At 38.4% G+C, this 280125-nt stretch overlaps 163 non-coding genes across 163 annotated transcripts; all 163 read right to left on the bottom strand.

Annotated features, from left to right (window-relative positions):
- Positions 1-135060: 135060 nt before the first annotated feature.
- On the bottom strand, positions 135061-135132 carry TRNAE-CUC (transfer RNA glutamic acid (anticodon CUC)). The gene has a single exon. It is a non-coding gene; the product is annotated as a tRNA-Glu (tRNA).
- A 379-nt stretch (positions 135133-135511) lies between these two features.
- On the bottom strand, positions 135512-135583 carry TRNAE-UUC (transfer RNA glutamic acid (anticodon UUC)). Its single transcript has one exon. It is a non-coding gene; the product is annotated as a tRNA-Glu (tRNA).
- A 1425-nt stretch (positions 135584-137008) lies between these two features.
- On the bottom strand, positions 137009-137080 carry TRNAE-CUC (transfer RNA glutamic acid (anticodon CUC)). The gene has a single exon. It is a non-coding gene; the product is annotated as a tRNA-Glu (tRNA).
- A 231-nt stretch (positions 137081-137311) lies between these two features.
- TRNAE-CUC (transfer RNA glutamic acid (anticodon CUC)) lies at positions 137312-137383 on the bottom strand. The gene has a single exon. It is a non-coding gene; the product is annotated as a tRNA-Glu (tRNA).
- Positions 137384-138669: 1286 nt separating this feature from the next.
- TRNAE-UUC (transfer RNA glutamic acid (anticodon UUC)) lies at positions 138670-138741 on the bottom strand. The gene has a single exon. It is a non-coding gene; the product is annotated as a tRNA-Glu (tRNA).
- An 800-nt stretch (positions 138742-139541) lies between these two features.
- On the bottom strand, positions 139542-139613 carry TRNAE-UUC (transfer RNA glutamic acid (anticodon UUC)). Its single transcript has one exon. It is a non-coding gene; the product is annotated as a tRNA-Glu (tRNA).
- Positions 139614-139983: 370 nt separating this feature from the next.
- On the bottom strand, positions 139984-140055 carry TRNAE-UUC (transfer RNA glutamic acid (anticodon UUC)). Its single transcript has one exon. It is a non-coding gene; the product is annotated as a tRNA-Glu (tRNA).
- Positions 140056-140274: 219 nt separating this feature from the next.
- On the bottom strand, positions 140275-140346 carry TRNAA-CGC (transfer RNA alanine (anticodon CGC)). Its single transcript has one exon. It is a non-coding gene; the product is annotated as a tRNA-Ala (tRNA).
- A 2284-nt stretch (positions 140347-142630) lies between these two features.
- Positions 142631-142702, bottom strand: TRNAE-CUC (transfer RNA glutamic acid (anticodon CUC)). The gene has a single exon. It is a non-coding gene; the product is annotated as a tRNA-Glu (tRNA).
- Positions 142703-143081: 379 nt separating this feature from the next.
- TRNAE-CUC (transfer RNA glutamic acid (anticodon CUC)) lies at positions 143082-143153 on the bottom strand. The gene has a single exon. It is a non-coding gene; the product is annotated as a tRNA-Glu (tRNA).
- Positions 143154-143383: 230 nt separating this feature from the next.
- On the bottom strand, positions 143384-143455 carry TRNAE-CUC (transfer RNA glutamic acid (anticodon CUC)). The gene has a single exon. It is a non-coding gene; the product is annotated as a tRNA-Glu (tRNA).
- A 79-nt stretch (positions 143456-143534) lies between these two features.
- On the bottom strand, positions 143535-143606 carry TRNAE-UUC (transfer RNA glutamic acid (anticodon UUC)). Its single transcript has one exon. It is a non-coding gene; the product is annotated as a tRNA-Glu (tRNA).
- Positions 143607-143685: 79 nt separating this feature from the next.
- On the bottom strand, positions 143686-143757 carry TRNAE-UUC (transfer RNA glutamic acid (anticodon UUC)). The gene has a single exon. It is a non-coding gene; the product is annotated as a tRNA-Glu (tRNA).
- Positions 143758-143974: 217 nt separating this feature from the next.
- TRNAE-UUC (transfer RNA glutamic acid (anticodon UUC)) lies at positions 143975-144046 on the bottom strand. Its single transcript has one exon. It is a non-coding gene; the product is annotated as a tRNA-Glu (tRNA).
- Positions 144047-145472: 1426 nt separating this feature from the next.
- On the bottom strand, positions 145473-145544 carry TRNAE-UUC (transfer RNA glutamic acid (anticodon UUC)). Its single transcript has one exon. It is a non-coding gene; the product is annotated as a tRNA-Glu (tRNA).
- A 219-nt stretch (positions 145545-145763) lies between these two features.
- TRNAE-UUC (transfer RNA glutamic acid (anticodon UUC)) lies at positions 145764-145835 on the bottom strand. Its single transcript has one exon. It is a non-coding gene; the product is annotated as a tRNA-Glu (tRNA).
- A 2593-nt stretch (positions 145836-148428) lies between these two features.
- TRNAE-CUC (transfer RNA glutamic acid (anticodon CUC)) lies at positions 148429-148500 on the bottom strand. The gene has a single exon. It is a non-coding gene; the product is annotated as a tRNA-Glu (tRNA).
- A 2601-nt stretch (positions 148501-151101) lies between these two features.
- TRNAE-CUC (transfer RNA glutamic acid (anticodon CUC)) lies at positions 151102-151173 on the bottom strand. The gene has a single exon. It is a non-coding gene; the product is annotated as a tRNA-Glu (tRNA).
- A 204-nt stretch (positions 151174-151377) lies between these two features.
- On the bottom strand, positions 151378-151449 carry TRNAE-CUC (transfer RNA glutamic acid (anticodon CUC)). Its single transcript has one exon. It is a non-coding gene; the product is annotated as a tRNA-Glu (tRNA).
- A 230-nt stretch (positions 151450-151679) lies between these two features.
- On the bottom strand, positions 151680-151751 carry TRNAE-UUC (transfer RNA glutamic acid (anticodon UUC)). Its single transcript has one exon. It is a non-coding gene; the product is annotated as a tRNA-Glu (tRNA).
- A 1536-nt stretch (positions 151752-153287) lies between these two features.
- Positions 153288-153359, bottom strand: TRNAE-UUC (transfer RNA glutamic acid (anticodon UUC)). The gene has a single exon. It is a non-coding gene; the product is annotated as a tRNA-Glu (tRNA).
- A 219-nt stretch (positions 153360-153578) lies between these two features.
- Positions 153579-153650, bottom strand: TRNAE-UUC (transfer RNA glutamic acid (anticodon UUC)). Its single transcript has one exon. It is a non-coding gene; the product is annotated as a tRNA-Glu (tRNA).
- Positions 153651-167282: 13632 nt separating this feature from the next.
- Positions 167283-167354, bottom strand: TRNAE-CUC (transfer RNA glutamic acid (anticodon CUC)). Its single transcript has one exon. It is a non-coding gene; the product is annotated as a tRNA-Glu (tRNA).
- A 379-nt stretch (positions 167355-167733) lies between these two features.
- TRNAE-UUC (transfer RNA glutamic acid (anticodon UUC)) lies at positions 167734-167805 on the bottom strand. The gene has a single exon. It is a non-coding gene; the product is annotated as a tRNA-Glu (tRNA).
- A 1577-nt stretch (positions 167806-169382) lies between these two features.
- TRNAE-CUC (transfer RNA glutamic acid (anticodon CUC)) lies at positions 169383-169454 on the bottom strand. The gene has a single exon. It is a non-coding gene; the product is annotated as a tRNA-Glu (tRNA).
- A 79-nt stretch (positions 169455-169533) lies between these two features.
- TRNAE-UUC (transfer RNA glutamic acid (anticodon UUC)) lies at positions 169534-169605 on the bottom strand. The gene has a single exon. It is a non-coding gene; the product is annotated as a tRNA-Glu (tRNA).
- A 79-nt stretch (positions 169606-169684) lies between these two features.
- On the bottom strand, positions 169685-169756 carry TRNAE-CUC (transfer RNA glutamic acid (anticodon CUC)). Its single transcript has one exon. It is a non-coding gene; the product is annotated as a tRNA-Glu (tRNA).
- A 370-nt stretch (positions 169757-170126) lies between these two features.
- On the bottom strand, positions 170127-170198 carry TRNAA-CGC (transfer RNA alanine (anticodon CGC)). Its single transcript has one exon. It is a non-coding gene; the product is annotated as a tRNA-Ala (tRNA).
- Positions 170199-170818: 620 nt separating this feature from the next.
- On the bottom strand, positions 170819-170890 carry TRNAE-UUC (transfer RNA glutamic acid (anticodon UUC)). The gene has a single exon. It is a non-coding gene; the product is annotated as a tRNA-Glu (tRNA).
- A 79-nt stretch (positions 170891-170969) lies between these two features.
- Positions 170970-171041, bottom strand: TRNAE-CUC (transfer RNA glutamic acid (anticodon CUC)). The gene has a single exon. It is a non-coding gene; the product is annotated as a tRNA-Glu (tRNA).
- Positions 171042-171420: 379 nt separating this feature from the next.
- Positions 171421-171492, bottom strand: TRNAE-CUC (transfer RNA glutamic acid (anticodon CUC)). The gene has a single exon. It is a non-coding gene; the product is annotated as a tRNA-Glu (tRNA).
- A 231-nt stretch (positions 171493-171723) lies between these two features.
- TRNAE-CUC (transfer RNA glutamic acid (anticodon CUC)) lies at positions 171724-171795 on the bottom strand. Its single transcript has one exon. It is a non-coding gene; the product is annotated as a tRNA-Glu (tRNA).
- A 1286-nt stretch (positions 171796-173081) lies between these two features.
- TRNAE-UUC (transfer RNA glutamic acid (anticodon UUC)) lies at positions 173082-173153 on the bottom strand. Its single transcript has one exon. It is a non-coding gene; the product is annotated as a tRNA-Glu (tRNA).
- Positions 173154-173953: 800 nt separating this feature from the next.
- Positions 173954-174025, bottom strand: TRNAE-UUC (transfer RNA glutamic acid (anticodon UUC)). The gene has a single exon. It is a non-coding gene; the product is annotated as a tRNA-Glu (tRNA).
- A 370-nt stretch (positions 174026-174395) lies between these two features.
- Positions 174396-174467, bottom strand: TRNAE-UUC (transfer RNA glutamic acid (anticodon UUC)). Its single transcript has one exon. It is a non-coding gene; the product is annotated as a tRNA-Glu (tRNA).
- Positions 174468-174686: 219 nt separating this feature from the next.
- Positions 174687-174758, bottom strand: TRNAA-CGC (transfer RNA alanine (anticodon CGC)). The gene has a single exon. It is a non-coding gene; the product is annotated as a tRNA-Ala (tRNA).
- A 2284-nt stretch (positions 174759-177042) lies between these two features.
- TRNAE-CUC (transfer RNA glutamic acid (anticodon CUC)) lies at positions 177043-177114 on the bottom strand. The gene has a single exon. It is a non-coding gene; the product is annotated as a tRNA-Glu (tRNA).
- Positions 177115-177493: 379 nt separating this feature from the next.
- Positions 177494-177565, bottom strand: TRNAE-CUC (transfer RNA glutamic acid (anticodon CUC)). Its single transcript has one exon. It is a non-coding gene; the product is annotated as a tRNA-Glu (tRNA).
- Positions 177566-177795: 230 nt separating this feature from the next.
- TRNAE-CUC (transfer RNA glutamic acid (anticodon CUC)) lies at positions 177796-177867 on the bottom strand. Its single transcript has one exon. It is a non-coding gene; the product is annotated as a tRNA-Glu (tRNA).
- A 79-nt stretch (positions 177868-177946) lies between these two features.
- On the bottom strand, positions 177947-178018 carry TRNAE-UUC (transfer RNA glutamic acid (anticodon UUC)). The gene has a single exon. It is a non-coding gene; the product is annotated as a tRNA-Glu (tRNA).
- Positions 178019-178097: 79 nt separating this feature from the next.
- On the bottom strand, positions 178098-178169 carry TRNAE-UUC (transfer RNA glutamic acid (anticodon UUC)). Its single transcript has one exon. It is a non-coding gene; the product is annotated as a tRNA-Glu (tRNA).
- A 217-nt stretch (positions 178170-178386) lies between these two features.
- On the bottom strand, positions 178387-178458 carry TRNAE-UUC (transfer RNA glutamic acid (anticodon UUC)). Its single transcript has one exon. It is a non-coding gene; the product is annotated as a tRNA-Glu (tRNA).
- A 1426-nt stretch (positions 178459-179884) lies between these two features.
- TRNAE-UUC (transfer RNA glutamic acid (anticodon UUC)) lies at positions 179885-179956 on the bottom strand. Its single transcript has one exon. It is a non-coding gene; the product is annotated as a tRNA-Glu (tRNA).
- Positions 179957-180175: 219 nt separating this feature from the next.
- Positions 180176-180247, bottom strand: TRNAE-UUC (transfer RNA glutamic acid (anticodon UUC)). The gene has a single exon. It is a non-coding gene; the product is annotated as a tRNA-Glu (tRNA).
- Positions 180248-183279: 3032 nt separating this feature from the next.
- On the bottom strand, positions 183280-183351 carry TRNAE-CUC (transfer RNA glutamic acid (anticodon CUC)). Its single transcript has one exon. It is a non-coding gene; the product is annotated as a tRNA-Glu (tRNA).
- A 2601-nt stretch (positions 183352-185952) lies between these two features.
- TRNAE-CUC (transfer RNA glutamic acid (anticodon CUC)) lies at positions 185953-186024 on the bottom strand. Its single transcript has one exon. It is a non-coding gene; the product is annotated as a tRNA-Glu (tRNA).
- Positions 186025-186228: 204 nt separating this feature from the next.
- TRNAE-CUC (transfer RNA glutamic acid (anticodon CUC)) lies at positions 186229-186300 on the bottom strand. The gene has a single exon. It is a non-coding gene; the product is annotated as a tRNA-Glu (tRNA).
- A 230-nt stretch (positions 186301-186530) lies between these two features.
- TRNAE-UUC (transfer RNA glutamic acid (anticodon UUC)) lies at positions 186531-186602 on the bottom strand. The gene has a single exon. It is a non-coding gene; the product is annotated as a tRNA-Glu (tRNA).
- Positions 186603-188138: 1536 nt separating this feature from the next.
- On the bottom strand, positions 188139-188210 carry TRNAE-UUC (transfer RNA glutamic acid (anticodon UUC)). Its single transcript has one exon. It is a non-coding gene; the product is annotated as a tRNA-Glu (tRNA).
- A 219-nt stretch (positions 188211-188429) lies between these two features.
- On the bottom strand, positions 188430-188501 carry TRNAE-UUC (transfer RNA glutamic acid (anticodon UUC)). The gene has a single exon. It is a non-coding gene; the product is annotated as a tRNA-Glu (tRNA).
- Positions 188502-191533: 3032 nt separating this feature from the next.
- Positions 191534-191605, bottom strand: TRNAE-CUC (transfer RNA glutamic acid (anticodon CUC)). Its single transcript has one exon. It is a non-coding gene; the product is annotated as a tRNA-Glu (tRNA).
- A 2752-nt stretch (positions 191606-194357) lies between these two features.
- On the bottom strand, positions 194358-194429 carry TRNAE-UUC (transfer RNA glutamic acid (anticodon UUC)). Its single transcript has one exon. It is a non-coding gene; the product is annotated as a tRNA-Glu (tRNA).
- A 230-nt stretch (positions 194430-194659) lies between these two features.
- Positions 194660-194731, bottom strand: TRNAE-UUC (transfer RNA glutamic acid (anticodon UUC)). The gene has a single exon. It is a non-coding gene; the product is annotated as a tRNA-Glu (tRNA).
- A 3482-nt stretch (positions 194732-198213) lies between these two features.
- On the bottom strand, positions 198214-198285 carry TRNAE-CUC (transfer RNA glutamic acid (anticodon CUC)). Its single transcript has one exon. It is a non-coding gene; the product is annotated as a tRNA-Glu (tRNA).
- A 344-nt stretch (positions 198286-198629) lies between these two features.
- Positions 198630-198701, bottom strand: TRNAE-CUC (transfer RNA glutamic acid (anticodon CUC)). Its single transcript has one exon. It is a non-coding gene; the product is annotated as a tRNA-Glu (tRNA).
- A 230-nt stretch (positions 198702-198931) lies between these two features.
- TRNAE-UUC (transfer RNA glutamic acid (anticodon UUC)) lies at positions 198932-199003 on the bottom strand. Its single transcript has one exon. It is a non-coding gene; the product is annotated as a tRNA-Glu (tRNA).
- Positions 199004-199381: 378 nt separating this feature from the next.
- On the bottom strand, positions 199382-199453 carry TRNAE-UUC (transfer RNA glutamic acid (anticodon UUC)). Its single transcript has one exon. It is a non-coding gene; the product is annotated as a tRNA-Glu (tRNA).
- Positions 199454-199682: 229 nt separating this feature from the next.
- On the bottom strand, positions 199683-199754 carry TRNAE-UUC (transfer RNA glutamic acid (anticodon UUC)). The gene has a single exon. It is a non-coding gene; the product is annotated as a tRNA-Glu (tRNA).
- A 381-nt stretch (positions 199755-200135) lies between these two features.
- Positions 200136-200207, bottom strand: TRNAE-UUC (transfer RNA glutamic acid (anticodon UUC)). Its single transcript has one exon. It is a non-coding gene; the product is annotated as a tRNA-Glu (tRNA).
- Positions 200208-200846: 639 nt separating this feature from the next.
- Positions 200847-200918, bottom strand: TRNAE-UUC (transfer RNA glutamic acid (anticodon UUC)). Its single transcript has one exon. It is a non-coding gene; the product is annotated as a tRNA-Glu (tRNA).
- Positions 200919-201288: 370 nt separating this feature from the next.
- Positions 201289-201360, bottom strand: TRNAE-UUC (transfer RNA glutamic acid (anticodon UUC)). Its single transcript has one exon. It is a non-coding gene; the product is annotated as a tRNA-Glu (tRNA).
- Positions 201361-201738: 378 nt separating this feature from the next.
- Positions 201739-201810, bottom strand: TRNAE-CUC (transfer RNA glutamic acid (anticodon CUC)). Its single transcript has one exon. It is a non-coding gene; the product is annotated as a tRNA-Glu (tRNA).
- Positions 201811-202169: 359 nt separating this feature from the next.
- On the bottom strand, positions 202170-202241 carry TRNAE-CUC (transfer RNA glutamic acid (anticodon CUC)). The gene has a single exon. It is a non-coding gene; the product is annotated as a tRNA-Glu (tRNA).
- A 79-nt stretch (positions 202242-202320) lies between these two features.
- TRNAE-UUC (transfer RNA glutamic acid (anticodon UUC)) lies at positions 202321-202392 on the bottom strand. The gene has a single exon. It is a non-coding gene; the product is annotated as a tRNA-Glu (tRNA).
- Positions 202393-202611: 219 nt separating this feature from the next.
- TRNAE-UUC (transfer RNA glutamic acid (anticodon UUC)) lies at positions 202612-202683 on the bottom strand. Its single transcript has one exon. It is a non-coding gene; the product is annotated as a tRNA-Glu (tRNA).
- Positions 202684-203053: 370 nt separating this feature from the next.
- TRNAE-UUC (transfer RNA glutamic acid (anticodon UUC)) lies at positions 203054-203125 on the bottom strand. Its single transcript has one exon. It is a non-coding gene; the product is annotated as a tRNA-Glu (tRNA).
- A 378-nt stretch (positions 203126-203503) lies between these two features.
- TRNAE-UUC (transfer RNA glutamic acid (anticodon UUC)) lies at positions 203504-203575 on the bottom strand. Its single transcript has one exon. It is a non-coding gene; the product is annotated as a tRNA-Glu (tRNA).
- An 813-nt stretch (positions 203576-204388) lies between these two features.
- On the bottom strand, positions 204389-204460 carry TRNAE-UUC (transfer RNA glutamic acid (anticodon UUC)). The gene has a single exon. It is a non-coding gene; the product is annotated as a tRNA-Glu (tRNA).
- A 521-nt stretch (positions 204461-204981) lies between these two features.
- TRNAE-UUC (transfer RNA glutamic acid (anticodon UUC)) lies at positions 204982-205053 on the bottom strand. The gene has a single exon. It is a non-coding gene; the product is annotated as a tRNA-Glu (tRNA).
- A 230-nt stretch (positions 205054-205283) lies between these two features.
- Positions 205284-205355, bottom strand: TRNAE-UUC (transfer RNA glutamic acid (anticodon UUC)). The gene has a single exon. It is a non-coding gene; the product is annotated as a tRNA-Glu (tRNA).
- Positions 205356-206738: 1383 nt separating this feature from the next.
- Positions 206739-206810, bottom strand: TRNAV-UAC (transfer RNA valine (anticodon UAC)). The gene has a single exon. It is a non-coding gene; the product is annotated as a tRNA-Val (tRNA).
- A 1227-nt stretch (positions 206811-208037) lies between these two features.
- TRNAE-UUC (transfer RNA glutamic acid (anticodon UUC)) lies at positions 208038-208109 on the bottom strand. The gene has a single exon. It is a non-coding gene; the product is annotated as a tRNA-Glu (tRNA).
- A 646-nt stretch (positions 208110-208755) lies between these two features.
- Positions 208756-208827, bottom strand: TRNAE-UUC (transfer RNA glutamic acid (anticodon UUC)). Its single transcript has one exon. It is a non-coding gene; the product is annotated as a tRNA-Glu (tRNA).
- A 1420-nt stretch (positions 208828-210247) lies between these two features.
- TRNAE-UUC (transfer RNA glutamic acid (anticodon UUC)) lies at positions 210248-210319 on the bottom strand. Its single transcript has one exon. It is a non-coding gene; the product is annotated as a tRNA-Glu (tRNA).
- A 359-nt stretch (positions 210320-210678) lies between these two features.
- Positions 210679-210750, bottom strand: TRNAE-UUC (transfer RNA glutamic acid (anticodon UUC)). Its single transcript has one exon. It is a non-coding gene; the product is annotated as a tRNA-Glu (tRNA).
- A 499-nt stretch (positions 210751-211249) lies between these two features.
- On the bottom strand, positions 211250-211321 carry TRNAE-UUC (transfer RNA glutamic acid (anticodon UUC)). The gene has a single exon. It is a non-coding gene; the product is annotated as a tRNA-Glu (tRNA).
- Positions 211322-212123: 802 nt separating this feature from the next.
- On the bottom strand, positions 212124-212195 carry TRNAE-UUC (transfer RNA glutamic acid (anticodon UUC)). Its single transcript has one exon. It is a non-coding gene; the product is annotated as a tRNA-Glu (tRNA).
- Positions 212196-212565: 370 nt separating this feature from the next.
- Positions 212566-212637, bottom strand: TRNAE-UUC (transfer RNA glutamic acid (anticodon UUC)). The gene has a single exon. It is a non-coding gene; the product is annotated as a tRNA-Glu (tRNA).
- A 367-nt stretch (positions 212638-213004) lies between these two features.
- TRNAE-UUC (transfer RNA glutamic acid (anticodon UUC)) lies at positions 213005-213076 on the bottom strand. Its single transcript has one exon. It is a non-coding gene; the product is annotated as a tRNA-Glu (tRNA).
- Positions 213077-213734: 658 nt separating this feature from the next.
- On the bottom strand, positions 213735-213806 carry TRNAE-UUC (transfer RNA glutamic acid (anticodon UUC)). Its single transcript has one exon. It is a non-coding gene; the product is annotated as a tRNA-Glu (tRNA).
- Positions 213807-214176: 370 nt separating this feature from the next.
- On the bottom strand, positions 214177-214248 carry TRNAE-UUC (transfer RNA glutamic acid (anticodon UUC)). The gene has a single exon. It is a non-coding gene; the product is annotated as a tRNA-Glu (tRNA).
- Positions 214249-214618: 370 nt separating this feature from the next.
- TRNAE-UUC (transfer RNA glutamic acid (anticodon UUC)) lies at positions 214619-214690 on the bottom strand. The gene has a single exon. It is a non-coding gene; the product is annotated as a tRNA-Glu (tRNA).
- A 367-nt stretch (positions 214691-215057) lies between these two features.
- TRNAE-UUC (transfer RNA glutamic acid (anticodon UUC)) lies at positions 215058-215129 on the bottom strand. Its single transcript has one exon. It is a non-coding gene; the product is annotated as a tRNA-Glu (tRNA).
- A 366-nt stretch (positions 215130-215495) lies between these two features.
- On the bottom strand, positions 215496-215567 carry TRNAE-UUC (transfer RNA glutamic acid (anticodon UUC)). The gene has a single exon. It is a non-coding gene; the product is annotated as a tRNA-Glu (tRNA).
- A 381-nt stretch (positions 215568-215948) lies between these two features.
- TRNAE-UUC (transfer RNA glutamic acid (anticodon UUC)) lies at positions 215949-216020 on the bottom strand. Its single transcript has one exon. It is a non-coding gene; the product is annotated as a tRNA-Glu (tRNA).
- A 654-nt stretch (positions 216021-216674) lies between these two features.
- Positions 216675-216746, bottom strand: TRNAE-UUC (transfer RNA glutamic acid (anticodon UUC)). Its single transcript has one exon. It is a non-coding gene; the product is annotated as a tRNA-Glu (tRNA).
- A 366-nt stretch (positions 216747-217112) lies between these two features.
- On the bottom strand, positions 217113-217184 carry TRNAE-UUC (transfer RNA glutamic acid (anticodon UUC)). The gene has a single exon. It is a non-coding gene; the product is annotated as a tRNA-Glu (tRNA).
- Positions 217185-217565: 381 nt separating this feature from the next.
- On the bottom strand, positions 217566-217637 carry TRNAE-UUC (transfer RNA glutamic acid (anticodon UUC)). The gene has a single exon. It is a non-coding gene; the product is annotated as a tRNA-Glu (tRNA).
- Positions 217638-219032: 1395 nt separating this feature from the next.
- TRNAE-UUC (transfer RNA glutamic acid (anticodon UUC)) lies at positions 219033-219104 on the bottom strand. Its single transcript has one exon. It is a non-coding gene; the product is annotated as a tRNA-Glu (tRNA).
- Positions 219105-219183: 79 nt separating this feature from the next.
- TRNAE-UUC (transfer RNA glutamic acid (anticodon UUC)) lies at positions 219184-219255 on the bottom strand. The gene has a single exon. It is a non-coding gene; the product is annotated as a tRNA-Glu (tRNA).
- A 1111-nt stretch (positions 219256-220366) lies between these two features.
- Positions 220367-220438, bottom strand: TRNAE-UUC (transfer RNA glutamic acid (anticodon UUC)). The gene has a single exon. It is a non-coding gene; the product is annotated as a tRNA-Glu (tRNA).
- A 518-nt stretch (positions 220439-220956) lies between these two features.
- Positions 220957-221028, bottom strand: TRNAE-UUC (transfer RNA glutamic acid (anticodon UUC)). The gene has a single exon. It is a non-coding gene; the product is annotated as a tRNA-Glu (tRNA).
- Positions 221029-221700: 672 nt separating this feature from the next.
- On the bottom strand, positions 221701-221772 carry TRNAE-CUC (transfer RNA glutamic acid (anticodon CUC)). Its single transcript has one exon. It is a non-coding gene; the product is annotated as a tRNA-Glu (tRNA).
- An 820-nt stretch (positions 221773-222592) lies between these two features.
- On the bottom strand, positions 222593-222664 carry TRNAE-UUC (transfer RNA glutamic acid (anticodon UUC)). Its single transcript has one exon. It is a non-coding gene; the product is annotated as a tRNA-Glu (tRNA).
- A 661-nt stretch (positions 222665-223325) lies between these two features.
- TRNAE-UUC (transfer RNA glutamic acid (anticodon UUC)) lies at positions 223326-223397 on the bottom strand. The gene has a single exon. It is a non-coding gene; the product is annotated as a tRNA-Glu (tRNA).
- A 367-nt stretch (positions 223398-223764) lies between these two features.
- Positions 223765-223836, bottom strand: TRNAE-UUC (transfer RNA glutamic acid (anticodon UUC)). The gene has a single exon. It is a non-coding gene; the product is annotated as a tRNA-Glu (tRNA).
- A 367-nt stretch (positions 223837-224203) lies between these two features.
- On the bottom strand, positions 224204-224275 carry TRNAE-UUC (transfer RNA glutamic acid (anticodon UUC)). The gene has a single exon. It is a non-coding gene; the product is annotated as a tRNA-Glu (tRNA).
- A 79-nt stretch (positions 224276-224354) lies between these two features.
- TRNAE-UUC (transfer RNA glutamic acid (anticodon UUC)) lies at positions 224355-224426 on the bottom strand. Its single transcript has one exon. It is a non-coding gene; the product is annotated as a tRNA-Glu (tRNA).
- A 521-nt stretch (positions 224427-224947) lies between these two features.
- Positions 224948-225019, bottom strand: TRNAE-UUC (transfer RNA glutamic acid (anticodon UUC)). The gene has a single exon. It is a non-coding gene; the product is annotated as a tRNA-Glu (tRNA).
- A 219-nt stretch (positions 225020-225238) lies between these two features.
- On the bottom strand, positions 225239-225310 carry TRNAE-UUC (transfer RNA glutamic acid (anticodon UUC)). Its single transcript has one exon. It is a non-coding gene; the product is annotated as a tRNA-Glu (tRNA).
- Positions 225311-226122: 812 nt separating this feature from the next.
- On the bottom strand, positions 226123-226194 carry TRNAE-UUC (transfer RNA glutamic acid (anticodon UUC)). Its single transcript has one exon. It is a non-coding gene; the product is annotated as a tRNA-Glu (tRNA).
- Positions 226195-227003: 809 nt separating this feature from the next.
- Positions 227004-227075, bottom strand: TRNAE-UUC (transfer RNA glutamic acid (anticodon UUC)). The gene has a single exon. It is a non-coding gene; the product is annotated as a tRNA-Glu (tRNA).
- A 79-nt stretch (positions 227076-227154) lies between these two features.
- On the bottom strand, positions 227155-227226 carry TRNAE-UUC (transfer RNA glutamic acid (anticodon UUC)). The gene has a single exon. It is a non-coding gene; the product is annotated as a tRNA-Glu (tRNA).
- Positions 227227-227747: 521 nt separating this feature from the next.
- On the bottom strand, positions 227748-227819 carry TRNAE-UUC (transfer RNA glutamic acid (anticodon UUC)). The gene has a single exon. It is a non-coding gene; the product is annotated as a tRNA-Glu (tRNA).
- Positions 227820-228477: 658 nt separating this feature from the next.
- Positions 228478-228549, bottom strand: TRNAE-UUC (transfer RNA glutamic acid (anticodon UUC)). Its single transcript has one exon. It is a non-coding gene; the product is annotated as a tRNA-Glu (tRNA).
- An 812-nt stretch (positions 228550-229361) lies between these two features.
- TRNAE-UUC (transfer RNA glutamic acid (anticodon UUC)) lies at positions 229362-229433 on the bottom strand. The gene has a single exon. It is a non-coding gene; the product is annotated as a tRNA-Glu (tRNA).
- A 79-nt stretch (positions 229434-229512) lies between these two features.
- TRNAE-UUC (transfer RNA glutamic acid (anticodon UUC)) lies at positions 229513-229584 on the bottom strand. The gene has a single exon. It is a non-coding gene; the product is annotated as a tRNA-Glu (tRNA).
- Positions 229585-230253: 669 nt separating this feature from the next.
- On the bottom strand, positions 230254-230325 carry TRNAE-UUC (transfer RNA glutamic acid (anticodon UUC)). Its single transcript has one exon. It is a non-coding gene; the product is annotated as a tRNA-Glu (tRNA).
- Positions 230326-230544: 219 nt separating this feature from the next.
- Positions 230545-230616, bottom strand: TRNAE-CUC (transfer RNA glutamic acid (anticodon CUC)). Its single transcript has one exon. It is a non-coding gene; the product is annotated as a tRNA-Glu (tRNA).
- A 960-nt stretch (positions 230617-231576) lies between these two features.
- On the bottom strand, positions 231577-231648 carry TRNAE-UUC (transfer RNA glutamic acid (anticodon UUC)). Its single transcript has one exon. It is a non-coding gene; the product is annotated as a tRNA-Glu (tRNA).
- Positions 231649-231727: 79 nt separating this feature from the next.
- Positions 231728-231799, bottom strand: TRNAE-UUC (transfer RNA glutamic acid (anticodon UUC)). Its single transcript has one exon. It is a non-coding gene; the product is annotated as a tRNA-Glu (tRNA).
- Positions 231800-232759: 960 nt separating this feature from the next.
- TRNAE-UUC (transfer RNA glutamic acid (anticodon UUC)) lies at positions 232760-232831 on the bottom strand. Its single transcript has one exon. It is a non-coding gene; the product is annotated as a tRNA-Glu (tRNA).
- Positions 232832-233643: 812 nt separating this feature from the next.
- Positions 233644-233715, bottom strand: TRNAE-UUC (transfer RNA glutamic acid (anticodon UUC)). Its single transcript has one exon. It is a non-coding gene; the product is annotated as a tRNA-Glu (tRNA).
- A 1108-nt stretch (positions 233716-234823) lies between these two features.
- On the bottom strand, positions 234824-234895 carry TRNAE-UUC (transfer RNA glutamic acid (anticodon UUC)). The gene has a single exon. It is a non-coding gene; the product is annotated as a tRNA-Glu (tRNA).
- A 230-nt stretch (positions 234896-235125) lies between these two features.
- TRNAE-UUC (transfer RNA glutamic acid (anticodon UUC)) lies at positions 235126-235197 on the bottom strand. The gene has a single exon. It is a non-coding gene; the product is annotated as a tRNA-Glu (tRNA).
- Positions 235198-236017: 820 nt separating this feature from the next.
- Positions 236018-236089, bottom strand: TRNAE-UUC (transfer RNA glutamic acid (anticodon UUC)). Its single transcript has one exon. It is a non-coding gene; the product is annotated as a tRNA-Glu (tRNA).
- A 230-nt stretch (positions 236090-236319) lies between these two features.
- Positions 236320-236391, bottom strand: TRNAE-UUC (transfer RNA glutamic acid (anticodon UUC)). Its single transcript has one exon. It is a non-coding gene; the product is annotated as a tRNA-Glu (tRNA).
- Positions 236392-237211: 820 nt separating this feature from the next.
- Positions 237212-237283, bottom strand: TRNAE-UUC (transfer RNA glutamic acid (anticodon UUC)). The gene has a single exon. It is a non-coding gene; the product is annotated as a tRNA-Glu (tRNA).
- Positions 237284-237362: 79 nt separating this feature from the next.
- TRNAE-UUC (transfer RNA glutamic acid (anticodon UUC)) lies at positions 237363-237434 on the bottom strand. Its single transcript has one exon. It is a non-coding gene; the product is annotated as a tRNA-Glu (tRNA).
- Positions 237435-238527: 1093 nt separating this feature from the next.
- On the bottom strand, positions 238528-238599 carry TRNAE-UUC (transfer RNA glutamic acid (anticodon UUC)). The gene has a single exon. It is a non-coding gene; the product is annotated as a tRNA-Glu (tRNA).
- A 230-nt stretch (positions 238600-238829) lies between these two features.
- On the bottom strand, positions 238830-238901 carry TRNAE-UUC (transfer RNA glutamic acid (anticodon UUC)). The gene has a single exon. It is a non-coding gene; the product is annotated as a tRNA-Glu (tRNA).
- A 1819-nt stretch (positions 238902-240720) lies between these two features.
- On the bottom strand, positions 240721-240792 carry TRNAE-UUC (transfer RNA glutamic acid (anticodon UUC)). The gene has a single exon. It is a non-coding gene; the product is annotated as a tRNA-Glu (tRNA).
- Positions 240793-241022: 230 nt separating this feature from the next.
- On the bottom strand, positions 241023-241094 carry TRNAE-UUC (transfer RNA glutamic acid (anticodon UUC)). The gene has a single exon. It is a non-coding gene; the product is annotated as a tRNA-Glu (tRNA).
- Positions 241095-242489: 1395 nt separating this feature from the next.
- On the bottom strand, positions 242490-242561 carry TRNAE-UUC (transfer RNA glutamic acid (anticodon UUC)). Its single transcript has one exon. It is a non-coding gene; the product is annotated as a tRNA-Glu (tRNA).
- A 669-nt stretch (positions 242562-243230) lies between these two features.
- On the bottom strand, positions 243231-243302 carry TRNAE-UUC (transfer RNA glutamic acid (anticodon UUC)). Its single transcript has one exon. It is a non-coding gene; the product is annotated as a tRNA-Glu (tRNA).
- A 230-nt stretch (positions 243303-243532) lies between these two features.
- TRNAE-UUC (transfer RNA glutamic acid (anticodon UUC)) lies at positions 243533-243604 on the bottom strand. The gene has a single exon. It is a non-coding gene; the product is annotated as a tRNA-Glu (tRNA).
- Positions 243605-244424: 820 nt separating this feature from the next.
- Positions 244425-244496, bottom strand: TRNAE-UUC (transfer RNA glutamic acid (anticodon UUC)). The gene has a single exon. It is a non-coding gene; the product is annotated as a tRNA-Glu (tRNA).
- A 230-nt stretch (positions 244497-244726) lies between these two features.
- On the bottom strand, positions 244727-244798 carry TRNAE-UUC (transfer RNA glutamic acid (anticodon UUC)). Its single transcript has one exon. It is a non-coding gene; the product is annotated as a tRNA-Glu (tRNA).
- A 669-nt stretch (positions 244799-245467) lies between these two features.
- TRNAE-UUC (transfer RNA glutamic acid (anticodon UUC)) lies at positions 245468-245539 on the bottom strand. The gene has a single exon. It is a non-coding gene; the product is annotated as a tRNA-Glu (tRNA).
- A 230-nt stretch (positions 245540-245769) lies between these two features.
- On the bottom strand, positions 245770-245841 carry TRNAE-UUC (transfer RNA glutamic acid (anticodon UUC)). Its single transcript has one exon. It is a non-coding gene; the product is annotated as a tRNA-Glu (tRNA).
- Positions 245842-245920: 79 nt separating this feature from the next.
- TRNAE-UUC (transfer RNA glutamic acid (anticodon UUC)) lies at positions 245921-245992 on the bottom strand. Its single transcript has one exon. It is a non-coding gene; the product is annotated as a tRNA-Glu (tRNA).
- Positions 245993-247085: 1093 nt separating this feature from the next.
- On the bottom strand, positions 247086-247157 carry TRNAE-UUC (transfer RNA glutamic acid (anticodon UUC)). Its single transcript has one exon. It is a non-coding gene; the product is annotated as a tRNA-Glu (tRNA).
- A 230-nt stretch (positions 247158-247387) lies between these two features.
- On the bottom strand, positions 247388-247459 carry TRNAE-UUC (transfer RNA glutamic acid (anticodon UUC)). Its single transcript has one exon. It is a non-coding gene; the product is annotated as a tRNA-Glu (tRNA).
- Positions 247460-247538: 79 nt separating this feature from the next.
- Positions 247539-247610, bottom strand: TRNAE-UUC (transfer RNA glutamic acid (anticodon UUC)). The gene has a single exon. It is a non-coding gene; the product is annotated as a tRNA-Glu (tRNA).
- Positions 247611-249005: 1395 nt separating this feature from the next.
- TRNAE-UUC (transfer RNA glutamic acid (anticodon UUC)) lies at positions 249006-249077 on the bottom strand. The gene has a single exon. It is a non-coding gene; the product is annotated as a tRNA-Glu (tRNA).
- Positions 249078-249746: 669 nt separating this feature from the next.
- On the bottom strand, positions 249747-249818 carry TRNAE-UUC (transfer RNA glutamic acid (anticodon UUC)). The gene has a single exon. It is a non-coding gene; the product is annotated as a tRNA-Glu (tRNA).
- A 230-nt stretch (positions 249819-250048) lies between these two features.
- On the bottom strand, positions 250049-250120 carry TRNAE-UUC (transfer RNA glutamic acid (anticodon UUC)). Its single transcript has one exon. It is a non-coding gene; the product is annotated as a tRNA-Glu (tRNA).
- A 1107-nt stretch (positions 250121-251227) lies between these two features.
- TRNAE-UUC (transfer RNA glutamic acid (anticodon UUC)) lies at positions 251228-251299 on the bottom strand. The gene has a single exon. It is a non-coding gene; the product is annotated as a tRNA-Glu (tRNA).
- Positions 251300-251968: 669 nt separating this feature from the next.
- Positions 251969-252040, bottom strand: TRNAE-UUC (transfer RNA glutamic acid (anticodon UUC)). Its single transcript has one exon. It is a non-coding gene; the product is annotated as a tRNA-Glu (tRNA).
- Positions 252041-252270: 230 nt separating this feature from the next.
- On the bottom strand, positions 252271-252342 carry TRNAE-UUC (transfer RNA glutamic acid (anticodon UUC)). The gene has a single exon. It is a non-coding gene; the product is annotated as a tRNA-Glu (tRNA).
- Positions 252343-253737: 1395 nt separating this feature from the next.
- On the bottom strand, positions 253738-253809 carry TRNAE-UUC (transfer RNA glutamic acid (anticodon UUC)). The gene has a single exon. It is a non-coding gene; the product is annotated as a tRNA-Glu (tRNA).
- Positions 253810-254915: 1106 nt separating this feature from the next.
- TRNAE-UUC (transfer RNA glutamic acid (anticodon UUC)) lies at positions 254916-254987 on the bottom strand. The gene has a single exon. It is a non-coding gene; the product is annotated as a tRNA-Glu (tRNA).
- Positions 254988-255807: 820 nt separating this feature from the next.
- TRNAE-UUC (transfer RNA glutamic acid (anticodon UUC)) lies at positions 255808-255879 on the bottom strand. The gene has a single exon. It is a non-coding gene; the product is annotated as a tRNA-Glu (tRNA).
- A 518-nt stretch (positions 255880-256397) lies between these two features.
- Positions 256398-256469, bottom strand: TRNAE-UUC (transfer RNA glutamic acid (anticodon UUC)). Its single transcript has one exon. It is a non-coding gene; the product is annotated as a tRNA-Glu (tRNA).
- A 518-nt stretch (positions 256470-256987) lies between these two features.
- Positions 256988-257059, bottom strand: TRNAE-UUC (transfer RNA glutamic acid (anticodon UUC)). Its single transcript has one exon. It is a non-coding gene; the product is annotated as a tRNA-Glu (tRNA).
- Positions 257060-258907: 1848 nt separating this feature from the next.
- TRNAE-UUC (transfer RNA glutamic acid (anticodon UUC)) lies at positions 258908-258979 on the bottom strand. Its single transcript has one exon. It is a non-coding gene; the product is annotated as a tRNA-Glu (tRNA).
- A 669-nt stretch (positions 258980-259648) lies between these two features.
- On the bottom strand, positions 259649-259720 carry TRNAE-UUC (transfer RNA glutamic acid (anticodon UUC)). Its single transcript has one exon. It is a non-coding gene; the product is annotated as a tRNA-Glu (tRNA).
- Positions 259721-260238: 518 nt separating this feature from the next.
- On the bottom strand, positions 260239-260310 carry TRNAE-UUC (transfer RNA glutamic acid (anticodon UUC)). The gene has a single exon. It is a non-coding gene; the product is annotated as a tRNA-Glu (tRNA).
- A 3847-nt stretch (positions 260311-264157) lies between these two features.
- On the bottom strand, positions 264158-264229 carry TRNAE-UUC (transfer RNA glutamic acid (anticodon UUC)). The gene has a single exon. It is a non-coding gene; the product is annotated as a tRNA-Glu (tRNA).
- A 1815-nt stretch (positions 264230-266044) lies between these two features.
- TRNAV-UAC (transfer RNA valine (anticodon UAC)) lies at positions 266045-266117 on the bottom strand. The gene has a single exon. It is a non-coding gene; the product is annotated as a tRNA-Val (tRNA).
- Positions 266118-266845: 728 nt separating this feature from the next.
- On the bottom strand, positions 266846-266917 carry TRNAE-UUC (transfer RNA glutamic acid (anticodon UUC)). Its single transcript has one exon. It is a non-coding gene; the product is annotated as a tRNA-Glu (tRNA).
- A 1423-nt stretch (positions 266918-268340) lies between these two features.
- Positions 268341-268412, bottom strand: TRNAE-UUC (transfer RNA glutamic acid (anticodon UUC)). The gene has a single exon. It is a non-coding gene; the product is annotated as a tRNA-Glu (tRNA).
- A 518-nt stretch (positions 268413-268930) lies between these two features.
- On the bottom strand, positions 268931-269002 carry TRNAE-UUC (transfer RNA glutamic acid (anticodon UUC)). The gene has a single exon. It is a non-coding gene; the product is annotated as a tRNA-Glu (tRNA).
- Positions 269003-269081: 79 nt separating this feature from the next.
- On the bottom strand, positions 269082-269153 carry TRNAE-UUC (transfer RNA glutamic acid (anticodon UUC)). Its single transcript has one exon. It is a non-coding gene; the product is annotated as a tRNA-Glu (tRNA).
- A 79-nt stretch (positions 269154-269232) lies between these two features.
- TRNAE-UUC (transfer RNA glutamic acid (anticodon UUC)) lies at positions 269233-269304 on the bottom strand. The gene has a single exon. It is a non-coding gene; the product is annotated as a tRNA-Glu (tRNA).
- Positions 269305-269383: 79 nt separating this feature from the next.
- TRNAE-UUC (transfer RNA glutamic acid (anticodon UUC)) lies at positions 269384-269455 on the bottom strand. Its single transcript has one exon. It is a non-coding gene; the product is annotated as a tRNA-Glu (tRNA).
- Positions 269456-269534: 79 nt separating this feature from the next.
- Positions 269535-269606, bottom strand: TRNAE-UUC (transfer RNA glutamic acid (anticodon UUC)). The gene has a single exon. It is a non-coding gene; the product is annotated as a tRNA-Glu (tRNA).
- Positions 269607-269684: 78 nt separating this feature from the next.
- TRNAE-UUC (transfer RNA glutamic acid (anticodon UUC)) lies at positions 269685-269756 on the bottom strand. Its single transcript has one exon. It is a non-coding gene; the product is annotated as a tRNA-Glu (tRNA).
- Positions 269757-270274: 518 nt separating this feature from the next.
- On the bottom strand, positions 270275-270346 carry TRNAE-UUC (transfer RNA glutamic acid (anticodon UUC)). Its single transcript has one exon. It is a non-coding gene; the product is annotated as a tRNA-Glu (tRNA).
- Positions 270347-270425: 79 nt separating this feature from the next.
- TRNAE-UUC (transfer RNA glutamic acid (anticodon UUC)) lies at positions 270426-270497 on the bottom strand. Its single transcript has one exon. It is a non-coding gene; the product is annotated as a tRNA-Glu (tRNA).
- Positions 270498-270576: 79 nt separating this feature from the next.
- On the bottom strand, positions 270577-270648 carry TRNAE-UUC (transfer RNA glutamic acid (anticodon UUC)). Its single transcript has one exon. It is a non-coding gene; the product is annotated as a tRNA-Glu (tRNA).
- A 518-nt stretch (positions 270649-271166) lies between these two features.
- On the bottom strand, positions 271167-271238 carry TRNAE-UUC (transfer RNA glutamic acid (anticodon UUC)). The gene has a single exon. It is a non-coding gene; the product is annotated as a tRNA-Glu (tRNA).
- Positions 271239-271317: 79 nt separating this feature from the next.
- On the bottom strand, positions 271318-271389 carry TRNAE-UUC (transfer RNA glutamic acid (anticodon UUC)). The gene has a single exon. It is a non-coding gene; the product is annotated as a tRNA-Glu (tRNA).
- Positions 271390-280125: the final 8736 nt, after the last annotated feature.

Below are 280125 nucleotides of genomic sequence, written 5' to 3'. Positions count from 1 at the left end.
AATAGTTTGATAATGTAATTTATTGCTACAAGGTTATAATCGGAAAGAACTTGATAATGAACACTTTCCTTAAGTTCAGACTTTCTTCATATTTCTGAATTACTATTTAGCACAACGGTTATGGTTTATGTGTTTCAAATTTACCTGCCCTCAGAAGATGTAAAAGCTTTAAGCACAATATATATCTTCCTTATCAGTGCGTATATTTAATATAGTATGCCTTACCATAACGCATTCAGCGATGAAATTTGAAATCAAATTTCTCTATTCAAAATTCAACGCTATAACTAAAAATGAATGCATAAAAATTCACTATTGAACATTTAATTTTCCAATTAAATTTGAGCGGTTTTCTGCTTAAATTTACACGATATACTAACCTCTTACGCGCCGTTCAAATATGAATGCGTGAGCGTTTAATTTTGAACAATAGTGCTCTGTTCAAATTTTAACGCCACGAAATTATTCAAATTTTAACGTTAAAGCGTACCACCACAGTGTTGGGGCTATGCACGCCTAAGCATTCAAAGATGAACCTCACTTTTTTACAGTGTAGTAATATATACCCTTACTACTTTTACCACTGAGCTTTTCTGCAAGAAATTTGTACTTCAGTATGTTGTATTCTAACCCTTTATTCATGATTTACACTGAGATTTCAAGAAATGTCAAGTTCTTTAAAGAAGAAGGTACCATTTTCGCAAGACGAAATTGAAACGTTTGTGACCCAGCTGGAGGCCGTGCCATCACTGGTCTTAAACGAGTATGGCTGTACCCCAGAGCAGCGAAAAAAGATGTGGAGTCGCATCACTGAGCGCGTCAACGCTGTGCAACAACAGCAGCACACGGACGCGGAGGTGAAGAAGAAGTGGGCCAACCTGAAAGGAGTTGTACGTAAGAAGGCGGCAACCAATGCTCAGGAGAGACGTAAAACTGGTGGTGGTACCAATGCATCAGAACCGCTGACACCAATTGAGGCGAGGATTTCCGCATTGATTCCGAAAGTTTCAATGCAAGGGATCTCTCGAGCCTATGATTTTGGTCGTAAGTGGATTGCACAGTCTGATGCAGGTCCATCGTCAGCTCCTCAATATGACCCGTACGTGCTTTATCTCAGAACATTGTTTATATTATCAAGAGAGAAACAGTTAAAACATTGTTTACACAGGTCTTCTTGCATTGCACCATCAACTCCGGACCCATTGGCGCAAAGGTTTGTGGAACTAAACTTACGATTTGCTTGTAATTTTGTTAACCATATTAAAATGGCGGGATTCCTATTCAATTAGTAATGAGGATTTGGATGCCATTTTGCAACCTTTTCTGGACGACCGCACAAATTTACCATCCTTTTCGTCCATCTTTGGTACGATGAAAATTATCTTTCTATTCCTTTAATGAAGAGGAATGGTTATTAATAGTAGGCATGTATGTTCTTAGATGCTAACGTTACTGATCCCGAGGATAGCTGCTCCGGTAGTGGCCCTCCAAAATCGGGTATTGCTGCACCAGAGGCAGAAGCAAGCTGCTCCACCAGTGAAGCACCAGAAACTTGTAAGTTTAATTGTAGCCTGTTCTGTACATTGGTGTTATTATCCCCGAACACAATGAACGCAGTTACAGACATTGGAAATGTTCCTACTCTTTTCTGAAACATATCCAATACCAATGGCTTCTTTTGTTGAAACACTGGTTGTATTGGCTATTATGCACTCCGACCTATTAATAAAATAGGTGCGAGAAAGACAAACCCCAGTTACTTAGAATTGCTTACACGTGACAAGACAGATCGCTATTACCCTATGACTTCATGGTTGCTTTGTTTATAAACTGACTGTACGTATCTTATAGCTGAATCGCGAGCCAGAAAAAGGCCTCTCACGCACAAGGAGGAGATGGCAGCTTCAGCCAAAGGGTGCGCCGAGGCGGCCAAAGGTCAGAGGTTGGCAGCGGAACGTTTAACCGAAGAGACCAAACGTCAGAGGGTTGCGATCGAAGCGTCCAATGACACCCAGCGCCAAATCCATCATGTACTTGAAGGTATAAACGAAAATTTAGCCTTTAGGCGTGAAACCGATCGGATGAATGCTGAGGCTAGGCTCATAGAAGCCGAAAACATTAGAACATTGCTGAGCCGATATCCAAATCCATCCAACCCTAATAAGGAGTCGTAGTTATTTCCTAAGTTTAATTTTTTATAATTTGCATGTTAAAGCCACATGCGTACCTTATTATTTTCCTGTATATAGTTTTTCCGTTGCCTTTCTCTGCTTCATGTACATTATTTATTGCCTTATTTAATTATTTTGTTACTGCATGGTAAGTGCACTTTGGCCTTTAAATTGTTTCATTTCTTTATTTCTTGCATGCCAAATTCCCCGTGCACTTTGGCCTTTAAATTGTTTAATATGTTTATTGAATGAATTTGCTTTATTTATTGCATGCAAAAAACCCCATGCACTTTGGCCTTTAAATTGTTTAATGTGTTTATTTGCTTTATTTATTGCATTCTATTTTCCCCGTGCACTTTGGCCTTTAAATTGTTTAATTTGTTTATTTGCTTTATTTGTTGCATGCAAAAAACCCCGTGCACTTTGGCCTTTAAATTGTTTCATATGTTTATTCAATGAATTTGCTTTATTTATTGCATTCTAAATTCCCCGTGCACTTTGGCCTTTCAATTGTTTCATGCCTTTACAGAACGTATTTGCTTTATTTATGTATTGCATGCTGAATTAGGCATGTTGCAACGGTTTAGACGTAAACTCCGTTGCAATGTGAATTTACTTTCTTGCCTTAGTGTAAATAGCTTGAGTATTATTGGTACGATATATCCAGCTAAGATGCTACTGATTGGCTTCTTCAGAATATACATTATTGAATATCATTATTGGTTGCATAATTATTGTCCTGGCTTTTCACAGCGTTTGCCCTATTTGCGACAAATTCATTATTTAATTAAACCTTCATTTATTACTTGCTCTATTTGGTATGAATTTATTAAGTATTCTTATTTTATTTCAAGTCGTGCATAACATGCGTGGCATTTAACGTTTCTTAATATTTAATTTATTGAGCTTCTGTCCTTTGCGCTAATTAAGGTCATTGTTCACATTTAATTTGCATGGTAATATACTGTTTATTTGCTTTAAATTTTTGGGTTGTTGCCAAAGCTTGCTTTTTATTTGTTGGCGTGTGTTCTATATTTTCATTGCATTTAATGCTGATTGTTATTTACTTTATGGCATACACTATTTGCAGTACCTTTACGAGTAAGAACAAGGCGATAGATAATATATTGCGTGCACTCTTTACACGCTCACCACCGTTTACACATCACTAACTGTTAATTTATTGATAGCTCTTATTCTCCAATACAAGGAGCAAGTTATTAATTATGTCTTATCTAAGCGTTTACTTTAAAGGTGAGCTGCCTACACTGCAGTCTAATCGGTACAAACTCATCAATCCTTTCCTAAGTATCTTTGTCGACCCGTATAGTTATGTGAGACTACATGGGTTTATTGTACCCATTGTGGAATGAAGGTGTAACACGTTGCAGGTGAACTGCAACGCAACGGGCACTTAAAAGACAGCAAGGGGAGTTTCACGTGCGTGCGATATTACTTCTTATGTAGGTCCAAATTGAGAATAAAACTGATTTGTGCATGTTACAGGTCCAGACAGACAAGACTGTAAACCATGGAAACTGTGCCTAGGCAGATTCTTTTTTCATGGAGATCGACTCAAATCTTGTCATGGGTTGAAGGATGCAATGGTTCATCTAGTAGTTGGTTCCCATCGTCAGTGGTCTTCGAATGACGTAGTTGTATAGGTGTGGTGTCTGGTTGACCTTGCAGCCGCGGTACCCAAAAGGCATGAGTGAAATGTAGTGTCGAATTAGATAAGACGCATTCTAGATGAGCGCAAGTTGTGGGCTGTGCTAAGGTCCTAACTCGACCGACTGTTATACGTGCTGATTGTTGAAGACGAAAGTCTAATGACCTTGTTTTTCTATGGCTCAGCCTCTTTTCAGCAGTCTTGTCATAAGCGGAGGTGTTATGCCATGATACAAGACAAAAAGAGTGCTAGTTGTGTGCTGTGATAAGGTCCTAACTCCAACGACTGTTATACGTGCTGATTGTTGAAGACGAAAGTCTAATGACCTTGTTTTTCTATGGCTCAGCCTCTTTTCAGCACAGACTTGTCTGGTTCGTCAATCCTACACAAAAATCAGAAAGTTACACTTTTTTACATCCCAATATTATGTACATGTGTCACATGTGCATGGTAATCGGTTAGAATATGTCGTTCTGTCGATGATCATCAAGAGAACCCGCAATATATCATTACTTTGTATATTTCACATTTATCAGTATCTTTATAATCTAGGCTATAGGTTCTACGCTGTTATTTATCGTCCTTTGTGACACGTCTGAGCAGGGAAATTCACCACCGGAGTCAAAGGGGTTTCGTTAAATGTAACGTGCTTTTGGATAGGATTAGGACATACATTTTCCAGTGTTAAGCTCACAACAAAAGAGGTTGTAAAGTTTTATTCCAGTAAACGTGTACCTGGAACCATTAATGGTCTTCTGCAGTAGGGTTTTTAAGGCCATCTTCAATCAACAGACAATTAGCTTTTCTAAGCATCTACTATTATTGATTTATGCACGAGTTATTACTAACATGTGTATTCAGTTCGAGCTAGTTATATTGTTGCAAGACCAAGTAAACGGTGGATTACAGTTATTGTCAAATTTCCCCCTCCCCCCTGCGACCTCTGTGTGGGCTCCAGGGGATGGTGTCAGAGGCCTTGTCGTGGCGAGGGGGCCCGAGACTTGGCGCCTTATGCCAGGCCGCGAACTGTCTGACGCCAACGCGTGACTAATAGCTGGCATACTACAGCTCAGGGGCCGTGGTCGACGTAGGTCAACGTATAGTTTGGAGTACAACATATGAATGTCCCAAGTGTTTTAGTAAATCCAGGCAACGAATAGTTCCAGGTATCTTTTATATATTCCAAATTATTCAATATATCTAGTGCAATGCTTATTATACATATGTTTCGTAATCCTATCCTGTCACAAAAAGCATATACCCGAATGGGGACATCCTGAGACTTTCGAAAACCCTTCAATTAATGATTTAGATGGGTTGTTACACTTCAAAGGCAATGTCTCGCTATGGTACGTAACATGTCTGGCAGAATTGACACGCTGTTGGTTTAACACGATACTAATGAAAAATAAATCAAAGCCATTACATTCCAGATCAATCAAGGCTTGTCTTGTTCTCCTGCCTGCTTGTAGCAGCTCGTTATCATCATCAGCATCATCATCATCGTCGTCGTCATCATCAACAGGGTTTCTTGCAACGTTTGGATTTGGTACAACTGCAATGGAATAGTTTTCTTTAAATCGCATTTTCCATAAAATAATTAAAAATTTGTCTATTGATGGGATCTTCCTGCAGGATGACCATTGCGAAGCCTTGGAATTATTATCAGACAATAGGGCACGTATAATTGAATGATAGGAAATTAAAAAAACTAAGTGTTTGAAACCTAGGTGTATGAAGGACATTGCTAGTGAATTTATTGGAAAATTGAAGACTAAAACAAACACTGTCACTCAGTTGAGCATATGGCAACTAAAATAAACGCGATAATTAAACGTCATTTACCGTTTTCTGCAGGCATTGCTTCACCCAACAAGAAGTTGTGAAGGAGGCAGCAAGCACTGATTATGTCATTGACTTTCTCAGGCTTGTAGTACAACACACCTCCAGACGAATCCAAACATCGAAATCGCATTTTCAAAATGCCATTTACCCTTCCTATAACATTGCGACCTAGGTGACAAAAATGTTTACATCAATGTGTGTGCTCTATATAGCTCCTGCTTTAAAGAAAAAGACTTAACAACAAATTGGTGCAATATTGAAGCCTTATATTATAGCCCTATATTATTGATGTAACAATATGTAGATTAATAAACATAAGTTACCTGACATGTGACGTTGGTTGTACCGTTGCTCATTCGGCGTTCTAGCTTGAAGAAGGGGAGTCATTAAAAATGGCTGAAAAGGATAGCCACTGTCTCCAAGAAGATATCCTTCAGGCATTTCATGATTCTAAAATCTCTCCAGCACGCCACAGAATCGCCAAATGAAAGCATCATGAGTGCTACCACCCCATTGAGCCACAACATCCGTGATACGGGTTTCGTTGTCACATATCTATAGCATGATAAAGGACTGTTAGTTGTCAGTTTGTCTATTGTTAGATAGAATATCATTTACCAATTGCACATTAATGGAATAATTTCCATGCCTATCAAGATAGCCATTGGGTTCCTCAGCTGGTTTTTTATTTAGGATGTGGGTGCAGTCAATAGCTCCAAGAACATCAGGAAAAACGCACCTGGCTCTGAATGACGCCTGCAACAGTCGTATTAAATTTTAGAATTCTATTACACAATCTATCGTCTCAAAATAAATACCAACCTTGATAGCTTCCACTGGGGCATTTCCAGTGGGAAAGCGTATATAATGCCTCATCGTTTCATTAATAGCATCAGTCACTCGACCAATAGATCTACTCACGGATGGTTGGCTCATTCCATGTTCGTAATTGCTTGCAAGGCTGTGTTGGAAAGAGCCAGAGCCATAGAACAGCAAGGTAACTAAGACTTCGTCTTGAACATTAAGCATGTATAAGCCTTGGGGGCGCTCTTTCAGTAGATTCGGCGTTAAAATTTTGACAAGTGCCTCTACTTTAACCTTTATCATTCGATACTGGCGCAAAAATTCAGCATCCGGCAAAACAAATCCATCTCCTCTAATTCTTCGATAAATTACACGTTCCTCTTCGTCTAAAGCAGCATCAGCCATCAATACACCACCGATCGCGGCCATTGTAGGAAAGAGAATAAATTCTGTCGTCTGCTTTCGGTGCGTTCAGCAATGAAATGTAACCGAAATCCCAAACTGGTTAACCGGGTTTTAAGGTTGAACGACATCTCTTTCCATGTAGAATTGTTTAAAATTCCCGCCCAGCATCTGCCTGTTTTCGGTCTATCACGTCACAGAATCCAAAATAGTGACGAAAGCGTTTCCGCCACTCAGAAGAGAGAATCTGATTTCGCTCCGGACCAATGAGCGAGGAGAATCCAAGTGGGCGCGGAAGGCTAAGCCTGCAGAATACGGCGGCGGAAGTGAAATGACTCTATAGTTTACAGAATTTCCTTTTGGCCACCCAGGTGTGTGTTATATGACATTAAGGGGGAGGAGGGGGTGGAACATGGTTCATAACAAAAGAATTTATCCTAATCTGTTTTTTTACTAATAGGTAAACAAGTTCAGACGTGTCGTAATGGCTTTTGGGGGCGTGGTCGAACCAGTTGTATTGTTATCAATGGAATTTATTTTGTCCTTTCTTTAATTGGAACACAGACCAGGTTTTTATCCCCATCTGTTTTTTTATTTATAAGTAAACACGTTCAGACGTATCTTAAGGGCTTTGGGGTGGTGGTCGTACCATATGTATTGCTATGAATGGAATTTGTATTTAGAGTGTTTTCTTGCTTTGTTAATTGGTGGCCCATCCTACCACTAAACATTTAATTGATTCCAGGTGGTTGCCCCGAGGGCATTATCCGGACAAGTCTCAACAAGTCATGTTTTTGTAGCGTTAGCAGAGATACAACATATCATTAGACCGAAGCATTAACCTAATACGTATTATATTTATCAAAATTATCAACCTCTTAATCAAAAATTTGTGGAAAACGTAAAACGGTATTGAAAGAAGCATCTCTCACAGCGCATTTCGTGTTAGAAGTAAAAAACAATCGAAACGTTTTTGATCAATTGGGTTACAATTCACCGACACGAAAACGATAATTTAAAATTCCTAAAACCCCATAGGAATACATGGGAAAATGAATAGACCACCGAAACGAAATCAGTCGTTTAGCATACATTCTACCGACACGAAACAGGTCATTTGAAAAACATTTCAAATTGTTAAAAACGTTGAGTTAAAGTTTAGCTAAATTTATCAAAATTACCCTGTTTCACCAAAAAAACTTTTAATTTAGCACCGATTAAGAATTTGGGATGCATTCCTTAACGGTATATACTCCACCAAAGGGGGGTGGGCGGGGAATGAGATCAACAAAGATCTTAAGGGCATAATAAAATGATTGAAAAAATAACTCACTCTGACACGCTGAAGGGTCCGTTACCATTAGGTGCGGGAGGTTGCTACGTTCTCCCCAGCCCCCTTGTATGTTGTGAGTTGTTATGGAGTCAAGTACACAAAGGTTGACAAGAATACGCCAGATCTTGGAGTACAACCCCCTAAAAACTACTTATTGTACTATTTATTTCATTGAATGCTGGAATTCCTTAATCTCTGGTTTCAGAGTTTGGACGCGATTGTTTGAAGAATGACGTCATCTTACAAACATGTTGAAACGCGCCCGTAAAGAATAACTTAATTCTTTTGTTAAGAAATACTCTTTGAAATCACTTTTGTACTTTTAAAAAATAAATGTCACCTTTTTAATACTGTTTTCTTTTATTTCATATATTAAGTAATGGGGGGGGTAAAAGAGGGGGGATAGGAACTATTGGTGATAAATAAATCGAATATTTCTGTCATCATATTCATTCATAATCATGAACTCGGAGCTGCAGAGATATACTTTTTACTCCTGGCCACAAGATGGAAAATATAAAAAAGCTTTAAGCAGAGCGGAGTTTTATTCGTTACAAACCGATGATCTAGTACAGTACTTCGAATGCAACGGCATTTTATTAGCCTGGAAACCCACCGATAATCCTTACGAAGAACATTTGAAACATTTCCCTAAGTGCAACTTTATCAGAGGTAGGCACACAAAACACATACCCTTTAGCATAGATGAAACAGAGACGTGCACCAAGTCAATAAATAACAAAATCAAGACCGAGGAAAAAACACCTGAAAAACCCCAACAAAACACGGAAGAAATTTATCATACCTTTAAAGTTAAAACTACAGATCTCGAAAGATTAGTCTTGGAACTTTACATTGGAAAACAACTAAACGCTTTGTATATCAAAGAAAAACTTAATGACTTACGTAAGATTTTAAAATAATATTAAAATTTATCATCTTCCTTACGAAGATAGAAGAAATTACTATAGGGTAAATCAAATGCAATTTAAAATGAAAAATTGAAAAAATATCCTTATTATTAGAACCTATAGTTTTAAAGAAAATAAATAACTTTTTACTTTATATCATAGTCTTTATAAATTTATTCCTACAAAAGTATCCTTTGTTATATGCTTACAAAACTATAAGCCTATACAATCAATCAAATATTGATAGGTTGAGAAAAAAAGAGGAGATTACGTAAAACCCGGTCCACGCCTCAACAGTGGCCGGCATCTTGTTTCCCATGCATATTTATGAAATTACAGAAGATGTAAAATATTATTTTCACTTTGGTCGGTGGCAAAGCAATTGATTCAAAAAAAAATGTTGACAATGATATACAGATGGTGTACAGAACTAGGCATTATCTTCTATAAGTTCCGAATTGAAAAAGGGGGAGGGGGTTGCAAGAGCTTAAGAAACTCACTATCGACCAAACATCAAAGGTAAACCAAATTTAAGAGTGGAACCTTGCGTTGACAAAGCATCCATTTACCGCCAAGGAAGCTAAAATATGCCGTACAGAAATCCACCACCGATTCAAATTTCCCGCCAAGATCATCACGACGTGACGACATCAACTCCCCCCCCCATCCCCCAACCCATTCCTATTTCTAATTTGGTCTATGAGAGTTCCACAAAGTGATTTATGGCCTTTTGGGTGGGCACAGCAGAAATTACACTACTTCAGAAGAAGTTTAAATATTATATTAAAAAACCCTTAAGGCATGACTCAAGCAAAAATATATTAGCACGGTAGGATTTCATTAAGAAAATACACTATTATAGGTACTATTTTAGACAAAATTTATATACAGGGTGTTTCTGATAAGTCTGCCATAAATCAAGGGGCGTGTTCTTTGGGTCAAACTGAGTGGAAAGTGTCAAAGAACATGGGGTGTACAAGAATTTGCATCGAAGATATGGCCCCCCAAACATTGGCCCCTAAAACAAGAAAATATTCGAATATGTTGACTAAAACAAATTCAGCCTTATCAACTTGTTTAGAAATAATGAGACAATTTCAATAGTTTCCCTCTAACATCGTTATTGAACTTTCACCTGGTAGAAGTGTATTAAATGAGTAGAAGTATGCCTACTCTAGTAAAGTAAATTCAAAGTATCATGGTACCTTTCGGTTGGTATTACTTTTGTTCTTAACAAGTTAACATGGACGTTACAGGTATTGTTCAAAATGTCCACCAACGGCGTTAAGACAAACATGAACCCGTCTTTCGAAAGATTCTTGGACATGTTGGAAGATTCCTGGCATGTTCCTGATTGTTTGACAACCTTCAATAATTTGTCTTTGCAAGTCTTCCTCATCACGGACTTCATTCTTGTACACGATGTCTTTGAGATGACCCCAAAGATAGAAATCGCACGGATTTAAATCCGGAGATCTGGCTGGCCACGCAACTGGTCCTCCACGCCCAATCCACCTCAAATTAAACGTAGCATTAAGATGTTCTCTAACTGCACGGCTGAAATGTGGGGGTGCCCCGTCGTGCATAAACCACATGTCACGAAGTAATGCTAACGGTATGTCCTCGAGTAGTTCTGGTAAAGTGTCTCTTAAGAACGTGAGATATGCTTCACCATTTAGTCTGGGTGGAAGAAAATGCGGACCTAGTAAATGATTACCGACAATGCCGCACCATACGTTTAAAGAAAATTGCTGTTGGTGACTTCTAACACTAGTTGCGTGTGGGTTTAATTGGCGCCATTCGTGGTGGTTGTGATAGTTCAGAATTCCATCCCGGGAAAAATGTGCCTCGTCGGTTACTAAAAGGACCCGTGGAAATTGATTGTCCTCTACTCTGGCCAAAAACCACTCGCAAAAGTCGATGCGTCTTGGATAATCTGCCGGGTTAAGAGCTTGCACCTTTTGAATATGATACGGGTGAAACTGATGTCCGCGGAGAATTCGCCAGACCAAAACGTGATTAACATGTAATTGTCGTCCAACTTGTCTGGTACTTGTCGAGGGGTCCTCATCGAACATGGCAAGGACGTCTTCCTCGATTTCCTCCATGTCTTCTGGAATGTCTCGCTCTCGAACGTTGTTGGGTTGTACTTGTCCGATGTCCCTCAAGCGCCTGTCAACAGCCTCGAGCGTACGACGATTTGGTATGCGTCGTTGCGGAAATTGTTCCTGGTATCGCCGCTGTGCTTCCACTGAATTGCCCTGCGCCAGTCCATACATGAGATGCATGTCTGCATATTCTGCATTGGTATACGCCATACTGTACTACCACACGTTCGTTCGAAGTGATACTGTGACGTTATCAACAACATCGCGTTACTTTATAGCAAACCACCGTTTAGTTTTTACGTTTGCGTCATGACTGTCAGCATTGTTTTTTATTCACAAACGTAAACAATAAACGGTGGTTTGCTAAAAAGTCTTTGGGGTCATCTCAAAGATTTTTTTGACATCGTGTACAAGAATGAAGTCCGTGAATAAAATTTGATTTATTTAGAAAGAAGTTGAACTCTTGAGTTTCGCTTTATTCAACGCAATTGCGTGATTTAAGTCATTCCTGGAAACCTTTCCCAAAAGTTAATATTACAATTATAACTCCATAAAGAGCAATTTCGAAAAAACTTTTTTTAGTCAAGGGAGCAGCGAGCGAGGTTTTATACGCGAAAAATGAGTTTGATTTTTTCACGCAAATAATTACAGTCCGTTGTTTTGGTCCAAATTCATTTCAATCCAATTTACAAATAATTTGATATCGTATTGTGTCGGGGTATTTTCTATACTCTGAAGACACTCCCTCGAAATCATCTAATCTGACACCAGAAATATGTAATCCGGAATTCGAAATATCAAATAAACTAGAAATGAGGCGAAATATCATAAACAAGATGGCCCAAGGGCTGGGCCTTAATAGTAGCCACATCGTTATGTATTTAATTAGCATATAAAAAGAAAATAAATATAAAGACTAAAAGACACAAATTCAACAACACAAATAGGATCCTCCCTCATTTCCGACCCTTTAGAGATCAATTAAACGAAGAAAACTCGCTATTTCTGTCAAGCCCTTATGGTACAGTGGTAGATGCTGCGCGAGGGACCCGGGTGCGATTCCCGGCTCGGACTAAGAAAAATTTTATCTAAAATAAAATCTCTCACCGAGCTCAGTTCCACCTCAAACTAAGAGCCTATCGTATACTACGATGTGGCTAACAAGATAGGGTACGCAGTTGTCTTTAGGGCTGAACCTTGAATTAACTTCAATTTGCTTAACTTAACTAAAGAGTTTCAATAAAGAGGTTCGATTAATAGTGATAATAGCTTAAATGATCATCCACACTGGCAGATTTAAAATATTGTGGAAGCCGGTGTCGTAATGAAGCTCAATCTGTGGGCCGAGATATGTGAAGTCAAAGGTTATATACAAACAAAATATCAAAAATCAGAGCCACACACTTTTAATGATATTAAAACAGTTACTGACGTCCATCCTAATAGCCTATGATCTACAATGATTCATCTAGTTCGGCCTATTTTGTTAAACAATTATTAATCTAGTTTGGCCTATTATTGATCTACAATGATTCGTCTATTTTGGCCTACTATTGGTCTATAATATATCAATATGAATAAAATGAAAAAACAGGGATATATTGGAGAAAATCTCGAATTCTAGGAATTAATAATAAGGCACTGAAAAAGAGGAACTTAGGTCATGCCATTTACTCACCGTGCATCCCTGATGTCGATTCGACACCAAAAATTGGCCTATTATTGATCCACAACTACAATGATTCGTCTAGTTTGGCCTATTATTGATCCACAATGACAATGATTCATCTAGCAGGGTTCGGACGAAATTGAAAATCCCTAACTGTACCCAATTTTTCAAATATCCCTGACCACATCAAGGTGTTTATCCCAGAGTCCACTTCATCACACCTGACCTATATTTAGAATTGCTTGAAGCATGGTTTGATACAGCAAACGAAGTCCCTGACATTTTAGGAAAAAACTAATTCAGACCACTGACTCACCGTGCATCCCTGATGTCGATTCGACGCAAAATTAAAGTAATAACAGAATATTTAAAGAAACCTTTACGAGCTGCTTATTTCGGACACTCGAAGCTACACCGTGTATCATATTTTAAAATTAAATTAAACCACATGATTTTACCGATTAGTTTCCCCTAGATTCTCAATCAGACAAATTTGGTTAACCCGACTCCCTTGAACCAAGCAGTCTTGGAAAATAAGGAACTTTTTTTTTCTAAACGAGACCTTGAAACTGTTGACCCTCTAGCGTCCATAATTGTAAACTGTTAAGTTTTCCTATAGAATTCGCAATTAATAAATTGGTTTTTGACCTGTGGACCTTTCCTACTTCCAAGAATATCACCCCCCCCCCACCGTAAAAAATATCAATCTCGCGCCAAGTTTGAACTCTTCCCTTAATACGTTTACGTATAGTTCATTAAAATGTTTTAAACAAATATGTTTTATGTTCAGTTTTCATCCCAAAAGGCCACCTAAAATCGTTTACAATAAAGGCTTTTAGTTAATCCAACAACAATTTAGTTTATTTAATAGTGGTTGAACAGAAATGAGGGAAGAGTTACAAGTTTGATTACAATAACGCATTTGAAAAGAGTACATGTACATGAATATGATTTATTTAAGGAAGATTATTATTTTTTAGCGTTTTCAATATAAGAACTCGAGCTCAAAGTTATTGCCTAAAATAGATGGCCAAAATTGGGGAAACCCACAATGAAACACAGAACTAAATTAAAACAGTGGGCTGTGTTCAATTTACATGGTCTAAAGTTACAATAGTTATCAAATATATTCAAAATATAGAATAGAATAGAATAGTTTTTTTTTATTGTGAAGAATTGCATAAGATTCATGAGATTATACACAGAAAAATTTTATATACTTATATTCGTAATATTAATACTAAACTCGAGGCAATACTTATGTCTAAATTAAATAGTTGTACAATTTAGTGTCACTTAAGTAAAACCTTATTTAAAAAAGGGGGTATTAAACTGCAGTGAAATTTCGCCTTAACATAGGAAACCTCACTTCCACTAATACCATAAGTTAATTATGCCTCTAAGTACACAAATCGCTTCCACTTCTATGGCAATAGTGTTTGTCTGGCTCCCTTTAATGAAACCCTATACTCTCTCCGTATCATTTATCACCTCAACTTCAATACAAAATTGTACCGCCTAGCCTAGCGTTTCTTTTATCCCTTTTAGAATGTTTCAGGACTGAAACCGCCTCTATCTCACGAGAGAGAGAGGGATTTGGGGTTGCTCAAGTAAAATTCGTTCCCCCCCAGTGCCTGCCTATACGAAACGTAAAAATCTCCTTTATTCCAATGGAAGATTTTTTTTCGTCTCGACCGCTTGGTGGCGGCACCGCGACAGAAATTTAAAAATTTTCTCTCTTCGGATCTTAGCGCTATACGAGTTCTGACGTCACAGAAGCCTGCAGAAGATGCCCAGTTTTAACCCGTATTTGTGTACTTAGAGGTATTATTAACTTATGCTAATACTAGTGAGAACATATACCTTACTTCCTGTGTGCTATTAGCATGGAAAACGAGCCCGCAAGAGAGAGAGAGAGAGAGGATGAAACCGAATTTCCGGCGTGGCAAGTGTTGGTCTTAAATAGTCCAAATTTTTTCCCTCTTTACCGGAATGAAACGCGCAAGCGCGAGGAGAAACTACGGCGCGCTTCATAGTACAAAATATGAAAAACGTTTAGGTAATCATGAGAGACCGGCGCGGGCTTCTCTACGAAGGCTTTTCATTCCTGCTCCTTGGCTTCGAATGACGGTATAAACACGGAGAGATACACTCTAAAAACACTATATTAACGGTGACGCAATAATAATTAAGGAATGACGACACAAAAACAATTAAAGAATAGTGTCTTGAGAGGCACTAGGTTAGTGTCCAGAAATATACAAGGTTAGTGTCCTGAGAGGTTCAAGGTAAGTGTCTAGAGACACAAGGCTAGTGTCCAGAGATATACAAGGTTAGTGTCTAGAAAGACACAAGGTGTGTGAAAAGGAAATTCGATATTCATTGCCCACTAAAGCCACGGGAATTTACCTTCTTATATAAATTCTCCTTATCTTGTTAAGATCAGGACGACAAGATCGTCTAAACCCATATTAAAGCCAAGTCAATTAATTAAAACAAGTGGCCGTGAGCAAGCGGTTTTTAGATGAATGATAACAATTGGTGGCTCTAGAATGTCCGAGCACCCAATAGGCTTGTAAGCTATCTTGGACTCTATCGCGAAGAGATTTAAAACACTGCTCGGCGCTTTCGCAATTTGGATCAATATGCCCAATGTCTACGAAAAATAAGTACTTTCGTTATACTGTTGCATGTATTATATATATTAAAACTTTTGATGTCCATGGTGTTTTAAACAATAAGACTAATTTTAAAAATAAAGAGAATCAACATGGATATGGATTTATTTGGGTGTAAATAATCCCAGAACAAAGATAATCTGACGTTTCCTAGAAACGGCGGGATTCAACTGTATTTCGCGCAAGTGAGAGGCCGCTGCATAAGATATAACAATGATACGATTGTAAAAAAAGCACATTTTTCTCACTACGGGACGCTAAAGTTTTTATTTTCACCTCTCTGCCTCGCTGTTCGGGAGGAACGGTACCGTTTCTAGCCTGTAAAAATACTTCATAGATGATGGCCGGCGCGATGTAGGGAGAAGTGAACATCGTGTAAAGTAATATATTTCTGATAGGATACATAAAAACATGCACCACACCAAACTAAAGTGTTGGCTATCATTTGTTATTGTCGAATTATTCACACAAAAGATGTTATCATGATTTTTAATTTCTTAAAATTACATACATATGTTTTATTATAATATAAATATAGTGCTATAGTTATGGCTAAATAAATTTACAATGGTATAACCATTAGTTGACTTGGTTCAACCCAAGGTTTATTGTTAATATTTGAGGTGTACCATGGCACCCAAATGCAATAGAGTGGCGTAGCTATTTGAAGAGGACAAGTAGCGACCATAATCATGAATCTATTCATTTTCTATCCTTCGCAAAATCGTAAGCCCTGGCTCTAAACAGCCAGCAGTGACTGCTTCTTGTTTAAGCCAAAGGAAAGAAATTTCACCACGTGACTGATATCGTCAATGACTGAGTCTCACCCAAATCGTACCCAGAGATTAGACGGCTGTAAACCATTCCTGTAATTACTTGTAGAGAAACCAACGCACAAAGGCGGAGGAGCTCCTTCTGACTCGCCGAAGGCTAGCCAACTCGCACTGCCTCTTGACGAACCCCTACGCCCTGTAAAGTTCCCTTCACTCATGTCAATAATGGAATGGTTTATTGCCAATATAAATTCGTATATATAACGACATCAATCACGTGGTGAAATCTCTCTCCCTAAACTTGAAGAAGAAGCAGACTAAGACTTAAGGTTGCGTAAACGATAAATTCGTGATTATAGACGCTATTGGTCTTCCGCGAATAGCTAAGCCACTCTCCAGTATTTGAGTACCGTAGTTCACCCCAATATTAACAATGAAAATCCACCAATATTTAGGCATGAACCAAGTCAATCAATATTTATACAATTGTAAAATTATTTTTGATCGCCTCCAAGATCTATCTTCTTAAAGACCTTAATTTTGTGTTCTGCATCCACCCGTTTATCTTGAGTCTCCTTTTCGCAGGGAGAAAGTCAATAGAGTTATATCGGTTACGGGGAGGGTGACATTAAACTCCGCCCATTCGCCATTTAGGCGGCAGAATTTAACATGAGCTCTATAGCCACCAGAAGAAGACTCCATCTGTTGGCTTGTTAATTTCATTGACTGAAAAACCAATGACGTCTCACCCCCCTCAGCAAATATTACTCTATAGGGGCCAGGTTTATTTTTAAACTAGTTTTCTATGGCGTGCTGGTTTTTTTGGTGAAGTAATGGGTTTTTGGTCTTTAAGGCTCGATAAGATAGAACTTTGGGGTTTACATATTACGCTTTAAAATTAGAATAATAGTTTAGAATAATATCGATTTCAAAGGTGGAGAGGTATTATAAAGAGGTGAAAGTTCATGACAATGATTTCTAGAGCTAGGACTACTTTGTTTTAAGTTATTTTTAGAGTTTTCTTGAAGTTTAAAGTGTTTAGTGTTCTGTTTCTTAGCACTGTGGCCGGTTTTATTTTCGGAGTATTCCGAGGTATTACCTTATTTTACATTTTTAGTTATATTTTCCAACAATATCTTTTTCAATTTGGTTTTTCTTTTAATAATATATCTAGTTAGGCACTTTTAATGACTAATTTCTAACCCATAATGTGGCTTCACTACCATCATTATGGGACAATCCCATTGCACTGAAAAACCCGCACTTCAAATAAAATTTAAACAATTTAAGGGCTACGTAAAATGAACAAAAGTTCCTAAAATTTTCGAAATTATTATTTTAAAACTAAGGATTATAAGACCAAAAAGGTAATAAATCAGCAAAATATGACATAATAAAACCAATTGCTAATATTGATTTATTATTATATGTTATATTTATCATGAAAATACTTTAAGCCAGCTGTTTTACTGTACTTGAAGTGTATAACCGCTCCTAAGAGGAAGAGACGTCCTCCTAAACAAACCAAACCTAACCCTATCCTAACAGTAATTGTTTGGAAAAGGCATTTTATTTGAGAAGTCAATGAAGATGAACATCAATATTTTGGAAAAGGCGTAGCATTGTTAAATGATTTATAAATATTGCTATCCTAATTTAAAGGGATAGAATCAATCTTTTGACTAATAATGAAAAGCTTTCATATTTTTAAATCAGATAGAACCTAAAATTACGTTTTCAAAAATATATAGATATTGATAGTTTTAATAACTTAACTAGTTTTAATTAATTTTTAAAAGTATTAGTTTTCGGCGCCGCTCCGATCACTGCCCCCTCTACAGGCGTTTGCAAAAACACGAGCGAAAAAACTAAATTACTCCCGCGACTTTCCTCTCGCTCGGAGGTACAGTAGATTTACTCCTAAAAGTAGTTTTCATACTATTCTGCATTTTCGCCAAATTAATTTAATTCATTTCGATACGGGGATGCTTTGAAAGTTATAAAGGAAGGTAAATCGAGGGGGCCGTCATTACTCATGAGAGCGTACGAGATTTGAAATCTTTCTCGATTTTCATGATTTCAAAGATTTAAGAATGATTTGACTGATTTGCTGATTTGGAGCCGATTTGAATGATTTGGGAGTGATTTTCACGATTTTACGATGATTTCGATTCGATTTATGTGATTTGAAGGATTTGGAAATGATTTGAACGATTTGTACGATTTGAATGATTTGAATGACTGGTGACTTAACGAGGATTTGAGTGATTTGGTGCGAACCGTCCGATTTGCATGATTTGGTAGTGATTTGAATGATTTGTCGAGGATTTGAATGATTTGTCGAGGATTTCAATGATTTGATGCGATTTGAATGATTTGCTAGTGTTTCGAATGATTTGGTAGTGATTCGAGTGATTTGGTGTTGATTTCATAGTGATTCTAATGATTTGATTGATTTGATGATTTCTTGATTTGACTGCTTTTTATAGGGATTTGACTGATTTACGATTGATTTCACTGATTTCAATGATTTACTAGCGATTTCACTGATTTGTGCAGCGATTTGAAGGATTTGATTGATTTCATGGCGATTTTAGTGATTTATTTTCTAGATTTGGAAAGTGATTTATGTGATTTGAATGATTTAAAAAACCAGGTGTACGAGATTTGAAGGAGCGACGGCCCCCTAAAGGTAAATAGTTTCACTGTAATTTTGGTGTTCAAAGTAATAGTTTTACTATGTTTAATTACAATTAAAAATATGTTAAAGCTTAGATTAGGGCCATTATTCTAAAATATGGCCATACCATTATTATACATGGAAGCTAAGCCTTTGCCAAAATAGCGCAAAAATGTGGTGTTTTGGACATTACCTGTAACAATTTTGACAAATCTCTATCATCCTTACTCTACAACGTAACCGAGAGTTAAGAGAACAAAGGATAATAAAAATGAAAAATCAGAATTATGTTTACAAAGATAAACATCAATATTTTGGAAAAGGCGTAACATTGTTAAATGATTTATAAAATATTACTAACCTAACCTAACCCTAACCTAACAATACTTTTTTGGAAAAGGCATGTTATTTGAAAAGTCAATGAAGATATTGCTTACCTAACCTAACCTGGTTTTGAACAAGAACGTTTTATTGGATGAAAGCGTTTTAGATTAATCCTTAACCCATGCCCAAATAGTCAAGTGCTATTTTCACTTTTTCTGTATACTATAATATTATACTTTTAGAACACACGGTAATGAAAACTCCCAAAGGTCGTTTTTAATTATCATCTTGTTGTATAGTCGTCAAATAATGGCGTTTCCTAGGCAATAAAAATGTATTTAAAACGCTTTCATTAATAAACGACATAAATAGAAATTAAACTACATAACATTTTTGGGGTCGCTTAATTCGACAAATAGCGTCGTTTGAATTGTAAATACCAAATCCGCGTTTGAGCTAAATTCATTAAAAACATTGGCGGGATTCGGTCTTATGGATTTCTGCGCAATGGGAAGATACCCATAATGTGCAGTGCTATTAAGTATTTGTTGTGAAAAAATTCTCAAGTCTACTTGCTATATTTTATAAATGTTGGAGAATTTTGTTTTATTCTAATCTTGGCCTAGTTGCTTATTTTCAATTTGAAATGGGGGCAAAGAAGTTAGTCTTGTGCTGTCAGAAAGTCAGCGGCTGATCCTTATACCTATAACTTACGGGACGAGAATTCAACGTGACTTCCCTGTTAATTCTGTCTACATTTAGACTTAAAGTGTTAGTGCCATAATTTTCTTCATCCACAAACTTAAAATGCGAAAAATCCTTGAAAAATCTAGTTTATTATGATATGTTTACTTTTCTATTTGGTTTCGTAGCAATTTATAAAATTGCAATCAAAGTTTGATGACGTAGTAAGGAGAAATTTTCACTCTAGATGTCGCTCACGTGATGCCTGTTCGTGTCTCAGCGCCGCGTTAAGCTTATTTTATTAAGATTCGCGTGGCATTAGTAGGCTCGGGCGCTCGCGCTTGGCTTTTCCGCGAGATGCCGTGAGTGACGTAGCAAGGAGAAAATCCCGCCGAAAATCTTCTGCGCAAATTTGCTTTTGACCCCAAATTTCAAGTTTTCGAAGTGTTTTTCTGTGTTTTCCCTCATATTTAAATATTTATCAAGCATATTTTTGGAATCAGAAGAGTTTAAACTCTCAAAAAAGTAAGGTGTTCTTTAGATTTGAGATAATTTTTTAATCAGGTCGCTATTTCTTTAAGTTGAAAACTCTTTTCCTACGTTATTTTAAGTGCTATTTGTTTTTTGTTTTTAAGGGGCCAGGGGTCTTCCGGTTGTCTCTTTTTGTTACGGGGGGGGGGTAATAGTGCAGGTATGGTTATTGACAGGGGTGTGCGATTATTTTTGTATTTGGAATCGGGTTCAGGAAATGAAAGATTTGCTTGTCGGGTATCGGGTAACTAGGCTTAGCCGAAAAATGGTTGTCTGGTCCCAGTCGGGTATTAAATGTAACTGACAACAAATACCTATCGATATTAAAACTGACAACGAATACCTATCGGGTAAAATCATTACAATTGGCATTTTGTCAAGCGAAGAAAATTACACAAGGCTATCTAAATAGTTCAAAATAGTCAATAAAATTTAATACATATTTCTAACTTGGAAATTTGTCCATTAGTAATATTTACTGAAATATTGAAAAGTGCCACCTCATTCTAATCGGTTACGTAATTTTATGTGTAGAATCTCTGGGCCTTAATAGTAGCCACATTGTTATCTATTTAATTAGCAATTAAATAGGAAGAAAAAAATCAAAGACCCTAAAAAAAGAAAGTTCAGAAGTGTCCGACCCCACAGATAGAGAGGTACCCCCTCCCATCCCCGACACTTTAGAGATAAACTAAAGGATGAAAACTCGAACTTTCTATCGAGTCTCCATGGCACAGTGGCAGAGTGTCATAGTGCTGCGCGAGCGACACGGGTTCGACTCCAGGGTGTGGCCACTACTACTACGGCTCGGGTCAAACTAAGAGCCTATCGTATACTACGATGTGGCTAAAAAGAGATATATTTGATAACTTAATCACAATTTCTTTTCTTCCATTCCTGCATGGCATCTGAACGACGACGAATATCTCTTAATATCCTTTATATATTTCAAATACAAGAGCCACTGTCGCCAATGCGAGTCCAATAAAGTACAGCTTAGACGCCTCAAAAATTATTTGAATTCCAAGTGGTCTCCAAGAATCACTTCGTGATGGCTGCTCAAATAACTCTCTTGTAGTATAATCCATTTCACGTGCTACACGTATATCCTGAGCAGTTTCATGAAACATTAGAGCTCTGAAAGACAAATTAAGATTTTTATTTTGGTTTGTTTGAAGAAAGTAGTAAGTTCAACCCTTTTTCCCAGGTGCAAGGGAAAATTCCATCTTCCATTGTTCGAAAAAATATTTTTGTGGAATATTTCTGCGCCCCATATGTTCGTTTTACTAAATTTTCCGACACAGTCACACATTAATCTTTAGCTACATCGACAACAATTATAAACTTAGGTAACCAAGAAGTCATATAATCTCGTTGAATCTGGCCCTCTTGATGAGTTCTTGTCTACCCGCATGTGTATTTAGATTTAATTTAACCATAAGCAATAACCAATTTTGGACTTCTACTTAATTATAGTTTTTAAACAATTTTTTACCACAAAAGCTATTGAAGAACATTAATTCGTTTGGACCAGATAGCCAGATACATGGAAATTAAGGGGAACTTTATCGCAATGAAAACATATATTTTCGGGACTCGTTATATTAGAAGATTTTGGGCTTCATAAACCAGAAAATAGGGTCCGATCTACTATTATTGACGATTGTCCTCAAACCTTGAAAATATATTTTTGTTGAAATATTTCTATATAAAATATTTACGTACACTTGATTTAATTCTTCTATCATCTTCATGCTAAAAATCTTTTTACGTTTTAGCAAAATTCCCATTGGCACATATTGTGAAGGTTTTCCAGAATAAAGGTAATAATGGTCTTTGTAGGCAAAAAGCTTTCCTTTATTATTATCAAGCAATTCCAAAATATTTTCATGATATCCCGCAAAAATACTTTGTTCCACGAAGAAAAATTGAATAAATGATTGGAACTCTTCAGGCCTGTCGTAGAAATCACTCTCCAAGAATTTCGTATCCATACCGCTTAAAACTTTGCACTCGTCCGTCTAAAAAAAATAATACTGTATATTTAATAAATTCACAAGTATATATTTATAGAAGCTCCAAATTATCATAACTGGTCTTCTTAAGAAAGTTGGCTACAATAAACCGATTACCCTTTAGAGGGAGCATGAATCCAGCGAACAAGTTATGAAGTTATATTGAAAATCATCGACGTCATGAAAACGTATTTTAAATGAGCCAAAATTAAACTTTTAGTTACGTGTTGGAGGGATGGTCTCTACTAGGCTATGAGTCGGACTGAAGTAAATACTAACCGTTCTCCATTCCTACTTCTAAAATTAAATCTATCCCTGCTATTATACAACAAGTTGGGGAACCAAAATAAACCGGGTGGACCTCGAAATAGCAACCGCGATTCCAAAAAAACAGCGGTGTTTTTCAAAACTGCTGTTTTAGAAATAGCGGCTGCTATTTTGGGAAATAGCAGTGTTTGTGTTGAGTTCTGCGCATTTCTTAACAATACAGTTGCATTCGTTGGTTTCAAAAACTACCTTTTTCTGTGATCATTTAATTAGTAATGTGACCTACTAACGGATCGTGTTTATGATTTTTTTTAAAGTACATTTAAATATTGTACTATTCTTCAGGCTGTTATCAGTTTAAAATTCTCATACCAGGATAGAAAAATAATTCGCGAAAGGTTATTTTATTTCGGAAATAGATAATTGTAAACAGTAATATTTTGGAAAAGGCGTAACATTGTTACACAACTTTTAACCAAACGAAACAAAACCTAACCTGACCTGACCTAATACTATTTAGTTGAAATAATCAACTTTAAGCTAACCAAATTATCCAAATCTGACCTATATCTTTTTAAGTTCATATAACCCAGCTGAGCCAGCTTACACCATAATAAACAACTATCGTTTTTCGCATATCTGTTTTTCCTCTCTTTAGAGAACTGCTGTAACGGTACAGGTCAGGTTAGGTTTTGTTTCCTTTGGTTAAAAATAGTGTAACAATGTTACGCCTTTTCCAAAAAATTACTGTTTAAAATTATCTACTTCCGAAATAAAATAACCTTTCACGAATTATTTTTCTATCCTGGTATGAGAATTGTAAACTGATGCAGCCTGAAGAATAGTACAATATTTAAGAGTACTTTTAAGAAAAATTCATAAACGCGATCCGTTAGTAGGTCAAATTACTGATTCAATGATCACAGAAAAAGGTAGTTTTTGAAACCAACGAATACAACTGTATTTTTAAGAAATGCGCAGAACTCAACACAAACACTGCTATTTCCCAAAATAGCAACCGCTATTTCTAAAACAGCAGTTTTGAGAAACACCGCTGTTTTTTTGGAATCGCGGTTGCTATTTCGAGAACTGCTCATACGAGGTACACCCATTTTACTCGAAATAAGTGTTCTTCTTATCTGTTCCACCCTGAATAAAAGCAAACGCTCATTTTGTACTTTATATGTTTGTACAAGAATAGATTCTATAGAGCTATTTCAGTGGGGGAAAAATTTCGTCTGCTACGAAAATTGGGCCTGCCTTTGAGTGTAGGGCGGACATTTTATGAGGGTTTTCTCTATGGGCAAATAGCATTGGTGACGTAACCATTACCCTCTCTGAAATAGCTCTATACGATTTCATATGTGAAAATCTGAGCTCACTTTATCACGGAAACGCTGCATTTATACCAGTTTTTGTTGTAAAATTTCGAATCATAACAAATGTTTCAACTACGCAATTAAAACCATATTTCACATATCGATTAAACTTCAAATTTCAAATTTCTGGCCCTTTGTGGGTTTGAAAAAGTGTCGCCAAGGATTGTGTCTAAATGCAGTTTTTTAAAGGGTATGGGAATTTACAATTTCATATCATATTTTAGCACGAAAGTGGTATTATGTTACACTTTCAAGTCTCTACTTTGAAAATATCAAGTTTTTAATATAGTTGAACCAAAGTTTATATTTTTAAAATCCATTGAAAAATCACGAAAACTCAGTTTCGATATATCAACAATGTTGTCTTGTCGAGCTTGTTCGCCTGCTTGATGACATCACTATGACGTGAGGAAAAAAAGCGAGGGAATCCTATACGCGCGAGGTATAGTCTGCTACCACGAATTTTCTCGTGACGTCACACCCTCCTATCTCTTACCTCGGTTTTGGCGACCATATTGGAAGTCGTCAGCTTAAGCAATACATTTTAGACCCCCAATATTGACGTCACGTTCCCATAGCTCCTCCCTTCTCAGTACCACTCTTTACGCGGTTCGAGCTTTGTCTATGCTTCTCCCCTGTCTAAAATCTGGGTCTGATAGCGGAGAGAGTGGCACCATCTCGCTTGAAAACTATATATATGTGACGTCAAACAACAGGGAAACGTTTTAGCCTTTCTTAAAAAAGAGATTTCAAATAATTTCATATGAAGCATTTTCGAATGCATATTGCCAAATAGCCAGAAATCGGAGGATTAAAAGCCTGATATTTTTAAATCACAGTAATTAATTCAATTTTTGTTATATAAATCAGAGGTTTTTCAAAGGAAGCTTCTCATACCCTTTAAGGACTGCGAAGCAAAACTCGTTTTTGTATAATTATATTGCATAAGTAAATCATTATACAAAAACTTGTCTAACGAGTTATAGCAAGTGATAATTGATGGACTCCTGGTTAAAGGGTTAGTGTCAATCTCGGGAGTCACGAGCAAAGGCAAAAAGGTACCGCTTTCGTTCGAAAAAGCTTGATTGAGAACGAGTCTTAAAGCATATTAAATTTTCTCAAGCAAGCAGAATTTGTTTCAACTTTACTATAGTGCTTACTCGCTGACACAATGATCCGAAGCCATCTTCCAACCACAACAGTATTTTGGAGTTCGGGTAAGATTCTAGGTCCGAAAATTCGTTGATCAAATACTTCTTTACAGGCATGAAGTTGGTTTTGACACCACAGATAAACATAGTTGACAATAAGAAGCAAGACCCGCAAATATAAAATATCGTAAAACAAGTCGACATTTTGAACTTTGTAGTGTTGCACTTAGGAGCATCTAAATAGCAATGGATAAGATATTACTGATATACACGAGTTTACTCATAGTATACCTAAGATGTAGGAGAATATTTAGTCATACCAACCATTAGACGTAGGAGAATATTTAGCCATACCAACCATTAGATGTAGGAGAATATTTAGTCATACCAACCATTAGATGTAGGAGAATATTTAGCCATACCAACCATTAGACGTAGGAGAATATTTAGTCTTACCAACCATAAGACGTAGGAGAATATTTAGCCATACCAACTATTAGACGTAGGAAAATGTTTAGCCAAACAAACCATTAGACGTAGGAGAATATTTAGTCATACCAACCATTAGACGTAGGAGAATATCTAGTCATACCACAATAGGAGAATATTTAATCATACCACGATAGGAGAATATTTAATCATACCACAATAGGAGAATATTTAGTCATACCACAAAAGGAGAATATTTAGTCATACCACAATAAAAGAATATTTAGTCGCATACCACAATAGGAGAATATTTAGTCGCATACCACAATAGGAGAATATTTAGTCGCATACCACAATAGGAGAGTATTTAGTCACATACCACAATTATATAAATCGTCTTGGTTTGGACCAAGGCCGAAAAAACAAACGATATGTGTGAGGTTTATCAATTGACTCAAGTTTCAGATATTGAAATTTTTTTCTAGTTATTTTTATCCACTCAATCCTTAATCAATATTTAATTCAATCAGGGATAGATAGACTTTTTTAAGACGGAATGGGTAACAGGATTATTCGGGTGCGCGTCCAAGTCCACGACCCCCTTACCCGTGACGGAGGGATATAAAAGAAGAGGCGGGTCTTATTTTCGTTATGGCGTTGTATGTATATCCGGGTCAAATAAACGTCGTCTGCCCCTTCGTCTGCCAAGTTGGAATGGGCTCGGATTGTAATTTTAGAAAGAACATTGTTGAAAAATGGAAGTTACGCAAGACATAGGGCTTGCAAGTGAAAAAAAAAACGGGGAAGACCCAAGAAAATTAAAAGTGAGTTAGAATTGAGTAAAAGTCCTCATAGATATTACAGCACGAACAGGTTTTAACCAAACACTTAGCTCACAAAACTCCTGCCCATTCACTAAGCCTTGGTTAACCTCATCAAATTCGTTTACAAAATCATGAGGATATTAGACATGATTGGCTTAAGAAAGAATTAGCGAACACTTTTCACCCTTACAGATGTACTCCAAATCCAAAACACCGGCACCAAATTCACTAACTACCTTCTTAATTGCTATTAAAAACAATTCCCGAATAATTACCGGACCCTCGCATTTAGACGGCTCCATTTTGAGCCCCTGTGAAGACGCTTATCTGTACAACCATAGTTCACTCGATTCGCGCTCTATAGCTATAGCGCGAGCAGCTTGCGTCGTGACGCGCGTGATCGAGTGGGCTATGGTACAACGCAAGAGGGGTCGTAGTCATAGCGACAGAGGTAAACAGGAATTACGTATTTTTGGCCCTCCTTGTCAGCAACGTCACCAATACGTATGTTTAGTGAGCCAATAAGATAATTTAATTTTTTGGTTACGTGTTGAAGGAAGGGGCTATATACTCGTCTATGAGTCGGACTGAAGTAAAGGCTAAACATTGTTTATTCCGTCTTAAAAAAGTCTATCTATCCCTGATTCAATCAACTGATTTTACTGTTAATCGATCTAGTCCCTCTAAATTAATTTAAAAAATTACATATCTACGCTTTTTTCCAGAACAATTACATTTTCCGAAAACATTTTATCATGAAATTAATTATTTTGAAGTGAGTACGTGTTGAGGGTACAGTATTGAATATTTGAAATGTTCTACTGAATGTCTAAAAAGAGCAAGCGAACTTTGGCATAAATCGAATGGAAAATGTAAATATTTATTCGTGGATGCCAAATAAGGGTGTTGCGCTAATTTATACATTTAATTTCGTATATCGAAATGCTACATTTCTATTGTCGACTCTATGATGGCAAAGTTGCACTGGAACTTTCATTTCCGTACTTAAGAATTTCTTGGTCATAACTCAGTCTATGGTAATATTGGCTGAGTGTGTTGCGACGGCTCAGATGACCCATACACTGAAACCACTGGTGATTAGAAAATGCCATATATTGGGAAAACAGAGGAAGGGAGGGGGTGTCGGAGTTAAATGTCACCTTCTTGGCATAACTAGGAATGAATGATGTGTTTAACCATATTATTTTCGCGGGAAATGAAGATAACAAGTACTGAGAAGTATTTCTGTTTATGTGATCTTTACCCTTTACAACACAGGATAAACTTTGTTGCTTTGTCTTAAGTAGACGACATTCACTGTAAACGACAGTCTTATCAACAACTTAAAACAGATTTAAACTTCTTTTGGTGCAAACTTGAAAATTTGTCAAGCCAGCAACAATTAAAGCTATGTCGGTCAATGTGCTTACAAGTTAGTGAGCATCGACACGAAATCCCTCCAAAATAATTAATTTCATGATAAAATGTTTTCGGAAAATGTAATTGTTCTTGAAAAAGCGTAGATATGTAATTTTTTCAATTAATTTAGAGGGACTAGATCGATTAACAGTAAAATTAGTTGATTGAATTAAATAGTGATTAAGGATTAAACTACTAAAAATACTTAAATTTCAATATCTGAACTTCAATCAATTGATAAACCTCACTCATATCGTTGGTTTTTACGGTCTTGGTCCAAACAAAGACGTTTTTGTATAATATCATTCACTTCAGTCTTAAGGCGGTAGTCAATTCTTAACAGGCTGAAAAAGGTCATTTCCCGTCCCTATTATCTAAGGAACCAAAAATGCTATTAGTTAGCGGTTTTGAATAAAATATAAATCGAAATCATCTTTGGTTTGTGATACATTATTGGTAATGATGGAACGAGATATTAGTGAATATTAATTAAAATAAACAGCTTTTCAAAATCGTAAAATTATTAACTATTTAATTTCGTAGAACTGTGTACTTCTTAAATAAGTGTGTTGAGAAAGTTACGTGTGTTAAACTTTACAAAAAAAAGGAATGTGCTATAATATATTTAAGAAGCTGTCTGTAAAACCATGCTTGCAATCAGCCTATGTAAATTCCCTCTAAGAAGATCATGGATGCATTGATTATGGCTAAAAGAAAGGCAACCTACAAATGGCTAAAAGTGGGCCTCTTTTTAGGGTAGAAAGAAACTAAAATACCATTTTTTTTAAACAAAATTTGTGGCAATAAACAAGATAGTTAGCAATAATCAGGGGTAAAAACAAATCCAATTTAGTAAAATTTTGGAAAAGGGGAAATATATTCAGTTGATAAAACTTGATAATTCCAGAAAACAGGTGAACATTTAGCCGCTCATAACAACCTAGCCTAACATAAGCTTAACCCTGTATCTAAACCTAACATGATCTATCACATCAAAAATCAAATGGGTCTTAGGTTGCCTATTTATACCCTTAATGATCTATGAATATTCTTATTATTATAATAATTTGCCCTTAAATGTTAAAGTTCCAGTTTTGGAGACTTGGGTGACCACAAAAATCGGAAATTGCGTTCTAACATATGAATGCTCACTGAGAATAGCCAAAATAAAATTAATATATAATTTAAAAATAATGAAACCCTGTATACCTCATATAGAAGTGTTGAATTAACTGCGCCTACGTAAACACCACTGTCTTAACTGCCAAAGCGAAAACACATTATACTTTTTGTCATCTTTCCAGTAGTATTTTAAAGTGTAAAACCTAGGGTTAGGAACTTAGGATATGTTTCTAGCATGAAACGAAGCAGACTATATCAAATTCCAAAACGGAGCTGGAAATCAGCTTTTTTTATAATCTTAAAGGACGAAAGACGCTATAAAGAGTATATATTACCACTGCCTCCTTTACTAAGACTTACCAAAATTCAACTTAAGCCTTGGCCAAAACGAACTTCGAAAAATTGCTTCAAACGATACTAAAACCTCTATTAACTGTAATTATTTACCTGAATTACTTTTTTAGACGAAAATTGGACCTGATAACAAAGTATTGGTTATAAAGGGCGTTAGAGTTCATTATAAAATCCAAATGAAGGTATTCAAGCTCGGGTGGAACATCAAAAAATTAATTAGCGATGCCTTACTGTCGTCTGCTATGAAATAAACTTTCTTACTGTCGTCTGCTATGAAATAGGGAATTCAAGGCATAATTAATTACTTAAATTACAAAAATTAGACTTCATTTATTTAAAAACTAAACAGGTAAGTTTCTCATTTAGTAAATGCTTGTTAATTTGAAAGTATTCCGAAAACTAACTTCGCTGTAGTGTTTCCGTATCGCCTATGACAATTTCCCTAAAAAACCGGGTAAAATGTAATGCTTTTTCCATGGGAAGCTAACCCTAAAAAGGTGATTTTTCGTTTAGCATTACAAACGGGTATCAAGTCATATCTACAAGGGCCTACCGGCCCTGTAGAAATCTCGGTTTGTAAAAAAAAAATAAAATTCTTATGCCATGAAATATTTTTAAATAAGCCATAATTGAAAGCATGTATCTTTTAAACAAGTTGGGAAAACCAAAATATTACCTCTCCGAGTCAAGAGGTCTACTACTACAAACTTATTTACCTAGATATGGAACTATTTCTCTTTTTTGAAGTAAAAATTTACGAAATATTGAAGCAGTATTCCAAGCATAGCGAATAATACAGTATAGCAGACGACATTTTACATCCAATAAGGATAAATCTTTCACACATGGAAATCAGTCAATGGGGAAAACATCAGGAAATGAAGTCTACGCTTCAGCTGTTTACCGTATATTCTGATAGCTACATTCACAACTGGTTTGCAGTGTAAACACTATCGTCTCGTCTCACCCAAAGAAAATATACGCTCCGGGAATGGAAGCTATGTCTCGGGGTTGGGTTGACCAAGGAACTTCCGGTCTATGCAATTTCAATGTAGCCGGAAATACCTCGGTCAACCGAGCCTGCCTTTGGAGCGTACTAGGAGGGGAGAGACAAAACTTTACACTAGAGGAAGCTACACTTTCCATTCCTGGGGCGTGTATCTTCTTTGTCTCACCTCAACAATATTCTTAGTTTGCCAACATGAATGTTAACGTTAAATAACACCAAAGCTAAATTGTAGCTAGACGCACTGATAGCCAATGCGCACCATAAAGAGAATAAAAGGTCTGTAGCTACTACCCGTTTACCATTAGCCCTTTTACTATTCTAATTGCCACCATGATCTTTTCTTCTGTTATAAAATCTTAACCTGATTATTTAATAGTGTATTTAACTTTCGGCTCACTCTGAACCGTTGATGTCTCTTCATTTCAGACACGAAAATCAAAGCCCAAAGTTTACTTCACCACAGGCCTCAATTATTTACTCTTTGTTTCACTAAGCCTATTGCGGATGATACTTAATATACCCGCCGGAGTCTAGGTCTTAGTTTTCTTCATGAAATCACTCAACCAAGGATTATTGTATATACAGATGTAGTATAGCTTAAGTAATATATAAACAGCCATTTCAAATAACAATATTAATAAAAAAATCTTTGGAATATCAAAATGAAACAGAGCTTTAAAGCTACAAAAGTACTAAATGCATCATAATTACGAAAAATACTTCCACATATTCACTTTATATTATAGAAAAAGGGAATATTAAGGTTCTGTATGATTTCTTAACACATCAACACAAGGCTAACTGCTAACGCGACGCACTAGTGTAACAATGGACGGACACACACAGACAAAAACATAGACTGCTTTTTAACTCTTTCCGTATTAATTTTGAGTTGAGAAACAAGATTATCTTTAATATTTAAATAAATATAATTATTTTAAATTATTTTAATCTTCAATAATTAACATTAATAATAGTTAAATCGTTTAAAATAAAGTTTTACCTATTATCATCTCAAACATTGCTAATATTGACGTTTAAATGAAGGGTACCCCTCTTGCCCGCTTTCTTCAAATTTTGGGGTATATATACGATTCGTTTCCATTATAATAGTAAGGAAAAAGCGCAATTGCGAAAACCTTTGGTGGCGATCCCACCTTAGGGAGGCTAGACGTTTCTCGTAACCCTAGCTGATCGCCGCGTATATCCTAAAATCAAACGATGATAATGGAGTAGAAGCCAATGAGACAGATTGGTGTCTATGTGGAATAGACGGAAGACCAGTAGATGGTGGTGTTTAGAAGCCAGAATGTACAGATTGGTGTCCAAGTGGGATGGACAAAGACCAGAAGATGGTGGTGATTAGAAGCCAGTATGTACAGACTGGTGTCCAAGTGGAATGGACGAAGACCAGAAGATGGTGGTGATTAGAAGCCAGTATGGACAGACTGGTGTCCATGTGGGATGGACGTAGATCAAAAGATGATGGTGATTAGAAGCCGGTAAGTACAGACTGGTGTCCGTGTGGGATGGACAAAGACCAGAAGATCGTGGTGTGAGAACTCAAGTAGAGGAGCCATTTCCGTGACTGTGAAAGCAGTTCGGAAATGGCGAACACGTTTGCTCCGATTTGTAAACTGCGAACGCGGTCACGTGGGGTCTGACAGACAGAATGACAGACAGACAGACAGACAGACAGACACACACACACAGACACGGTCAGTGCATTACCTCTCCGTGACGTCATCGTCACTCGGAGAGGTAAAAATTGTGCATACAGACCTCAGAAAGGTTTCTAAGTGATGTTTTAAAAAGTAAAACATGCTCATTATTAAAACAAAACTGAATCCATTAGTTGTTGCCCAAAAGAGTTCATTTGGATAATTTTAACGGCATTAACTTATAATCGTGTTCATTCAGGATTGATATAATAAGAAAGCCTTCAACGTGTACATACACAATAGGAAAGGTAGTGAATTCCCAATGAACACGACTATAAATATTCCTGTAAATCAGGCGTATGGTCCCGGGGGGGGTTTGATATGAGATTAATAGGGGTTTTAAATTGGGACAAGAACTATGGGTAAATATTGACTTGAAATGGGTGTAAATATGAACTTGAAATGGGTGTAAATATGAACTTGAAATGGGTGTAAATATGGACTTGAAATGGGTGTAACAATGTTACGCCTTTTCCAAAAAATTGTTGTTTGTCACCTTTCACTTCCCAAATAATAATATGCCTTTTCCAAAAAATTACTCTTTACAATTATCTACTTCCGAAATAAAATAAGCTTTCTTGAAATATTTTCTATTCTGTTATTAGAATAGTAAACTGATACAGCCTGAAGAATAGTGTAATATTTAAGTGTACTTTAAAAACACGATCCATTAGTAGGTCATATTACTGACTAAATGATCACAGAAAAAGGTAGGTTTCGAAAACAACGAATATAACTGTATTGTTAAGAAATACTCGAAACTGAAGACAAACACTGCTATTTCTCAAAATAGCAGCCGCTATTTCTAAAACAGCGGCCGCTATTTCTAAAACAGCAGCCGCTATTTCTAAAACAGCAGTTTTGAAGAACGCCGCTGTTTTTTTGGAATCGCGGCTGCTATTTCGAGAACTGCTCTACCGGGAACTGCTCATACGAGGTACACCCCAAAGCTAGGCCCTCCCTTGTTCTCGTTCTGATTGAAAATTGAAGAAATGGTTATCAGCGTGCTAACAGGTTAACCTGACGTTTGGCTCAAGAGCCGTACTTCTATAATTAACAAAAATTAACATACTTATACTTAGTTGTTTTAATCAAATTGGCCGATAGCACACCCTGAATACTTAATTGTTAATTTAAGATAATTCCGAAAAGTATCTTCGCTGTAGTTTTTAAGTTAGCGTTGGGGAAAAATCACGAACAACCCCATGTTAGTCTCCATAGGAAATTTAGCAAAAGCATGTGAATTTTACTTTAACGTTACAAAACGGTATCAAGTCTTATCTACAAGGGCCTACCGGCCCTTAAGAATAGGAGAATATTTAGTCATACCACAATAGGAGAATATTTAGTCATACCACAATAGGAGAATATTTAGTCATACCACAATAGGAGAATATTTAGTCATACCACAATAGGAGAATATTTAGTCATACCACAATAGGAGAATATTTAGTCATACCACAATAGGAGAATATTTAGTCATACCACAATAGGAGAATATTTAGTCATACCACAATAGGAGAATATTTAGTCATACCACAATAGGTGAATATTTAGTCATACCACATTAGGAGAATATTTAGTCATACCACATTAGGAGAATATTTAGTCATAGCACATTAGGAGAATATTTAGTCATACCACATTAGGAGAATATTTAGTCATACCACAATAGGAGAATATTTAGTCATACCACATTAGGAGAATATTTAGTCATACCACATTAGGAGAATATTTAGTCATACCACATTAGGAGAATATTTAGTCATACCACATTAGGAGACTATTTAGTCATACCACAATGGGAGAATATTTAGTGATACCACAATGGGAGAATATTTATTCATACCACAATAGGAGAATATTTAGTTATACCACATTAGGAGAATATTTAGTCATACCACATTAGGAGAATATTTAGTCATACCACAATAGGAGAATATTTAGTCATACCACAATAGGAGAATATTTAGTCATAACACATTAGGAGAATATTTAGTCATACCACATTAGGAGAATATTTAGTCATACCACAATGGGAGAATATTTAGTCATACCACAATGGGAGAATATTTATTCATACCACAATAGGAGAATATTTAGTTATACCACATTAGGAGAATATTTAGTCATACCACAATAGGAGAATATTTAGTCATACCACAATAGGAGAATATTTAGTCATACCACAATAGGAGAATATTTAGTCATACCACAATAGGTGAATATTTAGTCATACCACATTAGGAGAATATTTAGTCATACCACATTAGGAGAATATTTAGTCATAGCACATTAGGAGAATATTTAGTCATACCACATTAGGAGAATATTTAGTCATACCACAATAGGAGAATATTTAGTCATACCACATTAGGAGAATATTTAGTCATACCACATTAGGAGAATATTTAGTCATACCACATTAGGAGAATATTTAGTCATACCACATTAGGAGACTATTTAGTCATACCACAATGGGAGAATATTTAGTGATACCACAATGGGAGAATATTTATTCATACCACAATAGGAGAATATTTAGTTATACCACATTAGGAGAATATTTAGTCATACCACATTAGGAGAATATTTAGTCATACCACAATAGGAGAATATTTAGTCATACCACAATAGGAGAATATTTAGTCATAACACATTAGGAGAATATTTAGTCATACCACATTAGGAGAATATTTAGTCATACCACAATGGGAGAATATTTAGTCATACCACAATGGGAGAATATTTATTCATACCACAATAGGAGAATATTTAGTTATACCACATTAGGAGAATATTTAGTCATACCACATTAGGAGAATATTTAGTCATACCACATTAGGAGAATATTTAGTCATACCACAATAGGAGAATATTTAGTCATACCACAATAGGAGAATATTTAGTCATACCACATTAGGAGAATATTTAGTCATACCACAATAGGAGAATATTTAGTCATACCACAATAGGAGAATATTTAGTCATAACACATTAGGAGAATATTTAGTCATACCACAATAGGAGAATATTTAGTCATACCACAATAGGAGAATATTTAGTCATACCACATTAGGAGAATATTTAGTCATACCACATTAGGAGAATATTTAGTCATACCACATTAGGAGAATATTTAGTCATAACACATTAGGAGAATATTTAGTCATACCACAATAGGAGAATATTTAGTCATACCACATTAGGAGAATATTTAGTCATACCACAATAGGAGAGTATTTAGTGATACCACAATGGGAGAATATTTAGTCATACCACAATAGGAGAATATTTAGTCATACCACATTACAATGGGAGAATATTTAGTGATACCACAATAGGAGAATATTTATTCATACCACAATAGGAGAATATTTAGTCATACCACATTAGGAGAATATTTAGTCATACCACATTAGGAGAATATTTATTCATACCACAATAGGAGAATATTTAGTCATACCACAATAGGAGAATATTTAGTCATACCACATTACAATGGGAGAATATTTAGTGATACCACAATAGGAGAATATTTATTCATACCACAATAGGAGAATATTTAGTCATACCACATTAGGAGAATATTTAGTCATACCACATTAGGAGAATATTTATTCATACCACAATAAGAGAATATTTAGTCATACCACAATAGGAGAATATTTAGTCATACCACAATAGGAGAATATTTAGTCATACCACAATAGGAGAATATTTAGTCATACCACAATAGGAGAATATTTAGTCATACCACAATAGGAGAATATTTAGTCATACCACATTAGGAGAATATTTAGTCATACCACAATAGGAGATTATTTAGTCATACCACATTAGGAGAATATTTAGTCATACCACAATAGGAGAATATTTAGTGATACCACAATGGGAGAATATTTAGTCATACCACAATAGGAGAATATTTAGTCATACCACATTACAATGGGAGAATATTTAGTGATACCACAATAGGAGAATATTTATTCATACCACAATAGGAGAATATTTAGTCATACCATAATAGGAGAATATTTAGTCATACCACATTAGGAGAATATTTAGTCATACCACATTAGGAGAATATTTAGTCATACCACATTAGGAGAATATTTAGTCATACCACATTAGGAGAATATTTAGTCATACCACAATAGGAGAATATTTAGTCATACCACATTAGGAGAATATTTAGTCATACCACAATAGGAGAATATTTAGTCATACCACATTAGGAGAATATTTAGTCATACCACATTAGGAGAATATTTAGTCATACCACAATAGGAGAATATTTAGTCATACCACAATAGGAGAATATTTAGTCATACCAACCATTAGACGTAGGAGTATTTTTAGCCACATCGTATAGAATAGAATAGAAAATATTTATTGTGTTCGTCAACAGAATCATATCTCACAAAAGAGTCCCGCATGGGCAAAAACAGTCATGGGTTTTAAATTATTGGGGATTGTATTAATTGGGAGCTAAAAATTTAAAGATTTAGCTCGAGGTCTGGAAATGTAACTTTAAAATCTATTTTGTTAAAATTGTCTAGAATTGGAATTGTCGGGGAATTACTATTCCTTACTTAAAAAGTACGGGTTTTTACCTCTACGAGCGACGTATGTCACGGAGATGTTCTAATTTCGACGTATCTGCCTGCCTGTCTCGTTTTCACAGGCGCGAGTTGCGTGAAAATTGCGCATTCGCTGTTTGCAAATCGGAGAAAATGTGTTCTCGATTTCCCGGAAATTTGGAAAATTGTATTCCTCTTACACTGGCTATTATACTCCATTGTCTCTCCAACACCACCATCTTCTGGTCTTCTGTCAATCTCACATGTACACCAGTCTGTACTTACAGGCTTCTAAACACCACATTTATCAGGTTTTTGGCCATCCCACTTGGACACTAGTATGTTCTTACTGGCTTCTATACACCAACTATTATTGAATGTTTGTAACTAAACACGAACTTTACTTTTTGTACATCCTTACAGTACTGTGGCAAAAATAGAATATAGCTCGCATAAAACATTAGGTACGATTAAAACAAAGTTTATGCAAGGTTAAAGACTATAATAAATTAAATCTAATGGATTACATGATTATTCAAATTAAAATTCTTAGGCTACTTAAGTTTGATTTCTAGTCATCTTGACCCCTCAAAAAGGTAACATAGCCAATAGTTTAATTCATGTGTGCTTTGTTCTCTTTGTTTCAACATTATGATGAAATAACTAAACTACCCTGCGTTGCTCTGGCACCGAAAACCAGGAAGTTTTTTATTTACAACTTCTAAATACAGCGAACCCAACCTTGAGCAACTAAACTAAACCAGCTCTAAAACATAGTCCATAGGTGTGCAGTGGCGTAGGAACTACAGGGCGCCTAAATAGGCCAGAAAGGGCGCCAAATTTATAATCAAAGGCGCCAAAATGATACTGAAGTAAAAAAGGTGCAGCGCTGCTTTTCGTGGTAGTGGCGGAGCGGAGCCTCCGGCGGAGCTAAGAGCCTTCTTTTGGTAAGCCATAAAAAGGTAGAGAGCTTATTCAGCTTATCAAAGACAGCTTCGCATATTTGAGGCGCTGAAGACCGTTTACGCCTGCGCAGAGATGAATACCAAAATGATCTATTGTGAAAATAAAGGCAATGGTAGCAATAAAGTTTGCACGACGAAACCCTGTCTTTCTCCAAAAGTTGCAACTTAATTCGTGTGCATCTTGTTGTGCGTGCCACTTCCGCTTCAGCAGAAAGAAGAGTCTCTATATTGAAGCGTTTAAAAACGTACTTACGGCAGAGGTCTTATAAATTCTATAAAATCCTATATTTTAGAAAGTATCCTTTAATTTCACAAATCGTCCTATAAAGTCCTATATTTTTGGGATTTTGAAGTAATTATTTAAAATACCAGCTGTATGACGTTTTAAACGCAGAATTAGCGAGATCTCATTTGGTCAGATCAAAAAATCGAGGGCCTCGCTTCGCTCGCTCGGGAGATTTGTATCTCAATTTTAACATAATTGAATTTAAATAGTTTTTTGGGGAATGGGGTTAATTGAAATTATAGCTGTGCTCCTATTGAATTTCACCTAAGACCTTACATATGAAATGTCTAAGCTCACAGATTAAGCTCAATTATAGCGCAGACCTTTAAAAAAATCTTTAATTATAAAGTATAATTAATAAAGTAAGTAAGAGGAACTTTTTAACTCCGTCGTCACCTTTCATTTTTTAACCTTAGCTTTTTATCCTTTATTTCTTTTGGCATGGCTTCTTTACAGGTGGGTCCCTTTACAATGCATAGAGGTGTGGTGGATAGCCCCTATGCCACAGCTAACCTACAGCGCCCTATACTATTACCGTTAACCTCTGCAAGTTTTGATGGAAAGAAACCGGGCTAAACCGTGGAGGAAAACTCCTTTTAACAAGCGGGGAGAGAACTTGCAAACTCTACGCATAAGGATTTGTTCCGAGATTCTCACCACAGTCCGGGATCGAACCCGGGATCCTCTTGCTGTGCGGCAAAAGCGCTAACCGCTACGCCACCCCACCTATTAAGTTTCTTTAATTATTAATTTCCTCTATGAAACTGGATATTTACCCACATAAAAATCGACACGCACGGGTCTAGATATCTCGGAGGCTCCGATTAAATATATACATTAAAATTGTTGCAGTTTTTTATCTACGTTTTGAAACTGGCTTTACGATTATGATCTATGAGTGTGTATGTTTCTGGTTTGTCTGTGGAGGCTGGATATACGAAAAGACCTTTTTAGCTAGGTGTGGTAAGAGCTTGGGCGTTCTCGAATATTACTTTAGCGAGTTAGAAATCTTGAATGCTGTACTACATTAGTACATACGAAACTAACACGCCCTACCCACCCCAACCGCGGTTAAGTGGGGGATGGAAATCTTTCGAATAAATGGATCGTAGTATTTCGAACAGCAAAAATTAGATATGAAGATAACCCCAAACACTTTTCAAGGTTTCATTACAAGAGGGGGCCGGTCACTCGGCGTAATAGGTATACCTTTGACAGTACTAAATTGATTCAGGGGTCCTTGATTTGTGTTTGCGGACAAATTAAGCCGGTAATGATAGGGCTTGATTGTATAGGTTAAATATGGGTGAATTCAACTTACATTTTAGTGCGAATATGCCAAGAACGTCCAAGAATTTCATTAAGAACAGGATTTTGACGTTGTTAATGGAGTATTGAACCCCGGTAAGTCGGGCCAACACACATAATAGTAATGCGAAAATCAAAAATGTAATTAATATCAACAGGTAAATCTGTAAAGAAAAACAAACACAATTTTATTAGTGTCTCCTATAACGTTTTAGCCCGCTAAAAATAGGATTTCTTGGAACTACTGAAGGTAAAACTCTGTGCTTCATCTAAATTGATCACAAACCCAAAATCCCACTATTTCAAAATGTTTGATTAGAATTATAATATTTGATAATTATGGCACTACCAGTAGCGTCGCTAGGGTTTTGAAATTTGGGGGGCTAAATCTGGGCAAACTAGTTATTATAAGAACTTAATAAAAAAATTGCATAATGGGTTCATTGGAAAATGTGTAGGCCTTTAAAACTATCCGTAAATTTGTGTCAACGTGAAATTATTCGTATTTTAAAGATATACAACCTTTTATTGATAAAGTGTACGGAACCGATTATGAAGGATTATCACTCGTTTTAAGTTTATTTTTAGTTTTGGTTAGCTTTTAGTCCACACTATTGGGACTCCCTTCGAAAGAACATGAAACATTTTACTTGTCTCCACCTGTTCTTTTCTTCAAAGTTGTCCTGTTTGATATTGAAATTCATCTCTGCAGAGATGAAACTTAACGAATCTGTCATTATAATTTTTTATATATTGCTAGAGAATTTTAGGTTGCTAACAGCAATTTTTTGGTAGGGTTTACGGATTATTTTGGGGGGGGGGGGCTAAGTTTGGAATTTGGGGGGCTATAGCCCCCAAAAAAGGCCTAGCGACGCCACTGGGCACTACAAGGTGGAAACGGGGAAAAAGTGATACAGGGTTCGTACAAAATTTTTGGAATGAAATTCCCTGACTTTTCCAGGTTTCCCTGACTAACTTGAACAAATTTCCCTGACCATATGCAATAACGTACATGCAAACATATATAAAAACAAATCTAAATTCACTCGAATCATTTTTGCACGAGTTATTGTTATAAAAATTAGCCAATTAATTCGTTTATATTTAACTTCAATTAAATCATAAATAACAGGAGGAGGGGGGATGCCACAAGGTCGCGACACCTGCAAAGACCAACAAACAAACAATCTTCAAAACTGGGAGGATCGTCTACCTACTGTTGAAGGTAATATCCAAAATGCAATATTAGAAGCGATAACTTCTACGGGTTTGTTTTCTATTAAATTTCATAACACTACATCATGAGTGAATCATGTACTCAGTCACACTGAACTAATGTAACCAGCATTTTCTTCCGAATAGTCGAGAGGAGGGGAGGCGGGTGAAAGTGATAGTAGACGGCGCCCTCTCTTAGGGCTTTGAAATTAATATATGGAGAACTTGAAGGTGACGATAGTTCCAAATGGTATTAACGGTTTTGGGGGTTTGGTTTCTTTTGCTTATTTAAAAATAATTTGGGTTTCACAACAGGCTTCGTTAAAAATGGGTTGGGCCTTTCTTTAAGTTTTTCTATTAGTTCTTTAGATGCATTATTAAAATGTTTAGTAAGGTTTTCGAGATGACTATTAATTTGTTGTTTATCTCCTATTTTTGATAAAGTTTGGTTGTCTCACCATAAATAGTTCCCGCCTCTGGACGTAGCCTACGGAAGAAAAATTTAGCAGCTTTAATTTGGGCTTTGTCAAAAATTATCCAAAATTCTGCCGTTTTAATGCGAAAAAATAAAACTTCCTATTGCGCCAACCTTAACCCATTAAAATAATTTCAAAGATAAAATACGACTGTGAACAGTCCGCAAACAATCACAACATTTCTAAAACGTCGTCTGCTTATACTAACTACCTTTCAGTTCGAAGTTTCATTGGTTGATCCCCTTTTCCGGTTTTTTACCGGAAATACGTAAGCGCCGAGAGTAGTGTTATTTTCTCTCACTGGGGGTCGCATATAGGTAACACTTTTTTTGGCGGGAAGAAAATGCTGGATACATTAGCCAGTCTGGCTGAGTAACTTATAGGGAGCTAGTATATGATTCACTCATGACTACAGTTTAGTTTTTTTAAGTTTGGATTCTACTATGGAAGCGATGGTCGTTAGGTAAACCTGTGGTATTTCGTTACCAGACCCAAGTTACTTTTTGCATAATGGCAATTCGGGAAATACCTAATACCATGGCGCCACCATAGCTCGGAATATTGCGCCCATGGATATATACTAGTAACAAAAGTCCATAGATACGTCATTTAAGCTTGTGCTCGCGTCGTGTAATAATATAAGAAACGCCCTCTCTTTAACCTAAGAATAATATGATTGCCATCACGACCGTACCACAGGGAACTTCCGTGAATAGGCTCGGTATATTACGGAGAATTAACGTTTGGATCGCCAGCATCATGTACTATTTTCTATAAACCTATGACCCCCATAAAGCTCTTCTCTGATTGGTTGGTTGGTTCGTGTTGGGGTTGAGAGGAGGTCATTTACTTCTAATTTTACATGGCGTCTACAGTCAAAGGCTGGGAACGGTCAAAAAGTGTACTTTTGGTTTTTTATCTGTGAGCTAAGCTAATAACTAGAATTCCTGGACTGGCCGCTCGTACTTTCCACCATGCATAAAGGCACGACGGAAAAGACTACAGTTAGTCTCGAAACAGTACCTCCCGTTCCAAGTTCTGCCTCCGCTCACTAGTCAAAATTATAAAGTTTAAACCATTCCCAGATATAAATTGAATGTTCTGCTATAAACTGACTTGAAATTCAAAAATTGAATGCATAAAACTATGCCAAAACGATAAAAAACATACAGTAGGCCTATAGTTTAGTTTTAGGTACACCTTAGCTTATGCGCATGACAATGAGCAGGTCAAAGTAAGAAATCCAAAGGTCATCAGGTTGAACGCTAGAGAGTAACGATGACGGTATAAAGCCAAAAATTTTACCACCCTTCTTTCCCCCTTTCAGGGGGGGGAAATTTTTTGGTTTATACCGACATCCTTGGGATGGGGGGGGAGATGGGGGAATTGATGACGTCACGTGATGTGTTGCAAGGGAGGAGAGGGTGGGAATTGATGACGTCACGTGACGTTGTTGGCGGGAAATTTGAACTGTTGAGCCACCTGGTGGTGGTTTTCTTGATGACGTCACGTGGCTGATACCTGTAGGGATAGGCTTATGCTATTGTAGGCTTATGCTATGGTAGATCCTGGTAGGCTTATGCTATGGTAGATCCTGGTAGGCTTATGCTATGGTAGATCCTGGTAGGCTTATGCTATGGTAGATCCTGGTAGGCTTATGCTATGGTAGATCCTGGTAGGCTTATGCTATGGTAGATCCTGGTAGGCTTATGCTATGGTAGATCCTGGTAGGCTTATGCTATTGTAGGCTTATGCTATGGTAGATCCTGGTAGGCTTATGCTATTGTAGGCTTATGCTATGGTAGATCCTGGTAGGCTTATGCTATTGTAGGCTTATGCTATGGTAGATCCTGGTAGGCTTATGCTATGGTAGATTCTGAAAGGTAGGCTTATGCTAGGTTATTCTAGGCTTATTATTATTCCAATCAGATTTTAAATCAAAAGACATTTAATTAGCGTGATAATAACATACATAATTAAGTTAAATTAATAATAAATTAGTTAAATATTTAAAAAAACCTCCTCCTTAAACTTGATTCAAGCCGTATCTGAAGATGTTTTTTTTTCTATACCGGACTAATAAAGCGCCGTTGGTAGGAAGTCAAACCCTGGAATGGAAACTCAAATGTTGTTGAAACAACACAGAGCTGGACGCATTACCACCAGGCAACCACACGGTTTGTTAATAAGCTCCTTTTACACTTTTTTAGTCGCCGTATATGATTTTGAAATTGTTTAGCAATTTTCAGATCGTTAATTTTTCGATTTGCGGTAAAAGCTTTTAGGAAAGCTTTCGTACTTTTCTTCTTACTTCTATGAATAAGATAGAGGGCGCTATATTGCCCGCATACGCCACTTTCTAACCTCTGAAGTTGTCGCTTACCAAAAGTCCATTTTCTGCAGTTTAAAGATAAAAATCTTCTTATACTAGGCAGAAATGGTGGTAAACCGTAGCTATCGAAATAATACCCTACACGAGCTCCATCTATGAAGGCCGATACCCAGTGAGACCCCTTTTCATAGTGCTGATCTAAATTTATAATTAACGATGCGGGATATCTGGTAACCTTAGGTAACCTATTTGACGCGAAAACACCTAAAAAGTTGGGCGTATTTGATAAAGCGAGAATCAAGTCTACGGTGGTGGTTGCTGACATTTTAATAATCTACAATTACGTTTCTATTTTTATCGATTTGAATCATGCTTTGAAATTCGGCGTATACAATGCAGACTGCGGCTTCCGACAAAGGTTTAGCGAATCCCATGTCCAATCTTAATTGTCCTTGCTTAACGGGGTTCCAGTGGTTTGTTTCGCTAGCCGATAGGTCCGGTGTCAGATCAAAAGCGTAGAGGGTTAACCCGTTGGCAAACTCGTTGGGAGTAATATCGTTACCGTCGTCTTTATAATGAATACCGGTACCCGCGAACAATGTTTGATATGCTTGTATATACAAGTTTTTACCGAAATCAGGAGTCAACGGTTTCGAGGGTATTTGTTCGTTATCGAGGTACAGAGACAAAAAATTTAAATCCCAAGTTTTAAAGTTAAAGGGATTCAGAGTTTAACTGCCCTTGAACGCCGCGTTGCATACTATTCCAATAATGACGCGATTAGGCTGAGGGCCTAGATATATATTGTTAAAACTCTCGGTGCTACTTCCGGTAGAGATAGTTTTAGTTTTAAGTTCGGTGCGCGTAAAATTATATTTGGCAGTACCGTTATTAAGCGCTGCTTCATGCGCTAACAATATTTTAGGACTGAGTTTAACTTTACGTACCGCGAGTGCAGCGTCTAGTATCTTGACTTTACAGTTTTTGAGAGTGGCTGTTTCTTCATACATTAAGGCAAACTCGTCCTTGTTGCGAGTAAACACGACTTTAAGGTCCACCCCGTTTAAGAGATATTCGGGAATATTAAACACGTCACTAAACACGGGTGTAAAAAATTCAATCACGGCCGATTTAGCAGTTTTAGCCATTCGAGCGACGAAACCTTTATTTGAAAAGTCGTCGAACTTTCCGGCTTCGTCCTTTTCCCATCCGGCCATCATGAGGTGAGATTTTTTGGCCGCGGGTCCGTAATTTGAGACAGTTTCGATAAAAGAAGTGAAGGCGTAGTTTTGAAGAAACTCGGGTATTGTTCAAGAAAACATCGCAAGTTCTCCACAATGCATGGTCAGCGTTGTTCACGAAAGCTACCACGGCGGCATCAGGAAGATCACTTCCATCTTCTTTGGTGATTTTGACTTTGTTGTAATGCATGGTGTTGGCTACATCGATGTAGCTATCTCCATTGCCCGAGATGAGGTATTCGAGGGTAGAGCTACCACCAATGGCCGCCAAGAGTTTGGCCCATACACCTTGAGCATGTTCGACACTAGTTTGAATCGGCACAGGGGCAAAAATGACCAATTCACTCTTAAGAGCTTGGAGAGAAAACATGATATTTTTTCAGGAGCTAAATATATCGCGTGGCGTCTGCTTTGAATGACGGTGATAAACTGACAGGCGTTTAACTTTGCGCCTCTTTATCTTTAATCCTGAACCTTGCTGAGGAGCAGTCATGTTCTCATAAGTTTCCTGCAATCTCTTTTTCGCGGCACTTTTCACATTCTGACCTTGCATTACGTCACCAAGAATCTTTTGTCCCGTACTAATGGCTCTAGGTGCCAAATTCTTTGCACCTCTAATTAATAAGGGTCGTGCCCGTCTAAATAACCCTTTCAGGGCGCTCCCTATCCCGTGACCTTTTTGGTGGGGGGTCCCGAGAAATACTTTTGACAACCCTCCGACCCCTACCTGATCTAAATAATACCTCCTATACTCGCAACAAGACTCTAATGTTTGGGGTTTTGGCATGGTCTAAAGTGTAGTTTACAGGTCGACGTTCCAAACTCGAATGACGCGGCTTGGCCTAAACTATTCCTTATATCAATGTCTATAGTATCAAAGTAACGTTTAGCAACTTTAACGTAATGAGGATAGTTAAATGATTTAGTTTTAGTCGAACCGTGAGGTTTTTCGCTGTCTACGCCTACTATACGAAGTAGCGGGGCTACCGTATCGCCTATAAATTCATTAGCTACTATATCGGAATAAATAAACAATTGGTCGGGAACATAATAATTTAAATTAGCGGAAACAGAGCTTCTATACGATTGGCCGGTTTTATCCTAAGGGCAAGAGAAAGACGTACTTTGGCCTTTTGGGGTTTTAAATCCTAATATCCTTTTCAAAGTGGGGGAAAGAGCCGAGATACCGTTATGTTGAATAGTTAAAGAAATGTAATCAGAGAGGGATCCGAATCAAATTTAAACTTTGAACCGTATTGAAAGCCGCTTAATCCGGAAGCTATTTGTTTAAGGAGGGCTTCTAATGATTTGTAATAACCCCCGGGAACTATAAAGGCCTCGGCTTTAACAATAGGCTGTGATTTTCCGTCCCGACCTTTTTTTATTTCATGCGAGACCACCTGCACGTGACCTTCCTCACTGGGTATGTTAAAAAAGGACATTGGGTACAAAACTTCTACAAGAGCTACCTCCCAGTCATACCCGATCAGCTCTATAGCCTGGGGCAACTTGGTAGTGTAAGAGGAGGTCTTGTTGTTGTCATAAATTTTCATGCTAGCGTTGCTCGGTAGCGTTAGGTAAAAGGGAGACTGCATCTTTAGCCGGAATCCAACAATTTATAGAAGGGGGATAGCCTAACCACTTTACAAAGAACTCCTTTTGTCCTCTCCTAGTCCGCTTACGAGTTACTTTCTCGATCTTGTACGTCTCGGGTCTAGCTACCGACTGAAGTTCCATCCCGTAAAACACTCCCTTTATTGGTTCCCCGTTAAAATCTTCTAGTTTGAATACCGGAGGGCGTCTCTCTATTTTTCCCACTATTTTAAAAACCTCTAGTGTGTAAGTTCGCTCGTACCCTTTTTCAAAAATCATCTTATTCCTACTTACTCGGACTTATTCGCCCACCTTTAATTTTTTCCCGTAAACTTTCTTTTCGCTAAAGTACTTTCCGTAAACATTTTTAAAAACCTGAAGGACATTGGTGCCAGTAACTTCCAAAGGAGTCATTTTTATCGCAGAATGCACCGAGTTATTGTAAGCATTTACCAGGTCATCTAAAACATCTATATATCAATTGCTATTCTTTTCTGTAAAATACCTGTACATGCGTGACTTTAAAGTTTGACTTAATCTTTCTACCATACTCGCTTTTATATCGTCATTCTCAGTTGTAAAAAATATAACCCCTTTCTCCTTCAAGTATCCTTGTAATTGGGAATTTCTAAATTCGTTACCTTTATCCGTCTGTAGCTTCCTAGGAACCCTTTCTCTAAAGACAGACTTAAAAGCCTCAACCGTTTCAACACCGCTTTTTGATTATAAAGGTACGGCCCAAGCTCTTCTACTAAAGCAATCTATTACGGTTAAAATGTATTTGTACCCGTCGTTGTACTGACTCAAAGAACGCATGTCGTTCAAATCCGCCTGATATTGATCCCCTATGTTAGTTACAACCACCTTGTTTCTTTTAAACTTTCTAAAATCTCTCTTATGTAAAGTGTACGCGTCTTTTCCCTTTAACCAATCTAGTACTTGTTTCTTACTAATCCCCTTTAATTTTACTGCTAAATATAATTTTTCAGCACCCCCGAAACTGGCGGGGTGGGAAGGGTTAAAGTAGATACCTTCTAAAATCTTGGAGATTTTACGTACGCTGCCCATTTCGGAGACTCGGTTTTAAGTTTTTTAGCTGCTACCTTGACACTAACTTTAGGAGCTCTAATTCTTTTGATTTTAATTTGTTGGGGTATTGTATACGAGGCTAGAGGGGAAAAACTAGAAAGTAGGTTTGAAAATGCGTAAAAACCTCTAGGTTTTGGGTCTTTGTTAGAGGAAGGCTTGACAAATTCTAAAGCTATATCTCTAATATTCGAGCCGGGTATTATTGCATCATTAACTATAACTTCCCCGCTATCAGTCCACCTAAGCTTTTCAGGGGTAGTGGACAACTGATCAACGATACTTTGTACATGCCCCATATATTTAAGGGGGATATCGTCTAACCAAGCCAAGTTATAATAGTTGGATGTCGGTTGGGGGACCGTGGGTATAGGTTGCCTAGCGATAATATGTAAATTATTATATCTTTGTAGAGTCTGTTCGTATAAGCGCCATTTTGAAGCCTCGTCTAAATCTTTACGAGCTAAAATAACATTCATTTCATTGTCCAATTCCGAAACTACCTGTTGTTGGGGGTGGGGAAAGGGGTCGTTTTTAAAGGTAGAGCTAGGGACAAGGACCATTTTCTGAGCGTACTGCATTTTTTACTGACTACCTCCTGTTATGGCGCCGATAATAGAGGAAACGAGAGGGAAAAGGAAAGAAAAGAAACTACCACCCTCCTGAACTAATATATCACGTTTTGTTTTCCAAGATATTCTCTTATTAGCAATTTTTCTAAGTTTTGCGGAATGCCTAGCTAATCTAGCTTTTTGACTTTTATTTAATTTAACGTTACCGTGTAAAGTATTTTCAACACACTCTGAGATTGCGTCAATTAAGGGTTTCTTGGCGTTACGTAATATGATCCTACGTTGTTTTCGAGGGGAATTGGCAATAACGGAGAGTAAATTTCTTTGCGACCGAACGGCATAAGGCATAGTGACTAAATGAAGAGATGGCTATACACCCGTCTATTATTATAATTATTTGGGAATGTAAACTTCGCAAGGGTTGTCGGGAAATATTCCAGTCCTAAGTCTATGATTCTCGGGACATCTTTGGTGTAGATCGAATAATAAATATCCGAAAGGTAAACTAGTAGCGTCACGGTAGGCGTCGACAGCGAAACGCCATTTATCGGCAAACATTTGTCTAGCTATTATTGAACTTTGCAATTTGTCTCTAGGAGATTTCATAAGAATAAGATAATGAGCGTTCAAAGAAACATCTCTAGAGTCTTTGGATCGATGGAATACGTTTTGGAGGATATAAATTACACTCAAGTTGCGATGATGCGTTCCCTTGGTAAAAAGAGACCCAACTTCTCCTTTGTTCTCGGTCATCAAGTCATCAATGATTAAAAGGCAAGGCTAACCGCCTGTATATTCTGATAAATCTGGAATACCTTGTTTGAAAACCACAAATTTTCTCAAACTTTCGAAAAAAGGTTGCCATTCACCGTAGAATCAATGTATTTCGCTTACGTAAGGGGGAAAACATGGCTTCCCTGTTCTCTAATATTTTTAAAACTAATTGAGTTTTCCCGCTTTGAGACGGCCCTGCTATCACCATGTTAAAAGGATGGTAGAAAGGATACATGACCTTACCCTATGACTTTCAACGAACGAATGAGATAAAGATTGTAAAGTGTTTGTATATATATATAGATGAGATCGACACGTAAAATGAACAATTGCAATTTCGAAAAAACATGGGGTATTTAAGGAAGCATTGACGAAAAAATAGTTAATCACAGGACATTTCACCGAGACGAAAATGACTAATTGATAATATTGATCAAAAAACAATATGACTAGACTTTATATAATGACTAAATACATGCTGACTAGATAAATAAATAAATAAATAAATAAATAAATAAATAAATAAAAAAGAAGAGACCCCTCACAGAAATAGATACTGTCGAATGTGCTCAAACTCGGTAACCGTAAGGTAGCGTGCGGAAATCTTCAATTAACCTAACCTAACCTTATCCACCACAGTTCTATAAACCTTGGACTGGTCGACACTTATAACAGTGTGATCAGCCTTTCGGCGTATTTGCTTGGGGATTGGTACTTGGATTGGTTCCGCCGGCGGCTCTAAAATGCCTATAAGCCTCATTAACCTATCCATGTTAACCAAATCTCTGGTGGTATGGTTAAGTCGGAACCCCTTAACCTTCATCTCGACGGCTGTTGATCCAGTATCAGGGTTCACAACTCGGTATGCGTAGTTCTTACATCCACCACTCGCATATTCTTCGATGTAGGCCTTGGGTCCGTACTTTTCAAGCTCATTGGTCATTTCACCGAGGAAATTCCCAGTTTCGATTTCGACGCCCCCTGGTGTGTAAACGTACAGTATCGAATCAGTGTCTGTATATAAAACAGACTCACCCAAGCGTTCTAAGTAGGAATAAAGCTTAATCCTAGCCATGGCAGTGATATATGCTGCGATCGGAACACTGACGTTTTTATTAATTGGGTCAATCTCGATGATATAACACCACTTAGCAACGCAAATGTCGTCGCTAACTGGTATCAACGTCTTGACCGCAATTGCTGGTCACAAGTTAAAGAACTTCTGTGGATCATCAAAGACTTCAACCTTGTCAAGCCAAGTCCTTTGACTAAATTTGCCCCAAAACGAATTCAAACACAGTTTGGCGATGGTACGCTTGCCAGCGTTCTTCTCGATACAGTTAGGATCAAGTTTTACCCCTTCCTTTTCGTAGTACTCGGCTACGTATTGATCTTTCTGCGCTTGGGTTACTACGTCAGAAGGCCAGCCTCTACTTTCCTGTTTTAGCTTCAGAAACCACTTGACGTAATTGTTAAAAAGCCCGCCACTTTTTGTTAAGGGGTCGTACTGAGATATTTTGTACGACCAGGCTTCGTGGATTTTAACAACCACGTAACCCTTTCTAACCGGTAAATGGACTTCATCCGCCAAAAACGTCCCCCTAATAACTCTTTCCTCGTCGGAATGTGTGCAATCCCCCTGATATTTGTTTTCAGCGCCCAGCTGACACAAGGCAAAGCACAATTTCCCCCCGATCTTTTGGGGTAAAACGGGGTGGAAGAGGTTACGAGGGGAGAGGATATCCAGTTTAATAAAACCTTCAATCTCGTTAATGGGTGGAAAGTTGTCTGTCAAGATCGTAGGGTGGCCGTAAGGTAGTTTACCGTATTTGTTACACCATGGATATAGACTAGTGACGTCGACATATCGAATCTCCTCTCCCGGCTTAACCTTGTGATGAAGACACAGAGTGGAAGTACGTCCCCCGAAAAATGCGTTACGGGGATTAAGCGGTTCCCATGCATCGATTTGGACATGGATGGAAGAGAGAAAGGTGTTAATTTCGGGCTTTTGCTTCCTCAATTTGTGGAATTCACATTCCCACATTTCGATTACCTTATACCCCAGCTACCTAAGCCTCTTATTACAGTTCAAAGTATCAGTATAGCGGGAGTGTAAAGTTTGGGTGACGTCACCGTGCAAAACCAGGTCTCTGTTTACCGGGAAACCGGTTCTACACCCGTGCGAAAAACAACCTTGAAATTGATAAACGACCTTTTGATCTGCGCCAAGATCGTCTACTAGAAGCCCGTCGACTTTAATGTTCAAAATTTTAGGTTCGGAACCGTTAAAAGCCGACTTAATAATGACCCCGCGCTTATGTGCTTCCCACCTCAGCCACTCGATGGCTACTTTAGACTGAGGGTCTTTCATTCTATAGCCGTGAGGTGGAACAATTCCAATTGAATTTGGCGCTAGGTGGTCCTTCCTGAAAACGGCGTTGCAGAGCCCGGCAATTGTCACGGCAGTGTTAAAAGGGTTAACGTCCGCAATCTTCTCAAAAATCTCCCTGTACTTTAAGCACCCCTCTCTTAAAATCCTAACGTCCAAACGACAATAATGTATCAACTCTCCAACATAGTTGAAACCTTTTTTGGCTTCAACTTGTTCGTTGTACCATGAAATTAAAACCGAACGTTGTTTTTCGGTTAGACTGTCTGGCGCGTAAGATTCTAAAAGACGCATGCTTTCCCTCAAGACATAATTTGTACTCGTAGGATCTTTTGGATCAAACACGTGTTCGGGAACAAAGTTGAAGGGCAAGTGCGGGAAATGTCCCTTATTTAAATTAGGGTCTAAGCCAAAAGTGGAAACAAAGCTAGATAAGGGGGATGGGATGAAATTTATACTATCTATAAATGTCAAATTTTCATATCGAATTTGCATAATCTTCGTTCCCGTCATTATCACTTGAGGGCGCCACGTTTTGATGGCTAACATGGCTTTGTACAGAAATTGCAAATCATAGCCCTTCGCATTATGGGCGATAACTGTTATTTTGGGAGAATTGTGGAATTCTTGAAGATAATTTAAAAAATCCAGAACAGGATCATTCCCGAGAAACACCCGTTCTCGAGGGCCGCACGTGGAGCAAGTAAATTGATCAGATTTCTCGAGAATGCATTGATCACAGATTTTTTGAGAAATACATAAGTTAGGAGTGTGTAGGAAAGCATTAGGGTTTGAAGGGTCTGGGGTATTTTGAACACACTCGAGATCATAAAAGATAGTAACCGAAGGATGGGTCTTAGCTTTTTTAGCCGCAGGGTGGGCTTTAGAGTCGGTAACCTGCATGAAACAATAATGGGGTGTGGGTTGAATTTAAAACAGATGACGCAATAGACTTCCCCGCAGTTGTGAGGTGACTTGCGTTTTCTCATATCTATTGTTTTTGCGCAACTACAAACCCTTTGACAGACTGATAGGGTTTTGCTTCCGCTAGCCTTATGGGTCAAGGTCATAAACCATCTTGTGGGGTGTCACAATTAAAGAAAAATAAATTCCAATGCATCTCAGGGACCCGAGGTCATTCACCCCGCCCTAAAGCCATAAATCATTTTGAGGAACCAAATTGAAAATAAGAATGATTTTGATAAATTTAGATAGACTTTATTTCAACGCTTTAAACATTTGAAATGTTTTTTTCAAATGACGCGTTTCGTGTTGATAAAATGTAATGTATACGACTGTTTTCGTTCCGATGGTCTATTCAATTTCACATGTACTCCTATGGGATTTTAGAAATTTTAAATGACGCGTTTCGTGTGGGTACAATGCAATGTAAATGTTCAAAAAACGTTTTACTTTTAACACGAAATGTGTTAATAAAAGCTAGATAACACCCTACATTATCAGCACTGAAAACGTTTTGTCAAGACTGAAGTAGGTATAATAGCATTACAAAGAACAAATTAAGGAAAAAATTATATTTATTTCAAGTTACATTTCAAGTTTTTTTGACTGGTTCTTTTATAATTTAGAAACATAATAAGGTATGGAATATATTACAACAATTGGATCTAACTTTCATGTCGCAAAAGTTCTTGAATAAACATTTCAATTATAGCTTTCTCGAGATTAACGCGTTTAATTCTTAGTACAGTCGCCGCAATTAAAAACTTTCTCTCTCGCGACGTCTTGTTTCAATCATAAGCCGCAAATTATTGATCTGATACAATGGGTATAAAAAAACGTATCTTATATTGTTGTTTCAATAAATTTTTTACTAAGCGTTTTTTTTACACTCTCCACTTTCCATTTCCAACTGCTAAATAGGGGGTTTTGAATGATTGGGATGATTTTAAAGAGAAGGTGAACAGTTGCGCATAGCTCGTCCGAATTACCGAATGACATTCCAGTAAAGGGAGAGTGATGTTAATTGCAATTTTCTGAATACACGTCCCCCACGGAATCAAGGCCTTGAGCCATATTCTTATGGATAGAGATACACAAAAATATAATCAACAATTGTGGAATCTAGGGTGAAGATATGGCCACGGGTGCGACATTCTGTTCCACTATGGTTCGCAAATGTCAGGGGGTGGAGAAAGATTTCTATCTAGATTAGTGGGCGATTCTTGATGTCAGATTCAACATAAGTCAGCACAAACGTTTGGTTGAAAACGACGCATTTCGGAGAGAACCATCTAGAAATTCAATGGCCAACAAATTCCCTCAATATGTCACCCATTGAAAACCGCTTGGTGGAGGAAATTAAGGTTCACTGAAAACGAGAATACCCACATTCAAAGTATTGCATGGGTCACAAAGTGGTGCCTACATTTGAGAAAGTGGTTGTATTCATTGTCTTCAACTAATTGGGATTCGCCATAATCATGATGACGAACCTTTCTCAAGAAACCCTTTATTTACAATGCGAAATTAGTATTATACTAAAGTTCCACTAGTCTTAGCAGTGTATCCGATGGCAAATTATGGTCTTTTTGACAATCAATGGAATCTGCTGAGCTGCACGAAGTATTAAATCCTTGAAGGTTAAGTAAGGACGCAATTAATGCAGAGTGTGTATATATTTTATTGAGAACAACCCAACCAACATAACAAGTTAAATAAAGGATAAAGACACTTTGCTAATTACTATCCAACATTTATTCTTAATTATGAAAACGGTAAAGATAAATACATTTATACGTTTTCATTTTTAATTTTATTATGCGATTAATATTTGATCATTTTCCCGTTGGCGTTTACAACCTGTTGCATTCTCTGCGGCATTGATGAACACAGATTGCTTATATACTCGGGCCGCTCACCAACCTCTTCCCACGCGGCTTGGATGATGGTGAATAGTTCGTCCTTATCATTGGTAATTATATTGTTCTGGGATACAATCCTTTTCATAATCGCCCAGACGTTTTCGATTGGAGATAAGTCGGGTGAATTTCTTGGCCAGTTCATTAGATCTATTTCCGGATGATTCTCATTCAAATACGCCATGGTTGCACGTGACTTATAAATACTCGAATTATCTTGTTGAAATATAAATTTACCGTCCGGAAAATGATTGTCTACGACATGAGGGAAAAACGTATGTTCCAATACATCAATATATTTATCGGAATTAAGGTGCCCTTCTATTCGCGCTAAGGTGCAAATTCCATGTTTTGAAATATAACCCCACACTGGCACAGAAAACCGTCCGCTCTTCTGGATTAAATGAATGTTAGCCGCATCATATCGGGTCCCTTTCTCTCTCCACACTCTTACGTGATGGTCCGTAGATGAACAAAATGTTGATTCGTCGCTGATGACAACTTCATTCCATTCGTTCCTCCAGTGAAGGTGAGCGCGCGCAAATGCTAAGCGTTCTTGTTCGTGCTCTGGTTTGAGATATGGCTTCTCCGCGGCGATACGACTGTGTAGCCCAACGTCACGTAATCGGTTTCTAATCGTTGTTTCCGACGCTTCTAATTCCATGATGGATTTTACAGATCGAACAATGGTGGTAGGATTATTCACAACAAGAGCATCAATAACGTCATCTTCTTCTGCAGTGGTAACGCGTGGAGTTCCAGGTCTTGGTTTGTCTGTCAATCGTCCGTTTTCACCATAAGCGGCTAGCCATGACCTCACGGTTGGCTTTGAACAGCCCAGTTGCTGCGCAATAAAAGGAACACCCCGACCAGCCTCATGTAACGCAACGAGCCTATTGCGTTCTTCCTGTGATAATTTTGGCATACTGACTGGTGAGAGAGTGAGACAAACTGATAGTCTTTATATAACAATTTAAGTTAAAAATATATTCTAAAATATATTTGTTCTATTTTAAAAATGCCACGAAAAACCCCAAATTGGGTTTTTTCGTGGCATTTTTAAAATATATGTTGCCTGAATAAAATAGAATAAATATGTGTTAGAATACATTTTTTACCTTAAATTGTTATATAAAGACTATCAGTTTGTCTCACTCTCTCACCAGTCAGTATAAGTTTGTCTCACTCTCTCACCAGTCAGTATGCCAAGATTATCACAGGAAGAACGCAATAGGCTCGTTGCGTTACATGAGGCTGGTCGGGGTGTTCCTTTTATTGCGCAGCAACTGGGCTGTTCAAATCCAACCGTGAGGTCATGGCTAGCCGCTTATGGTGAAAACGGGCGATTGACAGACAAACCAAGACCTGGAACTCCACGCGTTACCACTGCAGAAGAAGATGACGTTATTGATGCTCTTGTTGTGAATAATCCTACCACCACTGTTCGATCTGTAAAATCCATCATGGAATTAGAAGCGTCGGAAACAACGATTAGAAACCGATTACGTGACGTTGGGCTACACAGTCGTATCGCCGCGGAGAAGCCATATCTCAAACCAGAGCACGAACAAGAACGCTTAGCATTTGCGCGCGCTCACCTTCACTGGAGAAACGAATGGAATGAAGTTGTCATCAGCGACGAATCAACATTTTGTTCATCTACAGACCATCACGTAAGAGTGTGGAGAGAGAAAGGGACCCGATATGATGCGGCTAACATTCATTCAATCCAGAAGAGCGGACGGTTTTCTGTGCCAGTGTGGGGTTATATTTCAAAACATGGAATTCGCACCTTAGCGCGAATAGAAGGGCACCTTAATTCCGATAAATATATTGATGTATTGGAACATACGTTTTTCCCTCATGTCGTAGACAATCATTTTCCGGACGGTAAATTTATATTTCAACAAGATAATTCGAGTATACACAAGTCACGTGCAACCATGGCGTATTTGAATGAGAATCATCCGGAAATAGATCTAATGAACTGGCCAAGAAATTCACCCGACTTATCTCCAATCGAAAACGTCTGGGCGATTATGAAAAGGATTGTATCCCAGAACAATATAATTCCCAATGATAAGGACGAACTATTCACCATCATCCAGGCCGCTTGGAAAGAGGTTGGTGAGCGGCCCGATTATATAAGCAATCTGTTTTCATCAATGCCGCAGAGAATGCAACAGGTTGTAAACGCCAACGGGAAAATGATCAAATATTAATCGCATAATAAAATTAAAAATGAAAACGTATAAATGTATTTATCCTTACCATTTTCATAATTAAGAATAAATGTTGGATAGTAATTAGCAAAGTGTCTTTATTCTTTATTTAACTTGTTATGTTGGTTGGGTTGTTCTCAATAAAATATATACACAATCTGCATTAATTGCGTCCTTACTTAACCTTCAAGGATTTAATACTTCGTGCAGCTCAGCAGATTCCATTGATTGTCAAAAAGACCATAATTTGCCATCGGATACACTGCTAAGACTAGTGGAACTTTAGTATAATACTAATTTCGCATTGTAAATAAAGGGTTTCTTGAGAAAGGTTCGTCATCATGATTATGGCGAATCCCAATTAGTTGAAGACAATGAATACAACCACTTTCTCAAATGTAGGCACCACTTTGTGACCCATGCAATACTTTGAATGTGGGTATTCTCGTTTTCAGTGAACCTTAATTTCCTCCACCAAGCGGTTTTCAATGGGTGACATATTGAGGGAATTTGTTGGCCATTGAATTTCAAGATGGTTCTCTCCGAAATGCGTCGTTTTCAACCAAACGTTTGTGCTGACTTATGTTGAATCTGACATCAAGAATCGCCCACTAATCTAGATAGAAATCTTTCTCCACCCCTGACATTTGCGAACCATAGTGGAACAGAATGTCGCACCCGTGGCCATATCTTCACCCTAGGAAGATTTGAAGTTTCATACCACAATTGTTGATTATATCTTTGTGCAACATTAAAGGGTATCTCTATCCATAAGAATATGGCTCAAGGCATTGATTCCGTGGGGGACGTGTATTCAGAAAATTGCAATTAACATCACTCTCCCTTTACTGGAATGTCATTCGGTAATTCGGACAAGCTATGCTCAACTGTTCACCTTCTCTTTAAAATCATCCCAATCATTCAAAACCCCCTATTTAGCAGTTGGAAATGGAAAGTGGAGAGTGTAAAAAAAAACGCTTAGTAAAAAATTTATTGAAACAACAATATAAGATACGTTTTTTTATACCCATTGTATCAGATCAATAATTTGCGGCTTATGATTGAAACAAGACGTCGCGAGAGAGAAAGTTTTTAATTGCGGCGACTGTACAATATCGTCATTCGGAGTAAGTGTTCCCCAGTAGCACTGCCGACGTAGGGCCTACATGGTCGGCTTTGTGTGTTACCGACGAGTTGGTAAAAAGTCACTAATAAGTCGGGAGAGTAATGGTTTGAAAGTCGAAATGTCCGCCTGGAGGGACGATGGCCCGCCGGTTTTCCTATTGTTTTGAGGCTACTATAAAACGACTGTTGGCCGACTATATGTCGGCGTCATTATGCCTACCTAAAGCCGCGCTCAATCCGACGATTTCGCGGCTTTTTGGTATAGGAACGGTAAATCGTCGGTAAAGGGCTGGTAGAATAAGGGTTTGAGAGTCGAAATGTCCGCCCGGCGGGACGACGGCCCGCCGGTTTTCAGACTGTTATGAGGCGACTATAAAACGACTGTTGGCCGACTATAGGTAGGCGTCATTATGCCTACCTAAAGCCGCGCTCAATCCGACGATTTCGCGGCTTTTTAGTATAGGAACGGTAAATCGTCGGTAAAGGGCTGGTAGAGTAAGGGTTTGAGAATCGAAATGTCCGCCCGGTGGGACGACGGCCCACTGGTTTACCGACTGTTACGACACGAATGAAATACGACCCTCATCCAACACGTTTGAGAGTCGACTTAACCTCCTGTCAGCAAGAGGTCCGACGCTTTTGCGACGATCAAGCCTTAACTCGAGGCTTCATTCGCTTATAGTAAAGGATACTGATACCTAGTATTGAAATTTCTTTTATACATTTTCAATGAAAATCACTTTAGAATTTGTACTTTGGTTATTTCAAGTAACATACAGGTTGAGCATCAATTATAACAATTTCAAATATTAAACAATGTATTCGATATTACACGACTAGTCGAATGGAAATATTAGCTGCCTAGCTAATTGGTTTTAACCAAAAGTAAAATTTTTCAGGGAGAGTATAATATTTAAATCAATTAAAGCATTTATTAATATTCATTGTTAATATCTTCGATGTGGCCAGTTACTATCTCTTAAATTACAAAAATCTTTATGAAAAATATACAGGGTTGCTTTTCAGAACAAAATTCCCGGACTTTTCCAGGTTTTCCCTGACCTTTTTCTCAGATTTTCCCAGACCTTTTTAGGCCGAAAGTGTAAATGTTTACTGCACGTTTTAAGTGCTTATAATTAAATAAACTCTCTACATTAAGTTTTCCAATGTATTTGTTGCACCAAAATGAATAAGAATCATTTTAACTATAAATAACAGTCTTAAGAGCTTTTTTGAAGGCATTTACTTTATAAAAACAATTCTAGACATTTTTAAGGATTGCTCTAGAGTTTTCTGTGTTAAGAGAGGATAAGGAGAAACTTTCATTACTCTTTCAATAAATACTTTTACCCACTAAAATCAAGTTCCCAGAATTTGCTAAAATTTTTGAAATTTCCCGACTTTTCCCTGACCTTTTGGCCCATTTTTAAATTCCCAGACTTTTCCTGGATATCCAGGTACTGTGGCAACCCTGATATACACTTACAGATTTTTTTTAAGGAAAAAGAAAAACATACAATTTTAAAGGGTATTATTTCACACATTTTTCTCTTAAAATGTTTGAAACCGCAAAACAATTCTGTAACTAAAATAAATTGAGATCTATTTTGGAATTCAGTATTATTTTCACAACCAAAAATCTTTAATATATAAGGTTTTTGATTTCCAAGCGCCCCAAAGCACTTGCTTCTTTTCTATTCAAACAAATAAACTGAAGGTATACATAAACGTTTAAGTTTTGGTTTCACTTTATAGGGGTGTGGTTCCCAGCAGATGAGAAGCTAGGTAAAAAGCAAAGGCTTATGCATAAAACTGGCTCTAAAAGGTAGATAAATTGATAATTCAATAACAAAATTCAAAACTTACGTTTTAGTTTATATAGTGTGACAAAGAACCTTAGCGATGAAATTAAAAGTTAGCAAGCCTAGAACTAATCATTTTCGACCACAAAAATCTCCTTTAAACATTCTAACGACCCAGCCGCGTCAGAGATACTGGAAAGGCTGACTTGCTTTCGCACTAGCAGCGCCCTCTTCGATGATGACGTGCATGGCGTTACCTTAGTTACGCCAATAGAACAGAGGTGTGTCACCTGACCCGAGAAATTACAGGAATAAAAATTCGAACTAGAAAATAAGATGTGTTTTCTTGCTTTGCAGTTTTTTGTAACGTTATGTTTCTAGTGTTGCCAAAAATATAGTATTATCAACTTCTGCTTGTGGGTCGAAATATAGTATAAGTTAAATATATAACAAAAAAATTTTGGTGGCATATGCGGAATAGTAAAAGTCAAAAAAACCGTCCCACGCAATAATAAGGCCTACCAACAACTTCGTTTTTCATTTTACTCTTTTTAAACGTGACAATACTGAATCAATTGGCAAAAATGGGTTACATGTTTAGGATGGTAGGCAAGCCTACTTCAAATCACCACAGTTCCAACTGTCGGATAGATGTCGGTTACTAAACGGCCTAAAAACAACTTTGCTTTTAATTTTACTCTTCATAAACGTCACAATACCGACTAGCGCAAGGGAGTTGGTAATTAATTGGCAAAAAATGTGTTGCAATTTTCTAGACGGTAGGCAAGCCTACTTTAAACCATCTCAGTTCCAACTGTCGGATAAATGTCGGTTACTAAACGGCCGAAGCATAACTTTGCTTTTAATTTTACTCTTCTTAAACGTCACAATACCGACTAACGCGAGAGAGTCGGTAATGAATTGGCAAAAAATAAGTTGGAATTTTCTAGACGGTAGGCAAGCCTACTTTAAACCATCTCTGTTCCAACTGTCAGATAGATGTCGGCATTGCCAACTAAAAGAAGTAGTCGGCTTCATAAGTCGGAAAAGTGTCGGAATAAGCATGGTACAGCCGACTGGACCGTAAACCGACTATTCGACCTTTAACCGACTGCTATTCGGAAGGCTTGTGCTACTGGGGTTGTTGGTATGGGTTGGGTTGGCGGAATGACTTTTTCTTTCCCCCACTCTTCTTGAGGGACATCTCTGTACTTTCTGTTTGGTGGTATGTCTTTAGTCAATGGGTTTTGGATGAATATAGGCATGTTATTTGTTGGTAATCCTTGAAGTAAAGGACAGTCTGCTTTGAATTTCTGATGCTCTTCGAAAACATTATCGTTAGGTTCCCATCCTCGTAGCGTTAAGTCACAAAAATGGCATTTAACAGCGTCGGTCCCCGAACTTAAATAGTAAAACCCATGACGGGCTAGTTCTGACGGTTTTACAAACGTACTCGCAAATGCACCAAACGTTTCTAGACGGGTAATTTCTCGATTCATCTAATCCTGGCGGTGTCTAACAATCTAATGAGGTCCGTACCAAATCAGACGCTATTTATACCCCAAATAAGGGGATGAAAGGTTAGATTGTAATGGATGCTGTTACTAAGCAGACGTTAATTCGCGAAGCTCTTTCAAAGCCAGGGGAAATAGTGGCCGTTACTTTCATCCTAGTAACTGTATTTTTAGTTGAATTTGCATTTTGGTATTTTAAAAATATTACTTTAATTTCGGGTAACGCAACAAAGACATAACATGTTGAGACTTGTCAGGATAATGCCTTCGGGGCAAACACCTGGAAACAATTAAATGTTTCGTGGTAGGAAGAGTCACCAACTAACAAAGCAATAAATCCGAAAATAGATTCCATTAGTAACAATACAACTGATTCGACCATGCCCCTTAACCCATTATGACACGTCTATATAGTAAAAATAAAAACGGATGGGGATAAATTCTTTTGTTCAAGTTCTGTCCCTATTTATGGCCATAGACCCGTCTGCGCGTGGTTACGTATAAATAAAAAAGCCGATGGAATGTCTTAACACGTTGGTGGTGCGTCATAAATCACTCTAAATACAGATTCTATTGATAACAATACAAATGGTTTAGCCACGCCCCCCTTTAAGGTCCTAAACCACCTGGCCAATAAAGGACAATAAAAAAAAGCAGTTAATATACCCTCAGGCTAATTACCAACCCCGCACTCAAAAAAATCACGCAATAAAGATCATTCAGCCCTCAGCTTTTAACCCGTAAAGACCTGTCGTAAGAATGTCCACCAAAGTAGGAGTTTACCGCGTGAACGCCTGTGTTAGACTAAGTAATGAATGCTATGCCGTTTTCGGGGTAAATGGATTCGAGCCAAGCCTACTTTTGACAAAGAAGGACGGAACAATTCTCACCATCTCGGAAAACGTTTTGAAGGAATTTATGGAGGAGTGGACGGAGATCTATTCAGCTATGGAAAATGGCGACTGGGGTAATTATCGTTACTTGATCTTGAAAATAAAAATAACCGTTATGGAGGGGAATATAGTATTCGACGATGGCAGCGTATTCACTCTAACAATGGCCGAGGCAGGGAAACTGAACGAGAAATTTAGTTTTGTGAGATTTCACTTCAACCTTTTGAATGATCAAGCCGAAGTTATTAAATGCATGTACGAAGCTATTGTACAACGCATGAATGATATATATCAAAAATATTATGTAAGTCGCGGTACTATGTCTTACAATGATTACGACCGTGTAAAAAATTTCTTAGCAGTGTGTATAGTTCCTTCGAGCATTTTCGAAGATTTTTGTAACTTGGTTCGTGACAAAAACTTGACGCGTAAACTACAATTATATAATTTATTCTACATTTGCTTAAATAACGACGCGTACATTCGCGAATTAATTGGAATTGATTGTGTTCATTAAACGTTTTTGACTAAAATTCGATTCGTAATAATAATAAGCCTAGAATAACCTAGCTTAAGCCTATCCTTTTCAGGATCTACATTAGCATAAGCCTAGCATAAGCCTATCCCTACAGGTACCAGCCACGTGACGTCATCAAAATTAACCGTGACGTCATACCAATACACTAAAAATAAATTCAAATTTCCCGCCAACACCATCACGTGACGTCATAAATTCCCCCCCATATCCCCCCAACCCAGGAATGTCGGTATAAACCCAAAAATTTTACCCCCTCCTGAAAGGGGGGAAGGAAGGAGGGTAAAATTTTTGGGTTTATACCGTCATCCTTACTCTCTAACGCTTCTCGAAATAACGTGTCCGAAATAAAGGTAACGTTAACAGTGAGACTTTAATTAACAAAACACAGTTTATATACAAAGTAAACGTTAAAAATCTCTAAAAAAACGTACTTCCTTTTGGAAACTGGATTTATAGGTCAAATTCTGTTTAGAGTATCTAAAGAGTGACCGAGTTTCGTCAATAGGCCAAAAATGACGTCAAATTATAACTTTTAGGAAAAAGATGGGGAGCGCATCGTGCTTGTTAAAGAAGTTTGGCTTAATCGTTGTTTATATGATAATAATGAAAGTTTTTACAAGGACAATAAATTCTAAGAAAATAGATTGGTTGCTATTGGTGCATTTTCAACATAACTTGGTCTCAACGAGCTCGCACTCTTTCATGATATTTCATGATATTACAAGTTTTAGTGAAAACGTTTTGCCGCCGTTTTTGCAAAATTTTGAGGATTTTTTTACTGTTCAGTGAAAACCAGGCTTAAAAAAGGCGCGGAACGCGGTTTTTCCTGCGTTTTAGGCTAGTGAAAACCAGGCTTTTAAGCTGGGAGCTGAAACTGAATTTCTACAGTTTCTATGAAAACGGGTTTGGAGGCTAGTTTCAGTCACTTCACCTGTTGGTCTGAACTTCTGAAGGGTATTTACACTTTCCTTAGCAGACAACACCAAAGGAAATTCTATCAGAGAGAACTAATAAAACATTCCATTAATTAGCAGAAACATGATGCGCTTCCACATTTCTTTTCTCAGAAATATTACTTTGACGTAATTTGTGGCCCATTGACGCTACTTGATCTATAGATAAGATCAAGCCACTATAAACTTAATTTATATTGTACTACCATGGAATCTTACCTGTAGGGTAAATGCCCCGTATATATCAGAACTAACATCTGTTATGTAAGGATGTGCTGTTAACGTTGCTATATGTTCGTATTTATGCGGCATCGATGAATGGTTCAAGTTCTCCAAGTCATAGCTTACAGAAGTAATGCACTTCTAAAATAAGAAATTGGTTTTTCCAATTCACCGGCAAAATTTAAATATAAATTTTGAAACAAGAATTTTGTGGTTTAAGTTTAATTATGGTTAAAGCCAAAAAAATTCTTACCCTAAATAAAACTTCACTCTTGAATTGGTGAAATCTACAAAAAAAATTTGATTATGATAATAGCTCCTCTTTCACTAGTACATTATTGTTTAGTGATTCGTAGAAAAGCCCGTTGCTGGTAACATGGACGAACCAATACTGAAGGACGGATGGTCGAGGGGTCGAACGTTTTGGAAAAAGTGTACGGAATCTCGAAATCCAATTTGATTTCATCGGATTTCGTTTGATTACATCGGATTTAGTTTGATTTCGTCGGATTTTGTTTGATTTTTCCCGTGATTCCGTCAGTTTTTGCTATTTTAACCGTCATTTCGACGGATTTTGCGATATTTCCCTTGATTTTGTTGGATTTTGAGGTTTTTCCCTTGATTTCCCCGGTGTTTTCGTCGGATTTTGTGATTCCCCCCGTGATTTCGTCGGATTTTGTGATTTCTTTTAATTTTGGATTTCATGAATTTTGTAATGGATTTTACGAATTCTTTACTGATTTTGTGATTTCGCTTCTGATTTCGGAATTTCTTTGTTGATTTCGTGATTTATTTGTTGATTTTGTGATTTTTTTACTGATTTTATGATTTCTTTACTGATTTTGTGATTTCGTTACTAATTTCGGATTTTTTATGGGATTTCGAAATCAGCATTGATTTCGGATTTCTTAAGTTAGATTTCGCGGCTAGCGTACGGGATTTCACGAATGACCGACCCCTTGCGAATGGCAGAGGGGAAAAGTTGAAAATACTTGTTAATTCGCCTTCTAGCGGCAGATAGTAGCAAACCGGACAGCGGGAGGCTTATGGGGGAATCAACGTTCTAAAGAGGGAAGAATATAACGTCTTATTTTGTCTAGATGGCGCTAGCTTTTTCCGGGAATTGACTCAGTATTTTTCATAACCCCTCCATTTTGGGGCTGAAAAGGGGAGCAAAGTATGCTTAACATTGGTTGTTTAATCCCTTAGTATGGGGCTCTATGGGCTGCCGTCGGTCCTTCAGTATTGGTTCGTCCATGCTGGTAATACAACAGACGCTAGCATTATCCATGTGCGCAAAAAATGCTTTTTCGGGGTTATCTTTATTTAGCATCAGAATTAGAAAATCAATGTATTAACTATTGAAAATTTAAAGCATATTACTAGCTCTTAACCCGCAACCTCGTTCGAGTAGAGCTAGGCCTAGTACCTTTGTTATGATGAGTAATTTAAGTAAGCTAGCTCTATTGGCAAATTATGTATAAGAATATGTGTGTATTGTAAGGATATAGTGTATAAGTAAATTTATGTCTCTTGTTTTGCTGTATTGCGAAATGTAGTTAAAGTGTATGGGAGTTTACAATTTCATATCATATTTTAGCACGAAAGTGGTATTATGTTACACTTTCAAGTCTCTACTTTCAAAATATCAAGTTTTTAATATAATTGAACCAAAGTTTCTATTTTTAAAATCCATTGGAAAATCACGAAAACTCAGTTTCGATATCAACAATGTTGTCTTGTCGAGCTTGTTCGCCTGCTTGATGACATCACTATGACGTGAGGAAAAAAAGCGAGGGAATCCTATACGCGCGAGGTATAGTCTGCTACCACGAACTTTCTCGTGACGTCACACCCTCCTATCTCTTACCTCGGTTTTGGCGACCATATTGGAAGTCGTCAGCTTAAGCAATACATTTTAGACCCCCAATATTGACGTCACGTTCCCATAACCTTCCCTTCGCAGTACCACTCTATACGCGGTTCGAGCTTTGTACATGATTCTCCCCGTCTAAACTCTGGGTCTGATAGCGGAGAGAGTGGCACCATCTCGCGTGAAAACTATATATATGTGACGTCAAACAACAGGGAAACGTTTTCGCCTTTCATAAATAGTGGATTTCAAATAATTTCATATGAAGCATTTTCAAATGCATATTGCCAAATAACCAGAAATCGGAGAATTAAAAGCTTGATATTTTTGAATTCACAGAAATTAATTCTATCTTTTGTTATATAAATCAGAGGTTTTTCAAACGAAGCTTCTCATACCCTTTAAAAAAATATTAAAAAGTACAGCCATACAGCAATTGTCCTTTTTTATCAACGTGATAGCCGGTATCATTTTTGTCGGAAAACCTAGCAATTACCCGCCATTTACATTTATAGAAAGATGATTTTGTTTTGACATTTTAACTCGAAAACGTTTGAAAAGACATGTTCACACCTACTCGCGTAACCGGTTCGAAGCGATTTAAAACGCTGCCAAAATTAAGTGTGAACAAAAGCGCTAGTGCAGAAACCAGTTACAAACGCGGTTTCTCAAAGTTGCATCGTGAACCACGGAGCTTCTATTTACAGGGAGAGGAAACTCGGACTTTCCCCCCTAGCCTTAGCGTACCTCGGTTCTGCGCAACGCTTTCGCTCCTCGCGTGCACCCCAACCCCATGTAAACAAAGTCTGACGTAATTTTCTTGGTGGAACTTCAATTCCTTGCCATTAAATGATGATTTGTACCGTGAATCGCTTCTCCTCCTTCCCCCTTGTACTAACTATTAGACTGGAATCGCAGTCCATTCAAAATTTAAAAATTAAACCTATATAACACCAAGGCGTATGCCTTTCAACGAACGAGTGAAGGCGGCCATCTTTGTTGTTTACATAGGCTCCCTTTTTTGCCAGCAAAAACCGAGGTTGTGTAACTCAAAGTTACTGGGTGTTCAGTCATTAGTTTAAATGAAATATATAACAAAATAAAATAAAGACAATTCTGTTGTTAAATGAAGCAAAAATTTGGAATAAAATCAACGCTGTCTTGCATTAAGTTTATTCGCTCAGAAATAAATATAATTTATTACTTTTAATTATCATTTTAGAATAATAATTAATAAACTGTTTCTATACAGTATACGTGGTATTTTATATTTCGTTTAAAGTTACAAAAGCCTTTGTCTAATCCATCAAATCTGATTCTATCATTGCGTTCCCGTGATTTAAAATAATTTTGGAGTCAATCGGGTATATTTAAGCAATGTGAAATTCTTGTTGAGCGCATGTACTCGTCGGAGAATGGAATTTCAGCACCATTGCATACGTTGTATTGTAAAGGTTGTAGCTAAGATTAATAATCTGAGGTTGTAGCTACCTTCAACAGAGAATTAGGCTATGCGCTTTAAAAACAAACCACAAACGGGAAATAATATTATCATTACGAAAGGCCTATCACATTCTATTTATTATGAAGTCAGTGAAAGATTTGGCTGCATTTCGAATGTTGTTTATTTAATAAGAACTGCTACTTCATGGAGTAAATTTTTATAAGTTTTTTTGAAGTTTAAAATTTGAAGTGGTAAAATTTTAAACTTCAAATAAACTTATAAAAATTTACTCCATGAAGTAGCTGTTCTTATTAAATAAACAACATTCGAAATATTAAAATACCATGGATCAGAAATTCAATATCTACGATTTGGCTGCATGCTGTAATTTGAGTCGGTAAACAGTATTTTGGAAAGTGATAAATAAAATTTTTATTAAAAATCGGTGAAGTAGCAGTCCTTTTATAAAATAAAACAACGAAGTTTAGATCAACCATGGAACGAAAATTTAACATATACGGAAAAAAGTTTGCTTAAATTGATTTTATAACGGCATTTAAGCGACGGCCAACAGTTGGCAGCCCTAAAAAACTAGTCGGCCAATAAAACCTTTTGCTTGAATATATGGATTATGGAATCGGTTAACTAATTCAATTCCCATCGGTCAGCATGACAGTTAAGAGAAGGCCAAAGGCCTGTTTTCGCTCAACGAAAAGTAATCGGCCGACTGTTTGGCGGGTAGGACATTTCGACGTCGCACTGGCTAGCCACAAAACTAAATTTGTACCAGCAGGAGCAGATGACAAAGGAGTCTCGGACGCTAGCTTCCATAATGTAGAGGGCAATGTGATCCGCGAACGTCTCGGTTATCAAAAGTAAAATTCAAAAGTATCCGACCCCACAGATAAAAATTCAAAAGTATACGACCCCACAGATTAAGAGGTACCCCACCCCAAATCACCTCGACAATTTAGAGATAAAACTAAACGATAAAAAATTCACAGATTCTATCATGGCACTATGGCTCAGTGGTAGAATGTCTGTCTACTGCGTGAGCGACCCGGGTTCGATTCCCGGCTACAATTTTAATTAAAATTAAACCTCTAATCAAGCCCAGTGACCCCTATTGGTGGGTTGTGGCAGAGGTTGTGGTAATATAAAGTTCCTTTTAAGCTAAAAAATAACGATAACGAAAGCGAAAACTCCGGCTACATCTACTATTACTACTGCTACTACTACTACTTCTATTACTACTACGGCTCGCGTCAGTCTTAGAGCCTCATCGTATACTACGATGTGGCTAAAAAATTACGTTAGTGCATAAATCGGTTTTTGCTAAAACGCATATATAACATTGTGTTTTGGCATCTTTTACAACCTTGCTTTAATCTTTTAAAAAATCGAGTCCAATCACTCCAGTAGGCACAATTGTTAATTAAGTCTTGGCTTACCTGCCTATTGATGTGTTTCTGTGCTAGTTTGGACGTACTTTTCTTATTTTTTTTCTTAACACCATGCACCGGTTACAGTTGTTTGAACAAAGTATTTTTACTGTGTATATTTAGGTCGCGAACGGATATCAACCTCAGTCAGTAGCCAACTAGCCACCGTTATCACAAAAAGATTTTTCCAGCACCCTTTGGTGCCAGATATAATCTACCAAAAGCATCATCTGCTATTCTGTCTGAAGCGTCTCTATGGCAAACGATACCACTACATTTTTGCCCGACATGTGACGTACGTGGATCCCATTGTACTCTACATTGTGGAAGCTAGCGTTCGAGACTCCTTCATTATCTGCTCCTGTTAAGTTTAATGACTAGAGGCTGCGCAAAACTAATATGGCCGGAGCCATCTTGTGCTACCGAAACGTCGAGGATTCTGGGAGGACTTCATTGACGTTGATGGGGGTACAGGCTACTTTATAGGTATAGACATTCTACTCTATAACACTGCATAAGCTAATTACCCTATTTTATCACATTTTAAGCTTTATGAAAGGTTAGCACGTTGAGAGAATACGTTCCTTGTGCATTAAAAAAGGTTTCATATATACTCCCTAAACAAATTAGGGCCTATATGCAACTTAAGTGTTTTAAATAGAACAGATTCGAAACTTCAGTGTGTCTGGTTTTAAATTCTTCCTCTTGTCAAAACTACTTACTTTGAATGCATTTTCAGATGGTCATAAATCAGGGTGTCATTCATGTCTGATTACCTTTAAAAAATTAAAAATTTCCAATTAAATGCAAATTTATACTTGATACAAAAAGCGTCATAAAGCGGATAAACCCGATACGATTATTATAGGGAGCATAAACCAGGGGCCATTCGCACTATACTATCCTGTGAACCAATTGCATTCATTCCGTTCTATCTGTTCGTACTGGACCGAAAAGTAATCACTATAGAAGCCGGAGAAGATATGAATTAAAATGTGTTTAGTTATTCGTGTCTCCTAATGGTTCAGAGTAATCTGAGCCCACATTGGACAAATTTCTAACCGATATTGGACAAATTTCTAACCGATATTGGACTAAAATCAAACCCACCCAAAAACAAGAGACATTATTCATACATTATTCATGCACTATTCATTTTGAAGTCGTTTAGTTAATATCGGCTCGCGTTTTAACTAATCAAACAAGATGGTCTAGCCCATAATTAAGCCACATCGTTTACGAACTCTCGCTATCCCTACTACAAATATATATTTCTGGTGAAATATCCCGTAATATACCGGTCAGAGGGAATAATTTTTCAAAATATCAATTATTTCGGAAAAATTCTATAAAACCGCACAGTTATGACGTTGCTTTGTTGCTTTAGTAAGACAATCGCACTCTACATGCTCTATGGAGGCTAACAACAGAAGTGTCACGTTATCAAGTATTTAAAACTATCAAAACCTCACTTAAGTCCCAATACGGATAGCAATACGTTTAGCAATTTAGCATTTCTGATAAATAAGTAATAGTCATATTATAAGTTTAGAACACTATATATGCTTCGAAATGGTTGAGACTTACTGAGAGCTAGTTCGAGAACGACGCGAGAATTGACTACACGTGGTTTTGCAGCCCATCTTCCTATTTAGACTGTACTAAGCCTTTGACAGCGCTTCACCAGGCGTCGCTTTACGAGAATCTCTGACGTTTCACCTACGTCTCTTCATGACAAGCTCTCACAACCAGTGACAAACTTATGGAACATATCTTATGAACTAATGGTCATACCCACCACGAACTCAATGAAAACAATTAACATTAACACACAAAACATTCCAGGGGTGTACAATAACTGGCCCAATAGACCATTCCCATAGGGTTTTTTTGGAAATTCTATTAGCACGTCTATTCTATACTCACATCGAATGTGGTTTCAGGTGGTCAAAAATCATACTCTTTGTCATTAAAAAATGAAAATTTTCTCCTTACGTACGTTTCGTATGCTAAACGACGCTGCTTTCGGGAATTAAACACAAAATATACGGATAGATGACAGGCCACGAATGAGCTTCACCATTCATTCGTGATATATTTCAGCGCGCTAAGTCGAAAACCGTGGGACAGAAAAAGTGCAGTATTCGATTAATGTTTCTATACTTGAAAGCTTTTTTCAATAATTTCGCGTGACGCAAATACGTTTCTTTGTCAGCTTTTACGCCTCGCAATTAAGAACAAAAATTTAGCTGTTGTGGTTGGACGCGATTTATTTAGAAAGAAGTTGAACTCTCGAGTTTCGCTTTATTCAACGCAATTGCGTGATTTAAATCATTCCTGGGAACTTTTCCCAAAAGTTAATATTTCAATTATAACGCCATAAAGAGCAATTTCGAAAGAACTTTATTTAGTCAAGCGAGCATCGAGCGAGTTTTTATACGCGAGAAAAGAGTTTCTTTTTTCACGCCAACAACTTATTGAGTCCGTTGTTTTGGTCCAAATTCATTTTCAATCTCAATATTAGAAATAATTTGATATCGTATTGTGTCTGGGTATTTTCTATACTCTGAAGACACTCCCTCGAAATCATCCAATCTGACACCAGAAATATGTAATCCGGAATTCGAAATATCAAATAAAATAGAGATAAGGCGAAACATCAAAAACAAGATGGCTCAAGGGCTGGGACTTAATAGCAGCCACATCGTTATATATTTAATAAGCACATAAATAAAAATAAATAAATATAAAGACCAAAAGACACAAATTCAGAAGTTTCCGACCCCACAAATATGGTCCTCCCTCATTCCCGACCATAGAGATACAAGAGGAACAGTTGAATTTTCAGCTTTGATTCGGGTTCAATGGAAGCGCCCCTTCGCGTGTGTGATAGGGTGAGTTGCTTGTAGCGCCATCTACATGCGGTGAGGTAAATTAAAATATTACTAACCCCATGTTAACACTCGAAGTTAAGCAGCTTCGAGCGCGGTCAGTACTTGGGAGGGAGACAACGCGGGTTCGAATCCCGCCGGGGACGTTTTATATTTAATTAATTTTTATTAATTTTTATTAATTTCCGTAATAATTAATGGAAGGAAAAGTGTTTGTAAAAAAAGAGAGGTTTATTAACAGAGAATTAAAACATTTGCAAGATGAAACATTACGGCATTTATTTTTTGTTCAAATTGAATAGCTCCTTCGTTCGCCGATAGGGGCGCCACGTATCAAAAACCCTATCACACACGCGAAAAGGTGGGATAGAAATTTTCGTAACAGAATGTCGCGAAACCCCCCTCGCAATAGTTTGTCTAGGTTCTAAATAGTGTTCTAATGTCTATGTTCCCGACCTTTTAGAGATAAATTAAACGAAGAAAACTCGCCATTTCTGTCACGCCCTCGTGGTACAGTGGTAGAGCGTCTCACTCCTTTGCGCGTGCAACCCGGGTTCGATTCCCGGCTGGAACTAAGATACATTTTAACTAATATAAATTCTCTAACCGAGCTCAGTTCCTCCTATGGGTGGGTTGAGGTACTAAAGCGAAAACTGCGGCCACAACAACAACTACAACTAGGCTAGGCCTACTACAATTATTACGGTTCGGGTCAAACTAAGAGCCTATCATATACTACGATGTGGCTAAAATGATTGGGTACGCAGTTATCTTTAGGGTTGAAGCTTGAATTAACTTCAATTTGCTTAACTTAACTAAAAGGTTTCAATAAAGAGCTTAAAATATGCTTCGATTAATAGTGATAATAGTTTAAATGATCATCCACGCTAGCAGATTTAAGGAGTACTACTTGCTGCATTAAAAACATTGTAGAAGTCTGTGTCGTAATGAAGCCCAATCTGTGGGCTGAGCTATTTGAGGTCAAGGGTCTATACATCCAAAATATCAAATATCAGAGCCACACTTTTAATAATATTAAAACAGTTATTGTAGTTCATCCTAATAGCCTATGATCTACAACGATTCATCTAGTCTGGACCTTTATTGATCTACAATTATTCATCTAGTGTGGCCTATTATTGATCTACAATGATTCATCTAGTTCGGCCTATTTTGATAAACAATTTATCATCTAGTTTGGCTTATTATTGATCTACAATGATTCATCTAGTTCGGCCTAGTTTGATAAACAATTATTCATCTAGTTTGACCTATTATTAATCTACAATGATTCATCAAGTTCGGCCTATTTTGATAAACAATTATTCATCTAGTTTAACCTATTATTGATCTACAATGATTCGTTTATTTTGGCCTCCTATTGATCTACAATGATTTGTCTATTTTGGCCTACTATTGATCTACAATGATTCGTCTATTTTGTCCTACTACTGATCTACAATGATTCGTCTATTTTGGCCTACTATTGGTCTATAATATATCAATATGAATAAAATGAAAAAACAGGGATATATTAATAATAAGGCACTGAAAAAGAGGAGGTAGGATTGCACTTTATCTAACTAACTCAACTAACAGCGGTTTCTGACTAATTAGACCACGGGGAGTTCGGAAAAAAATAGTAAAAAATTTCTAAACCCGCCGCAAGTTGGTCAAAAATATTTTTGAAAATTTTAAAATTGCATGTATTTACCATAACCCCGGGCCCCGAGAATTCCAGAAAAACCAAACTCCGTCGTCTGCAGCCGAGCTCGATCTTACCAAATGGACTCGCGACGAAAATAGTGTTATAGCTTATACTGGATCTTACTAAGAAAAGGAAAATATACAAAAATTATGACATTTATGCTAATAATATTTGAAAAGGTGGATTTTAATTGAGAAAAAAATTAGGAAATGGTCTCATTTTATTTGAGTTGTAAAAGAAGTAAGCCTCAAAATTTTGGAAAAGGCGGATTTTAGTTGAGAAATATTTCAGAAAAGGTTGCAATGTATTTGGGTTGTAAATGAAGTAATCATCTAGTTTTTGCAAGAGGCTTCAAATAATTTGGGAAGCAAATGAACGTAAAGGCAAAATTATGGAATATTACGCGAATTATTTGGAAATTAATCGTAATATTTGGAAAAGGCGTCATATTTTACAGCAATATTTTGGAAAAGGCGTCATATATTACAGCAATATTTTGGAAAAGGCGTCATGTTTTACAGCAATATTTTGGAAAAGGCGTCATATTTTACGGCAATATTTTGGAAAAGGCGTCATATTTTACGGCAATATTTTGGAAAAGGCGTCATATTTTACGGCAATATTTTGGAAAAGGCGTCATATTTTACGGCAATATTTTGGAAAAGGCGTCATATTTTACGGCAATATTTTGGAAAAGGCGTCATATTTTACGGCAATATTTTGGAAAAGGCGTCATATTTTACGGCAATATTTTCGAAAAGGCGTCAAATTTTACGGCAATATTTTGAAAAAGGCGTCATATTTTAACGCAATATTTTCGAAAAGGCGTCAAATTTTACAGCAATATTTTGGAAAAGGCGTCATGTTTTACAGCAATATTTTGGAAAAGGCGTCATATTTTACGGCAATATTTTGGAAAAGGCGTCATATTTTACGGCAATATTTTGGAAAAGGCGTCATATTTTACGGCAATATTTTGGAAAAGGCGTCATATTTTACGGCAATATTTTGGAAAAAGGCGTCAAATTTTACGGCAATATTTTGAAAAAGACGTCATATTTTAACGCAACATTTTCGAAAAGGCGTCAAATTTTACAGCAATATTTTGGAAAAGGCGTCATATATTACGGCAATATTTTGGAAAAGGCGTCAAATTTTATATCAATATTTTGGAAAAGGCGTCAAATTTTAGAGCAATATTTTAAAAAAGGAGTCAAATTTTACAGCAATATTTTAAAAAAGGCGTCATATTTTAACGCAATATTTTGGAAAAGGCGTCAAATTTTACAGCAATATTTTGGACAATACGTCAAATTTTACAGCAATATTTTGAAAAAGGCTTCATATTTTAACGCAATATTTTGGAAAAGGCGTCAAATTTTACAGCAATATTTTGAAAAAGGCTTCATATTTTAACGCAATATTTTGGAAAAGGCGTCAAATTCGCAGTTTGCAAATCGGAGCAAACGTGTTCTCAATTTCCGGAAATTTCGAAAATTGTATTACACTTACAGGCTATTACTCCAATGCCTGTCTAACACCAACAGCCTCTGGTCTATGCCCATCCCACATGGACACCAGTCTGTACACACTGGCTTCTAATCACCACCCTCTTATGGTCTTTGTCCATCCTACATGGACACCAGTCTGTACACACTGGCTTCTAATCACCACCGTCATCTGCTCTATGTCCATCCCACATGGACACCAGTCTGTACTTACTGGCTTCTAACACCACCATCTTCTGGTCTTTGTTTTTGTCCATCCCACATGGACACCAGTCTGTACACCTGGCTTCTACTCCATCATCATTCTTAAGGTTAAGACATACGCGGCGATCGGCCAGGGTTACGAGAAACGTCTGGCCTCCCAATGGTGGGGCTTCCACCAAAGGTTCACGCAATTGCGCTGTTCTTATCCATAGCTGCGATTCGAAACCCTTATATACTACCTATTTGAGTAAAGCGAAGAAACCGGCGTATGCTTCATTTCAAACGCCAATATTAGTCAAGTCTCTCAAGAATGTTTAATTGTTCTTTATCAAAACGATGTAGCGCTCAATAAGGCGAACAACTAACGAAGAAAATAATTAATATTAATTATATTTAAGATAATCTTGTTTCTCAACTCAAAATTAATACGGAAAGAGTTAAAAAGCAGTCTATGCTTTTGTCTGTGTGTGTCCGTCCAATGTTACACTAGTGCGTCGCGTTAGCAGTTAGTCTTGTGTTGATGTGTTAAGAAATCATACAGAACCTTAATATTCCCATTTTCCATAATATAAAGTGAATATGTGGAAGTATTTTTCGTAATTATGATGCATTTAGTACTTTTGTAGCTTTAAAGCTCTCTTTCATTTTGATATTCCAAAGATTTTTTTAATATTGTTATTTGAAATGGCTGTTTATATATTACTTAAGCTATACTACATCTGTATATAGAATAATCCTTGGTTTAGTGATTTTATGAAGAAAATTAAGACTGAGACTCCGGCGGATATATCAAGTATTATCCGCAATAGGCTTAGTGAAACAAAGAGTAAATAATTGAGGCCTGAGGTGAAGTAAACTTTGGGCTTTGATTTTCGTGTCTGAAATGAAGAGACATCAACGGTTCAGAGTGAGCCGAAAGTTAAATACACTCTTAAATAATCAGGTTAATATTTTATAATAGAAGAAAAGGTGATGGTGGCAATTAGAATAGTAGGGCTAAGCTACAGAGTTACGGGTTGGTAAACGGGTAGTAGCAACAGACTTTATATTCTCTTCATGGTGCGCATTGACTGTTAGTGCGTCTAGTTACAATTTAGCTTTGGTGTTATTTAACGTTAACATTCATGTTGGCAAACTAAGAATATTGTTGACGTGAGACGAGACGATAGTGTTTACACTGCAAACCAGTTGTGAATGTAGCTATCAGAATATACGGTAAACAGCTGAAGCGTAGACTTCATTTCCTGATCTTTTCCCCATTGAGTGATTTCCATGTGTCCAAGATTTATCCTTATTGGATGTAAAATGTCGTCTGCTTTACTGTATATTCGCTATGCTTGGAATACTGCTTCAATATTTCGTAAATTTTTACTTCAAAAAAGAGAAATAATTCCATATCTAGGTAAATAAGTTTGTAGTAGTAGACCTCTAGACTCGGAGAGGTAATATTTTGGTTTTCCCAACTTGTTATTTCCTAGACTTAAAAAACAGCCGCATGTTAATTTCTCTATAAAGAAATGTGTTTCTCTTTAAAAATATAAGAAGTTATAAAGCTGAAAGCCTAAGAAATATGTACAGTCCCGGAAAAAAGTTTCTGGACATTTTCATTTGGCTGCCATTTTGTTCCTATTTGAGCTAGAGTAACAAAGTAGGACTTTCCAAATAGGTTTACTTCTCAAAATTATACTAAAATTACAAATGACACTTTGGCGCTAATAGGGCGTTAGCCATAGCGGAAATAGTAAAGCCCCCCGATAATGACGCTCCGAAATAATGCTTCAAATGGATCAACAATGATATCGTTGCACGCGTCTTGTCACGTAGAATCCGAAACTGTTTTCAAATTGTAAATCGGTTCAGAAAATCAAAAGTTATGACAAAAATATGACGATCAAAACATTGGCAAATAAGCCTAACGATTATTTATTTTATCTATATCAACTTAGCTCAGTAGTAAAACATTACGATCAGAAAAACAAGATGTTCCAATTCGAGAATTTTTAGTTCCACGCTGACATATGAGAAATGAGAACTTATGAATTAGACTCAGTCTTCAGAAATGGAGAGTTGTTGGTGGCGGTTTGTAAACGTCTAAATATTTAGAGATTTGGATATGTTTAATGATTTTTATAATTTACTAGTTGCTTACACAGTGGGTGGATATTTGGGGATAATTCTTTTGACAGATATTTTACGGCAGACGGCGTTATCTGTTGAATTGGTATTAAAAGTTGGACGAGTCGCGGTATTGGATGATGGACAGTGTTTCAAGAATATACTTTGAGAAAGTTTGAGGAGCAAAATAGGTGGCATGATAAAATAGAGGCGTAACAGAGATAGTTTATGGAGCAAAATAGGTGGCATGACTAAAATACAGGTGTAACAGAACTTATTTGACGTTCGGTAAATAATGTTTGGACGCTTGAGAATTGGATGTTGAGAAATGCTCTGAAAATAATATTGTGGGAATAATATTTCGACGGCAAATTCATGAGGATGGTTGAGAAGACATATTGTTCAATTCAAAGTGGATGAGAATGGTTTGAATTATAATAATAATATATATGCAGGTTAAATTATTCGCAAGTTCTTATGACATGAAAATATATTACGACGTGGATAGTTTTAACGTATTTCCCGCTTTCTCGGCTTTACTCTGCAAGTTTTCTTATTCCCAGCACATTTTAAACGTGATAACCATCCCTTTAAACTTTACTTAAGAATTTGGTTTTTTGAAAACCATGCTGTTTTTGGAACATAGAGCAAAAAAGAGAGAGAGCCCTACAAACGATAAAAAGCAGTGTTTGCAATTGTGTCGTGTTTCAGCGTATGAAGGTTGCTCTATATATTTTTTAGCTTAGAGTAGAGCAGTTTCAATGATCATCGGAAAACAATCACACTCATACTTTTCCTGCTATAATATAGTCGGTAATCGCCATGGTTCGTGACATTGAGAATTTAATATCGTTAAATTGGCAAAAAACTAAATTGAGTCTGCTTCCATTATTAACCTTGACTATTTCCCCTAAAATAATTTGATATTATTCTTTTGTAGTTTAAAGTTTACGTTTCATAATCTATATGGATAGAGGGACACTTAGATTTACACAATAATCTAAGACGCCTTGGATTTTTTACTTGAAATGTGAAATTTAACGGGCGCCCGTTATAGAGTTAAAAACCATTTTTTGCCCTGTCAAAGGTTAAAGCTTCTCCAAGGTTGTTCGGATAGAAATTTTATTTTAGTTATGTATTTTTTCGCAGATGAAGTTTTACTGAAATTATTCAATTCAATTTCAAAATGTTTATTTTTTACTTTTCACTACATATACATTATATCATGAATATTTAGAAAAGAATTCATCTTGAATATTTAGAATTAAAAATCCATCTTCAATCTTAAGTATTTACAGAGTAGCAAAAAAAAACAACCGGCGTTGCCCATCGAGATATAATATTACATTTCAGGCCGCCATTTTTAACGAAGGTGGAAAATCGAGCTTCAAAAGACACGAAGTCAGTCTTACGGAAATTGGGAACCAGTGTTTTAAATGTTATAGATTCGGTTGAAATACGTAGACGCCGCCATTTTTCAAGATGATGAGGAATTGAAAAAATCTAGGAGCCCGCCTACTGCCTTTGAGTACCGACCCTGCAAAATTTCATACCTCTAGGTAAAGCTGTTTGGACTCGGAGTAGATTATCAGTCAAATTGTACCTATAGATGTTAAGCATACAAGTTACTGAGGTTTAAATAGGCGTCCTTGTGATTTAAATTAAAATTTCAAGTTTAAAATTAAACTTGTTGTCTTAGATTAGTAGTGTCTTTCAACTTTGAGTAATAAATGGTTTAGAGAACACTTTAGGACACGGGTTTGATTTGTTGGTTTTCGAGTATTGTTTCCAGTTGTAGTATACTTTTGACGGTTTATTTACTTTTGCTAAAAACGCAATAGAGGTTTGCGTGCAGTTCAATGTCGCCATTTCGGTTATTGGAAGTATTTAGGTTTTAAATAAGATCACGGGACAACTTTTGTAATGAATTTTAAAAGAACAATACGATCATATTTAATGCTTTTTAAATTAAAACTTGATCAGTTGACATCGCCAGTTATTATTTCAGTTCTGGGAAAAACTTAAACTGAAATATAACAACACTATGATTGTTTTTAATTATAGGTCTTTTCTAGTTAAGTTTCTTCTCGAGTTTCTTAACCTACTTCTTGGAATCTCAGAAAACATTTTTTAAAAATAAAAATATATTCTTGATTTTAATCAAATGATTTTTTTAAAAAAATCGCTTGATTAAAATGAAACAACCCTGGAACAGAGCACACAAATTAGACACTCGAGCAGTTAGAATGTGTAGTCTTTACGAATGGTAAACGTTTCGTCGTCGGACACGATGGCCAGGTAATTTTTTAGAGGATGGATGTGCACTAACTTATTCCCATCCACTCGAGCACTCGAAAGGCTTAATGTGGTTTAGTAGGGTAAAAGTCTTAAAACGGAAGTTAAAGAATGCCATTTTTTACAACTCAAATAATAGAATTTATATGTTGCCTTTCATAATTTCTCTTTAGGTGATGAAATGATCTTCAAAAAGCTGCGATATCAAATTATGAATGGTTTTAGCATTTTTCAAATATTATAATTTTTAATAAGCGCTATTATTGCTCTTTAAGAGGAATCCTTTTCGTATATTTCTATGTAAATATTGTAAAATATGTTTACCAAAGGTTCTACCGCTAAAAATTTTAAAAATCAATTTCTATTTATGTAAAAAGGCGGATCTCAGTCTGTTTTTCCTTCCAAGGGTTTTTATCCTACAGGGTACCATAGGAGCATGAATAAAAAAATCCGCGTGAGGAAATTTGTTTTCACGCTATAGGATAGGCAACTCCCCTATTTCTGACGACAGCTTATTCTGTATAATCTGATTCAGCTTGGGTTGTCAGCACGCGCAAAGCTGGGTCTCAATGTAACGTAGCTTTGTGCGTGATGACAAGAGACGAAGAAAATAATGATTCTCTGGAGTTAAAATATCCGCGAGTTTTAGCTCAAATGTATGGGCGGAAATTCTAGTAGTCTTCGAAAAAGGTTGAAGTGCCTCGACTGTCGAGTGTCGACTTCATAGTCGAGCCAGTGACTTTTAAAATTTCAAGTAATACTAATTTAGACTATTAGAGAAGGATGTTAGAGTTAGTATTATAAATATTTATTACGTTTCTAAATCTTTTGGGAGTCTCAAGAAATAATTTTCGCTATTTTTAATAGCAAACGTTCCTTGATAATGTTTGAAGGACCCACCAATTGAATACATACGACTATGCACGTTTTTGAAACTAAAGCCTACAGTTCCTTGCATTTGAGGTAAAAATCTCGCGGATATTTATAATCCTTTTTTTTTCTTCGTCTCTTGTCAGCACGCACAAAGCTACATAACATAGACACCTAGCTTTGCGCGTGCTAACAACCGAAGCTGAAAATAGAGTATATACAGAATAAGCTGCTGTCGGAGAACGGGGAGTTGCCTATCCTATAGCGTGGAAACAAATTTCCTCGCGCGCATTCTTTATCCAAAACAGAAGGTTGAAATTTAGCAAAGAGTTTCCTGAGACCCCGTGAATGGTATGAGTAATTCAAAAACTCCCACAAGTGTTCTTTCAGTGGTTAAACTTATTTTTCCCTTGAAATGAATGAAAGTCAACGAATTAATAAGAAATAGTCCAACACCTGATCTATTGCACTACCGGATTGCTGAAGTGTTTCGGATTATATTGATATTGTATTTTTTCTATGATGGGGATAATTATCGGGGGGTTTTTCATTTTCTCGGATAGGGTTAACAACCGAGGATTTTGTCTGGGGATGGCGGATTTTGTACAATTTCAGTAATGGGAGATTATGCCTGGGGTTCTTTGTCTTGGAAGTGTATGTATACTAACTTAGAAATTAGTACTGGACGACCAATAAATCAAACCCATGTTCTACAATGTCCTATATACCATTTGTTACTCAAAATTCAAAGACACCACTAATCTAAGACATCGAGTTTTTTTACATTGGGAATTTCAATTTAAATCTTAAGGACGTCTAGGAAAGGTCAGACACTTTTAGGCTTAACATCTATAAAACCATTCGTTATAATTTGAAAATATTCAAGATGTATTTTTTCCAAGTATTCATGATGCATTTTTTCTCTATATATTCATGAAGAATTTGTTTTCAAATATTCAAGATGGATTTTTCTAAATATTCATGATAGATTTTTTCTTAGTTATCATGATTGATTTTTCTAAAATTTTCATGATTAATTTTTCTAATTTTTCATGATTAAATTCTTGAAAATATTCATGATGAGATTCTTAAAAATGTTCATGATCAAATTTTCAAAAATGTTCATGATTAAATTTTTCCAAACATTCATGATAAAATTCCTGAATATTTTCATTAGTGAATAAATGTAAATCGTAACATCATCTCCAACGTAGGCAGGCACTTGTTTACCGTGATTATACACTTTGGCGTGGTTGATGAATTAAGTGATTGCCATGCTGCAAGCTTAAAAAACAAGGCAGCCTACCTACTCGGAAATAAAATACAAAAGGTATTTATTTCTCGTTTCATGGAGCCCAGCCCCTATTATTATTATTATTATTATTATGATGTTGATGACTGTGTAATTTCCAGTGAACTACTTATATAGTTTTTTATATACACATTAAAAATCCATTTCATTCATTGTTTGAAGACTACTTTTTTAAATACAACGTTCTCTAATTAACCTTAGATTTAACAAAAAATATATGGCATTCTAAAATTTAAAGAGATAGTTGTCTAATTTCAAAAGTGGTGGAAAAATTAAACTTCCAGACAAAAGGAGAAGTATTCGAATATCAATATTTTCATGTCATTAGGACAAGTGAGTCTTTTTAATTTAAAAAATATAATAATTCGAACCATTATCTTCGGAGATTACCATCCATTTCACAATGAGGATTAATATTGGCATCCTTCTTCAAGAATTTGTCGTTGTTACATTCTTCTCTAATTCATGTCATCGTGAATCTTCTCCGCTACATTTCCATGGTAGACACGTCACCTATTCTGCAAACTGGAGTTCTGCCACGATATTTATTCTCCAAGCACTCAAAACATTTCTTAAGAAAATCCAAACCAAACATTTTTATACCGAAAAGACACCCAATCATTATTTATGAAGACGGTTTAGGTCCCCACTTGTAAACCTGAAATTAGCTCAAAACTTAAGTGTTAAGCTAGAAATACGACTGATTACAAAAATTTCATTCTGATAATCAATATTTTAACTATAAAATTATAATATACATGAAATTTGAAAATGTGTGTTTAAAAGACCCCACTTGTCTGTTGAAATGACTGTCAATTTAACGAGTGTGAAAAGTGAAATTGAAATACTTGATGGAACCATAAAGGCTTTGACACTAATTCAAAATCTAATCATTTATACACAAATGTCCCCAGATATAAGGTAGGAAGACGGTTTAGGTCCCCGTTCGTAAACCTGAAATTAGCTCAAAACTTAAGTGTTAAGCTAGAAATAGGACTGATTACTTAAATTTCATTCTGATAATCATTATTTAAACTATAAAATTATAATATACATGAAATTTGAAAATGTGTGTTTAAAAGACCCCATTTGTCTGTTGAAATGACTGTGAAGTACCCCACTTGTAAATTCATCGAGTTTGAAAAATGAAATTGAAATACTTGATGGAACCCTTTAGGCTATGACACTAATACAAAATGTAATAATTTATACACTAATGTCCCGAGATGTAAGGTAGGAAGACGGTTTAGGTCCCCACTTGTAAACCTGAAATTAGCTCAAAATTTAAGTGTTAAGCTAGAAATAGGACTGATTACTTAAATTTCATTCTGATAATCAATATTTTAAATATAAAATTATAATATACATGAATTTGATAATGTGTGCTTAAAAGACCCCACTTGTCTGTTGAAATTACTGTGAAGGTCCCCACTTGAAAATTTATCGCGTGTGAAAAATGAAATTGAAATACTTGATGGAACCATATAGGCTTTGACACTAATTCAAAATCTAATAATTTATACACAAATGTCCCCAGATATAAGGTAGGAAGACGGTTTAGGTCCCCGTTCGTAAACCTGAAATTAGCTCAAAACTTAAGTGTTAAGCTAGAAATAGGACTGATTACTTAAATTTCATTCTGATAATCATTATTTAAACTATAAAATTATAATATACATGAAATTTGAAAATGAGTGTTTAAAAGACCCCACTTGCCTGTTGAAATGACTGTGAAGGTCCCCACTTGTAAATTCATCGAGTTTGAAAAATGAAATTGAAATACTTGATGGAACCATATAGGCTATGACACTAATACAAAATGTAATAATTCATACACAAATGTCCCCAGATGTAAGGTAGGAAGACGGTTTAGGTCCCCACTTGTAAACCTGAAATTAGCTCAAAATTTAAGTGTTAAGCTAGAAATAGGACTGATTACTTAAATTTCATTCTGATAATCATTATTTAAACTATAAAATTATAATATACATGAAATTAGAAAATGTGTGTTTAAAAGACCCCACTTGTCTGTTGAAATGACTGTGAAGGTCCCCACTTGTAAATTTGTCGAGTGTGAAAAATGAAATTGAAATACTTCATGGAACCATATAGGCTTTGACACTAAATCAAAATCTAATAATTTATACACAAATGTCCCCAGATATAAGGTAGGAAGACGGTTTAGGTCCCCACTTGTAAACCTGAAATTAGCTCAAAACTTAAGTGTTAAGCTAGAAATACGACTGATTACTTAAATTTCATTCTGATAATCAATATTTTAACTATAAAATTATAATATACATGAAATTTGAAAATGTGTGTTTAAAAGACCCCACTTGTCTGTTGAAATGACTGTGAAGGTCCCCACTTGTAAATTCATCGAGTTTGAAAAATGAAATTGAAATACTTGATGGAACCATATAGGCTATGACACTAATACAAAATGTAATAATTTATACACAAATGTCCCCAGATGTAAGGTAGGAAGACGGTTTAGGTCCCCACTTATAAACCTGAAATTAGCTCAAAATTTAAGTGTTAAGCTAGAAATAGGACTGATTAATTAAATTTCATTCTGATAATCATTATTTAAACTATAAAATTATAATATACATGAAATTAGAAAATGTGTGTTTAAAAGACCCCACTTGTCTGTTGAAATGACTGTGAAGGTCCCCACTTGTAAATTTATCGAGTTTGAAAAATGAAATTGAAATACTTGATGGAACCATATAGGCTATGACACTAATACAAAATGTAATAATTTATACACAAATGTCCCCAGATGTAAGGTAGGAAGACGGTTTAGGTCCCCACTTGTAAACCTGAAATTAGCTCAAAATTTAAGTGTTAAGCTAGAAATACGACTGATTACTTAAATTTCATTCTGATAATCAATATTTTAACTATAAAATTATAATATACATGAAATTTGAAAATGTGTGTTTAAAAGACCCCACTTGTCTGTTGAAATGACTGTGAAGGTCCCCACTTGTAAATTCATCGAGTTTGAAAAATGAAATTGAAATACTTGATGGAACCATATAGGCTATGACACTAATACAAAATGTAATAATTTATACACAAATGTCCCCAGATGTAAGGTAGGAAGACGGTTTAGGTCCCCACTCGTAAACCTGAAATTAGCTCAAAACTTAAGTGTTAAGCTAGAAATAGGACTGATTACTTAAATTTTATTCTGATAATCAATATTTTAACTATAAAATTATAATATACATGAAATTTGAAAATGTGTGTTTAAAAGACCCCACTTGTCTGTTGAAATGACTGTGAAGGTCCCCACTTGTAAATTCATCGAGTTTGAAAAATGAAATTGAAATACTTGATGGAACCATATAGGCTATGACACTAATACAAAATGTAATAATTTATACACAAATGTCCCCAGATGTAAGGTAGGAAGACGGTTTAGGTCCCCACTCGTAAACCTGAAATTAGCTCAAAACTTAAGTGTTAAGCTAGAAATAGGACTGATTACTTAAATTTCATTCTGATAATCAATATTTTAACTATAAAATTATAATATACATGAAATTAGAAAATGTGTGTTTAAAAGACACCACTTCTCTGTTGAAATGACTGTGAAGGTCCCCACTTGTAAATTTTTCGAGTGTGAAAAATGAAATTGAAATACTTCATGGAACCATATAGGCTTTGACACTAAATCAAAATCTAATAATTTATACACAAATGTCCCCAGATATAAGGTAGGAAGACGGTTTAGGTCCCCACTTGTAAACCTGAAATTAGCTCAAAACTTAAGTGTTAAGCTAGAAATACGACTGATTACTTAAATTTCATTCTGATAATCAATATTTTAACTATAAAATTATAATATACATGAAATTTGAAAATGTGTGTTTAAAAGACCCCACTTGTCTGTTGAAATGACTGTGAAGGTCCCCACTTGTAAATTCATCGAGTTTGAAAAATGAAATTGAAATACTTGATGGAACCATATAGGCTATGACACTAATACAAAATGTAATAATTTATACACAAATGTCCCCAGATGTAAGGTAGGAAGACGGTTTAGGTCCCCACTTATAAACCTGAAATTAGCTCAAAATTTAAGTGTTAAGCTAGAAATAGGACTGATTAATTAAATTTCATTCTGATAATCATTATTTAAACTATAAAATTATAATATACATGAAATTAGAAAATGTGTGTTTAAAAGACCCCACTTGTCTGTTGAAATGACTGTGAATGTCCCCACTTGTAAATTTATCGAGTTTGAAAAATGAAATTGAAATACTTGATGGAACCATATAGGCTATGACACTAATACAAAATGTAATAATTTATACACAAATGTCCCCAGATGTAAGGTAGGAAGACGGTTTAGGTCCCCACTTGTAAACCTGAAATTAGCTCAAAATTTAAGTGTTAAGCTAGAAATACGACTGATTACTTAAATTTCATTCTGATAATCAATATTTTAACTATAAAATTATAATATACATGAAATTTGAAAATGTGTGTTTAAAAGACCCCACTTGTCTGTTGAAATGACTGTGAAGGTCCCCACTTGTAAATTCATCGAGTTTGAAAAATGAAATTGAAATACTTGATGGAACCATATAGGCTATGACACTAATACAAAATGTAATAATTTATACACAAATGTCCCCAGATGTAAGGTAGGAAGACGGTTTAGGTCCCCACTCGTAAACCTGAAATTAGCTCAAAACTTAAGTGTTAAGCTAGAAATAGGACTGATTACTTAAATTTCATTCTGATAATCATTATTTAAACTATAAAATTATAATATACATGAAATTAGAAAATGTGTGTTTAAAAGACCCCACTTGTCTGTTGAAATGACTGTGAAGGTCCCCACTTGTAAATTTGTCGAGTGTGAAAAATGAAATTGAAATACTTCATGGAACCATATAGGCTTTGACACTAAATCAAAATCTAATAATTTATACACAAATGTCCCCAGATATAAGGTAGGAAGACGGTTTAGGTCCCCACTTGTAAACCTGAAATTAGCTCAAAACTTAAGTGTTAAGCTAGAAATACGACTGATTACTTAAATTTCATTCTGATAATCAATATTTTAACTATAAAATTATAATATACATGAAATTTGAAAATGTGTGTTTAAAAGACCCCACTTGTCTGTTGAAATGACTGTGAAGGTCCCCACTTGTAAATTCATCGAGTTTGAAAAATGAAATTGAAATACTTGATGGAACCATATAGGCTATGACACTAATACAAAATGTAATAATTTATACACAAATGTCCCCAGATGTAAGGTAGGAAGACGGTTTAGGTCCCCACTTATAAACCTGAAATTAGCTCAAAATTTAAGTGTTAAGCTAGAAATAGGACTGATTAATTAAATTTCATTCTGATAATCATTATTTAAACTATAAAATTATAATATACATGAAATTAGAAAATGTGTGTTTAAAAGACCCCACTTGTCTGTTGAAATGACTGTGAAGGTCCCCACTTGTAAATTTATCGAGTTTGAAAAATGAAATTGAAATACTTGATGGAACCATATAGGCTATGACACTAATACAAAATGTAATAATTTATACACAAATGTCCCCAGATGTAAGGTAGGAAGACGGTTTAGGTCCCCACTTGTAAACCTGAAATTAGCTCAAAATTTAAGTGTTAAGCTAGAAATACGACTGATTACTTAAATTTCATTCTGATAATCAATATTTTAACTATAAAATTATAATATACATGAAATTTGAAAATGTGTGTTTAAAAGACCCCACTTGTCTGTTGAAATGACTGTGAAGGTCCCCACTTGTAAATTCATCGAGTTTGAAAAATGAAATTGAAATACTTGATGGAACCATATAGGCTATGACACTAATACAAAATGTAATAATTTATACACAAATGTCCCCAGATGTAAGGTAGGAAGACGGTTTAGGTCCCCACTCGTAAACCTGAAATTAGCTCAAAACTTAAGTGTTAAGCTAGAAATAGGACTGATTACTTAAATTTTATTCTGATAATCAATATTTTAACTATAAAATTATAATATACATGAAATTTGAAAATGTGTGTTTAAAAGACCCCACTTGTCTGTTGAAATGACTGTGAAGGTCCCCACTTGTAAATTCATCGAGTTTGAAAAATGAAATTGAAATACTTGATGGAACCATATAGGCTATGACACTAATACAAAATGTAATAATTTATACACAAATGTCCCCAGATGTAAGGTAGGAAGACGGTTTAGGTCCCCACTCGTAAACCTGAAATTAGCTCAAAACTTAAGTGTTAAGCTAGAAATAGGACTGATTACTTAAATTTCATTCTGATAATCAATATTTTAACTATAAAATTATAATATACATGAAATTAGAAAATGTGTGTTTAAAAGACACCACTTCTCTGTTGAAATGACTGTGAAGGTCCCCACTTGTAAATTTTTCGAGTGTGAAAATTGAAATTGAAATACTTGATGGAGCCATATAGGCTTTGACACTAATTCAAAATCTAATAATTTATACACAAATGTCCCCAGATATAAGGTAGGAAGACGGTTTAGGTCCCCACTTGTAAACCTGAAATTAGCTCAAAACTTAAGTGTTAAGCTAGAAATACGACTGATTACTTAAATTTCATTCTGATAATCAATATTTTAACTATAAAATTATAATATACATGAAATTTGAAAATGTGTGTTTAAAAGACCCCACTTGTCTGTTGAAATGACTGTCAATTTAACGAGTGTGAAAAGTGAAATTGAAATACTTGATGGAACCATAAAGGCTTTGACACTAATTCAAAATCTAATCATTTATACACAAATGTCCCCAGATATAAGGTAGGAAGACGGTTTAGGTCCCCGTTCGTAAACCTGAAATTAGCTCAAAACTTAAGTGTTAAGCTAGAAATAGGACTGATTACTTAAATTTCATTCTGATAATCATTATTTAAACTATAAAATTATAATATACATGAAATTTGAAAATGTGTGTTTAAAAGACCCCATTTGTCTGTTGAAATGACTGTGAAGTACCCCACTTGTAAATTCATCGAGTTTGAAAAATGAAATTGAAATACTTGATGGAACCCTTTAGGCTATGACACTAATAAAAAATGTAATAATTTATACACTAATGTCCCGAGATGTAAGGTAGGAAGACGGTTTAGGTCCCCACTTGTAAACCTGAAATTAGCTCAAAATTTAAGTGTTAAGCTAGAAATAGGACTGATTACTTAAATTTCATTCTGATAATCAATATTTTAACTATAAAATTATAATATACATGAATTTGATAATGTGTGCTTAAAAGACCCCACTTGTCTGTTGAAATTACTGTGAAGGTCCCCACTTGAAAATTTATCGCGTGTGAAAAGTGAAATTGAAATACTTGATGGAACCATAAAGGCTTTGACACTAATTCAAAATCTAATCATTTATACACAAATGTCCCCAGATATAAGGTAGGAAGACGGTTTAGGTCCCCGTTCGTAAACCTGAAATTAGCTCAAAACTTAAGTGTTAAGCTAGAAATAGGACTGATTACTTAAATTTCATTCTGATAATCATTATTTAAACTATAAAATTATAATATACATGAAATTTGAAAATGTGTGTTTAAAAGACCCCATTTGTCTGTTGAAATGACTGTGAAGTACCCCACTTGTAAATTCATCGAGTTTGAAAAATGAAATTGAAATACTTGATGGAACCCTTTAGGCTATGACACTAATAAAAAATGTAATAATTTATACACTAATGTCCCGAGATGTAAGGTAGGAAGACGGTTTAGGTCCCCACTTGTAAACCTGAAATTAGCTCAAAATTTAAGTGTTAAGCTAGAAATAGGACTGATTACTTAAATTTCATTCTGATAATCAATATTTTAACTATAAAATTATAATATACATGAATTTGATAATGTGTGCTTAAAAGACCCCACTTGTCTGTTGAAATTACTGTGAAGGTCCCCACTTGAAAATTTATCGCGTGTGAAAAATGAAATTGAAATACTTGATGGAACCATATAGGCTTTGACACTAATTCAAAATCTAATAATTTATACACAAATGTCCCCAGATATAAGGTAGGAAGACGGTTTAGGTCCCCGTTCGTAAACCTGAAATTAGCTCAAAACTTAAGTGTTAAGCTAGAAATAGGACTGATTACTTAAATTTCATTCTGATAATCATTATTTAAACTATAAAATTATAATATACATGAAATTTGAAAATGAGTGTTTAAAAGACCCCACTTGCCTGTTGAAATGACTGTGAAGGTCCCCACTTGTAAATTCATCGAGTTTGAAAAATGAAATTGAAATACTTGATGGAACCATATAGGCTATGACACTAATACAAAATGTAATAATTCATACACAAATGTCCCCAGATGTAAGGTAGGAAGACGGTTTAGGTCCCCACTTGTAAACCTGAAATTAGCTCAAAATTTAAGTGTTAAGCTAGAAATAGGACTGATTACTTAAATTTCATTCTGATAATCATTATTTAAACTATAAAATTATAATATACATGAAATTAGAAAATGTGTGTTTAAAAGACCCCACTTGTCTGTTGAAATGACTGTGAAGGTCCCCACTTGTAAATTTGTCGAGTGTGAAAAATGAAATTGAAATACTTCATGGAACCATATAGGCTTTGACACTAAATCAAAATCTAATAATTTATACACAAATGTCCCCAGATATAAGGTAGGAAGACGGTTTAGGTCCCCACTTGTAAACCTGAAATTAGCTCAAAACTTAAGTGTTAAGCTAGAAATACGACTGATTACTTAAATTTCATTCTGATAATCAATATTTTAACTATAAAATTATAATATACATGAAATTTGAAAATGTGTGTTTAAAAGACCCCACTTGTCTGTTGAAATGACTGTGAAGGTCCCCACTTGTAAATTCATCGAGTTTGAAAAATGAAATTGAAATACTTGATGGAACCATATAGGCTATGACACTAATACAAAATGTAATAATTTATACACAAATGTCCCCAGATGTAAGGTAGGAAGACGGTTTAGGTCCCCACTTATAAACCTGAAATTAGCTCAAAATTTAAGTGTTAAGCTAGAAATAGGACTGATTAATTAAATTTCATTCTGATAATCATTATTTAAACTATAAAATTATAATATACATGAAATTAGAAAATGTGTGTTTAAAAGACCCCACTTGTCTGTTGAAATGACTGTGAAGGTCCCCACTTGTAAATTTATCGAGTTTGAAAAATGAAATTGAAATACTTGATGGAACCATATAGGCTATGACACTAATACAAAATGTAATAATTTATACACAAATGTCCCCAGATGTAAGGTAGGAAGACGGTTTAGGTCCCCACTTGTAAACCTGAAATTAGCTCAAAATTTAAGTGTTAAGCTAGAAATACGACTGATTACTTAAATTTCATTCTGATAATCAATATTTTAACTATAAAATTATAATATACATGAAATTTGAAAATGTGTGTTTAAAAGACCCCACTTGTCTGTTGAAATGACTGTGAAGGTCCCCACTTGTAAATTCATCGAGTTTGAAAAATGAAATTGAAATACTTGATGGAACCATATAGGCTATGACACTAATACAAAATGTAATAATTTATACACAAATGTCCCCAGATGTAAGGTAGGAAGACGGTTTAGGTCCCCACTCGTAAACCTGAAATTAGCTCAAAACTTAAGTGTTAAGCTAGAAATAGGACTGATTACTTAAATTTTATTCTGATAATCAATATTTTAACTATAAAATTATAATATACATGAAATTTGAAAATGTGTGTTTAAAAGACCCCACTTGTCTGTTGAAATGACTGTGAAGGTCCCCACTTGTAAATTCATCGAGTTTGAAAAATGAAATTGAAATACTTGATGGAACCATATAGGCTATGACACTAATACAAAATGTAATAATTTATACACAAATGTCCCCAGATGTAAGGTAGGAAGACGGTTTAGGTCCCCACTCGTAAACCTGAAATTAGCTCAAAACTTAAGTGTTAAGCTAGAAATAGGACTGATTACTTAAATTTCATTCTGATAATCAATATTTTAACTATAAAATTATAATATACATGAAATTAGAAAATGTGTGTTTAAAAGACACCACTTGTCTGTTGAAATGACTGTGAAGGTCCCCACTTGTAAATTTTTCGAGTGTGAAAATTGAAATTGAAATACTTGATGGAGCCATATAGGCTTTGACACTAATTCAAAATCTAATAATTTATACACAAATGTCCCCAGATATAAGGTAGGAAGACGGTTTAGGTCCCCACTTGTAAACCTGAAATTAGCTCAAAACTTAAGTGTTAAGCTAGAAATACGACTGATTACTTAAATTTCATTCTGATAATCAATATTTTAACTATAAAATTATAATATACATGAAATTTGAAAATGTGTGCTTAAAAGACCCCACTTGTCTGTTGAAATGACTGTGAAGGTCCCCACTTGTAAATTCATCGAGTTTGAAAAATGAAATTGAAATACTTGATGGAACCATATAGGCTATGACACTAATACAAAATGTAATAATTCATACACAAATGTCCCCAGATGTAAGGTAGGAAGACGGTTTAGGTCCCCACTCGTAAACCTGAAATTAGCTCAAAACTTAAGTGTTAAGCTAGAAATAGGACTGATTACTTAAATTTCATTCTGATAATCAATATTTTAACTATAAAATTATAATATACATGAAATTAGAAAATGTGTGTTTAAAAGACACCACTTGTCTGTTGAAATGACTGTGAAGGTCCCCACTTGTAAATTTTTCGAGTGTGAAAATTGAAATTGAAATACTTGATGGAGCCATATAGGCTTTGACACTAATTCAAAATCTAATAATTTATACACAAATGTCCCCAGATATAAGGTAGGAAGACGGTTTAGGTCCCCACTTGTAAACCTGAAATTAGCTCAAAACTTAAGTGTTAAGCTAGAAATACGACTGATTACTTAAATTTCATTCTGATAATCAATATTTTAACTATAAAATTATAATATACATGAAATTTGAAAATGTGTGCTTAAAAGACCCCACTTGTCTGTTGAAATGACTGTGAAGGTCCCCACTTGTAAATTCATCGAGTTTGAAAAATGAAATTGAAATACTTGATGGAACCATATAGGCTATGACACTAATACAAAATGTAATAATTCATACACAAATGTCCCCAGATGTAAGGTAGGAAGACGGTTTAGGTTCCCACTTGTAAACCTGAAATTAGCTCAAAATTTAAGTGTTAAGCTAGAAATAGGACTGATTACTTAAATTTCATTCTGATAATCATTATTTAAACTATAAAATTATAATATACATGAAATTAGAAAATGTGTGTTTAAAAGACCCCACTTGTCTGTTGAAATGACTGTGAAGGTCCCCACTTGTAAATTTATCGAGTGTGAAAAATGAAATTGAAATACTTGATGGAACCATATAGGCTTTGACACTAAATCAAAATCTAATAATTTATACACAAATGTCCCCAGATATAAGGTAGGAAGACGGTTTAGGTCCCCACTTGTAAACCTGAAATTAGCTCAAAACTTAAGTGTTAAGCTAGAAGTACGACTGATTACTTAAATTTCATTCTGATAATCAATATTTTAACTATAAAATTATAATATACATGAAATTTGAAAATGTGTGTTTAAAAGACCCCACTTGTCTGTTGAAATGACTGTGAAGGTCCCCACTTGTAAATTCATCGAGTTTGAAAAATGAAATTGAAATACTTGATGGAACCATATAGGCTATGACACTAATACAAAATGTAATAATTTATACACAAATGTCCCCAGATGTAAGGTAGGAAGACGGTTTAGGTCCCCACTTGTAAACCTGAAATTAGCTCAAAATTTAAGTGTTAAGCTAGAAATAGGACTGATTAATTAAATTTCATTCTGATAATCATTATTTAAACTATAAAATTATAATATACGTGAAATTAGAAAATGTGTGTTTAAAAGACCCCACTTGTCTGTTGAAATGACTGTGAAGGTCCCCACTTGTAAATTTATCGAGTTTGAAAAATGAAATTGAAATACTTGATGGAACCATATAGGCTATGACACTAATACAAAATGTAATAATTTATACACAAATGTCCCCAGATGTAAGGTAGGAAGACGGTTTAGGTCCCCACTTGTAAACCTGAAATTAGCTCAAAATTTAAGTGTTAAGCTAGAAATACGACTGATTACTTAAATTTCATTCTGATAATCAATATTTTAACTATAAAATTATAATATACATGAAATTTGAAAATGTGTGTTTAAAAGACCCCACTTGTCTGTTGAAATGACTGTGAAGGTCCCCACTTGTAAATTCATCGAGTTTGAAAAATGAAATTGAAATACTTGATGGAACCATATAGGCTATGACACTAATACAAAATGTAATAATTTATACACAAATGTCCCCAGATGTAAGGTAGGAAGACGGTTTAGGTCCCCACTTATAAACCTGAAATTAGCTCAAAATTTAAGTGTTAAGCTAGAAATAGGACTGATTAATTAAATTTCATTCTGATAATCAATATTTTAACTATAAAATTATAATATACATGAAATTAGAAAATGTGTGTTTAAAAGACACCACTTGTCTGTTGAAATGACTGTGAAGGTCCCCACTTGTAAATTTTTCGAGTGTGAAAAATGAAATTGAAATACTTGATGGAGCCATATAGGCTTTGACACTAATTCAAAATCTAATAATTTATACACAAATGTCCCAAGATATAAGGTAGGAAGACGGTTTAGGTCCCCACTTGTAAACCTGAAATTAGCTCAAAACTTAAGTGTTAAGCTAGAAATACGACTGATTACTTAAATTTCATTCTGATAATCAATATTTTAACTATAAAATTATAATATACATGAAATTTGAAAATGTGTGTTTAAAAGACCCCACTTGTCTGTTGAAATGACTGTGAAGGTCCCCACTTGTAAATTCATCGAGTTTGAAAAATGAAATTGAAATACTTGATGGAACCATATAGGCTATGACACTAATACAAAATGTAATAATTCATACACAAATGTCCCCAGATGTAAGGTAGGAAGACGGTTTAGGTCCCCACTTGTAAACCTGAAATTAGCTCAAAATTTAAGTGTTAAGCTAGAAATAGGACTGATTACTTAAATTTCATTCTGATAATCATTATTTAAACTATAAAATTATAATATACATGAAATTAGAAAATGTGTGTTTAAAAGACCCCACTTGTCTGTTGAAATGACTGTGAAGGTCCCCACTTGTAAATTTATCGAGTGTGAAAAATGAAATTGAAATACTTGATGGAACCATATAGGCTTTGACACTAAATCAAAATCTAATAATTTATACACAAATGTCCCCAGATATAAGGTAGGAAGACGGTTTAGGTCCCCACTTGTAAACCTGAAATTAGCTCAAAACTTAAGTGTTAAGCTAGAAGTACGACTGATTACTTAAATTTCATTCTGATAATCAATATTTTAACTATAAAATTATAATATACATGAAATTTGAAAATGTGTGTTTAAAAGACCCCACTTGTCTGTTGAAATGACTGTGAAGGTCCCCACTTGTAAATTCATCGAGTTTGAAAAATGAAATTGAAATACTTGATGGAACCATATAGGCTATGACACTAATACAAAATGTAATAATTTATACACAAATGTCCCCAGATGTAAGGTAGGAAGACGGTTTAGGTCCCCACTTATAAACCTGAAATTAGCTCAAAATTTAAGTGTTAAGCTAGAAATAGGACTGATTAATTAAATTTCATTCTGATAATCAATATTTTAACTATAAAATTATAATATACATGAAATTAGAAAATGTGTGTTTAAAAGACACCACTTGTCTGTTGAAATGACTGTGAAGGTCCCCACTTGTAAATTTTTCGAGTGTGAAAAATGAAATTGAAATACTTGATGGAGCCATATAGGCTTTGACACTAATTCAAAATCTAATAATTTATACACAAATGTCCCAAGATATAAGGTAGGAAGACGGTTTAGGTCCCCACTTGTAAACCTGAAATTAGCTCAAAACTTAAGTGTTAAGCTAGAAATACGACTGATTACTTAAATTTCATTCTGATAATCAATATTTTAACTATAAAATTATAATATACATGAAATTTGAAAATGTGTGTTTAAAAGACCCCACTTGTCTGTTGAAATGACTGTGAAGGTCCCCACTTGTAAATTCATCGAGTTTGAAAAATGAAATTGAAATACTTGATGGAACCATATAGGCTATGACACTAATACAAAATGTAATAATTCATACACAAATGTCCCCAGATGTAAGGTAGGAAGACGGTTTAGGTCCCCACTTGTAAACCTGAAATTAGCTCAAAATTTAAGTGTTAAGCTAGAAATAGGACTGATTACTTAAATTTCATTCTGATAATCATTATTTAAACTATAAAATTATAATATACATGAAATTAGAAAATGTGTGTTTAAAAGACCCCACTTGTCTGTTGAAATGACTGTGAAGGTCCCCACTTGTAAATTCATCGAGTTTGAAAAATGAAATTGAAATACTTGATGGAACCATATAGGCTATGACACTAATACAAACTGTAATAATTCATACACAAATGTCCCCAGATGTAAGGTAGGAAGACGGTTTAGGTCCCCACTTGTAAACCTGAAATTAGCTCAAAATTTAAGTGTTAAGCTAGAAATAGGACTGATTACATAAATTTCATTCTGATAATCATTATTTAAACTATAAAATTATAATATACATGAAATTAGAAAATGTGTGTTTAAAAGACCCCACTTGTCTGTTGAAATGACTGTGAAGGTCCCCACTTGTAAATTTATCGAGTTTGAAAAATGAAATTGAAATACTTGATGGAACCATATAGGCTATGACACTAATACAAAATGTAATAATTTATACACAAATGTCCCCAGATGTAAGGTAGGAAGACGGTTTAGGTCCCCACTTGTAAACCTGAAATTAGCTCAAAATTTAAGTGTTAAGCTAGAAATACGACTGATTACTTAAATTTCATTCTGATAATCAATATTTTAACTATAAAATTATAATATACATGAAATTTGAAAATGTGTGTTTAAAAGACCCCACTTGTCTGTTGAAATGACTGTGAAGGTCCCCACTTATAAATTCATCGAGTTTGAAAAATGAAATTGAAATACTTGATGGAACCATATAGGCTATGACACTAATACAAAATGTAATAATTTATACACAAATGTCCCCAGATGTAAGGTAGGAAGACGGTTTAGGTCCCCACTTATAAACCTGAAATTAGCTCAAAATTTAAGTGTTAAGCTAGAAATAGGACTGATTAATTAAATTTCATTCTGATAATCAATATTTTAACTATAAAATTATAATATACATGAAATTAGAAAATGTGTGTTTAAAAGACACCACTTGTCTGTTGAAATGACTGTGAAGGTCCCCACTTGTAAATTTTTCGAGTGTGAAAAATGAAATTGAAATACTTGATGGAGCCATATAGGCTTTGACACTAATTCAAAATCTAATAATTTATACACAAATGTCCCAAGATATAAGGTAGGAAGACGGTTTAGGTCCCCACTTGTAAACCTGAAATTAGCTCAAAACTTAAGTGTTAAGCTAGAAATACGACTGATTACTTAAATTTCATTCTGATAATCAATATTTTAACTATAAAATTATAATATACATGAAATTTGAAAATGTGTGTTTAAAAGACCCCACTTGTCTGTTGAAATGACTGTGAAGGTCCCCACTTGTAAATTCATCGAGTTTGAAAAATGAAATTGAAATACTTGATGGAACCATATAGGCTATGACACTAATACAAAATGTAATAATTCATACACAAATGTCCCCAGATGTAAGGTAGGAAGACGGTTTAGGTCCCCACTTGTAAACCTGAAATTAGCTCAAAATTTAAGTGTTAAGCTAGAAATAGGACTGATTACTTAAATTTCATTCTGATAATCATTATTTAAACTATAAAATTATAATATACATGAAATTAGAAAATGTGTGTTTAAAAGACCCCACTTGTCTGTTGAAATGACTGTGAAGGTCCCCACTTGTAAATTCATCGAGTTTGAAAAATGAAATTGAAATACTTGATGGAACCATATAGGCTATGACACTAATACAAAATGTAATAATTCATACACAAATGTCCCCAGATGTAAGGTAGGAAGACGGTTTAGGTCCCCACTTGTAAACCTGAAATTAGCTCAAAATTTAAGTGTTAAGCTAGAAATAGGACTGATTACTTAAATTTCATTCTGATAATCATTATTTAAACTATAAAATTATAATATACATGAAATTAGAAAATGTGTGTTTAAAAGACCCCACTTGTCTGTTGAAATGACTGTGAAGGTTCCCACTTGTAAATTTATCGAGTGTGAAAAATGAAATTGAAATACTTGATGGAACCATATAGGCTTTGACACTAAATCAAAATCTAATAATTTATACACAAATGTCCCCAGATATAAGGTAGGAAGACGGTTTAGGTCCCCACTTGTAAACCTGAAATTAGCTCAAAACTTAAGTGTTAAGCTAGAAATACGACTGATTACTTAAATTTCATTCTGATAATCAATATTTTAACTATAAAATTATAATATACATGAAATTTGAAAATGTGTGTTTAAAAGACCCCACTTGTCTGTTGAAATGACTGTGAAGGTCCCCACTTGTAAATTCATCGAGTTTGAAAAATGAAATTGAAATACTTGATGGAACCATATAGGCTATGACACTAATACAAAATGTAATAATTCATACACAAATGTCCCCAGATGTAAGGTAGGAAGACGGTTTAGGTCCCCACTTGTAAACCTGAAATTAGCTCAAAATTTAAGTGTTAAGCTAGAAATAGGACTGATTAATTAAATTTCATTCTGATAATCATTATTTAAACTATAAAATTATAATATACATGAAATTAGAAAATGTGTGTTTAAAAGACCCCACTTGTCTGTTGAAATGACTGTGAAGGTCCCCACTTGTAAATTTATCGAGTTTGAAAAAAGAAATTGAAATACTTGATGGAACCATATAGGCTATGACACTAATACAAAATGTAATAATTTATACACAAATGTCCCCAGATGTAAGGTAGGAAGACGGTTTAGGTCCCCACTTGTAAACCTGAAATTAGCTCAAAATTTAAGTGTTAAGCTAGAAATACGACTGATTACTTAAATTTCATTCTGATAATCAATATTTTAACTATAAAATTATAATATACATGAAATTTGAAAATGTGTGTTTAAAAGACCCCACTTGTCTGTTGAAATGACTGTGAAGGTCCCCACTTGTAAATTCATCGAGTTTGAAAAATGAAATTGAAATACTTGATGGAACCATATAGGCTATGACACTAATACAAAATGTAATAATTTATACACAAATGTCCCCAGATGTAAGGTAGGAAGACGGTTTAGGTCCCCACTTATAAACCTGAAATTAGCTCAAAATTTAAGTGTTAAGCTAGAAATAGGACTGATTAATTAAATTTCATTCTGATAATCAATATTTTAACTATAAAATTATAATATACATGAAATTAGAAAATGTGTGTTTAAAAGACACCACTTGTCTGTTGAAATGACTGTGAAGGTCCCCACTTGTAAATTTTTCGAGTGTGAAAAATGAAATTGAAATACTTGATGGAGCCATATAGGCTTTGACACTAATTCAAAATCTAATAATTTATACACAAATGTCCCAAGATATAAGGTAGGAAGACGGTTTAGGTCCCCACTTGTAAACCTGAAATTAGCTCAAAACTTAAGTGTTAAGCTAGAAATACGACTGATTACTTAAATTTCATTCTGATAATCAATATTTTAACTATAAAATTATAATATACATGAAATTTGAAAATGTGTGTTTAAAAGACCCCACTTGTCTGTTGAAATGACTGTGAAGGTCCCCACTTGTAAATTCATCGAGTTTGAAAAATGAAATTGAAATACTTGATGGAACCATATAGGCTATGACACTAATACAAAATGTAATAATTCATACACAAATGTCCCCAGATGTAAGGTAGGAAGACGGTTTAGGTCCCCACTTGTAAACCTGAAATTAGCTCAAAATTTAAGTGTTAAGCTAGAAATAGGACTGATTACTTAAATTTCATTCTGATAATCATTATTTAAACTATAAAATTATAATATACATGAAATTAGAAAATGTGTGTTTAAAAGACCCCACTTGTCTGTTGAAATGACTGTGAAGGTCCCCACTTGTAAATTCATCGAGTTTGAAAAATGAAATTGAAATACTTGATGGAACCATATAGGCTATGACACTAATACAAAATGTAATAATTCATACACAAATGTCCCCAGATGTAAGGTAGGAAGACGGTTTAGGTCCCCACTTGTAAACCTGAAATTAGCTCAAAATTTAAGTGTTAAGCTAGAAATAGGACTGATTACTTAAATTTCATTCTGATAATCATTATTTAAACTATAAAATTATAATATACATGAAATTAGAAAATGTGTGTTTAAAAGACCCCACTTGTCTGTTGAAATGACTGTGAAGGTTCCCACTTGTAAATTTATCGAGTGTGAAAAATGAAATTGAAATACTTGATGGAACCATATAGGCTTTGACACTAAATCAAAATCTAATAATTTATACACAAATGTCCCCAGATATAAGGTAGGAAGACGGTTTAGGTCCCCACTTGTAAACCTGAAATTAGCTCAAAACTTAAGTGTTAAGCTAGAAATACGACTGATTACTTAAATTTCATTCTGATAATCAATATTTTAACTATAAAATTATAATATACATGAAATTTGAAAATGTGTGTTTAAAAGACCCCACTTGTCTGTTGAAATGACTGTGAAGGTCCCCACTTGTAAATTCATCGAGTTTGAAAAATGAAATTGAAATACTTGATGGAACCATATAGGCTATGACACTAATACAAAATGTAATAATTCATACACAAATGTCCCCAGATGTAAGGTAGGAAGACGGTTTAGGTCCCCACTTGTAAACCTGAAATTAGCTCAAAATTTAAGTGTTAAGCTAGAAATAGGACTGATTACTTAAATTTCATTCTGATAATCATTATTTAAACTATAAAATTATAATATACATGAAATTAGAAAATGTGTGTTTAAAAGACCCCACTTGTCTGTTGAAATGACTGTGAAGGTTCCCACTTGTAAATTTATCGAGTGTGAAAAATGAAATTGAAATACTTGATGGAACCATATAGGCTTTGACACTAAATCAAAATCTAATAATTTATACACAAATGTCCCCAGATATAAGGTAGGAAGACGGTTTAGGTCCCCACTTGTAAACCTGAAATTAGCTCAAAACTTAAGTGTTAAGCTAGAAATACGACTGATTACTTAAATTTCATTCTGATAATCAATATTTTAACTATAAAATTATAATATACATGAAATTTGAAAATGTGTGTTTAAAAGACCCCACTTGTCTGTTGAAATGACTGTGAAGGTCCCCACTTGAAAATTCATCGAGTTTGAAAAATGAAATTGAAATACTTGATGGAACCATATAGGCTATGACACTAATACAAAATGTAATAATTTATACACAAATGTCCCCAGATGTAAGGTAGGAAGACGGTTTAGGTCCCCACTTGTAAACCTGAAATTAGCTCAAAATTTAAGTGTTAAGCTAGAAATAGGACTGATTAATTAAATTTCATTCTGATAATCATTATTTAAACTATAAAATTATAATATACATGAAATTAGAAAATGTGTGTTTAAAAGACCCCACTTGTCTGTTGAAATGACTGTGAAGGTCCCCACTTGTAAATTTATCGAGTGTGAAAAATGAAATTGAAATACTTGATGGAACCATATAGGCTTTGACACTAATTCAAAATCTAATAATTTATACACAAATGTCCCCAGATATAAGGTAGGAAGACGGTTTAGGTCCCCACTCGTAAACCTGAAATTAGCTCAAAACTTAAGTGTTAAGCTAGAAATACGACTGATTACTTAAATTTCATTCTGATAATCAATATTTTAACTATAAAATTATAATATACATGAAATTTGAAAATGTGTGTTTAAAAGACCCCACTTGTCTGTTGAAATGACTGTGAAGGTCCCCACTTGTAAATTCATCGAGTTTGAAAAATGAAATTGAAATACTAGATGGAACCATATAGGCTATGACACTAATACAAAATGTAATAATTTATACACAAATGTCCCCAGATGTAAGGTAGGAAGACGGTTTAGGTCCCCACTTGTAAACCTGAAATTAGCTAAAAACTTAAGTGTTAAGCTAGAAATAGGACTGATTACTTAAATTTCATTCTGATAATCAATATTTTAACTATAAAATTATAATATACATGAAATTTGAAAATGTGTGTTTAAAAGACCCCACTTGTCTGTTGAAATGACTGTGAAGGTCTCCACTTGTAAATTCATCGAGTTTGAAAAATGAAATTGAAATACTTGATGGAACCGTAAATTCATCGAGTTTGAAAAATGAAATTGAAATACTTGATGGAACCATATAGGCTATGACACAAATACAAAATGTAATAATTTATACACAAATGTCCCCAGATGTAAGGTAGGAAGACGGTTTAGGTCCCCACTTGTAAACCTGAAATTAGCTCAAAATTTAAGTGTTAAGCTAGAAATAGGACTGATTACTTAAATTTCATTCTGATAATCATTATTTAAACTATAAAATTATAATATACATGAAATTAGAAAATGTGTGTTTAAAAGACCCCACTTGTCTGTTGAAATGACTGTGAAGGTCCCCACTTGTAAATTTATCGAATGTGAAAAATGAAATTGAAATACTTGATGGAACCATATAGGCTTTGACACTAAATCAAAATCTAATAATTTATACACAAATGTCCCCAGATATAAGGTAGGAAGACAGTTTAGGTCCCCACTTGTAAACCTGAAATTAGCTCAAAACTTAAGTGTTAAGCTAGAAATACGACTGATTACTTAAATTTCATTCTGATAATCAATATTTTAACTATAAAATTATAATATACATGAAATTTGAAAATGTGTGTTTAAAAGACCCCACTTGTCTGTTGAAATGACTGTGAAGGTCCCCACTTGTAAATTCATCGAGTTTGAAAAATGAAATTGAAATACTTGATGGAACCATATAGGCTATGACACTAATACAAAATGTAATAATTTATACACAAATGTCCCCAGATGTAAGGTAGGAAGACGGTTTAGGTCCCCACTTGTAAACCTGAAATTAGCTCAAAACTTAAGTGTTAAGCTAGAAATAGGACTGATTACTTAAATTTCATTCTGATAATCAATATTTTAACTATAAAATTATAATATACATGAAATTTGAAAATGTGTGTTTAAAAGACCCCACTTGTCTGTTGAAATGACTGTGAAGGTCTCCACTTGTAAATTCATCGAGTTTGAAAAATGAAATTGAAATACTTGATGGAACCGTAAATTCATCGAGTTTGAAAAATGAAATTGAAATACTTGATGGAACCATATAGGCTATGACACAAATACAAAATGTAATAATTTATACACAAATGTCCCCAGATGTAAGGTAGGAAGACGGTTTAGGTCCCCACTTGTAAACCTGAAATTAGCTCAAAATTTAAGTGTTAAGCTAGAAATAGGACTGATTACTTAAATTTCATTCTGATAATCATTATTTAAACTATAAAATTATAATATACATGAAATTAGAAAATGTGTGTTTAAAAGACCCCACTTGTCTGTTGAAATGACTGTGAAGGTCCCCACTTGTAAATTTATCGAATGTGAAAAATGAAATTGAAATACTTGATGGAACCATATAGGCTTTGACACTAAATCAAAATCTAATAATTTATACACAAATGTCCCCAGATATAAGGTAGGAAGACAGTTTAGGTCCCCACTTGTAAACCTGAAATTAGCTCAAAACTTAAGTGTTAAGCTAGAAATACGACTGATTACTTAAATTTCATTCTGATAATCAATATTTTAACTATAAAATTATAATATACATGAAATTTGAAAATGTGTGTTTAAAAGACCCCACTTGTCTGTTGAAATGACTGTGAAGGTCCCCACTTGTAAATTCATCGAGTTTGAAAAATGAAATTGAAATACTTGATGGAACCATATAGGCTATGACACTAATACAAAATGTAATAATTTATACACAAATGTCCCCAGATGTAAGGTAGGAAGACGGTTTAGGTCCCCACTTGTAAACCTGAAATTAGCTCAAAATTTAAGTGTTAAGCTAGAAATAGGACTGATTAATTAAATTTCATTCTGATAATCATTATTTAAACTATAAAATTATAATATACATGAAATTAGAAAATGTGTGTTTAAAAGACCCCACTTGTCTGTTGAAATGACTGTGAAGGTCCCCACTTGTAAATTTATCGAGTGTGAAAAATGAAATTGAAATACTTGATGGAACCATATAGGCTTTGACACTAATTCAAAATCTAATAATTTATACACAAATGTCCCCAGATATAAGGTAGGAAGACGGTTTAGGTCCCCACTCGTAAACCTGAAATTACCTCAAAACTTAAGTGTTAAGCTAGAAATACGACTGATTACTTAAATTTCATTCTGATAATCAATATTTTAACTATAAAATTATAATATACATGAAATTTGAAAATGTGTGTTTAAAAGACCCCACTTGTCTGTTGAAATGACTGTGAAGGTCCGCACTTGTAAATTCATCGAGTTTGAAAAATGAAATTGAAATACTTGATGGAACCATATAGGCTATGACACTAATACAAAATGTAATAATTTATACACAAATGTCCCCAGATGTAAGGTAGGAAGACGGTTTAGGTCCCCACTTGTAAACCTGAAATTAGCTCAAAACTTAAGTGTTAAGCTAGAAATAGGACTCATTACTTAAATTTCATTCTGATAATCAATATTTTAACTATAAAATTATAATATACATGAAATTTGAAAATGTGTGTTTAAAAGACCCCACTTGTCTGTTGAAATGACTGTGAAGGTCCCCACTTGTAAATTCATCGAGTTTGAAAAATGAAATTGAAATACTTGATGGAACCATATAGGCTATGACACTAATACAAAATGTAATAATTTATACACAAATGTCCCCAGATGTAAGGTAGGAAGACGGTTTAGGTCCCCACTTGTAAACCTGAAATTAGCTCAAAATTTAAGTGTTAAGCTAGAAATACGACTGATTACTTAAATTTCATTCTGATAATCAATATTTTAACTATAAAATTATAATATACATGAAATTTGAAAATGTGTGTTTAAAAGACCCCACTTGTCTGTTGAAATGACTGTGAAGGTCCCCACTTGTAAATTCATCGAGTTTGAAAAATGAAATTGAAATACTTGATGGAACCATATAGGCTATGACACTAATACAAAATGTAATAATTTATACACAAATGTCCCCAGATGTAAGGTAGGAAGACGGTTTAGGTCCCCACTCGTAAACCTGAAATTAGCTCAAAACTTAAGTGTTAAGCTAGAAATAGGACTGATTACTTAAATTTCATTCTGATAATCAATATTTTAACTATAAAATTATAATATACATGAAATTAGAAAATGTGTGTTTAAAAGACACCACTTGTCTGTTGAAATGACTGTGAAGGTCCCCACTTGTAAATTCATCGAGTTTGAAAAATGAAATTGAAATACTTGATGGAACCATATAGGCTATGACACTAATACAAAATGTAATAATTTATACACAAATGTCCCCAGATGTAAGGTAGGAAGACGGTTTAGGTCCCCACTCGTAAACCTGAAATTAGCTCAAAACTTAAGTGTTAAGCTAGAAATATGACTGATTACTTAAATTTCATTCTGATAATCAATATTTTAACTATAAAATTATAATATACATGAAATTTGAAAATGTGTGTTTAAAAGACCCCACTTGTCTGTTGAAATGACTGTGAAGGTCCCCACTTGTAAATTCATCGAGTTTGAAAAATGAAATTGAAATACTTGATGGAACCATATAGGCTATGACACTAATACAAAATGTAATAATTTATACACAAATGTCCCCAGATGTAAGGTAGGAAGACGGTTTAGGTCCCCACTCGTAAACCTGAAATTAGCTCAAAACTTAAGTGTTAAGCTAGAAATAGGACTGATTACTTAAATTTCATTCTGATAATCAATATTTTAACTATAAAATTATAATATACATGAAATTTGAAAATGTGTGTTTAAAAGACCCCACTTGTCTGTTGAAATGACTGTGAAGGTCCCCACTTGTAAATTCATCGAGTTTGAAAAATGAAATTGAAATACTTGATGGAACCATATAGGCTATGACACTAATACAAAATGTAATAATTTATACACAAATGTCCCCAGATGTAAGGTAGGAAGACGGTTTAGGTCCCCACTCGTAAACCTGAAATTAGCTCAAAACTTAAGTGTTGAGCTAGAAATAGGACTGATTACTTAAATTTCATTCTGATAATCAATATTTTAACTATAAAATTATAATATACATGAAATTAGAAAATGTGTGTTTAAAAGACGCCACTTGTCTGTTGAAATGACTGTGAAGGTCCCCACTTGTAAATTTTTGGGGTGTGAAAAATGAAATTGAAATACTTGATGGAGCCATATAGGCTTTGACACTAATTCAAAATCTAATAATTTATACACAAATGTCCCCAGATGTAAGGTAGGAAGACGGTTTAGGTCCCCACTTGTAAACCTGAAATTAGCTCAAAATTTAAGTGTTAAGCTAGAAATAGGACTGATTCCTTAAATTTCATTCTGATAATCATTATTTAAACTATAAAATTATAATATACATGAAATTAGAAAATGTGTGTTTAAAAGACACCACTTGTCTGTTGAAATGACTGTGAAGGTCCCCACTTGTAAATTTTTCGAGTGTGAAAAATGAAATTGAAATACTTGATGGAGCCATATAGGCTTTGACACTAATTCAAAATCTAATAATTTATACACAAATGTCCCCAGATATTAGGTAGGAAGACGGTTTAGGTCCCCACTTGTAAACCTTAAATTAGCTCAAAACTTAAGTGTTAAGCTAGAAATACGACTGATTACTTAAATTTCATTCTGATAATCAATATTTTAACTATAAAATTATAATATTCATGAAATTTGAAAATGTGTGTTTAAAAGACCCCACTTGTCTGTTGAAATGACTGTGAAGGTCCCCACTTGTAAATTCATCGAGTTTGAAAAATGAAATTGAAATACTTGATGGAACCATATAGGCTATGACACTAATACAAAATGTAATAATTTATACACAAATGTCCCCAGATGTAAGGTAGGAAGACGGTTTAGGTCCCCATTTGTAAACCTGAAATTAGCTCAAATTTTAAGTGTTAAGCGAGAGATAGGACTGATTACTTAAATTTCATTCTGATAATCATTATTTAAACTATAAAATTATAATATACATGAAATTAGAAAATGTGTGTTTAAAGGACCCCACTTGTCTGTTGAAATGACTGTGAAGGTCCCCACTTGTAAATTCATCGAGTGTGAAAAATGAAATTGAAATACTTGATGGAGCCATATAGGCTTTGACACTAATTCAAAATCTAATAATTTATACACAAATGTCCCCAGATATAAGGTAGGAAGACGGTTTAGGTCCCCACTTGTAAACCTGAAATTAGCTCAAAACTTAAGTGTTAAGCTAGAAATACGACTGATTACTTAAATTTCATTCTGATAATCAATATTTTAACTATAAAATTATAATATACATGAAATTTGAAAATGTGTGTTTAAAAGACCCTACTTGTCTGTTGAAATGACTGTGAAGGTCCCCACTTGTAAATTCATCGAATTTGAAAAATGAAATTGAAATACTTGATGGAACCATATAGGCTATGACACTAATACAAAATGTAATAATTTATACACAAATGTCCCCAGATGTAAGGTAGGAAGACGGTTTAGGTCCCCACTTGTAAACCTGAAATTAGCTCAAAATTTAAGTGTTAAGCTAGAAATAGGACTGATTACTTAAATTTCATTCTGATAATCATTATTTAAACTATAAAATTATAATATACATGAAATTAGAAAATGTGTGTTTAAAAGACCCCACTTGTCTGTTGAAATGACTGTGAAGGTCCCCACTTGTAAATTTATCGAGTGTGAAAAATGAAATTGAAATACTTGATGGAACCATATAGGCTTTGACACTAATTCAAAATCTAATAATTTATACACAAATGTCCCCAGATATAAGGTAGGAAGACTGTTAAGGTCCCCACTTGTAAACCTGAAATAGGCTCGAAACTTAAGTGTTAAGCTTTTAATAGGTCCGATTACCTAAATTTCATTATAATAATCATTATTTAAACTATAAAATTATAATATACATGAAATTAGAAAATGTGTGTTTAAAAGACCCCACTTGTCTGTTGAAATGACTGTGAAGGTCCCCACTTGTAAATTCATCGAGTTTGAAGAATGAAATTGAAATACTTGATGGAACCATATAGGCTATGACACTAATACAAAATGTAATAATTTATACACAAATGTCCCCAGATGTAAGGTAGGAAGACGGTTTAGGTCCCCATTTGTAAACCTGAAATTAGCTCAAATTTTAAGTGTTAAGCGAGAAATAGGACTGATTACTTAAATTTCATTCTGATAATCATTATTTAAACTATAAAATTATAATATACATGAAATTAGAAAATGTGTGTTTAAGGGACCCCACTTGTCTGTTGAAATGACTGTGAAGGTCCCCTCTTGTAAATTCATCGAGTGTGATTAATGAAATTGAAATACTTGATGGAGCCATATAGGCTTTGACACTAATTCAAAATCTAATAATTTATACACAAATGTCCCCAGATATAAGGTAGGAAGACGGTTTAGGTCCCCACTTGTAAACCTGAAATTAGCTCAAAACTTAAGTGTTAAGCTAGAAATAGGACTGATTACTTAAATTTCATTCTGATAATCAATATTTTAACTATAAAATTATAATATACATGAAATTTGATAATGTGTGTTTAAAAGACCCCACTTGTCTGTTGAAATGACTGTGAAGGTCCCCACTTGTAAATTCATCGAGTTTGAAGAATGAAATTGAAATACTTGATGGAACCATATAGGCTATGACACTAATACAAAATGTAATAATTTATACACAAATGTCCCCAGATGTAAGGTAGGAAGACGGTTTAGGTCCCCATTTGTAAACCTGAAATTAGCTCAAATTTTAAGTGTTAAGCGAGAAATAGGACTGATTACTTAAATTTCATTCTGATAATCATTATTTAAACTATAAAATTATAATATACATGAAATTAGAAAATGTGTGTTTAAAAGACCCCACTTGTCTGTTGAAATGACTGTGAAGGTCCCCACTTGTAAATTCATCGAGTTTGAAGAATGAAATTGAAATACTTGATGGAACCATATAGGCTATGACACTAATACAAAATGTAATAATTTATACACAAATGTCCCCAGATGTAAGGTAGGAAGACGGTTTAGGTCCCCATTTGTAAACCTGAAATTAGCTCAAATTTTAAGTGTTAAGCGAGAAATAGGACTGATTACTTAAATTTCATTCTGATAATCATTATTTAAACTATAAAATTATAATATACATGAAATTAGAAAATGTGTGTTTAAGGGACCCCACTTGTCTGTTGAAATGACTGTGAAGGTCCCCTCTTGTAAATTCATCGAGTGTGATTAATGAAATTGAAATACTTGATGGAGCCATATAGGCTTTGACACTAATTCAAAATCTAATAATTTATACACAAATGTCCCCAGATATAAGGTAGGAAGACGGTTTAGGTCCCCACTTGTAAACCTGAAATTAGCTCAAAACTTAAGTGTTAAGCTAGAAATAGGACTGATTACTTAAATTTCATTCTGATAATCAATATTTTAACTATAAAATTATAATATACATGAAATTTGATAATGTGTGTTTAAAAGACCCCACTTGTCTGTTGAAATGACTGTGAAGGTCCCCACTTGTAAATTCATCGAGTTTGAAGAATGAAATTGAAATACTTGATGGAACCATATAGGCTATGACACTAATACAAAATGTAATAATTTATACACAAATGTCCCCAGATGTAAGGTAGGAAGACGGTTTAGGTCCCCACTTGTAAACCTGAAATTAGCTCAAAATTTAAGTGTTAAGCTAGAAATACGACTGATTACTTAAATTTCATTCTGATAATCAATATTTTAACTATAAAATTATAATATACATGAAATTTGAAAATGTGTGTTTAAAAGACCCAACTTGTCTGTTGAAATGACTGTGAAGGTCCCCACTTGTAAATTCATCGAGTTTGAAAAATGAAATTGAAATACTTGATGGAACCATATAGGCTATGACACTAATACAAAATGTAATAATTTATACACAAATGTCCCCAGATGTAAGGTAGGAAGACGGTTTAGGTCCCCTGGCACTTGTAAACCTGAAATTAGCTCAAAATTTAAGTGTTAAGCTAGAAATAGGACTGATTACTTAAATTTCATTCTGATAATCATTATTTAAACTATAAAATTATAATATACATGAAATTAGAAAATGTGTGTTTAAAAGACCCCACTTGTCTGTTGAAATGACTGTGAAGGTCCCCACTTGTAAATTTATCGAGTGTGAAAAATGAAATTGAAATACTTGATGGAACCATATAGGCTTTGACACTAATTCAAAATCTAATAATTTTTACACAAATGTCCCCAGATATAAGGAAGGAAGACTTTTTAGGTCCCCACTTGTAAACCTGAAATAGGCTCGAAACTTAAGTGTTAAGCTTTTAATAGGTCCGATTACCTAAATTTCATTATAATAATCATTATTTAAACTATAAAATTATAATATACATGAAATTAGAAAATGTGTGTTTAAAAGACCCCACTTGTCTGTTGAAATGACTGTGAAGGTCCCCACTTGTAAATTTTTCGAGTGTGAAAAATGAAATTGAAATACTTGATGGAGCCATATAGGCTTTGACACTAATTCAAAATCTAATAATTTATACACAAATGTCCCCAGATATAAGGTAGGAAGACGGTTTAGGTCCCCACTTGTAAACCTGAAATTAGCTCAAAACTTAAGTGTTAAGCTAGAAATAGGACTGATTACTTAAATTTCATTCTGATAATCAATATTTTAACTATAAAATTATAATATACATGAAATTTGATAATGTGTGTTTAAAAGACCCCACTTGTCTGTTGAAATGACTGTGAAGGTCCCCACTTGTAAATTCATCGAGTTTGAAGAATGAAATTGAAATACTTGATGGAACCATATAGGCTATGACACTAATACAAAATGTAATAATTTATACACAAATGTCCCCAGATGTTAGGTAGGAAGACGGTTTAGGTCCCCACTCGTAAACCTGAAATTAGCTCAAAACTTAAGTGTTAAGCTAGAAATAGGACTGATTACATAAATTTCATTCTGATAATCATTATTTAAACTATAAAATTATAATATACATGAAATTAGAAAATGTGTGTTTAAAAGACCTCACTTGTCTGTTGAAATGACTGTGAAGGTCCCCACTTGTAAATTTATCGAGTGTGAAAAATGAAATTGAAATACTTGATGGAGCCTTATAGGCTTTGACACTAATTCAAAATCTAATAATTTTTACACAAATGTCCCCAGATATAAGGTAGGAAGACTTTTTAGGTCCCCACTTGTAAACCTGAAATAGGCTCGAAACTTAAGTGTTAAGCTTTTAATAGGTCCGATTACCTAAATTTCATTATAATAATCATTATTTAAACTATAAAATTATAATATACATGAAATTAGAAAATGTGTGTTTAAAAGACACCACTTGTCTGTTGAAATGACTGTGAAGGTCCCCACTTGTAAATTTTTCGAGTGTGAAAAATGAAATTGAAATACTTGATGGAGCCATATAGGCTTTGACACTAATTCAAAATCTAATAATTTATACACAAATGTCCCCAGATATAAGGTAGGAAGACGGTTTAGGTCCCCACTTGTAAACCTGAAATTAGCTCAAAACTTAAGTGTTAAGCTAGAAATACGACTGATTACTTAAATTTCATTCTGATAATCAATATTTTAACTATAAAATTATAATATACATGAAATTTGAAAATCTGTGTTTAAAAGACCCCACTTGTCTGTTGAAATGACTGTGAAGGTCCCCACTTGTAAATTCATCGAGTTTGAAAAATGAAATTGAAATACTTGATGGAGCCATATAGGCTTTGACACTAATTCAAAATCTAATAATTTATACACAAATGTCCCCAGATATAAGGTAGGAAGACGGTTTAGGTCCCCACTTGTAAACCTGAAATTAGCTCAAAACTTAAGTGTTAAGCTAGAAATAGGACTGATTACATAAATTTCATTCTGATAATCATTATTTAAACTATAAAATTATAATATACATGAAATTAGAAAATGTGTGTTTAAAAGACCCCACTTGTCTGTTGAAATGACTGTGAAGGTCCCCACTTGTAAATTCATCGAGTTTGAAAAATTAAATTGAAATACTTGATGGAACCATATAGGCTTTGACACTAATTCAAAATCTAATAATTTTTACACAAATGTCCCCAGATATAAGGTAGGAAGACTGTTTAGGTCCCCACTTGTAAACCTGAAATAGGCTCGAAACTTAAGTGTTAAGCTTTTAATAGGTCCGATTACCTAAATTTCATTATAATAATCATTATTTAAACTATAAAATTATAATATACATGAAATTAGAAAATGTGTGTTTAAAAGACACCACTTGTCTGTTGAAATGACTGTGAAGGTCCCCACTTGTAAATTTTTCGAGTGTGAAAAATGAAATTGAAATACTTGATGGAGCCATATAGGCTTTGACACTAATTCAAAATCTAATAATTTATACACAAATGTCCCCAGATATAAGGTAGAAAGACGGTTTAGGTCCCCACTTGTAAACCTGAAATTAGCTCAAAACTTAAGTGTTAAGCTAGAAATACGACTGATTATTTAAATTTCATTCTGATAATCAATATTTTAACTATAAAATTATAATATACATGAAATTAGAAAATGTGTGTTTAAAAGACCCCACTTGTCTGTTGAAATGACTGTGAAGGTCCCCACTTGTAAATTCATCGAGTTTGAAAAATGAAATTGAAATACTTGATGGAACCATATAGGCTATGACACTAATACAAAATGTAATAATTTATACACAAATGTCCCCAGATGTAAGGTAGGAAGACGGTTTAGGTCCCCACTCGTAAACCTGAAATTAGCTCAAAACTTAAGTGTTGAGCTAGAAATAGGACTGATTACTTAAATTTCATTCTGATAATCAATATTTTAACTATAAAATTATAATATACATGAAATTAGAAAATGTGTGTTTAAAAGACACCACTTGTCTGTTGAAATGACTGTGAAGGTCCCCACTTGTAAATTTTTGGGGTGTGAAAAATGAAATTGAAATACTTGATGGAACCATATAGGCTATGACACTAATACAAAATGTAATAATTTATACACAAATGTCCCCAGATGTAAGGTAGGAAGACGGTTTAGGTCCCCACTCGTAAACCTGAAATTAGCTCAAAACTTAAGTGTTAAGCTAGAAATAGGACTGATTACTTAAATTTCATTCTGATAATCAATATTTTAACTATAAAATTATAATATACATGAAATTAGAAAATGTGTGTTTAAAAGACACCACTTGTCTGTTGAAATGACTGTGAAGGTCCCCACTTGTAAATTCATCGAGTTTGAAAAATGAAATTGAAATACTTGATGGAACCATATAGGCTATGACACTAATACAAAATGTAATAATTTATACACAAATGTCCCCAGATGTAAGGTAGGAAGACGGTTTAGGTCCCCACTCGTAAACCTGAAATTAGCTCAAAACTTAAGTGTTAAGCTAGAAATATGACTGATTACTTAAATTTCATTCTGATAATCAATATTTTAACTATAAAATTATAATATACATGAAATTTGAAAATGTGTGTTTAAAAGACCCCACTTGTCTGTTGAAATGACTGTGAAGGTCCCCACTTGTAAATTCATCGAGTTTGAAAAATGAAATTGAAATACTTGATGGAACCATATAGGCTATGACACTAATACAAAATGTAATAATTTATACACAAATGTCCCCAGATGTAAGGTAGGAAGACGGTTTAGGTCCCCACTCGTAAACCTGAAATTAGCTCAAAACTTAAGTGTTAAGCTAGAAATAGGACTGATTACTTAAATTTCATTCTGATAATCAATATTTTAACTATAAAATTATAATATACATGAAATTTGAAAATGTGTGTTTAAAAGACCCCACTTGTCTGTTGAAATGACTGTGAAGGTCCCCACTTGTAAATTCATCGAGTTTGAAAAATGAAATTGAAATACTTGATGGAACCATATAGGCTATGACACTAATACAAAATGTAATAATTTATACACAAATGTCCCCAGATGTAAGGTAGGAAGACGGTTTAGGTCCCCACTCGTAAACCTGAAATTAGCTCAAAACTTAAGTGTTGAGCTAGAAATAGGACTGATTACTTAAATTTCATTCTGATAATCAATATTTTAACTATAAAATTATAATATACATGAAATTAGAAAATGTGTGTTTAAAAGACACCACTTGTCTGTTGAAATGACTGTGAAGGTCCCCACTTGTAAATTTTTGGGGTGTGAAAAATGAAATTGAAATACTTGATGGAGCCATATAGGCTTTGACACTAATTCAAAATCTAATAATTTATACACAAATGTCCCCAGATGTAAGGTAGGAAGACGGTTTAGGTCCCCACTTGTAAACCTGAAATTAGCTCAAAATTTAAGTGTTAAGCTAGAAATAGGACTGATTCCTTAAATTTCATTCTGATAATCATTATTTAAACTATAAAATTATAATATACATGAAATTAGAAAATGTGTGTTTAAAAGACACCACTTGTCTGTTGAAATGACTGTGAAGGTCCCCACTTGTAAATTTTTCGAGTGTGAAAAATGAAATTGAAATACTTGATGGAGCCATATAGGCTTTGACACTAATTCAAAATCTAATAATTTATACACAAATGTCCCCAGATATTAGGTAGGAAGACGGTTTAGGTCCCCACTTGTAAACCTTAAATTAGCTCAAAACTTAAGTGTTAAGCTAGAAATACGACTGATTACTTAAATTTCATTCTGATAATCAATATTTTAACTATAAAATTATAATATTCATGAAATTTGAAAATGTGTGTTTAAAAGACCCCACTTGTCTGTTGAAATGACTGTGAAGGTCCCCACTTGTAAATTCATCGAGTTTGAAAAATGAAATTGAAATACTTGATGGAACCATATAGGCTATGACACTAATACAAAATGTAATAATTTATACACAAATGTCCCCAGATGTAAGGTAGGAAGACGGTTTAGGTCCCCATTTGTAAACCTGAAATTAGCTCAAATTTTAAGTGTTAAGCGAGAGATAGGACTGATTACTTAAATTTCATTCTGATAATCATTATTTAAACTATAAAATTATAATATACATGAAATTAGAAAATGTGTGTTTAAAGGACCCCACTTGTCTGTTGAAATGACTGTGAAGGTCCCCACTTGTAAATTCATCGAGTGTGAAAAATGAAATTGAAATACTTGATGGAGCCATATAGGCTTTGACACTAATTCAAAATCTAATAATTTATACACAAATGTCCCCAGATATAAGGTAGGAAGACGGTTTAGGTCCCCACTTGTAAACCTGAAATTAGCTCAAAACTTAAGTGTTAAGCTAGAAATACGACTGATTACTTAAATTTCATTCTGATAATCAATATTTTAACTATAAAATTATAATATACATGAAATTTGAAAATGTGTGTTTAAAAGACCCTACTTGTCTGTTGAAATGACTGTGAAGGTCCCCACTTGTAAATTCATCGAATTTGAAAAATGAAATTGAAATACTTGATGGAACCATATAGGCTATGACACTAATACAAAATGTAATAATTTATACACAAATGTCCCCAGATGTAAGGTAGGAAGACGGTTTAGGTCCCCACTTGTAAACCTGAAATTAGCTCAAAATTTAAGTGTTAAGCTAGAAATAGGACTGATTACTTAAATTTCATTCTGATAATCATTATTTAAACTATAAAATTATAATATACATGAAATTAGAAAATGTGTGTTTAAAAGACCCCACTTGTCTGTTGAAATGACTGTGAAGGTCCCCACTTGTAAATTTATCGAGTGTGAAAAATGAAATTGAAATACTTGATGGAACCATATAGGCTTTGACACTAATTCAAAATCTAATAATTTATACACAAATGTCCCCAGATATAAGGTAGGAAGACTGTTAAGGTCCCCACTTGTAAACCTGAAATAGGCTCGAAACTTAAGTGTTAAGCTTTTAATAGGTCCGATTACCTAAATTTCATTATAATAATCATTATTTAAACTATAAAATTATAATATACATGAAATTAGAAAATGTGTGTTTAAAAGACCCCACTTGTCTGTTGAAATGACTGTGAAGGTCCCCACTTGTAAATTCATCGAGTTTGAAGAATGAAATTGAAATACTTGATGGAACCATATAGGCTATGACACTAATACAAAATGTAATAATTTATACACAAATGTCCCCAGATGTAAGGTAGGAAGACGGTTTAGGTCCCCATTTGTAAACCTGAAATTAGCTCAAATTTTAAGTGTTAAGCGAGAAATAGGACTGATTACTTAAATTTCATTCTGATAATCATTATTTAAACTATAAAATTATAATATACATGAAATTAGAAAATGTGTGTTTAAGGGACCCCACTTGTCTGTTGAAATGACTGTGAAGGTCCCCTCTTGTAAATTCATCGAGTGTGATTAATGAAATTGAAATACTTGATGGAGCCATATAGGCTTTGACACTAATTCAAAATCTAATAATTTATACACAAATGTCCCCAGATATAAGGTAGGAAGACGGTTTAGGTCCCCACTTGTAAACCTGAAATTAGCTCAAAACTTAAGTGTTAAGCTAGAAATAGGACTGATTACTTAAATTTCATTCTGATAATCAATATTTTAACTATAAAATTATAATATACATGAAATTTGATAATGTGTGTTTAAAAGACCCCACTTGTCTGTTGAAATGACTGTGAAGGTCCCCACTTGTAAATTCATCGAGTTTGAAGAATGAAATTGAAATACTTGATGGAACCATATAGGCTATGACACTAATACAAAATGTAATAATTTATACACAAATGTCCCCAGATGTAAGGTAGGAAGACGGTTTAGGTCCCCACTTGTAAACCTGAAATTAGCTCAAAATTTAAGTGTTAAGCTAGAAATACGACTGATTACTTAAATTTCATTCTGATAATCAATATTTTAACTATAAAATTATAATATACATGAAATTTGAAAATGTGTGTTTAAAAGACCCCACTTGTCTGTTGAAATGACTGTGAAGGTCCCCACTTGTAAATTTATCGAGTTTGAAAAATGAAATTGAAATACTTGATGGAACCATATAGGCTATGACACTAATACAAAATGTAATAATTTATACACAAATGTCCCCAGATGTAAGGTAGGAAGACGGTTTAGGTCCCCACTTGTAAACCTGAAATTAGCTCAAAATTTAAGTGTTAAGCTAGAAATACGACTGATTACTTAAATTTCATTCTGATAATCAATATTTTAACTATAAAATTATAATATACATGAAATTTGAAAATGTGTGTTTAAAAGACCCCACTTGTCTGTTGAAATGACTGTGAAGGTCCCCACTTGTAAATTCATCGAGTTTGAAAAATGAAATTGAAATACTTGATGGAACCATATAGGCTATGACACTAATACAAAATGTAATAATTTATACACAAATGTCCCCAGATGTAAGGTAGGAAGACGGTTTAGGTCCCCACTTGTAAACCTGAAATTAGCTCAAAATTTAAGTGTTAAGCTAGAAATACGACTGATTACTTAAATTTCATTCTGATAATCAATATTTTAACTATAAAATTATAATATACATGAAATTTGAAAATGTGTGTTTAAAAGACCCCACTTGTCTGTTGAAATGACTGTGAAGGTCCCCACTTGTAAATTCATCGAGTTTGAAAAATGAAATTGAAATACTTGATGGAACCATATAGGCTATGACACTAATACAAAATGTAATAATTTATACACAAATGTCCCCAGATGTAAGGTAGGAAGACGGTTTAGGTCCCCACTCGTAAACCTGAAATTAGCTCAAAACTTAAGTGTTAAGCTAGAAATAGGACTGATTACTTAAATTTCATTCTGATAATCAATATTTTAACTATAAAATTATAATATACATGAAATTAGAAAATGTGTGTTTAAAAGACACCACTTGTCTGTTGAAATGACTGTGAAGGTCCCCACTTGTAAATTCATCGAGTTTGAAAAATGAAATTGAAATACTTGATGGAACCATATAGGCTATGACACTAATACAAAATGTAATAATTTATACACAAATGTCCCCAGATGTAAGGTAGGAAGACGGTTTAGGTCCCCTGGCACTTGTAAACCTGAAATTAGCTCAAAATTTAAGTGTTAAGCTAGAAATAGGACTGATTACTTAAATTTCATTCTGATAATCATTATTTAAACTATAAAATTATAATATACATGAAATTAGAAAATGTGTGTTTAAAAGACCCCACTTGTCTGTTGAAATGACTGTGAAGGTCCCCACTTGTAAATTTATCGAGTGTGAAAAATGAAATTGAAATACTTGATGGAGCCTTATAGGCTTTGACACTAATTCAAAATCTAATAATTTTTACACAAATGTCCCCAGATATAAGGTAGGAAGACTTTTTAGGTCCCCACTTGTAAACCTGAAATAGGCTCGAAACTTAAGTGTTAAGCTTTTAATAGGTCCGATTACCTAAATTTCATTATAATAATCATTATTTAAACTATAAAATTATAATATACATGAAATTAGAAAATGTGTGTTTAAAAGACACCACTTGTCTGTTGAAATGACTGTGAAGGTCCCCACTTGTAAATTTTTCGAGTGTGAAAAATGAAATTGAAATACTTGATGGAGCCATATAGGCTTTGACACTAATTCAAAATCTAATAATTTATACACAAATGTCCCCAGATATAAGGTAGGAAGACGGTTTAGGTCCCCACTTGTAAACCTGAAATTAGCTCAAAACTTAAGTGTTAAGCTAGAAATACGACTGATTACTTAAATTTCATTCTGATAATCAATATTTTAACTATAAAATTATAATATACATGAAATTTGAAAATCTGTGTTTAAAAGACCCCACTTGTCTGTTGAAATGACTGTGAAGGTCCCCACTTGTAAATTCATCGAGTTTGAAAAATGAAATTGAAATACTTGATGGAGCCATATAGGCTTTGACACTAATTCAAAATCTAATAATTTATACACAAATGTCCCCAGATATAAGGTAGGAAGACGGTTTAGGTCCCCACTTGTAAACCTGAAATTAGCTCAAAACTTAAGTGTTAAGCTAGAAATAGGACTGATTACATAAATTTCATTCTGATAATCATTATTTAAACTATAAAATTATAATATACATGAAATTAGAAAATGTGTGTTTAAAAGACCCCACTTGTCTGTTGAAATGACTGTGAAGGTCCCCACTTGTAAATTCATCGAGTTTGAAAAATTAAATTGAAATACTTGATGGAACCATATAGGCTTTGACACTAATTCAAAATCTAATAATTTTTACACAAATGTCCCCAGATATAAGGTAGGAAGACTGTTTAGGTCCCCACTTGTAAACCTGAAATAGGCTCGAAACTTAAGTGTTAAGCTTTTAATAGGTCCGATTACCTAAATTTCATTATAATAATCATTATTTAAACTATAAAATTATAATATACATGAAATTAGAAAATGTGTGTTTAAAAGACACCACTTGTCTGTTGAAATGACTGTGAAGGTCCCCACTTGTAAATTTTTCGAGTGTGAAAAATGAAATTGAAATACTTGATGGAGCCATATAGGCTTTGACACTAATTCAAAATCTAATAATTTATACACAAATGTCCCCAGATATAAGGTAGAAAGACGGTTTAGGTCCCCACTTGTAAACCTGAAATTAGCTCAAAACTTAAGTGTTAAGCTAGAAATACGACTGATTATTTAAATTTCATTCTGATAATCAATATTTTAACTATAAAATTATAATATACATGAAATTAGAAAATGTGTGTTTAAAAGACCCCACTTGTCTGTTGAAATGACTGTGAAGGTCCCCACTTGTAAATTCATCGAGTTTGAAAAATGAAATTGAAATACTTGATGGAACCATATAGGCTATGACATTAATACAAAATGTAATAATTTATACACAAATTTCCCCAGATGTAAGGTAGGAAGACGGTTTAGGTCCCCACTTGTAAACCTGAAATTAGCTCAAAATGTAAGTGTTAAGCTAGAAATAGGACTGATTACTTAAATTTCATTCTGATAATCATTATTTAAACTATAAAATTATAATATACATGAAATTAGAAAATGTGTGTTTAAAAGACCCCACTTGTCTGTTGAAATGACTGTGAAGGTCCCACTTGTAAATTTATCGAGTGTGAAAAATGAAATTGAAATACTTGATGGAACCATATAGGCTTTGACACTAATTCAAAATCTAATAATTTTTACACAAATGTCCCCAGATATAAGGAAGGAAGACTTTTTAGGTCCCCACTTGTAAACCTGAAATAGGCTCGAAACTTAAGTGTTAAGCTTTTAATAGGTCCGATTACCTAAATTTCATTATAATAATCATTATTTAAACTATAAAATTATAATATACATGAAATTAGAAAATGTGTGTTTAAAAGACACCACTTGTCTGTTGAAATGACTGTGAAGGTCCCCACTTGTAAATTTTTCGAGTGTGAAAAATGAAATTGAAATACTAGATGGAGCCATATAGGCTTTGACACTAATTCAAAATCCAATAATTTATACACAAATGTCCCCAGATATAAGGTAGGAAGACGGTTTAGGTCCCCACTTGTAAACCTGAAATTAGCTCAAAACTTAAGTGTTAAGCTAGAAATACGACTGATTATTTAAATTTCATTCTGATAATCAATATTTTAACTATAAAATTATAATATTCATGAAATTAGAAAATGTGTGTTTAAAAGACCCCACTTGTCTGTTGAAATGACTGTGAAGGTCCCCACTTGTAAATTCATCGAGTTTGAAAAATGAAATTGAAATACTTGATGGAACCATATAGGCTATGACACTAATACAAAATGTAATAATTTATACACAAATGTCCCCAGATATAAGGTAGGAAGACTGTTTAGGTCCCCACTTGTAAATCTGAAATAGGCTCGAAACTTAAGTGTTAAGCTTTTAATAGGTCCGATTACCTAAATTTCATAATAATAATTATTATTTAAACTATAAAATTATAATATACATGAAATTAGAAAATGTGTGTCTAAAAGACCCCACTTGTCTGTTGAAATGACTGTCAATTTAACGAGTGTGAAAAATGAAATTGAAATACTTGATGGAACCATATAGGCTTTGACACTAATTCAAAATCTAATCATTTATACACAAATGTCCCCAGATATAAGGTAGGAAGACGGTTTAGGTCCCCACTTGTAAACCTGAAATTAGCTCAAAACTTAAGTGTTAAGCTAGAAATAGGACTGATTACTTAAATTTCATTCTGATAATCAATATTTTAACTATAAAATTATAATATACATGAAATTAGAAAATGTGTGTTTAAGGGACCCCACTTGTCTGTTGAAATGACTGTGAAGGTCCCCACTTGTAAATTCATCGAGTGTGAAAAATGAAATTGAAATACTTGATGGAGCCATATAGGCTTTGACACTAATTCAAAATCTAATAATTTATACACAAATGTCCCCAGATATAAGGTAGGAAGACGGTTTAGGTCCCCACTTGTAAACCTGAAATTAGCTCAAAACTTAAGTGTTAAGCTAGAAATACGACTGATTACTTAAATTTCATTCTGATAATCAATATTTTAACTATAAAATTATAATATACATGAAATTTGAAAATGTGTGTTTAAAAGACCCCACTTGTCTGTTGAAATGACTGTGAAGGTCCCCACTTGTAAATTCATCGAGTTTGAAAAATGAAATTGAAATACTTGATGGAACCATATAGGCTATGACACTAATACAAAATGTAATAATTTATACACAAATGTCCCCAGATGTAAGGTAGGAAGACGGTTTAGGTCCCCACTTGTAAACCTGAAATTAGCTCAAAATTTAAGTGTTAAGCTAGAAATAGGACTGATTACTTAAATTTCATTCTGATAATCATTATTTAAACTATAAAATTATAATATACATGAAATTAGAAAATGCGTGTTTAAAAGACCCCACTTGTCTGTTGAAATGACTGTGAAGGTCCCCACTTGTAAATTTATCGAGTGTGAAAAATGAAATTGAAATAATTGATGGAACCATATAGGCTTTGACACTAATTCAAAATCTAATAATTTATACACAAATGTCCCCAGATATATGGTAGGAAGACGGTTTAGGTCCCCACTCGTAAACCTGAAATTAGCTCAAAACTTAAGTGTTAAGCTAGAAATAGGACTGATTACATAAATTTCATTCTGATAATCATTATTTAAACTATAAAATTATAATATACATGAAATTAGAAAATGTGTGTTTAAAAGACCCCACTTGTCTGTTGAAATGACTGTGAAGGTCCCCACTTGTAAATTCATCGAGTTTGAAAAATTAAATTGAAATACTTGATGGAACCATATAGGCTTTGACACTAATTCAAAATCTAATAATTTTTACACAAATGTCCCCAGATATAAGGTAGGAACACTGTTAAGGTCCCCACTTGTAAACCTGAAATAGGCTCGAAACTTAAGTGTTAAGCTTTTAATAGGTCCGATTACCTAAATTTCATTATAATAATCATTATTTAAACTATAAAATTATAATATACATGAAATTAGAAAATGTGTGTTTAAAAGACCCCACTTGTCTGTTGAAATGACTGTGAAGGTCCCCACTTGTAAATTTTTCGAGTGTGAAAAATGAAATTGAAATACTTGATGGAGCCATATAGGCTTTGACACTAATTCAAAATCTAATAATTTATACACAAATGTCCCCAGATATAAGGTAGGAAGACGGTTTAGGTCCCCACTTGTAAACCTGAAATTAGCTCAAAACTTAAGTGTTAAGCTAGAAATAGGACTGATTACATAAATTTCATTCTGATAATCATTATTTAAACTATAAAATTATAATATACATGAAATTAGAAAATGTGTGTTTAAAAGACCCCACTTGTCTGTTGAAATGACTGTGAAGGTCCCCACTTGTAAATTCATCGAGTTTGAAAAATTAAATTGAAATACTTGATGGAACCATATAGGCTTTGACACTAATTCAAAATCTAATAATTTTTACACAAATGTCCCCAGATATAAGGTAGGAACACTGTTAAGGTCCCCACTTGTAAACCTGAAATAGGCTCGAAACTTAAGTGTTAAGCTTTTAATAGGTCCGATTACCTAAATTTCATTATAATAATCATTATTTAAACTATAAAATTATAATATACATGAAATTAGAAAATGTGTGTTTAAAAGACCCCACTTTTCTGTTGAAATGACTGTGAAGGTCCCCACTTGTAAATTTTTCGAGTGTGAAAAATGAAATTGAAATACTTGATGGAGCCATATAGGCTTTGACACTAATTCAAAATCTAATAATTTATACACAAATGTCCCCAGATATAAGGTAGGAAGACGGTTTAGGTCCCCACTTGTAAACCTGAAATTAGCTCAAAACTTAAGTGTTAAGCTAGAAATACGACTGATTACTTAAATTTCATTCTGATAATCAATATTTTAACTATAAAATTATAATATACATGAAATTTGAAAATGTGTGTTTAAAAGACCCCACTTGTCTGTTGAAATGACTGTGAAGGTCCCCACTTGTAAATTCATCGAGTTTGAAAAATGAAATTGAAATACTTGATGGAACCATATAGGCTATGACACTAATACAAAATGTAATAATTTATACACAAATGTCCCCAGATGTTAGGTAGGAAGACGGTTTAGGTCCCCACTCGTAAACCTGAAATTAGCTCAAAACTTAAGTGTTAAGCTAGAAATAGGACTGAATACATAAATTTCATTCTGATAATCATTATTTAAACTATAAAATTATAATATACATGAAATTAGAAAATGTGTGTTTAAAAGACCTCACTTGTCTGTTGAAATGACTGTGAAGGTCCCCACTTGTAAATTTATCGAGTGTGAAAAATGAAATTGAAATACTTGATGGAGCCTTATAGGCTTTGACACTAATTCAAAATCTAATAATTTTTACACAAATGTCCCCAGATATAAGGTAGGAAGACTTTTTAGGTCCCCACTTGTAAACCTGAAATAGGCTCGAAACTTAAGTGTTAAGCTTTTAATAGGTCCGATTACCTAAATTTCATTATAATAATCATTATTTAAACTATAAAATTATAATATACATGAAATTAGAAAATGTGTGTTTAAAAGACACCACTTGTCTGTTGAAATGACTGTGAAGGTCCCCACTTGTAAATTTTTCGAGTGTGAAAAATGAAATTGAAATACTTGATGGAGCCATATAGGCTTTGACACTAATTCAAAATCTAATAATTTATACACAAATGTCCCCAGATATAAGGTAGGAAGACGGTTTAGGTCCCCACTTGTAAACCTGAAATTAGCTCAAAACTTAAGTGTTAAGCTAGAAATACGACTGATTACTTAAATTTCATTCTGATAATCAATATTTTAACTATAAAATTATAATATACATGAAATTTGAAAATCTGTGTTTAAAAGACCCCACTTGTCTGTTGAAATGACTGTGAAGGTCCCCACTTGTAAATTCATCGAGTTTGAAAAATGAAATTGAAATACTTGATGGAGCCATATAGGCTTTGACACTAATTCAAAATCTAATAATTTATACACAAATGTCCCCAGATATAAGGTAGGAAGACGGTTTAGGTCCCCACTTGTAAACCTGAAATTAGCTCAAAACTTAAGTGTTAAGCTAGAAATAGGACTGATTACATAAATTTCATTCTGATAATCATTATTTAAACTATAAAATTATAATATACATGAAATTAGAAAATGTGTGTTTAAAAGACCCCACTTGTCTGTTGAAATGACTGTGAAGGTCCCCACTTGTAAATTCATCGAGTTTGAAAAATTAAATTGAAATACTTGATGGAACCATATAGGCTTTGACACTAATTCAAAATCTAATAATTTTTACACAAATGTCCCCAGATATAAGGTAGGAAGACTGTTTAGGTCCCCACTTGTAAACCTGAAATAGGCTCGAAACTTAAGTGTTAAGCTTTTAATAGGTCCGATTACCTAAATTTCATTATAATAATCATTATTTAAACTATAAAATTATAATATACATGAAATTAGAAAATGTGTGTTTAAAAGACACCACTTGTCTGTTGAAATGACTGTGAAGGTCCCCACTTGTAAATTTTTCGAGTGTGAAAAATGAAATTGAAATACTTGATGGAGCCATATAGGCTTTGACACTAATTCAAAATCTAATAATTTATACACAAATGTCCCCAGATATAAGGTAGAAAGACGGTTTAGGTCCCCACTTGTAAACCTGAAATTAGCTCAAAACTTAAGTGTTAAGCTAGAAATACGACTGATTATTTAAATTTCATTCTGATAATCAATATTTTAACTATAAAATTATAATATACATGAAATTAGAAAATGTGTGTTTAAAAGACCCCACTTGTCTGTTGAAATGACTGTGAAGGTCCCCACTTGTAAATTCATCGAGTTTGAAAAATGAAATTGAAATACTTGATGGAACCATATAGGCTATGACATTAATACAAAATGTAATAATTTATACACAAATTTCCCCAGATGTAAGGTAGGAAGACGGTTTAGGTCCCCACTTGTAAACCTGAAATTAGCTCAAAATTTAAGTGTTAAGCTAGAAATAGGACTGATTACTTAAATTTCATTCTGATAATCATTATTTAAACTATAAAATTATAATATACATGAAATTAGAAAATGTGTGTTTAAAAGACCCCACTTGTCTGTTGAAATGACTGTGAAGGTCCCACTTGTAAATTTATCGAGTGTGAAAAATGAAATTGAAATACTTGATGGAACCATATAGGCTTTGACACTAATTCAAAATCTAATAATTTTTACACAAATGTCCCCAGATATAAGGAAGGAAGACTTTTTAGGTCCCCACTTGTAAACCTGAAATAGGCTCGAAACTTAAGTGTTAAGCTTTTAATAGGTCCGATTACCTAAATTTCATTATAATAATCATTATTTAAACTATAAAATTATAATATACATGAAATTAGAAAATGTGTGTTTAAAAGACACCACTTGTCTGTTGAAATGACTGTGAAGGTCCCCACTTGTAAATTTTTCGAGTGTGAAAAATGAAATTGAAATACTAGATGGAGCCATATAGGCTTTGACACTAATTCAAAATCCAATAATTTATACACAAATGTCCCCAGATATAAGGTAGGAAGACGGTTTAGGTCCCCACTTGTAAACCTGAAATTAGCTCAAAACTTAAGTGTTAAGCTAGAAATACGACTGATTATTTAATTTTCATTCTGATAATCAATATTTTAACTATAAAATTATAATATTCATGAAATTAGAAAATGTGTGTTTAAAAGACCCCACTTGTCTGTTGAAATGACTGTGAAGGTCCCCACTTGTAAATTCATCGAGTTTGAAAAATGAAATTGAAATACTTGATGGAACCATATAGGCTATGACACTAATACAAAATGTAATAATTTATACACAAATGTCCCCAGATGTAAGGTAGGAAGACGGTTTAGGTCCCCACTTGTAAACCTGAAATTAGCTCAAAATTTAAGTGTTAAGCTAGAAATAGGACTGATTACTTAAATTTCATTCTGATAATCATTATTTAAACTATAAAATTATAATATACATGAAATTAGAAAATGTGTGTTTAAAAGACCCCACTTGTCTGTTGAAATGACTGTGAAGGTCCCCACTTGTAAATTTATCGAGTGTGAAAAATGAAATTGAAATACTTGATGGAACCATATAGGCTTTGACACTAATTCAAAATCTAATAATTTTTACACAAATGTCCCCAGATATAAGGTAGGAAGACTGTTTAGGTCCCCACTTGTAAATCTGAAATAGGCTCGAAACTTAAGTGTTAAGCTTTTAATAGGTCCGATTACCTAAATTTCATTATAATAATCATTATTTAAACTATAAAATTATAATATACATGAAATTAAAAAATGTGTGTTTAAAAGACCCCACTTGTCTGTTGAAATGACTGTGAAGGTCCCCACTTGTAAATTCATCGAGTTTGAAAAATGAAATTGAAATACTTGATGGAACCATATAGGCTATGACATTAATACAAAATGTAATAATTTATACACAAATTTCCCCAGATGTAAGGTAGGAAGACGGTTTAGGTCCCCACTTGTAAACCTGAAATTAGCTCAAAATTTAAGTGTTAAGCTAGAAATAGGACTGATTACTTAAATTTCATTCTGATAATCATTATTTAAACTATAAAATTATAATATACATGAAATTAGAAAATGTGTGTTTAAAAGACCCCACTTGTCTGTTGAAATGACTGTGAAGGTCCCACTTGTAAATTTATCGAGTGTGAAAAATGAAATTGAAATACTTGATGGAACCATATAGGCTTTGACACTAATTCAAAATCTAATAATTTTTACACAAATGTCCCCAGATATAAGGAAGGAAGACTTTTTAGGTCCCCACTTGTAAACCTGAAATAGGCTCGAAACTTAAGTGTTAAGCTTTTAATAGGTCCGATTACCTAAATTTCATTATAATAATCATTATTTAAACTATAAAATTATAATATACATGAAATTAGAAAATGTGTGTCTAAAAGACCCCACTTGTCTGTTGAAATGACTGTGAAGGTCCCCACTTGTCAATTTAACGAGTGTGAAAAATGAAATTGAATTACTTGATGGAACCATATAGGCTTTGACACTAATTCAAAATCTAATCATTTATACACAAATGTCCCCAGATATAAGGTAGGAAGACGGTTTAGGTCCCCACTTGTAAACCTGAAATTAGCTCAAAACTTAAGTGTTAAGCTAGAAATAGGACTGATTACTTAAATTTCATTCTGATAATCAATATTTTAACTATAAAATTATAATATACATGAAATTTGAAAATGTGTGTTTAAAAGACCCCACTTGTCTGTTGAAATGACTGTGAAGGTCCCCACTTGTAAATTCATCGAGTTTGAAAAATGAAATTGAAATACTTGATGGGACCATATAGGCTATGACACTAATACAAAATGTAATAATTTATACACAAATGTCCCCAGATGTAAGGTAGGAAGACGGTTTAGGTCCCCACTTGTAAACCTGAAATTAGCTCAAAATTTAAGTGTTAAGCTAGAAATAGGACTGATTACTTAAATTTCATTCTGATAATCATTATTTAAACTATAAAATTATAATATACATGAAATTAGAAAATGTGTGTTTAAAAGACCCCACTTGTCTGTTGAAATGACTGTGAAGGTCCCCACTTGTAAATTTATCGAGTGTGAAAAATGAAATTGAAATACTTGATGGAACCATATAGGCTTTGACACTAATTCAAAATCTAATAATTTATACACAAATGTCCCCAGATATAAGGTAGGAAGACGGTTTAGGTCCCCGTTCGTAAACCTGAAATTAGCTCAAAACTTAAGTGTTAAGCTAGAAATAGGACTGATTACTTAAATTTCATTCTGATAATCATTATTTAAACTATAAAATTATATTATACATGAAATTAGAAAATGTGTGTTTAAAAGACCCCATTTGTCTGTTGAAATGACTGTGAAGGTCCCCACTTGTAAATTCATCGAGTTTGAAAAATTAAATTGAAATACTTGATGGAACCATATAGGCTTTGACACTAATTCTAAATCTAATAATTTTTACACAAATGTCCCCAGATATAAGGTAGGAAGACTGTTTAGGTCCCCACTTGTAAACCTGAAATAGGCTCGAAACTTAAGTGTTAAGCTTTTAATAGGTCCGATTACATAAATTTCATTATAATAATCATTATTTAAACTATAAAATTATAATATACATGGAATTAGAAAATGTGTGTTTAAAAGACCCCACTTGTCTGTTGAAATGACTGTCAATTTAACGAGTGTGAAAAATGAAATTGAAATACTTGATGGAACCATATAGGCTTTGACACTAATTCAAAATCTAATCATTTATACACAAATGTCCCCAGATATAAGGTAGGAAGACGGTTTAGGTCCCCGTTCGTAAACCTGAAATTAGCTCAAAACTTAAGTGTTAAGCTAGAAATAGGACTGATTACTTAAATTTCATTCTGATAACCATTATTTAAACTATAAAATTATAATATACATGAAATTTGAAAATGTGTGTTTAAAAGACCCCATTTGTCTGTTGAAATGACTGTGAAGGTCCCCACTTGTAAATTCATCGAGTTTGAAAAATTAAATTGAAATACTTGATGGAACCATATAGTCTTTGACACTAATTCAAAATCTAATAATTTTTACACAAATGTCCCCAGATATAAGGTAGGAAGACTGTTTAGGTCTCCACTTGTAAACCTGAAATAGGCTCGAAACTTAAGTGTTAAGCTTTTAATAGGTCCGATTACCTAAATTTCATTATAATAATCATTATTTAAACTAAAATTATAATATACATGGAATTAGAAAATGTGTGTTTAAAAGACCCCACTTGTCTGTTGAAATGACTGTCAATTTAACGAGTGTGAAAAATGAAATTGAAATACTTGATGGAACCATATAGGCTTTGACACTAATTCAAAATCTAATCATTTATACACAAATGTCCCCAGATATAAGGTAGGAAGACGGTTTAGGTCCCCACTTGTAAACCTGAAATTAGCTCAAAACTTAAGTGTTAAGCTAGAAATAGGACTGATTACTTAAATTTCATTCTGATAATCAATATTTTAACTATAAAATTATAATATACATGAAATTTGAAAATGTGTGTTTAAAAGACCCCACTTGTCTGTTGAAATGACTGTGAAGGTCCCCACTTGTAAATTCATCGAGTTTGAAAAATGAAATTGAAATACTTGATGGGACCATATAGGCTATGACACTAATACAAAATGTAATAATTTATACACAAATGTCCCCAGATGTAAGGTAGGAAGACGGTTTAGGTCCCCACTTGTAAACCTGAAATTAGCTCAAAATTTAGGTGTTAAGCTAGAAATAGGACTGATTACTTAAATTTCATTCTGATAATCATTATTTAAACTATAAAATTATAATATACATGAAATTAGAAAATGTGTGTTTAAAAGACCCCATTTGTCTGTTGAAATGACTGTGAAGGTCCCCACTTGTAAATTCATCGAGTTTGAAAAATTAAATTGAAATACTTGATGGAACCATATAGGCTTTGACACTAATTCAAAATCTAATAATTTTTACACAAATGTCCCCAGATATAAGGTAGGAAGACTGTTTAGGTCCCCACTTGTAAACCTGAAATAGGCTCGAAACTTAAGTGTTAAGCTTTTAATAGGTCCGATTACATAAATTTCATTATAATAATCACTATTTAAACTATAAAATTATAATATACATGGAATTAGAAAATGTGTGTTTAAAAGACCCCACTTGTCTGTTGAAATGACTGTCAATTTAACGAGTGTGAAAAATGAAATTGAAATACTTGATGGAACCATATAGGCTTTGACACTAATTCAAAATCTAATCATTTATACACAAATGTCCCCAGATATAAGGTAGGAAGACGGTTTAGGTCCCCGTTCGTAAACCTGAAATTAGCTCAAAACTTAAGTGTTAAGCTAGAAATAGGACTGATTACTTAAATTTCATTCTGATAACCATTATTTAAACTATAAAATTATAATATACATGAAATTTGAAAATGTGTGTTTAAAAGACCCCATTTGTCTGTTGAAATGACTGTGAAGGTCCCCACTTGTAAATTCATCGAGTTTGAAAAATTAAATTGAAATACTTGATGGAACCATATAGTCTTTGACACTAATTCAAAATCTAATAATTTTTACACAAATGTCCCCAGATATAAGGTAGGAAGACTGTTTAGGTCTCCACTTGTAAACCTGAAATAGGCTCGAAACTTAAGTGTTAAGCTTTTAATAGGTCCGATTACCTAAATTTCATTATAATAATCATTATTTAAACTAAAATTATAATATACATGGAATTAGAAAATGTGTGTTTAAAAGACCCCACTTGTCTGTTGAAATGACTGTCAATTTAACGAGTGTGAAAAATGAAATTGAAATACTTGATGGAACCATATAGGCTTTGACACTAATTCAAAATCTAATCATTTATACACAAATGTCCCCAGATATAAGGTAGGAAGACGGTTTAGGTCCCCACTTGTAAACCTGAAATTAGCTCAAAACTTAAGTGTTAAGCTAGAAATAGGACTGATTACTTAAATTTCATTCTGATAATCAATATTTTAACTATAAAATTATAATATACATGAAATTTGAAAATGTGTGTTTAAAAGACCCCACTTGTCTGTTGAAATGACTGTGAAGGTCCCCACTTGTAAATTCATCGAGTTTGAAAAATGAAATTGAAATACTTGATGGGACCATATAGGCTATGACACTAATACAAAATGTAATAATTTATACACAAATGTCCCCAGATGTAAGGTAGGAAGACGGTTTAGGTCCCCACTTGTAAACCTGAAATTAGCTCAAAATTTAGGTGTTAAGCTAGAAATAGGACTGATTACTTAAATTTCATTCTGATAATCATTATTTAAACTATAAAATTATAATATACATGAAATTAGAAAATGTGTGTTTAAAAGACCCCATTTGTCTGTTGAAATGACTGTGAAGGTCCCCACTTGTAAATTCATCGAGTTTGAAAAATTAAATTGAAATACTTGATGGAACCATATAGGCTTTGACACTAATTCAAAATCTAATAATTTTTACACAAATGTCCCCAGATATAAGGTAGGAAGACTGTTTAGGTCCCCACTTGTAAACCTGAAATAGGCTCGAAACTTAAGTGTTAAGCTTTTAATAGGTCCGATTACATAAATTTCATTATAATAATCACTATTTAAACTATAAAATTATAATATACATGGAATTAGAAAATGTGTGTTTAAAAGACCCCACTTGTCTGTTGAAATGACTGTCAATTTAACGAGTGTGAAAAATGAAATTGAAATACTTGATGGAACCATATAGGCTTTGACACTAATTCAAAATCTAATCATTTATACACAAATGTCCCCAGATATAAGGTAGGAAGACGGTTTAGGTCCCCACTTGTAAACCTGAAATTAGCTCAAAACTTAAGTGTTAAGCTAGAAATAGGACTGATTACTTAAATTTCATTCTGATAATCAATATTTTAACTATAAAATTATAATATACATGAAATTTGAAAATGTGTGTTTAAAAGACCCCACTTGTCTGTTGAAATGACTGTGAAGGTCCCCACTTGTAAATTCATCGAGTTTGAAAAATGAAATTGAAATACTTGATGGAACCATATAGGCTATGACACTAATACAAAATGTAATAATTTATACACAAATGTCTCCAGATGTAAGGTAGGAAGACGGTTTAGGTCCCCACTTGTAAACCTGAAATTAGCTCAAAATTTAAGTGTTAAGCTAGAAATAGGACTGATTACTTAAATTTCATTCTAATAATCATTATTTAAACTATAAAATTATAATATACATGAAATTAGAAAATGTGTGTTTAAAAGACCCCACTTGTCTGTTGAAATGACTGTGAAGGTCCCCACTTGTAAATTTATCGAGTGTGAAAAATGAAATTGAAATACTAGATGGAACCATATAGGCTTTGACACTAATTCAAAATCTAATAATTTTTACACAAATGTCCCCAGATATAAGGTAGGAAGACGGTTTAGGTCCCCGTTCGTAAACCTGAAATTAGCTCAAAACTTAAGTGTTAAGCTAGAAATAGGACTGATTACTTAAATTTCATTCTGATAATCATTATTTAAACTATAAAATTATAATATACATGAAATTAGAAAATGTGTGTTTAAAAGACCCCATTTGTCTGTTGAAATGACTGTGAAGGTCCCCACTTGTAAATTCATCGAGTTTGAAAAATTAAATTGAAATACTTGATGGAACCATATAGGCTTTGACACTAATTCAAAATCTAATAATTTTTACACAAATGTCCCCAGATATAAGGTAGGAAGACTGTTTAGGTCCCCACTTGTAAACCTGAAATAGGCTCGAAACTTAAGTGTTAAGCTTTTAATAGGTCCGATTACCTAAATTTCATTATAATAATCATTATTTAAACTATAAAATTATAATATACATGAAATTAGAAAATGTGTGTTTAAAAGACCCCACTTGTCTGTTGAAATGACTGTCAATTTAACGAGTGTGAAAAATGAAATTGAAATACTTGATGGAACCATATAGGCTTTGACACTAATTCAAAATCTAATCATTTATACACAAATGTCCCCAGATATAAGGTAGGAAGACGGTTTAGGTCCCCGTTCGTAAACCTGAAATTAGCTCAAAACTTAAGTGTTAAGCTAGAAATAGGACTGATTACTTAAATTTCATTCTGATAACCATTATTTAAACTATAAAATTATAATATACATGAAATTTGAAAATGTGTGTTTAAAAGACCCCATTTGTCTGTTGAAATGACTGTGAAGGTCCCCACTTGTAAATTCATCGAGTTTGAAAAATTAAATTAAAATACTTGATGGAACCATATAGGCTTTGACACTAATTCAAAATCTAATAATTTTTACACAAATGTCCCCAGATATAAGGTAGGAAGACTGTTTAGGTCCCCACTTGTAAACCTGAAATAGGCTCGAAACTTAAGTGTTAAGCTTTTAATAGGTCCGATTACCTAAATTTCATTATAATAATCATTATTTAAACTATAAAATTATAATATACATGGAATTAGAAAATGTGTGTTTAAAAGACCCCACTTGTCTGTTGAAATGACTGTGAAGGTCCCCACTTGTAAATTTATCGAGTGTGAAAAATGAAATTGAAATACTTGATGGAACCATATAGGCTTTGACACTAATTCAAAATCTAATAATTTATACACAAATGTCCCCAGATATAAGGTAGGAAGACGGTTTAGGTCCCCGTTCGTAAACCTGAAATTAGCTCAAAACTTAAGTGTTAAGCTAGAAATAGGACTGATTACTTAAATTTCATTCTGATAATCATTATTTAAACTATAAAATTATAATATACATGAAATTAGAAAATGTGTGTTTAAAAGACCCCACTTGTCTGTTGAAATGACTGTCAATTTAACGAGTGTGAAAAATGAAATTGAAATACTTGATGGAACCATATAGGCTTTGACACTAATTCAAAATCTAATCATTTATACACAAATGTCCCCAGATATAAGGTAGGAAGACGGTTTAGGTCCCCACTCGTAAACCTGAAATTAGCTCAAAACTTAAGTGTTAAGCTAGAAATAGGACTGATTACTTAAATTTCATTCTGATAATCAATATTTTAACTATAAAATTATAATATACATGAAATTTGAAAATGTGTGTTTAAAAGACCCCACTTGTCTGCTGAAATGACTGTGAAGGTCCCCACTTGTAAATTCATCGAGTTTGAAAAATTAAATTGAAATACTTGATGGAACCATATAGGCTTTGACACTAATTCAAAATCTAATAATTTTTACACAAATGTCCCCAGATATAAGGTAGGAAGACTGTTTAGGTCCCCACTTGTAAACCTGAAATAGGCTCGAAACTTAAGTGTTAAGCTTTTAATAGGTCCGATTACCTAAATTTCATTATAATAATCATTATTTAAACTATAACATTATAATATACATGAAATTAGAAAATGTGTGTTTAAAAGACCCCACTTGTCTGTTGAAATGACTGTCAATTTATCGAGTGTGCAAAATGAAATTGAAATACTTGATGGAACCATATAGGCTTTGACACTAATTCAAAATCTAATAATTTATACACAAATGTCCCCAGATATAAGGTAGGAAGATGGTTTAGGTCCCCACTCGTAAACCTGAAATTAGCTCAAAACTTAAGTGTTAAGCTAGAAATAGGACTGATTACTTAAGTTTCACTCTGATAATCAATATTTAAACTATAAAATTATAATATACATGAATTTGATAATGTGTGCTTAAAAGACCCCACTTGTCTGTTGAAATTACTGTGAAGGTCCCCACTTGTAAATTTATCGAGTGTGAAAAATGAAATTGAAATACTTGATGGAACCATATAGGCTTTGACACTAATTCAAAATCTAATAATTTATACACAAATGTCCCCAGATATAAGGTAGGAAGATGGTTTAGGTCCCCACTCGTAAACCTGAAATTAGCTCAAAACTTAAGTGTTAAGCTAGAAATAGGACTGATTACTTAAATTTCATTCTGATAATCAATATTTTAACTATAAAATTATAATATACATGAAATTTGAAAATGTGTGTTTAAAAGACCCCACTTGTCTGTTGAAATGACTGTGAAGGTCCCCACTTGTAAATTCATCGAGTTTGAAAAATTAAATTAAAATACTTGATGGAACCATATAGGCTATGACACTAATACAAAATGTAATAATTTATACACAAATGTCCCCAGATGTAAGGTAAGAAGACGGTTTAGGTCCCCACTTGTAAACCTAAAATTAGCTTAATTCTAATCATAAGCCTATATCCTTAAGTCTATTCTTGAAACGCGGTACAAAAGCACTCGCTCCGATACCGGGAATCGAACCCGGGCCTTCTGGCTGAAAGCCAGATATCCTAGGCACTAGACCATATCGGACTTGCTTAACCAAGTTTTAATTCTATTCATAAACCTATATCCTTAAGTCTATTCCTTAAAACCGGTAACAGAGCACTCGCTCCGATACCGGGAATCGAACCCGGGTCTTCAGGGTGAGAGCCAGATATCCTAGCCACTAGACCATATCGGACTGGTTTAAGCAACCCTAGATATTATTCCTAAAAATGTGTCTTTAAATTTATTCTTTAAAAGCGGTACAAGATCGCTGTCTCCGATACCGGAATCGAACCCGGGCCTTCTGGGTGAAAACCAGATATCCTAGCCACTAGACCATATCGGACTTGCTTAAGCAAGTCTTAATTCTATTCGTAAACCTATATCCTTAAGTCTATTCTTCAAAACCGGTACAAAAGCACTCGCTCCGCTAACGGGAATCGAACCCGGGCCTTCTGGGTGAAAGCCAGGTATCCTAGCCACTAGACCATATCGGACTGTTTTGAGCAACCCTAGATATTATTCCCATAAATGTGTCTTTAAATTTATTCTTTAAAAGCGGTACAAAGCACAGTCTCCGATACCGGAAATCGAACCCGGGCCTTCAGGTTGAAAGCCAGATGTCCTAGCCGCTAGACCATATCGGACTTGCTTAACCAAGTCTTAATTCTAATCATAAACCTTTATCCTTAAGTTTATTCTTCAAAAACGGTACAAAAGCACCCGCTCCGATACCAAGAATCGAACCCGGGCCTTCTGGGTGAAAGCCAGATAACCTAGCCGCTATACCATATCGGACTGGTTTGTGCAACCCTAGATATTAGTCCTATAAATGTGTCTTTAAATTTATTCTTTAAAAGCGGTACAAAAGCACTGTCTGCGATACCGGGAATCGACCCCGGGCCTTCAGGGTGAAAGGCATATATCCTAGCCTCTAGACCATATTGGACTTCCTTAACCAAGTCTTAATTCTATTCATATAACTAAATCCTTAAGTCTATTCTTCAAAACCGGTACAAAAGCACTCGCTCCGTTAACGGGAATCGAACCCGGGCCTTTTGGTGTGAGCCAGATATCCTAGCCACTAGACCAAATCGGACTGGTTTGATCAACCCTAGATATTATTCCTAAAAATGTGTCTTTAAATTTATTCTTTAAATGCGGCACAAAAGCACTGTTTCCGATACCGGGAATCGAACCCGGACCTTCAGGGTGAAAGGCAGATATCCTAGCCTCTAGACCATATTGGACTTCCGTAACCAAGTCTTAGTTCTAATCATAAACCTATATCCTTAAGTTTATTCTTCAAAAACGGTACAAAAGCACTCGCTCCGCTACCGGTAATCGAAGCCGGGCCTTCTGGGTATCCTACCCACTGGATCATATCGGACTTGCTTAACCAAGTCTTAATTCTATTCATAAACCTATACCCTTAAGTCTATTCTTGAAAAGCGGTACAAAAGCACTCGCTCCGATACCGGGAATCGAACCCGGGCCTCCGGGGTGAAGGCCAGATATCCTAGCCACTAGACCATATCGGACTTGCTTAACCAAGTCTTAATTCTAATCATAAACCTATATCCTTAAGTTTATTCTTCAAAAACGGTACAAAAGCACTCGCTCCGCTACCGGTAATCGAACCCGGGCCTTGTGTGTGAGAGCCAGATATCCTAGCCACTAGACCATATCTGACTGGTTTGTGCAAACCTAGATATTATTCCTATAAATGTGTCTTTAAATTTATTCTATAAAAGCGGTACAAAAGCACTGTCTGCGATACCGGGAATCGACCCCGGGCCTTCAGGGTGAAAGGCAGATATCCAAGCCACTAGACCATATCGGACTGGCTTGAACAACTCTAAATATTATCCTATAAATGTGTCTTTAAGTTCATTCTTTAAAGTTTGCAAAAGCGCACTGTTTCCGATACCGGGAATCGAACCCGGGCCTTCTGTGTGAAAGCCAGATACGCTAGCCACTAGACCATATCGGACTTGCTCTACCTAGTCTTAATTCTATTCACAAACCTATATCCTTAAGTCTATTCTTCAAAACCGGTACAAAAGCACCCGCTCCGATACCGGGAATCGAACCCGGGCCTTCTGGGTGAGAGCCAGATATCCTAGCCACTAAACCACATCGGACTTGCTTATCCAAGTCTTATTTCTATTTATAAACCTATGTCCTTAAATCTATTCTTCAAAACCGGTACAAAAGCACCCGCTCCGATACCGGGAATCGAACGCGGGCATTCTGGGTGAAAGCCAGGTATCCTACCCACCAGACCATATTGGACTTGCTCAACCAAGTCTTAATTCAATTCAAAAAACCTATATCCTTAAGTCTATTCCTGAAAAGCGGAACAAAAGCACTCGCTCCGAAAACGGGAATCGAACCCGGGTCTTCTGGGTGAGAGCCAGATATCCTAGCCACTAGACCATATCGGACTGGTTTAAGCAACCCTAGATATTATTCCTAAAAATGTGTCTTTAAATTTATTCTTTAAAAGCGGTACAAAAGCACTGTCTCCGATACCGGAATCGAACCCGGGCCTTCTGGGTGAAAACCAGATATCCTAGCCACTAGACCATATCGGACTTGCTTAAGCAAGTCTTAATTCTATTCGTAAACCTATATCCTTAAGTCTATTCTTCAAAACCGGTACAAAAGCACTGGCTCCGCTAACGGGAATCGAACCCGGGCCTTCTTGGTGAGAGCCAGATATCCTAGCCGCGATACCATATCGGACTGGTTTGTGCAACCCTAGATATTAGTCCTATAAATGTGTCTTTAAATTTATTCTTTAAAAGCGGTACAAAAGCACTGTCTCCGATACCGGGAATCGAAACCGGGCCTTCTGGGTGAAAGCCAGATGTCCTAGCCACTAGACCATATCAGACCCGTTCGAGCAACCCTAGATATTATTCCTAAAAATGTGTCTTTAAATTTATTCTTTAAAAGCGGTACAAAAGCACTGTCTCCGATACCTGGAATCGAACCCGGGCCTTCTGGGTGAAAGCCAGATATCCTAGCCACTAGACCATATCGAACTTGCTCAACCAAGTCTTAATTGTAATCATAAACCTATATCCTTAAGTTTTTTCTTCAAAAACGGAACAAAAGCACTCGCTCCGTTACCGGGAATCGAACCCGGGCCTTCAGGTTGAAAGCCAGATGTCCTAGCCGCTAGACCATATCGGACTTGATTAACCAAGCCTTAATTCTAATCATAAACCTTTATCCTTAAGTTTATTCTTCAAAAACGGTACAAAAGCACCCGCTCCGATACCAAGAATCGAACCCAGGCCTTCTGGGTGAAAGCCAGATATCCAAGCCACTAGACCATATCGGACTGGTTTGAGCAACCCTAGATATTATTCTTTTAAATGTGGCTTTAAATTTATTCTATAAAAGCGGTACAAAAGCATTGTCTGCGATACCGGGAATCGACCCCGGGACTTCAGGGTGAAAGGCAGATATCCTAGCCTCTAGACCATATTGGACTTCCTTAACCAAGTCTTAATTCTAATCATAAACCTATATCCTTAAGTTTATTCTTCAAAAACGGTACAAAAGCACTCGCTCCGATCCCGGGAATCGAACCCGGGTATTCAGGGTGAAAGCCTGATATCCTAGCAACTAGACCATATCAGACTGGTTTCTGCAACCCTAGATATTATTCCTATAAATGTGTCTTTAAATTTATTCTATAAAAGCGGTACAAAAGCATTGTCTGCGATACCGGGAATCGAACCCGGGCCTTCTGGGTGAAAGCCAGATATCCTAGCCACTAGACCATATCGGACTTGCTTAACCAAGTCTTAATTCTATTCATAAACCTATATCCTTAAGTCTATTCCTCAAAACCGATACAAGAGCACTCGCTCCGATACCGGGAATCGAACCCGGGCCTTCTGGGTATCCTACCCACTAGACCATATCGGACTTGCTTAACCAAGTCTTAATTCTATTCATAAACCTATATCCTTAAGTCTATTCCTCAAAACCGGTACAAGAGCACTCGCTCCGATACCGGGAATCGAACCCGGACCTTCTGGGTATCCTACCCACTAGACCATATCGGACTTGCTTAACCAAGTCTTAATTCTATTCATAAACCTATATCCTTAAGTCTATTCCTCAAAACCGATACAAGAGCACTCGCTCCGATACCGGGAATCGAACCCGGGCCTTCTGGGTATCCTACCCACTAGACCATATCGGACTTGCTTAACCAAGTCTTAATTCTATTCATAAACCTATATCCTTAAGTCTATTCCTTAAAACCGGTAAAAGAGCACTCACTCCGATACCGGGAATCGAACCCGGGTCTTCAGGGTGAAAGCCTGATATCCTAGCCTCTAGACCATATCGAACTGGTTTGTGCAACCCTAGATATTATTCCTATAAATGTGTCTTTAAATTTATTCTTTAAAAGCGGTACAAAAGCACTGTCTCCGATACCGGGAATCGAACCCGGGCCTTCTGGGTGAAAGCCAGATATCCAAGCCACTAGACCTAACGGACTGGTTTGAGCAACCCTAGATATTATTCCTATAAATGTGTCTTTAAATTTATTCTTTAAAAGCGGTACAAAAGCACTGTCTCCGATACCGGGAATCGAACCCGGGCCTTCTGGGTGAAAGCCAGATATCCAAGCCACTAGACCATAACGGACTGGTTTGAGCAACCCTAGATATTATTCCTATAAATGTGTCTTTAAATTTATTCTTTAAAAGCGGTACAAAAGCGCTGTCTCCGATACCGGGAATCGAACCCGGACCTTCTGGGTATCCTACCCACTAGACCATATCGGACTTGCTTAACCAAGTCTTAATTCTATTCTTAAACCTATATCCTCAAGTCTATTCCTCAAAACCGGTACAAAAGCACTCGCTCCGATCCCGGGAATCGAACCCGGGTATTCACGGTGAAAGCCTGATATCCTAGCCACTAGACCATATCGGACTGGTTTGTGCAACCCTAGATATTATTCCTATAAATGTGTCTTTAAATTTATTCTTTAAAAGCGGTACAAAAGCACTGTCTCCGATACCGGGAATCGAACCCGGGCCTTCTGGGTGAAAGCCAGATATCCTATTCACTAGACCATATCGGACTTGCTTAACCAAGTCTTAATTCTATTCATAAACCTATATCCTTATGTCTATTCCTCAAAACCGGTACAAGAGCACTCGCTCCGGTACCGGGAATCGAACCCGGGCCTTCTGGGTATCCTACCCACTAGACCATATCGGACTTGCTTAACCAAGTCTTAATTCTATTCATAAACCTATATCCTTAAGTCTATTCTTCAAAACCGGTACAAAAGCACTCGCTCCGATAACGGGAATCGAACCCGGGCCTTCTGGGTGCGAGCCAGATATCCTAGCCGCTGTACCATATCGGACTGGATAGTGCAACCCTAGATATTATTCATATAAATTTGTCTTTAAATTTATTCTTTAAAAGCGCTTCAAAAGCACTGTCTCCTATACCGGGAATCGAACCCGGGCCTTCTGGGTATCCTACCCACTAGATCATATCGGACTTGCTTAACCAAGTCTTAATTCTATTCATAAACCTATATCCTTAAGTCTATTCTTCAAAACCGGTACAAAAGCACTCGCTCCGATACCTGGAATCGATCCCGGGCCTTCTGGGTGCAAGCCAGATATCCTAGCCACTTGACCATATCGGACTTGCTTAACCAGGTCTTAATTCTATTCATAACCTATATCCTTAAGTCTATTCTTCAAAACCGGTACAAAAGCACTCGCTCCGATTCCGGGAATCGAACCCGGGCTTTCTGGGTGAAGCCAGGTATCCTTGCCACTAGACCATATTGGACTAGCTCAACCAAGTCTTACTTCTATTCTTGAAATGCGGTACAAAAGCACAGTCTCTGATACCGGGCCTTCTGGGTGAAGCCAGATATCCTAGCCACTAGACCATATCCGACTTGCTTAACCAAGTCTTAATTCTATTCATAAACCTATATCCTTAAGTCTATTCCTCAAAACCGGTACAAGAGCACTCGCTCCGATACCGGGAATCGAACCCGGACCTTCTGGGTATCTTACCCACTAGACCATATCGGACTTGCTCTACCAAGTCTTAATTCTATTCACAAACCTATATCCTTAAGTCTATTCTTCAAAACCGGTACAAAAGCACTCGCTCCGATTCCGGGAATCGAACCCGGGCTTTCTGGGTGAAGCCAGGTATCCTTGCCACTAGACCATATTGGACTAGCTCAACCAAGTCTTACTTCTATTCTTGAAATGCGGTGCAAAAGCACAGTCTCCGATACCGGGCCTTCTGGGTGAAGCCAGATATCCTAGCCACTAGACCATATCGGACTTGCTTAACCAAGTCTTAATTCTATTCATAAACCTATATCCTTAAGTCTATTCCTCAAAACCGGTACAAGAGCACTCGCTCCGATACCTGGAATCGATCCCGGGCCTTCTGGGTGCAAGCCAGATATCCTAGCCACTTGACCATATCGGACTTGCTTAACCAGGTCTTAATTCTATTCATAACCTATATCCTTAAGTCTATTCTTCAAAACCGGTACAAAAGCACTCGCTCCGATACCTGGAATCGATCCCGGGCCTTCTGGGTGCAAGCCAGATATCCTAGCCACTTGACCATATCGGACTTGCTTAACCAGGTCTTAATTCTATTCATAACCTATATCCTTAAGTCTATTCTTCAAAACCGGTACAAAAGCACTCGCTCCGATTCCGGGAATCGAACCCGGGCTTTCTGGGTGAAGCCAGGTATCCTTGCCACTAGACCATATTGGACTAGCTCAACCAAGTCTTACTTCTATTCTTGAAATGCGGTACAAAAGCACAGTCTCCGATACCGGGCCTTCTGGGTGAAGCCAGATATCCTAGCCACTAGACCATATCCGACTTGCTTAACCAAGTCTTAATTCTATTCATAAACCTATATCCTTAAGTCTATTCCTCAAAACCGGTACAAGAGCACTCGCTCCGATACCGGGAATCGAACCCGGACCTTCTGGGTATCTTACCCACTAGACCATATCGGACTTGCTCTACCAAGTCTTAATTCTATTCACAAACCTATATCCTTAAGTCTATTCTTCAAAACCGGTACAAAAGCACTCGCTCCGATTCCGGGAATCGAACCCGGGCTTTCTGGGTGAAGCCAGGTATCCTTGCCACTAGACCATATTGGACTAGCTCAACCAAGTCTTACTTCTATTCTTGAAATGCGGTGCAAAAGCACAGTCTCCGATACCGGGCCTTCTGGGTGAAGCCAGATATCCTAGCCACTAGACCATATCGGACTTGCTTAACCAAGTCTTAATTCTATTCATAAACCTATATCCTTAAGTCTATTCCTCAAAACCGGTACAAGAGCACTCGCTCCGATACCGGGAATCGAACCCGGACCTTCTGGGTATCTTACCCACTAGACCATATCGGACTTGCTCTACCAAGTCTTAATTCTATTCACAAACCTATATCCTTAAGTCTATACTTCAAAACCGGTACAAAAGCACTGTCTGCGATACCGAGAATCGAACCCGGGCCTTCTGGGTGAAAGCCAGATATCCTAGCCACTAGACCATATCGGACTTGCTTAACCAAGTCTTAATTCTATTCATAAACCTATATCCTTAAGTCTATTCTTCAAAACCGGTACAAAAGCACTCGCTCCGATACCGGGAATCGAACCCGGGTCTTCTGGGTGAGAGCCAGATATCCTGGCCACTAGACCATATCGGACTGGTTTAAGCAACCCAAGATATTATTCCTAAAAAAGTGTCTTTAAATTTATTCTTTAAAAGCGGTACAAAATCGCTGTCTCCGATACAGGAATCGAACCCGGGCCTTCTGGGTGAAAACCAGATATCCTAGCCACTAGACCATATCGGACTGGCTTGAACAACTCTAAATATTATCCTATAAATGTGTCTTTAAGCTCATTCTTTAAAGTTTGCAAAAGCGCACTGTTTCCGATACCGGGAATCGAACCCGGGCCTTCTGTGTTTAAGCCAGATACCCTAGCCACTAGACCATATCGGACTTGCTCTACCAAGTCTTAATTCTATTCACAAACCTATATCCTTAAGTCTATTCTTCAAAACCGGTACAAAAGCACCCGCTCCGATACCGGGAATCGAACCCGGGCCTTCTGGGTGAGAGCCAGATATCCTAGCCACTAGACCATATCGGACTTGCTTAACCAAGTCTGATTTCTATTTATAAACCTATGTCCTTAAGTCTATTCTTCAAAACCGGTACAAAAGCACCCGCTCCGATACCGGGAATCGAACGCGGGCATTCTGGGTGAAAGCCAGGTATCCTACCCACTAGACCATATTGGACTTGCTCAACCAAGTCTTAATTCAATTCAAAAAACCTATATCCTTAAGTCTATTCCTGAAAAGCGGAACAAAACACTGGCTCCGATAACGGGAATCGAACCCGGGTCTTCTGGGTGAGAGCCAGATATCCTAGCCACTAGACCATATCGGACTGGTTTAAGCAACCCTAGATATTATTCCTATAAATGTGTCTTTAAATTTATTCTTTAAAAGCGGTACAAAAGCACTGTCTCCGATACCGGGAATCGAACCCGGGCCTTCTGGGTGAAAGCCAGATGTCCTAGCCACTAGACCATATCGGACCGGTTTGAGCCACCTTAGATATTATTCCTAAAAATGTGTCTTTAAATTTATTCTTTAAAAGCGGTACAAAAGCACTGTCTCCGATACCTGGAATCGAACCCGGGCCTTCTGGGTGAAAGCCAGATATCCTAGCCACTAGACCATATCGGACTTGCTTAACCAAGTCTTAATTCTATTCATAAACCTATATCCTTAAGTCTATTCTTCAAAACCGGTACAAAAGCACTCGCTCCGATACCGGGTCTTCTGGGTGAGAGCCAGATATCCTAGCCACTAGACCATATCGGACTGGTTTAAGCAACCCTAGATATTATTCCTATAAATGTGTCTTTAAATTTATTCTTTAAAAGCGGTACAAAAGCACTGTCTCCGATACCGGGAAACGAACCCGGGCCTTCTGGGTGAAAGCCAGATGTCCTAGCCACTAGACCATATCAGACCCGTTCGAGCAACCCTAGATATTATTCCTAAAAATGTGTCTTTAAATTTATTCTTTAAAAGCGGTACAAAAGCACTGACTCCGATACCTGGAATCGAACCCGGGCCTTCTGGGTGAAAGCCAGATATCCTAGCCACTAGACCATATCGAACTTGCTTAACCAAGTCTTAATTGTAATCATAAACCTATATCCTTAGGTTTTTTCTTCAAAAACGGAACAAAAGCACTCGCTCCGTTACCGGGAATCGAACCCGGGCCTTCAGGTTGAAAGCCAGATGTCCTAGCCGCTAGACCATATCGGACTTGATTAACCAAGCCTTAATTCTAATCATAAACCTTTATCCTTAAGTTTATTCTTCAAAAACGGTACAAAAGCACCCGCTCCGATACCAAGAATCGAACCCAGGCCTTCTGGGTGAAAGCCAGATATCCAAGCCACTAGACCATATCGGACTGGTTTGAGCAACCCTAGATATTATTCCTTTAAATGTGTCTTTAAATTTATTCTATAAAAGCGGTACAAAAGCATTGTCTGCGATACCGGGAATCGAACCCGGGCCTTCTGGGTGAAAACCAGATATCCTAGCCACTAGACCATATCGGACTTGCTTAAGCAAGTCTTAATTCTATTCGTAAACCTATATCCTTAAGTCTATTCCTTAAAACCGGTAAAAGAGCACTCGCTCCGATACCGGGAATCGAACCCGGGTCTTCAGGGTGAAAGCCTGATATCCTAGCCTCTAGACCATATCGAACTGGTTTGTGCAACCCTAGATATTATTCCTATAAATGTGTCTTTAAATTTATTCTTTAAAAGCGGTACAAAAGCACTGTCTCCGATACCGGGAATCGAACCCGGGCCTTCTGGGTGAAAGCCAGATATCCAAGCCACTAGACCTAACGGACTGGTTTGAGCAACCCTAGATATTATTCCTATAAATGTGTCTTTAAATTTATTCTTTAAAAGCGGTACAAAAGCACTGTCTCCGATACCGGGCATCGAACCCGGGCCTTCTGGGTGAAAGCCAGATATCCAAGCCACTAGACCATAACGGACTGGTTTGAGCAACCCTAGATATTATTCCTATAAATGTGTCTTTAAATTTATTCTTTAAAAGCGGTACAAAAGCACTGTCTCCGATACCGGGAATCGAACCCGGACCTTCTGGGTATCCTACCCACTAGACCATATCGGACTTGCTTAACCAAGTCTTAATTCTATTCATAAACCTATATCCTCAAGTCTATTCCTCAAAACCGGTACAAAAGCACTCGCTCCGATCCCGGGAATCGAACCCGGGTATTCAGGGTGTAAGCCTGATATCCTAGCCACTAGACCATATCGGACTGGTTTGTGCAACCCTAGATATTATTCCTATAAATGTGTCTTTAAATTTATTCTTTAAAAGCGGTACAAAAGCACTGTCTCCGATACCGGGAATCGAACCCGGGCCTTCTGGGTGAAAGCCAGATATCCTAGCCACTAGACCATATCGGACTTGCTTAACCAAGTCTTAATTCTATTCATAAACCTATATCCTTAAGTCTATTCCTCAAAACCGGTACAAGAGCACTCGCTCCGATACCGGGAATCGAACCCGGACCTTCTGGGTATCCTACCCACTAGACCATATCGGACTTGCTTAACCAAGTCTTAGTTCTATTCATAAACCTATATCCTTAAGTCTATTCTTCAAAACCGGTACAAAAGCACTGTCTCCGATACCGGGAATCGAACCCGGGCCTTCTGGGTGAAAGCCAGATATCCTATTCACTAGACCATATCGGACTTGCTTAACCAAGTCTTAATTCTATTCATAAACCTATATCCTTAAGTCTATTCCTCAAAACCGGTACAAGAGCACTCGCTCCGATACCGGGAATCGAACCCGGACCTTCTGGGTATCCTACCCACTAGACCATATCGGACTTGCTTAACCAAGTCTTAGTTCTATTCATAAACCTATATCCTTAAGTCTATTCCTCAAAACCGGTACAAGAGCACTCGCTCCGATACCGGGAATCGAACCCGGGCCTTCTGGGTATCCTACCCACTAGACCATATCGGACTTGCTTAACCAAGTCTTAATTCTATTCATAAACCTATATCCTTAAGTCTATTCTTCAAAACCGGTACAAAAGCACTCGCTCCGATAACGGGAATCGAACCCGGGCCTTCTGGGTGAGAGCCAGATATCCTAGCCGCTATACCATATCGGACCGGTTTGTGCAACCCTAGATATTAGTCCTATAAATGTGTCTTTAAATTTATTCTTTAAAAGCGGTACAAAAGCACTGTCTCCGATACCGGGAATCGCACCCGGGCCTTCTGAATGAAAGCCAGATATCCTAGCCTCTAGACCATATCGGACTTATTCCAAGTCTTAATTCTATTCATAAACCTATATCCTTAAGTCTATTCCTCAAAACCGGTACAAGAGCACTCGCTCCGATACCGGAAATCCAACCCGGGCCTTCTGGGTGAGAGCCAGATATCCTAGCCGCTATACCATATGTGACTGGATAGTGCAACTCTAGATATTATTCATATAAATGTGTCTTTAAATTTATTCTTTAAAAGCGCTTCAAAAGCACTGTCTCCGATACCGGGAATCAAACCCGGGCCTTCTGGCTGAAAGCCATATATCCTAGGCACTAGACCATATCGGACTTGCTTAACCAAGTTCTAATTCTATTCATAAACCTATATCCTTAAGTCTATTCCTTAAAACCGGTAAAAGAGCACTCGCTCCGATACCGGGAATCGAACCCGAGTCTTCAGGGTGAAAGCCTGATATCCTAGCCTCTAGACCATATCGGACTGGTTTGTGCAACCCTAGATATTATTCCTATAAATGTGTCTTTAAATTTATTCTTTAAAAGCGGTACAAAAGCACTGTCTCCGATACCGGGAATCGAACCCGAGCCTTCTGGGTGAAAGCCAGATATCCTTGTCACTAGACCAAATCTGACTTATTCCAAGTCTTAATTCTATTCATAAACCTATATCCTTAAGTCTATTCCTCAAAACCGGTACAAGAGCACTCGCTCCGATACCGGGAATCGAACCCGGATCTTCTGGGTATCTTACCCACTAGACCATATCGGACTTGCTTAACCAAGTCTTAATGCTATTCATAAACCTATATCCTTAAATCTATTCTTCAAAACCGGTACAAAAGCACTCGCTCCGATAACGGGAATCGAACCCGGGCCTTCTGGGTGAGAGCCAGATATCCTAGCCGCTATACCATATCGGACTGGATAGTGCAACCCTAGATATTATTCATATAAATGTGTCTTTAAATTTATTCTTTAAAAGCGCTTCAAAAGCACTGTCTCCGATACCGGGAATCAAACACGGGCCTTCTGGCTTAAAGCCATATATCCTAGGCACTAGACCATATCGGACTTGCTTAACCAAGTTTTAATTCTATTCACAAACCTATATCCTTAAGTCTATTCCTTAAAACCGGTAAAAGAGCACTCGCTCCGATACCGGGAATCGAACCCGAGTCTTCAGGGTGAATGCCTGATATCCTAGCCTCTAGACCATATCGGACTGGTTTGTGCAACCCTAGATATTATTCCTATAAATGTGTCTTTAAATTTATTCTTTAAAAGCGGTACAAAAGCACTGTCTCCGATACCGGGAATCGAACCCGAGCCTTCTGGGTGAAAGCCAGATATCCTTGTCACTAGACCATATCTGACTTATTCCAAGTCTTAATTCTATTCATAAACCTATATCCTTAAGTCTATTCCTCAAAACCGGTACAAGAGCACTCGCTCCGATACCGGGAATCGAACCCGGATCTTCTGGGTATCTTACCCACTAGACCATATCGGACTTGCTTAACCAAGTCTTAATTCTATTCATAAACCTATATCCTTAAGTCTATTCTTCAAAACCGGTACAAAAGCACTGTCTCCGATACCGGGAATCGAACGCGGGCCTTCTGGGTGAAAGCCACATATCCTAGCCACAAGACCATATCGGACTTGCTTAACCAAGTCTTAATGCTATTCATAAACCTATATCCTTAAGTCTATTCTTCAAAACCGGTACAAAAGCACTCGCTCCGATAACGGGAATCGAACCCGGGTCTTCTGCGTGAGAGCCAGATAACCTAGCCGCTATACCATATCGGACAGGTTTGTGCAACCTTAGATATTAGTCCCATAAATGTGTCTTTAAATTTATTCTTTAAAAGCGGTACAAAAGCACTGTCTCCGATACCGGGAATCGAACCGGGGCCTTCTGGGTGAAAGCCAGATATCCTAGTCACTAGACCATATCGGACTTGCTTAACCAAGTCTTAATTCTATTCATAAACCTATATCCTTAAGTTTATTCTTCAAAAACGGTACAAAAGCACTTGCTCCGATACCGGGAATCGAACCCGGGCCTTCTGGGTGAGAGCCAGATATCCTAGCCGCTATACCATATCGGACCGGTTTGTGCAACCCTAGATATTAGTCCTATAAATGTGTCTTTAAATTTATTCTTTAAAAGCGGTACAAAAGCACTGTCTCCGATACCGGGAATCGCACCCGGGCCTTCTGAATGAAAGCCAGATATCCTAGCCTCTAGACCATATCGGACTTATTCCAAGTCTTAATTCTATTCATAAACCTATATCCTTAAGTCTATTCCTCAAAACCGGTACAAGAGCACTCGCTCCGATACCGGAAATCCAACCCGGGCCTTCTGGGTGAGAGCCAGATATCCTAGCCGCTATACCATATGTGACTGGATAGTGCAACTCTAGATATTATTCATATAAATGTGTCTTTAAATTTATTCTTTAAAAGCGCTTCAAAAGCACTGTCTCCGATACCGGGAATCAAACCCGCGCCTTCTGGCTGAAAGTCATATATCCTAGGCACTAGACCATATCGGACTTGCTTAACCAAGTTCTAATTCTATTCATAAACCTATATCCTTAAGTCTATTCCTTAAAACCGGTAAAAGAGCACTCGCTCCGATACCGGGAATCGAACCCGAGTCTTCAGGGTGAAAGCCTGATATCCTAGCCTCTAGACCATATCGGACTGGTTTGTGCAACCCTAGATATTATTCCTATAAATGTGTCTTTAAATTTATTCTTTAAAAGCGGTACAAAAGCACTGTCTCCGATACCGGGAATCGAACCCGAGCCTTCTGGGTGAAAGCCAGATATCCTTGTCACTAGACCAAATCTGACTTATTCCAAGTCTTAATTCTATTCATAAACCTATATCCTTAAGTCTATTCCTCAAAACCGGTACAAGAGCACTCGCTCCGATACCGGGAATCGAACCCGGATCTTCTGGGTATCTTACCCACTAGACCATATCGGACTTGCTTAACCAATTCTTAATTCTATTCATAAACCTATATCCTTAAGTCTATTCTTCAAAACCGGTACAAAAGCACTGTCTCCGATACCGGGAATCGAACGCGGGCCTTCTGGGTGAAAGCCACATATCCTAGCCACAAGACCATATCGGACTGGTTTGAGCAACCCTAGATATTATTCCTAAAAATGTGTCTTTAAATTTATTCTTTAAAAGCGGTACAAAAGCACTGTCTCCGATACCGGGAATCGAACCCGAGCCTTCTGGGTGAAAGCCAGATATCCTTGTCACTAGACCAAATCTGACTTATTCCAAGTCTTAATTCTATTCATAAACCTATATCCTTAAGTCTATTCCTCAAAACCGGTACAAGAGCACTCGCTCCGATACCGGGAATCGAACCCGGATCTTCTGGGTATCTTACCCACTAGACCATATCGGACTTGCTTAACCAAGTCTTAATGCTATTCATAAACCTATATCCTTAAATCTATTCTTCAAAACCGGTACAAAAGCACTCGCTCCGATAACGGGAATCGAACCCGGGCCTTCTGAGTGAGAGCCAGATATCCTAGCCGCTATACCATATCGGACTGGATAGTGCAACCCTAGATATTATTCATATAAATGTGTCTTTAAATTTATTCTTTAAAAGCGCTTCAAAAGCACTGTCTCCGATACCGGGAATCAAACACGGGCCTTCTGGCTTAAAGCCATATATCCTAGGCACTAGACCATATCGGACTTGCTTAACCAAGTTTTAATTCTATTCACAAACCTATATCCTTAAGTCTATTCCTTAAAACCGGTAAAAGAGCACTCGCTCCGATACCGGGAATCGAACCCGAGTCTTCAGGGTGAATGCCTGATATCCTAGCCTCTAGACCATATCGGACTGGTTTGTGCAACCCTAGATATTATTCCTATAAATGTGTCTTTAAATTTATTCTTTAAAAGCGGTACAAAAGCACTGTCTCCGATACCGGGAATCGAACCCGAGCCTTCTGGGTGAAAGCCAGATATCCTTGTCACTAGACCATATCTGACTTATTCCAAGCCTTAATTCTATTCATAAACCTATATCCTTAAGTCTATTCCTCAAAACCGGTACAAGAGCACTCGCTCCGATACCGGGAATCGAACCCGGATCTTCTGGGTATCTTACCCACTAGACCATATCGGACTTGCTTAACCAAGTCTTAATTCTATTCATAAACCTATATCCTTAAGTCTATTCTTCAAAACCGGTACAAAAGCACTGTCTCCGATACCGGGAATCGAACGCGGGCCTTCTGGGTGAAAGCCACATATCCTAGCCACAAGACCATATCGGACTTGCTTAACCAAGTCTTAATGCTATTCATAAACCTATATCCTTAAGTCTATTCTTCAAAACCGGTACAAAAGCACTCGCTCCGATAACGGGAATCGAACCCGGGTCTTCTGCGTGAGAGCCAGATAACCTAGCCGCTATACCATATCGGACAGGTTTGTGCAACCTTAGATATTAGTCCCATAAATGTGTCTTTAAATTTATTCTTTAAAAGCGGTACAAAAGCACTGTCTCCGATACCGGGAATCGAACCGGGGCCTTCTGGGTGAAAGCCAGATATCCTAGTCACTAGACCATATCGGACTTGCTTAACCAAGTCTTAATTCTATTCATAAACCTATATCCTTAAGTTTATTCTTCAAAAACGGTACAAAAGCACTTGCTCCGATACCGGGAATCGAACCCGGGCCTTCTGGGTGAGAGCCAGATATCCTAGCCACTAGACCATATCGGACTTGCTTAACCAAGTCTTAATTCTATTCATAAACCTATATCCTTAAGTCTATTCCTCAAAACCGGTACAAAAGCACTGTCTCCAATACCGGGAATCGAACCCGGGCCTTCTGGGTGAAAGTCAGACAACCTAGCCACTAGACCATATTGGACTAGCTCAACCAAGTCTTAATTCTATTCTTGAAAAGCGGTACAAAAGCACACGCTCCGATACCGGGAATCGAACCCGGGCCTTCTGGGTGAGAGCCAGATATCCAAGCCACTAGACCATATCGGACTTGCCTAACCAAGTCTTAATTCTAATCATAAACCTATATCCTTAAGTTTATTCTTCAAAAACGGTACAAAAGCACATGCTCCGCTACCGGGAATCGAACCCGGGCCTTGTGGGTGAGAGCCAGATATCCTAGCCACTAGACCATATCGGACTGGTTTGAGCAACCCTAGATATTATTCCTAAAAATGTGTCTTTAAATTTATTCTTTAAAAGTGGTACAAAGGCACTGTCTCCGATACCGGGAATCGAACCCGGGCCTTCTGGGTGAAAGCCAGATATCCTATCCACCAGACCATATCGGACTTGCTTAACCAAGTCTTAATTCTATTCATAAACCTATATCCTTAAGTCTATTCTTCAAAACCGGTACAAAAGCACTCGCTCCGTTAACGGGAATCGAACCCGGGCTTTTTTAGTGAGAGCCAGATATCCTAGCCACTAGACCATATCTGACTGGATTGTGCAACCCTAGATATTATTCCTATAAATGTGTCTTTAAATTTATTCTTTAAAAGCGGTACAAAAGAACTGTCTCCGATACCGGGAATCGAAACCGGGCCTTCTGGGTGAAAGCCAGATATCCTAGCCACTAGACCATATCTGACTGGTTTGTGCAACCCTAGATATTCCTATAAATGTGTCTTTAAATTTATTCTTTAAAAGTGGTACAAAGGCACTGTCTCCGATACCGGGAATCCAACCCGGGCCTTCTGGGTGAAAGCCAGATATCCTTGTCACTAGACCATATCTGACTTATTCCAAGTCTTAATTCTATTCATAAACCTATATCCTTAAGTCTATTCCTCAAAACCGGTACAAGAGCACTCGCTCCGATACCGGGAATCGAACCCACTAGACCATATCGGACTTGCTTAACCAAGTCTTAATTCTATTCATAAACCTATATCCTTAAGTTTATTCTTCAAAACCGGTACAAAAGCACTCGCTCCGATAACGGGAATCGAACCCGGGCCTTCTGAGTGAGAGCCAGATATCCTAGCCGCTATACCATATGTGACTGGATAGTGCAACCCTAGATATTATTCATATAAATGTGTCTTTAAATTTATTCTTTAAAAGCGCTTCAAAAGCACTGTCTCCGATACCGGGAATCAAACCCGGGCCTTCTGGCTGAAAGCCATATATCCTAGGCACTAGACCATATCGGACTTGCTTAACCAAGTTTTAATTCTATTCATAAACCTATATCCTTAAGTCTATTCCTTAAAACCGGTAAAAGAGCACTCGCTCCGATACCGGGAATCGAACCCGAGTCTTCAGGGTGAAAGCCTGATATCCTAGCCTCTAGACCATATCGGACTGGTTTGTGCAACCCTAGATATTATTCCTATAAATGTGTCTTTAAATTTATTCTTTAAAAGCGGTACAAAAGCACTGTCTCCGATACCGGGAATCGAACCCGAGCCTTCTGGGTGAAGGCCAGATATCCTTGTCGCTAGACCATATCTGACTTATTCCAAGTCTTAATTCTATTCATAAACCTATATCCTTAAGTCTATTCCTCAAAACCGGTACAAGAGTACTCGCTCCGATACCGGGAATCGAACCCGGACCTTCTGGGTATCCTACCCACTAGACCATATCGGACTTGCTTAACCAAGTCTTAATTCTATTCATAAACCTATATCCTCAAGTCTATTCCTCAAAACCGGTACAAAAGCACTCGCTCCGATCCCGGGAATCGAACCCGGGTATTCAGGGTGTAAGCCTGATATCCTAGCCACTAGACCATATCGGACTGGTTTGTGCAACCCTAGATATTATTCCTATAAATGTGTCTTTAAATTTATTCTTTAAAAGCGGTACAAAAGCACTGTCTCCGATACCGGGAATCGAACCCGGGCCTTCTGGGTGAAAGCCAGATATCCTAGCCACTAGACCATATCGGACTTGCTTAACCAAGTCTTAATTCTATTCATAAACCTATATCCTTAAGTCTATTCCTCAAAACCGGTACAAGAGCACTCGCTCCGATACCGGGAATCGAACCCGGACCTTCTGGGTATCCTACCCACTAGACCATATCGGACTTGCTTAACCAAGTCTTAGTTCTATTCATAAACCTATATCCTTAAGTCTATTCTTCAAAACCGGTACAAAAGCACTGTCTCCGATACCGGGAATCGAACCCGGGCCTTCTGGGTGAAAGCCAGATATCCTATTCACTAGACCATATCGGACTTGCTTAACCAAGTCTTAATTCTATTCATAAACCTATATCCTTAAGTCTATTCCTCAAAACCGGTACAAGAGCACTCGCTCCGATACCGGGAATCGAACCCGGACCTTCTGGGTATCCTACCCACTAGACCATATCGGACTTGCTTAACCAAGTCTTAGTTCTATTCATAAACCTATATCCTTAAGTCTATTCCTCAAAACCGGTACAAGAGCACTCGCTCCGATACCGGGAATCGAACCCGGGCCTTCTGGGTATCCTACCCACTAGACCATATCGGACTTGCTTAACCAAGTCTTAATTCTATTCATAAACCTATATCCTTAAGTCTATTCTTCAAAACCGGTACAAAAGCACTCGCTCCGATAACGGGAATCGAACCCGGGCCTTCTGGGTGAGAGCCAGATATCCTAGCCGCTATACCATATCGGACCGGTTTGTGCAACCCTAGATATTAGTCCTATAAATGTGTCTTTAAATTTATTCTTTAAAAGCGGTACAAAAGCACTGTCTCCGATACCGGGAATCGCACCCGGGCCTTCTGAATGAAAGCCAGATATCCTAGCCTCTAGACCATATCGGACTTATTCCAAGTCTTAATTCTATTCATAAACCTATATCCTTAAGTCTATTCCTCAAAACCGGTACAAGAGCACTCGCTCCGATACCGGAAATCCAACCCGGGCCTTCTGGGTGAGAGCCAGATATCCTAGCCGCTATACCATATGTGACTGGATAGTGCAACTCTAGATATTATTCATATAAATGTGTCTTTAAATTTATTCTTTAAAAGCGCTTCAAAAGCACTGTCTCCGATACCGGGAATCAAACCCGGGCCTTCTGGCTGAAAGCCATATATCCTAGGCACTAGACCATATCGGACTTGCTTAACCAAGTTCTAATTCTATTCATAAACCTATATCCTTAAGTCTATTCCTCAAAACCGGTACAAGAGCACTCGCTCCGATACCGGGAATCGAACCCGGGCCTTCTGGGTATCTTACCCACTAGACCATATCGGACTTGCTTAACCAAGTCTTAATTCTATTCATAAACCTATATCCTTAAGTCTATTCTTCAAAACCGGTACAAAAGCACTGTCTCCGATACCGGGAATCGAACGCGGGCCTTCTGGGTGAAAGCCACATATCCTAGCCACAAGACCATATCGGACTGGTTTGAGCAACCCTAGATATTATTCCTAAAAATGTGTCTTTAAATTTATTCTTTAAAAGCGGTACAAAAGCACTGTCTCCGATACCGGGAATCGAACCCGAGCCTTCTGGGTGAAAGCCAGATATCCTTGTCACTAGACCAAATCTGACTTATTCCAAGTCTTAATTCTATTCATAAACCTATATCCTTAAGTCTATTCCTCAAAACCGGTACAAGAGCACTCGCTCCGATACCGGGAATTGAACCCGGATCTTCTGGGTATCTTACCCACTAGACCATATCGGACTTGCTTAACCAAGTCTTAATGCTATTCATAAACCTATATCCTTAAATCTATTCTTCAAAACCGGTACAAAAGCACTCGCTCCGATAACGGGAATCGAACCCGGGCCTTCTGGGTGAGAGCCAGATATCCTAGCCGCTATACCATATCGGACTGGATAGTGCAACCCTAGATATTATTCATATAAATGTGTCTTTAAATTTATTCTTTAAAAGCGCTTCAAAAGCACTGTCTCCGATACCGGGAATCAAACACGGGCCTTCTGGCTTAAAGCCATATATCCTAGGCACTAGACCATATCGGACTTGCTTAACCAAGTTTTAATTCTATTCACAAACCTATATCCTTAAGTCTATTCCTTAAAACCGGTAAAAGAGCACTAGCTCCGATACCGGGAATCGAACCCGAGTCTTCAGGGTGAATGCCTGATATCCTAGCCTCTAGACCATATCGGACTGGTTTGTGCAACCCTAGATATTATTCCTATAAATGTGTCTTTAAATTTATTCTTTAAAAGCGGTACAAAAGCACTGTCTCCGATACCGGGAATCGAACCCGAGCCTTCTGGGTGAAAGCCAGATATCCTTGTCACTAGACCATATCTGACTTATTCCAAGTCTTAATTCTATTCATAAACCTATATCCTTAAGTCTATTCCTCAAAACCGGTACAAGAGCACTCGCTCCGATACTGTGAAGGTCCCCACTTGTAAATTTTTCGAGTGTGAAAAATGAAATTGAAATACTTGATGGAGCCATATAGGCTTTGACACTAATTCAAAATCTAATAATTTATACACAAATGTCCCCAGATATAAGGTAGGAAGACGGTTTAGGTCCCCACTTGTAAACCTGAAATTAGCTCAAAACTTAAGTGTTAAGCTAGAAATACGACTGATTACTTAAATTTCATTCTGATAATCAATATTTTAACTATAAAATTATAATATACATGAAATTTGAAAATCTGTGTTTAAAAGACCCCACTTGTCTGTTGAAATGACTGTGAAGGTCCCCACTTGTAAATTCATCGAGTTTGAAAAATGAAATTGAAATACTTGATGGAGCCATATAGGCTTTGACACTAATTCAAAATCTAATAATTTATACACAAATGTCCCCAGATATAAGGTAGGAAGACGGTTTAGGTCCCCACTTGTAAACCTGAAATTAGCTCAAAACTTAAGTGTTAAGCTAGAAATAGGACTGATTACATAAATTTCATTCTGATAATCATTATTTAAACTATAAAATTATAATATACATGAAATTAGAAAATGTGTGTTTAAAAGACCCCACTTGTCTGTTGAAATGACTGTGAAGGTCCCCACTTGTAAATTCATCGAGTTTGAAAAATTAAATTGAAATACTTGATGGAACCATATAGGCTTTGACACTAATTCAAAATCTAATAATTTTTACACAAATGTCCCCAGATATAAGGTAGGAAGACTGTTTAGGTCCCCACTTGTAAACCTGAAATAGGCTCGAAACTTAAGTGTTAAGCTTTTAATAGGTCCGATTACCTAAATTTCATTATAATAATCATTATTTAAACTATAAAATTATAATATACATGAAATTAGAAAATGTGTGTTTAAAAGACACCACTTGTCTGTTGAAATGACTGTGAAGGTCCCCACTTGTAAATTTTTCGAGTGTGAAAAATGAAATTGAAATACTTGATGGAGCCATATAGGCTTTGACACTAATTCAAAATCTAATAATTTATACACAAATGTCCCCAGATATAAGGTAGAAAGACGGTTTAGGTCCCCACTTGTAAACCTGAAATTAGCTCAAAACTTAAGTGTTAAGCTAGAAATACGACTGATTATTTAAATTTCATTCTGATAATCAATATTTTAACTATAAAATTATAATATACATGAAATTAGAAAATGTGTGTTTAAAAGACCCCACTTGTCTGTTGAAATGACTGTGAAGGTCCCCACTTGTAAATTCATCGAATTTGAAAAATGAAATTGAAATACTTGATGGAACCATATAGGCTATGACACTAATACAAAATGTAATAATTTATACACAAATGTCCCCAGATGTAAGGTAGGAAGACGGTTTAGGTCCCCACTTGTAAACCTGAAATTAGCTCAAAATTTAAGTGTTAAGCTAGAAATAGGACTGATTACTTAAATTTCATTCTGATAATCATTATTTAAACTATAAAATTATAATATACATGAAATTAGAAAATGTGTGTTTAAAAGACCCCACTTGTCTGTTGAAATGACTGTGAAGGTCCCCACTTGTAAATTTATCGAGTGTGAAAAATGAAATTGAAATACTTGATGGAACCATATAGGCTTTGACACTAATTCAAAATCTAATAATTTATACACAAATGTCCCCAGATATAAGGTAGGAAGACTGTTAAGGTCCCCACTTGTAAACCTGAAATAGGCTCGAAACTTAAGTGTTAAGCTTTTAATAGGTCCGATTACCTAAATTTCATTATAATAATCATTATTTAAACTATAAAATTATAATATACATGAAATTAGAAAATGTGTGTTTAAAAGACCCCACTTGTCTGTTGAAATGACTGTGAAGGTCCCCACTTGTAAATTTTTCGAGTGTGAAAAATGAAATTGAAATACTAGATGGAGCCATATAGGCTTTGACACTAATTCAAAATCCAATAATTTATACACAAATGTCCCCAGATATAAGGTAGGAAGACGGTTTAGGTCCCCACTTGTAAACCTGAAATTAGCTCAAAACTTAAGTGTTAAGCTAGAAATACGACTGATTATTTAATTTTCATTCTGATAATCAATATTTTAACTATAAAATTATAATATTCATGAAATTAGAAAATGTGTGTTTAAAAGACCCCACTTGTCTGTTGAAATGACTGTGAAGGTCCCCACTTGTAAATTCATCGAGTTTGAAAAATGAAATTGAAATACTTGATGGAACCATATAGGCTATGACACTAATACAAAATGTAATAATTTATACACAAATGTCCCCAGATGTAAGGTAGGAAGACGGTTTAGGTCCCCACTTGTAAACCTGAAATTAGCTCAAAATTTAAGTGTTAAGCTAGAAATAGGACTGATTACTTAAATTTCATTCTGATAATCATTATTTAAACTATAAAATTATAATATACATGAAATTAGAAAATGTGTGTTTAAAAGACCCCACTTGTCTGTTGAAATGACTGTGAAGGTCCCCACTTGTAAATTTATCGAGTGTGAAAAATGAAATTGAAATACTTGATGGAACCATATAGGCTTTGACACTAATTCAAAATCTAATAATTTTTACACAAATGTCCCCAGATATAAGGTAGGAAGACTGTTTAGGTCCCCACTTGTAAATCTGAAATAGGCTCGAAACTTAAGTGTTAAGCTTTTAATAGGTCCGATTACCTAAATTTCATTATAATAATCATTATTTAAACTATAAAATTATAATATACATGAAATTAAAAAATGTGTGTTTAAAAGACCCCACTTGTCTGTTGAAATGACTGTGAAGGTCCCCACTTGTAAATTCATCGAGTTTGAAAAATGAAATTGAAATACTTGATGGAACCATATAGGCTATGACATTAATACAAAATGTAATAATTTATACACAAATTTCCCCAGATGTAAGGTAGGAAGACGGTTTAGGTCCCCACTTGTAAACCTGAAATTAGCTCAAAATTTAAGTGTTAAGCTAGAAATAGGACTGATTACTTAAATTTCATTCTGATAATCATTATTTAAACTATAAAATTATAATATACATGAAATTAGAAAATGTGTGTTTAAAAGACCCCACTTGTCTGTTGAAATGACTGTGAAGGTCCCACTTGTAAATTTATCGAGTGTGAAAAATGAAATTGAAATACTTGATGGAACCATATAGGCTTTGACACTAATTCAAAATCTAATAATTTTTACACAAATGTCCCCAGATATAAGGAAGGAAGACTTTTTAGGTCCCCACTTGTAAACCTGAAATAGGCTCGAAACTTAAGTGTTAAGCTTTTAATAGGTCCGATTACCTAAATTTCATTATAATAATCATTATTTAATCTATAAAATTATAATATACATGAAATTAGAAAATGTGTGTCTAAAAGACCCCACTTGTCTGTTGAAATGACTGTGAAGGTCCCCACTTGTCAATTTAACGAGTGTGAAAAATGAAATTGAATTACTTGATGGAACCATATAGGCTTTGACACTAATTCAAAATCTAATCATTTATACACAAATGTCCCCAGATATAAGGTAGGAAGACGGTTTAGGTCCCCACTTGTAAACCTGAAATTAGCTCAAAACTTAAGTGTTAAGCTAGAAATAGGACTGATTACTTAAATTTCATTCTGATAATCAATATTTTAACTATAAAATTATAATATACATGAAATTTGAAAATGTGTGTTTAAAAGACCCCACTTGTCTGTTGAAATGACTGTGAAGGTCCCCACTTGTAAATTCATCGAGTTTGAAAAATGAAATTGAAATACTTGATGGGACCATATAGGCTATGACACTAATACAAAATGTAATAATTTATACACAAATGTCCCCAGATGTAAGGTAGGAAGACGGTTTAGGTCCCCACTTGTAAACCTGAAATTAGCTCAAAATTTAAGTGTTAAGCTAGAAATAGGACTGATTACTTAAATTTCATTCTGATAATCATTATTTAAACTATAAAATTATAATATACATGAAATTAGAAAATGTGTGTTTAAAAGACCCCACTTGTCTGTTGAAATGACTGTGAAGGTCCCCACTTGTAAATTTATCGAGTGTGAAAAATGAAATTGAAATACTTGATGGAACCATATAGGCTTTGACACTAATTCAAAATCTAATAATTTATACACAAATGTCCCCAGATATAAGGTAGGAAGACGGTTTAGGTCCCCGTTCGTAAACCTGAAATTAGCTCAAAACTTAAGTGTTAAGCTAGAAATAGGACTGATTACTTAAATTTCATTCTGATAATCATTATTTAAACTATAAAATTATATTATACATGAAATTAGAAAATGTGTGTTTAAAAGACCCCATTTGTCTGTTGAAATGACTGTGAAGGTCCCCACTTGTAAATTCATCGAGTTTGAAAAATTAAATTGAAATACTTGATGGAACCATATAGGCTTTGACACTAATTCTAAATCTAATAATTTTTACACAAATGTCCCCAGATATAAGGTAGGAAGACTGTTTAGGTCCCCACTTGTAAACCTGAAATAGGCTCGAAACTTAAGTGTTAAGCTTTTAATAGGTCCGATTACATAAATTTCATTATAATAATCATTATTTAAACTATAAAATTATAATATACATGGAATTAGAAAATGTGTGTTTAAAAGACCCCACTTGTCTGTTGAAATGACTGTCAATTTAACGAGTGTGAAAAATGAAATTGAAATACTTGATGGAACCATATAGGCTTTGACACTAATTCAAAATCTAATCATTTATACACAAATGTCCCCAGATATAAGGTAGGAAGACGGTTTAGGTCCCCGTTCGTAAACCTGAAATTAGCTCAAAACTTAAGTGTTAAGCTAGAAATAGGACTGATTACTTAAATTTCATTCTGATAACCATTATTTAAACTATAAAATTATAATATACATGAAATTTGAAAATGTGTGTTTAAAAGACCCCATTTGTCTGTTGAAATGACTGTGAAGGTCCCCACTTGTAAATTCATCGAGTTTGAAAAATTAAATTGAAATACTTGATGGAACCATATAGTCTTTGACACTAATTCAAAATCTAATAATTTTTACACAAATGTCCCCAGATATAAGGTAGGAAGACTGTTTAGGTCTCCACTTGTAAACCTGAAATAGGCTCGAAACTTAAGTGTTAAGCTTTTAATAGGTCCGATTACCTAAATTTCATTATAATAATCATTATTTAAACTAAAATTATAATATACATGGAATTAGAAAATGTGTGTTTAAAAGACCCCACTTGTCTGTTGAAATGACTGTCAATTTAACGAGTGTGAAAAATGAAATTGAAATACTTGATGGAACCATATAGGCTTTGACACTAATTCAAAATCTAATCATTTATACACAAATGTCCCCAGATATAAGGTAGGAAGACGGTTTAGGTCCCCACTTGTAAACCTGAAATTAGCTCAAAACTTAAGTGTTAAGCTAGAAATAGGACTGATTACTTAAATTTCATTCTGATAATCAATATTTTAACTATAAAATTATAATATACATGAAATTTGAAAATGTGTGTTTAAAAGACCCCACTTGTCTGTTGAAATGACTGTGAAGGTCCCCACTTGTAAATTCATCGAGTTTGAAAAATGAAATTGAAATACTTGATGGGACCATATAGGCTATGACACTAATACAAAATGTAATAATTTATACACAAATGTCCCCAGATGTAAGGTAGGAAGACGGTTTAGGTCCCCACTTGTAAACCTGAAATTAGCTCAAAATTTAGGTGTTAAGCTAGAAATAGGACTGATTACTTAAATTTCATTCTGATAATCATTATTTAAACTATAAAATTATAATATACATGAAATTAGAAAATGTGTGTTTAAAAGACCCCATTTGTCTGTTGAAATGACTGTGAAGGTCCCCACTTGTAAATTCATCGAGTTTGAAAAATTAAATTGAAATACTTGATGGAACCATATAGGCTTTGACACTAATTCAAAATCTAATAATTTTTACACAAATGTCCCCAGATATAAGGTAGGAAGACTGTTTAGGTCCCCACTTGTAAACCTGAAATAGGCTCGAAACTTAAGTGTTAAGCTTTTAATAGGTCCGATTACATAAATTTCATTATAATAATCACTATTTAAACTATAAAATTATAATATACATGGAATTAGAAAATGTGTGTTTAAAAGACCCCACTTGTCTGTTGAAATGACTGTCAATTTAACGAGTGTGAAAAATGAAATTGAAATACTTGATGGAACCATATAGGCTTTGACACTAATTCAAAATCTAATCATTTATACACAAATGTCCCCAGATATAAGGTAGGAAGACGGTTTAGGTCCCCGTTCGTAAACCTGAAATTAGCTCAAAACTTAAGTGTTAAGCTAGAAATAGGACTGATTACTTAAATTTCATTCTGATAACCATTATTTAAACTATAAAATTATAATATACATGAAATTTGAAAATGTGTGTTTAAAAGACCCCATTTGTCTGTTGAAATGACTGTGAAGGTCCCCACTTGTAAATTCATCGAGTTTGAAAAATTAAATTGAAATACTTGATGGAACCATATAGTCTTTGACACTAATTCAAAATCTAATAATTTTTACACAAATGTCCCCAGATATAAGGTAGGAAGACTGTTTAGGTCTCCACTTGTAAACCTGAAATAGGCTCGAAACTTAAGTGTTAAGCTTTTAATAGGTCCGATTACCTAAATTTCATTATAATAATCATTATTTAAACTAAAATTATAATATACATGGAATTAGAAAATGTGTGTTTAAAAGACCCCACTTGTCTGTTGAAATGACTGTCAATTTAACGAGTGTGAAAAATGAAATTGAAATACTTGATGGAACCATATAGGCTTTGACACTAATTCAAAATCTAATCATTTATACACAAATGTCCCCAGATATAAGGTAGGAAGACGGTTTAGGTCCCCACTTGTAAACCTGAAATTAGCTCAAAACTTAAGTGTTAAGCTAGAAATAGGACTGATTACTTAAATTTCATTCTGATAATCAATATTTTAACTATAAAATTATAATATACATGAAATTTGAAAATGTGTGTTTAAAAGACCCCACTTGTCTGTTGAAATGACTGTGAAGGTCCCCACTTGTAAATTCATCGAGTTTGAAAAATGAAATTGAAATACTTGATGGGACCATATAGGCTATGACACTAATACAAAATGTAATAATTTATACACAAATGTCCCCAGATGTAAGGTAGGAAGACGGTTTAGGTCCCCACTTGTAAACCTGAAATTAGCTCAAAATTTAGGTGTTAAGCTAGAAATAGGACTGATTACTTAAATTTCATTCTGATAATCATTATTTAAACTATAAAATTATAATATACATGAAATTAGAAAATGTGTGTTTAAAAGACCCCATTTGTCTGTTGAAATGACTGTGAAGGTCCCCACTTGTAAATTCATCGAGTTTGAAAAATTAAATTGAAATACTTGATGGAACCATATAGGCTTTGACACTAATTCAAAATCTAATAATTTTTACACAAATGTCCCCAGATATAAGGTAGGAAGACTGTTTAGGTCCCCACTTGTAAACCTGAAATAGGCTCGAAACTTAAGTGTTAAGCTTTTAATAGGTCCGATTACATAAATTTCATTATAATAATCACTATTTAAACTATAAAATTATAATATACATGGAATTAGAAAATGTGTGTTTAAAAGACCCCACTTGTCTGTTGAAATGACTGTCAATTTAACGAGTGTGAAAAATGAAATTGAAATACTTGATGGAACCATATAGGCTTTGACACTAATTCAAAATCTAATCATTTATACACAAATGTCCCCAGATATAAGGTAGGAAGACGGTTTAGGTCCCCACTTGTAAACCTGAAATTAGCTCAAAACTTAAGTGTTAAGCTAGAAATAGGACTGATTACTTAAATTTCATTCTGATAATCAATATTTTAACTATAAAATTATAATATACATGAAATTTGAAAATGTGTGTTTAAAAGACCCCACTTGTCTGTTGAAATGACTGTGAAGGTCCCCACTTGTAAATTCATCGAGTTTGAAAAATGAAATTGAAATACTTGATGGAACCATATAGGCTATGACACTAATACAAAATGTAATAATTTATACACAAATGTCTCCAGATGTAAGGTAGGAAGACGGTTTAGGTCCCCACTTGTAAACCTGAAATTAGCTCAAAATTTAAGTGTTAAGCTAGAAATAGGACTGATTACTTAAATTTCATTCTAATAATCATTATTTAAACTATAAAATTATAATATACATGAAATTAGAAAATGTGTGTTTAAAAGACCCCACTTGTCTGTTGAAATGACTGTGAAGGTCCCCACTTGTAAATTTATCGAGTGTGAAAAATGAAATTGAAATACTAGATGGAACCATATAGGCTTTGACACTAATTCAAAATCTAATAATTTTTACACAAATGTCCCCAGATATAAGGTAGGAAGACGGTTTAGGTCCCCGTTCGTAAACCTGAAATTAGCTCAAAACTTAAGTGTTAAGCTAGAAATAGGACTGATTACTTAAATTTCATTCTGATAATCATTATTTAAACTATAAAATTATAATATACATGAAATTAGAAAATGTGTGTTTAAAAGACCCCATTTGTCTGTTGAAATGACTGTGAAGGTCCCCACTTGTAAATTCATCGAGTTTGAAAAATTAAATTGAAATACTTGATGGAACCATATAGGCTTTGACACTAATTCAAAATCTAATAATTTTTACACAAATGTCCCCAGATATAAGGTAGGAAGACTGTTTAGGTCCCCACTTGTAAACCTGAAATAGGCTCGAAACTTAAGTGTTAAGCTTTTAATAGGTCCGATTACCTAAATTTCATTATAATAATCATTATTTAAACTATAAAATTATAATATACATGAAATTAGAAAATGTGTGTTTAAAAGACCCCACTTGTCTGTTGAAATGACTGTCAATTTAACGAGTGTGAAAAATGAAATTGAAATACTTGATGGAACCATATAGGCTTTGACACTAATTCAAAATCTAATCATTTATACACAAATGTCCCCAGATATAAGGTAGGAAGACGGTTTAGGTCCCCGTTCGTAAACCTGAAATTAGCTCAAAACTTAAGTGTTAAGCTAGAAATAGGACTGATTACTTAAATTTCATTCTGATAACCATTATTTAAACTATAAAATTATAATATACATGAAATTTGAAAATGTGTGTTTAAAAGACCCCATTTGTCTGTTGAAATGACTGTGAAGGTCCCCACTTGTAAATTCATCGAGTTTGAAAAATTAAATTGAAATACTTGATGGAACCATATAGGCTTTGACACTAATTCAAAATCTAATAATTTTTACACAAATGTCCCCAGATATAAGGTAGGAAGACTGTTTAGGTCCCCACTTGTAAACCTGAAATAGGCTCGAAACTTAAGTGTTAAGCTTTTAATAGGTCCGATTACCTAAATTTCATTATAATAATCATTATTTAAACTATAAAATTATAATATACATGGAATTAGAAAATGTGTGTTTAAAAGACCCCACTTGTCTGTTGAAATGACTGTGAAGGTCCCCACTTGTAAATTTATCGAGTGTGAAAAATGAAATTGAAATACTTGATGGAACCATATAGGCTTTGACACTAATTCAAAATCTAATAATTTATACACAAATGTCCCCAGATATAAGGTAGGAAGACGGTTTAGGTCCCCGTTCGTAAACCTGAAATTAGCTCAAAACTTAAGTGTTAAGCTAGAAATAGGACTGATTACTTAAATTTCATTCTGATAATCATTATTTAAACTATAAAATTATAATATACATGAAATTAGAAAATGTGTGTTTAAAAGACCCCACTTGTCTGTTGAAATGACTGTCAATTTAACGAGTGTGAAAAATGAAATTGAAATACTTGATGGAACCATATAGGCTTTGACACTAATTCAAAATCTAATCATTTATACACAAATGTCCCCAGATATAAGGTAGGAAGACGGTTTAGGTCCCCACTCGTAAACCTGAAATTAGCTCAAAACTTAAGTGTTAAGCTAGAAATAGGACTGATTACTTAAATTTCATTCTGATAATCAATATTTTAACTATAAAATTATAATATACATGAAATTTGAAAATGTGTGTTTAAAAGACCCCACTTGTCTGCTGAAATGACTGTGAAGGTCCCCACTTGTAAATTCATCGAGTTTGAAAAATTAAATTGAAATACTTGATGGAACCATATAGGCTTTGACACTAATTCAAAATCTAATAATTTTTACACAAATGTCCCCAGATATAAGGTAGGAAGACTGTTTAGGTCCCCACTTGTAAACCTGAAATAGGCTCGAAACTTAAGTGTTAAGCTTTTAATAGGTCCGATTACCTAAATTTCATTATAATAATCATTATTTAAACTATAACATTATAATATACATGAAATTAGAAAATGTGTGTTTAAAAGACCCCACTTGTCTGTTGAAATGACTGTCAATTTATCGAGTGTGCAAAATGAAATTGAAATACTTGATGGAACCATATAGGCTTTGACACTAATTCAAAATCTAATAATTTATACACAAATGTCCCCAGATATAAGGTAGGAAGATGGTTTAGGTCCCCACTCGTAAACCTGAAATTAGCTCAAAACTTAAGTGTTAAGCTAGAAATAGGACTGATTACTTAAGTTTCACTCTGATAATCAATATTTAAACTATAAAATTATAATATACATGAATTTGATAATGTGTGCTTAAAAGACCCCACTTGTCTGTTGAAATTACTGTGAAGGTCCCCACTTGTAAATTTATCGAGTGTGAAAAATGAAATTGAAATACTTGATGGAACCATATAGGCTTTGACACTAATTCAAAATCTAATAATTTATACACAAATGTCCCCAGATATAAGGTAGGAAGATGGTTTAGGTCCCCACTCGTAAACCTGAAATTAGCTCAAAACTTAAGTGTTAAGCTAGAAATAGGACTGATTACTTAAATTTCATTCTGATAATCAATATTTTAACTATAAAATTATAATATACATGAAATTTGAAAATGTGTGTTTAAAAGACCCCACTTGTCTGTTGAAATGACTGTGAAGGTCCCCACTTGTAAATTCATCGAGTTTGAAAAATTAAATTAAAATACTTGATGGAACCATATAGGCTATGACACTAATACAAAATGTAATAATTTATACACAAATGTCCCCAGATGTAAGGTAAGAAGACGGTTTAGGTCCCCACTTGTAAACCTAAAATTAGCTTAATTCTAATCATAAGCCTATATCCTTAAGTCTATTCTTGAAACGCGGTACAAAAGCACTCGCTCCGATACCGGGAATCGAACCCGGGCCTTCTGGCTGAAAGCCAGATATCCTAGGCACTAGACCATATCGGACTTGCTTAACCAAGTTTTAATTCTATTCATAAACCTATATCCTTAAGTCTATTCCTTAAAACCGGTAACAGAGCACTCGCTCCGATACCGGGAATCGAACCCGGGTCTTCAGGGTGAGAGCCAGATATCCTAGCCACTAGACCATATCGGACTGGTTTAAGCAACCCTAGATATTATTCCTAAAAATGTGTCTTTAAATTTATTCTTTAAAAGCGGTACAAGATCGCTGTCTCCGATACCGGAATCGAACCCGGGCCTTCTGGGTGAAAACCAGATATCCTAGCCACTAGACCATATCGGACTTGCTTAAGCAAGTCTTAATTCTATTCGTAAACCTATATCCTTAAGTCTATTCTTCAAAACCGGTACAAAAGCACTCGCTCCGCTAACGGGAATCGAACCCGGGCCTTCTGGGTGAAAGCCAGGTATCCTAGCCACTAGACCATATCGGACTGTTTTGAGCAACCCTAGATATTATTCCCATAAATGTGTCTTTAAATTTATTCTTTAAAAGCGGTACAAAGCACAGTCTCCGATACCGGAAATCGAACCCGGGCCTTCAGGTTGAAAGCCAGATGTCCTAGCCGCTAGACCATATCGGACTTGCTTAACCAAGTCTTAATTCTAATCATAAACCTTTATCCTTAAGTTTATTCTTCAAAAACGGTACAAAAGCACCCGCTCCGATACCAAGAATCGAACCCGGGCCTTCTGGGTGAAAGCCAGATAACCTAGCCGCTATACCATATCGGACTGGTTTGTGCAACCCTAGATATTAGTCCTATAAATGTGTCTTTAAATTTATTCTTTAAAAGCGGTACAAAAGCACTGTCTGCGATACCGGGAATCGACCCCGGGCCTTCAGGGTGAAAGGCATATATCCTAGCCTCTAGACCATATTGGACTTCCTTAACCAAGTCTTAATTCTATTCATATAACTAAATCCTTAAGTCTATTCTTCAAAACCGGTACAAAAGCACTCGCTCCGTTAACGGGAATCGAACCCGGGCCTTTTGGTGTGAGCCAGATATCCTAGCCACTAGACCAAATCGGACTGGTTTGATCAACCCTAGATATTATTCCTAAAAATGTGTCTTTAAATTTATTCTTTAAATGCGGCACAAAAGCACTGTTTCCGATACCGGGAATCGAACCCGGACCTTCAGGGTGAAAGGCAGATATCCTAGCCTCTAGACCATATTGGACTTCCGTAACCAAGTCTTAGTTCTAATCATAAACCTATATCCTTAAGTTTATTCTTCAAAAACGGTACAAAAGCACTCGCTCCGCTACCGGTAATCGAAGCCGGGCCTTCTGGGTATCCTACCCACTGGATCATATCGGACTTGCTTAACCAAGTCTTAATTCTATTCATAAACCTATACCCTTAAGTCTATTCTTGAAAAGCGGTACAAAAGCACTCGCTCCGATACCGGGAATCGAACCCGGGCCTCCGGGGTGAAGGCCAGATATCCTAGCCACTAGACCATATCGGACTTGCTTAACCAAGTCTTAATTCTAATCATAAACCTATATCCTTAAGTTTATTCTTCAAAAACGGTACAAAAGCACTCGCTCCGCTACCGGTAATCGAACCCGGGCCTTGTGTGTGAGAGCCAGATATCCTAGCCACTAGACCATATCTGACTGGTTTGTGCAAACCTAGATATTATTCCTATAAATGTGTCTTTAAATTTATTCTATAAAAGCGGTACAAAAGCACTGTCTGCGATACCGGGAATCGACCCCGGGCCTTCAGGGTGAAAGGCAGATATCCTAGCCTCTAGACCATATTGGACTTCCGTAACCAAGTCTTAATTCTATTCATAAACCTATATCCTCAAGTCTATTCTTCAAAACTGGTACAAAAGCACTCGCTCCGTTAACGGGAATCGAACCCGGGCCTTCTGGGTGAAAGCCAGATATCGTAGTCACTAGACCATATCGGACTTGCTTAACCAAGTCTTAATTCTATTCATAAACCTATATCCTTAAGTTTATTCTTCAAAAACGGTACAAAAGCACTCGCTCCGATCCCGGGGATCGAACCCGGGTCTTCAGGGTAAAGGCCTGATATCCTAGCCACTAGACCATATCGGACTGGTTTGTGCAACCCTAGATATTATTCCTATAAATGTGTCTTTAAATTTATTCTTTAAAAGCGGTACAAAAGCACTGTCTCCGATACCGGGAATCGAACCCGGGCCTTCTGGGTGAGAGCCAGATATCCTACCCACTAGACCATATCGGACTGGTTTGTGCAACCCTAGATATTATTCCTATAAATGTGTCTTTAAATTTATTCTTTAAAAGCGGTACAAAAGCACTGTCTCCGATACCGGGAATCGAACCCGGGCCTTCTGGGTGAAAGCCAGATATCCTAGCCACTAGACCATATCGGACTTGCTTAACTAAGTCTTAATTCTATTCATAAGCCTATATCCTTAAGTCTAATCCTCAAAACCGGTACAAGAGCACTCGCTCCGATACCGGGAATCGAACCCGGGCCTTCTGGGTGAGAGCCAGATATCCTAGCCGCTATACCATATCGGACCGGTTTGTGCAACCCTAGATATTATTCATATAAATGTGTCTTTAAATTTATTCTTTAAAAGCGCTTCAAAAGCATTGTCTCCGATACCGGGAATCAAACCCGGGCCTTCTGGCTGAAAGCCAGATATCCTAGGCACTAGACCATATCGGACTCGCTTAACCAAGTTTTAATTCTATTCATAAACCTATATCCTTAAGTCTATTCCTCAAAACCGGTACAAGAGCACTCGCTCCGATACCGGGAATCGAACCCGGGCCTTCTGGGTATCCTACCCACTAGACCATATCGGACTTGCTTAACCAAGTCTTAATTCTATTCATAAACCTATATCCTTAAGTCTATTCTTCAAAACCGGTACAAAAGCACTCGCTCCGATAACGGGAATCGAACCCGGGCCTTCTGGGTGCGAGCCAGATATCCTAGCCGCTGTACCATATCGGACTGGATAGTGCAACCCTAGATATTATTCATATAAATTTGTCTTTAAATTTATTCTTTAAAAGCGCTTCAAAAGCACTGTCTCCTATACGGGGAATCGCACCCGGGCCTTCTGGGTATCCTACCCACTAGACCATATCGGACTTGCTTAACCAAGTCTTAATTCTATTCATAAACCTATATCCTTAAGTCTATTCTTCAAAACCGGTACAAAAGCACTCGCTCCGATTCCGGGAATCGAACCCGGGCTTTCTGGGTGAAGCCAGGTATCCTTGCCACTAGACCATATTGGACTAGCTCAACCAAGTCTTACTTCTATTCTTGAAATGCGGTACAAAAGCACAGTCTCCGATACCGGGCCTTCTGGGTGAAGCCAGATATCCTAGCCACTAGACCATATCGGACTTGCTTAACCAAGTCTTAATTCTATTCATAAACCTATATCCTTAAGTCTATTCCTCAAAACCGGTACAAGAGCACTCGCTCCGATACCGGGAATCGAACCCGGACCTTCTGGGTATCTTACCCACTAGACCATATCGGACTTGCTCTACCAAGTCTTAATTCTATTCACAAACCTATATCCTTAAGTCTATACTTCAAAACCGGTACAAAAGCACTGTCTCCGATACCGAGAATCGAACCCGGGCCTTCTGGGTGAAAGCCAGATATCCTAGCCACTAGACCATATCGGACTTGCTTAACCAAGTCTTAATTCTATTCATAAACCTATATCCTTAAGTCTATTCTTCAAAACCGGTACAAAAGCACTCGCTCCGATACCGGGAATCGAACCCGGGTCTTCTGGGTGAGAGCCAGATATCCTAGCCACTAGACCATATCGGAATGGTTTAAGCAACCCAAGATATTATTCCTAAAAATGTGTCTTTAAATTTATTCTTTAAAAGCGGTACAAAATCGCTGTCTCCGATACCGGAATCGAACCCGGGCCTTCTGGGTGAAAACCAGATATCCTAGCCACTAGACCATATCGGACTGGCTTGAACAACTCTAAATATTATCCTATAAATGTGTCTTTAAGTTCATTCTTTAAAGTTTGCAAAAGCGCACTGTTTCCGATACCGGGAATCGAACCCGGGCCTTCTGTGTGAAAGCCAGATACGCTAGCCACTAGACCATATCGGACTTGCTCTACCTAGTCTTAATTCTATTCACAAACCTATATCCTTAAGTCTATTCTTCAAAACCGGTACAAAAGCACCCGCTCCGATACCGGGAATCGAACCCGGGCCTTCTGGGTGAGAGCCAGATATCCTAGCCACTAAACCACATCGGACTTGCTTATCCAAGTCTTATTTCTATTTATAAACCTATGTCCTTAAATCTATTCTTCAAAACCGGTACAAAAGCACCCGCTCCGATACCGGGAATCGAACGCGGGCATTCTGGGTGAAAGCCAGGTATCCTACCCACCAGACCATATTGGACTTGCTCAACCAAGTCTTAATTCAATTCAAAAAACCTATATCCTTAAGTCTATTCCTGAAAAGCGGAACAAAAGCACTCGCTCCGAAAACGGGAATCGAACCCGGGTCTTCTGGGTGAGAGCCAGATATCCTAGCCACTAGACCATATCGGACTGGTTTAAGCAACCCTAGATATTATTCCTAAAAATGTGTCTTTAAATTTATTCTTTAAAAGCGGTACAAAAGCACTGTCTCCGATACCGGAATCGAACCCGGGCCTTCTGGGTGAAAACCAGATATCCTAGCCACTAGACCATATCGGACTTGCTTAAGCAAGTCTTAATTCTATTCGTAAACCTATATCCTTAAGTCTATTCTTCAAAACCGGTACAAAAGCACTGGCTCCGCTAACGGGAATCGAACCCGGGCCTTCTTGGTGAGAGCCAGATATCCTAGCCGCGATACCATATCGGACTGGTTTGTGCAACCCTAGATATTAGTCCTATAAATGTGTCTTTAAATTTATTCTTTAAAAGCGGTACAAAAGCACTGTCTCCGATACCGGGAATCGAAACCGGGCCTTCTGGGTGAAAGCCAGATGTCCTAGCCACTAGACCATATCAGACCCGTTCGAGCAACCCTAGATATTATTCCTAAAAATGTGTCTTTAAATTTATTCTTTAAAAGCGGTACAAAAGCACTGTCTCCGATACCTGGAATCGAACCCGGGCCTTCTGGGTGAAAGCCAGATATCCTAGCCACTAGACCATATCGAACTTGCTCAACCAAGTCTTAATTGTAATCATAAACCTATATCCTTAAGTTTTTTCTTCAAAAACGGAACAAAAGCACTCGCTCCGTTACCGGGAATCGAACCCGGGCCTTCAGGTTGAAAGCCAGATGTCCTAGCCGCTAGACCATATCGGACTTGATTAACCAAGCCTTAATTCTAATCATAAACCTTTATCCTTAAGTTTATTCTTCAAAAACGGTACAAAAGCACCCGCTCCGATACCAAGAATCGAACCCAGGCCTTCTGGGTGAAAGCCAGATATCCAAGCCACTAGACCATATCGGACTGGTTTGAGCAACCCTAGATATTATTCTTTTAAATGTGGCTTTAAATTTATTCTATAAAAGCGGTACAAAAGCATTGTCTGCGATACCGGGAATCGACCCCGGGACTTCAGGGTGAAAGGCAGATATCCTAGCCTCTAGACCATATTGGACTTCCTTAACCAAGTCTTAATTCTAATCATAAACCTATATCCTTAAGTTTATTCTTCAAAAACGGTACAAAAGCACTCGCTCCGATCCCGGGAATCGAACCCGGGTATTCAGGGTGAAAGCCTGATATCCTAGCAACTAGACCATATCAGACTGGTTTCTGCAACCCTAGATATTATTCCTATAAATGTGTCTTTAAATTTATTCTATAAAAGCGGTACAAAAGCATTGTCTGCGATACCGGGAATCGAACCCGGGCCTTCTGGGTGAAAGCCAGATATCCTAGCCACTAGACCATATCGGACTTGCTTAACCAAGTCTTAATTCTATTCATAAACCTATATCCTTAAGTCTATTCCTCAAAACCGATACAAGAGCACTCGCTCCGATACCGGGAATCGAACCCGGGCCTTCTGGGTATCCTACCCACTAGACCATATCGGACTTGCTTAACCAAGTCTTAATTCTATTCATAAACCTATATCCTTAAGTCTATTCCTCAAAACCGGTACAAGAGCACTCGCTCCGATACCGGGAATCGAACCCGGACCTTCTGGGTATCCTACCCGCTAGACCATATCGGACTTGCTTAACCAAGTCTTAATTCTATTCATAAACCTATATCCTTAAGTCTATTCCTCAAAACCGATACAAGAGCACTCGCTCCGATACCGGGAATCGAACCCGGGCCTTCTGGGTATCCTACCCACTAGACCATATCGGACTTGCTTAACCAAGTCTTAATTCTATTCATAAACCTATATCCTTAAGTCTATTCCTTAAAACCGGTAAAAGAGCACTCACTCCGATACCGGGAATCGAACCCGGGTCTTCAGGGTGAAAGCCTGATATCCTAGCCTCTAGACCATATCGAACTGGTTTGTGCAACCCTAGATATTATTCCTATAAATGTGTCTTTAAATTTATTCTTTAAAAGCGGTACAAAAGCACTGTCTCCGATACCGGGAATCGAACCCGGGCCTTCTGGGTGAAAGCCAGATATCCAAGCCACTAGACCTAACGGACTGGTTTGAGCAACCCTAGATATTATTCCTATAAATGTGTCTTTAAATTTATTCTTTAAAAGCGGTACAAAAGCACTGTCTCCGATACCGGGAATCGAACCCGGGCCTTCTGGGTGAAAGCCAGATATCCAAGCCACTAGACCATAACGGACTGGTTTGAGCAACCCTAGATATTATTCCTATAAATGTGTCTTTAAATTTATTCTTTAAAAGCGGTACAAAAGCGCTGTCTCCGATACCGGGAATCGAACCCGGACCTTCTGGGTATCCTACCCACTAGACCATATCGGACTTGCTTAACCAAGTCTTAATTCTATTCATAAACCTATATCCTCAAGTCTATTCCTCAAAACCGGTACAAAAGCACTCGCTCCGATCCCGGGAATCGAACCCGGGTATTCACGGTGAAAGCCTGATATCCTAGCCACTAGACCATATCGGACTGGTTTGTGCAACCCTAGATATTATTCCTATAAATGTGTCTTTAAATTTATTCTTTAAAAGCGGTACAAAAGCACTGTCTCCGATACCGGGAATCGAACCCGGGCCTTCTGGGTGAAAGCCAGATATCCTATTCACTAGACCATATCGGACTTGCTTAACCAAGTCTTAATTCTATTCATAAACCTATATCCTTATGTCTATTCCTCAAAACCGGTACAAGAGCACTCGCTCCGGTACCGGGAATCGAACCCGGGCCTTCTGGGTATCCTACCCACTAGACCATATCGGACTTGCTTAACCAAGTCTTAATTCTATTCATAAACCTATATCCTTAAGTCTATTCTTCAAAACCGGTACAAAAGCACTCGCTCCGATAACGGGAATCGAACCCGGGCCTTCTGGGTGCGAGCCAGATATCCTAGCCGCTGTACCATATCGGACTGGATAGTGCAACCCTAGATATTATTCATATAAATTTGTCTTTAAATTTATTCTTTAAAAGCGCTTCAAAAGCACTGTCTCCTATACCGGGAATCGAACCCGGGCCTTCTGGGTATCCTACCCACTAGATCATATCGGACTTGCTTAACCAAGTCTTAATTCTATTCATAAACCTATATCCTTAAGTCTATTCTTCAAAACCGGTACAAAAGCACTCGCTCCGATACCTGGAATCGATCCCGGGCCTTCTGGGTGCAAGCCAGATATCCTAGCCACTTGACCATATCGGACTTGCTTAACCAGGTCTTAATTCTATTCATAACCTATATCCTTAAGTCTATTCTTCAAAACCGGTACAAAAGCACTCGCTCCGATTCCGGGAATCGAACCCGGGCTTTCTGGGTGAAGCCAGGTATCCTTGCCACTAGACCATATTGGACTAGCTCAACCAAGTCTTACTTCTATTCTTGAAATGCGGTACAAAAGCACAGTCTCTGATACCGGGCCTTCTGGGTGAAGCCAGATATCCTAGCCACTAGACCATATCCGACTTGCTTAACCAAGTCTTAATTCTATTCATAAACCTATATCCTTAAGTCTATTCCTCAAAACCGGTACAAGAGCACTCGCTCCGATACCGGGAATCGAACCCGGACCTTCTGGGTATCTTACCCACTAGACCATATCGGACTTGCTCTACCAAGTCTTAATTCTATTCACAAACCTATATCCTTAAGTCTATTCTTCAAAACCGGTACAAAAGCACTCGCTCCGATTCCGGGAATCGAACCCGGGCTTTCTGGGTGAAGCCAGGTATCCTTGCCACTAGACCATATTGGACTAGCTCAACCAAGTCTTACTTCTATTCTTGAAATGCGGTGCAAAAGCACAGTCTCCGATACCGGGCCTTCTGGGTGAAGCCAGATATCCTAGCCACTAGACCATATCGGACTTGCTTAACCAAGTCTTAATTCTATTCATAAACCTATATCCTTAAGTCTATTCCTCAAAACCGGTACAAGAGCACTCGCTCCGATACCTGGAATCGATCCCGGGCCTTCTGGGTGCAAGCCAGATATCCTAGCCACTTGACCATATCGGACTTGCTTAACCAGGTCTTAATTCTATTCATAACCTATATCCTTAAGTCTATTCTTCAAAACCGGTACAAAAGCACTCGCTCCGATACCTGGAATCGATCCCGGGCCTTCTGGGTGCAAGCCAGATATCCTAGCCACTTGACCATATCGGACTTGCTTAACCAGGTCTTAATTCTATTCATAACCTATATCCTTAAGTCTATTCTTCAAAACCGGTACAAAAGCACTCGCTCCGATTCCGGGAATCGAACCCGGGCTTTCTGGGTGAAGCCAGGTATCCTTGCCACTAGACCATATTGGACTAGCTCAACCAAGTCTTACTTCTATTCTTGAAATGCGGTACAAAAGCACAGTCTCCGATACCGGGCCTTCTGGGTGAAGCCAGATATCCTAGCCACTAGACCATATCCGACTTGCTTAACCAAGTCTTAATTCTATTCATAAACCTATATCCTTAAGTCTATTCCTCAAAACCGGTACAAGAGCACTCGCTCCGATACCGGGAATCGAACCCGGACCTTCTGGGTATCTTACCCACTAGACCATATCGGACTTGCTCTACCAAGTCTTAATTCTATTCACAAACCTATATCCTTAAGTCTATTCTTCAAAACCGGTACAAAAGCACTCGCTCCGATTCCGGGAATCGAACCCGGGCTTTCTGGGTGAAGCCAGGTATCCTTGCCACTAGACCATATTGGACTAGCTCAACCAAGTCTTACTTCTATTCTTGAAATGCGGTGCAAAAGCACAGTCTCCGATACCGGGCCTTCTGGGTGAAGCCAGATATCCTAGCCACTAGACCATATCGGACTTGCTTAACCAAGTCTTAATTCTATTCATAAACCTATATCCTTAAGTCTATTCCTCAAAACCGGTACAAGAGCACTCGCTCCGATACCGGGAATCGAACCCGGACCTTCTGGGTATCTTACCCACTAGACCATATCGGACTTGCTCTACCAAGTCTTAATTCTATTCACAAACCTATATCCTTAAGTCTATACTTCAAAACCGGTACAAAAGCACTGTCTGCGATACCGAGAATCGAACCCGGGCCTTCTGGGTGAAAGCCAGATATCCTAGCCACTAGACCATATCGGACTTGCTTAACCAAGTCTTAATTCTATTCATAAACCTATATCCTTAAGTCTATTCTTCAAAACCGGTACAAAAGCACTCGCTCCGATACCGGGAATCGAACCCGGGTCTTCTGGGTGAGAGCCAGATATCCTGGCCACTAGACCATATCGGACTGGTTTAAGCAACCCAAGATATTATTCCTAAAAAAGTGTCTTTAAATTTATTCTTTAAAAGCGGTACAAAATCGCTGTCTCCGATACAGGAATCGAACCCGGGCCTTCTGGGTGAAAACCAGATATCCTAGCCACTAGACCATATCGGACTGGCTTGAACAACTCTAAATATTATCCTATAAATGTGTCTTTAAGCTCATTCTTTAAAGTTTGCAAAAGCGCACTGTTTCCGATACCGGGAATCGAACCCGGGCCTTCTGTGTTTAAGCCAGATACCCTAGCCACTAGACCATATCGGACTTGCTCTACCAAGTCTTAATTCTATTCACAAACCTATATCCTTAAGTCTATTCTTCAAAACCGGTACAAAAGCACCCGCTCCGATACCGGGAATCGAACCCGGGCCTTCTGGGTGAGAGCCAGATATCCTAGCCACTAGACCATATCGGACTTGCTTAACCAAGTCTGATTTCTATTTATAAACCTATGTCCTTAAGTCTATTCTTCAAAACCGGTACAAAAGCACCCGCTCCGATACCGGGAATCGAACGCGGGCATTCTGGGTGAAAGCCAGGTATCCTACCCACTAGACCATATTGGACTTGCTCAACCAAGTCTTAATTCAATTCAAAAAACCTATATCCTTAAGTCTATTCCTGAAAAGCGGAACAAAACACTGGCTCCGATAACGGGAATCGAACCCGGGTCTTCTGGGTGAGAGCCAGATATCCTAGCCACTAGACCATATCGGACTGGTTTAAGCAACCCTAGATATTATTCCTATAAATGTGTCTTTAAATTTATTCTTTAAAAGCGGTACAAAAGCACTGTCTCCGATACCGGGAATCGAACCCGGGCCTTCTGGGTGAAAGCCAGATGTCCTAGCCACTAGACCATATCGGACCGGTTTGAGCCACCTTAGATATTATTCCTAAAAATGTGTCTTTAAATTTATTCTTTAAAAGCGGTACAAAAGCACTGTCTCCGATACCTGGAATCGAACCCGGGCCTTCTGGGTGAAAGCCAGATATCCTAGCCACTAGACCATATCGGACTTGCTTAACCAAGTCTTAATTCTATTCATAAACCTATATCCTTAAGTCTATTCTTCAAAACCGGTACAAAAGCACTCGCTCCGATACCGGGTCTTCTGGGTGAGAGCCAGATATCCTAGCCACTAGACCATATCGGACTGGTTTAAGCAACCCTAGATATTATTCCTATAAATGTGTCTTTAAATTTATTCTTTAAAAGCGGTACAAAAGCACTGTCTCCGATACCGGGAAACGAACCCGGGCCTTCTGGGTGAAAGCCAGATGTCCTAGCCACTAGACCATATCAGACCCGTTCGAGCAACCCTAGATATTATTCCTAAAAATGTGTCTTTAAATTTATTCTTTAAAAGCGGTACAAAAGCACTGACTCCGATACCTGGAATCGAACCCGGGCCTTCTGGGTGAAAGCCAGATATCCTAGCCACTAGACCATATCGAACTTGCTTAACCAAGTCTTAATTGTAATCATAAACCTATATCCTTAGGTTTTTTCTTCAAAAACGGAACAAAAGCACTCGCTCCGTTACCGGGAATCGAACCCGGGCCTTCAGGTTGAAAGCCAGATGTCCTAGCCGCTAGACCATATCGGACTTGATTAACCAAGCCTTAATTCTAATCATAAACCTTTATCCTTAAGTTTATTCTTCAAAAACGGTACAAAAGCACCCGCTCCGATACCAAGAATCGAACCCAGGCCTTCTGGGTGAAAGCCAGATATCCAAGCCACTAGACCATATCGGACTGGTTTGAGCAACCCTAGATATTATTCCTTTAAATGTGTCTTTAAATTTATTCTATAAAAGCGGTACAAAAGCATTGTCTGCGATACCGGGAATCGAACCCGGGCCTTCTGGGTGAAAACCAGATATCCTAGCCACTAGACCATATCGGACTTGCTTAAGCAAGTCTTAATTCTATTCGTAAACCTATATCCTTAAGTCTATTCCTTAAAACCGGTAAAAGAGCACTCGCTCCGATACCGGGAATCGAACCCGGGTCTTCAGGGTGAAAGCCTGATATCCTAGCCTCTAGACCATATCGAACTGGTTTGTGCAACCCTAGATATTATTCCTATAAATGTGTCTTTAAATTTATTCTTTAAAAGCGGTACAAAAGCACTGTCTCCGATACCGGGAATCGAACCCGGGCCTTCTGGGTGAAAGCCAGATATCCAAGCCACTAGACCTAACGGACTGGTTTGAGCAACCCTAGATATTATTCCTATAAATGTGTCTTTAAATTTATTCTTTAAAAGCGGTACAAAAGCACTGTCTCCGATACCGGGCATCGAACCCGGGCCTTCTGGGTGAAAGCCAGATATCCAAGCCACTAGACCATAACGGACTGGTTTGAGCAACCCTAGATATTATTCCTATAAATGTGTCTTTAAATTTATTCTTTAAAAGCGGTACAAAAGCACTGTCTCCGATACCGGGAATCGAACCCGGACCTTCTGGGTATCCTACCCACTAGACCATATCGGACTTGCTTAACCAAGTCTTAATTCTATTCATAAACCTATATCCTCAAGTCTATTCCTCAAAACCGGTACAAAAGCACTCGCTCCGATCCCGGGAATCGAACCCGGGTATTCAGGGTGTAAGCCTGATATCCTAGCCACTAGACCATATCGGACTGGTTTGTGCAACCCTAGATATTATTCCTATAAATGTGTCTTTAAATTTATTCTTTAAAAGCGGTACAAAAGCACTGTCTCCGATACCGGGAATCGAACCCGGGCCTTCTGGGTGAAAGCCAGATATCCTAGCCACTAGACCATATCGGACTTGCTTAACCAAGTCTTAATTCTATTCATAAACCTATATCCTTAAGTCTATTCCTCAAAACCGGTACAAGAGCACTCGCTCCGATACCGGGAATCGAACCCGGACCTTCTGGGTATCCTACCCACTAGACCATATCGGACTTGCTTAACCAAGTCTTAGTTCTATTCATAAACCTATATCCTTAAGTCTATTCTTCAAAACCGGTACAAAAGCACTGTCTCCGATACCGGGAATCGAACCCGGGCCTTCTGGGTGAAAGCCAGATATCCTATTCACTAGACCATATCGGACTTGCTTAACCAAGTCTTAATTCTATTCATAAACCTATATCCTTAAGTCTATTCCTCAAAACCGGTACAAGAGCACTCGCTCCGATACCGGGAATCGAACCCGGACCTTCTGGGTATCCTACCCACTAGACCATATCGGACTTGCTTAACCAAGTCTTAGTTCTATTCATAAACCTATATCCTTAAGTCTATTCCTCAAAACCGGTACAAGAGCACTCGCTCCGATACCGGGAATCGAACCCGGGCCTTCTGGGTATCCTACCCACTAGACCATATCGGACTTGCTTAACCAAGTCTTAATTCTATTCATAAACCTATATCCTTAAGTCTATTCTTCAAAACCGGTACAAAAGCACTCGCTCCGATAACGGGAATCGAACCCGGGCCTTCTGGGTGAGAGCCAGATATCCTAGCCGCTATACCATATCGGACCGGTTTGTGCAACCCTAGATATTAGTCCTATAAATGTGTCTTTAAATTTATTCTTTAAAAGCGGTACAAAAGCACTGTCTCCGATACCGGGAATCGCACCCGATCCTTCTGAATGAAAGCCAGATATCCTAGCCTCTAGACCATATCGGACTTATTCCAAGTCTTAATTCTATTCATAAACCTATATCCTTAAGTCTATTCCTCAAAACCGGTACAAGAGCACTCGCTCCGATACCGGAAATCCAACCCGGGCCTTCTGGGTGAGAGCCAGATATCCTAGCCGCTATACCATATGTGACTGGATAGTGCAACTCTAGATATTATTCATATAAATGTGTCTTTAAATTTATTCTTTAAAAGCGCTTCAAAAGCACTGTCTCCGATACCGGGAATCAAACCCGGGCCTTCTGGCTGAAAGCCATATATCCTAGGCACTAGACCATATCGGACTTGCTTAACCAAGTTCTAATTCTATTCATAAACCTATATCCTTAAGTCTATTCCTTAAAACCGGTAAAAGAGCACTCGCTCCGATACCGGGAATCGAACCCGAGTCTTCAGGGTGAAAGCCTGATATCCTAGCCTCTAGACCATATCGGACTGGTTTGTGCAACCCTAGATATTATTCCTATAAATGTGTCTTTAAATTTATTCTTTAAAAGCGGTACAAAAGCACTGTCTCCGATACCGGGAATCGAACCCGAGCCTTCTGGGTGAAAGCCAGATATCCTTGTCACTAGACCAAATCTGACTTATTCCAAGTCTTAATTCTATTCATAAACCTATATCCTTAAGTCTATTCCTCAAAACCGGTACAAGAGCACTCGCTCCGATACCGGGAATCGAACCCGGATCTTCTGGGTATCTTACCCACTAGACCATATCGGACTTGCTTAACCAAGTCTTAATTCTATTCATAAACCTATATCCTTAAGTCTATTCTTCAAAACCGGTACAAAAGCACTGTCTCCGATACCGGGAATCGAACGCGGGCCTTCTGGGTGAAAGCCACATATCCTAGCCACAAGACCATATCGGACTGGTTTGAGCAACCCTAGATATTATTCCTAAAAATGTGTCTTTAAATTTATTCTTTAAAAGCGGTACAAAAGCACTGTCTCCGATACCGGGAATCGAACCCGAGCCTTCTGGGTGAAAGCCAGATATCCTTGTCACTAGACCAAATCTGACTTATTCCAAGTCTTAATTCTATTCATAAACCTATATCCTTAAGTCTATTCCTCAAAACCGGTACAAGAGCACTCGCTCCGATACCGGGAATCGAACCCGGATCTTCTGGGTATCTTACCCACTAGACCATATCGGACTTGCTTAACCAAGTCTTAATGCTATTCATAAACCTATATCCTTAAATCTATTCTTCAAAACCGGTACAAAAGCACTCGCTCCGATAACGGGAATCGAACCCGGGCCTTCTGGGTGAGAGCCAGATATCCTAGCCGCTATACCATATCGGACTGGATAGTGCAACCCTAGATATTATTCATATAAATGTGTCTTTAAATTTATTCTTTAAAAGCGCTTCAAAAGCACTGTCTCCGATACCGGGAATCAAACACGGGCCTTCTGGCTTAAAGCCATATATCCTAGGCACTAGACCATATCGGACTTGCTTAACCAAGTTTTAATTCTATTCACAAACCTATATCCTTAAGTCTATTCCTTAAAACCGGTAAAAGAGCACTCGCTCCGATACCGGGAATCGAACCCGAGTCTTCAGGGTGAATGCCTGATATCCTAGCCTCTAGACCATATCGGACTGGTTTGTGCAACCCTAGATATTATTCCTATAAATGTGTCTTTAAATTTATTCTTTAAAAGCGGTACAAAAGCACTGTCTCCGATACCGGGAATCGAACCCGAGCCTTCTGGGTGAAAGCCAGATATCCTTGTCACTAGACCATATCTGACTTATTCCAAGTCTTAATTCTATTCATAAACCTATATCCTTAAGTCTATTCCTCAAAACCGGTACAAGAGCACTCGCTCCGATACCGGGAATCGAACCCGGATCTTCTGGGTATCTTACCCACTAGACCATATCGGACTTGCTTAACCAAGTCTTAATTCTATTCATAAACCTATATCCTTAAGTCTATTCTTCAAAACCGGTACAAAAGCACTGTCTCCGATACCGGGAATCGAACGCGGGCCTTCTGGGTGAAAGCCACATATCCTAGCCACAAGACCATATCGGACTTGCTTAACCAAGTCTTAATGCTATTCATAAACCTATATCCTTAAGTCTATTCTTCAAAACCGGTACAAAAGCACTCGCTCCGATAACGGGAATCGAACCCGGGTCTTCTGCGTGAGAGCCAGATAACCTAGCCGCTATACCATATCGGACAGGTTTGTGCAACCTTAGATATTAGTCCCATAAATGTGTCTTTAAATTTATTCTTTAAAAGCGGTACAAAAGCACTGTCTCCGATACCGGGAATCGAACCGGGGCCTTCTGGGTGAAAGCCAGATATCCTAGTCACTAGACCATATCGGACTTGCTTAACCAAGTCTTAATTCTATTCATAAACCTATATCCTTAAGTTTATTCTTCAAAAACGGTACAAAAGCACTTGCTCCGATACCGGGAATCGAACCCGGGCCTTCTGGGTGAGAGCCAGATATCCTAGCCGCTATACCATATCGGACCGGTTTGTGCAACCCTAGATATTAGTCCTATAAATGTGTCTTTAAATTTATTCTTTAAAAGCGGTACAAAAGCACTGTCTCCGATACCGGGAATCGCACCCGGGCCTTCTGAATGAAAGCCAGATATCCTAGCCTCTAGACCATATCGGACTTATTCCAAGTCTTAATTCTATTCATAAACCTATATCCTTAAGTCTATTCCTCAAAACCGGTACAAGAGCACTCGCTCCGATACCGGAAATCCAACCCGGGCCTTCTGGGTGAGAGCCAGATATCCTAGCCGCTATACCATATGTGACTGGATAGTGCAACTCTAGATATTATTCATATAAATGTGTCTTTAAATTTATTCTTTAAAAGCGCTTCAAAAGCACTGTCTCCGATACCGGGAATCAAACCCGCGCCTTCTGGCTGAAAGCCATATATCCTAGGCACTAGACCATATCGGACTTGCTTAACCAAGTTCTAATTCTATTCATAAACCTATATCCTTAAGTCTATTCCTTAAAACCGGTAAAAGAGCACTCGCTCCGATACCGGGAATCGAACCCGAGTCTTCAGGGTGAAAGCCTGATATCCTAGCCTCTAGACCATATCGGACTGGTTTGTGCAACCCTAGATATTATTCCTATAAATGTGTCTTTAAATTTATTCTTTAAAAGCGGTACAAAAGCACTGTCTCCGATACCGGGAATCGAACCCGAGCCTTCTGGGTGAAAGCCAGATATCCTTGTCACTAGACCAAATCTGACTTATTCCAAGTCTTAATTCTATTCATAAACCTATATCCTTAAGTCTATTCCTCAAAACCGGTACAAGAGCACTCGCTCCGATACCGGGAATCGAACCCGGATCTTCTGGGTATCTTACCCACTAGACCATATCGGACTTGCTTAACCAATTCTTAATTCTATTCATAAACCTATATCCTTAAGTCTATTCTTCAAAACCGGTACAAAAGCACTGTCTCCGATACCGGGAATCGAACGCGGGCCTTCTGGGTGAAAGCCACATATCCTAGCCACAAGACCATATCGGACTGGTTTGAGCAACCCTAGATATTATTCCTAAAAATGTGTCTTTAAATTTATTCTTTAAAAGCGGTACAAAAGCACTGTCTCCGATACCGGGAATCGAACCCGAGCCTTCTGGGTGAAAGCCAGATATCCTTGTCACTAGACCAAATCTGACTTATTCCAAGTCTTAATTCTATTCATAAACCTATATCCTTAAGTCTATTCCTCAAAACCGGTACAAGAGCACTCGCTCCGATACCGGGAATCGAACCCGGATCTTCTGGGTATCTTACCCACTAGACCATATCGGACTTGCTTAACCAAGTCTTAATGCTATTCATAAACCTATATCCTTAAATCTATTCTTCAAAACCGGTACAAAAGCACTCGCTCCGATAACGGGAATCGAACCCGGGCCTTCTGAGTGAGAGCCAGATATCCTAGCCGCTATACCATATCGGACTGGATAGTGCAACCCTAGATATTATTCATATAAATGTGTCTTTAAATTTATTCTTTAAAAGCGCTTCAAAAGCACTGTCTCCGATACCGGGAATCAAACACGGGCCTTCTGGCTTAAAGCCATATATCCTAGGCACTAGACCATATCGGACTTGCTTAACCAAGTTTTAATTCTATTCACAAACCTATATCCTTAAGTCTATTCCTTAAAACCGGTAAAAGAGCACTCGCTCCGATACCGGGAATCGAACCCGAGTCTTCAGGGTGAATGCCTGATATCCTAGCCTCTAGACCATATCGGACTGGTTTGTGCAACCCTAGATATTATTCCTATAAATGTGTCTTTAAATTTATTCTTTAAAAGCGGTACAAAAGCACTGTCTCCGATACCGGGAATCGAACCCGAGCCTTCTGGGTGAAAGCCAGATATCCTTGTCACTAGACCATATCTGACTTATTCCAAGCCTTAATTCTATTCATAAACCTATATCCTTAAGTCTATTCCTCAAAACCGGTACAAGAGCACTCGCTCCGATACCGGGAATCGAACCCGGATCTTCTGGGTATCTTACCCACTAGACCATATCGGACTTGCTTAACCAAGTCTTAATTCTATTCATAAACCTATATCCTTAAGTCTATTCTTCAAAACCGGTACAAAAGCACTGTCTCCGATACCGGGAATCGAACGCGGGCCTTCTGGGTGAAAGCCACATATCCTAGCCACAAGACCATATCGGACTTGCTTAACCAAGTCTTAATGCTATTCATAAACCTATATCCTTAAGTCTATTCTTCAAAACCGGTACAAAAGCACTCGCTCCGATAACGGGAATCGAACCCGGGTCTTCTGCGTGAGAGCCAGATAACCTAGCCGCTATACCATATCGGACAGGTTTGTGCAACCTTAGATATTAGTCCCATAAATGTGTCTTTAAATTTATTCTTTAAAAGCGGTACAAAAGCACTGTCTCCGATACCGGGAATCGAACCGGGGCCTTCTGGGTGAAAGCCAGATATCCTAGTCACTAGACCATATCGGACTTGCTTAACCAAGTCTTAATTCTATTCATAAACCTATATCCTTAAGTTTATTCTTCAAAAACGGTACAAAAGCACTTGCTCCGATACCGGGAATCGAACCCGGGCCTTCTGGGTGAGAGCCAGATATCCTAGCCACTAGACCATATCGGACTTGCTTAACCAAGTCTTAATTCTATTCATAAACCTATATCCTTAAGTCTATTCCTCAAAACCGGTACAAAAGCACTGTCTCCAATACCGGGAATCGAACCCGGGCCTTCTGGGTGAAAGTCAGACAACCTAGCCACTAGACCATATTGGACTAGCTCAACCAAGTCTTAATTCTATTCTTGAAAAGCGGTACAAAAGCACACGCTCCGATACCGGGAATCGAACCCGGGCCTTCTGGGTGAGAGCCAGATATCCAAGCCACTAGACCATATCGGACTTGCCTAACCAAGTCTTAATTCTAATCATAAACCTATATCCTTAAGTTTATTCTTCAAAAACGGTACAAAAGCACATGCTCCGCTACCGGGAATCGAACCCGGGCCTTGTGGGTGAGAGCCAGATATCCTAGCCACTAGACCATATCGGACTGGTTTGAGCAACCCTAGATATTATTCCTAAAAATGTGTCTTTAAATTTATTCTTTAAAAGTGGTACAAAGGCACTGTCTCCGATACCGGGAATCGAACCCGGGCCTTCTGGGTGAAAGCCAGATATCCTATCCACCAGACCATATCGGACTTGCTTAACCAAGTCTTAATTCTATTCATAAACCTATATCCTTAAGTCTATTCTTCAAAACCGGTACAAAAGCACTCGCTCCGTTAACGGGAATCGAACCCGGGCTTTTTTAGTGAGAGCCAGATATCCTAGCCACTAGACCATATCTGACTGGATTGTGCAACCCTAGATATTATTCCTATAAATGTGTCTTTAAATTTATTCTTTAAAAGCGGTACAAAAGAACTGTCTCCGATACCGGGAATCGAAACCGGGCCTTCTGGGTGAAAGCCAGATATCCTAGCCACTAGACCATATCTGACTGGTTTGTGCAACCCTAGATATTCCTATAAATGTGTCTTTAAATTTATTCTTTAAAAGTGGTACAAAGGCACTGTCTCCGATACCGGGAATCCAACCCGGGCCTTCTGGGTGAAAGCCAGATATCCTTGTCACTAGACCATATCTGACTTATTCCAAGTCTTAATTCTATTCATAAACCTATATCCTTAAGTCTATTCCTCAAAACCGGTACAAGAGCACTCGCTCCGATACCGGGAATCGAACCCACTAGACCATATCGGACTTGCTTAACCAAGTCTTAATTCTATTCATAAACCTATATCCTTAAGTTTATTCTTCAAAACCGGTACAAAAGCACTCGCTCCGATAACGGGAATCGAACCCGGGCCTTCTGAGTGAGAGCCAGATATCCTAGCCGCTATACCATATGTGACTGGATAGTGCAACCCTAGATATTATTCATATAAATGTGTCTTTAAATTTATTCTTTAAAAGCGCTTCAAAAGCACTGTCTCCGATACCGGGAATGAAACCCGGGCCTTCTGGCTGAAAGCCATATATCCTAGGCACTAGACCATATCGGACTTGCTTAACCAAGTTTTAATTCTATTCATAAACCTATATCCTTAAGTCTATTCCTTAAAACCGGTAAAAGAGCACTCGCTCCGATACCGGGAATCGAACCCGAGTCTTCAGGGTGAAAGCCTGATATCCTAGCCTCTAGACCATATCGGACTGGTTTGTGCAACCCTAGATATTATTCCTATAAATGTGTCTTTAAATTTATTCTTTAAAAGCGGTACAAAAGCACTGTCTCCGATACCGGGAATCGAACCCGAGCCTTCTGGGTGAAGGCCAGATATCCTTGTCGCTAGACCATATCTGACTTATTCCAAGTCTTAATTCTATTCATAAACCTATATCCTTAAGTCTATTCCTCAAAACCGGTACAAGAGCACTCGCTCCGATACCGGGAATCGAACCCGGACCTTCTGGGTATCCTACCCACTAGACCATATCGGACTTGCTTAACCAAGTCTTAATTCTATTCATAAACCTATATCCTCAAGTCTATTCCTCAAAACCGGTACAAAAGCACTCGCTCCGATCCCGGGAATCGAACCCGGGTATTCAGGGTGTAAGCCTGATATCCTAGCCACTAGACCATATCGGACTGGTTTGTGCAACCCTAGATATTATTCCTATAAATGTGTCTTTAAATTTATTCTTTAAAAGCGGTACAAAAGCACTGTCTCCGATACCGGGAATCGAACCCGGGCCTTCTGGGTGAAAGCCAGATATCCTAGCCACTAGACCATATCGGACTTGCTTAACCAAGTCTTAATTCTATTCATAAACCTATATCCTTAAGTCTATTCCTCAAAACCGGTACAAGAGCACTCGCTCCGATACCGGGAATCGAACCCGGACCTTCTGGGTATCCTACCCACTAGACCATATCGGACTTGCTTAACCAAGTCTTAGTTCTATTCATAAACCTATATCCTTAAGTCTATTCTTCAAAACCGGTACAAAAGCACTGTCTCCGATACCGGGAATCGAACCCGGGCCTTCTGGGTGAAAGCCAGATATCCTATTCACTAGACCATATCGGACTTGCTTAACCAAGTCTTAATTCTATTCATAAACCTATATCCTTAAGTCTATTCCTCAAAACCGGTACAAGAGCACTCGCTCCGATACCGGGAATCGAACCCGGACCTTCTGGGTATCCTACCCACTAGACCATATCGGACTTGCTTAACCAAGTCTTAGTTCTATTCATAAACCTATATCCTTAAGTCTATTCCTCAAAACCGGTACAAGAGCACTCGCTCCGATACCGGGAATCGAACCCGGGCCTTCTGGGTATCCTACCCACTAGACCATATCGGACTTGCTTAACCAAGTCTTAATTCTATTCATAAACCTATATCCTTAAGTCTATTCTTCAAAACCGGTACAAAAGCACTCGCTCCGATAACGGGAATCGAACCCGGGCCTTCTGGGTGAGAGCCAGATATCCTAGCCGCTATACCATATCGGACCGGTTTGTGCAACCCTAGATATTAGTCCTATAAATGTGTCTTTAAATTTATTCTTTAAAAGCGGTACAAAAGCACTGTCTCCGATACCGGGAATCGCACCCGGGCCTTCTGAATGAAAGCCAGATATCCTAGCCTCTAGACCATATCGGACTTATTCCAAGTCTTAATTCTATTCATAAACCTATATCCTTAAGTCTATTCCTCAAAACCGGTACAAGAGCACTCGCTCCGATACCGGAAATCCAACCCGGGCCTTCTGGGTGAGAGCCAGATATCCTAGCCGCTATACCATATGTGACTGGATAGTGCAACTCTAGATATTATTCATATAAATGTGTCTTTAAATTTATTCTTTAAAAGCGCTTCAAAAGCACTGTCTCCGATACCGGGAATCAAACCCGGGCCTTCTGGCTGAAAGCCATATATCCTAGGCACTAGACCATATCGGACTTGCTTAACCAAGTTCTAATTCTATTCATAAACCTATATCCTTAAGTCTATTCCTTAAAACCGGTAAAAGAGCACTCGCTCCGATACCGGGAATCGAACCCGAGTCTTCAGGGTGAAAGCCTGATATCCTAGCCTCTAGACCATATCGGACTGGTTTGTGCAACCCTAGATATTATTCCTATAAATGTGTCTTTAAATTTATTCTTTAAAAGCGGTACAAAAGCACTGTCTCCGATACCGGGAATCGAACCCGAGCCTTCTGGGTGAAAGCCAGATATCCTTGTCACTAGACCAAATCTGACTTATTCCAAGTCTTAATTCTATTCATAAACCTATATCCTTAAGTCTATTCCTCAAAACCGGTACAAGAGCACTCGCTCCGATACCGGGAATCGAACCCGGATCTTCTGGGTATCTTACCCACTAGACCATATCGGACTTGCTTAACCAAGTCTTAATTCTATTCATAAACCTATATCCTTAAGTCTATTCTTCAAAACCGGTACAAAAGCACTGTCTCCGATACCGGGAATCGAACGCGGGCCTTCTGGGTGAAAGCCACATATCCTAGCCACAAGACCATATCGGACTGGTTTGAGCAACCCTAGATATTATTCCTAAAAATGTGTCTTTAAATTTATTCTTTAAAAGCGGTACAAAAGCACTGTCTCCGATACCGGGAATCGAACCCGAGCCTTCTGGGTGAAAGCCAGATATCCTTGTCACTAGACCAAATCTGACTTATTCCAAGTCTTAATTCTATTCATAAACCTATATCCTTAAGTCTATTCCTCAAAACCGGTACAAGAGCACTCGCTCCGATACCGGGAATTGAACCCGGATCTTCTGGGTATCTTACCCACTAGACCATATCGGACTTGCTTAACCAAGTCTTAATGCTATTCATAAACCTATATCCTTAAATCTATTCTTCAAAACCGGTACAAAAGCACTCGCTCCGATAACGGGAATCGAACCCGGGCCTTCTGGGTGAGAGCCAGATATCCTAGCCGCTATACCATATCGGACTGGATAGTGCAACCCTAGATATTATTCATATAAATGTGTCTTTAAATTTATTCTTTAAAAGCGCTTCAAAAGCACTGTCTCCGATACCGGGAATCAAACACGGGCCTTCTGGCTTAAAGCCATATATCCTAGGCACTAGACCATATCGGACTTGCTTAACCAAGTTTTAATTCTATTCACAAACCTATATCCTTAAGTCTATTCCTTAAAACCGGTAAAAGAGCACTAGCTCCGATACCGGGAATCGAACCCGAGTCTTCAGGGTGAATGCCTGATATCCTAGCCTCTAGACCATATCGGACTGGTTTGTGCAACCCTAGATATTATTCCTATAAATGTGTCTTTAAATTTATTCTTTAAAAGCGGTACAAAAGCACTGTCTCCGATACCGGGAATCGAACCCGAGCCTTCTGGGTGAAAGCCAGATATCCTTGTCACTAGACCATATCTGACTTATTCCAAGTCTTAATTCTATTCATAAACCTATATCCTTAAGTCTATTCCTCAAAACCGGTACAAGAGCACTCGCTCCGATACCGGGAATCGAACCCGGATCTTCTGGGTATCTTACCCACTAGACCATATCGGACTTGCTTAACCAAGTCTTAATTCTATTCATAAACCTATATCCTTAAGTCTATTCTTCAAAACCGGTACAAAAGCACTGTCTCCGATACCGGGAATCGAACGCGGGCCTTCTGGGTGAAAGCCACATATCCTAGCCACAAGACCATATCGGACTTGCTTAACCAAGTCTTAATGCTATTCATAAACCTATATCCTTAAGTCTATTCTTCAAAACCGGTACAAAAGCACTCGCTCCGATAACGGGAATCGAACCCGGGTCTTCTGCGTGAGAGCCAGATAACCTAGCCGCTATACCATATCGGACAGGTTTGTGCAACCTTAGATATTAGTCCCATAAATGTGTCTTTAAATTTATTCTTTAAAAGCGGTACAAAAGCACTGTCTCCGATACCGGGAATCGAACCGGGGCCTTCTGGGTGAAAGCCAGATATCCTAGTCACTAGACCATATCGGACTTGCTTAACCAAGTCTTAATTCTATTCATAAACCTATATCCTTAAGTTTATTCTTCAAAAACGGTACAAAAGCACTTGCTCCGATACCGGGAATCGAACCCGGGCCTTCTGGGTGAGAGCCAGATATCCTAGCCGCTATACCATATCGGACCGGTTTGTGCAACCCTAGATATTAGTCCTATAAATGTGTCTTTAAATTTATTCTTTAAAAGCGGTACAAAAGCACTGTCTCCGATACCGGGAATCGCACCCGGGCCTTCTGAATGAAAGCCAGATATCCTAGCCTCTAGACCATATCGGACTTATTCCAAGTCTTAATTCTATTCATAAACCTATATCCTTAAGTCTATTCCTCAAAACCGGTACAAGAGCACTCGCTCCGATACCGGAAATCCAACCCGGGCCTTCTGGGTGAGAGCCAGATATCCTAGCCGCTATACCATATGTGACTGGATAGTGCAACTCTAGATATTATTCATATAAATGTGTCTTTAAATTTATTCTTTAAAAGCGCTTCAAAAGCACTGTCTCCGATACCGGGAATCAAACCCGCGCCTTCTGGCTGAAAGCCATATATCCTAGGCACTAGACCATATCGGACTTGCTTAACCAAGTTCTAATTCTATTCATAAACCTATATCCTTAAGTCTATTCCTTAAAACCGGTAAAAGAGCACTCGCTCCGATACCGGGAATCGAACCCGAGTCTTCAGGGTGAAAGCCTGATATCCTAGCCTCTAGACCATATCGGACTGGTTTGTGCAACCCTAGATATTATTCCTATAAATGTGTCTTTAAATTTATTCTTTAAAAGCGGTACAAAAGCACTGTCTCCGATACCGGGAATCGAACCCGAGCCTTCTGGGTGAAAGCCAGATATCCTTGTCACTAGACCAAATCTGACTTATTCCAAGTCTTAATTCTATTCATAAACCTATATCCTTAAGTCTATTCCTCAAAACCGGTACAAGAGCACTCGCTCCGATACCGGGAATCGAACCCGGATCTTCTGGGTATCTTACCCACTAGACCATATCGGACTTGCTTAACCAATTCTTAATTCTATTCATAAACCTATATCCTTAAGTCTATTCTTCAAAACCGGTACAAAAGCACTGTCTCCGATACCGGGAATCGAACGCGGGCCTTCTGGGTGAAAGCCACATATCCTAGCCACAAGACCATATCGGACTGGTTTGAGCAACCCTAGATATTATTCCTAAAAATGTGTCTTTAAATTTATTCTTTAAAAGCGGTACAAAAGCACTGTCTCCGATACCGGGAATCGAACCCGAGCCTTCTGGGTGAAAGCCAGATATCCTTGTCACTAGACCAAATCTGACTTATTCCAAGTCTTAATTCTATTCATAAACCTATATCCTTAAGTCTATTCCTCAAAACCGGTACAAGAGCACTCGCTCCGATACCGGGAATCGAACCCGGATCTTCTGGGTATCTTACCCACTAGACCATATCGGACTTGCTTAACCAAGTCTTAATGCTATTCATAAACCTATATCCTTAAATCTATTCTTCAAAACCGGTACAAAAGCACTCGCTCCGATAACGGGAATCGAACCCGGGCCTTCTGAGTGAGAGCCAGATATCCTAGCCGCTATACCATATCGGACTGGATAGTGCAACCCTAGATATTATTCATATAAATGTGTCTTTAAATTTATTCTTTAAAAGCGCTTCAAAAGCACTGTCTCCGATACCGGGAATCAAACACGGGCCTTCTGGCTTAAAGCCATATATCCTAGGCACTAGACCATATCGGACTTGCTTAACCAAGTTTTAATTCTATTCACAAACCTATATCCTTAAGTCTATTCCTTAAAACCGGTAAAAGAGCACTCGCTCCGATACCGGGAATCGAACCCGAGTCTTCAGGGTGAATGCCTGATATCCTAGCCTCTAGACCATATCGGACTGGTTTGTGCAACCCTAGATATTATTCCTATAAATGTGTCTTTAAATTTATTCTTTAAAAGCGGTACAAAAGCACTGTCTCCGATACCGGGAATCGAACCCGAGCCTTCTGGGTGAAAGCCAGATATCCTTGTCACTAGACCATATCTGACTTATTCCAAGCCTTAATTCTATTCATAAACCTATATCCTTAAGTCTATTCCTCAAAACCGGTACAAGAGCACTCGCTCCGATACCGGGAATCGAACCCGGATCTTCTGGGTATCTTACCCACTAGACCATATCGGACTTGCTTAACCAAGTCTTAATTCTATTCATAAACCTATATCCTTAAGTCTATTCTTCAAAACCGGTACAAAAGCACTGTCTCCGATACCGGGAATCGAACGCGGGCCTTCTGGGTGAAAGCCACATATCCTAGCCACAAGACCATATCGGACTTGCTTAACCAAGTCTTAATGCTATTCATAAACCTATATCCTTAAGTCTATTCTTCAAAACCGGTACAAAAGCACTCGCTCCGATAACGGGAATCGAACCCGGGTCTTCTGCGTGAGAGCCAGATAACCTAGCCGCTATACCATATCGGACAGGTTTGTGCAACCTTAGATATTAGTCCCATAAATGTGTCTTTAAATTTATTCTTTAAAAGCGGTACAAAAGCACTGTCTCCGATACCGGGAATCGAACCGGGGCCTTCTGGGTGAAAGCCAGATATCCTAGTCACTAGACCATATCGGACTTGCTTAACCAAGTCTTAATTCTATTCATAAACCTATATCCTTAAGTTTATTCTTCAAAAACGGTACAAAAGCACATGCTCCGCTACCGGGAATCGAACCCGGGCCTTGTGGGTGAGAGCCAGATATCCTAGCCACTAGACCATATCGGACTGGTTTGAGCAACCCTAGATATTATTCCTAAAAATGTGTCTTTAAATTTATTCTTTAAAAGTGGTACAAAGGCACTGTCTCCGATACCGGGAATCGAACCCGGGCCTTCTGGGTGAAAGCCAGATATCCAAGCCACTAGACCATATCAGACTTGCCTAACCAAGTCTTAATTCTAATCATAAACCTATATCCTTAAGTTTATTCTTCAAAAACGGTACAAAAGCACATGCTCCGCTACCGGGAATCGAACCCGGGCCTTGTGGGTGAGAGCCAGATATCCTAGCCACTAGACCATATCGGACTGGTTTGAGCAACCCTAGATATTATTCCTAAAAATGTGTCTTTAAATTTATTCTTTAAAAGTGGTACAAAGGCACTGTCTCCGATACCGGGAATCGAACCCGGGCCTTCTGGGTGAAAGCCAGATATCCTATCCACCAGACCATATCGGACTTGCTTAACCAAGTCTTAATTCTATTCATAAACCTATATCCTTAAGTCTATTCTTCAAAACCGGTACAAAAGCACTCGCTCCGTTAACGGGAATCGAACCCGGGCTTTTTTAGTGAGAGCCAGATATCCTAGCCACTAGACCATATCTGACTGGATTGTGCAACCCTAGATATTATTCCTATAAATGTGTCTTTAAATTTATTCTTTAAAAGCGGTACAAAAGAACTGTCTCCGATACCGGGAATCGAAACCGGGCCTTCTGGGTGAAAGCCAGATATCCTAGCCACTAGACCATATCTGACTGGTTTGTGCAACCCTAGATATTCCTATAAATGTGTCTTTAAATTTATTCTTTAAAAGTGGTACAAAGGCACTGTCTCCGATACCGGGAATCCAACCCGGGCCTTCTGGGTGAAAGCCAGATATCCTTGTCACTAGACCATATCTGACTTATTCCAAGTCTTAATTCTATTCATAAACCTATATCCTTAAGTCTATTCCTCAAAACCGGTACAAGAGCACTCGCTCCGATACCGGGAATCGAACCCACTAGACCATATCGGACTTGCTTAACCAAGTCTTAATTCTATTCATAAACCTATATCCTTAAGTTTATTCTTCAAAACCGGTACAAAAGCACTCGCTCCGATAACGGGAATCGAACCCGGGCCTTCTGAGTGAGAGCCAGATATCCTAGCCGCTATACCATATGTGACTGGATAGTGCAACCCTAGATATTATTCATATAAATGTGTCTTTAAATTTATTCTTTAAAAGCGCTTCAAAAGCACTGTCTCCGATACCGGGAATCAAACCCGGGCCTTCTGGCTGAAAGCCATATATCCTAGGCACTAGACCATATCGGACTTGCTTAACCAAGTTTTAATTCTATTCATAAACCTATATCCTTAAGTCTATTCCTTAAAACCGGTAAAAGAGCACTCGCTCCGATACCGGGAATCGAACCCGAGTCTTCAGGGTGAAAGCCTGATATCCTAGCCTCTAGACCATATCGGACTGGTTTGTGCAACCCTAGATATTATTCCTATAAATGTGTCTTTAAATTTATTCTTTAAAAGCGGTACAAAAGCACTGTCTCCGATACCGGGAATCGAACCCGAGCCTTCTGGGTGAAGGCCAGATATCCTTGTCGCTAGACCATATCTGACTTATTCCAAGTCTTAATTCTATTCATAAACCTATATCCTTAAGTCTATTCCTCAAAACCGGTACAAGAGCACTCGCTCCGATACCGGGAATCGAACCCGGATCTTCTGGGTATCTTACCCACTAGACCATATCGGACTTGCTTAACCAAGTCTTAATTCTATTCATAAACCTATATCCTTAAGTCTATTCTTCAAAACCGGTACAAAAGCACTGTCTCCGATACCGGGAATCGAACGCGGGCCTTCTGGGTGAAAGCCACATATCCTAGCCACAAGACCATATCGGACTTGCTTAACCAAGTCTTAATGCTATTCATAAACCTATATCCTTAAATCTATTCTTCAAACCCGGTACAAAAGCACTCGCTCCGATAACGGGAATCGAACCCGGGCCTTCTGGGTGAGAACCAGATATCCTAGCCGCTATACCATATCGGACTGGATAGTGCAACCCTAGATATTATTCATATAAATGTGTCTTTAAATTTATTCTTTAAAAGCGCTTCAAAAGCACTGTCTCCGATACCGGGAATCAAACACGGGCCTTCTGGCTGAAAGCCATATATCCTAGGCACTAGACCATATCGGACTTGCTTAACCAAGTTTTAATTCTATTCACAAACCTATATCCTTAAGTCTATTCCTTAAAACCGGTAAAAGAGCACTCGCTCCGATACCGGTAATCGAACCCGAGTCTTCAGGGTGAAAGCCTGATATCCTAGCCTCTAGACCATATCGGACTGGTTTGTGCAACACTAGATATTATTCCTATAAATGTGTCTTTAAATTTATTCTTTAAAAGCGGTACAAAAGCACTGTCGCCGATACCGGGAATCGAACCCGAGCCTTCTGGGTGAAAGCCAGATATCCTTGTCAGTAGACCATATCCGACTTATTCCAAGTCTTAATTCTATTCATAAACCTATATCCTTAAGTCTATTCCTCAAAACCGGTACAAGAGCACTCGCTCCGATACCGGGAATCGAACCCGGATCTTCTGGGTATCTTACCCACTAGACCATATCGGACTTGCTTAACCAAGTCTTAATTCTATTCATAAACCTATATCCTTAAGTCTATTCTTCAAAACCGGTACAAAAGCACTGTCTCCGATACCGGGAATCGAACGCGGGCCTTCTGGGTGAAAGCCACATATCCTAGCCACAAGACCATATCGGACTTGCTTAACCAAGTCTTAATGCTATTCATAAACCTATATCCTTAAATCTATTCTTCAAAACCGGTACAAAAGCACTCGCTCCGATAACGGGAATCGAACCCGGGCCTTCTGGGTGAGAACCAGATATCCTAGCCGCTATACCATATCGGACTGGATAGTGCAACCCTAGATAATATTCATATAAATGTGTCTTTAAATTTATTCTTTAAAAGCGCTTCAAAAGCACTGTCTCCGATACCGGGAATCAAACACGGGCCTTCTGGCTGAAAGCCATATATCCTAGGCACTAGACCATATCGGACTTGCTTAACCAAGTTTTAATTCTATTCACAAACCTATATCCTTAAATCTATTCCTTAAAACCGGTAAAAGAGCACTCGCTCCGATACCGGGAATCGAACCCGAGTCTTCAGGGTGAAAGCCTGATATCCTAGCCTCTAGACCATATCGGACTGGTTTGTGCAACACTAGATATTATTCCTATAAATGTGTCTTTAAATTTATTCTTTAAAAGCGGTACAAAAGCACTGTCTCCGATACCGGGAATCGAACCCGAGTCTTCAGGGTGAAAGCCAGATATCCTTGTCACTAGACCATATCTGACTTATTCCAAGTCTTAATTCTATTCATAAACCTATATCCTTAAGTCTATTCTTCAAAACCGGTACAAAAGCACTGTCTCCGATACCGGGAATCGAACGCGGGCCTTCTGGGTGAAAGCCACATATCCTAGCCACAAGACCATATCGGACTTGCTTAACCAAGTCTTAATGCTATTCATAAACCTATATCCTTAAGTCTATTCTTCAAAACCGGTACAAAAGCACTCGCTCCGATAACGGGAATCGAACCCGGGCCTTCTGCGTGAGAGCCAGATAACCTAGCCGCTATACCATATCGGACTGGTTTGTGCAACCCTAGATATTAGTCCCATAAATGTGTCTTTAAATTTATTCTTTAAAAGCGGTACAAAAGCACTGTCTCCGATACCGGGAATCGAACCGGGGCCTTCTGGGTGAAAGCCAGATATCCTAGTCACTAGACCATATCGGACTTGCTTAACCAAGTCTTAATTCTATTCATAAACCTATATCCTTAAGTATATTCTTCAAAAACGGTACAAAAGCACTCGCTCCGATACCGGGAATTGAACCCGGGCCTTCTGGGTGAGAGCCAGATATCCTAGCCACTAGACCATATCGGACTTGCTTAACCAAGTCTTAATTCTATTCATAAACCTATATCCTTAAGTCTATTCCTCAAAACCGGTACAAGAGCACTCGCTCCGATACCGGGAGTCGAACCCGGGCCTTCTGGGTATCCTACCCACTAGACCATATCGGACTTGCTTAACCAAGTCTTAATTCTATTCATAAACCTATATCCTAAAGTCTATTCTTCAAAACCGGTACAAAAGCACTGTCTCCAATACCGGGAATCGAACCCGGGAATTCTGGGTGAAAGTCAGACAACCTAGCCACTAGACCATATTGGACTAGCTCAACCAAGTCTTAATTCTATTCTTGAAAAGCGGTACAAAAGCACTCGCTCCGATACCGGGAATCGAACCCGGGCCTTCTGGGTGAGAGCCAGATATCCAAGCCACTAGACCATATCGGACTTGCCTAACCAAGTCTTAATTCTAATCATAAACCTATATCCTTAAGTTTATTCTTCAAAAACGGTACAAAAGCACTCGCTCCGCTACCGGGAATCGAACCCGGGCCTTGTGGGTGAGAGCCAGATATCCTAGCCACTAGACCATATCGGACTGGTTTGAGCAACCCTAGATATTATTCCTAAAAATGTGTCTTTAAATTTATTCTTTAAAAGTGGTACAAAGGCACTGTCTCCGAAACCGGGAATCGAACCCGGGCCTTCTGGGTGAAAGCCAGATATCCTATCCACTTGACCATATCGGACTTGCTTAACCGAGTCTTAATTCTATTCATAAACCTATATCCTTAAGTCTATTCTTCAAAACCGGTACAAAAGCACTCGCTCCGTTAACGGGAATCGAACCCGGGCTTTTTTAGTGAGAGCCAGATATCCTAGCCACTAGACCATATCTGACTGGATTGTGCAACCCTAGATATTATTCCTATAAATGTGTCTTTAAATTTATTCTTTAAAAGCGGTACAAAAGAACTGTCTCCGATACCGGGAATCGAAACCGGGCCTTCTGGGTGAAAGCCAGATATCCTAGCCACTAGACCATATCTGACTGGTTTGTGCAACCCTAGATATTCCTATAAATGTGTCTTTAAATTTATTCTTTAAAAGTGGTACAAAGGCACTGTCTCCGATACCGGGAATCCAACCCGGGCCTTCTGGGTGAAAGCCAGATATCCTAGCCACTAGACCATATCGGACTTGCTTAACCAAGTCTTAATTCTATTCATAAACCTATATCCTTAAGTCTATTCTTCAAAACCGGTACAAAAGCACTCGCTCCGTTAACGGGAATCGAACCCGGGCTTTTAAGTGAGAGCCAGATATCCTAGCCACTAGACCATATCTGACTGGATTGTGCAACCCTAGATATTATTCCTATAAATGTGTCTTTAAATTTATTCTTTAAAAGCGGTACAAAAGAACTGTCTCCGATACCGGGAATCGAACCCGGGCCTACTGGGTGAAAGCCAGATATCCTAGCCACTAGACCATATCGGACCTGCTAAAACAAGTCTTAATTCTATTCATAAACCTATATCCTTAAGTCTATTCTTGAAAACCGGCACAAAAGCACTCGCTCCGTTAACAGGAATAGAACCCGGGTTTTTTTAGTGAGACCCAGATATCCTAGCCACTAGACCATATGTGACTGGATTGTGTAACCCTAGATATTATTCCTATAAATGTGTCTTTAAATTTATTCTTTAAAAGCGGTACAAAAGAACTGTCTCCGATACCGGGAATCGAAACCGGGTCTTCAGGGTGAAAGCCTGATATCCTAGCCACTAGACCATATCGGACTGGTTTGCGCAACCCTAGATATTATTCCTATAAATGTGTCTTTAAATTTATTCTTTAAAAGCGGTACAAAAGCACTGTCTCCGATACCGGGAATCGAACCCGGGCCTTCTGGGTGAAAGCCAGATATCCTAGCCACTATACCATATCGGACTTGCTTAACCAAGTCTTAATTCTATTCATAAACCTATATCCTTAAGTCTATTCCTCAAAACCGGTACAAGAGCACTCGCACCGATACCGGGAATCGAACCCGGACCTTCTGGGTATCCTACCCACTAGACCATATCGGATTTGCTTAACCAAGTCTTAATTCTCTTCACAAACCTATATCCTTAAGTCTATTCTTCAAAACCGGTACAAGAGCACTCGCTCCGATACCGGGAATCGAACCCGGACCCTCTGGGTATCCTACCCACTAGACCATATCAGACTTGCTTAACCAAGTCTTAATTCTATTCATAATCCTATATCCTTAAGTCTATTCTTCAAAACCGGTACAAAAGCACTGTCTCCGATACCGGGAATCGAACCCGGGCCTTCTGGGTATCCTACCCACTAGACCATATCGGACTTGCTTAACCAAGTCTTTATTCTATTCATAAACCTATTTCCTTAACACTATTCCTCAAAACCGGTACAAGAGCACTTGCTCCGATACCGGGAATCGAACCCGGGCCTTCTGGGTATCCTACCCACTAAACCATATCGGACTTGCTTAACCAAGTCTTTATTCTATTCATAAACCTATTTCCTTAAGTCTATTCTTCAAAACCGGTACAAAAGCACAATCTCCAATACCGGGAATCGAACCCGGGCCTTCTGGTTGAAAGTCAGACATCCTAGCCACTAGACCATATCGGACTTGTTTAACCAAGTCTTAATTCTATTCATAAACCTATATCCTTAAGTCTATTCCTCAAAACCGGTACAAGAGCACTCGCTCCGATACCGGGAATCGAAACCGGACCTTCTGGGTATCCTACCCACTAGACCATATCGGACTTGCTTAACCAAGTCTTAATTCTATTCATAAACCTATATCCTTAAGTCTATTCTTCAAAACCTGTACAAAAGCGCTCGCTCCGATTACGGGAATCGAAGCAGGGCCTTCTGGGTGAGAGCCAGATATCCTAGCCGCTATACCATATCGGACTGGTTTGTGAAACCCTAGATATTAGTCCTATAAATGTGTCTTTAAATTTATTCTTTAAAAGCGGTACAAAAGCACTGTCTCCGATACCGGGAATCGAACCCGGGCCTTCTGGGTGAAAGCCAGATATCCTAGCCACTAGACCATATCGGACTTATTCCAAGCCTTAATTCTATTCATAAACCTATATCCTTAAGTCTATTCCTCAAAACCGGTACAAGAGCACTCGCTCCGATACCGGGAATCAAACCCGGGGCTTCTGGCTGAAAGCCAGGTATCCTAGGCACTAGACCATATCGGACTTGCTTAACCAAGTTTTAATTCTATTCATAAACCTATATCCTTAAGTCAATTCCTTAAAACCGGTAAAAGAGCACTCGCTCCGATACCGGGAATCGAACCCGGGTCTTCAGGGTAAAAGCTTGACATCCTAGCCTCTAGACCATATCGGACTGGTTTGTGCAACCCTAGATATTATTCCTATAAATGTGTCTTTAAATTTATTCTTTAAAAGCGGTACAAAAGCACTCGCTCCGATAACGGGAATCGAACCCGGGCCCTCTGGGTGAGAGCCAGATATCCTAGCCACTAGACCATATCGGACTTGCTTAACCAAGTCTTAATTCTATTCATAAACCTATATCCTTAAGTCTATTCCTCAAAACCGGTACAAGAGCACTCGCTCCGATACCGGGAATCGAACCCGGACCCTCTGGGTATCCTGCCCACTAGACCATATCAGACTTGCTTAACCAAGTCTTAATTCTATTCATAATCCTATATCCTTAAGTCTATTCTTCAAAACCGGTACAAAAGCACTGTCTCCGATACCGGGAATCGAACCCGGGCCTTCTGGGTATCCTACCCACTAGACCATATCGGACTTGCTTAACCAAGTCTTAATTCTATTCATAAACCCATATCCTTAAGTCTATTCTTCAAAACCGGTACAAAAGCACGCGCTCCGATAACGGGAATCGAACCCGGGCCTTCTGGGTGAGAGCCAGATATCCTAGCCTCTAGACCATATCGGACTGGTTTGTGCAACCCTAGATATTAGTCCTATAAATGTGTCTTTAAATTTATTCTTTAAAAGCGGTACAAAAGCACTGTCTCCGATACCGGGAATCGAACCCGGGCCTTCTGGGTGAAAGCCAGATATCCTAGCCACTAGACCATATCGGACTTGCTTAACCAAGTCTTAATTCTATTCATAAACCTATATCCTTAAGTCTATTCCTCAAAACCGGTACAAGAGCACTCGCTCCGATACCGGGAATTGAACCCGGGCCTTCTGGGTATCCTACCCACTAGACCATATCGGACTTGCTTAACCAAGTCTTTATTCTATTCATAAACCTATTTCCTTAAGTCTATTCTTCAAAACCGGTACAAAAGCACAGTCTCCAATACCGGGAATCGAACCCGGGCCTTCTGGGTGAAAGTCAGACATCCTAGCCACTAGACCATATCGGACTTGTTTAACCAAGTCTTAATTCTATTCATAAACCTATATCCTTAAGTCTATTCCTCAAAACCGGTACAAGAGCACTCGCTCCGATACCGGGAATCGAAACCGGACCTTCTGGGTATCCTACCCACTAGACCATATCGGACTTGCTTAACCAAGTCTTAATTCTATTCATAAACCTATATCCTTAAGTCTATTCTTCAAAACCTGTACAAAAGCGCTCGCTCCGATTACGGGAATCGAAGCAGGGCCTTCTGGGTGAGAGCCAGATATCCTAGCCGCTATACCATATCGGACTGGTTTGTGCAACCCTAGATATTAGTCCTATAAATGTCTCTTTAAATTTATTCTTTAAAAGCGGTACAAAAGCACTGTCTCCGATACCGGGAATCGAACCCGGGCCTTCTGGGTGAAAGCCAGATATCCTAGCCACTAGACCATATCGGACTTATTCCAAGCCTTAATTCTATTCATAAACCTATATCCTTAAGTCTATTCCTCAAAACCGGTACAAGAGCACTCGCTCCGATACCGGGAATCAAACCCGGGGCTTCTGGCTGAAAGCCAGGTATCCTAGGCACTAGACCATATCGGACTTGCTTAACCAAGTTTTAATTCTATTCATAAACCTATATCCTTAAGTCAATTCCTTAAAACCGGTAAAAGAGCACTCGCTCCGATACCGGGAATCGAACCCGGGTCTTCAGGGTAAAAGCTTGACATCCTAGCCTCTAGACCATATCGGACTGGTTTGTGCAACCCTAGATATTATTCCTATAAATGTGTCTTTAAATTTATTCTTTAAAAGCGGTACAAAAGCACTGTCTCCGATACCGGGAATCGAACCCGGGCCTTCTGGGTGAAAGCCAGATATCCTAGCCACTAGACCATATCGGACTTGCTTAACCAAGTCTTAATTCTATTCATAAACCTATATCCTTAAGTCTATTCCTCAAAACCGGTACAAGAGCACTCGCTCCGATACCGGGAATCGAACCCGGGCCTTCTGGGTATCCTACCCACTAGACCATATCGGACTTGCTTAACCAAGTCTTTATTCTATTCATAAACCTATTTCCTTAAGTCTATTCTTGAAAACCGGTACAAAAGCACTGTCTCCAATACCGGGAATAGGAACCCGGGCCTTCTGGGTGAAAGTCAGACATCCTAGCCACTAGACCATATCGGACTTGTTTAACCAAGTCTTAATTCTATTCTTAAACCTATATCCTTAAGTCTATTCCTCAAAACCGGTACAAGAGCACTCGCTCCGATACCGGGAATCGAACCCGGGCCTTCTGGGTATTCTACCCACTAGACCATATCGGACTTGCTTAACCAAGTCTTTATTCTATTCATAAACCTATATCCTTAAGTCTATTCCTTAAAACCGGTAAAAGAGCACTCGCTCCGATACCGGGAATCGAACCCGGGTCTTCAAAGTGAAAGCCTGATATCCTAGCCTCTAGACCATATCGGACTGGTTTGTGCAACCCTAGATATTATTCCTATAAATGTGTCTTTAAATTTATTCTTTAAAAGCGGTACAAAAGCACTCGCTCCGATAACGGGAAGCGAACCCGGGCCTTCTGGGTGAGAGCCAGATATCCTAGCCGCTATACCACATCGGACTGGTTTGTGCAACCCTAGATATTAGTCCTATAAATGTGTCTTTAAATTTATTCTTAAAAAGCGGTACAAAAGCACTGTCTCCGATACCGGGAATCGAACCCGGGCCTTCTGGGTGAAAGCCAGATATCCTAGCCACTAGACCATATCGAACTTGCTTAACCAAGTCTTAATTCTATTCATAAACCTATATCCTTAAGTCTATTCCTCAAAACCGGTACAAGAGCACTCGCTCCGATACCGGAAATCGAACCCGGGCCTTCTGGGTATCCTACCCACTAGACCATATCGGACTTGCTTAACCAAGTCTTTATTCTATTCATAAACCTATTTCCTTAAGTCTATTCCTTAAAACCGGTAAAAGAGCACTCGCTCCGATACCGGGAATCGAACCCGGGTCTTCAAAGTGAAAGCCTGATATCCTAGCCTCTAGACCATATCGGACTGGTTTGTGCAACCCTAGATATTATTCCTATAAATGTGTCTTTAAATTTATTCTTTAAAAGCGGTACAAAAGCACTCGCTCCGATAACGGGAAGCGAACCCGGGCCTTCTGGGTGAGAGCCAGATATCCTAGCCGCTATACCACATCGGACTGGTTTGTGCAACCCTAGATATTAGTCCTATAAATGTGTCTTTAAATTTATTCTTAAAAAGCGGTACAAAAGCACTGTCTCCGATACCGGGAATCGAACCCGGGCCTTCTGGGTGAAAGCCAGATATCCTAGCCACTAGACCATATCGGACTTGCTTAACCAAGTCTTAATTCTATTCATAAACCTATATCCTTAAGTCTATTCCTCAAAACCGGTACAAGAGCACTCGCTCCGATACCGGGAAGCGAACCCGGGCCTTCTGGGTGAGAGCCAGATATCCTAGCCGCTATACCACATCGGACTGGTTTGTGCAACCCTAGATATTAGTCCTATAAATGTGTCTTTAAATTTATTCTTAAAAAGCGGTACAAAAGCACTGTCTCCGATACCGGGAATCGAACCCAGGCCTTCTGGGTGAAAGCCAGATATCCTAGCCACTAGACCATATCGGACTTGCTTAACCAAGTCTTAATTCTATTCATAAACCTATATCCTTAAGTCTATTCCTCAAAACCGGTACAAGAGCACTCGCTCCGATACCGGAAATCGAACCCGGGCCTTCTGGGTATCCTACCCACTAGACCATATCGGACTTGCTTAACCAAGTCTTTATTCTATTCATAAACCTATTTCCTTAAGTCTATTCTTCAAAACCGGTACAAAAGCACTGTCTCCAATACCGGGACTCGAACTCGGGCCTTCTGGGTGAAAGTCAGACATCCTAGCCACTAGACCATATCGGACTTGTTTAACCAAGTCTTAATTCTATTCATAAACCTATATCCTTAAGTCTATTCCTCAAAACCGGTACAAGAGCACTCGCTCCGATACCGGGAATCGAACCCGGGCCTTCTGGGTATCCTACCCACTAGACCATATCGGACTTGCTTAACCAAGTCTTTATTCTATTCATAAACCTATTTCCTTAAGTCTATTCCTCAAAACCGGTACAAGAGCACTCGCTCCGATACCGGAAATCGAACCCGGGCCTTCTGGGTATCCTACCCACTAGACCATATCGGACTTGCTTAACCAAGTCTTTATTCTATTCATAAACCTATTTCCTTAATACTATTCTTCAAAACCGGTACAAAAGCACTGTCTCCAATACCGGGACTCGAACTCGGGCCTTCTGGGTGAAAGTCAGACATCCTAGCCACTAGACCATATCGGACTTGTTTAACCAAGTCTTAATTCTATTCATAAACCTATATCCTTAAGTCTATTCCTCAAAACCGGTACAAGAGCACTCGCTCCGATACCGGGAATCGAACCCGGGCCTTCTAGGTATCCTACCCACTAGACCATATCGGACTTGCTTAACCAAGTCTTTATTCTATTCATAAACCTATTTCCTTAAGTCTATTCCTCAAAACCGGTACAAGAGCACTCGCTCCGATACCGGGAATCGAACCCGGGCCTTCTGGGTATCCTACCCACTAGACCATATCGGACTTGCTTAACCAAGTCTTTATTCTATTCATAAACCTATATCCTTAAGTCTATTCCTTAAAACTGGTAAAAGAGCACTCGCTCCGATACCGGGAATCGAACCCGGGTCTTCAAAGTGAAAGCCTGATATCCTAGCCTCTAGACCATATCGGACTGGTTTGTGCAACCCTAGATATTATTCCTATAAATGTGTCTTTAAATTTATTCTTTAAAAGCGGTACAAAAGCACTCGCTCCGATAACGGGAATCGAACCCGGGCCTTCTGGGTGAGAGCCAGATATCCTAGCCGCTATACCATATCGGACTGGTTTGTGCAACCCTAGATATTAGTCCTATAAATGTGTCTTTAAATTTATTCTTTAAAAGCGGTACAAAAGCACTGTCTCCGATACCGGGAATCGAACCCGGGCCTTCTGGGTGTAAGCCAGATATCCTAGCCACTAGACCATATCGGACTTGCTTAACCAAGTCTTAATTCTATTCATAAACCTATATCCTTAAGTCTATTCCTCAAAACCGGTACAAGAGCACTCGCTCCGATACCGGGAATCGAACCCGGGCCTTCTGGGTATCCTACCCACTAGACCATATCGGACTTGCTTAACCAAGTCTTTATTCTATTCATAAACCTATTTCCTTAAGTCTATTCTTCAAAACCGGTACAAAAGCACTGTCTCCAATACCGGGAATCGAACTCGGGCCTTCTGGGTGAAAGTCAGACATCCTAGCCACTAGACCATATCGGACTTGTTTAACCAAGTCTTAATTCTATTCATAAACCTATATCCTTAAGTCTATTCCTCAAAACCGGTACAAGAGCACTCGCTCCGATACCGGGAATCGAACCCGGGCCTTCTGGGTATCCTACCCACTAGACCATATCGGACTTGCTTAACCAAGTCTTTATTCTATTCATAAACCTATTTCCTTAAGTCTATTCCTCAAAACCGGTACAAGAGCACTCGCTCCGATACCGGGAATCGAACCCGGGCCTTCTGGGTATCCTACCCACTAGACCATATCGGACTTGCTTAACCAAGTCTTTATTCTATTCATAAACCTATATCCTTAAGTCTATTCCTTAAAACCGGTAAAAGAGCACTCGCTCCGATACCGGGAATCGAACCCGGGTCTTCAAAGTGAAAGCCTGATATCCTAGCCTCTAGACCATATCGGACTGGTTTGTGCAACCCTAGATATTATTCCTATAAATGTGTCTTTAAATTTATTCTTTAAAAGCGGTACAAAAGCACTCGCTCCGATAACGGGAATCGAACCCGGGCCTTCTGGGTGAGAGCCAGATATCCTAGCCGCTATACCATATCGGACTGGTTTGTGCAACCCTAGATATTAGTCCTATAAATGTGTCTTTAAATTTATTCTTTAAAAGCGGTACAAAAGCACTGTCTCCGATACCGGGCCTTCTGGGTGAAAGCCAGATATCCTAGCCACTAGACCATATCGGACTTATTCCAAGTCTTAATTCTATTCATAAACCTATATCCTTAAGTCTATTCCTCAAAACCGGTACAAGAGCACTCGCTCCGATACCGGGAATCGAACCCGGGCCTTCTGGGTATCCTACCCACTAGACCATATCGGACTTGCTTAACCAAGTTTTAATTCTATTCATAAACCTATATCCTTAAGTCTATTCCTTAAAACCGGTAAAAGAGCACTCGCTCCGATACCGGGAATCGAACCCGGGTCTTCAGGGTGAAAGCCTGATATCCTAGCCGCTATACCATATCGGACTGGTTTGTGCAACCCTAGATATTAGTCCTATAAATGTGTCTTTAAATTTATTCTTTAAAAGCGGTACAAAAGCACTGTCTCCGATACCGGGCCTTCTGGGTGAAAGCCAGATTCTAGCCACTAGACCATATCGGACTTGCTTAACCAAGTCTTAATTCTATTCATAAACCTATATCCTTAAGTCTATTCCTCAAAACCGGTACAAGAGCACTCGCTCCGATACCGGGAATCGAACCCGGACCCTCCGGGTATCCTACCCACTAGACCATATCAGACTTGCTTAACCAAGTCTTAATTCTATTCATAATCCCATATCCTTAAGTCTATTCTTCAAAACCGGTACAAAAGCACTGTCTCCGATAACTGGAATCGAACCCGGGCCTTCTGGGTATCCTACCCACTAGACCATATCGGACTTGCTTAACCAAGTCTTAATTCTATTCATAAACCCATATCCTTAAGTCTATTCTTCAAAAACGGTACAAAAGCACTCGCTCCGATAACGGGAATCGAACCCGGGCCTTCTGGGTGAGAGCCAGATATCCTAGCCGCTATACCATATCGGACTGGTTTGTGCAACCCTAGATATTAGTCCTATAAATGTGTCTTTAAATTTATTCTTTAAAAGCGGTACAAAAGCACTGTCTCCGATACCGGGAATCGAACCCGGGCCTTCTGGGTGAAAGCCAGATATCCTAGCCACTAGACCATATCGGACTTGCTTAACCAAGTCTTAATTCTATTCATAAACCTATATCCTTAAGTCTATTCCTCAAAACCGGTACAAGAGCACTCGCTCCGATACCGGGAATCGAACCCGGGCCTTCTGGGTATCCTACCCACTATAGTCAGTCAAACGAACGAAGAGCCCTGATAAATTTGTCCAAATTGGTGTCGCCACCATCGACCCCATAGTACTTTATCAACTTGTTTTGTTTTGTCAATAGTCGTCTGTAATAAAGTCTGCTATAAACAGATAGGCTTAATCGCAATAGAACCAATAAATTTTGCTATATATATTTAATATGTTTATGTTTCATGGTTTTTTACGATCATCGAGTATTAAAGAATATAAAAAAATAAACGACAAGACACCAGTTTATCTTTGTTGAACTAGCATTGCAATATATTTTAATGGCATAAGTTAAAGTACTTGTCCATAAGTCTAAGTAGTAAGTAGTTCAGCATCAAAGCGTCTTCAGTCCACATCTTCATCAGAGTCTTCGCTGTCTTCTTGCATATTAATTTTAAGAGGTTCAATTGTGGTTTCGATGATGGGATCTTTTTCCCAATACTCATGCATTATATTCTCGACGTGAGCTTTATGAAATAATAAAGCGTCACAAGTCCAGACCAGAACCCTGAAGTACGAAATTGACGAGGTTGCTAAAAGTAGAGGTCACACGGTAGTGAGGATTCCACCGTACCATTGTCAGTTTAACCCGATTGAACTAATATGGGCACAAGTGAAGAACGACGTTGCGAAGCAGAATTCTGGTTTCAAACTCTCGACGGTCAAAGACGCAACATTGAGGGCCATTGAACGTGTGACACCAGAGAATTGGCGTAAGGCAATAGAGCACGTCGAGAATATAATGCATGAGTATTGGGAAAAAGATCCCATCATCGAAACCACAATTGAACCTCTTAAAATTAATATGCAAGAAGACAGCGAAGACTCTGATGAAAACGTGGACTGAAGACGCTTTGATGCTGAACTACTTATGGACAAGTACTTTAACTTATGTCATTACAATATATTGCAAAGCTAGTTCAACAAAGATAAAACTGGTGTCTTGTCGTTAATTTTGTTTTTTATTCTTTAATACTCGATGATCGTAAAAAATCATGAAACATAAACATATTAAACATATATAGCAAAATTTATTGGTTCTATTGCGATTAAGCCTATCTGTTTATAGCAGACTATATTACAGACGACTATTGACAAAACAAAACAAGTTGATAAAGTACTATGGGGTCGATGGTGGCGACACCAAATTTGGACAAATTTCTCAGGGCTCTTCTTTCGTTTGACAGACTATAGACCATATCGGACTTGCTTAACCAAGTCTTTATTCTATTCATAAACCTATTTCCTTAAGTCTATTCTTGAAAACCGGTACAAAAGCACTGTCTCCAATACCGGGAATCGAACCCGGGCCTTCTGGGTGAAAGTCAGACATCCTAGCCACTAGACCATATCGGACTTGTTTAACCAAGTCTTAATTCTATTCATAAACCTATATCCTTAAGTCTATTCCTCAAAACCGGTACAAGAGCACTCGCTCCGATACCGGGAATCGAACCCGGGCCTTCTGGGTATCCTACCCACTAGACCATATCGGACTTGCTTAACCAAGTCTTTATTCTATTCATAAACCTATTTCCTTAAGTCTATTCCTCAAAACCGGTACAACAGCACTCGCTCCGATACCGGGAATCGAACCCGGGCCTTCTGGGTATTTTACCCACTAGACCGTATCGGACTTGCTTAACCAAGTCTTTATTCTAGTCATAAACCTATTTCCTTAAGTCTATTCTTCAAAACCGGTACAAAAGCACTGTCTCCAATACCGGGAATCGAACCCGGGCCTTCTGGGTGAAAGTCAGACATCCTAGCCACTAGACCATATCGGACTTGTTTAACCAAGTCTTAATTCTATTCATAAACCTATATCCTTAAGTCTATTCCTCAAAACCGGTACAAGAGCACTCGCTCCGATACCGGGAATCGAAACCGGACCTTCTGGGTATCCTACCCACTAGACCATATCGGACTTGCTTAACCAAGTCTTTATTCTATTCATAAACCTATTTCCTTAAGTCTATTCCTCAAAACCGGTACAAGAGTACTCGCTCCGATACCGGGAATCGAACCCGGGCCTTCTGGGTATCCTACCCACTAGACCATATCGGACATGCTTAACCAAGTCTTTATTCTATTCATAAACCTATTTCCTTAAGTCTGTTCCTCAAAACCGGTACAAGAGCACTCGCTCCGATACCAGGAATCGAACCCGGGCTTTCTGGGTATCCTACCCACTAGACCATATCGGACTTGCTTAACCAAGTCTTTATTCTATTCATAAACCTATTTCCTTAAGTCTTTTCTTCAAAACCGGTACAAAAGCACTGTCTCCAATACCGGGAATCGAACCCGGGCCTTCTGGGTGAAAGTCAGACATCCTAGCCACTAGACCATATCGGACTTGTTTAACCAAGTCTTAATTCTATTCATAAACCTATATCCTTAAGTCTATTCCTCAAAACCGGTACAAGAGCACTCGCTCCGATACCGGGAATCGAACCCGGGCCTTCTGTGTATCCTACCCACTAGACCATATCGGACTTGCTTAACCAAGTCTTAATTCTATTCATAAACCTATATCCTTAAGTCTATTCCTAAAAACCGGTACAAGAGCACTCGCTCCGATACCGGGAATCGAACCCGGGCCTTCCGTGTATCCTACAAACTAGACCATATCGGACTTGCTTAACCAAGTCTTAATTCTATTCATAAACCCTTATCCTTAAGTCTATTCTTCAAAACCGGTACAAAAGCACTCGCTCCGATAACGGGAATCGAACCCGGGCCTTCTGGGTGAGAGCCAGATATCCTAGCCGCTATACCATATCGGACTGGATAGTGCAACCCTAGATATTATTCATATAAATGTGTCTTTAAATTTATTCTTTAAAAGCGCTTCAAAAGCACTGTCTCCGATACCGGGAATCAAACCCGGGCCTTCTGGCTGAAAGCCAGATATCCTTGCCACTAGACCATATCGGACTTGCTTAACCAAGTCTCAATTCTATTCATAAACCTATATCCTTAAGTCTATTCCTCAAAACCGGTACAAGAGCACTCGCTCCGATACCGGGAATCGAACCCGGACCTTCTGGGTATCCTACCCACTAGACCATATCGGACTTGCTTAACCAAGTCTTATTTCTATTCATAAACCTATATCCTTAAGTCTATTCTTCAAAACCGGTAACAAAAGCACAGCCTCCGATACCGGGAATCGAACCCGGGCCTTCTGGGTGAAAGCCAGATATCCTGGCCACTAGACCATATCGGACTTGCTTAACCAAGTCTTAATTCTTTTCATAAACCTATATCCTTAAGTCTATTCCTCAAAACCGGTACAAGAGCACTCGCTCCGATACCGGGAATCGAACCCGGGCCTTCTGGGTATCCTACCCACTAGACCATATCGGACTTGCTTAACCAAGTCTTAATTCTATTCATAAACCTATATCCTTAAGTCTATTCTTCAAAACCGGTACAAAAGCACTCGCTCCGATAACGGTAATCGAACCCGGGCCTTCTGGGTGAGAGCCAGATATCCTAGCCGCTATACCATATCGGACTGGTTTGTGCAACCCTAGATATTAGTTCTATAAATGTGTCTTTAAATTTATTCTTTAAAAGTGGTACAAAAGCACTGTCTCCGATACCGGGAATCGAACCCGGGCCTTCTGGGTGAAAGCCAGATATCCTAGCCACTAGACCATATCGGACTTATTCCAAGTCTTAATTCTATTCATAAACCTATATCCTTAAGTCTATTCCTCAAAACCGGTACAAGAGCACTCGCTCCGATACCGGGAATCGAACCCGGGCTTTCTGGGTATCCTACCCACTAGACCATATCGGACTTGCTTAACCAAGTCTTAATTCTATTCATAAACCTATATCCTTAAGTCTATTCTTCAAAACCGGTACAAAAGCACTCGCTCCGATAACGGTAATCGAACCCGGGCCTTCTGGGTGAGAGCCAGATATCCTAGCCGCTATACCATATCGGACTGGTTTGTGCAACCCTAGATATTAGTCCTATAAATGTGTCTTTACATTTATTCTTTAAAAGCGGTACAAAAGCACTGTCTCCGATACCGGGAATCGAACCCGGGCCTTCTGGGTGAAAGCCAGATATCCTAGCCACTAGACCATATCGGACTTATTCCAAATCTTAATTCTATTCATAAACCTATATCCTTAAGTCTATTCCTCAAAACCGGTACAAGAGCACTCGCTCCGATACCGGGAATCGAACCCGGGCCTTCTGGGTATCCTACCAACTAGACCATATCGGACTTGCTTAACCAAGTCTTAATTCTATTCATAAACCTATATCCTTAAGTCTATTCTTCAAAACCGGTACACAAGCACTCGCTCCGATAACGGGAATCGAACCCGGGCCTTCTGGGTGAGAGCCAGATATTCTAGCCGCTATACCATATCGGACTGGATAGTGCAACTCTAGATATTATTCATATAAATGTGTCTTTAAATTTATTCTTTAAAAGCGCTTCAAAAGCACTGTCTGCGATACCGGGAATCAAACCCGGGCCTTCTGGGTGAAAGCCAGATATCCTAGCCACTAGACCATATCGGACTTGCTTAACCAAGTCTTAATTCTATTCATAAACCTATATCCTTAAGTCTATTCCTCAAAACCTGTACAAGAGCACTCGCTCCAATACCGGGAATCGAACCCGGACCTTCTGGGTATCCTACCCACTAGACCATATCGGAATTGCTTAACCAAGTCTTAATTCTATCCATAAACCTATATCCTTAAGTCTATTCTTCAAAACCGGTACAAAAGCACTGTCTCCGATACCGGGAATTGAACCCGGGCCTTCTGGGTGAAAGCCAGATATCCTAGCCACTAGACCATATCGGACTTGCTTAACCAAGTCTTAATTCTTTTCATAAACCTATATCCTTAAGTCTATTCTTCAAAACCGGTACAAGAGCACTCGCTCCGATACCGGGAATCGAATCCGGGCCTTCTGGGTATCCTACCCACTAGACCATATCGGACTTGCTTAACCAAGTCTTAATTCTATTCATAAACCTATATCCTTAAGTCTATTCTTCAAAACCGGTACAAAAGCACTCGCTCCGATAACGGGAATCGAACCCGGGCCTTCTGGGTTAGAGCCAGATATCCTAGCCGCTATACCATATCGGACTGGTTTGAGCAACCCTAGATATTATTCCTATAAATGTGTCTTTAAATTTATTCTTTAAAAGCGGTACAAAAGCACTGTCTGCGATACCGGGAATCGAACCCGGGCCTTCTGGGTGAAAGCCAGATATCCTATCCACTAGACCATATCGGACTTGCTTAACCAAGTCTTAATTCTATTCATAAACCTATATCCTTAAGTCTATTCCTCAAAACCGGTACAAAAGCACTGTCTCCGATACCGGGAATCGAACCCGGGCCTTCTGGGTATCCTACCCACTAGACCATATCGGACTTGCTTAACCAAGTCTTAAATCCATTCATAAACCTATATCCTTAAGTCTATTCTTCAAAACCGGTACAAAAGCACTCGCTCCGATAACGGGAATCGAACCCGGGCCTCCTGGGTGAGAGCCAGATATCCTAGCCGCTATACCATATCGGACTGGTTTGTGCAACCCTAGATATTAGTCCTATAAATGTGTCTTTAAATTTATTCTTTAAAAGCGGTACAAAAGCACTGTCTCCGATACCGGTAATCGAACCCGGGCCTTCTGGGTGAAAGCCAGATATCCTAGCCACTAGACCATATCGGACTTATTCCAAGCCTTAATTCTATTCATAAACCTATATCCTTAAGTCTATTCCTCAAAACCGGTACAAGAGCACTCGCTCCGATACCGGGAATCGAACCCGGGCCTTCTGGGTATCCTACCCACTAGACCATATCGGACTTGCTGAACTAAGTCTTAATTCCATTCATAAACCTATATCCTTAAGTCTATTCTTCAAAACCGGTGCAAAAGCACTCGCTCCGATACCGGGAATCAAACCCGCGCCTTCTGGGTGAAAGCCAGATATCCTAGCCACTAGACCATATCGGACTTGCTGAAGTAAGTCTTAATTCTATTCATAAACCTATATCCTTAAGTCTATTCTTCAAAACCGGTGCAAAAGCACTCGCTCCGATACCGGGAATCGAACCCGGGCCTTCTGGGTGAAAGCCAGATATCCTAGCCACTAGACCATATCGGACTTGCTTAACGAAGTCTTAATTCTATTCATAAACCTATATCCTTTAGTCTATTCTTCAAAACCGGTACAAAAGCACTCGCTCCGACACCGGGCCTCCTGGGGAAAGCCAGATATCCTAGCCACTAGACCATATCGGACTGGTTTGAGCAACCCTAGATATTATTCCTATAAATGTGTCTTTAAATTTATTCTTTAAAAGCCGTACAAAGCACAGTCTCCGATACCGGGAATCGAACCCGTGCCTTCTGGGTGAAAGCCAGGTATCCTACCCACTAGACCCTATCGGACTTGCTCAAACAAGTCTTAATTCTATTCATAAACCTATATACTTAAGTCTATTCTTCAAAACCGGTGCAAAAGCACCCGCTCCGATACCGGGAATCGAACCCGGGCCTTCTGGGTGAAAGCCAGATATCCTAGCCACTAGACCATATCGGACTTGCTTAAACAAGTCTTAATTCTATTCATAAACCTATATCCTTAAGTCTATTCTTTAAATGCGGTGCAAAAGCACTCGCTCCGATACCGGAAATCGAACCCGGGCCTTCTGGGTGAAAGCCAGATATCCTAGCCACTAGACAATATCGGACTTGCTCAAACAAGTCTTAATTCTACTCATAAACCTATATCCTTAAGTCTATTCTTCAAAACCGGTGCAAAAGCACTCGCTCCGACACCGGGAATCGAACCCGGGCCTTCTGGGTGAAAGCCACATTTCCTAGCCACTAGACCATATCGGACTTGCTGAACCAAGTCTTAATTCTATTCATAAACCTATATCCTTAAGTCTATTCTTCAAAACCGGTGCAAAAGCACTCGCTCCGATACCGGGAATCGAACCCGGGCCTTCTGGGTGAAAGCCAGATATCCTAGCCACTAGACCATATCGGACTTGCTTAACGAAGTCTTAATTCTATTCGTAAACCTATATCCTTTAGTCTATTCTTCAAAACCGGTACAAAAGCACTCGCTCCGACACCGGGCCTCCTGGGTGAAAGCCAGATATCCTAGCCACTAGACCATATCGCACTGGTTTGAGCAACCCTAGATATTATTCCTATAAATGTGTCTTTAAATTTATTCTTTAAAAGCCGTACAAAGCACAACTCCGGTACCGGTAATCGAACCCGTGCCTTCTGGGTGAAAGCTAGATATCCTAGCCACTAGACCATATCGGACTTATTCCAAGCCTTAATTCTATTCATAAACCTATATCCTTAAGTCTATTCCTCAAAACCGGTACAAGAGCACTCGCTCCGATACCGGGAATCGAACCCGGGCCTTCTGGGTATCCTACCCACTAGACCATATCGGACTTGCTGAACTAAGTCTTAATTCCATTCATAAACCTATATCCTTAAGTCTATTCTTCAAAACCGGTGCAAAAGCACTCGCTCCGATACCGGGAATCAAACCCGCGCCTTCTGGGTGAAAGCCAGATATCCTAGCCACTAGACCATATCGGACTTGCTGAAGTAAGTCTTAATTCTATTCATAAACCTATATCCTTAAGTCTATTCTTCAAAACCGGTGCAAAAGCACTCGCTCCGATACCGGGAATCGAACCCGGGCCTTCTGGGTGAAAGCCAGATATCCTAGCCACTAGACCATATCGGACTTGCTTAACGAAGTCTTAATTCTATTCATAAACCTATATCCTTTAGTCTATTCTTCAAAACCGGTACAAAAGCACTCGCTCCGACACCGGGCCTCCTGGGGAAAGCCAGATATCCTAGCCACTAGACCATATCGGACTGGTTTGAGCAACCCTAGATATTATTCCTATAAATGTGTCTTTAAATTTATTCTTTAAAAGCCGTACAAAGCACAGTCTCCGATACCGGGAATCGAACCCGTGCCTTCTGGGTGAAAGCCAGGTATCCTACCCACTAGACCTTATCGGACTTGCTCAAACAAGTCTTAATTCTATTCATAAACCTATATACTTAAGTCTATTCTTCAAAACCGGTGCAAAAGCACTCGCTCCGATACCGGGAATCGAACCCGGGCCTTCTGGGTGAAAGCCAGATATCCTAGCCACTAGACCATATCGGACTTGCTTAAACAAGTCTTAATTCTATTCATAAACCTATATCCTTAAGTCTATTCTTTAAATGCGGTGCAAAAGCACTCGCTCCGATACCGGAAATCGAACCCGGGCCTTCTGGGTGAAAGCCAGATATCCTAGCCACTAGACAATATCGGACTTGCTCAAACAAGTCTTAATTCTACTCATAAACCTATATCCTTAAGTCTATTCTTCAAAACCGGTGCAAAAGCACTCGCTCCGACACCGGGAATCGAACCCGGGCCTTCTGGGTGAAAGCCACATTTCCTAGCCACTAGACCATATCGGACTTGCTGAACCAAGTCTTAATTCTATTCATAAACCTATATCCTTAAGTCTATTCTTCAAAACCGGTGCAAAAGCACTCGCTCCGATACCGGGAATCGAACCCGGGCCTTCTGGGTGAAAGCCAGATATCCTAGCCACTAGACCATATCGGACTTGCTTAACGAAGTCTTAATTCTATTCGTAAACCTATATCCTTTAGTCTATTCTTCAAAACCGGTACAAAAGCACTCGCTCCGACACCGGGCCTCCTGGGTGAAAGCCAGATATCCTAGCCACTAGACCATATCGCACTGGTTTGAGCAACCCTAGATATTATTCCTATAAATGTGTCTTTAAATTTATTCTTTAAAAGCCGTACAAAGCACAACTCCGGTACCGGTAATCGAACCCGTGCCTTCTGGGTGAAAGCCAGATATCCTAGCCACTAGACCATATCGGACTTGCTGAACAAAGTCTTAATTCCATTCATAAACCTATATCCTTAAATCTATTCTTCAAAACCGGTGCAAAAGCACTCGCTCCGACACCGGGCCTCCTGGGTGAAAGCCAGATATCCTAGCCACTAGACCATATCGGAGTGGTTTGAGCAACCCTAGATATTATTCCTATAAATGTGTCTTTAATTTTATTCTTTAAAAGCCGTACAAAGCACAGTCTCCGGTACCGGGTATCGAACCCGTGCCTTCTGGGTGAAAGCCAGGTATCCTACCCACTAGACCATATCGGACTTGCTCACCCAAGTCTTAATTCTATTCATAAACCTATACATTTAAGTCTATTCTTCAAAACCGGTGCAAAAGCACTCGCTCCGATACCTGGAATCGAACCCGGGCCTTCTGGGTGAAAGCCAGGTATCCTACCCACTAGACCATATCGGACTTGCTGAACAAAGTCTTAATTCCATTCATAAACCTATATCCTTAAGTCTATTCTTCAAAACCGGTGCAAAAGCACTCGCTCCGATACCGGGAATCGAATCCGGGCCTTCTGGGCGAAAGCCACATATCCTAGCCACTAGACCATATCGGACTTGCTTAACGAAGTCTTAATTCTATTCATAAACCTATATCCTTTAGTCTATTCTTCAAAACCGGTACAAAAGCACTCGCTCCGACACCGGGCCTCCTGGGTGAAAGCCCGATATCGTAGCCACTAGACCATATCGGACTGGTTTGAGCAACCCTAGATATTATTCCTATAACTGTGTTTTTAAATTTATTCTTTAAAAGCCGTACAAAGCACTGTCTCCGGTACCGGGAATTGAACCCGTGCCTTCTGGGTGAAAGCCAGGTATCCTACCCACTAGACCATATCGGACTTGCTCAACCAAGTCTTAATTCTATTCATAAACCTATATACTTAAGTCTATTCTTCAAAACCGGTGCAAAAGCACTCGCTCCGACACCGGGAATCGAACCCGGGCCTTCTGGGTGAAAGCCACATATCCTAGCCACTAGACCATATCGGACTTGCTGACCAAAGTCTTAATTCCATTCATAAACCTATATCCTTAAGTCTATTCTTCAAAACCGGTGCAAAAGCACTCGCTCCGATACCGGGAATCGAACCCGGGCCTTCTGGGTGAAAGCCAGATATCCTACACACTAGACCATATCGGACTTGCTTAACCAAGTCTTAATTCTATTCATAAACCTATATCCTTAAGTCTATTCTTCAAAACCGGTGCAAAAGCACTCGCTCCGATACCGGGAATCGAACCCGGGCCTTCTGGGTGAAAGCCACATATCCTAGCCACTAGACCATATCGGACTTGCTGAACAAAGTCTTAATTCTATTCATAAACCTATATCCTTAAGTCTATTCTTCAAAACCGGTACAAAAGCACTCGCTCCGATAACGGGAATCGAACCCGGGCCTTCTGGGTGAGAGCCAGATATCCTAGCCGCTATACCATATCGGACTTGCTTAACCAAGTCTTAATTCTTTTCATAAACCTATATCCTTAAGTCTATTCCTCAAAACCGGTACAAGAGCACTCGCTCCGATACCGGGAATCGAACCCGGACCTTCTGGGTATCCTACCCACTAGACCATATCGGACTTGCTTAACCAAGTCATAATTCTATTCATAAACCTATATCCTTAAGTCTATTCTTCAAAACCGGTGCAAAAGCACTCGCTCCGATACCGGTAACCGAACCCGGGCCTTCTGGGTGAAAGCCAGATATCCTAGCCACTAGACCATATCGGACTTGCTTAACGAAGTCTTAATTCTATTCATAAACCTATGTCCTTTAGTCTATTCTTCAAAACCGGTACAAAAGCACTCGCTCCGACACCGGGCCTCCTGGGTGAAAGCCAGATATCCTAGCCACTAGACCATATCGGAGTGGTTTGAGCAACCCTAGATATTATTCCTATAAATGTGTCTTTAATTTTATTCTTTAAAAGCCGTACAAAGCACAGTCTCCGGTACCGGGAATCGAACCCGTGCCTTCTGGGTGAAAGCCAGGTATCCTACCCACTAGACCATATCGGACTTGCTCACCCAAGTCTTAATTCTATTCATAAACCTATACATTTAAGTCTATTCTTCAAAACCGGTGCAAAAGCACTCGCTCCGATACCTGGAATCGAACCCGGGCCTTCTGGGTGAAAGCCAGGTATCCTACCCACTAGACCATATCGGACTTGCTGAACAAAGTCTTAATTCCATTCATAAACCTATATCCTTAAGTCTATTCTTCAAAACCGGTGCAAAAGCACTCGCTCCGATACCGGGAATCGAATCCGGGCCTTCTGGGCGAAAGCCACATATCCTAGCCACTAGACCATATCGGACTTGCTTAACGAAGTCTTAATTCTATTCATAAACCTATATCCTTTAGTCTATTCTTCAAAACCGGTACAAAAGCACTCGCTCCGATACCGGGAATCGAACCCGGGCCTTCTGGGTGAAAGCCAGATATCCTAGACACTAGACCATATCGGACTTGCTTAACCAAGTCTTAATTCTATTCATAAACCTATATCCTTAAGTCTATTCTTCAAAACCGGTGCAAAAGCACTCGCTCCGACACCGGGCCTCCTGGGCGAAAGCCCGATATCGTAGCCACTAGACCATATCGGACTGGTTTGAGCAACCCTAGATATTATTCCTATAAATGTGTTTTTAAATTTATTCTTTAAAAGCCGTACAAAGCACTGTCTCCGGTACCGGGAATTGAACCCGTGCCTTCTGGGTGAAAGCCAGGTATCCTACCCACTAGACCATATCGGACTTGCTCAACCAAGTCTTAATTCTATTCATAAACCTATATACTTAAGTCTATTCTTCAAAACCGGTGCAAAAGCACTCGCTCCGACACCGGGAATCGAACCCGGGCCTTCTGGGTGAAAGCCACATATCCTAGCCACTAGACCATATCGGACTTGCTGACCAAAGTCTTAATTCCATTCATAAACCTATATCCTTAAGTCTATTCTTCAAAACCGGTGCAAAAGCACTCGCTCCGATACCGGGAATCGAACCCGGGCCTTCTGGGTGAAAGCCAGATATCCTAGACACTAGACCATATCGGACTTGCTTAACCAAGTCTTAATTCTATTCATAAACCTATATCCTTAAGTCTATTCTTCAAAACCGGTGCAAAAGCACTCGCTCCGATACCGGGAATGGAACCCGGGCCTTCTGGGTGAAAGCCACATATCCTAGCCACTAGACCATATCGGACTTGCTGAACAAAGTCTTAATTCTATTCATAAACCTATATCCTTAAGTCTATTCTTCAAAACCGGTGCAAAAGCACTCGCTCCGATACCGGGAATGGAACCCGGGCCTTCTGGGTGAAAGCCACATATCCTAGCCACTAGACCATATCGGACTTGCTGAACAAAGTCTTAATTCTATTCATAAACCTATATCCTTAAGTCTATTCTTCAAAACCGGTACAAAAGCACTCGCTCCGATAACGGGAAACGAACCCGGGCCTTCTGGGTGAGAGCCAGATATCCTAGCCGCTATACCATATCGGACTTGCTTAACCAAGTCTTAATTCTTTTCATAAACCTATATCCTTAAGTCTATTCCTCAAAACCGGTACAAGAGCACTCGCTCCGATACCGGGAATCGAACCCGGGCCTTCTGGGTATCCTACCCACTAGACCATATCGGACTTGCTTAACCAAGTCTTAATTCTATTCATAAACCTATATCCTTAAGTCTATTCTTCAAAACCGGTACAAAAGCACTCGCTCCGATAACGGGAATCGAACCCGGGCCTTCTGGGTGAGAGCCAGATATCCTAGCCACTATACCATATCGGACTGGATAGTGCAACCCTAGATATTATTCATATAAATGTGTCTTTAAATTTATTCTTTAAAAGCGCTTCAAAAGCACTGTCTCCGATACCGGGAATCAAACCCGGGTCTTCTGGCTGAAAGCCAGATATCCTAGCCACTAGACCATATCGGACTTATTCCAAATCTAAATTCTATTCATAAACCTATATCCTTAAGTCTATTCCTCAAAACCGGTACTAGAGCACTCGCTCCGATACCGGGAATCGAACCCGGGCCTTCTGGGTATCCTACCCACTAGACCATATCGGACTTGCTTAACCAAGTCTTAATTCTATTCATAAACCTATATCCTTAAGTCTATTCTTCAAAACCGGTACAAAAGCACTCGCTCCGATAACGGGAATCGAACCCGGGCCTTCTGGGTGAGAGCCAGATATCCTAGCCGCTATACCATATCGGACTGGATAGTGCAACCCTAGATATTATTCATATAAATGTGTCTTTAAATTTATTCTTTAAAAGCGCTTCAAAAGCACTGTCTCCGATACCGGGAATCAAACCCGGGCCTTCTGGCTGAAAGCCAGATATCCTAGGCACTAGACCATATCGGACTTGCTTAACAAAGTTTTAATTCTATTCATAAACCTATATCCTTAAGTCTATTCCTTAAAACCGGTAAAAGAGCACTCGCTCCGATACCGGGAATCGAACCCGGGTCTTCAGGGTGAAAGGCTGATATCCTAGCCTCTAGACCATAACGGATTGGTTTGAGCAACCCTAGATATTATTCCTATAAATGTGTCTTTAAATTTATTCTTTAAAAGCGGTACAAAACCACTGTCTGCGATACCGGGAATCGAACCCGGGCCTTCTGGGTGAAAGCCAGATATCCTAGCCACTAGACCATATCGGACTTGCTTAACCAAGTCTTAATTCTATTCATAAACCTATATCCTTAAGTCTATTCCTCAAAACCGGTACAAGAGCACTCGCTCCGATACCGGGAATCGAACCCGGACCTTCTGGGTATCCTACCCACTAGACCATATCGGACTTGCTTAATCAAGTCTTAATTCTATCCATAAACCTATATCCTTAAGTCTATTCTTCAAAACCGGTACAAAAGCACTGTCTCCGATACCGGGAATCGAACCCGGACCTTCTGGGTGAAAGCCAGATATCCCAGCCACTAGACCATATCGGACTTGCTTAACCAAGTCTTAATTCTTTTCATAAACCTATATCCTTAAGTCTATTCCTCAAAACCGGTACAAGAGCACTCGCTCCGATACCGGGAATCGAATCCGGGCCTTCTGGGTATCCTACCCACTAGACCATATCGGACTTGCTTAACCAAGTCTTAATTCTATTCGTAAACCTATATCCTTAAGTCTATTCTTCAAAACCGGTACAAAAGCACTCGCTCCGATAACGGGAATCGAACCCGGGCCTTCTGGGTGAGAGCCAGATATCCTAGCCGCTATACCATATCGGACTGATTTGAGCAACCCTAGATATTATTCCTATAAATGTGTCTTTAAATTTATTCTTTAAAAGCGGTACAAAAGCACTGTCTCCGATACCGGGAATCGAACCCGGGCCTTCTGGGTGAAAGCCAGATATCCTAGCCACTAGACGATATCGGACTTATTCCAAGCCTTAATTCTATTCATAAACCTATATCCTTAAGTCTATTCCTCAAAACCGGTACAACAGCACTCGCTCCGATACCGGGAATCGAACCCGGGCCTTCTGGGTATCCTACCCACTAGACCAAATCGGACTTGCTTAACCAAGTCTTAATTCTATTCATAAACCTATATCCTTAAGTCTATTCTTCAAAACCGGTACAAAAGCACTCGTTCCGATAACGGGAATCGAACCCGGGCCTTCTGGGTGAGAGCCAGATATCCTAGCCGCTATACCTTATCGGACTGGTTTGTGCAACCCTAGATATTAGTCCTATAAATGTGTCTTTAAATTTATTCTTTAAAAGCGGTACAAAAGCACTGTCTCCGATACCGGGAATCGAACCCGGGCCTTCTGGGTGAAAGCCAGATATCCTAGCCACTAGACGATATCGGACTTATTCCAAGCCTTAATTCTATTCATAAACCTATATCCTTAAGTCTATTCCTCAAAACCGGTACAACAGCACTCGCTCCGATACCGGGAATCGAACCCGGACCTTCTGGGTATCCTACCCACTAGACCAAATCGGACTTGCTTAACCAAGTCTTAATTCTATTCATAAACCTATATCCTTAAGTCTATTCTTCAAAACCGGTACAAAAGCACTCGCTCCGATAACGGGAATCGAACCCGGGCCTTCTGGGTGAGTGCCAGATATCCTAGCCGCTATACCTTATCGGACTGGTTTGTGCAACCCTAGATATTAGTCCTATAAATGTGTCTTTAAATTTATTCTTTAAAAGCGGTACAAAAGCACTGTCTCCGATACCGGGAATCGAACCCGGGCCTTCTGGGTGAAAGCCAGATATCCTAGCCATTAGACCATATCGGACTTGCTTAACCAAGTCTTAATTCTATTCATAAACCTATATCCTTAAGTCTATTCTTCAAAACCGGTACAAAAGCACTGTCTCCGATACCGGGAATCGAACCCGGGCCTTCTAGGTGAAAGCCAGATATCCTAGCCACTAGACCATATCGGACTTGCTTAACCAAGTCTTAATTCTTTTCATAAACCTATATCCTTAAGTCTATTCCTCAAAACCGGTACAAAAGCACTCGCTCCGATAACGGGAATCGAACCCGGGCCTTCTGGGTGAGAGCCAGATATCCTAGCCGCTATACCATATCGGACTGGTTTGTGCAACCCTAGATATTAGTCCTATAAATGTGTCTTTAAATTTATTCTTTAAAAGCGGTACAAAAGCACTGTCTCCGATACCGGGAATCGAACCCGGGCCTTCTTTGTATCCTACCCACTAGACCATATCGGACTTGCTTAACCAAGCCTTAATTCTATTCATAAACCTATATCCTTAAGTCTATTCTTAAAAACCGGTACAAAAGCACTCGCTCCGATAACGGGAATCGAACCCGGGCCTTTTGGGTGAGAGCCAGATATCCTAGCCGCTATACCATATCGGACTGGTTTGTGCAACCCTAGATATTAGTCCTATAAATGTGTCTTTAAATTTATTCTTTAAAAGCGGTACAAAAGCACTGTCTCCGATACCGGGAATCGAACCCGGGCCTTCTGGGTGAAAGCCAGATATCCTAGCCACTAGACGATATCGGACTTGCTTAACCAAGTCTTAATTCTATTCATAAACCTATATCCTTAAGTCTATTCCTCAAAACCGGTACAAGAGCACTCGCTCCGATACCGGGAATCGAACCCGGACCTTCTGGGTATCCTACCCACTAGACCATATCGGACTTGCTTAACCAAGTCATAATTCTATTCATAAACCTATATCCTTAAGTCTATTCTTCAAAACCGGTACAAAAGCACTGTCTCCGATACCGGGAATCGAACCCGGGCCTTCTGGGTGAAAGCCAGATATCCTAGCCACTAGACCATATCGAACTTGCTTAACCAAGTCTTAATTCTTTTCATAAACCTATATCCTTAAGTCTATTCCTCAAAACCGGTACAAGAGCACTCGCTCCGATACCGGGAATCGAACCCGGGCCTTCTGGGTATCCTGCCTACTAGACCATATCGGACTTGCTTAACCAAGTCTTAATTCTATTCATAAACCTATATCCTTAAGTCTTTTCTTCAAAACCGGTACAAAAGCACTCGCTCCGATAACGGGAATCGAACCCGGGCCTTCTGGGTGAGAGCCAGATATCCTAGCCGCTATACCATATCGGACTGGATAGTGCAACCCTAGATATTATTCATATAAATGTGTCTTTAAATTTATTCTTTAAAAGCGCTTCAAAAGCACTGTCTCCGATACCGGGAATCAAACCCGGGCCTTCTGGCTGAAAGCCAGATATCCTAGGCACTAGACCATATCGGACTTGCTTAACCAAGTCTTAATTCTATTCATAAACCTATATCCTTAAGTCTATTCCTCAAAACCGGTACAAGAGCACTCGCTCCGATACCGGGAATCGAACCCGGGCCTTCTGGGTATCCTACCCACTAGACCATATCGGACTTGCTTAACCAAGTCTTAATTCTATTCATAAACCTATATCCTTAAGTCTATTCTTCAAAACCGGTACAAAAGCACTCGTTCCGATAACGGGAATCGAACCCGGGCCTTCTGGGTGAGAGCCAGATATCCTAGCCGCTATACCTTATCGGACTGGTTTGTGCAACCCTAGATATTAGTCCTATAAATGTGTCTTTAAATTTATTCTTTAAAAGCGGTACAAAAGCACTGTCTCCGATACCGGGAATCGAACCCGGGCCTTCTGGGTGAAAGCCAGATATCCTAGCCACTAGACGATATCGGACTTATTCCAAGCCTTAATTCTATTCATAAACCTATATCCTTAAGTCTATTCCTCAAAACCGGTACAACAGCACTCGCTCCGATACCGGGAATCGAACCCGGGCCTTCTGGGTATCCTACCCACTAGACCAAATCGGACTTGCTTAACCAAGTCTTAATTCTATTCATAAACCTATATCCTTAAGTCTATTCTTCAAAACCGGTACAAAAGCACTCGCTCCGATAACGGGAATCGAACCCGGGCCTTCTGGGTGAGAGCCAGATATCCTAGCCGCTATACCATATCGGACTGGATAGTGCAACCCTAGATATTATTCATATAAATGTGTCTTTAAATTTATTCTTTAAAAGCGCTTCAAAAGCACTGTCTCCGATACCGGGAATCAAACCCGGGCCTTCTGGCTGAAAGCCAGATATCCTAGGCACTAGACCATATCGGACTTGCTTAACCAAGTCTTAATTCTTTTCATAAACCTATATCCTTAAGTCTATTCCTCAAAACCGGTACAAGAGCACTCGCTCCGATACCGGGAATCGAACCCGGGCCTTCTGGGTATCCTACCCACTAGACCATATCGGACTTGCTTAACCAAGTCTTAATTCTATTCATAAACCTATATCCTTAAGTCTATTCTTCAAAACCGGTACAAAAGCACTCGTTCCGATAACGGGAATCGAACCCGGGCCTTCTGGGTGAGTGCCAGATATCCTAGCCGCTATACCTTATCGGACTGGTTTGTGCAACCCTAGATATTAGTCCTATAAATGTGTCTTTAAATTTATTCTTTAAAAGCGGTACAAAAGCACTGTCTCCGATACCGGGAATCGAACCCGGGCCTTCTGGGTGAAAGCCAGATATCCTAGCCATTAGACCATATCGGACTTGCTTAACCAAGTCTTAATTCTATTCATAAACCTATATCCTTAAGTCTATTCTTCAAAACCGGTACAAAAGCACTGTCTCCGATACCGGGAATCGAACCCGGGCCTTCTGGGTGAAAGCCAGATATCCTAGCCACTAGACCATATCGGACTTGCTTAACCAAGTCTTAATTCTTTTCATAAACCTATATCCTTAAGTCTATTCCTCAAAACCGGTACAAAAGCACTCGCTCCGATAACGGGAATCGAACCCGGGCCTTCTGGGTGAGAGCCAGATATCCTAGCCGCTATACCATATCGGACTGGTTTGTGCAACCCTAGATATTAGTCCTATAAATGTGTCTTTAAATTTATTCTTTAAAAGCGGTACAAAAGCACTGTCTCCGATACCGGGAATCGAACCCGGGCCTTCTGGGTATCCTACCCACTAGACCATATCGGACTTGCTTAACCAAGCCTTAATTCTATTCATAAACCTATATCCTTAAGTCTATTCTTCAAAACCGGTACAAAAGCACTCGCTCCGATAACGGGAATCGAACCCGGGCCTTTTGGGTGAGAGCCAGATATCCTAGCCGCTATACCATATCGGACTGGTTTGTGCAACCCTAGATATTAGTCCTATAAATGTGTCTTTAAATTTATTCTTTAAAAGCGGTACAAAAGCACTGTCTCCGATACCGGGAATCGAACCCGGGCCTTCTGGGTGAAAGCCAGATATCCTAGCCACTAGACGATATCGGACTTATTCCAAGCCTTAATTCTACTCATAAAACTATATCCTTAAGTCTATTCCTCAAAACCGGTACAACAGCACTCGCTCCGATACCGGGAATCGAACCCGGGCCTTCTGGGTATCCTACCCACTAGACCAAATCGGACTTGCTTAACCAAGTCTTAATTCTATTCATAAACCTATATCCTTAAGTCTATTCTTCAAAACCGGTACAAAAGCACTCGCTCCGATAACGGGAATCGAACCCGGGCCTTCTGGGTGAGAGCCAGATATCCTAGCCGCTATACCATATTGGACTGGTTTGAGCAACCCTAGATATTATTCCTATAAATGTGTCTTTAAATTTATTCTTTAAAAGCGGTACAAAAGCACTGTCTGCGATACCGGGAATCGAACCCGGGCCTTCTGGGTAAAAGCCAGATATCCTAGCCACTAGACCATATCGGACTTGCTTAACCAAGTCTTAATTCTATTCATAAACCTATATCCTTAAGTCTATTCCTCAAAACCGGTACAAGAGCACTCGCTCCGATACTGGGAATCGAACCCGGACCTTCTGGGTATCCTACCCACTAGACCATATCGGACTTGCTTAACCAAGTCATAATTCTATTCATAAACCTATATCCTTAAGTCTATTCTTCAAAACCGGTACAAAAGCACTGTCTCCGATACCGGGAATCGAACCCGGGCCTTCTGGGTGAAAGCCAGATATCCTAGCCACTAGACCATATCGGACTTGCTTAACCAAGTCTTAATTCTTTTCATAAACCTATATCCTTAAGTCTATTCCTCAAAACCGGTACAAGAGCACTCGCTCCGATACCGGGAATCGAACCCGGGCCTTCTGGGTATCCTGCCCACTAGACCATATCGGACTTGCTTAACCAAGTCTTAATTCTATTCATAAACCTATATCCTTAAGTCTATTCTTCAAAACCGGTACAAAAGCACTCGCTCCGATAACGGGAATCGAACCCGGGCCTTCTGGGTGAGAGCCAGATATCCTAGCCGCTATACCATATCGGACTGGATAGTGCAACCCTAGATATTATTCATATAAATGTGTCTTTAAATTTATTCTTTAAAAGCGCTTCAAAAGCACTGTCTCCGATACCGGGAATCAAACCCGGGCCTTCTGGCTGAAAGCCAGATATCCTAGGCACTAGACCATATCGGACTTGCTTAACCAAGTCTTAATTCTTTTCATAAACCTATATCCTTAAGTCTATTCCTCAAAACCGGTACAAGAGCACTCGCTCCGATACCGGGAATCGAACCCGGGCCTTCTGGGTATCCTACCCACTAGACCATATCGGACTTGCTTAACCAAGTCTTAATTCTATTCATAAACCTATATCCTTAAGTCTATTCTTCAAAACCGGTACAAAAGCACTCGCTCCGATAACGGGAATCGAACCCGGTCCTTCTGGGTGAGAGCCAGATATCCTAGCCGCTATACCATATCGGACTGGTTTGTGCAACCCTAGATATTAGTCCTATAAATGTGTCTTTAAATTTATTCTTTAAAAGCGGTACAAAAGCACTGTCTCCGATACCGGGAATCGAACCCGGGCCTTCTGGGTGAAAGCCAGATATCCTAGCCACTAGACCATATCGGACTTGCTTAACCAAGTCTTAATTCTATTCATAAACCTATATCCTTAAGTCTATTCTTCAAAACCGGTACAAAAGCACTGTCTCCGATACCGTGAATCGAACCCGGGCCTTCTGGGTGAAAGCCAGATATCCTAGCCACTAGACCATATCGGACTTGCTTAACCAAGTCTTAATTCTTTTCATAAACCTATATCCTTAAGTCTATTCCTCAAAACCGGTACAAAAGCACTCGCTCCGATAACGGGAATCGAACCCGGGCCTTCTGGGTGAGAGCCAGATATCCTAGCCGCTATACCATATCGGACTGGTTTGTGCAACCCTAGATATTAGTCCTATAAATGTGTCTTTAAATTTATTCTTTAAAAGCGGTACAAAAGCACTGTCTCCGATACCGGGAATCGAACCCGGGCCTTCTGGGTGAAAGCCAGATATCCTAGCCACTAGACGATATCGGGCTTATTCCAAGCCTTAATTCTATTCATAAACCTATATCCTTAAGTCTATTCCTCAAAACCGGTACAACAGCACTCGCTCCGATACCGGGAATCGAACCCGGGCCTTCTGGGTATCCTACCCACTAGACCAAATCGGACTTGCTTAACCAAGTCTTAATTCTATTCATAAACCTATATCCTTAAGTCTATTCTTCAAAACCGGTACAAAAGCACTCGCTCCGATAACGGGAATCGAACCCGGGCCTTCTGGGTGAGAGCCAGATATCCTAGCCGCTATACCATATCGGACTGGATAGTGCAACCCTAGATATTATTCATATAAATGTGTCTTTAAATTTATTCTTTAAAACCGGTACAAAAGCACTGTCACCGATACCGGGAATCGAACCCGGGCCTTCTGGGTGAAAGCCAGATATCCTAGCCACTAGACCATATCGGACTTGCTTAACCAAGTCTTAATTCTTTTCATAAACCTATATCCTTAAGTCTATTCCTCAAAACCGGTACAACAGCACTCGCTCCGATACCGGGAATCGAACCCGGGCCTTCTGGGTATCCTACCCACTAGACCATATCGGACTTGCTTAACCAAGTCTTAATTCTATTCATAAACCTATATCCTTAAGTCTATTCTTCAAAACCGGTACAAATGCACTCGCTCCGATAACGGGAATCGAACCCGGGCCTTCTGGGTGAGAGCCAGATATCCTAGCCACTAGACCATATCGAACTTTTTCCAAATCTTAATTCTATTCATAAACCTATATCCTTAAGTCTATTCCTCAAAACCGGTACAAGAGCACTCGCTCCGATACCGGGAATCGAACCCGGGCCTTCTGGGTATCCTACCCACTAGACCATATCGGACTTGCTTAACCAAGTCTTAATTCTATTCATAAACCTATATCCTTAAGTCTATTCTTCAAAACCGGTACAAAAGCACTCGCTCCGATAACGGGAATCGAACCCGGGCCTTCTGGGTGAAAGCCAGATATCATAGCTACTAGACCATATCGGACTTGCTGAACTAAGTCTTAATTCCATTCATAAACCTATATCCTTAAGTCTATTCTTCAAAACCGGTACAAAAGCACTCGCTCCGATAACGGGAATCGAACCCGGGCCTTCTGGGTGAGAGCCAGATATCCTAGCCGCTATACCATATCGGACTGGATAGTGCAACCCTAGATATTATTCATATAAATGTGTCTTTAAATTTATTCTTTAAAAGCGCTTCAAAAGCACTGTCTCCGATACCGGGAATCAAACCCGGGCCTTCTGGCTGAAAGCCAGATATCCGAGGCACTAGACCATATCGGACTTGCTTAACCAAGTCTTAATTCTTTTCATAAACCTATATCCTTAAGTCTATTCCTCAAAACCGGTACAAGAGCACTCGCTCCGATACCGGGAATCGAACCCGGGCCTTCTGGGTATCCTACCCACTAGACCATATCGGACTTGCTTAACCAAGTCTTAATTCTATTCATAAACCTATATCCTTAAGTCTATTCTTCAAAACCGGTACAAAAGCACTCGCTCCGATAACGGGAATCGAACCCGGGCCTTCTGGGTGAGAGCCAGATATCCTAGCCGCTATACCATATCGGACTGGTTTAAGCAACCCTAGATATTAGTCCTATAAATGTGTCTTTAAATTTATTCTTTAAAAGCGGTACAAAAGCACTGTCTCCGATACCGGGAATCGAACCCGGGCCTTCTGGGTGAAAGCCAGATATCCTAGCCACTAGACCATATCGGACTTGCTTAACCAAGTCTTAATTCTATTCATAAACCTATATCCTTAAGTCTATTCTTCAAAACCGGTACAAAAGCACTGTCTCCGATACCGGGAATCGAACCCGGGCCTTCTGGGTGAAAGCCAGATATCCTAGCCACTAGACCATATCGGACTTGCTTAACCAAGTCTTAATTCTTTTCATAAACCTATATCCTTAAGTCTATTCCTCAAAACCGGTACAAAAGCACTCGCTCCGATAACGGGAATCGAACCCGGGCCTTCTGGGTGAGAGCCAGATATCCTAGCCGCTATACCATATCGGACTGGTTTGTGCAACCCTAGATATTAGTCCTATAAATGTGTCTTTAAATTTATTCTTTAAAAGCGGTACAAAAGCACTGTCTCCGATACCGGGACTCGAACCCGGGCCTTCTGGGTATCCTACCTACTAGACCATATCGGACTTGCTTAACCAAGCCTTAATTCTATTCATAAACCTATATCCTTAAGTCTATTCTTCAAAACCGGTACAAAAGCACTCGCTCCGATAACGGGAATCGAACCCGGGCCTTCTGGGTGAGAGCCAGATATCCTAGCCGCTATACCATATCGGACTGGTTTGTGCAACCCTAGATATTAGTACTATAAATGTGTCTTTAAATTTATTCTTTAAAAGCGGTACAAAAGCACTGTCTCCGATACCGGGAATCGAACCCGGGCCTTCTGGGTGAAAGCCAGATATCCTAGCCACTAGACGATATCGGGCTTATTCCAAGCCTTAATTCTATTCATAAACCTATATCCTTAAGTCTATTCCTCAAAACCGGTACAACAGCACTCGCTCCGATACCGGGAATCGAACCCGGGCCTTCTGGGTATCCTACCCACTAGACCAAATCGGACTTGCTTAACCAAGTCTTAATTCTATTCATAAACCTATATCCTTAAGTCTATTCTTCAAAACCGGTACAAAAGCACTCGCTCCGATAACGGGAATCGAACCCGGGCCTTCTGGGTGAGAGCCAGATATCCTAGCCGCTATACCATATCGGACTGGATAGTGCAACCCTAGATATTATTCATATAAATGTGTCTTTAAATTTATTCTTTAAAACCGGTACAAAAGCACTGTCACCGATACCGGGAATCGAACCCGGGCCTTCTGGGTGAAAGCCAGATATCCTAGCCACTAGACCATATCGGACTTGCTTAACCAAGTCTTAATTCTTTTCATAAACCTATATCCTTAAGTCTATTCCTCAAAACCGGTACAACAGCACTCGCTCCGATACCGGGAATCGAACCCGGGCCTTCTGGGTATCCTACCCACTAGACCATATCGGACTTGCTTAACCAATTCTTAATTCTATTCATAAACCTATATCCTTAAGTCTATTCTTCAAAACCGGTACAAATGCACTCGCTCCGATAACGGGAATCGAACCCGGGCCTTCTGGGTGAGAGCCAGATATCCTAGCCGCTATACCATATCGGACTGGATAGTGCAACCCTAGATATTATTCATATAAATGTGTCTTTAAATTTATTCTTTAAAAGCGCTTCAAAAGCACTGTCTCCGATACCGGGAATCAAACCCGGGCCTTCTGGCTGAAAGCCAGATATCCTAGGCACTAGACCATATCGGACTTGCTTAACCAAGTCTTAATTCTTTTCATAAACCTATATCCTTAAGTCTATTCCTCAAAACCGGTACAAGAGCACTCGCTCCGATACCGGGAATCGAACCCGGGCCTTCTGGGTATCCTACCCACTAGACCATATCGGACTTGCTTAACCAAGTCTTAATTCTATTCATAAACCTATATCCTTAAGTCTATTCTTCAAAACCGGTACAAAAGCACTCGTTCCGATAACGGGAATCGAACCCGGGCCTTCTGGGTGAGAGCCAGATATCCTAGCCGCTATACCATATCGAACTGGTTTGTGCAACCCTAGATATTAGTCCTATAAATGTGTCTTTAAATTTATTCTTTAAAAGCGGTACAAAAGCACTATCTCCGATACCGGGAATCGAACCCGGGCCTTCTGGGTGAAAGCCAGATATCCTAGCCACTAGACCATATCGAACTTTTTCCAAATCTTAATTCTATTCATAAACCTATATCCTTAAGTCTATTCCTCAAAACCGGTACAAGAGCACTCGCTCCGATACCGGGAATCGAACCCGGGCCTTCTGGGTATCCTACCCACTAGACCATATCGGACTTGCTTAACCAAGTCTTAATTCTATTCATTAACCTATATCCTTAAGTCTATTCTTCAAAACCGGTACAAAAGCACTCGCTCCGATAACGGGAATCGAACCCGGGCCTTCTGGGTGAAAGCCAGATATCATAGCTACTAGACCATATCGGACTTGCTGAACTAAGTCTTAATTCCATTCATAAACCTATATCCTTAAGTCTATTCTTCAAAACCGGTGCAAAAGCACTCGCTCCGATACCGGGAATCAAACCCGCGCCTTCTGGGTGAAAGCCAGATATCCTAGCCACTAGACCATATCGGACTTGCTGAACTAAGTCTTAATTCTATTCATAAACCTATATCCTTAAGTCTATTCTTCAAAACCGGTGCAAAAGCACTCGCTCCGATACCGGGAATCAAACCCGCGCCTTCTGGGTGAAAGCCAGATATCCTAGCCACTAGACCATATCGGACTTGCTTAACGAAGTCGTAATTCTATTCATAAACCTATATCCTTTAGTCTATTCTTCAAAACCGGTACAAAAGCACTCGCTCCGACACCGGGCCTCCTGGGTGAAAGCCAGATATCCTAGCCACTAGACCATATCGGACTGGTTTGAGCAACCCTAGATATTATTCCTATAAATGTGTCTTTAAATTTATTCTTTAAAAGCCGTACAAAGCACAGTCTCCGATACCGGGAATCGAACCCGTGCCTTCTGGGTGAAAGCCAGGTATCCTAGCCACTAGACCATATCGGACTTGCTTAAACAAGTCTTAATTCTATTCATAAACCTATATCCTTAAGTCTATTCTTTAAATGCGGTGCAAAAGCACTCGCTCCGATACCGGTAATCGAACCCGGGCCTTCTGGGTGAAAGCCAGATATCCTAGCCACTAGACAATATCGGACTTGCTGAACCGAGTCTTAATTCTATTCATAAACCTATATACTTAAGTCTATTCTTCAAAACCGGTGCAAAAGCACTCGCTCCGATACCGGGAATCGAACCCGGGCCTTCTGGGTGAAAGCCAGATATCCTAGCCACTAGACCATATCGGACTTGCTGAACAAAGTCTTAATTCCATTCATAAACCTATATCCTTAAGTCTATTCTTCAAAACCGGTGCAAAAGCACTCGCTCCGATACCGGGAATCAAACCCGCGCCTTCTGGGTGAAAGCCAGATATCCTAGCCACTAGACCATATCGGAGTTGCTGAACTAAGTCTTAATTCCATTCATAAACCTATATCCTTAAGTCTATTCTTCAAAACCGGTGCAAAAGCACTCGCTCCGATAACGGGAATCGAACCCGGGCCTTCTGGGTGAAAGCCAGATATCATAGCCACTAGACCATATCGGACTTGCTGAACTAAGTCTTAATTCCATTCATAAACCTATATCCTTAAGTCTATTCTTCAAAACCGGTGCAAAAGCACTCGCTCCGATACCGGGAATCAAACCCGCGCCTTCTGGGTGAAAGCCAGATATCCTAGCCACTAGACCATATCGGACTTGCTGAACTAAGTCTTAATTCTATCCATAAACCTATATCCTTAAGTCTATTCTTCAAAACCGGTGCAAAAGCACTCGCTCCGATACCGGGAATCAAACCCGCGCCTTCTGGGTGAAAGCCAGATATCCTAGCCACTAGACCATATCGGACTTGCTTAACGAAGTCTTAATTCTATTCATAAACCTATATCCTTTAGTCTATTCTTCAAAACCGGTACAAAAGCACTCGCTCCGACACCGGGCCTCCTGGGTGAAAGCCAGATATCCTAGCCACTAGACCATATCGGACTGGTTTGAGCAACCCTAGATATTATTCCTATAAATGTGTCTTTAAATTTATTCTTTAAAAGCCGTACAAAGCACAGTCTCCGGTACCGGGAATCGAACCCGTGCCTTCTGGGTGAAAGCCAGGTATCCTACCCACTAGACCATATCGGACTTGCTCACCTAAGTCTTAATTCTATTCATAAACCGATACATTTAAGTCTATTCTTCAAAACCGGTGCAAAAGCACTCGCTCCGATACCTGGAATCGAACCCGGGCCTTCTGGGTGAAAGCCAGGTATCCTACCCACTAGACCATATCGGACTTGCTGAACCAAGTCTTAATTCTATTCATAAACCTATATACTTAAGTCTATTCTTCAAAACTGGTGCAAAAGCACTCGCTCCGATACCGGGAATCGAACCCGGGCCTTCTGGGTGAAAGCCAGATATCCTACCCACTAGACCATATCGGACTTGCTGAACAAAGTCTTAATTCCATTCATAAACCTATATCCTTAAGTCTATTCTTCAAAACCGGTGCAAAAGCACTCGCTCCGATACCTGGAATCGAACCCGGGCCTTCTGGGTGAAAGCCAGGTATCCTACCCACTAGACCATATCGGACTTGCTGAACCAAGTCTTAATTCTATTCATAAACCTATATACTTAAGTCTATTCTTCAAAACCGGTGCAAAAGCACTCGCTCCGATAACGGGAATCGAACCCGGGCCTTCTGGGTGAAAGCCAGATATCATAGCCACTAGACCATATCGGACTTGCTGAACTAAGTCTTAATTCCATTCATAAACCTATATCCTTAAGTCTATTCTTCAAAACCGGTGCAAAAGCACTCGCTCCGATACCGGGAATCAAACCCGCGCCTTCTGGGTGAAAGCCAGATATCATAGCCACTAGACCATATCGGACTTGCTGAACTAAGTCTTAATTCTATTCATAAACCTATATCCTTAAGTCTATTCTTCAAAACCGGTGCAAAAGCACTCGCTCCGATACCGGGAATGAAACCCGCGAATTCTGGGTGAAAGCCAGATATCCTAGCCACTAGACCATATCGGACTTGCTTAACGAAGTCTTAATTCTATTCATAAACCTATATCCTTTAGTCTATTCTTCAAAACCGGTACAAAAGCACTCGCTCCGACACCGGGCCTCCTGGGTGAAAGCCAGATATCCTAGCCACTAGACCATATCGGACTGGTTTGAGAAACCCTAGATATTATTCCTATAAATGTGTCTTTAAATTTATTCTTTAAAAGCCGTACAAAGCTAAGTCTCCGATACCGGGAATCGAACCCGAGCCTTCTGGGTGAAAGCCAGGTATCCTACCCACTAGACCTTATCGGACTTGCTCAACCAAGTCTTAATTCTATTCATAAACCTATATACTTAAGTCTATTCTTCAAAACCGGTGCAAAAGCACTCGCTCCGATACCGGAAATCGAACCCGGGCCTTCTGGGTGAAAGCCAGGTATCCTACCCACTAGACCATATCGGACTTGCTAAACCAAGTCTTAATTCTATTCATAAACCTATATACTTAAGTCTATTCTTCAAAACCGGTGCAAAAGCACTCGCTCCGATACCGGGAATCGAACCCGGGCCTTCTGGGTGAAAGCCAGATATCCTAGCCACTAGACCATATCGGACTTGCTGAACAAAGTCTTAATTCCATTCATAAACCTATATCCTTAAGTCTATTCTTCAAAACCGGTGCAAAAGCACTCGCTCCGATACCGGGAATCGAACCCGGGCCTTCTGGGTGAAAGCCACATATCCTAGCCACTAGACCATATCGGACTTGCTTAACGAAGTCTTAATTCTATTCATAAACCTATATCCTTTAGTCTATTCTTCAAAACCGGTACAAAAGCACTCGCTCCGACACCGGGCCTCCTGGGTGAAAGCCCGATATCCTAGCCACTAGACCATATCGGACTGGTTTGAGCAACCCTAGATATTATTCCTATAAATGTGTCTTTAAATTTATTCTTTAAAAGCCGTACAAAGCACTGTCTCCGATACCGGGAATCGAACCCGGGCCTTCTGGGTGAAAGATAGGTATCCTACCCACTAGAACATATCGGACTTGCTGAACAAAGTCTTAATTCCATTCATAAACCTATATCCTTAAGTCTATTCTTCAAAACCGGTGCAAAAGCACTCGCTCCGATACCGGGAATCGAACGCGGGCCTTCTGGGTGAAAGCCAGATATCCTAGCCACTAGACCATATCGGACTTGCTTAACGAAGTCGTTATTCTATTCATAAACCTATATCCTTTAGTCTATTCTTCAAAACCGGTACAAAAGCACTCGCTCCGACACCGGGCCTCCTGGGTGAAAGCCAGATATCCTAGCCACTAGACCATATCGGACTGGTTTGAGCAACCCTAGATATTATTCCTATAAATGTGTCTTTAAATTTATTCTTTAAAAGCCGTACAAAGCACAACTCCGGTACCGGGAATCAAACCCGCGCCTTCTGGGTGAAAGCCAGATATCCTAGCCACTAGACCATATCGGACTTGCTTAACGAAGTCTTAATTCTATTCATAAACCTATATCCTTTAGTCTATTCTTCAAAACCGGTACAAAAGCACTCGCTCCGACACCGGGCCTCCTGGGTGAAAGCCAGATATCCTAGCCACTAGACCATATCGGACTGGTTTGAGAAACCCTAGATATTATTCCTATAAATGTGTCTTTAAATTTATTCTTTAAAAGCCGTACAAAGCTAAGTCTCCGATACCGGGAATCGAACCCGAGCCTTCTGGGTGAAAGCCAGGTATCCTACCCACTAGACCTTATCGGACTTGCTCAACCAAGTCTTAATTCTATTCATAAACCTATATACTTAAGTCTATTCTTCAAAACCGGTGCAAAAGCACTCGCTCCGATACCGGGAATCGAACCCGGGCCTTCTGGGTGAAAGCCAGATATCCTAGCCACTAGACCATATCGGACTTGCTTAAACAAGTCTTAATTCTATTCATAAACCTATATCCTTAAGTCTATTCTTTAAATGCGGTGCAAAAGCACTCGCTCCGATACCGGAAATCGAACCCGGGCCTTCTGGGTGAAAGCCAGGTATCCTACCCACTAGACCATATCGGACTTGCTAAACCAAGTCTTAATTCTATTCATAAACCTATATACTTAAGTCTATTCTTCAAAACCGGTGCAAAAGCACTCGCTCCGATACCGGGAATCGAACCCGGGCCTTCTGGGTGAAAGCCACATATCCTAGCCACTAGACCATATCGGACTTGCTTAACGAAGTCTTAATTCTATTCATAAACCTATATCCTTTAGTCTATTCTTCAAAACCGGTACAAAAGCACTCGCTCCGACACCGGGCCTCCTGGGTGAAAGCCCGATATCCTAGCCACTAGACCATATCGGACTGGTTTGAGCAACCCTAGATATTATTCCTATAAATGTGTCTTTAAATTTATTCTTTAAAAGCCGTACAAAGCACTGTCTCCGATACCGGGAATCGAACCCGGGCCTTCTGGGTGAAAGCCAGGTATCCTACCCACTAGAACATATCGGACTTGCTGAACAAAGTCTTAATTCCATTCATAAACCTATATCCTTAAGTCTATTCTTCAAAACCGGTGCAAAAGCACTCGCTCCGATACCGGGAATCGAACGCGGGCCTTCTGGGTGAAAGCCAGATATCCTAGCCACTAGACCATATCGGACTTGCTTAACGAAGTCGTTATTCTATTCATAAACCTATATCCTTTAGTCTATTCTTCAAAACCGGTACAAAAGCACTCGCTCCGACACCGGGCCTCCTGGGTGAAAGCCAGATATCCTAGCCACTAGACCATATCGGACTGGTTTGAGCAACCCTAGATATTATTCCTATAAATGTGTCTTTAAATTTATTCTTTAAAAGCCGTACAAAGCACAACTCCGGTACCGGGAATCAAACCCGCGCCTTCTGGGTGAAAGCCAGATATCCTAGCCACTAGACCATATCGGACTTGCTTAACGAAGTCTTAATTCTATTCATAAACCTATATCCTTTAGTCTATTCTTCAAAACCGGTACAAAAGCACTCGCTCCGACACCGGGCCTCCTGGGTGAAAGCCCGATATCCTAGCCACTAGACCATATCGGACTGGTTTGAGCAACCCTAGATATTATTCCTATAAATGTGTCTTTAAATTTATTCTTTAAAAGCCGTACAAAGCACTGTCTCCGATACCGGGAATCGAACCCGGGCCTTCTGGGTGAAAGATAGGTATCCTACCCACTAGAACATATCGGACTTGCTGAACAAAGTCTTAATTCCATTCATAAACCTATATCCTTAAGTCTATTCTTCAAAACCGGTGCAAAAGCACTCGCTCCGATACCGGGAATCGAACGCGGGCCTTCTGGGTGAAAGCCAGATATCCTAGCCACTAGACCATATCGGACTTGCTTAACGAAGTCGTTATTCTATTCATAAACCTATATCCTTTAGTCTATTCTTCAAAACCGGTACAAAAGCACTCGCTCCGACACCGGGCCTCCTGGGTGAAAGCCAGATATCCTAGCCACTAGACCATATCGGACTGGTTTGAGCAACCCTAGATATTATTCCTATAAATGTGTCTTTAAATTTATTCTTTAAAAGCCGTACAAAGCACAACTCCGGTACCGGGAATCAAACCCGCGCCTTCTGGGTGAAAGCCAGATATCCTAGCCACTAGACCATATCGGACTTGCTTAACGAAGTCTTAATTCTATTCATAAACCTATATCCTTTAGTCTATTCTTCAAAACCGGTACAAAAGCACTCGCTCCGACACCGGGCCTCCTGGGTGAAAGCCAGATATCCTAGCCACTAGACCATATCGGACTGGTTTGAGAAACCCTAGATATTATTCCTATAAATGTGTCTTTAAATTTATTCTTTAAAAGCCGTACAAAGCTAAGTCTCCGATACCGGGAATCGAACCCGAGCCTTCTGGGTGAAAGCCAGGTATCCTACCCACTAGACCTTATCGGACTTGCTCAACCAAGTCTTAATTCTATTCATAAACCTATATACTTAAGTCTATTCTTCAAAACCGGTGCAAAAGCACTCGCTCCGATACCGGGAATCGAACCCGGGCCTTCTGGGTGAAAGCCAGATATCCTAGCCACTAGACCATATCGGACTTGCTTAAACAAGTCTTAATTCTATTCATAAACCTATATCCTTAAGTCTATTCTTTAAATGCGGTGCAAAAGCACTCGCTCCGATACCGGAAATCGAACCCGGGCCTTCTGGGTGAAAGCCAGGTATCCTACCCACTAGACCATATCGGACTTGCTAAACCAAGTCTTAATTCTATTCATAAACCTATATACTTAAGTCTATTCTTCAAAACCGGTGCAAAAGCACTCGCTCCGATACCGGGAATCGAACCCGGGCCTTCTGGGTGAAAGCCACATATCCTAGCCACTAGACCATATCGGACTTGCTTAACGAAGTCTTAATTCTATTCATAAACCTATATCCTTTAGTCTATTCTTCAAAACCGGTACAAAAGCACTCGCTCCGACACCGGGCCTCCTGGGTGAAAGCCCGATATCCTAGCCACTAGACCATATCGGACTGGTTTGAGCAACCCTAGATATTATTCCTATAAATGTGTCTTTAAATTTATTCTTTAAAAGCCGTACAAAGCACTGTCTCCGATACCGGGAATCGAACCCGGGCCTTCTGGGTGAAAGCCAGGTATCCTACCCACTAGAACATATCGGACTTGCTGAACAAAGTCTTAATTCCATTCATAAACCTATATCCTTAAGTCTATTCTTCAAAACCGGTGCAAAAGCACTCGCTCCGATACCGGGAATCGAACGCGGGCCTTCTGGGTGAAAGCCAGATATCCTAGCCACTAGACCATATCGGACTTGCTTAACGAAGTCGTTATTCTATTCATAAACCTATATCCTTTAGTCTATTCTTCAAAACCGGTACAAAAGCACTCGCTCCGACACCGGGCCTCCTGGGTGAAAGCCAGATATCCTAGCCACTAGACCATATCGGACTGGTTTGAGCAACCCTAGATATTATTCCTATAAATGTGTCTTTAAATTTATTCTTTAAAAGCCGTACAAAGCACAACTCCGGTACCGGGAATCAAACCCGCGCCTTCTGGGTGAAAGCCAGATATCCTAGCCACTAGACCATATCGGACTTGCTTAACGAAGTCTTAATTCTATTCATAAACCTATATCCTTTAGTCTATTCTTCAAAACCGGTACAAAAGCACTCGCTCCGACACCGGGCCTCCTGGGTGAAAGCCAGATATCCTAGCCACTAGACCATATCGGACAGGTTTGAGAAACCCTAGATATTATTCCTATAAATGTGTCTTTAAATTTATTCTTTAAAAGCCGTACAAAGCTAAGTCTCCGATACCGGGAATCGAACCCGAGCCTTCTGGGTGAAAGCCAGGTATCCTACCCACTAGACCTTATCGGACTTGCTCAACCAAGTCTTAATTCTATTCATAAACCTATATACTTAAGTCTATTCTTCAAAACCGGTGCAAAAGCACTCGCTCCGATACCGGGAATCGAACGCGGGCCTTCTGGGTGAAAGCCAGATATCCTAGCCACTAGACCATATCGGACTTGCTGAACCAAGTCTTAATTCTATTCATAAACCTATATACTTAAGTCTATTCTTCAAAACCGGTGCAAAAGCACTCGCTCCGTTACCGGGAATCAAACCCGCGCCTTCTGGGTGAAAGCCAGATATCCTAGCCACTAGACCATATCGGACTTGCTGAACTAAGTCTTAATTCCATTCATAAACCTATATCCTTAAGTCTATTCTTCAAAACCGGTGCAAAAGCACTCGCTCCGATAACGGGAATCGAACCCGGGCCTTCTGGGTGAAAGCCAGATATCATAGCCACTAGACCATATCGGACTTGCTGAACTAAGTCTTAATTCCATTCATAAACCTATATCCTTAAGTCTATTCTTCAAAACCGGTGCAAAAGCACTCGCTCCGATACCGGGAATCAAACCCGCGCCTTCTGGGTGAAAGCCAGATATCCTAGCCACTAGACCATATCGGACTTGCTGAACTAAGTCTTAATTCTATTCATAAACCTATATCCTTAAGTCTATTCTTCAAAACCGGTGCAAAAGCACTCGCTCCGATACCGGGAATGAAACCCGCGCCTTCTGGGTGAAAGCCAGATATCCTAGCCACTAGACCATATCGGACTTGCTTAACGAAGTCTTAATTCTATTCATAAACCTATATCCTTTAGTCTATTCTTCAAAACCGGTACAAAAGCACTCGCTCCGACACCGGGCCTCCTGGGTGAAAGCCAGATATCCTAGCCACTAGACCATATCGGACTGGTTTGAGAAACCCTAGATATTATTCCTATAAATGTGTCTTTAAATTTATTCTTTAAAAGCCGTACAAAGCTAAGTCTCCGATACCGGGAATCGAACCCGAGCCTTCTGGGTGAAAGCCAGGTATCCTACCCACTAGACCTTATCGGACTTGCTCAACCAAGTCTTAATTCTATTCATAAACCTATATACTTAAGTCTATTCTTCAAAACCGGTGCAAAAGCACTCGCTCCGATACCGGGAATCGAACCCGGGCCTTCTGGGTGAAAGCCAGATATCCTAGCCACTAGACCATATCGGACTTGCTTAAACAAGTCTTAATTCTATTCATAAACCTATATCCTTAAGTCTATTCTTTAAATGCGGTGCAAAAGCACTCGCTCCGATACCGGAAATCGAACCCGGGCCTTCTGGGTGAAAGCCAGGTATCCTACCCACTAGACCATATCGGACTTGCTAAACCAAGTCTTAATTCTATTCATAAACCTATATACTTAAGTCTATTCTTCAAAACCGGTGCAAAAGCACTCGCTCCGATACCGGGAATCGAACCCGGGCCTTCTGGGTGAAAGCCAGATATCCTAGCCACTAGACCATATCGGACTTGCTGAACAAAGTCTTAATTCCATTCATAAACCTATATCCTTAAGTCTATTCTTCAAAACCGGTGCAAAAGCACTCGCTCCGATACCGGGAATCAAACCCGCGCCTTCTGGGTGAAAGCCAGATATCCTAGCCACTAGACCATATCGGACTTGCTGAACTAAGTCTTAATTCTATCCATAAACCTATATCCTTAAGTCTATTCTTCAAAACCGGTGCAAAAGCACTCGCTCCGATACCGGGAATCAAACCCGCGCCTTCTGGGTGAAAGCCAGATATCCTAGCCACTAGACCATATCGGACTTGCTTAACGAAGTCTTAATTCTATTCATAAACCTATATCCTTTAGTCTATTCTTCAAAACCGGTACAAAAGCACTCGCTCCGACACCGGGCCTCCTGGGTGAAAGCCAGATATCCTAGCCACTAGACCATATCGGACTGGTTTGAGCAACCCTAGATATTATTCCTATAAATGTGTCTTTAAATTTATTCTTTAAAAGCCGTACAAAGCACAGTCTCCGGTACCGGGAATCGAACCCGTGCCTTCTGGGTGAAAGCCAGGTATCCTACCCACTAGACCATATCGGACTTGCTCACCTAAGTCTTAATTCTATTCATAAACCGATACATTTAAGTCTATTCTTCAAAACCGGTGCAAAAGCACTCGCTCCGATACCTGGAATCGAACCCGGGCCTTCTGGGTGAAAGCCAGGTATCCTACCCACTAGACCATATCGGACTTGCTGAACCAAGTCTTAATTCTATTCATAAACCTATATACTTAAGTCTATTCTTCAAAACTGGTGCAAAAGCACTCGCTCCGATACCGGGAATCGAACCCGGGCCTTCTGGGTGAAAGCCAGATATCCTAGCCACTAGACCATATCGGACTTGCTGAACAAAGTCTTAATTCCATTCATAAACCTATATCCTTAAGTCTATTCTTCAAAACCGGTGCAAAAGCACTCGCTCCGATACCTGGAATCGAACCCGGGCCTTCTGGGTGAAAGCCAGGTATCCTACCCACTAGACCATATCGGACTTGCTGAACCAAGTCTTAATTCTATTCATAAACCTATATACTTAAGTCTATTCTTCAAAACCGGTGCAAAAGCACTCGCTCCGATAACGGGAATCGAACCCGGGCCTTCTGGGTGAAAGCCAGATATCATAGCCACTAGACCATATCGGACTTGCTGAACTAAGTCTTAATTCCATTCATAAACCTATATCCTTAAGTCTATTCTTCAAAACCGGTGCAAAAGCACTCGCTCCGATACCGGGAATCAAACCCGCGCCTTCTGGGTGAAAGCCAGATATCATAGCCACTAGACCATATCGGACGTGCTGAACTAAGTCTTAATTCTATTCATAAACCTATATCCTTAAGTCTATTCTTCAAAACCGGTGCAAAAGCACTCGCTCCGATACCGGGAATGAAACCCGCGCCTTCTGGGTGAAAGCCAGATATCCTAGCCACTAGACCATATCGGACTTGCTTAACGAAGTCTTAATTCTATTCATAAACCTATATCCTTTAGTCTATTCTTCAAAACCGGTACAAAAGCACTCGCTCCGACACCGGGCCTCCTGGGTGAAAGCCAGATATCCTAGCCACTAGACCATATCGGACTGGTTTGAGAAACCCTAGATATTATTCCTATAAATGTGTCTTTAAATTTATTCTTTAAAAGCCGTACAAAGCTAAGTCTCCGATACCGGGAATCGAACCCGAGCCTTCTGGGTGAAAGCCAGGTATCCTACCCACTAGACCTTATCGGACTTGCTCAACCAAGTCTTAATTCTATTCATAAACCTATATACTTAAGTCTATTCTTCAAAACCGGTGCAAAAGCACTCGCTCCGATACCGGGAATCGAACCCGGGCCTTCTGGGTGAAAGCCAGATATCCTAGCCACTAGACCATATCGGACTTGCTTAAACAAGTCTTAATTCTATTCATAAACCTATATCCTTAAGTCTATTCTTTAAATGCGGTGCAAAAGCACTCGCTCCGATACCGGAAATCGAACCCGGGCCTTCTGGGTGAAAGCCAGGTATCCTACCCACTAGACCATATCGGACTTGCTAAACCAAGTCTTAATTCTATTCATAAACCTATATACTTAAGTCTATTCTTCAAAACCGGTGCAAAAGCACTCGCTCCGATACCGGGAATCGAACCCGGGCCTTCTGGGTGAAAGCCAGATATCCTAGCCACTAGACCATATCGGACTTGCTGAACAAAGTCTTAATTCCATTCATAAACCTATATCCTTAAGTCTATTCTTCAAAACCGGTGCAAAAGCACTCGCTCCGATACCGGGAATCGAACCCGGGCCTTCTGGGTGAAAGCCACATATCCTAGCCACTAGACCATATCGGACTTGCTTAACGAAGTCTTAATTCTATTCATAAACCTATATCCTTTAGTCTATTCTTCAAAACCGGTACAAAAGCACTCGCTCCGACACCGGGCCTCCTGGGTGAAAGCCCGATATCCTAGCCACTAGACCATATCGGACTGGTTTGAGCAACCCTAGATATTATTCCTATAAATGTGTCTTTAAATTTATTCTTTAAAAGCCGTACAAAGCACTGTCTCCGATACCGGGAATCGAACCCGGGCCTTCTGGGTGAAAGCCAGGTATCCTACCCACTAGAACATATCGGACTTGCTGAACAAAGTCTTAATTCCATTCATAAACCTATATCCTTAAGTCTATTCTTCAAAACCGGTGCAAAAGCACTCGCTCCGATACCGGGAATCGAACGCGGGCCTTCTGGGTGAAAGCCAGATATCCTAGCCACTAGACCATATCGGACTTGCTTAACGAAGTCGTTATTCTATTCATAAACCTATATCCTTTAGTCTATTCTTCAAAACCGGTACAAAAGCACTCGCTCCGACACCGGGCCTCCTGGGTGAAAGCCAGATATCCTAGCCACTAGACCATATCGGACTGGTTTGAGCAACCCTAGATATTATTCCTATAAATGTGTCTTTAAATTTATTCTTTAAAAGCCGTACAAAGCACAACTCCGGTACCGGGAATCAAACCCGCGCCTTCTGGGTGAAAGCCAGATATCCTAGCCACTAGACCATATCGGACTTGCTTAACGAAGTCTTAATTCTATTCATAAACCTATATCCTTTAGTCTATTCTTCAAAACCGGTACAAAAGCACTCGCTCCGACACCGGGCCTCCTGGGTGAAAGCCAGATATCCTAGCCACTAGACCATATCGGACTGGTTTGAGAAACCCTAGATATTATTCCTATAAATGTGTCTTTAAATTTATTCTTTAAAAGCCGTACAAAGCTAAGTCTCCGATACCGGGAATCGAACCCGAGCCTTCTGGGTGAAAGCCAGGTATCCTACCCACTAGACCTTATCGGACTTGCTCAACCAAGTCTTAATTCTATTCATAAACCTATATACTTAAGTCTATTCTTCAAAACCGGTGCAAAAGCACTCGCTCCGATACCGGGAATCGAACCCGGGCCTTCTGGGTGAAAGCCAGATATCCTAGCCACTAGACCATATCGGACTTGCTTAAACAAGTCTTAATTCTATTCATAAACCTATATCCTTAAGTCTATTCTTTAAATGCGGTGCAAAAGCACTCGCTCCGATACCGGAAATCGAACCCGGGCCTTCTGGGTGAAAGCCAGGTATCCTACCCACTAGACCATATCGGACTTGCTAAACCAAGTCTTAATTCTATTCATAAACCTATATACTTAAGTCTATTCTTCAAAACCGGTGCAAAAGCACTCGCTCCGATACCGGGAATCGAACCCGGGCCTTCTGGGTGAAAGCCAGATATCCTAGCCACTAGACCATATCGGACTTGCTGAACAAAGTCTTAATTCCATTCATAAACCTATATCCTTAAGTCTATTCTTCAAAACCGGTGCAAAAGCACTCGCTCCGATACCGGGAATCGAACCCGGGCCTTCTGGGTGAAAGCCACATATCCTAGCCACTAGACCATATCGGACTTGCTTAACGAAGTCTTAATTCTATTCATAAACCTATATCCTTTAGTCTATTCTTCAAAACCGGTACAAAAGCACTCGCTCCGACACCGGGCCTCCTGGGTGAAAGCCCGATATCCTAGCCACTAGACCATATCGGACTGGTTTGAGCAACCCTAGATATTATTCCTATAAATGTGTCTTTAAATTTATTCTTTAAAAGCCGTACAAAGCACTGTCTCCGATACCGGGAATCGAACCCGGGCCTTCTGGGTGAAAGCCAGGTATCCTACCCACTAGAACATATCGGACTTGCTGAACAAAGTCTTAATTCCATTCATAAACCTATATCCTTAAGTCTATTCTTCAAAACCGGTGCAAAAGCACTCGCTCCGATACCGGGAATCGAACGCGGGCCTTCTGGGTGAAAGCCAGATATCCTAGCCACTAGACCATATCGGACTTGCTTAACGAAGTCGTTATTCTATTCATAAACCTATATCCTTTAGTCTATTCTTCAAAACCGGTACAAAAGCACTCGCTCCGACACCGGGCCTCCTGGGTGAAAGCCAGATATCCTAGCCACTAGACCATATCGGACTGGTTTGAGCAACCCTAGATATTATTCCTATAAATGTGTCTTTAAATTTATTCTTTAAAAGCCGTACAAAGCACAACTCCGGTACCGGGAATCAAACCCGCGCCTTCTGGGTGAAAGCCAGATATCCTAGCCACTAGACCATATCGGACTTGCTTAACGAAGTCTTAATTCTATTCATAAACCTATATCCTTTAGTCTATTCTTCAAAACCGGTACAAAAGCACTCGCTCCGACACCGGGCCTCCTGGGTGAAAGCCAGATATCCTAGCCACTAGACCATATCGGACTGGTTTGAGAAACCCTAGATATTATTCCTATAAATGTGTCTTTAAATTTATTCTTTAAAAGCCGTACAAAGCTAAGTCTCCGATACCGGGAATCGAACCCGAGCCTTCTGGGTGAAAGCCAGGTATCCTACCCACTAGACCTTATCGGACTTGCTCAACCAAGTCTTAATTCTATTCATAAACCTATATACTTAAGTCTATTCTTCAAAACCGGTGCAAAAGCACTCGCTCCGATACCGGGAATCGAACGCGGGCCTTCTGGGTGAAAGCCAGATATCCTAGCCACTAGACCATATCGGACTTGCTGAACCAAGTCTTAATTCTATTCATAAACCTATATACTTAAGTCTATTCTTCAAAACCGGTGCAAAAGCACTCGCTCCGTTACCGGGAATCAAACCCGCGCCTTCTGGGTGAAAGCCAGATATCCTAGCCACTAGACCATATCGGACTTGCTGAACTAAGTCTTAATTCCATTCATAAACCTATATCCTTAAGTCTATTCTTCAAAACCGGTGCAAAAGCACTCGCTCCGATAACGGGAATCGAACCCGGGCCTTCTGGGTGAAAGCCAGATATCATAGCCACTAGACCATATCGGACTTGCTGAACTAAGTCTTAATTCCATTCATAAACCTATATCCTTAAGTCTATTCTTCAAAACCGGTGCAAAAGCACTCGCTCCGATACCGGGAATCAAACCCGCGCCTTCTGGGTGAAAGCCAGATATCCTAGCCACTAGACCATATCGGACTTGCTGAACTAAGTCTTAATTCTATTCATAAACCTATATCCTTAAGTCTATTCTTCAAAACCGGTGCAAAAGCACTCGCTCCGATACCGGGAATGAAACCCGCGCCTTCTGGGTGAAAGCCAGATATCCTAGCCACTAGACCATATCGGACTTGCTTAACGAAGTCTTAATTCTATTCATAAACCTATATCCTTTAGTCTATTCTTCAAAACCGGTACAAAAGCACTCGCTCCGACACCGGGCCTCCTGGGTGAAAGCCAGATATCCTAGCCACTAGACCATATCGGACTGGTTTGAGAAACCCTAGATATTATTCCTATAAATGTGTCTTTAAATTTATTCTTTAAAAGCCGTACAAAGCTAAGTCTCCGATACCGGGAATCGAACCCGAGCCTTCTGGGTGAAAGCCAGGTATCCTACCCACTAGACCTTATCGGACTTGCTCAACCAAGTCTTAATTCTATTCATAAACCTATATACTTAAGTCTATTCTTCAAAACCGGTGCAAAAGCACTCGCTCCGATACCGGGAATCGAACCCGGGCCTTCTGGGTGAAAGCCAGATATCCTAGCCACTAGACCATATCGGACTTGCTTAAACAAGTCTTAATTCTATTCATAAACCTATATCCTTAAGTCTATTCTTTAAATGCGGTGCAAAAGCACTCGCTCCGATACCGGAAATCGAACCCGGGCCTTCTGGGTGAAAGCCAGGTATCCTACCCACTAGACCATATCGGACTTGCTAAACCAAGTCTTAATTCTATTCATAAACCTATATACTTAAGTCTATTCTTCAAAACCGGTGCAAAAGCACTCGCTCCGATACCGGGAATCGAACCCGGGCCTTCTGGGTGAAAGCCAGATATCCTAGCCACTAGACCATATCGGACTTGCTGAACAAAGTCTTAATTCCATTCATAAACCTATATCCTTAAGTCTATTCTTCAAAACCGGTGCAAAAGCACTCGCTCCGATACCGGGAATCGAACCCGGGCCTTCTGGGCGAAAGCCACATATCCTAGCCACTAGACCATATCGGACTTGCTTAACGAAGTCTTAATTCTATTCATAAACCTATATCCTTTAGTCTATTCTTCAAAACCGGTACAAAAGCACTCGCTCCGACACCGGGCCTCCTGGGTGAAAGCCAGATATCCTAGCCACTAGACCATATCGGACTGGTTTGAGCAACCCTAGATATTATTCCTATAAATGTGTCTTTAAATTTATTCTTTAAAAGCCGTACAAAGCACAACTCCGGTACCGGGAATCAAACCCGCGCCTTCTGGGTGAAAGCCAGATATCCTAGCCACTAGACCATATCGGACTTGCTTAACGAAGTCTTAATTCTATTCATAAACCTATATCCTTTAGTCTATTCTTCAAAACCGGTACAAAAGCACTCGCTCCGACACCGGGCCTCCTGGGTGAAAGCCAGATATCCTAGCCACTAGACCATATCGGACTGGTTTGAGAAACCCTAGATATTATTCCTATAAATGTGTCTTTAAATTTATTCTTTAAAAGCCGTACAAAGCTAAGTCTCCGATACCGGGAATCGAACCCGAGCCTTCTGGGTGAAAGCCAGGTATCCTACCCACTAGACCTTATCGGACTTGCTCAACCAAGTCTTAATTCTATTCATAAACCTATATACTTAAGTCTATTCTTCAAAACCGGTGCAAAAGCACTCGCTCCGATACCGGGAATCGAACGCGGGCCTTCTGGGTGAAAGCCAGATATCCTAGCCACTAGACCATATCGGACTTGCTGAACCAAGTCTTAATTCTATTCATAAACCTATATACTTAAGTCTATTCTTCAAAACCGGTGCAAAAGCACTCGCTCCGTTACCGGGAATCAAACCCGCGCCTTCTGGGTGAAAGCCAGATATCCTAGCCACTAGACCATATCGGACTTGCTGAACTAAGTCTTAATTCCATTCATAAACCTATATCCTTAAGTCTATTCTTCAAAACCGGTGCAAAAGCACTCGCTCCGATAACGGGAATCGAACCCGGGCCTTCTGGGTGAAAGCCAGATATCATAGCCACTAGACCATATCGGACTTGCTGAACTAAGTCTTAATTCCATTCATAAACCTATATCCTTAAGTCTATTCTTCAAAACCGGTGCAAAAGCACTCGCTCCGATACCGGGAATCAAACCCGCGCCTTCTGGGTGAAAGCCAGATATCCTAGCCACTAGACCATATCGGACTTGCTGAACTAAGTCTTAATTCTATTCATAAACCTATATCCTTAAGTCTATTCTTCAAAACCGGTGCAAAAGCACTCGCTCCGATACCGGGAATGAAACCCGCGCCTTCTGGGTGAAAGCCAGATATCCTAGCCACTAGACCATATCGGACTTGCTTAACGAAGTCTTAATTCTATTCATAAACCTATATCCTTTAGTCTATTCTTCAAAACCGGTACAAAAGCACTCGCTCCGACACCGGGCCTAATGGGTGAAAGCCAGATATCCTAGCCACTAGACCATATCGGACTGGTTTGAGAAACCCTAGATATTATTCCTATAAATGTGTCTTTAAATTTATTCTTTAAAAGCCGTACAAAGCTAAGTCTCCGATACCGGGAATCGAACCCGAGCCTTCTGGGTGAAAGCCAGGTATCCTACCCACTAGACCTTATCGGACTTGCTCAACCAAGTCTTAATTCTATTCATAAACCTATATACTTAAGTCTATTCTTCAAAACCGGTGCAAAAGCACTCGCTCCGATACCGGGAATCGAACCCGGGCCTTCTGGGTGAAAGCCAGATATCCTAGCCACTAGACCATATCGGACTTGCTTAAACAAGTCTTAATTCTATTCATAAACCTATATCCTTAAGTCTATTCTTTAAATGCGGTGCAAAAGCACTCGCTCCGATACCGGAAATCGAACCCGGGCCTTCTGGGTGAAAGCCAGGTATCCTACCCACTAGACCATATCGGACTTGCTAAACCAAGTCTTAATTCTATTCATAAACCTATATACTTAAGTCTATTCTTCAAAACCGGTGCAAAAGCACTCGCTCCGATACCGGGAATCGAACCCGGGCCTTCTGGGTGAAAGCCAGATATCCTAGCCACTAGACCATATCGGACTTGCTGAACAAAGTCTTAATTCCATTCATAAACCTATATCCTTAAGTCTATTCTTCAAAACCGGTGCAAAAGCACTCGCTCCGATACCGGGAATCGAACCCGGGCCTTCTGGGCGAAAGCCACATATCCTAGCCACTAGACCATATCGGACTTGCTTAACGAAGTCTTAATTCTATTCATAAACCTATATCCTTTAGTCTATTCTTCAAAACCGGTACAAAAGCACTCGCTCCGACACCGGGCCTCCTGGGTGAAAGCCCGATATCCTAGCCACTAGACCATATCGGACTGGTTTGAGCAACCCTAGATATTATTCCTATAAATGTGTCTTTAAATTTATTCTTTAAAAGCCGTACAAAGCACTGTCTCCGATACCGGGAATCGAACCCGGGCCTTCTGGGTGAAAGCCAGGTATCCTACCCACTAGAACATATCGGACTTGCTGAACAAAGTCTTAATTCCATTCATAAACCTATATCCTTAAGTCTATTCTTCAAAACCGGTGCAAAAGCACTCGCTCCGATACCGGGAATCGAACGCGGGCCTTCTGGGTGAAAGCCAGATATCCTAGCCACTAGACCATATCGGACTTGCTTAACGAAGTCGTTATTCTATTCATAAACCTATATCCTTTAGTCTATTCTTCAAAACCGGTACAAAAGCACTCGCTCCGACACCGGGCCTCCTGGGTGAAAGCCAGATATCCTAGCCACTAGACCATATCGGACTGGTTTGAGCAACCCTAGATATTATTCCTATAAATGTGTCTTTAAATTTATTCTTTAAAAGCCGTACAAAGCACAACTCCGGTACCGGTAATCGAACCCGTGCCTTCTGGGTGAAAGCCAGATATCCTTGCCACTAGACCATATCGGACTTGCTTAACGAAGTCTTAATTCTATTCATAAACCTATATCCTTTAGTCTATTCTTCAAAACCGGTACAAAAGCACTCGCTCCGACACCGGGCCTCCTGGGTGAAAGCCAGATATCCTAGCCACTAGACCATATCGGAGTTGTTTGATCAACCCTAGATATTATTCCTATAAATGTGTCTTTAAATTTATTCTTTAAAAGCCGTACAAAGCACAGTCTCCGGTACCGGGAATCGAACCCGTGCCTTCTGGGTGAAAGCCAGGTATCCTACCCACTAGACCATATCGGACTTGCTCACCCAAGTCTTAATTCTATTCATAAACCTATACATTTAAGTCTATTCTTCAAAACCGGTGCAAAAGCACTCGCTCCGATACCTGGAATCGAACCCGGGCCTTCTGGGTGAAAGCCAGGTATCCTACCCACTAGACCATATCGGACTTGCTGAACCAAGTCTTAATTCTATTCATAAACCTATATACTTAAGTCTATTCTTCAAAACCGGTGCAAAAGCACTCGCTCCGATACCGGGAATCGAACCCGGGCCTTCTGGGTGAAAGCCAGATATCCTAGCCACTAGACCATATCGGACTTGCTGAACAAAGTCTTAATTCCATTCATAAACCTATATCCTTAAGTCTATTCTTCAAAACCGGCGCAAAAGCACTCGCTCCGATACCGGGAATCAAACCCGTGCCTTCTGGGTGAAAGCCAGATATCCTAGCCACTAGACCATATCGGACTTGCTTAACGAAGTCGTTATTCTATTCATAAACCTATATCCTTTAGTCTATTCTTCAAAACCGGTACAAAAGCACTCGCTCCGACACCGGGCCTCCTGGGTGAAAGCCAGATATCCTAGCCACTAGACCATATCGGACTGGTTTGAGCAACCCTAGATATAATTCCTATAAATGTGTCTTTAAATTTATTCTTTAAAAGCCGTACAAAGCACAACTCCGGTACCGGTAATCGAACCCGTGCCTTCTGGGTGAAAGCCAGATATCCTAGCCACTAGACCATATCGGACTTGCTTGACGAAGTCTTAATTCTATTCATAAACCTATATCCTTTAGTCTATTCTTCAAAACCGGTACAAAAGCACTCGCTCCGACACCGGGCCTCCTGGGTGAAAGCCACATATCCTAGCCACTAGACCATATCGGAGTGGTTTGAGCAACCCTAGATATTATTCCTATAAATGTGTCTTTAAATTTATTCTTTAAAAGCCGTACAAAGCACAGTCTCCGGTACCGGGAATCGAACCCGTGCCTTCTGGGTGAAAGCCAGGTATCCTACCCACTAGACCATATCGGACTTGCTCACCCAAGTCTTAATTCTATTCATAAACCTATACATTTAAGTCTATTCTTCAAAACCGGTGCAAAAGCACTCGCTCCGATACCTGGAATCGAACCTGGGCCTTCTGGGTGAAAGCCAGGTATCCTACCCACAAGACCATATCGGACTTGCTGAACCAAGTCAAATTCTATTCATAAACCTATATACTTAAGTCTATTCTTCAAAACCGGTGCAAAAGCACTCGCTCCGTTACCGGGAATCAAACCCGCGCCTTCTGGGTGAAAGCCAGATATCCTAGCCACTAGACCATATCGGACTTGCTGAACTAAGTCTTAATTCCATTCATAAACCTATATCCTTAAGTCTATTCTTCAAAACCGGTGCAAAAGCACTCGCTCCGATAACGGGAATCGAACCCGGGCCTTCTGGGTGAAAGCCAGATATCATAGCCACTAGACCATATCGGACTTGCTGAACTAAGTCTTAATTCCATTCATAAACCTATATCCTTAAGTCTATTCTTCAAAACCGGTGCAAAAGCACTCGCTCCGATACCGGGAATCAAACCCGCGCCTTCTGGGTGAAAGCCAGATATCCTAGCCACTAGACCATATCGGACTTGCTGAACTAAGTCTTAATTCTATTCATAAACCTATATCCTTAAGTCTATTCTTCAAAACCGGTGCAAAAGCACTCGCTCCGATACCGGGAATCAAACCCGCGCCTTCTGGGTGAAAGCCAGATATCCTAGCCACTAGACCATATCGGACTTGCTTAACGAAGTCTTAATTCTATTCATAAACCTATATCCTTTAGTCTATTCTTCAAAACCGGTACAAAAGCACTCGCTCCGACACCGGGAATCCTGGGTGAAAGCCAGATATCCTAGCCACTAGACCATATCGGAGTGGTTTGAGCAACCCTAGATATTATTCCTATAAATGTGTCTTTAAATTTATTCTTTAAAAGCCGTACAAAGCACAGTCTCCGGTACCGGGAATCGAACCCGTGCCTTCTGGGTGAAAGCCAGGTATCCTACCCACTAGACCATATCGGACTTGCTCACCCAAGTCTTAATTCTATTCATAAACCTATACATTTAAGTCTATTCTTCAAAACCGGTGCAAAAGCACTCGCTCCGATACCTGGAATCGAACCCGGGCCTTCTAGGTGAAAGCCAGGTATCCTACCCACTAGACCATATCGGACTTGCTGAACCAAGTCTTAATTCTATTCATAAACCTATATACTTAAGTCTATTCTTCAAAACCGGTGCAAAAGCACTCGCTCCGATACCGGGAATCGAACCCGGGCCTTCTGGGTGAAAGCCAGATATCCTAGCCACTAGACCATATCGGACTTGCTGAACTAAGTCTTAATTCTATTCATAAACCTATATCCTTAAGTCTATTCTTCAAAACCGGTGCAAAAGCACTCGCTCCGATACCGGGAATCAAACCCGCGCCTTCTGGGTGAAAGCCAGATATCCTAGCCACTAGACCATATCGGACTTGCTTAACGAAGTCTTAATTCTATTCATAAACCTATATCCTTTAGTCTATTCTTCAAAACCGGTACAAAAGCACTCGCTCCGACACCGGGCCTCCTGGGTGAAAGCCAGATATCCTAGCCACTAGACCATTTCGGACTGGTTTGAGCAACCCTAGATATTATTCCTATAAATGTGTCTTTAAATTTATTCTTTAAAAGCCGTACAAAGCACAGTCTCCGATACCGGGAATCGAACCCGTGCCTTCTGGGTGAAAGCCAGGTATCCTACCCACTAGACCTTATCGGACTTGCTCAACCAAGTCTTAATTCTATTCATAAACCTATATACTTAAGTCTATTCTTCAAAACCGGTGCAAAAGCACTCGCTCCGATACCGGGAATCGAACCCGGGCCTTCTGGGCGAAAGCCAGATATCCTAGCCACTAGACCATATCGGACTTGCTTAAACAAGTCTTAATTCTATTCATAAACCTATATCCTTAAGTCTATTCTTTAAATGCGGTGCAAAAGCACTCGCTCCGACACCGGGCCTCCTGGGTGAAAGCCACATATCCTAGCCACTAGACCATATCGGAGTGGTTTGAGCAACCCTAGATATTATTCCTATAAATGTGTCTTTAAATTTATTCTTTAAAAGCCGTACAAAGCACAGTCTCCGGTACCGGGAATCGAACCCGTGCCTTCTGGGTGAAAGCCAGGTATCCTACCCACTAGACCATATCGGACTTGCTCACCCAAGTCTTAATTCTATTCATAAACCTATACATTTAAGTCTATTCTTCAAAACCGGTGCAAAAGCACTCGCTCCGATACCTGGAATCGAACCCGGGCCTTCTAGGTGAAAGCCAGGTATCCTACCCACTAGACCATATCGGACTTGCTGAACCAAGTCTTAATTCTATTCATAAACCTATATACTTAAGTCTATTCTTCAAAACCGGTGCAAAAGCACTCGCTCCGATACCGGGAATCGAACCCGGGCCTTCTGGGTGAAAGCCAGATATCCTAGCCACTAGACCATATCGGACTTGCTGAACAAAGTCTTAATTCCATTCATAAACCTATATCCTTAAGTCTATTCTTCAAAACCGGTGCAAAAGCACTCGCTCCGATACCGGGAATCAAACCCGCGCCTTCTGGGTGAAAGCCAGATATCCTAGCCACTAGACCATATCGGACTTGCTTAACGAAGTCGTTATTCTATTCATAAACCTATATCGTTTAGTCTATTCTTCAAAACCGGTACAAAAGCACTCGCTCCGACACCGGGCCTCCTGGGTGAAAGCCAGATATCCTAGCCACTAGACCATATCGGACTGGTTTGAGCAACCCTAGATATAATTCCTATAAATGTGTCTTTAAATTTATTCTTTAAAAGCCGTACAAAGCACAACTCCGGTACCGGTAATCGAACCCGTGCCTTCTGGGTGAAAGCCAGATATCCTAGCCACTAGACCATATCGGACTTGCTTGACGAAGTCTTAATTCTATTCATAAACCTATATCCTTTAGTCTATTTTTCAAAACCGGTACAAAAGCACTCGCTCCGACACCGGGCCTCCTGGGTGAAAGCCACATATCCTAGCCACTAGACCATATCGGAGTGGTTTGAGCAACCCTAGATATTATTCCTATAAATGTGTCTTTAAATTTATTCTTTAAAAGCCCTAAAAAGCACAGTCTCCGGTACCGGGAATCGAACCCGTGCCTTCTGGGTGAAAGCCAGGTATCCTACCCACTAGACCATATCGGACTTGCTCACCCAAGTCTTAATTCTATTCATAAACCTATACATTTAAGTCTATTCTTCAAAACCGGTGCAAAAGCACTCGCTCCGATACCTGGAATCGAACCCGGGCCTTCTGGGTGAAAGCCAGGTATCCTACCCACAAGACCATATCGGACTTGCTGAACCAAGTCTTAATTCTATTCATAAACCTATATACTTAAGTCTATTCTTCAAAACCGGTGCAAAAGCACTCGCTCCGTTACCGGGAATCAAACCCGCGCCTTCTGGGTGAAAGCCAGATATCCTAGCCACTAGACCATATCGGACTTGCTGAACTAAGTCTTAATTCCATTCATAAACCTATATCCTTAAGTCTATTCTTCAAAACCGGTGCAAAAGCACTCGCTCCGGTACCGGTAATCGAACCCGTGCCTTCTGGGTGAAAGCCAGATATCATAGCCACTAGACCATATCGGACTTGCTTGACGAAGTCTTAATTCTATTCATAAACCTATATCCTTTAGTCTATTTTTCAAAACCGGTACAAAAGCACTCGCTCCGACACCGGGCCTCCTGGGTGAAAGCCACATATCCTAGCCACTAGACCATATCGGAGTGGTTTGAGCAACCCTAGATATTATTCCTATAAATGTGTCTTTAAATTTATTCTTTAAAAGCCCTAAAAAGCACAGTCTCCGGTACCGGGAATCGAACCCGTGCCTTCTGGGTGAAAGCCAGGTATCCTACCCACTAGACCATATCGGACTTGCTCACCCAAGTCTTAATTCTATTCATAAACCTATACATTTAAGTCTATTCTTCAAAACCGGTGCAAAAGCACTCGCTCCGATACCTGGAATCGAACCCGGGCCTTCTGGGTGAAAGCCAGGTATCCTACCCACAAGACCATATCGGACTTGCTGAACCAAGTCTTAATTCTATTCATAAACCTATATACTTAAGTCTATTCTTCAAAACCGGTGCAAAAGCACTCGCTCCGTTACCGGGAATCAAACCCGCGCCTTCTGGGTGAAAGCCAGATATCCTAGCCACTAGACCATATCGGACTTGCTGAACTAAGTCTTAATTCCATTCATAAACCTATATCCTTAAGTCTATTCTTCAAAACCGGTGCAAAAGCACTCGCTCCGATAACGGGAATCGAACCCGGGCCTTCTGGGTGAAAGCCAGATATCATAGCCACTAGACCATATCGGACTTGCTGAACTAAGTCTTAATTCCATTCATAAACCTATATCCTTAAGTCTATTCTTCAAAACCGGTGCAAAAGCACTCGCTCCGATACCGGGAATCAAACCCGCGCCTTCTGGGTGAAAGCCAGATATCCTAGCCACTAGACCATATCGGACTTGCTGAACTAAGTCTTAATTCTATTCATAAACCTATATCCTTAAGTCTATTCTTCAAAACCGGTGCAAAAGCACTCGCTCCGATACCGGGAATCAAACCCGCGCCTTCTGTATGAAAGCCAGATATCCTAGCCACTAGACCATATCGGACTTGCTTAACGAAGTCTTAATTCTATTCATAAACCTATATCCTTTAGTCTATTCTTCAAAACCGGTACAAAAGCACTCGCTCCGACACCGGGCCTCCTGGGTGAAAGCCAGATATCCTAGCCACTAGACCATATCGGACTGGTTTGAGCAACCCTAGATATTATTCCTATAAATGTGTCTTTAAATTTATTCTTTAAAAGCCGTACAAAGCACAGTCTCCGATACCGGGAATCGAACCCGTGCCTTCTGGGTGAAAGCCAGGTATCCTACCCACTAGACCTTATCGGACTTGCTCAACCAAGTCTTAATTCTATTCATAAACCTATATACTTAAGTCTATTCTTCAAAACCGGTGCAAAAGCACTCGCTCCGATACCGGGAATCGAACCCGGGCCTTCTGGGCGAAAGCCAGATATCCTAGCCACTAGACCATATCGGACTTGCTTAAACAAGTCTTAATTTTATTCATAAACCTATATCCTTAAGTCTATTCTTTAAATGCGGTGCAAAAGCACTCGCTCCGACACCGGGCCTCCTGGGTGAAAGCCACATATCCTTGCCACTAGACCATATCGGAGTGGTTTGAGCAACCCTAGATATTATTCCTATAAATGTGTCTTTAAATTTATTCTTTAAAAGCCGTACAAAGCACAGTCTCCGGTACCGGGAATCGAACCCGTGCCTTCTGGGTGAAAGCCAGGTATCCTACCCACTAGACCATATCGGACTTGCTCACCCAAGTCTTAATTCTATTCATAAACCTATACATTTAAGTCTATTCTTCAAAACCGGTGCAAAAGCACTCGCTCCGATACCTGGAATCGAACCCGGGCCTTCTAGGTGAAAGCCAGGTATCCTACCCACTAGACCATATCGGACTTGCTGAACCAAGTCTTAATTCTATTCATAAACCTATATACTTAAGTCTATTCTTCAAAACCGGTGCAAAAGCACTCGCTCCGATACCGGGAATCGAACCCGGGCCTTCTGGGTGAAACCCAGATATCCTAGCCACTAGACCATATCGGACTTGCTGAACAAAGTCTTAATTCCATTCATAAACCTATATCCTTAAGTCTATTCTTCAAAACCGGTGCAAAAGCACTCGCTCCGATACCGGGAATCAAACCCGCGCCTTCTGGGTGAAAGCCAGATATCCTAGCCACTAGACCATATCGGACTTGCTTAACGAAGTCGTTATTCTATTCATAAACCTATATCCTTTAGTCTATTCTTCAAAACCGGTACAAAAGCACTCGCTCCGACACCGGGCCTCCTGGGTGAAAGCCAGATATCCTAGCCACTAGACCATATCGGACTGGTTTGAGCAACCCTAGATATAATTCCTATAAATGTGTCTTTAAATTTATTCTTTAAAAGCCGTACAAAGCACAACTCCGGTACCGGTAATCGAACCCGTGCCTTCTGGGTGAAAGCCAGATATCCTAGCCACTAGACCTTATCGGACTTGCTTGACGAAGTCTTAATTCTATTCATAAACCTATATCCTTTAGTCTATTCTTCAAAACCGGTACAAAAGCACTCGCTCCGACACCGGGCCTCCTGGGTGAAAGCCACATATCCTAGCCACTAGACCATATCGGAGTGGTTTGAGCAACCCTAGATATTATTCCTATAAATGTGTCTTTAAATTTATTCTTTAAAAGCCGTACAAAGCACAGTCTCCGGTACCGGGAATCGAACCCGTGCCTTCTGGGTGAAAGCCAGGTATCCTACCCACTAGACCATATCGGACTTGCTCACCCAAGTCTTAATTCTATTCATAAACCTATACATTTAAGTCTATTCTTCGAAACCGGTGCAAAAGCACTCGCTCCGATACCTGGAATCGAACCCGGGCCTTCTGGGTGAAAGCCAGGTATTTTTTTTTTTTTTTTTTTTTTTTTTTTATTATAAAACAAAATTGATACAAACGTCAAAGATAATCAATGCTACTTTGTGCACATCAGGAAATATCGAACAATTACAACCAGTCTAAGAATTGTTTTATATGCTTTAAAAAATGTTCATCACGATTCAATAACAAGAAATGGGAGCTTAAGGTTAGACGTAGTTCGCGTTTTAAAATAGCGTAACAACGTTTTTCTAAAATAGCTAACGAGACTTTGGCAGTACTAATTAAAAACGAACGTGCATTTAAAACCAGCCATTTAAAGAGTGACGTTAAGAAATGAACGAATTTCACACGGGATTTAGGGCGAATGCCAGCCGAATAATGTTGAAAGATGATAAAAGAGTCCCTGCCGGGCGTACAACTGCCCAGCACACTGTCAAGGGCCAAGCCTAATTTAGTGACAAAGAGGGACTGCCAGAGCCGAATCGTAAAGGGGCAGCGCAAGAAAATGTGCTCTAAAGTTTCGACATTGTTGAAGCAAAACACGCACGTGGGGTTAGACGAAAGACCGATGGCAAAAAGCCGCTCAGACGTAAAGATAGCCCCATGCACCACTTGAAGGTTGACGTCGCGATGAGAAGGACGAAGCAAAGACGAGTGTAACGTTGACCAGGCAGGGCGAGGCAGGGGACCCCCAAAGAACCGGCGCCAGGCATGCTCACCTGGGGACTCAGCAACGTTGGAGAGCGCAAAACGACCGTAGATGACCTTGCTGGTCAGGGCAGTCAAGTTGAAATCCGCACCCGTATTATCGACTAATGTCACACCGACCGTACGGCAGAAGCGGCGCCGCGACCGAACGCGGGAAAGCCAAGTCTCCGGGAGAACAGAATGGATATATTGAACCGCAGTTGTAAGCCACGACGGGCAAGGGGCGTCCGAAGCTAGCCCACACAGGTCAGCAATCGCGGGACTGGGTAAAAAACCCGGAACCACTTCGTAAGTAAAATCCCGTAAGCGATACAGACCGTGAAAAAGAAAACACGCACGAGCACGCGGACTGAGACCGGACATGTCAATACGCGGGTTGAAGAATAAAACCGAACTTAATAAATCGGGCGGGTCTCTTAAATGCAGATTCTGAGTGGCACAGAATTCAGACCAAGCGAGCCAAAGCTCACGATACCGGGGTGAGAGCCTCGCGACATACGAGGCAGGGAGCGTGCACTGCAAAATGTCAAATCCCGGGTCCGAGGCATGCAAAGAAGGACACAACAAATACTGAGCCAGTTCGTACGTACGTTGCGCGTCGGCGCCCGTAATATACCGTAACAGTTCTTGCAAGCGAAAAGTAAGTTTCTTCGTGCGCAAGTCAACCAGCCCGAAGCCGCCGACCTTCTTCGGACGCGTAAGCAAAGAATAAGCGACCGTATGGCCGCGTTCACCCCACAAAAAACCCAGGGTTTCCCGGCGAAAGTCGTCCTCAAACCGATTAGGTAACGCGAGGGACCGCAGCGAATGCCCCAGTAATGACATGGCCAAAGTGTTGACCACCACGATCTTGCCCGACAAGGAAAGGCACCGACCTTTCCAAATGCGAAGGACACGACGGAATTTAGCCAAACGCGGGCTCCAGTTAAGATCGTCCGATACCGCGCCATCCGTACTGAGAAAGATGCCCAAAATCTCGAGCGGGTCGGACGAGATAGTGAGGTCCGCAACAGAGGATGGGGCTCGACCCCGGTCGCAGCCCAACCACATACCTCGACACTTGGAGATGTTCAAGTCGGAACCCGACGCGAGGCCATACCGCTGATATTCCCGCACAACTTCCAATACGGATGCTGTATCACGGACCACCAAGGCATTGTCATCGACATGAACCCGTAACAAGGGAGGAGGCTGAGAGGTCGGCCAAAGAATCCGGTCGATAGCGGGACGGCATTCCAAGGCGTAGCATAGGGGTTCGGAAGAGAGAACGTAAAGCAAGGGACTAAGCGGACAGCCCTGGCGGACCGATCGACCGAGCTGAAAAAAGTCTGTTAAATATCCATTTATTTTCAGGCAAGACTTGCTGCCAACGAGAAATAATTGAATCCACTTGCGAAACGGCTCGCCGAAGCCAAAAGCGCGAAGTACCGCAAAGAGGTAGTCCCACGAAACCTGATCAAACGCTTTCGCGAGATCTAATTTAACGAGGATACCCGGCCCGCGAGACCGCTGCAGATAGTCCATGATGTCGGAGAAAAGGGCGGGAGTACTGGTCGCGGAACGTGATCGAACGGCGCCCGTTTGCGAACCATGAATTAACGATGGAAAAATTGAAGAAAGCCGTGAACCGAGTACTTTCGCGACGAGCTTATAGTCCGCGTTTAGCAACGTGATGGGGCGTCTGTTCTTGACGTCTCTTAAATCACCGGCTTTAGGCAGCAAGATAATGAGCCCTTCCTTCATAGAAGGAGGAAGGCGACCCTCCGAATGACAATGGGAAAGGAGTGCAACAAATTCTTCCTGAATATGTGGCAGCACGAATCGCCAGAACTCGTTCGTGAAACCGTCAGTACCCGGGCTTTTGCCGGCGGGAGCGCAATTTAAGACCATTGAAATGTCCGCCCACCGTATCGGGGCATCACAAACCTGCGCGTCGGCCGCACAAAGTCTGTTATTAACGAAAGACGCGTAAAAGTCAATTACAGCCCGGTCCGTAGGACGTCTACGAGACATCGCCGCGAAGTGTTCAAAATAGCGCTGCCGAACGGCCCAGGTATCCTACCCACAAGACCATATCGGACTTGCTGAACCAAGTCTTAATTCTATTCATAAACCTATATACTTAAGTCTATTCTTCAAAACCGGTGCAAAAGCACTCGCTCCGATACCGGGAATCAAACCCGCGCCTTCTGGGTGAAAGCCAGATATCCTAGCCACTAGACCATATCGGACTTGCTGAACTAAGTCTTAATTCCATTCATAAACCTATATCCTTAAGTCTATTCTTCAAAAATGGTGCAAAAGCACTCGCTCCGATAACGGGAATCGAACCCGGGCCTTCTGGGTGAAAGCCAGATATCATAGCCACTAGACCATATCGGACTTGCTGAACTAAGTCTTAATTCCATTCATAAACCTATATCCTTAAGTCTATTCTTCAAAACCGGTGCAAAAGCACTCGCTCCGATACCGGGAATCAAACCCGCGCCTTCTGGGTGAAAGCCAGATATCCTAGCCACTAGACCATATCGGACTTGCTGAACTAAGTCTTAATTCTATTCATAAACCTATATCCTTAAGTCTATTCTTCAAAACCGGTGCAAAAGCACTCGCTCCGATACCGGGAATCAAACCCGCGCCTTCTGGGTGAAAGCCAGATTATATAAAAACGTCTTGGTTTGGACCAAGGCCGAAAAAACAAACGATATGTGGGAGGTTTATCAATTGACTGAAGTTTCAGATATTGAAATTTTTTCTAGTTATTTTTATACACTCAATCCTTAATCAATATTTAATTCAATCAACTGATTTTACTGTTAATCGACCTAGTCCCTCTAAATTAATTGAAAAAATTACATATCTACGCTTTTTCAAGAACAATTACATTTTCCGAAAACATTTTATCATGAAATTAATTTATCATCTTGAGGATACAGTATTGAATATTTGAAATGTTCTACTGGATGTCTAAAAAAAGCAAGCGAACTTTGGCATAACTCGAATGGAAAATGTAAATATTTGATCGTGGATGCCAAACAAGGGTGTTGCGCGAATTCATACATTTAATTTCGTATATCGAAATGCTACATTTCTATTGTCGCCTCTTTGATGGTAAAGTTGCACTGGAACTTCCTTTTCCGTACTTAAGAATTTCTTGGTCATAACTCAGTCTATGGTAATATTGGCTGAGCGTGTTGCGACAGCTCAGATGACCCATACACTGAAACCACTGGTGATTATAAAATGCCATATATTGGGAAAATAGAGGAAGGGAGGGGGTGTCGGAGTTAAATGTGACCTTCTTGGCATAACTAGTAATGAATGATGTGTTTAAAAATATTATTTCCGCGGGAAATGAATATAACAAGTCTGAGAAGTATTTCTGTTCATGTGATCTTTACCCTTTACCACACAGGATAAACTTTCTTGCTTTGTCTTAAGTAGACGACATTCACTCTAAACGACAGTCTTATCAACAACTTAAAACAGATTTAAACTTCTTTTGGTGCAAACTTGAAAATTTGTCAAGCCAGCAACAATTGAAACTATGTCGGTCAAGATGCTCACAAGTTAGTGAGCATCGACACGAAATCCCTTCAAAATAATTAATTTCATGATAAAATGTTTTCGGAAAATGTAATTGTTCTTGAAAAAGCGTAGATATGTAATTTTTTCAATTAATTTAGAGGGACTAGGTCGATTAACAGTAAAATCAGTTGATTGAATTAAATATTGATTAAGGATTGAGTGTATAAAAATAACTAGAAAAAATTTCAATATCTGAAACTTCAGTCAATTGATAAACCTCCCACATATCGTTTGTTTTTTCGGCCTTGGTCCAAACCAAGACGTTTTTATATAATATCTGTCGCTTCAGTCTTAATGTAATTAAATTTTGAGTAATTATGTTTTCTTTACCGCTTATTATTATGTCCAATTACGATGGTCAAAAAATGTATCTAGGCGGACGAGATAACCACTACACTACACATACCAGGTAATACTGAGATTCCGAAGAGATCTAGCTTATTATTATGTCGAATCACGATGGTCAAAACATGTATCTACCAGGGCTCGAACCCGGGACCTTCCGCGTGTAAAGCGGACGTGATAACCACTACACAATGAATACTTGGTTATTCTTAGTTTTCGAAGAGATCTAGCTTATTATTGTGTCCAATAACGATAGTCAAGTCATGTATCTACCAGGGCTCGAACCTGGGACCTTCCGAGTGTAAAGCGGACGTGATAACCACTACACCATAGATACTTGGTTAATCTGAGTTTTCGAAGAGCTCTAGCATTATTATTATGTCCAATCACGATGGTCGAAACAAGTACTTCTGTAATTAACTAAAATTAACATACTTAGACTTAATTTTTTCTGATTAAACTAGCCGATCGCACACCCTGAATACTTAATTGTTAAATTAAGAGTATTCCGAAAAGTAACTTCGCTGTAGTTTTTCAGTTAGAGGTGGTTAAATATCACGAAAAACCCCATGTTTATCTCCATAGGAAAATTGGAAAAAGCATGTGAATTTTGCTTTAACGTTAAAGAAGAGTATCAAGTCATATCTACAAGGGCCTACCGGCCCTGTAGAATATCCTAGCCACTAGACCATATCAAACTTGCTTAACGAAGTCTTAATTCTATTCATAAACCTATATCCTTTAGTCTATTCTTCAAAACCGGTACAAAAGCACTCGCTCCGACACCGGGCCTCCTGGGTGAAAGCCAGATATCCTAGCCACTAGACCATATCGGACTGGTTTGAGCAACCCTAGATATTATTCCTATAAATGTGTCTTTAAATTTATTCTTTAAAAGCCGTACAAAGCACAGTCTCCGATACCGGGAATCGAACCCGTGCCTTCTGGGTGAAAGCCAGGTATCCTACCCACTAGACCTTATCGGACTTGCTCAACCAAGTCTTAATTCTATTCATAAACCTATATACTTAAGTCTATTCTTCAAAACCGGTGCAAAAGCACTCGCTCCGATACCGGGAATCGAACCCGGGCCTTCTGGGCGAAAGCCAGATATCCTAGCCACTAGACCATATCGGACTTGCTTAAACAAGTCTTAATTCTATTCATAAACCTATATCCTTAAGTCTATTCTTTAAATGCGGTGCAAAAGCACTCGCTCCGATACCGGAAATCGAACCCGGGCCTTCTGGGTGAAAGCCAGATATCCTAGCCACTAGACAATATCGGACTTGCTCAAACAAGTCTTAATTCTATTCATAAACCTATATCCTTAAGTCTATTCTTCAAAACCGGTGCAAAAGCACTCGCTCCGACACCGGGAATCGAACCCGGGCCTTCTGGGTGAAAGCCACATATCCTAGCCACTAGACCATATCGGACTTGCTGAACCAAGTCTTAATTCTATTCATAAACCTATATCCTTAAGTCTATTCTTCAAAACCGGTGCAAAAGCACTCGCTCAAATACCTAGAATCGAACCCGGGCCTTCTGGGTGAAAGCCAGATATCCTAGCCACTAGACCATATCGGACTTTCTTAACGAAGTCTTAATTCTATTCATAAACCTATATCCTTTAGTCTATTCTTCAAAACCGGTACAAAAGCACTCGCTCCGACACCGGGCCTCCTGGGTGAAAGCCAGATATCCTAGCCACTAGACCATATCGGAGTGGTTTGAGCAACCCTAGATATTATTCCTATAAATGTGTCTTTAAATTTATTCTTTAAAAGCCGTACAAAGCACTGTCTCCGGTACCGGGAATTGAACCCGTGCCTTCTGGGTGAAAGCCAGGTATCCTACCCACTAGACCATATCGGACTTGCTCAACCAAGTCTTAATTCTATTCATAAACCTATATACTTAAGTCTATTCTTCAAAACCGGTGCAAAAGCACTCGCTCCGATACCGGGAATCGAACCCGGGCCTTCTGGGTGAAAGCCAGGTATCCTACCCACTAGAACATATCGGACTTGCTGAACAAAGTCTTAATTCCATTCATAAACCTATATCCTTAAGTCTATTCTTCAAAACCGGTGCAAAAGCACTCGCTCCGATACCGGGAATCGATCCCGGGCCTTCTGGGTGAAAGCCACATATCCTAGCCACTAGACCATATCGGACTTGCTGACCAAAGTCTTAATTCCATTCATAAACCTATATCCTTAAGTCTATTCTTCAAAACCGGTGCAAAAGCACTCGCTCCGATACCGGGAATCGAACGCGGGCCTTCTGGGTGAAAGCCAGATATCCTAGACACTAGACCATATCGGACTTGCTTAACCAAGTCTTAATTCTATTCATAAACCTATATCCTTAAGTCTATTCTTCAAAACCGGTGCAAATGCACTCGCTCCGATACCGGGAATCGAACCCGGGCCTTCTGGGTGAAAGCCAGATATCCTAGACACTAGACCGTATCGGACTTGCTTAACCAAGTCTTAATTCTATTCATAAACCTATATCCTTAAGTCTATTCTTCAAAACCGGTGCAAAGCACTCGCTCCGATACCGGGAATCGAACCCGGGCCTTCTGGGTGAAAGCCAGATATCCTAGCCACTAGATTATATCGGACTTGCTTAACGAAGTCTTAATTCTATTCATAAACCTATATCCTTTAGTCTATTCTTCAAAACCGGTACAAAAGCACTCGCTCCGACACCGGGCCTCCTGGGTGAAAGCCAGATATCCTAGCCACTAGACCATATCGGAGTGGTTTGAGCAACCCTAGATATTATTCCTATAAATGTGTCTTTAAATTTATTCTTTAAAAGCCGTACAAAGCACAGTCTCCGGTACCGGGAATCTAACCCGTGCCTTCTGGGTGAAAGCCAGGTGTCCTACCCACTAGACCGAATCGGACTTGCTCACCCAAGTCTTAATTCTATTCATAAACCTATACATTTAAGTCTATTCTTCAAAACCGGTGCAAAAGCACTCGCTCCGATACCTGGAATCAAACCCGGGCCTTCTGGGTGAAAGCCAGGTATCCTACCCACTAGACCATATCGGACTTGCTGAACCAAGTCTTAATTCTATTCATAAACCTATATACTTAAGTCTATTCTTCAAAACCGGTGCAAAAGCACTCGCTCCGATACCGGGAATCGAACCCGGGCCTTCTGGGTGAAAGCCACATATCCTAGCCACTAGACCATATCGGACCTGCTTAACCAAGTCTTAATTCTTTTCATAAACCTATATCCTTAAGTCTATTCCTCAAAATCGGTACAAGAGCACTCGCTCCGATACCGGGAATCGAACCCGGGCCTTCTGGGTGAAAGCCACATATCCTAGCCACTAGACCATATCGGACTTGCTGACCAAAGTCTTAATTCCATTCATAAACCTATATCCTTAAGTCTATTCTTCAAAACCGGTGCAAAAGCACTCGCTCCGATACCGGGAATCGAACCCGGGCCTTCTGGGTGAAAGCCAGATATCCTAGACACTAGACCATATCGGACTTGCTTAACCAAGTCTTAATTCTATTCATAAACCTATATCCTTAAGTCTATTCTTCAAAACCGGTGCAAAAGCACTCGCTCCGATACCGGGAATCGAACCCGGGCCTTCTGGGTGAAAGCCACATATCCTAGCCACTAGACCATATCGGACTTGCTGAACAAAGTCTTAATTCCATTCATAAACCTATATCCTTAAGTCTATTCTTCAAAACCGGTGCAAATGCACTCGCTCCGATACCGGGAATCGAACCCGGGCCTTCTGGGTGAAAGCCAGATATCCTAGACACTAGACCATATCGGACTTGCTTAACCAAGTCTTAATTCTATTCATAAACCTATATCCTTAAGTCTATTCTTCAAAACCGGTGCAAAGCACTCGCTCCGATACCGGGAATCGAACCCGGGCCTTCTGGGTGAAAGCCAGATATCCTAGCCACTAGATTATATCGGACTTGCTTAACGAAGTCTTAATTCTATTCATAAACCTATATCCTTTAGTCTATTCTTCAAAACCGGTACAAAAGCACTCGCTCCGACACCGGGCCTCCTGGGTGAAAGCCAGATATCCTAGCCACTAGACCATATCGGAGTGGTTTGAGCAACCCTAGATATTATTCCTATAAATGTGTCTTTAAATTTATTCTTTAAAAGCCGTACAAAGCACAGTCTCCGGTACCGGGAATCTAACCCGTGCCTTCTGGGTGAAAGCCAGGTATCCTACCCACTAGACCATATCGGACTTGCTCACCCAATTCTTAATTCTATTCATAAACCTATACATTTAAGTCTATTCTTCAAAACCGGTGCAAAAGCACTCGCTCCGATACCTGGAATCGAACCCGGGCCTTCTGGGTGAAAGCCAGGTATCCTACCCACTAGACCATATCGGACTTGCTGAACCAAGACTTAATTCTATTCATAAACCTATATACTTAAGTCTATTCTTCAAAACCGGTGCAAAAGCACTCGCTCCGATACCGGGAATCGAACCCGGGCCTTCTGGGTGAAAGCCACATATCCTAGCCACTAGACCATATCGGACCTGCTGAGCAAAGTCTTAATTCCATTCATAAACCTATATCCTTAAGTCTATTCTTCAAAACCGGTGCAAAAGCACTCGCTCCGATACCGGGAATCGAACCCGGGCCTTCTGGGTGAAAGCCAGATATCCTAGCCACTAGACCATATCGGACTTGCTGAACAAAGTCTTAATTCCATTCATAAACCTATATCCTTAAGTCTATTCTTCAAAACCGGTGCAAAAGCACTCGCTCCGATACCGGGAATCGAACCCGGGCCTTCTGGGTGAAAGCCACATATCCTAGCCACTAGACCATATCGGACTTGCTTAACGAAGTCTTAATTCTATTCATAAACCTATATCCTTTAGTCTATTCTTCAAAACCGGTACAAAAGCACTCGCTCCGACACCGGGCCTCCTGGGTGAAAGCCAGATATCCTAGCCACTAGACCATATCGGAGTGGTTTGAGCAACCCTAGATATTATTCCTATAAATGTGTCTTTAAATTTATTCTTTAAAAGCCGTACAAAGCACAGTCTCCGGTACCGGGAATCGAACCCGTGCCTTCTGGGTGAAAGCCAGGTATCCTACCCACTAGACCATATCGGACTTGCTCACCCAAGTCTTAATTCTATTCATAAACCTATACATTTAAGTCTATTCTTCAAAACCGGTGCAAAAGCACTCGCTCCGATACCTGGAATCGAACCCGGGCCTTCTGGGTGAAAGCCAGGTATCCTACCCACTAGACCATATCGGACTTGCTGAACCAAGACTTAATTCTATTCATAAACCTATATACTTAAGTCTATTCTTCAAAACCGGTGCAAAAGCACTCGCTCCGATACCGGGAATCGAACCCGGGCCTTCTGGGTGAAAGCCAGATATCCTAGCCACTAGACCATATCGGACTTGCTGAACAAAGTCTTAATTCCATTCATAAACCTATATCCTTAAGTCTATTCTTCAAAACCGGTGCAAAAGCACTCGCTCCGATACCGGGAATCGAACCCGGGCCTTCTGGGTGAAAGCCACATATCCTAGCCACTAGACCATATCGGACTTGCTTAACGAAGTCTTAATTCTATTCATAAACCTATATCCTTTAGTCTATTCTTCAAAACCGGTACAAAAGCACTCGCTCCGACACCGGGCCTCCTGGGTGAAAGCCAGATATCCTAGCCACTAGACCATATCGGAGTGGTTTGAGCAACCCTAGATATTATTCCTATAAATGTGTCTTTAAATTTATTCTTTAAAAGCCGTACAAAGCACAGTCTCCGGTACCGGGAATCGAACCCGTGCCTTCTGGGTGAAAGCCAGGTATCCTACCCACTAGACCATATCGGACTTGCTCACCCAAGTCTTAATTCTATTCATAAACCTATACATTTAAGTCTATTCTTCAAAACCGGTGCAAAAGCACTCGCTCCGATACCTGGAATCGAACCCGGGCCTTCTGGGTGAAAGCCAGGTATCCTACCCACTAGACCATAAGAGAATATAGACGCCTGTATACCGAATTAATTCGGTATACAGGCTGCCTTTACGTAGCCCCATTTGTTGCCCCCCCTTTTCTATCTATCTCGTTCCTCTAGATGGTACCGTGCCCGAGGGGAAATTGCAAGGGATTGAGATTGATGACGTCGCGTATCACGTGATTTTGTTGGCGGGAAATTTGAATTGTAACGCCCACTAGTTGTGGCGGAAGATTTAGTTGATTATTAAGGTGATGGCGCGAAATTTGAATTTATATTTCAGTGTATTGGTATAACGTCACGTGACTTGGTAAAGGTATGTAGTGCCCTTAGTAGTATTGTAGGATATTGTGTACATTTAGGGTATGATTTATTGGTGATTCAATACGTTCAATAGGCCATTTCTACACCCAACCTTTCCGTAATGTTATTCTGTGTATGATTTTAAGGTATCTCAATGTATGTTTATGTTATTCGTATATTACAAGAACTAGATATGGTTTACGTAGTTTATTGAAAAAGGTTCAAATAACCCTATGATGCGGTTCTAGGTACTCATGTTTTGTATTGTAATTATTTGGTGTATCTTTAGGATATTGCGTACATTTAGGGTATGATTTAGTGGTAATTCTATAGGTTTAGTAGACCGTTTCTACACGTACCCTTCCCTTGTTATTTTTTGTATGATTTTGAAGTCTCTCCGTGTATGCTTATGTTATACTAAAGAAACAGTTTTAATTGAGATATGGTTTACGTAGTTAATTGAAAAAGGTTCAAATAACCCTATGATGCGGTTCTAGGTACTCATGTTTTGTATTGTTATTATTTGGTGTATCTTTAGGATATTGCGTACATTTAGGGTATGATTTAGTGGTAATTCTATAGGTTTAGTAGACCGTTTCTACACGTACCCTTCCCTTGTTATTTTTTGTATGATTTTGAAGTCTCTCCGTGTATGCTTATGTTATACTAAAGAAACAGTTTTAATTGAGATCTGGTTTACGTAGTTTAAGCTACGATGATGTTCTAGGTGTTCTCCTGTTTTTATATTGGGTATTGAGTTACAGGGTTAAAACAATAGTACATTTTAATATCATAAAAGGGGAATTACGGCAGTTTTCACACAATTTGTAGGCTTTTTATATGGTAGATTCTGGTTGGTTTATGCTACATTAGATCTTGTAAGATAGTTTTATGCTATTGGAGGCTTACCCTATGGTAGATCCTGGTAGGATTATGCTATATTAGATCATGAAAGATAGGTTTATGATAGGCTTAGTCTATGGTAAATGCCAAAAAAGATAGCTTTACGCTATTGTAGGCTTATTTTATGTTAGATCCTGGTAGGCTTATGCTATTGTAGATCATGAAAGATAGGCTTATGCTAGGTTTATTCTTTGGTAAATGCTGAAAAAGATAGGCTTTTGGTATTTTAGACTTATTCTATGGTAGATCCTGGCAGGCTTATGCTGTATTAGATTCTTTGGTAATTGCTGTAAAAATATACTCTAATGCTATCTTATTCTATGGTAGATCCTAGGCGTTTTTAAAATAGCTTCGCACATGCATTTTATAACTTGATCATTCAAAAGGTTGTAGTGCAATTTATCGTTCAGTTTCCCTGCCTCGGCCTTTGTTAGAGTGAAGACGCTACCCTCGTTGAATACTATCTCCCCTCCATAACGGTTATTTTTATTTTCAAGTTCAAGTAATGATAATTACCCCAGTCGCTGAATGGATCTCCGTCCACTCCTCCATAAATTCCTTCAAAACGTCTTCGGTAACAATAGTTCCCTCCTTCTTTGTCAAACACCGCAGAGCATTCATTACTTAGTCTAACACGGGCGTTCACGCGGTAATCTCCGACATTGGTGGACATTCTTACGACAGGTCTTTACAGCTTAAAAGGTTACAACCGAATGATCTTTATTGCGAGATTTTGTTGATAGCGGGGTTGATAATTAGCCTGAGGGTATATTGACTGATGCTTTTTTATTGTCCTTTATTGGCTACATACCAGGTGGTTTAAGACCTTAAAAGGGGGCGCGGCTAAACCATTTGTATTATCAATGGAATCTGTATTTAGAGTGATTTATGACTCACACAAACGTGTTAAGACATTCCATCTGTTTTTTATTTATACGTAACCACGTTCAGACGTTCTATGTTAGATCCTTAAAGTTAGTCTTATGTTATTTTAGGCTTATGCTGTATTAGTTCTGGAAATATAGGCTTTTGCTAGGTTTATTCTTTGGTAAATGCTGAAAAATATAGTCTTATGCTAGGTTATTCTATGTTACTGGAAAGTTTATGCTATATTAGAGCTTGAAAGATAGGTTTATGCTAATGTAATCTTATTACGACATTCAGTGTCACTTAACTCTAGAGGTATTGTAGGATATTGTGTACATTTAGGGGATGTTTTATTGGTAATTCCATAGGCTCAGTAGACCCTTTCTACACCCACCCATCCTGTAATGCTATTCTCTGTATGATTTTGAGGTATCTATGTATGCTTCTGCCAGCCTTATACTGAAGACACAGTTTTAATTGAGATATGGTTTACATTGAAAAAGGTACAAATTAAGCTACGATGATGTTCTAGGTGTACACCTGTTTTGTATTGGATAGTAAACGAGTTACAGGGTTTAAAGGATAGCACATTTTAATATCATAAAAGGGGAATTACGACATTTTTTACACTAATCGGTAGCCGATAATTAGTTAAAAGGAACAAATATTACTAAAAAAACTCAGAACCTAAGGATTACACTAGTTTTGATACGATTTGGTAATAAATATAATACTAATTGACTAAAATTCAAAGGCTTATGCTATTGTAGATCCTGAAAAATATAGGTTTATGCTATTGCAGGCTTACTCTATGGTAAATCCTGGTAGGTTTATGTTATATTAGAGCTTGAAAGATAGGTTTATGCTAATGTAAGCTTATTACGACATTCAGTGTCACTTAACTCCAGGGGTATTGTAGGATATTGTGTACATTTAGGGGATGATTTATTGGTAATTCTATTGGTTCAGTAGGCCCTTTCTACACCCACCCATCATGTAATGCTATTCTCTGTATGATTTTGAGGTCTCCATGTATACTTATGTTATTCTTATACTAAAGAACTAGTTTTAATTGAGATATGGTTTACATTGAAAATGGAATAAATTTAACTACGACGCGGTTCTAGGTATATGCATGTTTTGTATTGTTATTATTAGGTGTATCTTTAGGATATTGTGTACATTTAGGGTGTGATTTATTGGTAATTCTATAGGTTCAATAGACCCTTTTTACACACACCCTTCCTGTAATGTTATTTTTTGTATGATTTTAAGGTCTCCATGTGTGCTTATGTTTCTCTTCTATTAAAGAACCAGTTTTAATTGAGATATGGTTTACATTGCAAACGGTACAAATTAAGCTACGATGATGTTCTAGGTGTACTCATGTTTTGTATTGTTGTTATTTGGTGTATCTTTAGGATATTGTGTACATTTGGGGTATGATTTATTGGTAATTCCATGGGCTCAGTAGACCCTTTCTACACTCACCCTTCCCGTAATGCTATTCCCTGTATGATTTTGAGGTCTCCATGTATGCTTATGCCAGTCTTATACTGAAGAACCAGTTTTAATTGAGATAAGGTTTACGTAGTTTATTGAAAAGGGTACAAATTAAGATACGATGATGTTCTAGGTGTACACCGGTTTTTGTATTGGCTAGTAAACGAGTTACAGGGTTAAAAGGATAGCACATTTTAATATCATAAAAGGGGAATTACGACATTTTTACACTAATCGGTAGCCGATAATTAGTTAAAATGAACAAATATTACTAAAAAACCCAGAACATAAGGATTACACTAGCTTTGATACGATTTGGTGAATAAATACAATACTAATTGATTAAAATACAAAGGCTTATGCTACTATAGATCCTGAAAAATATAGGTTTATGCTATTGTAGGCTTATGCTACTATTGATCCTGAAAAATATAGGTTTATGCTATTGTAGGCTTATTCTATGGTAGATCGTGGTAGGTTTATGCTATACTTGTTCTTGAAAGATAGGTTTATGCTAGGTTATTCTATCATACTGGTAGGTTTATGCTATGTTATTCTATGGTAGAGCCTGGTAGGTTTATGCTAGGCTTATTGATCCGGGTAGGTTTATGTTATATAAGGCTCAATCTATGGTAGATCCTGGTAGGTTTATGCTAATGTAAGCTTATGTTAGATCCTGGTGGGCTTATGCTAGGTTATTCTATGATAGATCCTGAAAGAGAAGTTCATGCTAGTTTATTCTAGTTGTATAGGCGGAAGAATCAGAGTTTGTATTGGGTTTAGAACATTGAACACTACTAAAATACACATGAATATTGATTAAAATACTAACATTTCCATAATACTATCTTAAAAACCCCAATTTTACCATGCACAAGTGCCTTATTATAAACTAAAGCTGAATTTCATACGAATAATACTAAACTGCAAGGGATTTATATAAAATACATGCAAAAGTTATAGCCGAATACTGGCTAAAATACACATGACTATTGATTAAAATACTGGCATTTATATAACACAAGCTAAAAAAACAACAATTTTACCATGCACAAGTGGATTATTAGAAATTAATACTGAATTTCATACGAACAATACTGAATCACACTTGATTTATATACGATACATGCAAAAGTTATAGCAGAATACTACTAAAATGCACATGAATATTGATTAAAATACTGGCATTTACTTATTACTACCTAAAAAACACCAATTCTACCATGCACAAGTTCCTTATTAGAAATTAATACTGAACTTCATACGAATAATACTAAAGTACACAAGAATATTGACTAAAATATCCATATTGTTATAATGCAAAGTGAAACATACCCCTTTTTATGAAGCAAAAGATGCTTTGTATTAACTATCATGCTTCCACAATTCTATTTCATCTCGAAAGTCACTGCCGTACCTGATTTAAATCTCTGGTGAATCAGCTGTCCATTCGTCATATGTTTTCTATTTAGCACACATTTTAAGGGACATTTTTACCAAAACAAGAATTACATATTACGTAAGGTGCATCGGAGGAAACACGTGATTTCTTACTAATCTTGCCAACAACCTTTTTCTCCAGAGTTCGGAAGTGAAATGACTCTCTATAGTTTACAAAAGCCCCTTTTGGCCACCCAACAGGTGTGTGTTATATGACATTAAGGGGAAGGAGGGGGTCAAACTTGGTTCATAACAAAAGAATTTATCCCCATCTGTTTTTATTTATACGTAAACACGTTCAGACGTGTCTAGATTTTTGAGATGGGGGGGGAGAACGCAGTTCCATTTGATTCCTGGCTATGTTATCAATGGAATTTATTTTGTCCTTTCCTTAATTGGACCACCCACCAGGTTTTATGACATTATAAGTGGGGCGAGGGTTAACATTTATCCCCATCTGTTTTTTAGTTATACGTAAACATGCCCAGACGTGTCTTAATGGCTTGGGAGGGGGCGTGGTCGAATCATTTGTATTGTTATGAATGGAGTGTGATTTATTGCTTTGTTAATTGGCGAAGGGTGCCAAACATTTAATTGATTCCAGGTTGTTGCCCCGAGGGCATTATCCTGACAAGTCTCAACAAGTTATGTTTTTGTAGCGTTAGCAGAAATCAATCAATTAAACACGCTTATAATAATCAGAAACTTACACGACATATCAATCATAAAATTACATGTCCGTTTTTAATTGATAGCGAAGAAGGGTCGTTTATGTACAATATGCCATTCGTTCGATGTGGGCCATTTCTAGTGGGTTGTCTCTTAGCTTTTATTCTACGTCGAATTGGAAATAGTCCAACTTTGTGGAACTCTCATAGACTAAAACGAATGGGTTGGGGGGATGGGGGAGAGGAGGAATTGATGACGTCACATGATGATGTTGGCGGGAAAATTTGAATTGGTGGTGGATTTCTGTGTGTTAAGGCGTGGACCGGGTTTTACGTACTCTTCTCTTTTTCTCAACCTGTCAATATTTGATTGATTGTGTAGGCTTATAGTTTGTGGAGTATGCACCGTTAAGGTATGCATAACAAATTCTTAATGGGTGTGAAATTTTGCTGAAATTAAAAGTGTTTTTGGTGAAACATAGAGTAATTTTGATAAATTTAGCTAAAATTTAACTCAACGTTTTTAACAATTTCAAATGTTTTTCAAATGACCCTTTTCGTTTCGGTTAAATGTATGCTACACGACTGATTTCGTTTCGGTGGTTTATTCATTTTCTCATGTATTACTATGGGATTTTAGGAATTGTAAATTAGCGTTTTTGTTTCGGTCAATTGTAACCCAAATGATCAAAAACGTTTCGATGGATTTTTACTTCTAACACGAAATTTGTTGTGAATGATGCTTCTTACATTACTGTTTTACGTTTTGCCACACATTTTTGATTACACGGCCGATATTTTTGATAAATATAGTATAGTTAATGTTTCGGTCTAATAATACTTATTGATTTCTGCTAACGCTACAAAAACATAACTTGTTGAGACTTGTCAGGATAATGCCCTCGGGGCAACAACCTGGAATCAATTAAATGTTTGGCACCCTTCGCCAATTAACAAAGCAATAAATCACACTCCATTCATAACAATACAAATGATTCGACCACGCCCCCTCCCAAGCCATTAAGACACGTCTGGGCATGTTTACGTATAACTAAAAAACAGATGGGGATAAATGTTAACCCTCGCCCCACTTATAATGTCATAAAACCTGGTGGGTGGTCCAATTAAGGAAAGGACAAAATAAATTCCATTGATAACATAGCCAGGAATCAAATGGAACTGCGTTCTCCCCCCCCCCCCCATCTCAAAAATCTAGACACGTCTGAACGTGTTTACGTATAAATAAAAACAGATGGGGATAAATTCTTTTGTTATGAACCAAGTTTGACCCCCTCCTTCCCCTTAATGTCATATAACACACACCTGTTGGGTGGCCAAAAGGGGCTTTTGTAAACTATAGAGAGTCATTTCACTTCCGAACTCTGGAGAAAAAGGTTGTTGGCAAGATTAGTAAGAAATCACGTGTTTCCTCCGATGCACCTTACGTAATATGTAATTCTTGTTTTGGTAAAAATGTCCCTTAAAATGTGTGCTAAATAGAAAACATATGACGAATGGACAGCTGATTCACCAGAGATTTAAATCAGGTACGGCAGTGACTTTCGAGATGAAATAGAATTGTGGAAGCATGATAGTTAATACAAAGCATCTTTTGCTTCATAAAAAGGGGTATGTTTCACTTTGCATTATAACAATATGGATATTTTAGTCAATATTCTTGTGTACTTTAGTATTATTCGTATGAAGTTCAGTATTAATTTCTAATAAGGAACTTGTGCATGGTAGAATTGGTGTTTTTTAGGTAGTAATAAGTAAATGCCAGTATTTTAATCAATATTCATGTGCATTTTAGTAGTATTCTGCTATAACTTTTGCATGTATCGTATATAAATCAAGTGTGATTCAGTATTGTTCGTATGAAATTCAGTATTAATTTCTAATAATCCACTTGTGCATGGTAAAATTGTTGTTTTTTTAGCTTGTGTTATATAAATGCCAGTATTTTAATCAATAGTCATGTGTATTTTAGCCAGTATTCGGCTATAACTTTTGCATGTATTTTATATAAATCCCTTGCAGTTTAGTATTATTCGTATGAAATTCAGCTTTAGTTTATAATAAGGCACTTGTGCATGGTAAAATTGGGGTTTTTAAGATAGTATTATGGAAATGTTAGTATTTTAATCAATATTCATGTGTATTTTAGTAGTGTTCAATGTTCTAAACCCAATACAAACTCTGATTCTTCCGCCTATACAACTAGAATAAACTAGCATGAACTTCTCTTTCAGGATCTATCATAGAATAACCTAGCATAAGCCCACCAGGATCTAACATAAGCTTACATTAGCATAAACCTACCAGGATCTACCATAGATTGAGCCTTATATAACATAAACCTACCCGGATCAATAAGCCTAGCATAAACCTACCAGGCTCTACCATAGAATAACATAGCATAAACCTACCAGTATGATAGAATAACCTAGCATAAACCTATCTTTCAAGAACAAGTATAGCATAAACCTACCACGATCTACCATAGAATAAGCCTACAATAGCATAAACCTATATTTTTCAGGATCAATAGTAGCATAAGCCTACAATAGCATAAACCTATATTTTTCAGGATCTATAGTAGCATAAGCCTTTGTATTTTAATCAATTAGTATTGA

The sequence above is a fragment of the Phalangium opilio genome, unplaced genomic scaffold (assembly GCF_054372755.1).
Source record: "Phalangium opilio isolate 3A_F unplaced genomic scaffold, DU_Popi_V2 ptg000055l_1, whole genome shotgun sequence".
In the NCBI taxonomy this organism is placed as follows: Eukaryota; Metazoa; Arthropoda; class Arachnida; order Opiliones; family Phalangiidae; genus Phalangium; species Phalangium opilio.
This window is presented reverse-complemented; position numbering and strand designations above follow the sequence as displayed.